The 288,358-nt window shown below is 41.9% G+C and overlaps 2 protein-coding genes across 3 annotated transcripts; one reads left to right on the forward strand and one right to left on the reverse strand.

The window, feature by feature from the left end:
* Window positions 1–438: 438 nt before the first annotated feature.
* Window positions 439–29,528, forward strand: Lypd1 (LY6/PLAUR domain containing 1). Of its 2 annotated transcripts, XM_026409431.2 has the most exons (4): window positions 439–499; window positions 629–667; window positions 2,019–2,156; window positions 29,157–29,528. In XM_026409431.2, exons 1-4 carry the CDS (start codon window positions 439–441, stop codon window positions 29,390–29,392), a joined length of 474 nt encoding a protein of 157 aa, XP_026265216.1. In that variant the 3' UTR covers window positions 29,393–29,528. The 2 variants fall into 2 exon arrangements, with proteins under 2 accessions (XP_026265216.1, XP_026265217.1); XM_026409432.2 differs by lacking the exon at window positions 439–499 and having other exon boundaries at window positions 616–667.
* Window positions 29,529–29,816: 288 nt separating this feature from the next.
* Window positions 29,817–224,964, reverse strand: Gpr39 (G protein-coupled receptor 39). Its single transcript, XM_077798163.1, has 2 exons — window positions 224,109–224,964; window positions 29,817–30,331 (listed from the first exon to the last, which is right to left on the reverse strand). Exons 1-2 carry the CDS (start codon window positions 224,962–224,964, stop codon window positions 29,817–29,819), a joined length of 1,371 nt encoding a protein of 456 aa, XP_077654289.1.
* Window positions 224,965–288,358: the final 63,394 nt, after the last annotated feature.

A 288,358-nucleotide genomic window follows, 5' to 3' on the forward strand; every position in this document is an offset into this window, starting at 1 on the left:
GTCCAGCCCAGGACACTGTCTTCTAACCCTCACCACCTAGGTCCCACAGTCTGCGGTGCGCAGGTCCCCGCGGCACCTGCTGCTCCCTCCTCACGGGTCCCCCTCCTCCGGTCTCCCAGCCTCTGAAAACTAGGGTCCTTCTCAAATCCTAGGCTACCCTTTCCCAGGAACGCGCGGAGGCGGGAGAAAAGGACGGCAGGAAGGAGGTGGGGACACAGACGGTCCCAGCCTTCCCCTCCCGCCACCCCCACCCCAACTAGGCAGCCGTCACGTGGTGCCTGGAGTGGGTGGAGGGGAGAAAAGGCGAGACTTTTTTGGGTGCTCTGGATCGCCAGTAGTTCTTCAGCTTGAGCCGCCAACTCCACAGGCGCCGCTCTCGGCTCGGGAGCGCTAGCAAGAGGAGTCCGGGACCCGCAGCTAGGAGCCCCTGCGCGGGCGATGCGGGGGCCGCGGGCGACACCTGCGGCTCCTCTCGGCGGCAGCAGTCGCCAAGGAGGCAGCAGCAAGGGCCCCAGAAGCTTCAACAGCCACAGCCACTGCGGCCCGGGCAGCCTCCGCTGCGGTCGCCGCCTCTGATGTGCGCCTGCCCGCTTCCGGCCCCGCGTCTCCGGGAGGATGTGGGTCCTCGGCATCGCGACAACTTTTTGCGGATTGTTCTTGCTTCCAGGTAAGAGGATGAAGAGGAAAGCAGCCCGGTTAGTCGCGGATACCTCATCGATCCTCTGGTCTCTTCGTCCCCCGTGTGCCCAGCTACGGGCCAGCGTTGCTCTGGGGATGCCCAGCGGGAGTTTAGCGGTGGCGACTAGTGCCTAGAGGCGCTAGACTGGGAAAGTCGCCAAGTCCCGCGCCTGGGGAGGAGAGCCCGGGAGCCCCGGATTTGCGCGAATCCCAGCTGCAGCTGCTCGGGCAGCTCTGTGGGGAGAAGCTGGGCTGGGAAAGACGGAGGGTCAGAACAGTGCTGGGGGCCTATAGGAAGGAGAGGGGACTGCATCCCCCCAAACCCCACCAAGTTGCCTAGCGTTTCTGGCAACCCGTGGGAGTGGCGCCGCCGACAGGTGAGCAGCGCCCCGCAGCAGCCTGCTACCCGGCGGCGCCTGGGCTGGATTGTTACATTCCGAGCCATATCAATGTGGGGCTAGAAGGCAGCACACAGGGGCAGAGGAAGCGCTGGCAATTAGGTTTAGACCGAAGGTCCCAGAGCCAAAGAGAGCAACCAGCTGAAGCAATGATAGATGCAGATGTCTGGCTTCCTCTTCGCTTACCAGCTCCCGACTGAGCTCTTCAGAGCTGGTACCCCAACTGCAGACTCTAAGCCAATGCTTACCCAGAAAATCCGCGTCCGGAAAGAGCTGCGGGGTCGTGGTCCTGGAAGCGCGCTCAAACGCACAACACAGGTTGCCTTCTACCAGCTGCAGCCGCCTCCGCCGCGGAGAGAACAGTCCCGGAGAAGGGACCCAGGACTTAGGGCGCTGTGACACTTGGCGTCCAGCGACTCCTCCCGGGTTCCGGGGTTGGAGCGCAGGAAGCCTTGGAGCCACAGCATAGGAACGCTGACTTCAAAATAAATAAATAAATAAATATAACTGAAAAGGCGTCTGCGAATGCAATCATGAATGGTGCCAAAATAGTAATTAAGTAATTTGTAACCAATTAGCAATTAGGCAAATCCTCTGGCATAGACTGGAGCTGAAGCTCCTCTCTAGAACTACCTCACAGTCTGGTTTGTACCCCACCCTCCTCCTTTCAACTTCTTGGGCAAAGGACTCAAGTAGTGTTGGATGCACTCTTTGTGTCTAGAGCAGGCATCTAAGGGTCGCAGGTAGCGTTACACTTTATCCTGGGAGACCCTGGGTACCCGAGCCGCCCACTGCCGACTTCAGCTACATCTGTGAAGACACCAGATCCGCAAGCATCTTAAAGCCTGGAACTGACAGCTCTGTGGGGCAGGAGGGGGGTCGTGGGGTCTGGGGTGGACCCAGTGTGGGTCTGTTGTGAATCCCTTTGCATCTGTTCTGCAGGCTTTGCGCTACAAATCCAGTGCTACCAGTGCGAAGAATTCCAGCTGAACAACGACTGCTCCTCCCCTGAGTTCATCGTGAATTGCACGGTGAATGTTCAAGACATGTGTCAAAAAGAAGTGATGGAGCAAAGTGCTGGTAAGAGCCCGGGTGAGACGCTCCCTCCGCCCTTCAGCCTGTTGTGGGAGGTGGGAGGGGGCATTAAATTACAGGGAAAAAAAGGACTGACTTTGATTTAATGCATAAGCACACACACTGGTTATCACAGATTTACTTTTACAATGCTGGGAAAATGAAGAGTTCCAAGTTACTTTAATCTCATTAGAGTTAATTACCAGGGCTTCTCCCCAAGGGACTTGGGAGGAGAAGTGCATTTAAATCAGTGGCTCTCCTCTTTTTATTTACTCCCCTCACCTCCTCATGCTAAAAGCAGATCAGAGGGTGGAAAATATATGAATAACCAGCCTCTGCTTGGGAAACTAGACAGTAGTCTGTGAGCGATGTCAGCCTGAAATATGGAGCTAGTTGAGGTTCCCAGAGGTCAGTGCTTGAAAAATGTGTTTTGTCAGAGAACCACACCATATTTCTTTGAAGAACACTATAGGATCTTTATTTAATTTTAGAAGTAATGCATCAAATTCCAGGCACAAATTGCTAAGATCTTTCAAAGGAATGTTCCCAGCCCCACTGGTGCAACTGCTAGTTGGCTGAGTAAGGGGCCTGGGCATTATGGAAGGGAAGAAGTGGGTAGGACTCTTGAGCATGCCCCCTAATCGTCTTTTCTAAACCCAAGTCCCCCAAAATGTAACTGAAATTTTAAGAAAATGTTTGGAATTCTTGCTTCACTTCCAAGGTCAAACCCATAAGAGAGACATTGCCAATTAAAAGCTATTGAAAAAAATGAGAAATACCATCATGTGATTAATGATATAGAATAAAAAGGAGCTCTGCCCCTGTTTTGTTCAGCAAACTGCCCACAGAGCCCCACAAAGTGATTCCCTTAACCCACTGGCAAATCATTACAAGAATGGTAGTTTTAAAACCAGCACTTTGGAAAAGTTTCCTCTCAATAAGGGCCTGAAAATGTCTTGTTGCCATTGTTATTTGGGTAGTATGCCTGCTAGCTCTCCACAGCTCAGCTCATCACTGTTCTGTGACATGGTGTGTGTGTGTGTGTGTGTGTGTGTGTGTGTGTGTGTGTGTGTGTGTGTGTGTGGTATTACATGCTGTTCCTTTTAGGTCTTTACTGGACAGGGTATGGATTCTTTCTACCAAAATCACTTTTCTGGGAAGGCTGAGACTTAACTGCTCTCAAGAATAACTTGTCCCAAGAAAAGCAGCAAGCATTATTTTCACATAGGATTGGGGGGCTATTAAAAAGGCAGAACAAAACAAAACTTAGTGGTGATTCTCTAGCTAAGACTGTGGATAATTTTTACTAATGACTTCTTTGGTACTTGTGTTTCATTCCTACATTTTACCTGAGCCCCAAATATCTTGTCCTTCTACCAGAAGAATTGTTGTGATTTTAATTTAATCACTGAAAACACTTTATCATTACTTCCAAATTATTACTTCTAAGTATTTTCAGCTTTCTACCTTAGAGTAGATAGAGCCAGACAAAATGGGGAGGTACTATGGACACATGAAGAACTTTTCAGCATCCATGAGGCCTCTGTTTACCTAAGCATTGTGTTTTATAACCTGGATATAGTTGAGAAAATGATATGAACTGAATTCAAGGTAACTTTTTTTTTTCCTGAGAAACACTTCTTCCCTCTGTGTTTCTAAGATGAACACCACACATTCCATTTTCAAAGTGCTGTTTTTTTTTTTTGTTTGTTTGTTTGTTTCTACCTTGCTTCATTCTCTTTCTAAACCATACTATGAAAAGGCAGAGTGGGCATTGTAAACTCCCATTGTATCCAAAGAAAACTTCAGCACAGAGTCACCAAGTGCCTGACCTGAGGTTGCTTGCTTTTAATAACCCAAGATGGGTGTCTTATCTACAAACCAGGTTTCTCTAGCCACAGGTTATGGGCCAATAGAATTAGTCCATCTCAGTTGTGAAGTTTGGAAAACAGGAACAGTTAATGAACACAAAGAAAAAAACCAGCTATGAGGGAAAAGTACTTGGTCCAGGTATGCAGAAGGAATTGTGAGCCTAAATTAGTAAAAGTTAGCCAAATCCACTTGTTTCTGCATCAGAGAGCATTGCGTGGGGGCTCATACTCCCAAGGCACTTTCATGTTTATTGCCAAATGATTATTAGAGACCTGTTAAATTTTTTTGTCAAGGAGGATGAAAAACAAACCTAAAACCTCCATTGTTAAATGACAACAATGTAGCATAAGCATCACTGTAACAAGACCTAACTTTTGTTGTACCCTATGTATTTGGCTCTTTCCCTACCACTTTACATATCATAGTTCATGAAATCTGGTAGTCCTCTTTTGAGAACTGTTTCCCCATATTACAGTCAGCCAGCATTTGATTCTATTGTGTGGTCAACTTCTCCACTCAGAGAAAGAAAATAATGCCTATTAAATGATACCATTAGGAATAAAAATCAGAATTAAGGTCCTGAGGTTCTTGCCTTAGAGTTGAAAGGACCCGTTGATTCCTAGTTAAGGGTGCAATATTGACATCTTCCTGGAGTTTTATTCAACTCCACATGGATACCCCCTCCCTTCACAACCTAAAGCTCATTTCATAATCCATGATATCTGGCCATTGATCTTTTATAAGCTCCCCAAGTGATCCTGGAGTAGTCTAACTAAGAATTGCTCACATTTTTTGTTGTAGAGGAAGAGAAAACTCCACAAAAGTTAGATGTCTGATCCAAGCCCACCACTCTTACCTGTTAGTAAAGGTACTTGAAACCTGTTTCTCAAGATAAAACCTTTGCTATAATACCTCCTACCAGCCTCTTATATAGTAAAATGAACTGTGTGTTTCCCTGAAAAGATAACAGGTCAAGTTCTAAGGACTTAGGCAATTATTATCAAGTTGACCTGCCGGGCTGGGTAGACAGGCCACAAAGGGGATGTGGAAAGAACATGAAAACCAACCTGTAGGACTGTTAAAATTTGAGTGCTGTGTGGCCTCACATTTTTCATAGACATAGAAAATCTAAGACTTTAAATGGACCAAGAAATTTTAATGAACTAAACCCGTCTGACATTAAGGAGTAATGAAAGGCATGCTCTCTCCAAAAACTACCAACAGTGCAATATGCCCAGGCCTTCAGTTAGTCCTTTCTGGATTAAGTCTGCAAACTCAGCTCTTATGAACTTTAAGTCGGGTACATTTAATTTTCAATTGGGAAATACAGTTAAAATTAACCTTTACCTATCCCCCAGAGTGGCATTCCTATTAGGTGCTGAGATTATTTGCCATTGCTCTCTTTCTCCTTGGTCATTTGCAGAATAATAAGGCTTAGGCTATGGGGAAGAGAAGGTTTGCTTCAGCTTCTTTCATTGTTCTTACAAATTGATATTTAAATGTTTGCATAACTAATGACATGTGCTGTCACCAGCTCTGCAGTTAATGGGTTAGTGTCTATATACCAGCACCCTTGATAAGGACACTTCTTTTGCTCTTGTTTATCATTGCATTCCATAAAATATTTCAAATATTGATTTTCATTTCAGAATAGAAGCCTCCCCCACCTTCCAGCATGAATTTTTAAACCAGGGTATAAAGAATGTGAATTTGCATTTGTTTGACAGTGCAATCTTGTAATTAGAGTTTTTCCTCTTGACTAGATACAGTGAAAGGGGCATAATTTAATTTTTATAGACTAGCCAATTTCTGCCCTTAGTAAAATATAGCTCTGTCAGTGAGCAAAATGTTACAGGTTCTCCCAAACCTTATTTAAAAGTTAAATGCAGTATATTCAGAGAAAGTTCATGGTCTGAATCAGTAACCTAATCGATCTCTTCACCCATCCTTTGCAACAAGCATTAATCTATTTGTCTGTTTTGCAATACAAGAGTTACTGATTTACATGCCATGTTGCATCTACATTATAGCTGTATAAGTAAAGGCTATTTTCCTTTGGATTAGTCTGTTGCTCATTAAGTTGGGCAAGGATGGCTCTAGGTTTTGAGTAGTTTAATTTCATGATCTAAAGGGATAGCAAGAGGACTAGATGTTCATAGAACAATCAGCACCCACTCTTAGAAGACAAAAATGAAAAGGTAATCACAGCCAATGTTTTGTCAAGTGTAGCTCTGCTTAATCTTACCAAGATTTAAACTCATAGGCTCTAGTTTGTCTTTGGCGTTGGCTTGGCAGGAAGGACACCCAGTTCTGCTCATCAATCTCATACCACTGTCCCTTTATCCTGGATTCTTTTATTTAAGATTGCACATGCATTTGAGCGCACGCGCGCACGCACACACACAACAGTACGGGTCTGTGTGAGTTTGTTTTTAAATATTTTTGCCTATGTATATTTGTATATGCCCAAATACACACACACACATGTAATCCTTGTAAGAAAAATATGGTCTTTCTTTGTAAATGTTCAGATTACAAATTATTTAACCCATGCTGTGTTGTAGGCACAAAAGACATTGTCTAACATTTTTTTTTTCCTGAAGCATTTTTTTTTTTTTTTAGGTATACCAGTGATATCAGCTAATCTGGTATCTTTCACCTGCCCCATATCTTCCTTCCTCCTGCCAGGTCTCTCTGTTATCTCCCTTTTAGATATCCCACCTATAGTCCTTAACTTTTTCACCTTCAAACCCATTTTTAATTGATCAGATGGATTATGGTATATGTTCTACAAATAAAGTAAAAAACAGATATGTAAAACTAACCATCATTTAACTTTGGAAAAGGAAACTTCAACAGGTTAGAAAAAAAAACTTGAAAATAAAAGGAATTCCAATGTCAAGAAAGATATCCACGTATATTAACAGCATCCTTGCTGTTCAATGTCCACTTCAATAAAGTTATGAATTACACAGGAAGAAATTCTGTGCCATGAATGTCGATATCACTCCTCCTTGCCTTTCTAGACACTAAAAGAACACCCTTCTCTTCAGGGCAAGACATTTTGCCAATCAGCTTGCTCACTTAGTTCTCCAGGTGCATCCATCTCTTTAATGTGGCAGGCAGAGCTGGCTTGGGAGGAAGTGTTTGGAGGGGTAATATCACATGCCTTTAGTCCCTGGACTCACAGTAAGTGAAGCATTTGTTTATGTTAACTTTCCAGCTGAACAAGCAGCCATGCTGACCTCCCATCTCCACAGATGAAACGTTTTAAGATTGATCCGACTCTCCCATAACGCTAATTCCTCCTGCTACGATTTCATGAAAGCTTCCGTCATTGATGGTTTTCCTAATGAGTTTAAACAGAGAGGCTTCAAAGCTGCTTTTTTTTTCCCCCAAGTGGAAATGAGACGAAGTATGAAAACAAAACACACCATTTCCTTTGAACTTTGAAAAGGAAATCGGCTTGCTTTATATACTCCTAAAACCAAAAAAAAAATCTACTTGCTCTCTTTCTCTTCCATCCTTCTCCTTCCCTTCCTTCCTCCCTCTCTCTGCCTCTCCTCCTCTTTTTTTTTTTTTTTTCCCCTTCTGGTAGAATGACTGAGTTAGTTCTAATTCCCAAACCAGACAAATGTTTCTTAGCACACTGTGTAGAAGGGCTCAGCACCTCAACTTTTGTTTTTCACCCATCAATTAGAAAGGGCATTTAGCTCCACAAGAGGAGAAAGCACCTATGTTCCATCTTTCCATACTCGGAGAACTTTGAGGTACTTATGTCTAGGAGCTTATCTTCTTCTCCTGGAAAATGTAGAAACAGCCTTCCTATTTTCTTATGAGATACAGCAGGATAATGAAAAATTCAGTCAGTTTAACCAACTTAAATAAATTGGTCGTCCAAATGGAAACATGCCTGGATGCTGAGGGAAGTTGCCTCATCCACTCTCCATATCTACCTTGGCTGGATGGTCCAGATATCCCAGCATTAGCTACATTGCATACTGTTTCCTCATTTCTCAGATTGAGGGAGGACTCAAATTTAGCCTTTCATTCCTTACAAGGGCGACCTCATCATTAGTCTGAAAAACTCCCAGTGTGATCATATCTCCACTGGATAGACATACACATGTCCCTCAATTTGCTCAAGATCACACTGCTAATAGGACTGAAATTCTAGTGACTTTCTGTCCTCCAAGGTGTCTCCAATCACTGTGGTACCATTCTCCAATTTTTTTTCTTTGACTTTTTAAGAACAATTTTTGTTGAGATATATTTTACCTACTATAAAACTCACCCTTAAAAAGTGTACAGTTCTGTGGGTTTTAGTACATTCAGAATTGCTTAACTTGAGCCACTATCTAATTCCAAGACATTTGATTGACCTAAAAAAAAAAAAAAAAAAAAAAAAACCTTATAGCCATTACCAATTGCTCCTATTTTCCCCTCCTCCCAGCCCCTGGAAACCATGAATCTAATTTCTCTTGAAATGGATTTCCCTATTCTGGACATTTCATAGATATGAAGTCATGCTATATGTGGCTTTTGTGACTGGCTTTTTTTGCTTTGGATAATATTTTCATGGCTCATTCATGCCATTTCTGATTATGAAATAATATCTCCTCCTACCAGTGCAGGTGTCTGAAGAGGTATCACTAGTCTGGCAGATCTTTAAATGAGCTGGGTGGGATGAGGTGGGATGGGACATGGTGGCGATCACTAGAACTCCATTAGCTAACATTGGCCAATTTGCTGCATTGAAATAAAAACCTGTGCCAAGAGCAAGTCATTCCAGTGAGCTGTGGGGGCAAAGGAATTCATGTTCGTCCAACAACTGGTTTGTGCTGAGCATTGGAAGGTCCATTCATTGAATAGTCAATCTATTTTCCCTTTAGGAGATCTTGATTTGGCTTAGATTAACCACAAGAATTATTAGACACATGGATGTGTAGTCCTGATGATGCCTGATGCTCTTGTCAGCAGTTCCACCTGCCTGTCCCCACACCTGGCCCCACCCACAGGTCACAGCCCTGAAGCACCGTGCCAGTCAGAGCCTAGAAGGACCTTAACCTCTCTTGTCTACCACTTTCATTCCATAGATGACTTCACTATGGTGCGGTTTTCTTTCCTGAAGGTGTGATCATCTTGATCCTTTCTAGCCCCAGCCTACCTGCATTTAATTATCTCTCAGTTAATCCCTACCAGGGGATTAATTCACTAACTGGGTTAAGACTCTCAACCCAGTCATTTCTCCTCTGAACCTTCTTGCATTGTCTTACATGTGAGCTTTTGGGGGACACCTCACATTTAAACCATAAATACTTATTTCCTCTTGAAGACTAAGCTGGTTTCTCCCTTGTTGTTTTCACTGTATATTTGGGCGTAGGTGTATAATTGCCAATGGGAGATGATGCATTTTCTCCCTTGGGCACTCTGCAAGAGGCCATATCTGTAACTTAGAAGCTGCTATCAAATCTGGGATGAATGAACCTATGAGTAAAACAAAAATTGTGATCGATGCCATTAATTCTTTCTGGATGAGGTAAACTTTGGACCATGGCTACATTGTGATTCAGAAACTGTTTTCATAGACCAGAGCTGTAGGGCATGTTCTCTTATTAATAAATTGCTTCCAAATTTCTGATGGCCTCCAACACTACAAAGCAAAGCAGGAGATGGACTGAATTAAGTGTTTTAGTTAAGGTGCAACCTTTGAGAGTTTGTAATAAATTGCTTTTTTTTAAAAGGATGCGTTAAAATAGAATAGAGCAGCGATGGTTCAAGACGTTGATTTCAAGGGTTTTATGACTTTGCAAACCATGAGCAGGACTCACATGCGAAAGTGATAAAGTGTTGTATTATTTTAAGGAAGTTGTGATACTTGGTCCAGCGCATTTCATTTCTCACTGGACATGGACAATAGCTTTTTATGTTTTTCTATTTCTTGGACTTGTTCATAAGCGTGGTGGAATGACTAGAGACAGTGCCAGAGGCGGGTGGTGCCAGGCGTGCGGCTCTGAGCCTGCCGTAGTCGAGTGCGCTGCACACGGGATGAATACGAATGTGCCCAGCAGTTGACAATGCTCTCCACCGAGACTTCTTCAAAGAGCCATCAGTGAAGCAGTTGTATTAAGTGATACCAAGCACTAGGTTTTATGCATGCTTTCACTGCTTATGCAAAAATCTAGCAAACCACTTGGGTCTCTGGTAACTTAAGAAAACCTGTTCCAAATCACAAGAAACTAGGCAGGGTGATGAGTTTTCCTCCAGTTAAGACATCCAAACTGGGAGTGTGGAGAGGCTCAGCTACACAAGGAGATTCTGTGGAGAGTTTCAGTGTCTTCAGAGGGAAAAGCAATGGGTGGGAGCTGCACCTGGAGACAGATGAGTTAGCTAACTTCCTCTGAAAGGCTGGACAACTTCCTATTCAGCCTGTCACTGGCTGGTGGAAGGGAAAGAAATACAGAGCAAATCAGAAGCAGCTGTTTGGCATAAGAGTAGGTTAAGATGGGGAGAGCAAACCAACCCCTGCGGAACCTGAGTCCATATGAAAAAAAAAAAAAAAACCAGCTAGGGGTCCTGCTCACCTGCACCCTGTTGGGAAGCATCTCTAACAGTTCCTAGAGTGGTGACAGGGAACCTAATAGAAGGATGTGCCAAGAAGTGCACCTTGGCTCAGTGTTCTCCAGCCAGCAATTTGCCTAGTGTCAAATCCTTTTTGCATTTTAGGGTATATTTTTATAACCAAATTGAAGTATGTCTCCGTTCACTAGGACCTGTTGATGGTCTTCATTTCTGTACATGGGCTCCTGAAAGGATGCTTGCTGTCCAAGCATTTTTAAATATTCTACCAGAAACAAAGGCATTCAAATCTTTAACATAAGAAAAAAATAGAGATAAGTGGAATCCATCTTTGCTTTTTTAGTTAAGATGGAAATAACTGACAAATGCCTCTGTCCTTTAAGAAATCTGAAATATAATCCACACCCAGGATTTTCAAATTTGTCAGATTGCTTTGAAGGATGACCTGGCTTCACTTTGAGTACGAACATTTTCAGGAAATGAAGACGTGTGTGGGTACACATACTCTACAGCCAAGTTAACTTGCAGGTCAAGGCAGTTGACCAGATAGACACCAGCCAATCTTATCACCGGGAACTCTTACACCAATGTCAGCCCTGATCATGAACTCCATTGGGAAGAAACAACCCCTACCCTCATATAATATATTCTTCATTCCAAACCTGTGCCTCCTAGTCCTCTGCCATACGGGAGATGCACACTGAAAATACCTCCACAAGACTCATGCAATTCAGACTTTCAACTTGGGGACATACTACTTTCTAAACCATTTGGTTAAAGCAAATTAGACCACAAAGAAAAGGTAAAACAATTCTCTTTTTTTTTTTTTATTCTCCTGCTGTTTTACCCTTATACTATTTCACCAGGCTCCAAGAATCCAACTAATTGCTTGTATTCTTTCTTCCTTTATTTTGTGTGCAGTACCAGGGGGTGCTTAACCACTGAACCACATCCTCAGCCCTTTTTTGAGACAGGGTCTTGCTAAGTTGCTTAGGGCCTCACTAAATTGCTGAGGTTGGCTTTGAACCTACAATCCTCCTGCCTCAGCCTCCCAGAGGCCCTGAGATAGGTGTGTACCACTGTGCCTAGCTAATTATTTTTAGTCCTGCCCTTTTTATAGAATATTATTAGTTATAATTGTCATGATACTGACAAAGCCTGAGTGCTATCTATTCTAAGGGCTACAATAGCCCCTACATATCCAGAAACACTTCAGTCTATATCTTCCGTTATAGAAGAATCAACCAGCTCTTGCTATTACCAAGTCCACTTCCTTTTTTATTTTTTTCATTTGAAAGGACTTTTTTTGGGGAGGGGGTGTATCAGGAATTGAACTCAGGGGCACTCAACCACTGAGCCACATCCCCAGCCCTATTTTGTATTTTTTTATTTAGAGACAGGGCATCACCAAGTTGCTTAGCACCTTGCCATTGCTGAGGCTGGCTTTGAACTCACAATATTCCTGTCTCAGCCTCCCAAGCTGCTGAGATTACAGGCATGCACCACCATACCCAGCTTTCACTTCTACTTTTGCCTATACCCTGGATCTTGCTTCCTCTGTAATTGAAGAATGCTTTTGACTGTAACAGGGGCTTAAACCATGAAGACATTTATTAGTTAGCTAAGGGGATAGTCTACAAGGAGTGGGCATTAGGATCACTTCCATAGCACAGTGATGCCATCAAGACCCAGAATTTCTCCATTTTCCTGCTCACTTTTACAAGCATGGTGTGCTTTGTACTGAAGCTGAAGGGCACAAAGCTGACTACTCTGTTCCATCTGAAGAGATGGCACTAGGGAACCTTTGTCTTCACCTTTGCTTTTTAATGAGAAAACGGGAGCTTTCCCAAAGTCCTCCAAAAGAATTTTGCTTATTTCTTCTCAGATCATTATCTCAAGGCTACTAGAAGCTTTAAGACTGGGGATTGGAGGGTTAACTGTCAGTGCCTGCCAAATCACCTTTTAAGACATTCATGCACAGTTGAAAAAAAATTGGGTCACAGTGCCTCCAGGGTCCCCAGGAGACAGGACGTGGATAATTTCCTCTCCCAAATTTATTTGCTGTTTTGCCTAAATTGAACACTGAAATGCATAGTCAAAGGACCTTAATTCTGATCATGGCCGCATTTTATAAAGGAAGAAAACATGTATATATACACATAATGTCCTGAAATTTAGCACAAAATATGCATGACATTCCAGAAATCTCACTCCCTAAGTGTTGTGATATAAACTTATAACTAAATTTTAGTTTGACACTATTTCCTGAAGAGGAAATGTTCATGGTGACAAATGTAGGGTTGTTTTGGGTTCAATGTTTAGTTGTTCTTGGTTCATTCCATCTGAAACCCTCATGCCACCAAGGACTCTATTTTTCCTTTGGGTAAATCTGTATGCAAGATATTGATTAGGAATCTTTGGACTTCACTCTGTTAATCTTATTATTTGAGAAAAATAATCAGAAGAACATCAAGGTCAAAAATGCAAGCTCATGTCAGGCATGGTGCACACACCTGTAATCCCAGTGGCTGGGGAAGGAGGAGCACAAGTTCAAGACCAGTCTTAGCATCTTAGCAAGACCCTGTTTCAAAAAAGGGGGGGTGGGGCTGGGGATGTGGCTCAGTGGTTAAGTGCCACTGGATTCAATCCTAATACCAAAAGAAAATATTTTTAAAAGGTGGGGGGGAAGCCTAGTTTTATATAGTTTTTTAAAGGGCACTGTAATACTGAGATAATAAGTCATAAATGTCTGTTTCCTCAATCCCCCATGACAAACTGGAGAACAAAGATACCAGCCAAGGAAAAAAATAGGTGACGGCACAGAAACCTTCCTGGCTCAGAGAGTTATAAACAAGCAGAGAAATCCAGATTAAATGCAAGACTAAAGTAAAACTAACAATTGGCATCATACATTATGGGTTGGTTGTTTGCTTCCTATAATTAAGTTGGCATCAGTGGTTAACAGCCTTGAAAATTAAACTCAAAAACAATAACAACAACAACAAAAAAACTTCTGAAAATGATAATCAGAGTCTTCTGCATAATGAACTTAGCACACCCAGTTACAAGGAAAAAGAATGCATTCTTGGGGTAGCTTGTTTCCCGTCTATTTGGTTGTTAGGACTATTTTAATATATGTGTTTATTTTTATTCTTAGGGGGTCATTGCAACCCCAGGGTGCTAGTCTCAATTTCCAGGTCCACCTGCTAGGCAAAGAGGGGGCAATGGGCCAGCATCAGTATGGATGTGCAGTGCAAAGCTTGGCAATATTTTTTTTTTGGCCTTTCTAAAATGGATTGTTAGCATTCTTGTTTGGTTCCTGTGGCCATCTGCAGCTCAAATGGAGGGGGACTTCTTTGGCCTTTCAATTTTTTTACATCCATGGCAAAGGAAAAGCACTTAAGAGCCAGCCCACAAAATTGTCCAGAAAAGAACTACCTTCCAGGTCTCCTCTCTTTATGCCTGTTAACCAGTGCCCATCATGGCAATAACAAGGCACAAATAGAGATAAGCCTCTTCTTCCTGAGTTTTTGTCATTAGAATGCAAAGAATGTCAAATTTTCTTACATGGTATTCTCTAAAGGGGGAAAAAAATACTTGGGAAAAGAGCGAAGATCTTTTTCCTTGCCATTTCTTTCAATGCTCAGTTGAAACGCATATAGTTCATTCCAATTACCCTTTCCCAAGCATATGTCTTTGAGGAGCTGTTCCTAGTCCTGCATAGAATATTTATTGGGATGTGATCATAACAATGGTACAGTAAGTGTTGGGTATTTTTCAAGTAAAGACAGATTAATCTCACTCCCAGACAGGCATTCATACAAGTAGCAGTTTACCATAGGAGTTGGACTTAAGCTGTATTGCATATGGAGTAAAAAGTAATGGAACTTTTAAAGGCTCTGTTTAGAAATTCCCATCTTTGTACCAGCAAAGAGAGCAGAAGCAAAGTAACCTACTAGAAAATTTAAATGCATGATGGTCCATAAAGAGAGAAAATGAGGCTTTTATGCCTCTATTTTAATTGACCATTGGGACAGAGGTTAAAATGAGAAAACTAGAAAAATAACTTTCAAAGGCTCACAGGTTGTTATAGAATTGTCATCCCAAACTCTTTGGATGGTCCAAAGTCACACTGAGATCCTCTCAGTCCCAATACAGGTAAGGGATGCTCAATACCCCTAGCAAAAATAGTGTTAAATGGCCATTGTTTGATTCTCAAATTCCAGGGGCTATATGGAGTAGATTAATTTAGATGATGCTTCCTAATCCCCCAGAGAATATTAATTTCTAAAACACTATGCAAACTGGGACATATGTAACTTATTGGGGTCTAATGATAATTCAAAAATTGTCAGACTTCTTTTTCATTCAGGCTTTGATGAAATTGAGAAATAAACCAAGGAACAATGCAAATGCAGCCAAAAATATCACTGTTATAACCAAGGAAGACTAAGATGGAGGGAATAGCTTTGGAGTGAGAGATTGGTTTTTGAATTAGCATCTCCAAATTAGCTGGTCTACCCAGTCACAGATAAGGCTGGATAGGGGAAACATCTTGCCCTGAGGAGCAGAGCAGAATATCTCTTGAATATGAATCAGTAATTCTAAAGAAGGGAAAAGTATGGGAGGAACAACATGTTCAGTAAAGTCTACCCAAAAGTAGCAAAGAGATATGTTACTCCACCTACATTGGGAAAGAGAAAATAAAGATGGAGGGAGGTCAGGAGTTACACTAATTTAGTTCAATTCACATGGAAGGAAACATCAATACCAAGGGAGAAACATTCCCCAAGTAATCTTCCCTAAAACCCAACATGCTGAACCCAACATGCATTTTGACAAGGATGTTCAGAAGTGATATGCCCTTCTCATGCCATCTTATCACCCAAGCCCTTTGAGGCAAGAATAAAATAGTTAAATTACATGTTTTTTAACTACACATGGACATATACACTCCACTGGTCATCAACATGGGCAGTAATGAACCATTCTTTGTGACAGCATTTGTTGGGATATGTGTAACACAGAGCATATAAACTTGTCCCTCACCTGCACCAATGACTTTCAAAAACAGTCCTTTTTATTTTGAAATGATTTGAAACTTACAGAAAAGTTGCAGAAATGGTGCGGTTTCTGCATACCCTTCATCAAGCTTCCACTAATGTGTATATCAGTATTTCAAAAATCAAAACTAAGAAAACAGCACTGGCATATTACTATTAAGGAAACCATGCTTCCTACTAGGATTTCCCCAGTTTTTCCTTTACTAGTCCAGGGTCCCACATTTGCATTTCATTGTCATGTCTCCTCCTTCTCCTCTAATCTGGAACATTTCTTCATTCTTTCCTTGGCTTTCATGATCTTGACATTTTTTAAAGAGAACTAATCAGGGTTTTTTGTTTTTTTTGTGTGTGTTTGTGTACTAACAAACCCTCAATTTAGGTTTTTCAGATGCTTTACCCTGGTCAGTCTATTAGTCAGGGTTCTCTAGAGGAACAGAATCAACAGGAAGTATAACTATATAAAGGTGATTTACTAGGTTGGCTTACAAACCACAATGGTCCACAATGGCCATCTGCAGTCTGGAGAGCTGGAAGTACCAGTAACTATGGAGTCTAAGGGGCTGAAGCCTCAGAACCAAGAGGGATCAATGGTTCTACTCTTGTCTGAGAAAGAAGGCTTCTGGAAATTCCCTGGAGAATCACTGGCAGGGCCCACTTTGGAAGAGTGAAGGAACGAGAGTCTGATACCCTCAGATGATCGAAGCAGCCATCAAGAACCCCTTCATGAAGAATCAAGCTTGCATCTGCTGCTGCTTCCTTGTTCCCAACTTTTATTCCATCCAAGCCATTATCCTATTGAATGGTGCTGCCCACACTTAGGGAGAGTCTTCATTTCAGTTGTCTATTTCACATGTCAATCATTCCTAGACACACCTTCATGGACACACCCAGAAGCCCCTTAATCATCAGCATCTCTTAATCCAATCAAGTTGATAACTCAAATTAGCCCTTACAGTCAGACTGAGGCTTTTGCATTTTTGACAAGGATACTCAGAAGTGATGTGCCCTTCTCATGCCATCTTATCAAAGGGTACTTGCTATTAGTATACTTATTACTGGTGATATTAACTTGATCATTTAATTCAGATGATGTCTGCTGGGTTTCTCCATTGTACAACTAATAAATAACTTGAGGTTTTCCCTTTACAATTAATAAATAACTTGTGGGAGAAAATTTGAAACTATAAAAATATCCTGTTTCTCCTCAAACTATGCCCAATAATTTCAGTATTGATTATGCCTGTAGTGTTCTAATCTTGATTTCTATTTACCTCATTTCTTTTATATTTATTCATTGGAATTCTTCTGTCAAGAAGAGATGTCCCCTGCTTTCCATTTATTTATTCAACCATTTATATTGGTATGAACTTATGGACATTCACTTCATTCAATGGCTTATAATACAATATTATGATTATTTATTTTATTGCTCAAATTGCTCCAGCTCTGTCCACAGGGTGGTTGACCCCATGACCATTCAACATGCCCTTTAATTTTTTGAACATGTCTTTTTTTTGGCACAAGATATTACAGGCTCATCTCAGATTTTCCCTCCCCAACTTTGCCTATTATTTTTCCCCAGTAGCTGTTTCTTTTTAATTAAAAACAAATGAACAAACCTCAACCAAGGAAGCTGATCTTTCTTAGTCACAGGCTATTGGCTGGCACAATCAAAGGTGCTCTCTAAACACTGTCTTCTTATTTCTCACCATTTTACTCTGTTAGGTAGTTTCCTTGCTCTTTTAAAAGGGTAAACTAAAGCTCATAGAAGTCAAATGCATTACTCAGAAAAGTAGCCCATGGAGAATTCGAGCCCAGGTTTGTTGAATTCCAATAGAGTTCATATTCTTTCCACTGGGTAAGGAATTATTTCAGAAGTAAAATGAAATAGGAACATGATGTGGTTCAGTTTCCTCAACTCCCTCTTATAGATGAAGAAACTGAGGCCAATACAGGAGAAGATCAAGACTTCTGGAAGTCCAAGAATTTGATGAGAGAAGTTAATGGAAGACTTTGCTCTTCAGGGAACTAGCTCAGAATTTCTTTACATTCCAACACTGTCAGTAATCCTTCCCATTTTGTTTTCACTGATAAAGCTATTGACAGCTTCAGTTAATTATTGAAACATCCAGTGCTTACTTTATAACCAAATATCATTGCCTGGTGGGTTGCCAGCCACCATAGCTGGGATTTTTGAGGCAGAATAGTTATTTTGACAAGTCAAGAAATAATGCATCAAAGAATGCACTGAACAATAGTCCCCTTTACAACCAAATACCTTTTTAGTAAGTAACATGGCCATTTCAGCTCCAGATTATCTCTTCCACAATATAAATTCACCTGAAAATAGTTTTTTCTAAAAGAAACAAACTTATTAATTATTATTATTTTTTTACTTCTCATTGTCAAGTGTGATGTTTTTAAGGAGACTTAGAAAGCCATAAAATTCCTTAAAGTGCATAAAAAAAAAATTCCAGCTAAGCCCAGTGGGGGAGAAAGTTACCACACCTACTATATATGGCACATTAAAAAATTCTTCTATTCTGAAAAGTAGAAGGGAGAACAATGGAGCCCAACCCTCTTGAACCAGCAGGGTTACAATGAGGACATTACAGAAAACAAGGCATGCTGGAACTTTTGTGTTAGACCTCCTTAACTGACGCAGCTTCTGAATCATACTAGAAAGGACTAGACAGGAAGTCAAAAAGAGAAAGACAGGTGCACTGATCAGAACCTCAGGGGAGGCTCTGCACAGGTTTTCCTGCAGGGTTTTGGTTTAAAATAGAATAGCACCACAAGACATTTAAATGCTAGTTTTACTCAACAGGCCTGCATCCGGGCCATGCTGGGAACAGCCTTCAGGTCGTGACTCCAACTTTGCCTTTCTTTTTCCTTCTCCCCTTGTAGCCACTGCTATGCATTCCTGTGGATTCTGAACCAACTGCAGGGTTTGGACCTGCTCTGAAGAGCAGGCTGCTGCAGAGACAGTTCAATGAAAATACATTTTAAAATAAGAGAAGGTTCTATAAACACTGTAAAACTTGCAAAGGCCTTTGATAGAGGAGCCTTTGAGTAGACACACATGGAACTCAGAGAGACCTTTTTTGAGTTTGTCCCAAAGCAAATGTTCCAAACTGTTGGTGGCTCCCCTCATATAACTGCAGAAGAAAGACTGAGTGGAAGGGGCAGTTTTTATAATGTAACAGTGATAGGATTTTGATAGAATAGAACGAAGGTCAGCAAACTATGGCAAATCCAGCGCATTACCTATGTTATGAACTGAATCACGTCCTCCCCCAAATTCATATGTTGCAGCCCTGGTCCCCAGTGTAATGCTATTTGGAGAACGAGCCTTTGAGAGACAATCATGAGGTCATGAGGGTAGGGCCCTGGTCTGATGGGATTATTGTCCTTATAAGACAGACAAAAAGGTGCCTTAGCTCGATCTCTTTTGGCACGAATGCGCACACCAAATCACGTGAAAACACAGAGAGAAGGCAGCTAGTTATCAACCAGGAGGAAAGCGTTCACCAGAACTGAATTTCTCTGCACCTTGATCTTGAACTTCTAGTCTCCAGAACTGGGAAAGCATAAATTTCTTTTAAGCCACACAAACTGAGATATTTTGTTCTGGCAGCCCTAACAGAAAACTATAGCCTGTTTCGGTAAGTAGTTTTATTGCAGCCCACCAAGTCTACTTGCTCCCACCAGAATATGGGAATACAGTAGCCTTGACAGAATATCCTTTGACCTGCAGAGGTCAAAAATTTTATTATCTAGCCCTTCACAGAAAAGCATGTCATTCCCTAGAATTGAAACTGTATGCAGTGTGAATTTTAATATCCCGGGAGGATATCACAGGGAGGATATCACAGGGCTAAAGGGAAGAAACCACCTTAGTGAGCAGTTGCCAAATTAGCACTGGCCTGATCCTCACCTGGGCTGCAGGAGTGGCCCAGATTCCTCACCTGGCTGCTTATTGATATATAGTGAGGTGCATACCCTCAACAGTTGAAGTCTTTGAAAGGCAGGTGCCTGGGGCCGGGGGAGCCTATCCTCCAGTGAGCTGATAAGGCAGGTCAGCCATAACAATGGGGTAGAAAGGAAATGACTGACAAGTGCCAGCCAGGACAAAGATGAAGAAGAAACATCCTCACCTCTTTCTCCATGTCTGCAGCTCCTTGGGGTGTTGGAGGCTTCCTGTTGTTCTTCCCTGCAACAGAGGGGAAGCCAGGTCCAAATGCAGAATGCAATCTTTGCTCTGAGTGAGAAGACTTCTTGGAAAAATTAAAATGTGCTTTTACAGTCTATGAACTTTTGGTATCTCAAAGAATTAATTTGGAAAGTTAGTTCAACTGTGTCAGAATTACCTGTGGGTTCTGGGGATCTGCATATTTGAGGAATGCCCAGGTAATTCTACATGTGAATGTCTGAGAGGCAGCACCATTTGAACCCCTCTAGCGTGGTGGAGTTCTAGCACTGCTCTTATCAGGAACTGGGAGCACCTTCTGGTCAGCCCCCTGGTGAAGTACTAAATAATTGGCAAAGTTCCAAAGGTTTGGGCCAACACCATGTCAGTGTTCAGTTCATTAAAGAAACATATAACCGTCTGCTGCCAGTCAGTCAACCTTCAGGCTTCTGGATCAGACTGCCAGCCTAAGAAAGATATTCCAATTCTCATGAATGTGAAATTCCAAAGCTGAGACTCCTCTTGAGCTCAACTGGCTCTCAGAAGGGTGTTACAGTTGCTTTTTATTCTGCCTACTCCAGTTGTGGCGACCCAGCTGTATTAGGAGCAAGCAAAAAGAACTAGACTCAAACAAAGAGAAAACACCATCTTTCTTCTTCCCCCTTTGTAATCAATAATTCAACCATGTAAAGCAAGCCTGATGCCTGACAGAGTGCTCACTGCAAAGGAGACAGGGGCCATCCAGCATCCACATCAACTTCTAAACCCTCTAGCTTGCTCTCTTGCTCCTTCTGCACATCTCCTGGTTTGCCTTTGGTCATCCTCCCTCTCAAAGCAAAACCAACGTGTCTGCTGAGATGTGGCCCAAATAGGATCCAGGAAGAGCTAGAGTGTGTAAGGCTGGGGTGGGGGGAATAGAAGGCAATAATTTTAAATGTTAAGTAAATCAATCAGTGATTGTTGAAATCACTGTCCCCTCTGGGCTAAGCACCCTGGGGAGTGTAAATGCCAGAGCTAGCCACTTGAAAGAATTAAAGGCATAAGTCAGAAAATGTCTCCTGGGCAGAGATGATGATAGTAACAACTACAGCAGCAAACACCTACTTTGTGTCCAGCACTTTTCTAAAAGCCTTACACATAATAGATAGTTCATTTAACTTGGAGGGATCATTTCTGATGTTTGTAAAACAGGAGAGACATACCATGGTGGAAAAATGTATTTGAGCATCTACGTGGTTGCATTTCAGTTTAAATATATACATTAAATTCCAGAGGATCCAGTCCCTATTTCCTTAGTTCCATATTCTACCTTTTCAGCAGAAATTCCTCCATAGTCCAATTTCATAGGTCCCGTGGAACCGGTACAATTGCTACAATAGAATGAACTCCCCTGGAACTAACCACAGTATTTCATTTACCCTTTCCTTCATTCCTTGGCATGCCCCCTCATTCACAGCCTAAATAAGGCAGATTAATAGAAATGAGTTCCTTGGGGAGAACCATGTGTGGTAATTTTGAAGCAAGCATGCATAGCCACCCATCTAAATCCAAGAGCCCCCAGGAGGCCATCACCTCTCTAAAGACTTAAAGAGGATTAAAGTTTTAAATGCTGGGTGTCTTGATTAATTTGGTGATAGCGGGTGGTGTGTTGCATGAACAAACATCTGGTCTACAGATTAAACCTGTGAGAAATGACTTGGCATTGATGGGATACATCTCTGTACCCCTACGGGGCAGAGCAACAGGAGCAAGTCCAAGCTGGGATTAGCCCAGCCAAATTTGATAGACAGCCCTTCATCAACCAGCCGAGCCTGCTGGCCGTGGGTCTGAATCTCCTTTACCAAGATCAGAGCCTCTCACAGCTCTGCTTGTGTCAACCTACCCCTGGAGACTTGTTTTACTTCGTGTAACCTTGCTACTCAGTCCCCACCAACCGAGGAATAAAAACTCTGGCCACAGTTTGTCAGAAACACACACACACTGTCATGGGAACACCAGACCCTCTTTAGATTATCCTCCTCCTCCCTTTCATTCACTCATTTATTCTTTGGATAAATACCATTGAGTCATTATGTGCCAGGTACCATTCTAATTGCTAGGGCTTACATTCCACTAATAAAAATATTCCAATAAAGTGTCTTAAAATATTAGAAGTGATTAAGAGAAAAATCAAATGGGAGTTGGGGTTATAGGAAGCATCCCTCAGCTCTTTGGGGAAATCTCCAGGCATCTTGCTCCTGCTCTTGGTCATTACCTTCTCCTGCCCTAACCCAGCAGTGGTGTAGGTGACAGGTTAGTCGTAAATGTTCCGAGGAATCCACCTGTGGCCAGCTGCAGCCACAGTGCTACTGAATTCATGCTGAGCCATGGTGCCCTTCACCAAACCCATCTAATGTTGTAGGGAAGCCTCATTTGAGAGGCTGGGATGCATTCTGGCCACCCACCGTGATATGGACCCATCGGTCACCCCAGTTGCCACATGCCACTGCTGGGTTCACTAAGTCTTAGAGATTGCGGTAAGGAAATTCACTGGGTTTATAGTCATCAATTCTATTAATTTGTAATTTACAGATGCAATCCATCTATGAATATATTTTTACTGTAAATCATTCAGGTTATCAAAAATGGTTCTTGACTGTTACCCATCCCTAAAAGGACTATGCTGTTTAATACATAATTTTCTGGACCTCTTGCTCTGATTTTACTTAGAAATTTAAGCTCACACACTCAGATATATACACACATCCCCCTACCCAAATCACCAGAAAGGGTATGATGTTGCTTTGTGTTTTGTTTTGTTTTGTTACATAAATGGTATATTTGAATGTCATTTAGAACTTCATTTTTCTATTCAGTGAGAACTTTCCAGATCAGTATAGAACGCTGCAATTTCCTTTTCACTGTTGTTTAACATTTCATGGTATAAATGTACCTTTTTCCTGTTAAGTATGTGAGAGTGTGTTTTGTCTTGAAGAGTAAATGCCGAGGATTGGAACTGTTGGATGTATTTTAAATTATTATTGGGCTGGAGGTTTAGCTCAGTGCAGAGTTCATGCTTAGCATGAGCAAAGCGCTGAGTTCAATCCCCAGCACCACATAAAAAATGTATGTGTATATTATACATTGTTTCAATATGCTGATATATACTCCCATCACCAGTCCTTGAGAAGGCCGGTGGGGCTTTCACTCACAAAACTTCCTCCCTCAGGCCCAGGTTGTGGCTCAGTGGTAGAGCACCTGCCTGGCATGTGCGAGGCACTGGGTTCGATTCCCAGCATCACATATAAATAAATCAATAAAATAAAGGTCCATTGACATCTTTTAAAAAAAGTATTTTTTTAAAAAAAGAAAAAACAAAAAGACATACACAAGTCACCTTGCTCTGTGACCCCAAGACTCGGGCTTTAGGGCACTCTTTCTGAGAGTGTGTTCTTTCCCAGGAGCCTCTGGTGCACACAGCTAGAAGACCCTGTGCCACACTGGGAAAGAGAATCCATATGATTAAATTGCTTACAGGTTGTTGTTTATTTTAAAAGGTCATTTTTTAAAAAGGTACTTTATCTCTAAGGTCCTGATTTTAAGTAGTAATTAAAGTTAACAGGTGTGTGTGTGTGTGTGTGTGTTTACCCCTACTCTATAGTCACCCAGTACTACTCCTCAGAAACAGCCATTATTATCTTTATTGTGTATTCCTTCAGAAATATGTATATGTAATTAAAATATGCATGTATGTGTATAACTTTCACCATTTTCCCCCAAATGGATACATATTTTTGCATAGCAATGTAATAGAAGGCTTAAGAGTGTAGATTCTAAAGCCTGCTTCCTGTGTTCAAATCCCAGCTCTACCGCATATTACCTTTATGGCCCCTAAGCAATTAAATGCTGCCTGCCTCAGTTTCTCCATTTGCAAAGTGAGGATTATTGCTAGAGTTATAAAAAGAATAAGTGGGTTAATATTAAGACTGTATCTAGAACACAGTAAGAAGCATAAATTTATTTGTTAGATAGTTTTAAAAAAGGAACAAAATAAGGAAGGTAGCAAGGAACTGTCCAGTTGCACTTTGCTTTTAACAAAATATCTGAGTTTATTCCTCCTTCATTTACAGCTGGGTGAAATCCTTTGTGTGAATAAGACACTGGATGTTTTCCAGCCTCCCTGGTAAAGGGTAGAGTGATCATCCATTCTTTTTCTTCTCAAAACCACTCTGATGAATAACCTGGTTTATGCACATGTGTGAATGTCTGCTGAATAAATTCATCAAAGTAGCATTGCTGGGTCAAAGAGTATGTGCATCTCATAATGTTGATAGCTGTCGCCTCTTCACCTTTGCGGCATTTACAGCTGTTTACCCTTGTGAACAACAGTGTGGGAAAGGGCCTGTTTCCCAGACCCCTGAAAACAGTGCTAACGAGCTTTTTGATCTTTACCCAAGTGATAAATAAGAATTGTATCTCCATGTGTTGTAATTTGCATGTCTCTTTATGATGAATGAGAGCATGTATCTTTTCCTGTGTTCCAAAGCTCTGTGTCCTTGCCTGCAAACTGTCCCTTTGCTTCCTCCATCTTATAAATGTGTTATTATTTATTTATTCCTCACTGACTTATTACTTCTTATTCATTCCTTACAGATTTCTAGGACCTTTTACATATTAAGGAAGTTTGCTCTTCGTGATTTGAATTACAGTTACTCTCCCTGTCTTTTCACTTTTGTTTAGGGAATTTACCAGACAGATATATTAAAAATTGTTTTTCTCGTCTAATTTATCAATCCTTTCTGTAATGGTTTTTTGGGGGTTGTATCATAAAATAGCCTATATACTACTCTTCCATGATAAAAGAATTACATACAATTCCAAAGGATCTTTTAGTACTTTTATGGTCTTATTTTTTTTCCCAACATTTAAATCTGAGATCCACTTGGCCTTTGTCATGATAAACAAATGAGTGGTAGAACTTGTCATTGTTCTGTACTCCCACCTGCCCTTCCACTTAGTGACATATTCCCTTTCAGCTGGACTTATCAGACACATCTCCACCCTTTTTGCTTTAGATTCCCTCCAGTGGCTTTTTACGCACACCCCACCATCCCTGGCTTCCATATGCCAAAGCCTAATGGCATTTTCTTTAAGCTCCCAGGCAGCTGTGTGATATCTAGTCACCTACTTCTTCTAGGACAATCCTTAATATTCCCCAGACCACTCCGGTTTGTCCTAGGACTTCCTCTTCATTTACAGGTGCTTGCTGAAGATAGAGTTCACCCTGAATGCTCACCTTTCTTTATGTGAGGCCCTGGGAGAGGTCGCTTTGCAGATTCCAAATGATCAACCTCTCTGCCCCAGTCTCCCTACACAGCCGAATCCTACTTCTCAAAGGCACCCTGTCATCTCCAGTAAGCTCATTTCAATCAAGAACGTGAGCAGAACACATTTCTGTTTTCTCAAAGTCCATTTTAATCTGAAATTCCCCATTCCTCCTGCTACAATATTTCCTACCTCTTTCTTCTACCACTGCCACAGTTTATTTTTAGGGTACTTTTTCATTGTTGTTTATGAATATCTCCATCGCCAGCATCTACATACCTGTGCACTGGCCTTTTGTGAAGTTAGAGACCTCTTTTTCTTTACCCATGATAAAGGTTTATATGAAGAACAATATGTAACTGCTCCACATACGCCAACTCCACTCCTGACCCTCCCTATACACCTTCCTCCCCAATTTCTTTTCTTTTTTTTTTACATTTTTTTGTTTCTATTTGGTTATATATAACATTAGGATTCATTCTGACATAATTTTAAAAGCATGGAATATAATCTACTCAAATTCAATTCCCAGTATTTCCCCCTTTCTCTTTTCTCCTCCCTCTCTTTGTTCCCTTCCTTTTACTCTACTGATCTTTCTGCTTTTTGCTTTTGGAATTTTTTTTCTATTTTTGGTCAGTGTCTTTTGGTTATACATAATGTGAGATTCACTGTGGTATATTTATGTACGTACATAGGAAAGTTAAGTTAGATTCATTCCTCTTCTTCCCTTCTCTCTTCTCCCCCAACCCCGCCAGTTCCCTTCATCTAGCCAACAGATCTTCCTTCTTTTTTTGATTGAATCCCTCCCTCTTTTCCCTTTTTTTCTCCCCCTTATTTCCTTACTTTAGATGAGTTTCCACATATCAGAGAAAACATTTGACCTTTGGCTTTGTGAGGCTGGCTTATTTCCCTTAGCATGATAGTCTCCAGTTCCATCCATTTACCAGCAAATGCCATAATTAGAAACCTCTTTAGCCACATCCAGTCTCACCCAGAGCATCTCTAGCTATAGTCTCCAGACTAGGACTTCCACTTTGCTTTCAGACTCATGGCCCTGGCTCACAGACAATACACTGTCTGCCAGCAGACCCCTTTCTCTCTCTTTCTTCATCTTAGAACCCAGGAAATGCCTCTCTTTTCATGGAGTGCTCACCCTCCTCCTTCAGAAAGCCTTTTTGTGGTATTAGCATCAGTTCATGAGTCACCAACTTAAGAGCTTGCTTCTGGCCACAGATCTACCCTCCTCGTAACATCTCTTGTGAAGATAAATTGTTTCTGGTTAAAGACATGAGGGTCTCATCGGATGTACAGATTTTGGCTTTGCGGGTTCTTCTCTTCATAACCTCATGTTCTCTTTAACCTATTCTTTTTTTTTTTTTTTTTTTTTATTGTTGGTCGTTCGAAACATTACATAGTTCCTCATACATCATATTTCACAGTTTGATTCAAATGAGTTATGAACTCCCAATTTTATCCCGTATACAGATTGCTGCATCACATCAGTTACCCTTCCATTGATTGACATATTGCCCCATAACCCTACAAAGTTCTGCTCAAAAATAAACCTCCAGCAATGTCACTAAGTAAAAATGCAAATTGAAGAATGGCACACTGGGTGTGACACCATGGACACATGTGCACAAGCAGACTCTGTTTCTCCATAGATACCGTATGTAAATATGCAGAAGTAGGCATTAAAAAGTGGGACACCAAACACAATGTCAGTATGCCTCAAAGGTGACTGTGGAGGCCCTAGGTTCGGCAGTGGTGGTCAGGAGCCACTTTAAAAAAAAAAAAAAAAAAAAAAACCTTAGCCTATTTGAACTTTGCTACAGTGAAAAACATATTCAGTCAAAAATATATTTTAAATTCTTTAAAATTCACTTCAATGGTAGAAGTTCACTGTAGCTGAACTGGCAAATGGCAGTGCTTTTAGAATTTTAGAATAAAAAGACAGTAAGTAAAACTTAAATTTCCTAAAAAAGGGGGGGACATGAATAGAAAATGTAGAGAATACCTGAAGCATATTCCTTAGAAATCAAACAATGCCTCCCACACGTACACATACACACATCCTCTGTACATGGGCTTCATAGTGCTAGAGCAGTTACCTTCCAGGATTTTCTAAAAGTGTTAGAAAATCAGTCCTTACAAACATGTAGTTAGAGAAAAAAAAATGACATAAAATTGCATGTTTTTAAGGCAATTCTAAAGCGTTTCTTTACCTCCCACTTTTAAGTTTTAGGCAGTTTGATTCTTTACTATTTCTACACTCCCAAAGTGGCAATTCTCATGGAGGAGGGAGCCCATGCCCAAAATATACCTGCGGGGAGTTAGTAGGAAAAGAGACCCTGCTACTGGTGGGATGTGCCGAGCGGCCAACAGGCTGAGACCATTCACTTCCAAGTCCAGCATCAGAATTAAACATTATCTATCCAAAAAGGTAATTCATATAAGATAACCACACATACCCCAAACTGTCTTCCTAATAAAGTCATGCCTCGCCCCCGCCACCCCCACCCCCCGCAAACTCCACCATTTTCATGGCTATTTGGCTGTCTACTGTGCTGGCAACAGAGAGCCAGAATTCCAGGTTTAAGTCCCACCTGTTCCACTTTCTACTTGTGTGACCTCAGGCAAGTTGCTATACCCTTGGCTACTGGCCCTCAGGCCCCTGATCTGTACAGTGAGGTGGATCATGGGAACCTCCATTGGAGGGCTGCTCTTGGTATATGTTAGTCAGCTTTCCGTTAGGTAGCAACAAAGATGATGAACTGAGATCATCAGCTTAGGCAAAGGAAAGGTTTATTTGGGATAACAGTTGTGGAGGTTGCAGACAAGAGTTATGGGCCGATGGATGACAAAGCCACAAATCATGGTAGGGGGGCATGTGTAGGAGCTCCATCTCATAGCCAGGAAGGAAAGAAGAGGGAGGAACAGGCTGAAGTTCACAATCCCCCTTGAGGGCATGCCCTGGGTGACCCAAGACCTCTTTCTTACAAGGCCCGGTTTCTTAAAAATTTCCACTACTTCCTTGTAGTGCCTTGTTAGGAAGCAAGTCTTTACCAGGAGGGCCTCTGACTGATGCTCCAGATTCAAACTATAGCACGGTAGTGAATGAACTAGGATATTGAAACCCTCCGAATAGTGTCTGGAATCCAGGAAAGCCCTTAGATAAACTTATTATTTAATATGAGTGGACTTTTGGCTTTCAGAAGTCAAATGATTATCTAGGACACCCTAATTTGATGACTGCAGTGCAACTGGACAGAGCACATATGTTCCTCCAGTCAAGCCCTCCCGTCTTCTCAGGAAGCTCTTTTTTTTTTTAATGCCCGGATGGCATGCATTATTGAATGCCAGCTTTTTGATGCCAACTTGGCAAATGACCATTTATCCTAAGGGCAGAGCTTCTTCCTCCCTGAGGATGAAGTTGTCCTGGGCACACTGTCAGCCAGGCCACCTCTCCATCAAATCCCATGGACCATCACCTCTGGGAAAAATCAGGCCTGTGCAGTAGGGACTGGATTTATATTCCTTTTTGGGGATTTGGGTTTTAGACAAAGAATTCTAGGATATAAGAAACACACAGTTGAGAGCCATCTCTCTTTGGTCACCGATAAAGTAGTAACAGCTGTGTGTGGTCCTCCTGGCATGAGATATTTTGAACCAAAAAAGTAAATAAAAATCTTTGTGTTGAGTACAAAGTATGAACACTAGCTTTAAAAAAAAGGCTTTGATTTTTAACAGCTCTTTATTCACTGGTGTTGGCATCTAAAATACCTTTTGGAACAATTTTGTCAAAAGTAGTGAAATAATGATTGCCTCTTTTACCATAGGTCTTGTGTATTTGGGGAGTTCAGTGAAATAACCCTTGGCCCCACCAAGACTCTGGGCTGTGGGAGGAGTAAGGAGGAGCCTCCATTTGAATTTAAGCTCAAAGGGATAACTGTCCTTTGGCCAACACCTTAACCCAGCTCCTTTGGGTCTGTGTTGCAGGGATCATGTACCGCAAGTCATGTGCATCGTCAGCGGCCTGTCTCATTGCCTCGGCCGGGTACCAGTCCTTCTGCTCCCCGGGGAAGCTGAACTCAGTGTGCATCAGCTGCTGCAACACCCCTCTTTGCAACGGGCCAAGGCCCAAGAAAAGAGGCAGTTCTGCTTCAGCCCTCAGGCCAGGGCTCCCCACCACCATCCTGCTCCTCAAATTAGCCCTCTTCTTGGCACACTGCTGAAGCTGACAGAGATGCCATCGCTACCTGCATTGTTCTCCTGGCCCTCGTTCTTCCACCTCCCCCACCTCTTCTGAGTTGTCCTTTTATTCTGGGTAGAGAGGGGTGTCTGTTCTCTTTTCGTTCATTTGCAAATAATGAAAGAGCTCCCTGTAAAACACTTTTGTAAGCTCTGAATAAATTCAGTCGGACTGAATTTTCAATGTGTACTCAAGGGAGGGAGAGGTGCAGAAGTGCAGCACCCGGGTTCATGTTAACCAGCCAGGCAAGGCTGGCAGAATCAGCCTTTAGAAGCCGCTAAGGTGGGGCATCTGCCTTCCCAGGGCCGCTAGCTTCCATTCTGTCCCGGATGGGGCACTGTTTATTTTGTGACTTGCTTTCGTGGGGGAAGGGCCAGTTCCCACTCAAGGTTTCCTTGTTTGACATTTCACACTTCATGCTCCTGAAAACCATTCTCGACAGCAGAATTGGCTGGTTTCGTCTCTGGGTTGGGCTGTGGTGACTCCTGACTCAGTTGCTGGGGATCAGACTCAGACTCGGGCTTGGCCTCACTTTGAAAAGTGCTTAAGAAAACCTTGTTAGTTCGCCTTGCAGAAGAACCGCGCTGGGAAGCCAAGAAGATGAGCGGGCTGCGGGCGGAGCGGGCGCTGTCGGTGGTGGAGCGTCCGTGGGCGCGCAGGCGCTTCTCCTGGTTGGCATGCTCGAGGGTCAGGTGGCAGCGCAGCACCTGCCCAAACACCCTGCGGAACTGTTGCGAGGACACGTTGTACAGGAGCGGGTTGACCACCGAACTGAGGTAGAAGAAGGTGTCGGAGAAGGGTAGGAGGATCATGTATGCCTGGAAGTAGGACCTGGTCCAGTTATCCTTGGGCTTGGCTGCAGCCATGATCCTTCGAATCTGGTTTGGCATCCAGCATACTGCTAATGTCACAACGATCAGTCCTGAGGAGGAGAGGGAGAAAGAGAGAGGAAGAGGGGGGAAAAAACAGCATGAGAACAAAAATAAATAAATATAAATAAATAAATAAATAAAAACATAAAATATTTAGCCCCTTGGTTCTGTGCTTACTGGCCAGGAAATGGTACCAATTTTTCAATGTTGTGCTTGACAGCTTCTTTTGCCACTAGCAAGAGAGAATTTAACGCTGTTTCAAGCTCGGGGGAGTTGGCTGTGTTAAAGACCATTAAATGCTTTAGACAGTGTATTTATACCTGTTGATGCCTGTTAATTTTAAGAATGTTTTCATTGTTGCTTGTGTATCCAGGAAACATTTCATGTTGTCCATAAATCTGATTTTGTCTTTTTGTTTTAAAGCAACAGATGTCTGCATATTGTATAGTCATCTTAGATGAAATGATATTTGTATTTTAAAGAAGGTCTGCACAAAGAAGACCCAGTGATGTTTTTAAGTCAAGTGGAAGGAATTTTTTCTCTAATGAAGAAGCATATTTAGCAACACCGATTTTGCATTCAATTCCCAAGGAAGCAAAATCGGGGATAGTCAGTCACTGAGAATGTTTTTTTGGACAAATATGTGCTAGCCATACACACCTATAATTATGATGCTCACATCTGCAACAGCACCTCTGCTTCTTTTCAAACACTTTTAGATAAATCACCTCTTCCACCTTCATGTGGGAAACATTCTCCAAAAACAAAACAAAAAATAAATATATATTCAACTTTTTTTAAGTTCAACCAGGAACGTGCTCACTGACTTTGTAGCTCAGTGTCAGCAGCCCAGAATTCATGGGGCCCTAGCAAAGGGACACCATTCAGTGGCCCCTGCGTGGATCAAATGTTGGCTGCATGAACACCTATTTGCATGTCCACATGCCTGCATAAGATTTATATAATCATTGCTATCTATGATTCTGACAGATACAGAGATGCTATATAGAACACAAATAACTAAAATTGCCGTTATCATGAGAGTTGATCTACAGTGACAAAACAAAACAAAAGGAAGATCAGGGAGTCCGCAGGGCATTTGCTCTCTTTTCTAGAGAAAGTAAGAGCACAGAACATAAGTTCCCATGTAGAGAGCTGATATCTTAAAGTAGTATTTACATTTTCAGGAATGCTTCCTCCCTCTTCTAAATTGGAGTCATAATCATAAGAAAAATCCATTCACATTTTCAAACCTTCTGATTTTTCTAGGGGAGTGATGGTCAGCAGTGATTACTTCTTGCCTATGATTGATGGCAAATATTATTAATAAATGTTCCAGGAAAATAGCCATGTGCCCATGCCCTGCCTGACCATACTGCACACACTTGCCTGACCATCCCTTGCACGGAAATATCTACCCTAAGGACAAGTCCTCCACAAAGCCTGTCTATCAGCAACAAGGGCCTAGAAAACTCAGCTCTCTTGTTAATTTCCAAGTGTTCTTCCTGTTAGACCTCAGCCTAGCTTTGAAATATAAACCAATTTGCTTATTTCTTCTCTTTGAATTTGCTACCCTGAGAACAGTCAGTAAATCTAAAAATAAAAATAGGCAAAGAAACATATTGATCAGATGAAAAGGCAAAAAAAAAAAAGTACCATCTTAAGTCAAGAGTATATTCTGAATCACCTAGTTACAGCTGCTAGGTGAGAACAAAAAAGTCAACATTTTTCTGATTTAAAAAAAAAAAAAACACTTGCATAAGAAACAGGGAGCTTTTTTCATGACCTTGAGGAGCATGGATGCTTCTAGCCACCTGTGCTATCACACATTAGTTCTTGAGTTTCTGCTCCTTGTGTTCATCCCATGCAGTTCTGAGTGAGTAGTTCCTCCCATCTCATTGTGAGGGAGCTAGGAAGCTTCCCGTACCCGGGGAAGCTATGTATCTTCACAAAGTTTTACAGTTTTTTTCTCTTCCCTGTCACTGTATTTCACAAAACAACTACATGTTATTTCTGAGAATATGGAAATTGAATGCATGGTTTTAGATAGGTTAGGTTGTTCTTCTGGTGGCAGAATCTAGGAAGGAGATGAGAAGCACCTTGTCCTTACCAGAGACTGAACATTGCACAGCTTTTAAAATCAACAGGCAAGAACCAGGAGAAAGAAGGCAGGGAGTGGGGAGTTGGGCAAGGGGTAAGAAGTTAAAAAAATGCTTCTCTTCTTCCCTGTTTGTTTCTCCTTTTCTTGATCTTTTGCTCACACAACCCTTATTCTGTTAGTTTCCCATATGCACTTGTCTGGTCTCAACTGTCCTTGACAAATCACCCCATCAAAAGAAGCAGAGTTGAGTAAAAGGCAAGACCTAGCATCCAGGCAGAAGAAAAGGAACAGGGGCAGACCAAGTACTGTATCTTGCTTTGCAGTTTTAGCTGGGATAAAATTCTTTCCCTGAAATTGAAATGAGTTAGTAAGTGGGGAAAGAGCTCAGTCTGAATAAGTAGCAGAAAATAGGGAACCAGATCAGAGATTCTCAATGATAAGAAAAAGAAAGGAGAATTCATCTTTCTGGGGATAGAAATAGGTAGACGTGACAGCAAGTACAAACCTGAAGATCAAGCCACACAAGGATCTGAATTAGAAATGAACCAGAATTTTAAAATTATGCATCTGACAGGTCTTGAGATGCAACCAGGAATAATGCTGAATAGTTACTGAGTTTTCTCCATGCCAGTTTCTGTACTGAACACTCTACTTATTTGTTATGTGTTTCTCCTGACATCAACCTGGTGAATTCTGACCAGGGAGGTCAAAACAGCAATTCATTTAACAAATGAGAAAGTTTATGCTCAGAGGAGGTCAGCTGCCCAAATGTTACAGCCAGGACATGGGCTTGCCAGGTTCCAAAATCCACAATATCTATTTTTCTCTCAAAACACAATGTTGTCAGCTTGAAAACTACAGAAGTAAAGCCAAAAAGTAAACCTTAACTAGATTCTAGCATGTAAAATGAACATGGAGCTGCTCTGCCCACTGAAAATATATAATGTAAGCCATATATTTGATTTAAAAATTTCAAGTAGTCACATTCAAAAAGTAGAGGTAGCTGAAATCAATTTTAATAATGTCCCCTAATTAAATGCACACTTAATTGAATTTTACATGTAATTTCAACATGTAATCAATATAAAAATTATTGATGAGGTGTTTTTACATTCATTTTTCATACTATGCCTACAAAACTCAGTGTGACTTTTATTTTCATCATACATCTTAATGGGGTCCAGACGCATATGGCTAGTGACTCCTGTATGGACAGTAAAAATGAAAATAATTCTTCCTAGACTCTCCCCAAGGTGTCAAGCCTCCCTATTTCGTCTTTTTCCCATTCCCCTAGATGCAGTTTTCCTGGCTATATATATATATATTTTTGTCTAACCACAGAAGCTCCAAGGAATCTCCTATGTAGCCTTTATTTGCAATAATGTATATATTTTTGGTTTATCAAGTCTTCTCATATAAAGCTGTCCACAGAAGAGAGCTCCAAATTATTTAAAGTCTAATTCTGAAAATACAAAGATGTAATTTTCATTTCTCACGCTAAACTTTGTCTAACCATTCTGAAATTGTGCCAGCTACCTGGCAGAACTGTTAGAATATTCTTTCCCCACCTCAACTGGAGGTGGGAAAAAATGACTGGTACCTTTCTTTCTGTGTTTTGAAATATAATTTTGTTCTAGAGAAAATGGAGCATTGGGCACTCAGGTACAGTCAATGACAAATGTGAGACATGTACCCAAGGATGATGTAATAGAGGTTAGCCTCTCCAGAAAAGGAAGCCAAACTAGTCCCCTTGTAAAATTTGTCATTTTAATAATGACAGGTAATTGCTCACTTTTGCATCTGAAGAAAAAAAATGTTCATTATTTGAGATGAAACACTGTTGAGAATAAATACCATGCCCAAAGGTAACTTTCTATTCTGGCTATTTGCAATTGATTCAACTCTAGTCCCAGTTACTCTGTAGCTAAGACAAAGCTTTAAAGTCTTATTCATGCCTTAATAGAGAGTATTAAAGATTTGACTAAATTTATGTTTGATTGCAATCATTTGGATATGTATATTACACTTGGAAAAAATCTATAATGCTTTGGTCTGTGTAGTGTAATATGCAACCCACTGTTAAATAACATGAGTGTGAATTTGAATGAAGATCTGTGATCTGAACTCACTCATGTACAGCAGGTAAACTGTTTTAACTAAATTATTGATAGATCTGCATTACTGTTCCAGACAACCTTGCATACTGAGTTATGAAATACCTTCATATTTTATCTGTTTTCTTCCGCAAACAGTACTTCCATTTTTCCTCTTTGATCACTACACTGAAATGACAAGAGCCATTTGATGATGACACAGATTCATCCTCAGCAGAGTGATGTTGTTTAAAAAACAGAGGGAAGCAGACATCCAACAACATTCTGCACAGTAGCCTGACATTTCAACAGCATTTGAGTCAGCCTGCTTGGTTTAATTTTCAGAAGTGCCGGAGGTTCTGCAGCCTGGGATATAGCATCCCTGATATATCTGACGCCGTGCTTTGTTTTCTCCCCTCTAAACATTAAAGAGAAGGTAACTATTTATGTGTTCCCCAGATTTTTTTTCTTAAAGACTCAGAGAATGGAAGAGTAGGAAGAGAACTTACAGAGAAGGAAATCTGAGGCCAAGGAATTTACCCAAGACCTCCATGGGTCAGGGAAGCAGAATTCCTTTACCCTGCAGTGCTGATCCCAACTGGACGCTAGCCCAGGTTGCCAAGTGAGGCTATTATTTTTTTACTATAGTTCCCTCCATTCCTTATTTTCGGCTCAAGTGCTGACCATTCACAGCATGGGATGCAGAGAGGCAGGTCTATGCCACATCTCCTCTCAATATCTTAATTCAGCTTTAGAACTAGGTCCTCACAAAATAGGCATTTGGAAAAATTCTCAAGTACACGAGCCCCTCTCAAAGGATGAAGCCCCAGTCCGAGGTAGTTGGAGAGTGTTTAAAAAGCAAAAAGTGACTTTAGGTCATGACCTGGTACCCTGACTACAAGGATTCCACCTATCTATCCATCCATCCATTCATATCCATTAATTGACCTATCATTCATCCACTCATGAGTCCATTTTTACCTATCATCTATCTTCTACCTATCCTCTCATCCATGCATTTATTTTACAGAAGTATCTACTAAAAATAGGTTATTTAGCTAGTTCTAAGCAGAAAAGATCTGAAAACTTGATCTCTCCTTCAATAAAGGTAGCTTATATGATTTAAATAAATCCCAACGATTTGCTCTTCTACCTGGTATTGGAGTCACAGTTCACTAAAATATAAGAGCTTTGAGGGGACAATTGGGACAAAGTGGATGATTTGAGATTTCGGTGATGATTACGGCTGCTCTTTCCTTTTCCTGCCTATTTCTACCCATATGTTCCAGTTCTCTCTAACTCTGGTTATAATTAGTAGGAATTAAACCCTCCCTTTGGACTTTATTGATTCAGAAAATATCTTTTAATTGGCTGTGGTCTATTACAGACCTTGTCCTAGGTAAAGATGGTATGAAGCTGAGGAGAGCAGGGCAGCTGCAGCAGGTTTGCTAAGGACCATGAGAACAGTCTTAGCCAAGCAATTTGCTGACCTTCCCCCAGAAGGAGAGTAAGATCTGGAAAGGGCAAAGACACAGCATAGCATGGGACAGAAGGAAGTGATGGCACCCTACCTCTTGAGAGCTGCCCTGCTCAAGGTGGCTGCGGCAAAATCCTGGGGGGAGACGATGGGAAACTAGCATGGTTAGAGAACACTCCATCAGGGTTTGTGGACAATAAATTAACTGGCATATAGTAGGGTGAGGAACATCTGCTGTCAACTGACATTTAAATAGCAATTGCCAGTGGAAAGTAAGCATATGGTTAGTTGAATGAAGAGCCAGGAAAAGAGAAATACATTCAATAAAAGGTTTTAATGCTTTCTCAATTTATACATTAGTGTTTGCCAATCTGCTTCTGCAAACCAGTTGAGACCTTGCTCTCACTCACTGACCTTGTCTGACCCAAGAAACCCAAATAGAGCACCAACCTAGACTTAGATTCTAATCTCAAAGACCGTGGTTCTTTTTCAAAGAGCAACAGCAGTATCAGCACCACTTGGGAACATAACTAGAAATGCAGATTTTCAGGCCCCAACCCAGAGGTACACAATTAGGGACTTTGGGAGTGGAGTTCTGTGATCAGGAGTGAACAAGTTCTCCAGACGATAATGGTGCTTGCTCCAGCTGGAGAAAACAGTCTGAGAGAAGCATAAATTGAGGTGAAGCCCGTGTCAGTGAGCATGGGCCCAATCACTGTCTCCTGTTTGCCTTTGGGGAATCATATTTTAATAAGTATCTGTGGTCTGAACTGACAATAATTAAGAATTGCCTCCCTCTGGTTCCTCTTCCTTATGACCACCCTGCTAGGTCCCCTCCTTTCTGAAAAGCCAGCTCTCCTTTTTGGTCCTGTTTCATATCTTCTTTCTCCCTCTGTATCCCTTTCCTCCTATCTTCTCATTTCCCCCCATTCCTTTCCTCTTTCACTTCCATGGGTCTCTCTTTTTACATGTTTCTCCAGTATGTTAAGCAATGGCACCTCCCTTTCTCTCTGGTCTGCTTTTCCTCCCTTTCCACTCCTCCATGTTTTCCAAGAACCACAAAGCAAGCCACATGCAACCTTGTCAGCTCATACCTCTCCTTTTCCATTATTTTTCTCAGATGGGCTTGAGAAGATGACTGAATCAGCTGCAGAATAGCCAGCAGCTGGATGCCAGGGAGTGCTTCACACTCATTGCTAATTTTGCCAAAGTAAAGTAGAGAGGCTATAGATTCAGCTCAAATGGGATGTAGCTAGACATGAACTGAGGTGCACTCACCACTGAGAGCCCCCTCTAGACCCCATGTCTTCTGACTCTGCTAAGATTTTCTTGGACAACTTGCAGTGACTTCTAAGCTTAGTGACCCTTGTCTCAACAAATCTGCCTCCTTGTCCCCTTTCTTATTGAGAAATTTTCTTTAGAAGATAGAAGAGCTGTTGGGGTTTGGTTTCCAAAGAAGGGCACAGGCCACAGCTTTAAAATGATGTAAATGCCACAGATGGCTGCTTCTGTCTACAAAGACAGATGGTTTGATGTCCCATCCTTGCCCCAGCAATTTGATGGAGCCCAGGAACAAATTCTCTCCTCAGTGTGACTCCATCCACCATGCGGAGGCCAGAGACCTCTGAAATGTGGCACAGAAGCAGATTCCAAATGGCCCACAATTTGATAACCATTACATCCTCATTATGCTCTACAAGCTTCAGTACAAGAAGAAAACTATAAATCGCTACAGTAACAAATATATATTTCTAAAATAAGCCCTCCTGTCTAGGAGCTGTATGACAGCCACTTGCACTCAAAGTAAATAGCATTTAGGGTCGTCATTGTGGTTTAGTGCCTATGTTCCTTTATGATGCATGGAAAATGAACAACTGGAATCCATTAAATAAATATTTTTCTATGTGGATCTCAACTGTCTGTGGCTGGTGTGACTTTCTATGCAAACACCCTGCTCTAAATGCTCTGATAGTAAAACCCTCAAGTGTGGTATAGCTACATAGGCCCATAGCTATTTCTCAGCATGGCAGGTGAAGCCACAGGCTTTTTACCTGTGGCACACAGTATGGCAGTGGGTGGTGGTAACGGGGACATGATGCACCCCATATCTTCCAGGGAGCTGTGGACCATGCAATAGGGAAAGTCCCAGCTGGGGCCTCTCCCACCACCCAGCACTAGGCATACCAGGTTAACACTGATTAACAGCTGAAAGTCTGCACTTTCTAATAGAATTGAATTCCTTGTATTAGAGAATATTAGAGAATTAAAATCATAGAAACATGGTAGTGAAAAGACCTGAGATTAGTGTATACTGGTGAGCCAGCAAAATTCCCAGAGATATGTGATAAGGTGACCAAATTCACACAGCCTGGGAGTCCAAACATAGAGTCTCTCAGTCTAGTGATATTTGCCCTCTGCATGCTCCCAGAGCAAGCCATATTGCAGAAGTAGCCTCTGCATTTCAAGAGTGTCAAGATAAGTTTGTTCCTGCAGATCCTACTCCCTCCTCATCTTTTTTTCCTGAGGTTCTCATTGGGCCTAAGAGAATCAGTGATAAATGTCTATGACTGAGGCAGAGGAACCCTTCCTTTCTACATGGGTGAGGTCCCCTGCAAGACCAGGCAAGAGCACAGAGTCAGAGCTTCCTTCCTGGAGGCCTCTTCTGCAGCCCAGGAGAGGGAACCAGTCTCTTAAAGGTGGGGTATAGGAGGTATTGTTGACTTATATGATCCAAAAGATAAAGCAAGATAGCAGCTACCACTTCATGCTACTGCTATGGAATTAGCAATAAGAATTAAAGGTGGCTTCTTCCTTCCCTTTTCTAAATATGGGTGCATTAAACAGCCAGTTTGTGACATTTATTTCTCACAGTCTGCATGCTGAATGTCCAAGATCAAGGTACTAGAAGATTCAATGCCTGGTGCAGGATCTCTGAGAGACACAGGAGAGATGGAAAGAGAGAGAAAGAGATCTTATAAGGCCACCAATGCTATTGGATTAGATTTCCACCCTTATGATCTCATCTAACCTTAATTATCCACATCCAAATATGGTTATATTTTGTGTTAAGGTTTCAACCTACAAATTTGGAGGAAACATAATTCAGAGTATGGGGTTTCACACCCCTAGGATTTCTATATACCAGTCTCCATAACTTTATACCATCCAGTCTCTCTGGTCTCAGGCCTCTGCACATGCTGATTCTCTACCTGGACCACACCCTCCTCATCTGTTCTTCCTCATTCTCTTTTTCTTTCTCCCTCCTGTCAGCCCCAGCTGCCCATTCTTTATCCAGCTCTTAGTCTGGAAGTTTCTGTTTATTATTGCCTCTGGGAATCCTTCCTTGTCTACACAAATCTACGGCAAGTTCTCTACCATGAGTTCAATAAGACCTCTCTCCCGACTCATCCTCATAGCACTACAGTTTAAACTAGACCATACACTCCATGAGGGCAGAACTCTGTCTTCACTGTTGTAGTCTCAGCACATTGCACTATAGCTGAGAAATAATAAGCTTCATTCAAGCAAGATCAGAACCCCTACGCAAAGAAAGAGGACTGGAGGGGTATTAGAGAGTCTTGGATTGTGACAACTGCTTTCAGGGACTAGCAGTTTTAGACTTAAACCCCCTCTGGACTGACACTGACTTCTTTCCTTGATGCTCTCCACGAGGGCTCTATGAGATAGAATACAAATTAAGGTCACTGAGTGAAAAAGAATGTAGAAAACCACATTTACCAAAGAGACGTGTTGGAAGACATCCATCTGTCCCAAATACTTTATCTTGAGTGCCCTATAAATCACAGTCTCCCATGAAGATACTCCAGGTCTTTGTCAGAGAAGTTGCAGGCAAAGACCAATAGAGAGAGTTGAGCTGTTCTCCAAAGAGAGATGAAGAGGAAATACCCAGAAGAGCACCCAATGAAGGCACTGTGTCTATATTCTATACTGTGTGACCTCACGAGAATTAAATCTGACAACTATAGTTCCCCAATTTCCCTACTGGCAAAATTAGATTATTGTAGAAGAGGATTTGGAACTTGAAGATAGACAGACTGATTCCTCTTCTGCCCCATGAGTGTCACAATATCTGGAGAAAGTATTCCCTGCTCACCTTGGGCTTTGCCTCCACATGATCTGGGCACCTTTACCAGCAAAGGCATGCTCAGTTTCACTCTGCAAAGCTCTGGGTTCTCATCTGCAAGATGGAGATAACACCAGTGCTGGGAGGGTTGAACGTCAGATGAAGGCACAGTGCTAAGTAAAGTGCTGGCTGCCAGATAAGAGCCTTTGATGGTTAAGACTACTTCTCCTCCATGATCATTTCCATCTCTCAAACAACCAAGGCCACTAGAACCAGCACCTCCATCATCATCTTTATCTCCACCTTGGTTTCTACAACAATCACCATGACATCCCCATCCCATCATCATTATCACCTCCACTACTGCCACATCATCATCGCCCATCCATCACCTCATCCATTATCATCACCACAATCACTACCTCACCACCAACATGCCCAGAGGTCAGAGATTCAGGGAAAGGCTGACCAACACCAGAAGATGTCAGATTTCAACCAATCCCAACCTCACAGATAAAAACCAGAAAAACGAGGTCCCTTTCCCAGGTTTATCTTACTAATCAACAGCAGAGAGAGGACCAGGATTAATAACCCCAGTTCTTTCCACTACCTGGAAATGGAACTCTCACCATTCTGCCCTAAGACTTTTGAGTTGGCTATCCATCCACAATACACACATATATATAGGTATTCTGAGTTTAAAGAATGAGAAGTGTAGGATGTAAAAAGGATGAAATTAACAGAAGGTAAAACTGCAAGAAGAGGGAAAAAATTCAAATCCCAGGAAGCCCTGAGCCCTTCTGAACCCTCCATCCTCACTCAGCTCCTCCCCAGAAGGGATATGGCAAGGGACAGGAATACACCAAAACTGTCTGGTCACCTGGTTAATTGTGCAAGAAAACATCTACTCCAGGGACCTCATTTCTTGCTTCTTTCCTTCATCCTTCACTCCCACTGTACAATGAAGGGGGCAAGTGTGGGATTTGGAGTCAACATGGGTTTGGATCTCAGCCCCTTGACTTTTATTAGTTGTGTGACTATGGGCTCATATCTCTGTGGAATGGATAAAATTATAGTATCCTTTTCATTCCTGCAAGAAAAGCTAAAGGAGATGAACACATGTCAAGCACTGAGCTTAATAGCCATTGATGAATGGAAGCTTGTGCCACTTATTATACAGTCTAACCACCTGCCCCAGGATAGAGATAACTAACACACAGCTAAAATTAACATAGTGCATCTGTACCACAGACACTCTTCTAAGTGCTTAACTTATACTTGCTTAAGCTCTACAAGATGTCCTCTACTTAATTCCATTGCTATTAAACAATTAAGAAAGCTGAGATATGGGTCAGTTAAATGACCTGTAAAACTCACACAGCTGGCAAATAGCAGTGCCTGAAGTTTGACCCAGGGCACCTGGTTCAGAATCCACGGACTCAAATGCACCGCCCCAGCCGACCCTCATCTGCTGAGAAGCACCTCAGGAGATCAAAGATCAAATGCTTGCTGAGTCTCCAATGTAAACTAAAATAATTCAATTCAAATGGCCACAAGTTCAGAAATGAATTTCTTTATGGTGAAGAACAGAATCTCAGCTGTCAAGAAATAAAGATCTCCTCTAATGCATCTCAATGACCAAGAAAGGTATTGTCAAGAAAGTGCCCTTTTACATTTAATGTGAATGCAGTAAACTTTTCTATTACTAAGAGAGATGCTTGATGGAATCAAAAGAAGCAAACTAACTTTGAATAAGAATCTAGCAGGCTAGACCATTGCAGATTGTCTGCTTTTGATTAGGTTTCTTTTATGGCAGGCAAGAACACCCATCCCACCCCTCCTCCCGTGCTCAGGAGAACTTCCTAGGAAGACAATTTTCCTGTGAAAATGTATTTAAATTCTGAATTGAAGACTGTTTTCACCCTTCCCAGGCTGACTCAGCCCCTCCCCCCTAAATGCAATCTGGAAATCACTTTTCAGAGTAAATTAGAAAATGAGTCCAGTTCTCTATTATCTGTTCATCTCATGTAAGTTAGCAATGCAATTCTTGGAAGAATCTACAGCTGAATGCCAGGACCAGAAGCAAAAAAAAAAAAAAAAATGAAATCAGCTGATCTGAGAGATACCAAAAGAGCAGCACCGGGAGCTGGGCTCATCCTGTGTTTGATTTAGCAGTGTTCAGGGTCCCAGCTGAAATCAGTACAGCTCCGAGGAAGTTTGAGGAGATGGTATCAGGCTTCTGAGAGAGTGTTCTGCAGGAGAACGATTAGATGAGGATGCCTTCCTATTAATGATTTGATAATGAAATGACTGTTGCATGACATGATAAGAATAAATCTCTCCTGGTGGGTTTTTCTTTTGATGGGGTAACAAACTTTGAAGAAATAGTCTCACAGGTTTGGGAACATTAAGTATAATTTCTCTCATCCAAAGGCAGCAATAAGTGTCAGAGAGTAGCATTATTATTCATAATGAGTACAGTACAGTGCAACAGAAAAAAAAATCCTGCATCTATTTTTAAAGCTCGTTCACATCTATTTCCTTATTTGCTGTCTCTTCACCTGATCGCCAAGTGGCAAGCACCTCAGGTACTGTCCTCAGCTCTCTACTTCTCACTCCCTCTTGATAGGCACCTCTGGTTTGAAATACTATCTCTAGGGTTAGAAAATCCTCAAATCAATGTCCCTAGCCTCTGTAGACGTCTATAGCCAGGATATCACAGCCAACTCTCTACCCAGTGTCATGGCTTGGATAGGTTGGATGGTCCATAATGAGACAATACATACGGAATTAATGACCAGCCCCCCACTCAAAGCTGTTTCTCCATCCACTAATGACAATCAGAATATCCTCTTCCACCACACATTGAGTTTCCCCTCGCTGGAAGCCTGAAAATCCCTCCTGTTCTACTTCCTCCTCCCTCACTCTCACACCCACTCAATCCCTAAACCTGTCACTATACATCCAACATCTATTCTTCTCACTGTCCCCACTACCACCACTCTTACAGAGGCAAGGTTAGTTCCTATCTGGACCTGAGAGCCTCCCCCACCACTCAATCCTGATAGTCACTCATGATCAAGCAATTCTCTGCATAAGCTGAGATCATGGTAAGTCACAAAACAGTTCATGTCCCCTGCCTTTGCTAAAAACACTCCAAAGACTTATTGTTAGCTTCAGCATAAGGCCCCCAAACCCTAACAAGTCCTATGACATCTGACCCAGTTCATATCTCATGTGTCCATGCACCACCCTCCTATTTAGTGACTCTGCATCAGACTCCAAACCTTTCTTTGTTTTCTGGAGCCACAACTCCCTCCAGCCCCAGGACTCTTCCCCAGCCAGTCTCTTTCCTCACTTATATCCTTACACATTTTTCAATGTAATTGAAAAGCTGCCTGAGACCTCCTGGTTGGGTCTTCCTGTTACAAACTCCTGTACTTCTTGCCCATGCTGTGTGCATTTGAACATAATTTAGTTGAAGCTTTTGTTGTTTATGTCCATCTTTCTGTCATGTGAGCTCCATGTGGGTTAGGAGGTGGACCTGTCCTGTTGTGTGCCTGCATTGCCTGTCACAGCATTGGACACATGGTGGGGACACAATACATTCCAAAACTTCATTCTCCCAACTGAGCAGAGAAGTAGAAGCAGTAGAAACTCTTATCCTTATGTTGCTAATGGAAGGAGTGAGATGCACTACATGAGCCAATCTGGTTCAGGATACAAAAAAAATAAGTGGAAGAAAGCATAAAATTTAAACCTTCTAATTAAAGGTGTTCTCCAAGTTTGTCACCCCCAGCATTGTGTCTCCTTGTAAGTAAGAAATCCTCTTCCAGAAATCCAATCCCTCAGGTGCTGAACCTATGTTTGGGGCCAGGCTATGTGGACAATGACCAAACAGACTGCATTTACCCTGAGACTCCATGTCATGGAAGAAAAATTCTTCTCCCGTGAGTAAACTCAGCCTCTGCCATTCCGATCCTGCTTAGCACACCCTGCTTAGAAACACATCTGTTTTTCTTATACAATGTAAAATAGTTCTCTTTTTGGTTCACATTTTTCTTGGGCGATGTAACCTGTCAGAAAAGGATTGTCTAGATGTTAGTAACCATTCTTTAACTTGTACTCAACTAGGATCATTTTGACCCACTTCCCCTTCTGCTTATGATTTTAGATCTCATGATGCTTGTTTATGGTTTTAAATCATAGCAACAGCCACTTGTCAATAATGTGCTTTTGAACTATAAAGGTTCTGCTCTAACCCTTGGAGGGGATCAAAGGGTGTAGACTTGCAGCCTGCCCCTTGGCCTGCCAGCTGGTGAATAAAGATGGTTCTGTCCCTTGCTTTAAGATTGACTCCGTGACTTATTGCCATCTCACCATAACACCTAGAAGTTGGCTCACAGAGTGAGGCAAGCTTGGAAATTTTTCCAGCCTTTGTCCTTAAAGACCTAAGTGACTATGGAACAGCACATTCAAGTCACTGAAACTTGGGGTTTGGGACCTGGAATGATCTCAAAGATAACAGATGAGTTTCCTCACCTGTATAATAAGGGATAATCTTAGATATCTGAGGCCTTTTATAGCTATAAAATTCTGGTTGTTTAACTGGTACTACAGGATCCTCATCTAAAAATTATGGGTTGGCCAGGACAGTGGTGAATGTCTGTAATTCCAGCAACTCTGAAGGCTGAGGTGGGAGGAATTCAAGTTGTAGGTCAGCCTCAGCAACTTAGAGGGACCCGATCTCAAAATTTAAAATAATAATAATAAAAGGACTGGAGATATAGTTCAGTGGTAAAGCACCCCTGAGCTCATTCTCCATTATCAAAAAAGTAAAATTAAATTAAAAAGTAAAATAAAAATTATGGGCTGTATGAATCACATTTTACAGGGGGCATTACACAAACAAAATTAGACAGTACATTTATGAATTTTAGAATTTCCAGTCACTCAGACTCAAGGGATTATAATAATTCATTTATGTAAGTTCTCAGTGATTGAATTGTCTTGTCTTTCTACACAGTGTGGTCCATGGAATCTCCTGAGAACTTGTTAGATTTGCCTAATCTCAGACCTCTCCCTAGACCTGGTGATCGTAATCTGCATTTTAACAAGATACCAGTAGACACGGTGCCTACACTAGAGCCCAAGTGTTTTAGCATCACTTCCAGGCCCTTCATGAGCTACCTGTTGTCTGTATTCCAAATCTTCCTACCAATCCTCTTGTGATCCCAGTGCTCACTCTAACTTTTCAGAAAGGCTCACAATTCTGGGATGCTCTATATCTCTACCTAAGGTAGATGATAGAAAACTCCAACCAGCTCCAGTATCCTCTCCTCTGGGAAGAGCTCCCTGACTTTTAAATGTAAAAGGACCTTCCCAGACCTCCTCTTTTCTTCCATATCAGTGTCCCTGCCTGGCTCACTGTGAGCACCTGGAGAGCAAGACTCATGTCCCAACCACCAACTCATGACTGGTATAGCCCAGTAGGGCTTTCAATATGTGCTTATTAAAAGTATGAAAGAATATTGAATCTCTTTGAAATATGTGCCACTGTCCCATCCTCCTGGATTTCAGATTAAACTAGAATCTACTGTATTCATACATGCATGTTCACACACACACACACACACACACACACACACACAAACACATACACCATGGTACTTTAAAAAATGATTTGAGACTTACAGGAGAAAAACCAGATACATCTTTCCCACCTCCACCCCAGAAAGATATGCATAGAAAACAGTGGCTTCAGATTATTCTAGAACCTGGACAGAGATGGGACAGGAGGGCAAAGGGGTAGCTCAGTGATTCCTCTGGGAGGCTACCTCCTGGCCATCAATGGTAGGAAGCAGGACTCCTGCTAACTCCTGCCAAGGCTTTGCTTGACATCACACTAGAATCTGAAGGGCTATAGAACAACAAGCCTGTGGCATTCTGAACCAAGTCTGAGACACACTGGGAAAAGATGCAGGAGTCTAAACAGTTCCTGTAGGTAAAGGAGTACAACCAGAAAAGTCAAACTGGGAGGCAGATGGTGGTAATAGCCTCTGGGCATCAGGAAAGTTTCAGAAACCTTGACACTCCACTGGGAATAAGTGCTTGCATAACAAGGTAATTAGGGGGTGGTGGCCATCAGCAGGAGCAAGATCAAGATGTTTTTTTTTTTTTTTGTGTGTGTGTGTGTGTGTAGTGGACACACACACTCTGAGTTGCATTTGAGGTAGGAAATGAAGGCAACATTCAAGGCACTAAAAAAGAATGAGGGGCATGGGGGACCAGGTTGGCCTGGTGCATGTTGGAAATAAGCATGATCAGAAGCCTGGGTGTACACTCCAGTTAGAATAGCAGTGATCAATAGCACAAACAATAATCAATCCTAGCAAGGATGCAGGGGAATGGAATTCTTATACACTGTTTGTGGGAATGTAAATTGGTACAGACACTATGGAAATCAGTTTGGAGGTTCCTCAAAAAGCTAAAAATAGAACTACCATATGATCCAGCTATATTATTCCTGAGTATCTGTCCAAAAGAATTAAAGGCAGCAGACTTTAGAGACACATGTACACCCATGTTTTCACAGCATAATTCACAATAGGCAAGTTATGGAATCTACCGAGATATCCATCAACAGATGAATGGATAAAGAAAATATGGTGTATATACACAATAAAGTTTTATTCAACCATAAGGATGAAGGAAATTATGTCATTTGTAGGAAAATGGATGGAACTGGAGACCATAATTTTGAGAGAAAAAAGTCAAACTCAGAGAGAAACATATTATATGTTTTCTCTCATATGTGCAACCTGGAGGGATAAAAAGGGATGCCTTTGCCATGAGAGTAGAGGGAGAACATTAGGGTAGAAGGAGGGGATCAGGAAGAGAGGGCATTCTGGGGAGTAAAAATAACCAAATTAATTTCATGTATATGTAAATATGCAACAATGAAACCCACCATCTATATCATTGATATGCACCAATAATTGGAGAAAAAGAGGAAGCAGCAGCAGCCCAGTGTGTAACTCCAGAGCCACCCTAGGAAGCAATCTTGCTGTCTGTATGAACACAGGCACAACCAGGCTCCCTCCCTCACCTGATCACAGATGGGCCACCACTGGCCTTGGAGAAGTCCAGAAATACCCACCCCTGGCCATGCCATCACTGAGGAAAGGGAGGCCCAGAATAGGTGAGAGAATCATCCAAAGTTGTTCAGAAGGGCAGCTGCAAGGAAAGGAGCAGGATCCAGGTCAGACCTTTTCCCTTCCCCTTGGCCAGGGCTCTCTTTCAACTCGGATGTCTATGATTCATGCTACTCTGGACACTGATGCTCCAGTTTTGAAGGTAACACTAGCAGTGAGTGGAGATTTAAAGTCATGACCCCAACTGAACCCCCACACTGACTAGCACTTGACCCTGAGGAGCGAGTTACCAACCTCTTTTCTCAATTTCATTGACTGTGAAATGGGGAAATTAATATCTTCCCTGCAGGATGAATGGAATACAAAGTGAGATTTATGTCAATACTTGGTATATTAGTACTCACTACATGTTATTTCCTTTCTGCTTTCTGGAATCCTGAGTATGAGGGAAAGACAAAGAAGTATCTTTGCTACCATCCCACCTCAAGCATGCTTTTAAGATCCCTGTGGTACTCAGGTGGTAAGGTGGACATCAGTTTTTGCACCTGCCTTGAATGAATCCTCCCTTCCTCTGCTAAGACCATCCTGATAATCCTCTACTATCGCTGACTCACTGGGGATTGGCCCCACACTCTACCCCCAAAAGTGCTGCTATGGTGAAGCAGTGGACAAGCAGAACCACAGTGGTCAGTTCCATCCATGATAAACATGGGACTCAAATCAGGCCACCCAGGGCCAGCCCTCAGACATGGTTGCAAATCCCGGGAAGAAATCATCCATTGGAATCGCTAAACAGGGTAAATGCAAGCCTATAAACACTTGACTATGACTTCCCAGCATGGCAGAGCATTCCCTGAAGGCTCTCCTTTATCAATACAAAGAGAGAGGGAGAGAAGAGAAAGCAAGAAAGAGATTATGATTTCAAATATTATTTGAGCCTGGATCCTTCCAATCCTAAAATAAGTTCTACCTGTACACTTTTCAAGTACATGAGCTAATACATTTTGCCATTTCTTTTCCTTCCCCCACCCCAACTTGAATACCATTTTTTTTAACTTCCAACCACCAGTATCCTAATTACAGAGATGACTTATTCAGTGATGGGCAAATTCGATTCTTCTGCCCCCTAAGGTGACATCACTCAGTCTCTCCAGCATAACATGAACCCTTCCACCTGCCAATAAACATTTGCTTTTGCCCATCTGAAGTAAGAGGAAGATAGAAGGATAGCTGTTCTCTCTTACTCATACCACTGGGACTTTTTATTTGAAGCCCAATTTCTCCCCTTCCTCTTTATTGACAACAGAAATCCAATCCTTTCCTTTCACAGGAAATCTATGCTTATTTACTGTTTCCTGTTACAAAACAACAGCTATCTTCTTTTTTTCTTCTTCTTCCCTCTTGCAAGATATTGTTGAATTTAGAACTTAGAGTTGGCAGGGATGTCAGGGGACACACTTGTGGGACCTTATTATTTGACCAGTGAGAAAGCAGACAGTTAGCAGGGAGCCAGCACCATTAGTATCTGAGTCTTCTGACTTCCAGGCCAGGGCCTTCCCTCCACCCCTAATGCTTAAACAGATATCAGGGCATATCAATGAATTTGCACATTGTCAAAGTTTTTGTGCACTAATTTAAATATTGAATACTTATCAAAATTCCTTTGGAGAGAGCATGGTAGCCTTGTATTCCAGTCCCAGCTCTGTACCAACCAGCTGTGTGACCTTTGGGATGCCATTTAACCATTCCAGGCTTGTTTTTTAATTAATAAAATTAGGTGGCTGGACTTAAAGGATCATAAAATGTCAGAAGTAAAATGAACCTAATGCAAACTGTGGACAGGGAGAAAGCTGAGTGCTCAATCAGTGTCACAGGGGAATAAAAATTCATCCCAGTCCTGCACTCTGAAGGCGAACACCTTCAAAAGATGCAGGAATGGAAGCCATTGAGAGCCCTGTAAAACTGTGCTCTGAAAACACGATTCTTCTTTCATTCTTACTCCTATTATTTCCCCTCTTTTATTTTCAAAATTGTCCAGCATCAACAGAAGACTCATGGAATATGGTAAGCATTCCCACATAACACCAAGAAAAAGGCAGACAGTCCAGGGAGAGAAAAATGGACAAAAGACTTGAAAGGGCACTTCGCAAAAGAGAGTGTCCAAATGACCAATACCCAAATGCAAAGATGACTCTGACGATAAGTTATCAGAGAAATGCACATAGTGAGATACTGAATGCTTAAAATAAAAAGGGGAAATATAAGAATATCAAACAACGGGAATTCCCCTACACTGCTAGTGGGAGTGCGTAATTTGGCCCAACTCCATTGAAAAAACTACTCTGAAGTGTTTGCTAAAGCTACACATGTGCACAGTGACTCCATTTCTAGGTAGACAACAACAAAAATTCATAAAATCTGTGAACTAAAGACACATACAAGAACATCCACAGCAAACTACTTCAATAATACCAAATGGAAACTGTACAAAAGTTCCTCAGTGGCTGTGGAATAGTCACACAATGGAACATTATATACTGTATATAGCAGGGAGAGGGGCAGGCTACAATTGTACCCTATAGCAGGGTGAATCTTGCAGTGTTGAGTGAAGAAGGCAGACTCACAAGACTACATAGTATATGGTTTTTCATATACAAAATGAAACAGGATAAGCTAATGCATAGTGTTAAGACTTAGTATAATGATCACTCTTGGGGGGATCAGGACAAAGACACTTAGGAGATTTCTGGGGTAATAGAAATACTCTGCTTATCAATTTGGTTATGTGAGAGTGTTCAAACTATAAACATGTAGTTGTTCACTTTTTGATGCACGCTGTATAATTAAAGCATTCAAGAAAAAGTTCAAATGTGTTTTTAAGAAGTTTTCTAGTGTAGACAACAGATGCTACTATCACTATCATAGGCTGAATTGTTTTCACCACCACCTTCAATTTGTCTGTTGAAGCTCTAACCCCCAGTACCTCAGAACTTGACTATTTGGAGGGAGGTTCTTTTTTAAACATTTATTTAGTTGTACATGAACACACATTATCTTTATTTATTTTTATATGGTGCTGAGGATTGAACCCAGTACCTCACACATGTGAGGGAAGCACTTTACCACTGAGCTACAGCCTCAGCTCCTGGAGGGAGGTTCTTTAAATAAAAAGAGGTAATTTAGGTAAAAGGAGATGATTTAGGGTGGGCTCTAATCCCCTATGACTGGTGTCCTTGTAAGAAGAGGAGATTAAGACCCAGAGACACTCAGAAGGAAGATATGAAGACAAAGAAAGAAGAAGGTCATCTATACGCCAAGGACAGCTGCCTCAGAGGAACCCAAACCTGCAACACCTTGATCTTGAATTTCCAGCTTCCCAATTGTGACAAATTGAATTTCTGTTGTTTAAAACACTCAGTCAATCACAGCAAATTGTATAATCACCCTTCTTCTTATACAGGCCATTGAGACATCAACTAAGCTGTTCCCTGGGAGGCAAGAGAGTCTTGGGCTGCCATGGTGGAGGGGAAGGGAATGGTAAGGCGTGTGGGGCTTGCTCCTCTATCTGAGCATCAGCAGCTAGGTTGCTTCTGGCTTCTCTGTCATTCCAGAACTTTCCCTGACTGTAAAGCCAAGAAGTAAGTGCCGATCCCAAGGCAATTTTTGCTGGCTTTTCCATCTCAAAGGAATTGCGACATACAGGACCTCGGGATTTTTGCTTAAACAAACTGAAATTTTTTAGTGTTAGACAAGATCACTTCCATCCAGCTTTTCTACTTTGCAAAGAGGAAGAAAGAAATGCCCATATAAGTTAGAAAACTTAGCCAAAGTCACACAGCTAGTTAGTGGCAGAGCTGGAACTAAATCAGAACCTTTATGCTCCAATTTCCAGACCAAGGCTCTGTGTTCTGAGCTAATTTGCCTTCTGCTTTTGGGAGGGCCATAGGGAGAAGGTGTGGAGAGAATAGCTTAGTTTTATATACTTTAACTTTGTCCCTGACTTTGTGGTGGCACCTACACAACTTTCCTGTCCACCCCACCCTTACCCTCTTCCTCCTCCTACCCTCCTCTCCTTATTTTACTTCCATGGTCACCTCCAGCCTTCAGATTTTCCTTTAAGGTATCTGGAGCCTGGAGTCCAAGGCACTAGATTCGTCCACCTGTATGGCTTTTAAAAAGTTTCTGAAAAACTCTGCACTGGGGTTTCTTCTGTCCAACAGATAATACCTGTTGCATCTCTGGATGATTGAGAAGCCTCTTAAGAATCTCTCCCCAGCCCAAGAATCCTCCCCTTTCCTTTCAGCAGGGAAATGAGGTGAGGTCAAGAGAGCATGAGCAGAGTCAGGTAGAGGAGTGGCCTCTCCATGCGTATCCATTCCATCGTTAGCCTGAGTCTGTGATGGGACCTATGTAACAACACCTGGCACCCCAGCACCCCATGGACCACAGCTGGAAACAGACAAAATGCCTTCTTACTAAGAATGAGGAAAGGTCCCCCTTAGGGCTTTACAATTTTAATCCTCACAATAACTTTGGAAGGTGGACATCATTCAATGTACTTAATAGATGAAAATTAGAGGCCACCAAAGATACCAGCTACCAGGCTGGAGCTAGGGTTTGATCTGGGGGGTCTTTCTGCCTCTGCCATACTACCCCTTCTGCAGCACTCACACTGTTCCTACTTAGACCTCAAAATGGCAACTTGGCAAATATTAGAGTAGGTGGGCGTTCTAGCATGTGCTCAAGGTTGAAGGTGATAGAGACACCTCTAACTCTGTAAGGCACTGGCTATCCTACAAAGAGCCGGCATTGCAGATGGCAGGAAATGCTTCCCCCTAATGACTCAACTGGAAAACAAAGTGAAGCAGTGCTTAGTCTAAGTTGAATTGTGCTGCTAACGCTCTCCACATGGTCTGCTCAGACCACAGGCATGGCAGCCCTGGACACCAGGTACAGCGAGCTGTAAGCTTTAAGTCACGGTCATCTGCAGCATTGCTGGAGATGCTTTTTTCCCCCCTGTAACCTGTCCTTTGGGAGACGCTTCAGTAATGAGTTAAGGGAATTCACCTGAGTACAGCCAGCTCTGGACAGGAGGCAGGAACTAGGAAACTTTCCATTGCAGCTGGGAAAGGGCCTTGGGGGCTGGAGCCAAAGCCAGACAAACAGCTGCAGCCAAAGAAAAACCATCCGAGTGGAAGAGACACAGAGTAGACCTTTCCAGATTCCTCTGGAGAGAAGACACATCAAATACGGGAAGGTCACTGGTTGATGAGTTAAATGGGCCCCACTGGATGAAGGAGAGAGAAAAGAAAAAAGAGGTAGAGGAAACTATTTGGGCAACCTTGGGGCAAGAGATACTGGAGGGCATGCAGGGAAGGTACCCTGCAGAAGCAAGAACCCTCATTCCATGGTTTTCCTGTCTATGCAGAACACCTGATCTGTTTGTTCATGGTGGAAGGAGATTCTGAGCCAAGATGTGAGTCATGGGCACTGCAGGGCAGTGTTTGCAGTGAGCCTGGGAACGGTGTGGTCTCTGAGCTTCTAGGACCAACTCAGTAAGGAACCATTTGGTATTTAATTATCTTTTATGCAAATAAAAATATCTTAGGGAGTTGGTGACAAACACAGATTTCCAGACCTCATTCCTCAGGAATCTGCATTCCGCATGGGTGTATCTCAGCTGACTGACACAAGTGGACAGACCGCACACATGAAGCCCCAGAGGCCTAACCAAGGAGTTGAGCATGTGGACACCAATGGATTTATTAGATTACCATCAGGAAGGGCAAAGCTGCACAAGGTGGAGGTGGGGGCCTGAAGGCAAGCTTCATTCGGAGAGTTTGGGCAGGGCTGAGGCAGTGCTGAAGCCTGGCTCTGTGTGTAGGTACTGAGGGTAAAGCAGGGGAGATACCTTTAACAAAGGTCACTAAGGACTGATGAGCACATAGGGAGGCTCTGAGACCAAATCTCCTAACTTGCAGGCAAGTGCAGAAAAGGCAGGTCTAACATGCACCAATCATATGGTGACCTTCCCTTCCTAGTTTCACTCCACCAGGCATGACACAGAACACAGACATCCTACATAGCAACCTCCCACGTACCTCCCACTCTGGGAGAAGTCTGCTGCCCTGCTGCCCGCAGAAATGGAGCACAACTTGACAGAACAGGGTTGGAATCTGAGCTCCCTCTGATTTCTTAGCATCTCTGTGCTTGTCTGTATATAAACAAGGTCTGATGTTGCCTGAAACAAGGGTTATGCCCTTGAAGGATGGAGGAGAGGAATATAGTTCTCCTTTCCTCCTGGGACTGCACAGTGGTGCCATAGCCAGTGAGTGGCACAGGTGGGTGGACACGCCAGCCAGGGACATATGAAGCCAGCAGTAGGGCCATTAACTGCACCTGCTTAATCTTGCACTGAATTTCTCAGCCATCTCCTTCCTACCCCTGTATCCCCACCCACAGTCCTGAAGTGGCTGCTACCTTCAGTGGCTGCCAAGAACTCAAAACAAATTTAGCTCTGGACCCAGCAAACGAGAGGATGAGTGTGTGCCTGGTAGTGACCTTGTGTAGAGCAGGGTTGACCTCAGAAGGAGAAGGAAACCTATTGGAATGAAGAACCCACTTCAGGAACCCCGCCTACTGGAAAATGCCTGGGCTGGGTATAGCTGCCAGGGCCTCTAAACAGAGGTTAACTACACTCAGGCTGCCAGGCTGCCAGTGGCCTAAACCCCAAACAAAGCACCTGCAGACTCTGGGAGCAGGCTGGCAATCTTCAGCAGGTTTCTTTCCCAAACCAAAGAGACAAGCAAGAATTGTGCCCCTTTGACTCCCACATTATTCTCCTAGGGCTGTCCTTGCCCCTAGCTTTGCTACCACCTTCAAAACGCCAGAGGTTCCCTTGAGACCTCCCCAAGCCCAGGGTCAGTATTATAGCATTAAGTGAAGCTGGTGAGGTGTTGCAGGGGGATGCTAAAGACAACAGGATGGTGGCAGGATGGGAGACGGGGCAGGATGGGAGACGACAAGAAAACCCAGGTGTCTGCTCACATAGGAAGTGGGCTCCGTGTGCCCCTGACACATGGATGTGACCCCTACCCAGCCCCACCTCCCATTCTCCAGTGGCAGCTTTGATTCCCCAAAGGTTCCTTGGCAACTACACAAGAAAAGGCTGTGTACGTAACACTTCTTTACTCTTTGTCCCCATTTAGTCATAATAGAAGCCGTGTTCTCAATCTATTGTCACATTTATGATCGAGAAAGCCCTAATTCCCTGCAATAATCTTAAGTGACAATTCAAGGCTAAATGTACTTTAATGTTTTTGTAATGCTTCTGAAGCAACATCTCGGAATTATAATATAGCCCCGGAAATTACTAGTCAAAGTGAAAGAGGGAATGAGCAACTTGAAAAAACGAAATGAAAATCTAGCAAATTGATACAAGGCTGAAATGATGAGGTTCAGTAAGTTTCAGCCATGCCAAGTGGGAGAATGCTGGGGTGACCCCTGTCAAGTGGCCAGATGGCCTGGTCAGTGAAACAGACATTTAATTCATGAAATGTCTTCTTTTCCAACCTTCCCTGTTAATCAGCCAAAATCTTCTCATCTGGAGCCCGAAAAAATGTAGTCAGCTTTCTATGGCCGGAGACCACTGAAACTATGAGTCCTCCAAATAAACTGTTCCTCCTCTACAATTGTTCTGGTCGGGTCTTTTAGTCACAAGAGAAAAAAAAATTGATAAAACAATCCTCCAGACCATGAAGAGTTTTAGAGAAGGACTAAAGCAAGAAGAGTAGAGGGAGGTCAAGGTAAATTGGTCCAAAGAGTGCCTGCTTTCTGCTCCCAGGGGTGATTCTCTTAATTCCATCTATTTTGGTCAATGCTCTCTCTGGACCATTGTCTCCTTTATTCCCAGCATTACTCATGAGTATCAGATAAGGACAGGCTTAAAGTGGTTAAGGATTTATGTAAACTGTGTGGCTTGTGTTTGAAGTCAAGTCTAAGTTCAAAGCTTATGATCTTAATCTGAATTTTTTAAAAGTACTTGAGTATAAAAAGGCTTTGGAAAAATAAAAATAACCAGAGAACAAATGAAAAGATATGCTAGGAAAAACATTTTCTCCACGTATGACAAATACCTAATTTACCCAATTGAAAAGTTCTTATAAATCAAAGAACTTCATCACTTTTTTTCCTCCATCACCTCTCTACCTGAATCTCATTAATATTTCATAGGAAAGAATGAAAGCAATGCCCACTCCAATTCACAAAAGTCATGAACAGACAATATTAATGACAATAAACATGTAAAAAATTAACTTTACTAATACACAGAAGAAATATATATCAAGATAACAATTAAATCTCACTTTTTACCTCTCACAATGGCAAAAGCTTTTTAAAGATTGGTAATATACAATATTAATGAGGTTCAGGTATAGAAGTGATGGAGAAACAATCCCACTCAGCATTTAAAGAGAAAACCTGTTCATCCTCCTTGAAGGTAACTTTGTAATGGCCTCAAACCCACAGGTGCATACCATTAGCACCAGGAACTCTATCCCTAAGTCTCTAAGTCATAAAAACCTATTCAAATATGCAAGAATTTCAGTATAAGGAAGTTCACTGCCAGGAAATATTAATACAACTCAAATACCCATCAGCAGAGGATACTTAATAATTATAGTACATCCCCATATAGCTGTTAAAACAAATGAGTGAGCTCAGTGTTCACAAAAACAGACCCAAGACTACATTACACATTAAGTAGAAAAAAGGAATCCACAAAACATATGTATCATTTGTACCATTGGAAAAACCAATGTGTCTACAGATGGATGTGTGCCTGTGTATTTGTAATTGTATACAAAACTCTGGAAGAAAGGTCATCACACCCAAGAGCAGATACCTCTGAGAGAAGTGGGAGAAGGAAAGGGAGTTTAAATTTCTACTTTATATACTTCTATTTGCTTTGATTTTTCCAACATAGTTTATTGAAAAAGGAGCTCTCTCTCTGGGAGAGTGATGAGAGAAAAACTAGATTTACACCATAGTGCCATTGTAACTCTGCAGAGAACCACTGGAGCAAGCCCAGTCTTTGCCCTTCAGGAGCTGAAACGGGACCTCATATAGAGAAGAACATCCTATTTGAATAGGTTTTTATGACTTAGAGACTTAGGGATAGAGTAGCAGAAGATCCTATAAAACCAGATGGAGGAAGACCCATGGCAGAACAAGAGAGAACCATTATCACTTTACAGGGGATAAAGGAGGACAGTCATTGGCTAAAGAAAGGTTCTTAATGAGGTCATGGGCCTTGAGGAGGAAGTGGGATTTTTCTGATGGGAATGGCACAAAAGTGTACCTCGGAGAAGGAAAGATGAGCAGGGTAATGAGAGAATACAGAACAGCACTGGTCTAGGTGCACTGGAAGAGTGAGCCCATACAAAGCTAGCCAGAGCTAACAATGCCAGTGCAGAAGGAGGCAGCTCAGAGCAGAGAGGAGATGCAGACAGATGCAGAGAGAAGACTACTGGCTCCCAAAGGAATCCAAAGAGACTCACTCAGCCCAGAACCATCTTCTTCAACCCACATTTACAGCCAGGATCAGTCTGTGAGCAAGTTCAATTGGAGAGTGAAGCTTCTCCAATTTTCTCTTCACATTATCTCAAGAATCTCCTCTGTTGTTCCATTCCTCAGTGCCTGGGTGTTCGGTCACTCTCACCCCTTGTATTCCCTCACACTCAATACTGTCATGGAAAAAGTCAAGGACTTTACCCTGCTTGGTGGCAGATGTCCTACGGGCAGCTCAATGCTGGGAAGTCAGACAAACCTGTGCCAAATCCTGGGTTCTGTCTCTTCCTGGCTGGACAGAGGACAACCTCTCCTAGCCCCAGTTTTCTCATCTGCAAAACTGAGATAAACAGGAAGCTCACAGGCTTGTTGGGAGGACAGTAAATAATAATTGAGAATGGTCCTGGCTCAGAATCCTGAATGTATCAAACTCTGAATACACAGTAGCTCTTCTACAGGGGAGGGGGTGTTAGAGGGGTGTCAGTAGAAAGACAATAGGAATAGGAAGGTTTGCAAGAGGAAGAGGAACTTTCTACATTCCTGTGAATCCACCATGATTATTTAATCATCTGTCTACCACATTTGTGTCAAAATCAGGGGTTGTGGGTAGCAGGTGGGTAGTGTGATAAGCTAGGTGCCTAGTGCACAAAATTTAAAAAGACACTTCATTCCCAGGGTCACGCAAGTGCCAGGTCTATGAGCGCTCTCTAAATTTCATATCCAGAGTGCCTGACTTGCTTTACCTGAGTCTTGGCCCGGATGGAAACAGTGGCTTAGAAGTGAAACTCTATGAAGCAGAATTTCAATGAAATAGAGAGACTGATATAGGGAGAAACAAGAAAACTATCCCAGTGCCTGGAAAGACGTATGTGTTTAAGGGTGGGAGGAGAAGGGACCTGAGTGCAACTACAATTAATGACTTACTCTCCCTGGGATAAGAACTTTTATTTAAAAGGCCCAGATCTCACCTGTTAATTGGCCTGACCCCTTTCCCTGCTGATTTTCAAGTTGGCTAGCATTAACGCACCCCAGGCCCCTCTCCAATAAAGCACAATTCTGTTGGGAGCTGCCCTACTGCCTGGCCCATCTCGGCAGGATGGAACTGAGTTTTTAGTTAGGAAGGCAACGTGCAGTGGTGCCTTCCAGAAAGGCATGCAAGTTGAACATAACACCAAAGCAGGGGCAGCCCTCCAGGTGAGGCTGAGGAAGGCAGGGGTCACCTTTCTGTTGCACATGCAGGATTCTAGAGAAGCACCCCGCAGAGCACCCTTCTGTTTTCAAATATGCAATATTTGCAGAACGGTGGGTTATGAGCTCATGGCTGTTATCACAATTCCTGATGACAGATCATGGAAAATAGGTCTTTCCCAAATCTTATCAGGTCTTTGCAGATAAGGTTCGATTGGTAGGGTCTGAAAAATTAAAAATGCTCCTCTTCACTTTTGAAACAGCAATATATAAGGGGAACAGGGTAGAATGGATGGCAAATGAACAGAATCAGGAAGGGATGAGATGCATGGGTCCAGGGAGGAGTCTCAGATAGAATGCAAACTTTAATTCTGAGAAAAAAAAATGTTAAAATTTAAAAATATATATAATAATGTGGTCTTGATTCTTGGGGGAAAAAAAGAATATGAGTTTTATTGGAGCTCCTGGAGCATAAGATGACTCTTTAAGAAAACCACCTAGGATCTTGTAATTCAGCATGAATAGAGAGAGAGGCTAGGAAAAGTGACAATAGAAGCTTCTGGACAAAGAAAAATTCAAAACAAACCAAGGCATTAATCTTCACTTTAGGCTTATAATTCTGCAATATGTGTCTGCTTATATTACTACTCAATTCATTCTGGATGAACCTGAGATTTTATAGCAAGGATCCCTCATCCTTCACTTATTCATTCATACATTCACTCTCATGCCTTTGCTAACTCTCTGTAGATATGTGTTCCAACCTCAATGCATGTTGAACACTGGTATACAACCATGAAGGAGAAGATGTTTGCCCTTAAGAGTATCATAGTCCAGTAGAAAAGAAAAATAGCTAGACAACTTCAGTAGAACCTGACAGTGATGAGGACTATGCCTCAACATCTAGATGAGGAGGTCAAGGATGAAGACAATAAGCTAGCATGTATTAAGTACTTGTGGCACATTCTTCACTGCATTAAGTGATGTGCATATAGCAATGATCACTGAAGAGTATCTGCTCCTGAAGGGCTTACAGTTTAGCATGGGAGATAAATGTATAACAAGCAATTTTGTCTTAATGCTGTGTTGTTTCAGCTTAATGTTGTGTTAATCACTTCAGGTGAGGGATAGTTTTTTTGTAACACTGAGTCTCAGAGGAGTGAAGGAAATCTTCCTGAAGAAGGAGAAGTTTAAACTGAGAGTTGAAGGATGAGTGCATTTTGCCTAAACAAGATGAAGGCACGAGAAGGTTTTTGGGAAGATATAGCAGCACATAAAAAAAAAGAGAGAATATATTTTTCAAAACAAAATAAAATACAAACATGTTTATTATCCTTGCAAAGTGCATATCTGGAGGATGTGAGATTAGCACAAGAGTAGACAAACTAACAAAAGCTGGAGAGTACAGCCAATGCAACAAGACAAGAAAAAGGAGCAAAATTTTCAATGAAGAAGAAAGATAAACTCTCATTTTTCACATGATTTTATAGAAGAAAACCAAAAAGCATCTATGGAGACACTGTTAAAATTAATAATTACATTTATAAAATCTTTGGATACAAAGTCAATTTTAGAATGCCAAAATTCAGAATGGCATTTAAAAATATCAAATATTTAGCAACATATAAAAATGGTGAGCTAGACATTAACACTGAAAACTATAGAAAACTAATAAGATAAAAAAATTAGAAACCTAAATAAAAAGGGATATGCCATATCCATAAGAAACTCAATGGAAAAATTTAAACTCTCTCCACATTAAATCGATGAAAATTCCAACAGTTATTTTATAGACATCTCCAAGCTGATTCTAAATTTTACACAAATGTAAATAACTAAGAATTATAAAAGTAATCTTGAAGATGAGAAAAAAATAGGACTTCTGCTACATATTATGATCTATTCTAGAGGTATAATAATTAGCATTATGGGGCTGGGGATGTGGCTCAAGCCATAGCGTGCTCACCTGGCATTCGAGGGTCACTGGGTTCGATCCCCAACACCACATAAAAATAAAAAATAAAGATATTGTGTCCACCTAAAACTAAAAAATAAATATTTAAAAAAATGATTAGCAGGATGTGAGATTAGCACAAGAGTAGACAAAACTAACCAATGAGCCAGGAGATCCAGAAATATTCCTACACAGGATACCTGATTTATGACAAAGTAGCACTTCAGAGCAGAAGGTAGAGAGTAAACTTTTCAATATAAGGTGCTTGACCAATTGTATCTTCAATTAGCAGAAATAAATGTGTGCCTAAGCCTGAAAACATGCAAAAACCAGTTCTAGAAGGAATGCAGATTTAAGTGTGAAAGATAGCTTTTAGAAGGAAGCTTAGAAGAGAACCTTACTGCCTTGGAGTAAGCAGTGATTTCTTTGCAGGAACTGATTAAAACAGGCCCTGATTAAAACCACAGGGTCATAAAATTAAAATGCATCTCTCAGGTCATCAACAAACAAATCAATCAAGGCTGGGGAGGGGTGTGTGAGAGCAGGTCAAAGGAGCAGAAAACATGCAGGGAAGAGATATAAGGGTCCCCCCTCAGAGGAGAGATGTGTGGGTCCTGGGGGAGTTCTGAGGTGGAGAGCAAACTTTAATTGGATTCTAGCAAGGAAGGAAAGCCATGGAAGGTGAAAAGGACAAAGATGTTTGGGCCTTGCTTCTTGGAGCAAAGAATTATCTGACTTGAACTCCTAGAGCCTAACATGGTGATTTAGGCAAGTCAGTTCACAGCACTGCAATGTAGGATGGATGGAGAGTGACACGAGAAGCACTATGAGCAGGAAGGGCTTCTGGGCAAAGAGAAATGCACACTGAACTCTCACACTTGCTTGCCTTTAGGCTTAAAATTCTGCAATATAAGTATGCATATAGATGAGAAGCTCAGTTTTGGTCATGGGGGCATCCAATTGATTTTTCATAATAAAGTCTAATGCCTCAAATTAAACACTTTACTAATTGCCCTTGAGTAAGGGAAATATGTTTACTACTTGTAGATGCCCACAGAAGGAAATCACGTTACAAAAAAATGCAAGTAAATTTCAATACTTTACACTATATAATTTGGGTTCCAGAGGCTGAGGAGACAGAGATATGGGCATTCCAAGGGTGCAGTAGCATTTTCAGATAAAGTTTCTGGGGGGAGAGATGCCTTGGGTGAGCCATGTCTTAGAGGAAGCTCCTGTTTTGTAAGTAGTATGCTATTGACAAAGCCACCTTCAGAACCCTTTCCTAGGTCATAGCAACTTCAAGAGATGGATGGAGCTGCTTAATTGAATTAAGCTGGGGGTATGCAAATTGCTTAGATTGTCTCCATTGTTCTGGGGTCTACTGATTTCTCACCTAAACTTGCACTTGGTCTGTCACTTGAAAATAAAAACTGAATCAAGCGATAGATGCTTCTTGAGGACAGTAATGGGAAAGTGTGTATAACTTGAGTTACCTTCAACATGTCAACCAGGTGATTAATCTTCACCACCTGGCATGGTGAGGTATCTTTGGCAGCCAAGTAAGAGGCCTAATAATTCTAGAAGCCAGTTTTTCTGTAGCCCTTGTGGTTGCAAGGAAAGAAAAATTGTGTCATGCAGCAGCGGCTGGTGGGCAAGCTGGAAGTGACAGGTTTCCCTGTATCCTGTTTTCCCATAGGGAATTAGAAGGGGTACTTAGCCTTGATCCAGAACACTAAGAAGTTGGGTGTTTCAAAATCCTACAGACCATGCTGTGATGTGACACAGATAGCTAACTCTCCCACAGGGAGACTATTTCTCGCCTCCCTGGAAAGCAGATGAGGTTATGTGATCCAGTCAATAAAATGAAGGCAGAAATGACTGTATCCCCTTTAATCCTAGCCCTGAAAATATCCCATACTTTTAAGTCCATACCCTTTCCTCTTCCACTGTCCTGATTCAGACAGCTTGGTGATTTGGAAGCCATGTATTGACTGTGGCAGACCCCTGGTGTGAAATGAGTCTTAGATCTCTGAGTCATTATTTGGGAAGTAACTCCCACGTTGGATTTTACAGGAGTAAGAAAGAATCTTCTACCAAGTCACAACGTGTGATACATTCTGGAGTTGTTAAGCAGTCAGTGTTATCTTAAGTGATACAGACTGTTCCTGTGTGATGACTATGCCTGGGAATCTTGGTGATTTGACAGTGGTAGTAATGGAGCCTGGGTCATTCTGAACCAATTAGCACAAAACCAAAATGTAATAATATTAATCATAAACTTTAGGTAGCATATAAATATGCATAGTGGGTTGTTAACCAAAAGGGTGTTTAAACTGAGTCTCAGTACCAGGAAGAACTGGGGATGTGGGGAGCCTTGCAAAACAAGGACACAGGGTTTGAACTAGATTACAAAGCTAGAAGATCAGTTGGCTGGAGTATAGTGTATAGCCAGGGGTGATGCTGCATAGGTACCCCAGAACAAGGACACCAGGAAAGTGCCTCCAAGACTAGGCTGGCAGGTACAACCTTCCCTCCTGTTGGGATGGTAGGCAGGGAGGACTGGGACCTGTCAGACTTGCTTTGAGTGTGTCAGTGGCAGAGCAGATAGATGGTATACAGGTGGCAGAGTAGTGATAGAGCCCCCAGATAGGAGGGGCTACAGTGAATCTGACCAGGGATGAGAAGGGGCAGTTAAACTCATCCTGAGAAGCCCAGAGCCTGCTAGCCTTCCATGCATCAGAAGCTCCTCCTGCTGATGGGAGACTGTCGGGAGGGGAGGGGAGAAGCTGCATCCTTGCCTGAAAAGCCATCTAGGATAGTGACTAGGAACATTGATTTGGTGTTCTCTAGTTCCACCCACCTACCAGCAAATGCTATGATTTCTTTGTGGTTGAGTAAAACTCCTTGCGTATCTACACCACATTTTTCTTTATTCATTCATCTGTTGACAGGCACCGGACTGGTTCCATAACTTGGCTATTGTTAATTGTGCTGCTATAAACTTTGATGTGCCTGTATCACTACAGTATGCTGATTTTAGTTCTTTCGGATAAAATCATTCTAAGTGACATTAGCCAGATTCAGAAAGTCAAGAATTGAATGTTTTATTTGTGGAAGCTAGACCAAAATAAGGAGGAGAAAAGTGGGGGATGGGAGGTCCCATGAAAATAGAAGGGAGATCAATGGAGTAGAGGAAGGGGATTGAGGAAAAGGGAGGAGGGATGGGAAAAGGGAGGAACAGTGGAATAAATTGACTAAATTATGCTATGTATATAAATGCATCTACCACAGTGAATTTCACATATATATACAAATATATATATATATATATATATATATATATATATATATATATATATATATACGTTACATATACATGTATATATAACTAATTTTTTAAGACTATAATATAAATAAATATAAGGGAGACCAGTGGAGTAGTGAAAGGGGAAACAGATGGAGAGAGCAGGGGAGGGAAAGAAGTAGTACTGTGGACTGAAGTAGAGCAAATTATATTTATATATGTATGATTATTTCAACATGAACCCCAATATTATGTATATATAATGCACTAATAAAAACAAAAGAGATATCCCTGTTAAGGTGAAGGGTAACTTGTTGTACCTGGTCCCTACCCCCAAAAAAAGAACACTGATTTGGGAATTAAAGTAGACTCAGATTCCAAACCCAGTTGTGCCCTGTTGTTCTTAGCTGTGAGATATTGTACAAGAGACTTTACATCTCTGAGCTTCAGCTTTCTCCACCCATGACAATTGGATTAATACCATCCTTCTCAAATACTGCATGAGTTAATATATGTGAAGCACATAGTGCAATGTCTGGCACAGAGTGAGTGCTCAGTAAATAGCTGCTCTTAGTATTCTGACCAATATTAAGGGAGAGCAGCTGGCTTGACAAGGGTAGAAGGAGACACAACTGACAATAGAGAAAAATGAACCTACTTTCCCCCTTGCAACCCCACTCCTACCACCCAGCAGGATATGGTACATCCATTCTCTCTCTCTGAGCTTCGGCAGGCTGCTTACCTCAAGTCCATTATCTGCTGTCACATGCCCTCCCACCTCTGAGCTTCAAATAAAGCACCGCAGGCACTTTTGTTTCATGTCACACACTGGAAAACGTCCTCCCTCACCAATCTTAAACGTCACTCTTTACCCCTATATATTTATTTGTTTATCCGTCTATTTATTTATTTCTTTTGCGGGTCCATTTGGTCCTGTGATGCTGCTGGGTCTTCTGGAATACTGCTGAGAGATCAATCATGAAATCCCAGCTCTGCACTGAGCCCTCGGTAATGAGCTACTTCATGCCAGGAAAATGCCATCTCAAGTGCTCATCGATTCCGCCTGCCCTGCTCCTGTACCCACCCCAGCTTCGCAGCGGAGGAGCTAATGGCTACTTAAAGGTGAGCTGACCCCAGATGCTCTCAGAGCACCAGAAGGGCCCCCCCCTGGGCAGCAGAAAGGCCTGAGAAATGAATACATGCAGTGTCTGTGGCCACTCTGGCAGCATCCCGGGTGCAGCGGCTGTGTTTCAGTTCTGTGGGGTTCCAAGGAGCGGGGGCATCTGTACCTGCTTAGCAGTGGCCAGCTTGCCAGCCTGCGACAGACCACTCAGCAGGCCAGCATTTGAACTATAAACAGTCATTTGACAGATGACAGGATTTTCTAGAGCTGAGTCAGAAAGAAAACAGTGGGACTGAGACCTACAGAGGAGAAATCCTCACAGCGAGAAGCTGACAAAATTGGGCCTGGAAATGACAGGAAGCCAGGGGAATGTGTGTTCAGAAGTCATGTGTAGGGGGCTCTCTTTATGACACCCGGGAATTGTGCGTGGACTGAATCTGTTCAACAATTTAATCATCCTATCTGGTGCCTCCAACATGCTGGATTCTGCTGCCCACTCCCTTAGAAATTGATTCCAAGGAGCAGCTGTTTTATTATGTTTGTTGTTGTTGTTGTTGTTTTACTTTCAGTGTAATTACAACAAATGCTGAAAATCAAACTGAACAAATGCGTCATTGTCAGCTATGTTTTTTTCTTTTTTCTTTATAGATGATGGGCATTTTCTTTTTTTTTAATTTTTAAAAATTTGTCACTTAAATTGCTGATGTTTCAGTGGGGGGGAGAAAGAATATTTAATTGCATGGTACTGTATATCATATTTCCTCTCTCCAGAGGTTTCATTATAGGCCTGAAACCAGAGAATTACTCTGCCACCTCTTGCCTTCTCTTCCAGCTATTTCTGGGTTTTAATAATTATTCATTAATTGCACACTATGATAAGATCCTCACTGTTTTGAAACATTCTCCCTCTGGCCTCCATACTATTAAAGACCCTGATTGCCTGCCAAGAGCGTAAAATTAAAAATCAAAGCACTACCTCTGAAAGGTTTAATACGTGCCATATTGAAAGAGTTTTTGCAGCTTACAGCCATTTTATTGCATCAGCAGCTCAAGGGAAAGTGCAGCTCTATGTTGAAATTGTTCTCCTTTGAAGCATAAGTCAACAGGACCGGCATTGGGGGAATTTTTCTCACAGCTGTTACCTCCTTTGGATGAGTTCTTGTTCCCCTAGATAAAATTTGCCTCTTGCTGATGTCAGACCTCCAGGATAACTTTAGACTGCAGGAGAGAATCTCCCTCAAGGTTCTCTAAATTATAGACAAGCATTAGTTTAAAAGGGCGAATCCCACTCAGACTGGCCCCTGAGGCCATTAGAAGTGGAATCCCAGACATTTTTCTGCAAAGCCTAGAGCTACCCCATCTATTCTCCCCTTTAACTCTGGACTTCATACCCCTTCAGGGAAGAGCAAGAGACTGATGCTCTGATCAACCCAGTGAACTTTATATGGTATAGGACAAAGGAATGAACAGAGAAGCTTAGCCAAGGACAGGAAAAGGACAAGCCAGAATTTCTTTAAAACAAAACAAAACATCTTGCAAATTTTGCAATTACTGTCACCCACTGAAATATACAGCCCAGAGCAAACTAATACTTGAGATACAAAATGATACCCAAATTATCTTTTCATATGGTTGCTCACTGCTTCTTTTTTCACCATGGAAATGCTCTAATTCACATCACCCCCAGCCTTTCAAAAAGTTTCCTAGACTAGAGAGTTAGTGGGAAAAATACACACTGAGAACAGAGCTAAGACGGTTCCCAGTTTGACTGCCTGGGAAAGGAAGGCAGTGGCAGGTTCCTTGGTACCTGGAATCCTCCAGTGCATTCCCTTCCACCCCTTGCTCATAAGCAGACTCAAGAAAGAAAGCTGAGGCTCTCAGAATAACTTGGTGGTTGGTGAAACATCATCATTTTGGATAGCCAGAGGGGAGAGGAGGATAGAATAATCTGGATTATAAGAATGGAGAGGGAGAACAGGAAATGGGGCACCTGCTGAACATTTTTTTATTAAATCTGAACTATTCAAAGCTTCCATTGCTCCCTCAACCAATAAAACCCCACAAACTGGCTCCTCACAAACTCTCCCCTGGCCCACATGAATCTCACTGGGCTCAAAGAGGATCTGCGGACGAACAGTACACCATGTCTGCATTTGGGAAGTCCTGAGTGGTAAGCATACACTTGCTGGCACCTGAAGGCTGTCAAAACCTGTAGAAATGCTCTATTTCACTAGTCTATTGCTTCCTAACAAACCATTCCAAAACTCAGCTGCTTAAAGCCAAAACCATGTTAATATGTCCTGTGGTGAGCCGTTTCTGTGAACTGTGGCCGCCATTACAAGATGGCGCTGGTTTCCCCTGTAGTCTGTGACAAACAACTCCTTATCAGAATGAGTTGGCACGCTGTGACTTGGCACCCTATGAGAAAAGTCCACGTGGCAGTTGTGCATTGGGGCTTTATCTGCTTTATTAAGGCTGGGGCACACGGCAGTAGTAGTAGTGGCAGTAGTAGTAGCAGTAGTAGTAGTGGCAGTAGGAGTAGCAGTAGAAGTAGTAGTAGGAGTAGCAGTAGAAGCTAAAAGACATGTCAATACAAAGGCCTGAATAAACAGCTGAAAGAAGAAAAAGTATCAAGGACCTGAATAAACTGCTGAAAGAAGATTCCTGAGTTGCGTCTTCCTTGCGGGCAAGGGGTCGCGACAAGGTCCCATGATTCCGTGGATGGACTGGGCTTGCCTGCATGGTTCTTATTCATATGATGGCAGCTGAGGCTGCTCCTCTCACAGATGGGATAGTCTGAAATGTTCCAGATGTCTCCCTTTTTGTGTCTTGTACCTTGGTGGGGATGGTTCAAAGTCTGATCTCAGCTGGGGTGCTGGGATGGTGGGACATTGTCTCTTCATCTCCATGGAGTCCAAAGACTGTTCCTCTCCACAGAACCACATGGTCTGTCTGGGAGTGTGTCCAGATGTCCAGATGTTGTCTATGGTTTCTTAAGACTCCCCAAAACCACAAAAGTGTAAATAAACTGCCAGGACTTTTTAAGGCTTAAGTTCAAGACTAACAAGATGTCATTTCTGCTTCATTCTATTGGGTAAAGAGTGTCAACAGCCCGATGCAGATTTGTAAGGAAGTAACCAACTATGTAGCACCATTAAAACTCTGAGCCATCAATGTAATGTGAAAATATCTCATATGAATATATAACAATGAATCCCACTATCATGTGACATTATAATGTACCAATAAAAAAGTTTGAAAAAAAAAGACTATCTTTGGTTTTATTACCTAGGATCATAAGGAGAGAAAACACTAAATTTCAGTTAAAAGTTAATGAAAAAATAGTTTTAAAGTTTCATCCAAGTTTTTGACTCCCCTGAATTCAACCCTATGAGCTACTGTGGTTCAGAGGACCCCAGATTGAGGACCCTTGAGTTGAGAGCTGAAGGCACTCCTAATAGAATATTGGCACAGCTGACCACAGACTGAGAATGTGCATCATCCATGCAGTCTAGTCCAGGGTTACAAACTCAAGTGCATTTATAGGTCAGGTGCCTGGGGGGAGGTATTGGCATTTCTTCCCAAGGAGTAAGACAACAGGGAGCTTCAGCTTGAGGTTGAGTGAGACAGACAGTGCCTGCTCCATCTACAGTACATGGCTTCCCTCTGTTGTCCCTCATCACCAGAGGGAGGCTCCTGGTTGTCATTTGGTCAGTGCATTAAGGAAAGGCCACAGAAGTGAGCAAAAGGCAGGCATCCAAGGCCACAAAGACAGGCTCTAGAGAACCCAGGTTTCTGGGCTGTGACTGGAAGTGAGTTCCAGGATCACAACCCTACTAGCTCCCATTTCTAATGACTTTGACATTGCCAAAGTCACTCCTTGTATACTGTCTCCATTAACAGGCACCTTGCAAGAGAAAGAGGCACTCATCCCTGACAAGGACAGATAGAAAGCACTCCTTATTGCTTCCCCTGTATCCGCTGCCCAGACCATCCATAAAGCAAATAACTCATTACTTGACTTTTTCTCCTGAATATCCTTTTTCAAGGCCTAAGATTATGGCTCAGTTCAACAAACATGCACTGCCATCTACTCCAGAAGAACTTACCGCCTTTGTTCCCACCCCTCCTAACCTGGCAACCCCCATGTTTGGATTCTACCTGCTGGGGCTTTGTCTCTGTAGAATTATAATATTATAAAATTCATAATTCCACTGTTCTGATTGCCACCTTCTTCTAAGCTCTGTACCTTACAGCACTAACCTCATGCTCCCTTACCATCTTCTCACTGTTAAGTGGCTTTCATCTCCTTCTCAAATATACAAGGCTTTAAAAAGAATACCTGGTGCCTAAGGATGAGCTGTGCAATCCAAAGTTAGGACTTCAGAAATGGTGGCACGTGGGTATCATGTAACACAAGTGCCTTCCTGGTTGTCAGAACTTGTTACCATAGACAGTGTTTTAAATCTGACTTTGATCAAGGACTTGGGAATGGCTGGACATTGAGTTAAGCACTGGGTATATTAAATTTCAGTTCACCCTCACCACAGTATAAAGATAAGTAATATTTAAAAGTTCATCTTACAAGTGAAGAAACGGAGGCACAGAGAGGTTCCATAACTCACCTATGTTCACAGAGCTATTGATTGCACCCAACCAGGCATTCATCCTTCATTTGTAGGACTAGAACATTTCTCACTCTGTGTCATACTATGATCTTTATTTTGCAGTACCTTGGCCAGGTTGGGAGCAGAAACTCATAGAGGAAATAGCAGGTTACAACCAAGACCCTCCTTCGGAATGGTTCTTCCTTAACCCCTCCAACCTAGGCCCCTCCCTGTTTGGGGGTGAGACTTTGTATTCCCAGGCAGGGGAGGCCACAGCTGGGCCAACCTTCCCTGGCTTCAGGTGGCAAGCCTGCTAAATAAAAGTGACAGCCAAGCCCATGAATATGTTTGTAAGAAGACAACTCAGCATCTCAATTTAACTCGAACAAAATTCAATTTCTCTTGGAGAACAATCTCCCTTTGGCCTCTGCTGCCCTGCCCTGATGTCTCTGTTATTTAAATGTGTGCAGATGGAAGTGTTCACTGCTCAGTTGGCCGAATGCCCTGCATGGATTCCTAATGTAGAGCAAGGTACCGCTGGATTCATTAATTCCCATGGCTGAATACCATCCATCCTCACCATAAGCACTTGATGGAAGATAGATTTTAAAATCCACCCAGAACATATGAGAAGATCAGCCTATCGATTTCCTATGGGCATCTACCTTCTTTTGCTATCTGCCCCATGACATTTCCCTGGGTGAGTGAGAAGAAGAAAAGACCTGGAGTCAGGGACACCCTTCAGTTCCCTGCATCTTTCTAGATAGCAGAGATGCCTTTGGAACTTCTGATGAGATGATGATCGTCTCAACTATGCCAAGAAGAATTGGGCCTCTGGCCAGACCACTGGGCCAGGCTCATGTCCCTGGAGCATAGTCATTCCCTCATCTGTGGCTTTGCTCATGGCCTTCTTCCTTGTCTGGGATGTCCTCTCACCTCCTCCTACTCCACCCAACCCAACTCCTCTTCATTTGCCTCTTTCTGATGCCACTGTCTTCCTAAATCCATGTCACAAGACCCTGATCATCACAAACAGACAGTCTAGTGGTGAAGAGCACAGGCCTGGCATCAGGCTACCTGGGATCCCAGCTCTGCCATTTACAGTTGTGTGACCTTGGGAGTGCCTGTTTCCTAAGTACTTACTGTACCTCAATTTTCCCAAGAGTAAAATGAGGCAAATAGTACCCACATTCTGTACGCTATAAAGATTAAAGAGAAAACACTGTGAAGTGTTCAGTATGGCAGCTGACACCTGGTATGCACTCATTATTAATTATTATTTTTATATAGATTCATTTCTTGCTCTCCATACTCTATCCCTCTACATCTCTTCAGCTTCAGCCACATTAAGCTGTTCCCCATTTTTTCCAAGCACCGTGCATGTTTATGTGTCTTTTCTCCTTTTGGTTTCCTTTGCCTAAAATCCTCTACCAAGCAAACTCCTACTCATCTGCAAGGTCCAATTCAAATGTCATTTCCTCTAGGAGGTCTTCCTTAAGCATCCCGGAGAGAATGACTTGGCCCCTTCTCTATGCCTTCATAGAAACTTTATATACGTCCTTGTACATAAAAGGCACTTACCTCTCTGCTTTATGGTTAGTTGTTTAAACGTATATCTCTGCCCTCAGACTACAGACCTCTCAAGAGACAAGTCGTATTCATCTTTATGTCTACGGCACCAAACTCGGAGCTAGACGCTGGGTTTAATTGGATCCTTCTGTGTAGGGGTTGTATTCTCTCCCCAGGACTGTTGGCTCAGCTTCTTGTGATTCAAGGCCACTGTCTTTTATGTCTTCATAGCTCAGAACTCAAAGGCTTTTTTTTTTTTTTTGAAGGGGGTGATAATGAATGCCCTCAACAACCATCGTTTCTGAATGCAGTTCTTAGAGTTACAGTGGTTCAAATGAAGAAATCGCCTTTCTTTCTTTCCTTTTTTTAAATCAGTCTAGCGAGGCCGATGGAACATCTATCATGTGTCTGGATATGGACTGCCTGCTGTGGAAAGAGAAGGAGCGAGTGTGACAAATGGTGACACCGGCGCCCTCGTCAAGTGGCGAGAGCCAGAGGACGGTGTCTCCACCTGACTGTCTCACATGGGTTGTTATTGCACACAGACACAAAACAGCCTGAGTAAAAAGTAGAGTTCCACATGCTACAAAGTTAATGTGTTGGAGAGAGAATGGATGCAAATGCAGAGCATGGCTTGTTTACAAAAAAGTTCCAGAAGTTGGCCAGTCCCAGGCGAGATTGTGAAGTACACAAACCTACATCGTCAGCACACACACACACACACACATGTCCACATGCACACACACACACACACACATTCGTGGTAAAAATCATAAGTACCATATTTTAAGCTGCAAAGAAAATGTCACACATTTCAAGAACATATTTCAAACACACATGCCTGGGCTGGCTAGAGTTCTTGCTTCCCCTTATGTGAGGCACTGGGTTCAATCCTCAGCACCACATATAAATAAATAAATAAATTACATAAAGGTCCATTGACAACTAAAAAAGTATTTTTAAAAAACGAGAGAAAAAAATCCACCTATGACCACAAATGAGCACCTTTTGATAGGACTTGTGCTGAGCCAAAACAACAGGAGACTCCAAGGTGTAGATAACTGTGGATGGCCCCTGCCTGGGGAGAATTCGGCTGTGAAGCAGACTGCCCAAGTGGATGGACAGCATCATTGGATAGACACACTCAGTGCCTAAGAGGAAACTTTTCCCCATACCTCAACCATGGGCAGGCATGTGGTATATTAAGAGTAACTTCAAATGCCCCCTCTTTGAGGAGGTCACCTCTAGGACATGCCTCCCTTGGCAAGGAGAATTGCAGCTGCATTCCAACCTCAATGCATCCTCTTGACTAGATCCACTGGCAGGGCCCAAGTTACACAAGCACATATGATGGTCTTGCAGCCCCCAACACACTGGAGACCTTCACAACCCACCCATTGCTCCTAGGTTTGAACACTGGAAGACACAGCCCCTGATTCTTCCCCCTATGAATAATAAGCTCACTTGCATATCTCAGTGACAAAATAGCAAAGCAATAAGGGACCTTGGAAACCATCTAAAACAGCTTCCTTATTGTTCCGCCCTTCAGTTATGGACACTAAGCTCCCCAAAGAGTTCAGCCATTTGCTCCCAGTTTACTTTGTGGCTCTGGGACTGGAATCCAAGCAGTCCAAAAAAGCAGCATTGACCCCATACAGAGAAAATGCCTCCCCACACTGTAGGCATCCCTTCTAGTCATTGCCTAAGGCCTCAAAGCTGTTGCATAACGATACGCTGCAGCCCTCCACATCCCGAAAAACATTAAAACAAACATTCCACCGTTTTCTTATAGTGGCAGTAGAAGTGTCACAGCATATCAAAGGAAAACAGAACTTTTTCAAAAGCTTTATTTCTATAAGTCCAATGGGGAGTAAAATCTGTACCCTCCCTTGGAAGCCTGTTAAAAATTCAGTCCTCTCAAGTCTGGTATCCCCACACCAACAGGAATCTCTTCCAAACCCGATGGAATTTAGGCCTTAAGAACTGGATGCATGGAGAGCTCACCTTCCTTCACACAAGCCATCTTACACAGCCCTGGTGATGGCTTGGGGATCACCCCTCAGCCTTCCTGCTGCCTCATCTCCTGACCTTAATGTTTGCATGTCTCCCACCATAACCTCTTCCAACTGCTAGTCCTTCTACCTCATATCCAGACACTATTCAAGAGCCCAACACCAGCCAGCTGTGTTCTCAGTGCTTTGAGGACTGGTTTTTGTTAGATGTCCCTGGATCCCTGCATAAGTACGATGCTGCTTATAAACTCACAAGGCCCTGGACTATGGAGCTCTGAAGGGAATGCTCTGGTTTGAATAACCCTGCCCAACTCATGATGAAATGTAAACCCCACTGTGAGGTATCAAGAGGGTGGAAACTTCATCTGATTATGGTATTGGGAGGTGGGACATTTGAGAACTGGGGTTAAATGAGGCCATGAGAGTGGGGCTTTGATCCAATAGGACTGATTTTTAGGAGCAAATGTCTCTTGGGCTTTCTGAACTGGAAAGAAGGCCTTCACCAGATGGGGTCTGATCTTTGCTTCTCCAGGCTTCAGAATGATGAGTTGAAGATTTTTATTCTTTATAGATTACTCAGTCGGTGGCATTCAGGTATGACAACAGAAGGTTGACAGGGATTTCCAGAGGCTAGCAGGGATCCACATTCCCCTACAGAGCCTGTCTGGCCTTCCCACCTGTGTGAGAGGTCATTTTTGTCTGCATTGTGCAAAATTTTGTGCTTCTGCATAACTTCCAAGCGCCCTGTTAGCTCTGGATGCCTGTGAATCTTTCTAGCCAGCTTCTCACCTTACAGTGAGGCAGTCTGGTCTTTCCCCGTTCCACCCATTGAGGGGCAGTAAAGCTGAATCCTTTGCAGCGCTAGGACTCAGTTGTCCTGGTCTCTTTGTGTGTTTTCCACCATATCTGTGCCCTTTTCCTAATTCACGTTAGAATTAGGAATCTTTTTAAAAGTAGAAAAAAACCCATAAAAATTAAAAAGATTAAAAACAAAACATCAAAAAGGAATTGTTTAAAAAACAAAAACAAATCCATCCCAGATCAACTATATCAGAAACTTTGGGGGTGGGGCAGGGTCATCATTATGTATTTTTTTTTAAATCCCCTTAATGATTCCAAAGTTTAGCCAGAATTTAGAGCCAATAGGCTTCTCCAAGCCAACCTCAGACAAAACTAATTGAATGAATACCTACAAATGTCTTAAAACTAAGACATCAAACCAATTTGAATGCATCAGCCAAAGACTAGATATTAAATAGAGATAAGGTTAAAATTCTGCAAGGATAGTGAATTCCCAGAAGCTGCCACCATCTCACCCTCCTACCTTTGAATTGGAGACTGAGGTGATACTAAAGGTTGCTATCAGATCAGTGAATTCTGCTTGACTGTGCGGGTTTAGTACCCTAAGTACAGAACGACAAAGTCAAAGACACCAAGGTTGGTCCCTGTGCACAGGTACTGGTCTTTGGGTATGGGGTTGGGAGCCCCTATGAGACTGTCATGGAGCAGAGAGATTCCTCTATCTAGACTCTCACTTTAAGGACATTTTCACTAGTGGGTCAATAGTCATTCAAGGTACCCATCCATGTAACCTAGTAGAGAATTTTCCATGATTTTTATATTACTTTTTGGGCTTGGGTTTCCCTAGAAGATACTCTTCAGGGATCTATAATGGTTCATGAACATACATCTCATTGGGAAACCACACATCAAATTTCTATCCCTGTATAGTGCCTAGCAAGGTCCATACACTCAGAATAGTATTAGTTCATCAGCCAGGATTTGCAAGAATGATTCTCGCTCCACTGCTTCATTCTCTACCTGACAAGTGCTAATGATTTCAGAGTCTGCTGAGCAAAAGCTTAATTTCCTTTTGGAGAGTCCTCAAAGTGAAGCAAAAACCTTTACTTTCTGCCCTTTGAGAAGACAGTTGAGTAAGGGCCTCCTCTGAGCACCAGCTGCCCAGTGCACCTTCCCAACATTCCCAACACAGGGAATGAGCCTGTGAAATTCAGAGCCAGGGAGAAGCTCAGAAGAAAGGGTCCATGAGAGTGCAGGTGTAAAAGCCAAAGCTGTTCTGACTGCCCAAGGATGAGCAGCTGATATTCTGGAAGGGTAATGAAAGTAGAGCTGCCTACATCTAGGTGAAGTTACACCCTTCCTGTATCCTGATCTCAACCCAAGTCAGCTTTCCATTCAGGTGTCCAGAAACCAGACTGGAATCCCTGGCTGTCCTCCTGTTGTCTGGGCATTTAGGTCTAGAATTAAGTAAGGCCAAGAGTTACAGAGTCTTTCGAGCCCTATCTCTACTCTTGTTCTGACTAAAGCCTGGTCCCATCTCTCCTTCATTTATGACTTGAGTGCTGAATGACCTTGAAAGAAGGGCATTGACCACGGGACCAAGAATGGGAACTGGCACCAGGGGAAATTCTTTCCACCAAAAGCAAGATTGAAGCATGGCATTCAAACTACCTAGAGATAACCATTGTAAGCCATAGCGATATAACACTAGCTTTGCACAATAGACTTTTCTAATAAGAAGGCAAGACAATGGTCCTCCAGCTCTGGGTTGTGCCTGGGAGTCCCTTGGGAACTTTTTAAATATACATACACTGAGTTCCATTCCCAAAGACCCAGATTTCATCAAGCTAGGGTTCATTTTGGTCTTTAGAATGTTTTCAAAGCTTCTTGGGTGATATAACATTCCTAGACAAAGCTGAGAAGAAGCACTGAAGCAAAGGGACACTGGAAAAGCAGAGGTAGAGACCACAAGAGAGGTGAAGAGAATGAAAATGCAGCCTGAAGAGAGAAGCGGGAGGAGAGATTTAGACTGGGATTAAAGTGAAAGAGGGGGGAATAAAGAAAGAAGCAGAAAGAGACCACCGAGCAAGAAGGAGAGCAGCAGGGAAAAGGGACCAGCCTGATGGAGATCACACAGATGGCTGGGGGACAGGGGAGGGCCATGGCGATGAAAACAACAAGAGAGCAAACAATTCAGAATAGATCCAGACGGCAGAGAAAGAGACATGAATGGTGTTTACCGAGAGCTTACTATCTGCCAGACCTGCTGCACTGGGGGCTTCTTAAAACAGAAAAGAGGAGGCAAAGACAAGAGGAGGACCCCAAAGGCTCATGTGTTAAAGGGTTAGTGCCCAGCCTGGGATGCTCTTAGGAAGCCTTGGAGTGTTGAGGAGGTGAGGTCTGGGGGCAGGGGGCTGAGTAGGTCATTGGGGGTGCCCTCAAAGGGGATTGTGGGACCCTGGTCTCTTCCTCTTTCTCTCTTGTACCTGGTCACGAGGTGAACAGGTTTCCTCACCCCCCACAAACTCCTGTCGTGATATGTCACCACAGACCCCCAAGCAATTGAACCAATCTGTCATGAACTGAAAGGTCCAAAACTGTGAGCCCAAAATAAATCTTTCCTCTTTGTAAGTTGACTCTCTCAGGTATAATTGGTTACAGAAATGGAAAAGATAACTAACACAAAGAGTAAGCAAGCCCTTACACACAGGCAGCAGAGAGAAAAGGAAGGGAATTTTCTTGTAAAAGCCAAGACACTTGAGCAAACACAGGCAACCTGTTCCGGAGAGCCCAGTCAACAGCACTTTGCAACCAATTTAAATAAAATTTCCATGAGGGCGATAAAACCCAGGTTTCTCATTAAGCTCAAGTTGGTCTTTTTCCTTCCGCATGCAATTAGTTCCTAGCATCATCCTAAAGATGTTCTTCCTTGTGCTGTGCTTGCTGGGGAAAAGACCAGCTTGGAGAGCGAGCAGGGCTCCCATGACCTAAGAGGAATTGCTTCTTCATGGGGTGGCGGGAAGATCTGGCTGTTTCAGAAAGCTCTGAGTTTGCTGAGGCTCCCTAAAATGAGCTCTTCTTAGCTCTGGAAACAAAGAAGAAGGGACTGCCCAGGGAGCCCAAGAGCACAGTTATAATTAAAGTTTCTTTAGCATTTTCATTTGAAACCTGTTTTAGCAGTTTAGACCTCAGCAGTAAAACTAGAGCTGTGGCACTGGTTCTCATGGTCCAGGGGCTCCATAGGAGAGAAGCCCAAGAAAGTGGATTTGGCCACAGCAGAACATTTCAAGTTGTGACCGCTGGGCCATGAGGAGGGGTACATGCTTCTGGATACCAAACTGGCTCCACGATCTCCCTTCACACAAAGAACTATTTTACAAAAGTGGAATGAGTCATCCTTGTTACCTGAAGGAAAGGATTTGATTCCACGATGAGCAGGAGATACACTTTGAGTCATTTCAGTGGGCGGGTGAGCTTCTCCACCTTCCTCCATGTACGGAGGAAGTGATCCAGGACAGCCACCTGCAACTTCAAAGACAAAGGGAACTCCTCTGCCCTCTGGAAAGAACCAAAGATAGAACTTTGGGAACTTTAGCTTCAGTGGGCTGTGAATTAACTGCACAGATCTATGCTATCGGTATTACCACCCACTGGCCGGTCCTGATGCCATTGAGATAAAAAAGAAAAAGTCAGTGCACCTCTGAATACCCAAGACCACCACTCTTTATATAGCCTTCACTATGGCCATGCAATAGGCCAAATATTCCAAGTGATTTACAAATATTAAATTTTTTAATCCTCAAATCAACCCTATGGAGGTTAGGTACTATAAAATTTGTTTTATAGATGAGCACACCAAAGCAAAGGGTGGTGGTAAAGTAGGTCTCCCAAGAGAGAAAGTGGCAGATTTGGAATAAAACCTATCCTGACACTCTGACCCCAGGGTCAACCTTTCTATTCTACCTTTAAAACCTCAGTCCTCTTGGCCTATTTATTTATTTATTTATTTATTTATTTTGCTGTCCTCTCCTGTACCCTCTCTCACTCCCTTCCTGCAGAATAAAGTTGAAGACTCAAGTTAGTTTAGGTTATTTAGGACCCGAAATACTCTGAACCCAGAGCAAAGTGTTTGGTTAGGTTTGGATAGGAGGCAGGCAAGGGATTTAAATTATCCGAATAACTGTTTAAATTCACTACTATTAAATATTTAGTGAACATTTACTATATGCCAATTTCTATGCCCAGAGGGAAAGAAAAGATATACTCAATGGAACCAAGGGAAATCAGTTCTACACTGCTCTAAGATCCCTGGACATCCCTATCATAAAAATTTTACTATCTAATAGGAGGCAAGACACATACAACCAGGGACAGTTACACACACACACACACACACACACACACACACACACACACAAAACCAAGAGCAATACAAGACTCTTTTCAGACTTAGATATCACTTCAGCCAAAAAGGACCTGAGAGATCATTAAATTCAATATTTCCACAGGCCATTTGAAGGCAGCATAGGTGAGTGTGAAGTGTTCCTATAATGCAGTAAATGGCAAGTCATCTTCTGATTGCCGGGATGGAAAGAGTCACCCATGCTGGCTGTCATGAGTCGTTCCTGTTGGAGTCGACCCAGATTACCTTACAGATGTGACTGAGTAGTTTGTCACCACTCAGACTTTCAATCAAGGGGAACTGGATCATATCATGGAGGCTTGGTGGGAGGCCTCACTTTCAAGGTGATGCTGGGGTGACTAGGAAGGGAATGGTTGGATGCAAAGACAGAGCTCCCCCCAAAGCCAGACAGACAGCATGCTCATCCTCCAGAGTCACAAGATCCTGGGACTTGAACCCCCCCCCCAAAAAAAAATGTCCCATCTGTTTCCCATGATATTTTTACTATTTATTTTTTAGGTGTAGATGGACACAACACAATGCCTTTATTTTTAGGTGGTGCTGAGGATCAAACCCAGGTCCTGCCCATGGTAGGCAAGCGCTCCACCTCTGAGCCACAATCCTAGCCCCTGTTTCCTGTGATTTTAATTCTCTAACCAAGACCTGGCCCTGAACACCAGATGTATGATTCGTTGGTCTACTTGCATCTCTACTTAGATCACTAAAAATCAAACAGCACATTCCAAAACACTTCCTGGTATCCCACCCCTAAGCCTGCTTTTCCTTTCCCCATCACAGTTAACCCTGCCCTTCCCTGTTCAACTCAAAACTTGGGCATTCTCCCGTGTGTAATAGAGAATGTCTAGCCTTTGTCCCCAGCTCCTGCGGGTTAGCCTATAAAGCCTTGGAATCTGGGAAGTGAAAGGTATATCTTGATTTTCACATTGGGTCTCTCCAACCATGCTCGATGATTTGTGCTAATGAGGTGATTTTTGATGGGTCCCTAGAAAATTTTGCTAATATGATAACTTGGAATGGGTCTGGTCATACCAGAAAAAACAGCCATGTGATTAGAGGATTAGGGGTTTTGTGCCAGCCTGTACTCCATGGGGGAGACTGAGTCACATGGGAAAGGAGCCAATACATCATGTCTATGTAATGAAACCCCACTAAGCACTCTGGATGCTAAAGCTCGGGTGAGCTTCCCTGGTTGGCAATACACTGAGTAGTATCATACACTGGGGTCAGGAGGGCAAGGTACCCCTGAGGATGAAAGCTTTTCCTTTGAAACCCTCAGTCTCCACCCTACACACTTCCTCTAATTTATATCCTTTTGCTACTATAGAAATATAATCATCAGTAAGTTCCATGAATCTTTCTAGCAAACTATCACACCCAAGAATGGCCATGGAAAATACCACAAATTTGTACCAGAAGTTAAAGTGGTCCTGAAGACCCTTGAATTTGTAGCTGTCACTTGATATGGCCACGGACTTGTGGAGGACCACACCCTTAATCTATAAAAGTTCAACTGCACTCCAGATGCCTGGATATCTCTATTTCTCTTGCATTCCACATCTGATCTTCCAGGAAATTCTGGTGGTTTCAATTTTACCATGTCTCCAGAATCTGATCACTTCCTGCCATCTCCATTTCTTCTACCTTAGCCCAGACTACAAACCTCTCACCCTGGATTACTGCACTAGATTTCTAACCACCCTCCTTGCTTCCACTCTGGCCCCGTTATCTCCACTCGTCTGAGCACAGTGTCCAGAGTGATCTTTGTAAAGCCTCAGTCACTCAGTGACTCCTCAGCTCAAATCAGTGGCTCCCATCCAACTCCAAGAAACATACCACATCTTTACACTGGCTCCCCAAGATCTAGTTCTCCCATAACCACCAGTACCATTTTCTCTAACATCCTTTCCCACGACCTCTTCCTCCATGGCCCTACCCAGTCACACTGACCTCACCTAGCATACCAGGTGAGTCCCCATCCTCGGGCCTTCACACTGCCCAGGCCTTTACCTAGAATGCTCTTCTACTAGATATCTTCATGGCCCATGACTAACGTAAGTCTTTGTTCAAATGTCACTGCCTCAGTGAACCCTAGCTGACCACCTTCTTTAAAATTTCACTCCCAGGCTTTATTTTTCTCTTTAGTACCAACTGTCATTTAGCATGCTCTATGTGTAGTATTTGTTTATTTTCTCATCACCCCCACCAACTAGGCAATAATCTCCATGATAACAAAGATTTTTGTTTATTTTGCTCTCAATGTGCAGAATACCATTTGGCCTATAATGGACCCCTAACAAACATTTATTACACAAATGAATGAGTTCCTGTTGACCAAGTAAACTTATGAATATGATTTAAGCTTTCCTTCATTGCTGTAAGAATGTGAAATGGCACAGGCACTCCAAAAGGCAGTCGGATTATAAAATAAGAACGATTGGAGAAATATGTAGATATCATGTGACCCAGAAATCCCGCTCCTTAGCTGTTTGCTCACATGAAGTGAAAGCTATATCCACTTAAATGCTTATCAATGATTGTTACTAGCAGTCTTATTCACAATTCTCCCAAACTAGAAGCAATCAAGATGGCCCCTCCTGCACCATGCTTATCCATTGTGAGGGTGTTGAGGTGTGGATACATAAACTAGAATCTATGTAAGGTGTGTTCCTCATTCTACAGTATCATAAATTATTGACTTAGCAATTGAGTCTTTATACATTTCGCTCTAGGTGGTTGGTGTGAGTCTATCCCTGAAGGACAGACCCATTCTCACTGTGCTGGCGATAAAGACAAGGGCAGTACTTGGACTTAGATGTCATCGTCATGACAAGTTTGACTTTCTGCAGTCTCTCGGCCTTCTTTGGCAGTTCCTTAACACACAGCACATGGCCCTGCCGTCCCAATGCAACACATTTACATGGCTTCAATAAATGATTAGTAGGCCACAAAGGGTCATTAGTCCTGCCTGATCCACTTTTCATTTTACCCATGTGTAACAGGGACTGAGCGCTTGTCCTCAGTCACTTGGCCAATCAGGGGCACTCTTCCAAGGGCCTTGCCATTGCGTGTGCGTGTTCACATTTTTGCACACATGGACCTTCAACCTTATGTATTCTGTTTTCTCCTTCTGTCTAAACCTCGAGCTCTCATTCTTAGTCCTCAGATTTTTCGTCTTAATGAGAAATAAACCTACTAGCTAGAAAATGCTAGCAAGAAAACCCAAAGATTGGCCAGTCTATGGTTTGTTTAAACTCTGTTTTGGACTTTCTGTTCCTCCATAGCGTCATATTTTTGCTTGTTTTTGACTAAACTTCCTCCCATGTCAAATGATAAATGGTAAAGTCAGTTTGTCGTTTTGTTCTACTATTTAAACAAAAGGAATTAGAGAAACTTGATTTCTACAAAAGCATTTTTTGTTGTTTGAATTAATTTTAAACAGAGGTAGCACACCCACAGGGGTTTCTGAGAAATAAAATTAAGGTACATCTGTCCCTTTCTCCTACATATTAAATTACAATGCCTTCCCTACCTTCTTACTTCCTTTAATAAAACTCATCACTGAGACAGAGCTGCCCCATGTCCTGGAGCAGTAGGGAGTAAAGGAAGACATTCCTTCAAGTTAAGTGTAATTTTAATCTTTATGTGTGTCACACTTAGAGCAATGGGACACCTTTTATTTGGAAAATACTGACAGCTTGAGCTGAAATTTTTAAAAACCAAACAGGAATTGGGTAATGCTCTTCAAGTGAGAAAAGCAAAGGGGAAGGCCCCACCAACTCACTTGGTCTAGGAATAGAGGCCATTCATTGCTCATGGGCACTTTTGCACACACAGCCCTGACTTTCTTTGATGTGCCTGGTACACCGGCGATCTCAGCTTGGGATAAGATATCCAAGCTGGAACTCAAAGACGAGCATGGTGCCTATTAGTTCAAATGAAATTAGCTTAGAGGATATGAAAATTTTATCAGATGCGCAAAATTAATTGAAATTACATCTCTGCCTAGAAGATAATGCACATGGAATAAAAGATCCGCTGCAATGTGACAATTAAATTCTCATTATGTATCCAGTCCCCAGTGATCCATGGGAGACTTGGGTGGGGGTGGGAGGGGAGGCCAGAACCTCTTGGCTCAGCAGCAGATGTGAAGGAAACATGGTTGCCAGGTAACCACTCAGTAACCAAGGAGGCAGAGGGACACTCAGGGGACACTTGCCACAAAGGCCACCTCCAGGTTTTTGTTGAAGACATGGTTTTCATGATGCCTTACCTGGACCTACTAACAATAATCTCTGGAAAAGTTGGGAAGGCAAAAAACTCTTGGTCAGTCAATTTGTTTATGCTTATACAATCCAAGTAACTAATCTTATGAGTTTTAGAGAAATAAATCAAATTTATCAGTCAGGTGCTTAGGCAATATACAGGGTCTAAGTGACAGCTATTCTTATAGCTGGAGAACGAATAGGCAGTTTTTGCCCTTGGGTCCTTCCTGGTTGATTCTACTTTCCCACTTAAGACTAAGAGTAATAATACATCTTCCATTCCACATACTCTTCTACAATGTAACTTTGTCACACCTACATCTAAAGTCCAATCCTCCTCTTCTTAGTGTGAGTGGGCTTGGGATTGCTGCTACCAATGGCATATGGCATTAGGGACACTGTGTGATCTCTAGGGTCAGATCATAAGAGACTATGAATTTCTGATCTTGTTCACTGAAACATTCAAATGTAGATTCCTGGATACCAATCAATGTTGGAGGCTCTTAAGCTAACTTCCCTGAGGCCAACATCCTATGAGAAAGCCAAGTGAAAAACAGTCTCACTTCTTCTCTTTCAGGCATCCCAGCAGTCAAAGCCTCTGACATGTGAGTAAAGGAGCCCCCAAATAATTGTAGCCATCAAGTCACCCTGCAGCCTCCATATTTTCTAAGCTAAGGTCCCAAACATCAAGGAACTGAAGTAAGAAATTCTCATCAAGTCCTGTCCTGACCCACAGAAACCATGAGCATAATAACTTGGTTGGTGGTTTAAACCAGTAAGAGTTGGGGTAGATTGTCTTATAGCCAAAGGATGTAGATGAGGCTGCACCAGTTTCCAAAGTCCTTTAATCCATAAATTGCTAGACACTGCCTACTTTGTTGAACACTGCCATCTTCTCCCGACACAATTGTCCTCACCTCTTCCCCTCTTCTCCATCTCTCCTACCTTCAAGTTACTTCCATAGACTAAGCCTTCAATAGGATGCCAGGATCCCATACTTCATGAGCTACACTCAAAGCCCTAAGTAAGAACCCCAGCACCATTAGTGTGAAACTCATACACCTTAAGAAAACTGGCTTTCATTCATTCCTCTTGACATGCATAATAATCTGCTTTCCATTTTCCATCACCAGGAAGCACATAACATGGCCAGGAAAAGATAATTTATTTTAACATTTGATAAGCCTAAATAGAAAAGCAAATAATTTAATTTTTCAAGTACTTTACTATAATTCAAAGCCAAATGATACAAAATTTTATACTTTTATAAAGGACCTTAACCCTAATACTTATCCCACTCCAAGAGGCAGCTGTTTTGTAACAATGTCCTATTTATTTACCTATTATGTGATTAGCTAAAAATAAATAAATAAATGACCAAAGAGCCACAGGTTTCTGTGTGTCAGGATAGGCCTCAAGGTTCTAGAACCTTGCTTTCTATTCTTTGTTTGGAGCCATTTAAATTTTTTAAATAAAAATATTTTTAAATAAATATTTATTTATTTAGTCCACTGTCCGCTGGTATAGAGCTGATGAAGAACCACAATGATAGCCACGGATTAGAATTTCATGGGTCCATCCTAGCCTGTCCTGAACGGATCTTATAACCACAGTCCCCATGGAGGACTTTAAAGTGTTTTAAACAGGGAAAGAGGGTACATATCTCCCGTCTTTTAATGGTGCCAACCAGAAACCAGATTCAATGTTCAAATTCTTAACAATTTAAAATCCCAAATTTTAAAATCCCACTTTCCATTGCAAACAGTTTATGATGTCCATTCCTGACAAGCATTAGCTAGAAAGAATAAAACAAACCACTCATCCTTAAAAAGCTGGGAATATTGCTGAGAGTCATTTGAAGCCAGGTAGAAGGAGAAAGAAAACAAAAGTCACATACAAGTGACACAAATCTCCGATTTCAGCCGTTACCATATTTATTTGAAAACCCAGCATTCTGTGCAACATGCAATAAATGTTTGAATAAATCCCTCCAGACCATCTCCAATTGTAAGCTTGAAGGCTATTGCCTTCTGGTTTAAATATGGTGATGTTTGCAGGTTTGCTATGGAAACAATCTGACTGATCTCTATCCAGGAAGGCAGGGGATGAGCCCTCTAAATTGTTTAATTCCACATAGGATTTCCAGGAAGTTTCCTAAGGTTGCTTCTGAGAGTGAATCCTCAGGGGGGCCACATAAAACAACAGACCTTGTAGGTGGTATGACAAGTTTCTCCTGAAGAAGGATGTTAGGACTAGGACCGAAGGAGCCTTCAGTTAGCCAGCAAGCCTTTCCAAATTCAGAGGCTGAGTGCTCCTGTCACAGGAAGGTTTTGCAAAGAGCTCCCTGAATAACGCCAGAAGCAGGGTCTGCGAGCTGTGGTGGCGCCTTGGGGATCACGAACATACTGCTCTCCTCTATAAATACTGTCTATAAATGTGGCAAGTGGATGGCTTTATATTTTTTGTTTCTTCCTACCCCCCCCCACTTTTTTTTTTTTTTTAATGTTGGAGGAGACACCACAGGTATTTTACTGTCTTGAGGAACACCAAATGTTCCAACATTAGTGTTATTAACATGTATTAGCTCCAGGGCTGAGTTTTTCTCAGCGGCTACTCCTGCATTCCCGCCAGCCCCAGCAGCCCTGAAACAGACAACCCCAATGGGCATGTTAATGAACTTTCTTCAGCGGAATTGGTCACTCCAAGAGAGGCATTATAAAAACCCACGGAGAAGCCTGATTGCTGGCTGTGGTTTTTCCCTTCTTTGTCCAGCCCTTGCCCAACTAAAACACTTCAGGCAATCCGAGAGCTCCCGCCCACTGATCCTAAGAATGCAGACACAACCACGTCCTGAAAAGAGTTTCCCAGTCTGATTCAGCTGGTTGGAGGCAGTCAATTAGAAAACACCCGGGTCTCAGCTGACCTGCACAGCGCAGCCTTCACCCCACGCCGCGCGCGCGGTTAATCCAGCTCCACCAAGAAGCACGCGGGGCTGACAACAACCGCTGCGTGCAGAGGGTCCCCACCCAGTGTCACTTGGATCCTGGGGGAGGAGGGGAAGGAAAAAGATAGTGGTCGCCAGAGCCTGTGGAGCAGGCGAGGTGAGGCGTTTGGGTTCTCTGAATGCAACCTCGCGGCCCACCCCCGGGAGAAAGCAGATTTTCCGCGAATGCGGAGAAGGAACGCGCCAGTGCCTGAAGAGTCCGCAGGGAAATAAATCCTTGTGTTCTGATGAACGTAGGTGGAGAAGAAGATCGAGGGACCCTTGGGTGCAGGAGGTGATTCCTTTCCAAGGGCCCCGGAGGAGCCTCCAAAAATTCCTAGAGGGGAATAGCTGAAATGGGTGGTTGGGGCACCTGGCTGGTGGTCAGGGATCCCCCAGAGCTTAGTTAATTGTGTTTCAAGAGAGCCCCAAAGTTTCCGGGAAGTAGTCCAGGTAGGGCTTGTTATCTTACATCAGATCAGTGGCATCCCTCTTGAAAGTGTTATTTATTAATTCATTTACACAAGAGCTCCTGATATGTTGAATGCTGAAATACCAAACCAGTACCACGATATTGTCTATTTTTGTGTTGTGTCCTCTGCCTTCTTTGCTCACCCGCTGGGCCCTGACGGTGAGGGACAGGTCTTCTTGGACCTAACCAATAGCCCTTCCCTGCCCCGAAATAGGTTGATGAAGAGGTTTTGAGATCATAGAAATCAGTCTCCATATATTCTCTCTCCCACTGTTAAAAGTCCCTAAACATGAATTTGCAGATTATCAAAATGAATGCAGTCAGATTAAGAGGATTATTCCTCTATGGGGGGAGCCAATCAATGCTGGTAATCATGTTATAGGCATCCCGTTCTCTACCAAATTGCTTCTAAAAGCCTCATTTGCATTGGAGCAGTATGCTTTTCACAACAGGGTGTTTTTACTTAGAAGCTTCTAGAAGTAGCTGAGTCCCTCCCACACTCTTTTACTTTTCTTTGTGAAATGTAACCTTGTTTTCTTGAGAAAGAACTAGAGACTTATCCAGCCCTTCCCTCTAGAGGCAACCCTGCTTGCCAGTGCTGGGCACAGAATCTTTCCTTTCCCTCACTCCCCTCTGGGTAACTCCCAGGCTTCTTCCTAGGGAAAAAACCCTGGGGAGTGTCTGTGCCTTCTCTTCCTTCATTCACAAACTTCCTCTTGCTACACAACATTCCGTGGCTCCCACTTGGAGGAAATTGCTTCAGCAGTATTTCTCATATTTATCTAATAATTGGCCAACTGCTTTCTGATGTCTGTTTGCCTTAGAGAGAACTGCTCGGAACCCCGAGAGCGTGGCTACCCTCCAGCACTGCACACATAAGACTATTCTCGGATTGTCCGAAGCTTTTTTGCCCTGGGACCTCAATCAAGGCCACTCTTTCTCTTTTGCCCCGGATTCCCTCTCTCTACAGCTGTGTCCCACCATATTAAAGTGCAGCCCTTCCTTCAGAAGGCACTAAAATTCATCTCCCCTGCTGAAGTTTGGATTTGAAAGGATCCACAAGGGCCCATGGGTTGAAGGTCTGGTTGCTAGCCTCTGGCATTACTGAGAGGTGGTGGAATTTCTAAGAGGTGGGATCCTGTGGAAGGACTGGGGAGGCATACTGTTGAGACAGATATTGGGATCCAGACCCCTTCACCTTTTTTCACTTCTTACACTCACTTCTTACTTCTCACTCCTCTGCCACGCACTCCCACCATGATGTACTGTATGTCCCAGGCCCAGAGCCAAAAAAAAAAAAAAAAAAACCAAGTCACCATGGACTGACACCTCTAAAACACTGAGCTGGAATTAACCTTTTCCTTCAGGAGGTTGATTGTTTTGTTATTTTGTTGCAGTGTCAGAAAGCTGACTAACATAGGACCCCTGGAGGTGTTTGACCTCAGTTGGCAGATTAGTAAGTGTTCTTGTAACAGTGTTTTTTACTAGATTAACCATGCTCAATTTGGGGGTGTTGGCAATACTTCTTTTTGAGGAGTGTATGTATATGTTGGGAGGATCTCATGTAGGAAGAAGTGTTTGCTAACAGAAAAATCTAGAAGCTTTAATTAAAACATTGTGACCAACAAGTAAATATATTTCAAGTTATTACTCAGTAAACAAACATGTGGCATATCTGAACTACAGCTCATGAAACACTATGTACTGTTTGTGAAGAATGCTTATTCTCGGGGGCTGGGGTTGTGGCTCAGTGGTAGAGTGCTTGCCTAGCCCGTGTGAGTCCCTGGGTTCAATCCTCAGCACCATATAAAAATAAAATAAAGATATTGTGTCCAACTACAACTAATATATATATATATATATATATATATATATATATATATATATATATATAAAGAATGTTTATTCTCTATTCAATTTGTTTGTTTCAGTTCTTATTGTGAATCACTCAATCTATTTTTGCAATTCACCAATGGGCTGCAGCCTACAGTTTGAAAACTAAAAGAGTTTTTAGTGAGGTAATGAGAGAGGTGTGGGAAGGAATAAGACTGGTCAAGGGACCTAGTGTAGCTAGGAAGAGCAGAGTAGCCCTCTCTTCATATGTCCTGTGGGGAAATCCCAGCCAAATGGGAGCCCTACCCCTCAGAGATGTTCCCTCAACTTGACCTTCACCACTGCTGGTAGTCCCCTTGACTACAGAAGGCTCCAACAGTAGGGAGAGTAGCCAATTCCTGCCACTTGCTCTACATTGTTCATCTCCAGCTCTAACCTAACCAGGAGAAAGGAGCCAGTAAATGCTCATCTGGTCTCCTCCAAATGGTTTAGAGAGGCATCACATAGATTGGAAATAAAACCTGCCTGAAAGGCTAGCTGCAAATCATTTATAAGAATTACTTTATCCAAGTTCTTCTCTCATGTAATCATAAACAGAAACGGCAGCTCACCAGGATCTTCAACATCACAGTCTCTGTTTCTCCGGAAAATTATTGATTATCTATTGCACAGTCTGTTACCTGCAAGTGTCCCACCCCCAAAGCAGTACCTGGCAATCTGGAGTGGTTGTATAGAGTCAAATCAGGCTTCTTCTCCCCACCCAGCACCTGTAGCTTTGACTCACAACCAGACATGGCCACCTGCAGATGATATGTAGGAGGCCCTGAGGACAGAAGCCTGGCCACATCCCCAGCACACCTGTCACTTAATCACCCTGCTCAGATGCCTGCCAGGTGACTCCAGCAGCAGCAGGGGAAGCCAATCAGCAGTGTGTCTTTCAACCACAGAGCCATCTGCCTTAACTAGTTTGAATTCTTTTGTTTTGTTTTTAACAGCTGCAGCAAACAACACCATAGTCATATAAAAACTCAGTAAAGTGGAGTTCTTGCCACACACATTCTTGTTTTAGATAACTAGTCACAAAATGAATCACTTCCACTGAAAGATGGGCCCTGAGAGCACCTTACTTCATTAGCCACTTAATAAAGGATTCTCAATGGGAATAATTCCTTCCCTAAAGAGGGCAGCAGTGAAAGTCAGTTTGGTTTCTTTAAATATCCCCCTCCCCTTCCAATTTGTCTGAGAGTCAATTTGTCTTGCCTGGGGACCTAAGGCCCTCACTCCTATTGACTCAAATTGCATTTCTCCAGAAACTCCAGTGCTTGGGCTAAGTCAGTGTCCACCTGACACTTGAGTCTAGATTCTTGGTATTTGATATGGAGAACAATAGAAAGAAGCAGGGAAATGTGCATGATAAAAGATAATAGGGTCACCAGCCAGAGGGAATGGATTTTGTTCCCAGAAAATTTTTAAAAGCATCTATAAGAACTTGCAGGGCTATCAGATATATTCTGGGATTCCTGGACCTATTAGGTGAATGCCAAATTTTACCAAGATCATTCTCCCTGCCAGCCCCCCCCCCCCAGCAAATCACTACCTCTTCCTCAACAATCCAATGAAGACTCCCAGCTGAGTATTACACAAAAGGAAACAAATGCCTAATAGAGGACTGGCCTTTCTTGCTCTGGCTTCCTGTCCTTAATCAAAATGATTTAACAAAATAAACCCCACAGAGACAGTCACTGCAAAACTAAGATATTCCATGAGTTTTCATAAAACTTGCTCTGCTCAGAGCTCTTCCCCAACATTTCCAGCCATTTGGCCCCTTCGTTACCAATGACACAGTAATGCTATTGGGTTATTTCTTCCTTAATCTTCCTACTATTTTAAAGGAGAAGTAAGTTTTGCTGTGAATTTTCAATGAATTTAAGCAAAAGGAATAATTACAAAGCTGGATTTGAATACTACTCAGTGCATTTGCTTCTGTTTAATACCTGGTTTGGGATATGGTTGGAGCTCTCTATGACTTAAAAGCACACTTATTGCACCATAGCTAGTAAATATGATGAAGTATGTAAATAACAGTGTGTAAGTAAGCATACTTTCACTTTCTAAAGACAGCAATTCTCATGCATGATCAGAAACGTGATTTGATAAAGTCAATTGGCTACTCCCTGCCACCTGCACTTTCTAAATGTCCTTATGACTGACAGAGGACATTTGAGTCAACTGGAAAAAAAAAGGGGGGGGTTTCCTTCATGATAAAAACCTCAAGTCTGGAAGTAAAGCCAATCTCTTGCTCATTAATGCAGTCCTTTTCTCCAACAGACAATAACAACAAACATTTAGTGACTTACTTCATTCTTCAAACAATCCTGGGCGGTTTCATTCCCATTTGATAGGCGAAAAAACTACTCATACTTTACAAAATTGTCCTGGAGCCATATAAGTAATAAGTGTAACCAGGATTCTAAGTCCTAAATTTGCCTTTACAGTCCATATACATAGTCTTTTTGCTAACACCTCTCTTGTAGAAGTCACAATATCCAGAAATTCCAGGTTTCAACAAAAGTCTTTTTTTTTTAAAACCTAAAATGAATAAAGTTAATGTTTCAGTAAAAGGCTGAAATTGCTGGCAATTCGCAGCCAGTTATTCCAATATCACAATCTTTTTGAGGCTTCACAGAGAATTCATTACTTCATTCCCATAATGGAACTTTGAATGTAAACATTTAAGAACAATCAAGAAAGAAAATGTGTGTGCTTCATGCTGATGATTTCTTTATTTAAGGATAAATCAGAGGAGGAAATTATATAATTTTTCAACAGATTCCAAAAATGTTTGCTCAGAAATACAATAGAAACTCAATTTTCAGTCAACTAAATCTGTCAGGCCTCTCCTAATATGGTTAAAATGTCAGCCCAACATAGCTACTAATAGCAAAATATGTGAAGCAAAAACTTGGTAGAACTGAGAGAAGAAATAGATAAACCCACATATAGTTAGGACTTTAAAACCCCTCTCTAAACAATTAATAGAACAACTAGACAGAAAATCAGTAAAGATATAAAAGAACTTAACAACACCATTAGCCAACAGGATCTAATCAAGATTTATAAAACAGTCCACCCAATAGCAAAAAAAAAAAAAGAAAAAAGAAAAAAAAATCTTATCAAACTTTAACAAATTGCAAGTATATAGAATGTTTCTCTGATGACCATGAAATCACACTAGGAATCAGTAATAGAAAGACAACGGAAAACATTCAAAATACTTGAAATGAAACTGCACACTTCTAAATGATCTATGAATTAGAGAGGATAATGCAAGAGGAATTTAAAAACATAATGACTGATCTCAAGGAGAATGGAGATATCAAAGTTTGTGGAACAGTTGAAGAGTGCTGAAAGGAAAGATTTGTAGCATTCAAAGCATACATTTAGAAAAGAAGAAAAGCTAAAATCAGTAGTCTAAGTTTTCATGTCAAGATCTTTAAAGAAATAAAAATTTAAAATAAACCCAACAAAAACAAGAGAAAGAAAATAATACAGGACAGAGAGAAAATGAATTAAAAACAGAATACAAAAGAAAAAAAAGAAACAGAGCTATTTATGTCAAAGGATCAGTGAGCTTGAAGAATTTCTATTAAGACTAACAAAGGAAAAAAAATAAAGAGAAGACACAAATTACCAATATCAGCAATGAAATAGGTAATGTTGCTACAGACCTCATAGACATCAAAAGAATGCAAAGATCAAAATGCGAACGACCCTACACAACACATTTAACAGCTTGGGTGAAATAATCCTATTTCTCAAGAAACACAAAGAACCACCACTTGCGCAGGAGGAAATAGATGATTTAAATAGCCTTGTAACTATTAAGTAAACATTTAATTTAAAAAACTTGCCAAAAATCAATAAATTAATTTAAGCTCAGAGCATTTCAAAAAGTCTACACAATATTTAATTTAAAAAAATTAATAGCAATTTTAAAAGAAAAAAAAAGGAACATTTACCCATTAATTTTTTGTTGCTGGTGTGTGTTATTCTAATACCACCATGTTAAGAAAAAGGGAAGAAGAAAACTAAAAATAATATTGGCCATGGTTATAGATATAAAAATCCCTAAAAGAATATTAGCAAATTCAGCAATATATTAAAATAATTATACACCATGGTGAGTTGTAAGTAAAAGTTTATTTCAAGAATGCAAAGCTGATTCAGTATGTGAACAGCAGCCAATATGGTCCATCATATCAACAAGCTAAAGAAGAAAAACCACATGATCTTGTCAACTGATGTAGAAAAATGTATATGAAAAAATTCCATACCCATCCATGATTAAAAAAAAAACTCTTAGAAAAATAGATATATAAAAAAATTTCCTTAACTTCTTTAAGGGAATCTAAAGTTAACATTACACTAAATGAAAAAAGATTTAATGCTTTCCCTTTAAAGTTGAGAACCCAGGAAAGAAAGGTTTCTTACACAACATAGTGCTGGAAGTTCTAGTCAGAGCAGTAATCAAGGAATAGAAATTTTAAAAAAAAGATTGGAAATTAAGAAGTACATTTGCCTCTATTTGAAAATGGCATGATTATGTATATAGAAAATTCCAAGGTATCTACAAAGAAAGAAATACAGAATTAATGAGTTTAGAAAGTTCACAAAATAAAAAGGTCAATACATAAAAATTTATTATATTTCTACATACTAATAATGAGAATGTGAAAATCAAAATTCAAAAGACAATCCCACTTAGAATCACTTAAAGAAACTAAATATTGGAATATAGATCTAACAAAATGTATATAAGCCTTATATGTTAAAAATTACAAAATGCTCTCTAATAAAAATAAACAAATAAATCTTATAGCTACTAAAAACACTACACAATGCTGATGAGAAAAATCAAAGGTTTAAATAAATGGAGAGACATACCATATTTATGAATATAAAGACTGAACACAATATAGATGCCAATTTTCCTTGAATTGTTATACATACTTAAGGCAACTCTTCTCAAAATTCCTGTAAGAGTTTTTGTTTATGGAGACAAAGTTATTCTAATATTTCTATGGAATATCAGAGGAACTAGAATATTTAAAGCACTCTTGAAAAATAAGAATAATGTGGGAGGAATTAATCTACTTTATTTTGAGATTCTGTAGCTACATAATCAAGAATGTGGTATTCTCAGAGGTATAGTTCACACAGATGAATAGAATGGAATGGAGAAAACAGAAATACACTGACACATATGTACAGAACTGATTTTTGACAAAGGTGCAAAAACAATTCAATGGAGAAAAAAATAACCTTTCAGCAAATGATACTGGAGCAATTGGATATTATAAAGCCAAACGACAACTGATAAAATAAAAAATAAAAAGCCTTGGCCTAAGTCTCACACCATATAAAAATTAACTAAAAATGGATGAAAGACTTAAATATAAAATGTAAAACTACAAAATGTTAGGGGAAAAATGGCATAATATTTTGGGGACAGAGAACTAAGCTTGGCCTTGTCACCAAAGGCAGAATCTGTAATAAAAAAATTGATAATTTGCATGTCATTAAAACTTTGGCTCTATGAGTATCCCTGTTGAAAGGATGAAAAAAAAAAGCAAGAAGTTTGGAGAAAATGTTTTCAAACCATATATCCAATAAAGGACTAACACCTGGAATATATAAATAACTAAAAACTCAACAGTAAATAACCAAAAAATTCATTTTAGAAAATGGGCAAAACATTGCATAGTCTGTTATTTAAAACCATTGCATGGGCTGTTATTTGAAAATGTTACAGGCTGGGTGACTTACAAACGATAGAAGTATACTTCTCATAGTTCTAGAAGCTGGGAAGAATGAGATCAGGGTGCTGGTGAGGGACTGATTCCTAGTTCATAGAATGCTGTTTTTCACTGTGTCCTCAACATGGCAGAGGGAGCTCTGTTGTGTCTCTTTTATAAGGCCGCTAATCCTGTTCATGAAGACTCTATGTCCTAAAATTCCCACTTCCTAATACATTATCTTGGAGGTTAAGATTTCCACATATGGACATTGAAAGAATACAAACATTTGGACCATAACAGGCTGGAAAATACATTTCACTGAAGATATGTGGAAAACAAATGCAAAAGGTTCAATGTCATTAGCCCTAGGGAAATGCAAATAAAACCACAATGAGATGTCAAAAAATGCCTGTCAGAATATTTAAAATAAAAATGTGACAGCCATCAAATCCTGATGAGGATGCAGGAAACTGAATCACTCATACATTGCTAATGTGACTGTCAAATGGCGTGACCACTCTGGAAAACAGTTGGACACTTTCTTTAAAAATTAAACATGCCACTACATCTGACCCAAGGAATGCACCTTTGAGTATTTATCCCAGAGAAAGGAAAACCCACATTGACACGAACACTTGTATGTAAGTTTATAGCAGCTTTATTCATAATAGCCCCAAACCAGAAACAACCCAGATGTCCTTCAGTGGGTGCATGGTTAAATAAACTATGGAGTATCACATAATAGAATATTATTCAGCAATAGAAAGGGACATACTCTTGATAAACATAGTGGCCTGAATAAAGAGCCAGAGAGTTGTGTTGAGTGTGTGTGTTGGGGGGTGGATTTCAAAAGGTCATATACTGTATGATTCTATCACATGACACTCTTGAAATAACAACACTACACAAATAAAGAATAGTTTGTGGTCTCCAGAAGTTAAGGAAGGGGAGATTGGGGTGGGATGCTAGTGGAATCCTCATGGTAATAAAAATGCTCTTTGTTTTAACTATATCAGTGTCAATATTCTAGTTGTGATATTTTATTATAATTTTGAAAGATATTGTAATTGAGAGGAACTAAGTAAATGGTGTAAGGGATCTCTGTTATTTCTTACAATTGCACACAAATTTATGTTTATCTTAAAATGCTTAATTAAAAAGCACAAAGGAAGAAAACATGTGTTTAAGTGATTGCAAGGTAGAGGAGAAATTTTAAGCATAAAATCAATGGACAAAATTATTAAATGAAAAACCTGATGGATCTCCTTGTAAAGCACTTAATACTTTTTCATATGTGAAAATGAACTATCACAAATTATTTAATGGGATACTATATTGCCATACAAAGAATAAGGAAGCACTTTTATGTATGGATATGAAATTGAACTTCAAAATATAAGATAAAATTGCATAGAGGAGTATAAATATAACTTTATCATGTGTGTAAAAAGGAAAATGAAGGATATAGAAACTAATTTATAAATATGTAATATATAGAAGGAAGTCTACATATGCACGCAAGAAATTGGTAACTACAGATTCTTTCAGCAGGATAATTCAGTAACAGGAAAGAAAGATAGGAGAGAAGACAATAATTTATTCTTTTAGTACTTGTCAAAAATTTGAACAGTGTGAATGTAATACCCCATTCAAATGATAAATTATTATTTATCAGATAACACTAGAAAAACAGTTATATTTTTGGAAAAAAAGTTTTAAGTACAAAGAACAAAAAAGTTAGTAATAAATCTAATAGATATTGTATTATCCTTAATATATAAAGATTTCCTGTTAATCATTTGGTGATATACAAAGAGTTCCTGATGATTATTAAGAAAAGTGTGCAAAGAACATAGACAATTTTTGAAAACTACCATACAAATGACTAATAAACATGCAAAATGATATTTATTCTTATTAGTAATCAAAGATGTGAATTAAAGAGAGGTAATTTCACCTATAAAATTGGCAACAGAATTTAAAATGAATGCTGCTAATAATGAATAAACAAAACTCTACCTTACCTCAAGAATGTAAGCTGGAATATCTTAAAATGACAAGACATTGGAAACAATCAAAATGAGCAAGAAGAGAGAAGTGTTTAAATATAGTATGGTAGATCCTTGCCTTGGAATATTACATAGACAGTCATAATGATTTTGGAATGCATTGGTTTACAATGTTCATCATGTAATAAATAGCAACATATAAAACTGAATATATAAAAATACAGCAATTAAAGTTATAGTTTTCTAGCTTTGACTTTCTTGATTGTAGAAAATGAATACATATTTTGAAAAATAATTAAAATTTGGTGTTTAATTATTTAATTAATTATTTGCTGGGGCTCCAAAGTTATCAGATGGAAGTTCAAGAGGTTTTCTTACTCTATTTGGTTTTTCTCTCAGCCAGTAGACTTTTTCTTTTCTTTTCTTTGCATTACCTCCTTCAGTGGCAGCTAAGACTCGAATTCAATTAGTTTTAGAACATCCTCTTAACCCAGCTCAGATTCTTGGATATGGAATCTTTTCCTTGCCTATTGAGCTTGTCAATCAATCCATCAAATGGGAGGGACCCAGGAGGCTAGATCTCAAAGTTAAAGGAAGAGCAAAAAACAATTTACCACCCAGGAATTGCTTCCACTTTGGCTCTCACGTCTGCCTCAATGGAAAGTGGCAAGTGATTCTGATTACCTTCTTGTCACTTTGACTGCCAGGGGCACTGTCTGCCAGCTTTGCTGTGAGCTTGGCACTCTGTCCTTGTGCAAGCGTACCATTTGAAAATGCCTGGCCCTCCCTCCGGTCCCCCTCTCTCCACATCACTCTGAAACCTTCCTGATTGCTTTTCTTATTTGGGAATCCAAAGTGTCGCTCAACAAAAGGAGAAATAAGCAATGAATTGGGGGATTGCCAAAACCTCCCTGGTCAGCTACAGCAACAGAAGGAGGGAAAAATGGAGGCTTTTGAAGGTCTTCCAGAATCTTTGAAAATAATCATATTTTCCAAGTTTCCCAACATAACTTGTCTCTGAGCCTTGACTTCCTACTTGGAAATCTCAGGTCTATGTCTGCCCATTCCTAAAGGTGAGAGGGATAAGAGCTGGAGCAGTAACCTGACAAGTTGGATGGTAGGGGAGTGAGGACTGGACATTCAGCTAGTGGCCATTGGGAAAGGGAGCCACTGTTTCTTTTCTATATTGGACACTAATTTGGGCTTGATCAGCATTATTTCTTCTTGCAACAGAACCTTCATCTTCCATTGGCAGAACTCACTTTTTCTGACACCACCTCTACAGATGGGCATGTGACACACTCCTGGTTAATGACCGCATCCCATCTCCTTGGCCAACATAAATTCAGGGTTGGGTAGATAACCCAAGGAAGACAAATCACAATCAATTCAAATGGTTTATTCCCTAGGACCAGGGGGAAGAAGTTCTGTTTACTTGGGATGGATACCTGGCAGAGTGGAAGCCCATGGACACCACTTAGGGAAGGACTTGAGAGTGACCCTCCTGTCGACATCTGGGATCATCTGGACTCAGCCAGACCTGAACTCCTACAACTTTCGTTTTCATAATTCAGTGAGTACCTCCTTCCTTTTAAAATATAATCCAGAATGAGTTTCCTATCTCTTCCAACCCAAAGAGATCTGATTAATAGAAACACACAGGTAAAACAACCAACCTATGAGGAGAGCCTGGTGCTCAACCTTATCTGACAGGCCGGCCCTGGGGAGTAGGAAGAAAAGAAGACTAAATCCAGTGCTGGGAATGTACTCCTCATCTGCAAATCCCTCAACAACTTTTCCCAAATTGCTCTAGAGAAGGGACTTAAAATTAATAGGAGGGTGAAAACCAGGTGCTGGAATAGGTAGCCAGCAGGGCTTTGGGGTCTGATTACTGATCAGAGAACACCAGCCAAGAAGAAACAAAGTGCGCCTAATTTGGAAGAGCCAAGGTCACCTGCTGCCCTGTAAGGCAGATGGGTAGAGGGAGGTGTCCCCAGGTAGCCAGGAAGGCTCTAGGTAAGTCATGCAGGAGAGGCACCCCACGGGGGCCTGAGGGAGGAGATGCTATATAACAGAACACTTAAAGAAAGGGCCCCAAACCACAGACTTGCTCCACAGTGCCCGTCTACCACACCTAAGAGTTCATGGTGCTTTTTTTGGTTTGGCCAGCTTAGCCTCATCCTCAAGGCACAGCTGGAATTCTCTCCACCCTCCCTATGAGTTTGCTGGCTATTCCAGGACTCATAGATCTTCTCATCTGGGCTCCACTAGCATTTAGCATCTGTGCCACCATTTAGCATTTAATTATACAGACTTGCACTGAATGTTTGCTTTTTATGGGGTTAGTTTAATATCCTCCAAGAGAATGGAAGTTGATGACAACCAGGCCTGCTCCCGTGGCTTTGGAGCTGTCCACACTCCTGACTGACACCCCCACAGTACCCTACGTAGGCCTCCAGCAACACCCTCCGCCCACTCCATAAGATCCCACTTCTGCTTCCCAGCCGAGTTTACAGTCACTTCCAAGGACAAGGGTAATGAAACTTCAATTAAGACGCCCAACTGTTTGATTTTAATTGCCCATTCCGTCTATCTGCATATTTTTACAGAGTAGTTTTCTTTTCAAGGAAAGATCTTCATTCTAGGACCTTGCGATGGATTTTTTTTAACCCCTGATTTTCTAGTCTTAGATATTGCAGAAGAGGGCTAGGTTTGCAGAATGTTTAAAAGTCATTTTTTAAGCCTGATTACAACCAGAATTATCAAGCTTTCACTGCAGAGTGATTTTAATTTACTATCCTGGGTTTGGATGCCATGTCAAAATATGACCCTTTTATGAAAAGACAATATAAAGAAATCTCTCCTCCTCAGCCATAGATTAAGACCAAATTGTCCTAGGAGAATCAGAAAATAGCTCAAATTTTGAGTCCAGGAAGACAAGCTTTGTTTAACCATTTCTTTTTTCCTTTTTTTTTAAGAGAGAGTGAGAGAGAGGGAGAGAGAGAGATAGAATTTTTTTTTATTATTGTTTAGTTTTCGGCGGACACAACATCTTTATTTGAATGTGGTGCTGAGGATTGAACCCTAGCCGCAAGCATGCCCAGCGAGCACGCTACCGCTTGAGCCACATCCCCAGCCCAGTTTAACCATTTCTTAATAAGAAAATAAACCAGAGACCTGGGGAATAGAATAGATGTCAATGTGGAAAAGGAAGTTTAAAGTACCAAATTAATACTATTTGGGCAAAATATATTCATTCATCAACAAATGTGTGTATGTGTTATTTTATTTTTATATTTTAAATGTTGTTAATTTTAATTTTGACTATAATTATTAACTTATGTCAATTGTACCTATTAATGGATTTTCCCCAGGAGATTTCCATACATGCATATATTGTGCTTTGTACTATTCTGCCCTTCCCCCCCAAAATCCTTTCCCTTTCCCATTATCTATTAGTCACTCTCCTACTCTCAGATCCTCATTTTTTTAAGCAAATATTTTTGAATTTCCATTCAAGAAGCTCACAGTAATCCATGAAGCACTAAGCAGAAGCCCTGTCCATGCTGCTTGCTATAAATGCTCCCTATGATTATTACTAGGCTCTGGGGAAAAAAAATAGCTCCTGCCCCCAAGAAAGCTACAGGAAGTGTTAAGGAACTTAGCCAAGATGAAAGCTTTTCCAAAAGTGGCCCAGGATTCTACCTAAGGCTGGTATTCCAGAGCCATACCTGCCACTAGGCCATCTACTTAAGGAAGATCCGGGGTTTGGTCACAAGGTGATCACTGTGCCCTTGAGAAAGTGAGTTTCAGGGATGGAATGAGAGAAAAAAGTCCACTGTCATGGGCTGGGAAGGGATGGTGGTGTGGGAGGGAGTGGGGAGTCTGGATGACTTAGGGAGGAAAGTGGAGGTGAGGACATGATTAGTGGAGGGGTTCCATCTTTTCTCTTAAGATAGGATAAACCTGAATATATTTTTAAACATGGGTAAAGAAGAGTCATCTATGAGAAAGCAACTGAAGGTCTGGGGGAGAAAAGATGGTCCACAGGTAATACAGCAAGACTCCCAGACAGGTGGGAGGGGAAATATTGGGTCTAACTGTGAAATAGATATAGAGATCTTAGAGGATGGAAGAATAAAACAAGAATGACAGAAACAAGCAAGGCAGTCTCCTGGGAGGGGTGGGTGTGAATGTGGAGCAGAGATCCAACCCAATGGAGAGGATGGGGTCTGAGCCATGGTGGTAGCAGTGAGAGGTGAGAGGACATTTCCCAATGGGGACAGACGTGATGGAAGGGGCAAAGACCAGGACAACTGGAGCCTAGATGAAGGTGGAGGTACAAAAGGAGGAAGACACAAGGACCACAGACATGGAGGAAGAAGGAAAAGGCTGCAGGCAGTCATCATGAGGGTAGCCCAAGTGAGGCTCCTAGAGCCAAATGGAGACTTTGGCTGATGTTCACCCCAAGACCTGCAGTAAGGGAAGGTGGCATCCTAGAGTGTGCAGAACTCTGAATCTAAGGGACACCAGACTCCAGGATCATCCTCAAAGCTTGGGGACCCTATGCCTGATAGGCTACCCAGCCCTCTCCTCATCACAGCTCCTGTTGCATGTGGGAGCCAGCCCCAGGGAATGTGTGAGCCCACATCTCAGACACAGCCTTTGCACAACCAGCCCCAGGCAGCTGCGGACTCCATGCATCTATCAATTCAACAGCTAGATGAGCTGGAAATGGAACTCAGTCAGTTTCACTGGGCCCAGTCTTAGTGTAGACTAACCATGCTGAAATTATTTGAATAAATTCCCAGCAGAGAAACCACGGAAAAACGTGTTCAGGTTTTCTAAACTATTAGAGTACTAGTCATTCCTACAAGAACCCACCATCTCTCTTCTCATTCTTTCCAATTATTTTACCTCTTGTTCATTGCAGCATAAGGAAAGTAGACAAATCAAAAAGATTACAGTATGCCAGATACCACAAAATCCATTAAATGGCACTACAGGAAAAAAAAAAAAAAAACATGGAGGTAGATGCCAGTCCCATTGTATGGATGATAAAACCAAGGCACACAGAGTTTAATTGACTCAATTCACACAGCAATTAGAATTCAAGTCTGAATCTGACTCCTCCAAGATTTGCACTGTCTTCCTTCACTGCAAAAAAGAATCAGTAGCAGACAAACCCTGACCAACAAGGTCACTGACTCATTTGTGGTGGGTAGATGGCTTCACTAGAAATTGCAGACCTTTACATCTAGTAGGAGATGCTGTACAATGGCTGCTTGCAGGACATGTTCTAGAAGGCCTCTTTGAAAACCTCCAACCTGGGACCCTGTTATGCTACTGGCCCACCCTTGTTGTAAGGCTGGATAGAATAGGCAGCCCTTCAAGGAAAGAAGTCCTAAGCATTGGATCTTCCCATTTTAACTGACTCAGCATCTTAATGTTAGGAACCTGCTTTCTTTTTGCATTCTTCAGTCCACATCAGAGAAATCTGTCCTCTAGTGTATCCACTTAGAGTCAAAAGACAGCTGCAGTGGCTGCAAGTATCACATCTTCACCCAACAACTTCAAAGACCATGAATGGGAAAAAAAATTCCTTCCTAAAGAGAGAAACTATTCCTGAATCTTCTTTCTCCCTCCTCCCTACATCCTCACCTCTCATTGGTCAAAATGGCATCACTTGCCCAATCCTTTAGCAAAGGGAATTGAAATGTCATCATTTTCCTAGACCAATGATCCTGGTTACACATTACAGTCACCTTGGAGCTTTTAATACCTATTTCAGATCAGTGAAATCAGAATTTCTAAGGGTGAATCCCAAGGATCAATAATTTAAAAAGAATTTCTCAGGTATTTCTCATGGGAAGCCAGAGTGGAAAACCACTGTTGGACTAATCAAGTTTCACCACCTGATGCTGGGCCAGATGCCTGAAGAAATGCCAGGTTCTGCCAACAAAGAAGGCCAGCAAAGAAAGGTACTAGTAGGTCAGCTATTGTGGTTGTCATGGCTGGTCCCATTAGCAGGACTCTGAAGGAACGTAAGATAGGAAAGTGTTCAGGGACAGTGAAGGGCATTGGAGGGAAAACCCATTATAGTGTGACCAGAGAATATATATCTGGGAGGATACCACAGGGTGCAGAGCCCAAGCCTTTATCCCAAGCCTTCAGTAACTCTCATATCACAATTCATCCTGTATCCCATCCACTCACCCAGGCCCATCCACACCATAGGAAAGAGTTTGATACCCCAACGACATTACAGAAAGATTGGCCAGGCCATGAAGGAGAGAATGGTGGGGTGGGCAATGAAAGAGCAGCTCTGGAAAGATACTTATGGACAGGTGAAAAAAAAACAAAAAACACCGAAAACAAATACTATCAGCTTTGAGATTTTTCTGTGGCCTAAATCTGTTCTGGTGTTCTAGGAAATTTACCCAAACATGTGTGCTCATAAAGAATCAAAATGGGACCAATACCTCTGCAGACTTACAAAGGAGAATCCACAGAAAGGCTGCAGCATAAGAGATGTTTCTCTATGGGAGTTTTTCCACCTCTCTTCTCAATATTTCTCATTAACAAATGTCAGTGGTTCTCAACCTCAGCTGAATACTGGAATCAACAGGGGAGCTTCTAAAACACTCCTGATACCCTGGCTGGCTCCATACCACTAAATCAGAATCTCTGGGGCTAATCATAGGCATCAATATTTTTATATTAATATACTTTTTAATTGACACATAGTAAGTGCACATATTTATGGGATATAGAGTGTGGCATTTCAATATATGTAAACAATAAGTAGTGATTGGATAATGGTAAGTGGCACATCTACTATCCAAAACATATAACTTCTTGTTGTATTGGGACATTCAAATTCTTCTCTATTAGCTACTGTGAAACACTCAATTAATTGTTGTCAACCATAGTTATCCTACTGTACTGTAGGCCATTAGAAGTTATTCCTCCTATCCAACTATTCTTTTTAAGTATCTGCTTTCCATCTCTCCTTTTGCACCCCTCCCTGGCTCCAATAACCACTATTCTGTTCTCTACTTCTTTGAGATTAACTTTAGCTTCCACATGTGAGATCATGCAGTACGTCTTTCTGTAAGCATCGAAAGTTTTTAAAGCTTCCTAGGTATAGCCAAAACTAAGAACCACTGTCTCATGTTCAAGATCATACTAGACCCATGAGTACTCTCATATAAAAAAGAAATCATGTAATGAGAATCCTTGTCTTTAAATCATAGTTTTGGGAGAGTATACCCCTTATGTGTTAGGTTTGTATACCAGGTGGGGAGGGGTGCCACCTGAATCTTCCAGACAACACAGATGACCTTTTTCAAGATGGTACTGCTATCTCCCAACCTCACAGAAGCCACAGGGAGAAGAGAAGGGCAGAAGGGTGAGGGAGTTGGCAGAGGGAGGGTTACAGAAAAGAGTATTATCTCCTCACTGCCTACCAAGGGCAGAGAATGGATTCAGTTTGGATATCGGATAACAGGGAAATACAAAGAGAAAATTAGCATCCTGAACACAGGATGAAAGGAGAAGGGAGGGAAATCCATTAGCAATGACCCAGAAACTTACAATAATTGTATTCATTAGCCATATCCGATTATTGTTTTCAATGTCACTCTGCATGTTTCCAGGGATGGATGGCCACCCATAGAGTCAACTGGTGTCACACAGGCGTCCAGAGACTTGGGTGCATTTACAATTGCTTAGTTGTTGGCACATGCAGCAGCACCCTCAGTGCCAAAGGGCTTCAGCGGCAAACTAGTGCTACCACTTTCCCTCCAGCAGCCCTTCAGAGGAGACTCCCACCTCAGCTATGTTAGTGCAGCCAACAGGACAAATATGTTCCTGACAGTTGGGTTTCTCATTCACTCATGACAATGGACAGCTGTGGAAGTGTTCCAACACTTCACTGTGCATTACAGTCACCAGGGAGCTTTCACAAATCCTGATGTGGAGACCAGGCTACTTCCGACCCAATTACAAGAGTATCCTAGGTTGGGACCCAGGCACCCATTACTTCCTGAAGTTCCCCTGGTGATTTCAATGTGCAGCCAAATTTGAGAACCAATAAGCTAGAGGAGCCATTCTCAACCCAAGCTACCCATTAGAACAATCGGGGTCTTTTTAAAAACACAAATGCCAGGACCCCACTCCCAGACATTCTTATCTAATTGGTCTGTTTGCCCAAGCAGGCCTGGGCATTGGGATTTTTAAAGTCCCCTGGTGGTATTCTAAAATGCATCCAGTGTCAAGAAAGACCAAGCTGGAGGGCAGCAACTGATCACAACCAGGCAGTGGTCACCTTTATCTTAACCCGGTGGTTCTTGGACATTAGTGGAGCTCATAGTTTCAGAGGACTTAAGAAGAATAGGAAGGTCCAGATATGTCCTACCTTGATGAGCTGGGGGTCCTCACTGCTTTACTAGCTCCCCAGGTGAGTCTCCTACTCACCCATCCTCATTAGGCGGAGGGAGGCATGGGCTGATTTTATACCTGAGCAGTTTCTCATGCCCTGAACTTTCATAAACTGGATGCTTATTGGAAATACTCAAGGGAAACATATATTTGAAAGAATACTATGGCAGATAGGTTTTTAGTGAATTCATTTGTAAATATAATCACCACCTTTCAACTTGGGTTCTGAAATAGTAAAACTTTGTAGAGTTTGTGTTTTACCTTCCTATAGTCTGAAGTTGTTTTGTTCTGCTTTGTTTTTGGTACCAGAGATTGGACTCAGGGGCTATTAACCACTGAGCCACAACCCCAGCCCTTTTTATTTTTTATTTTGAGGCAGTTCTCACTAAGCTGGTTAGAGCCTTACTAAATTGTTGAGGCTGGCTTTGAATTTGTGATACGCCTACTTCAGTCTCCAGGGGCACTGGGATTGAATTATTGTTTTTTTAGATTAGTTCAGTCTTAACCTCATCTCTGGAATAAGAGTGAACACTGACACTTAGCAGAGTAGGATCTATTTTATAGCCCTGGGGGCAGAGAATAGGACCCTATTCTGTGTGGCAGAAAACACGGCTTTACCAGTCTTTCATGGAATAGATAACTGCTTCTTTCTAGGGAAATATTTTCATTTGTGTTATGTTTGGAGTTGTATAAAGCTTAGAAAGTCCTTGCAACATTTACTTTGGATTTAAATCTTTTCCCCTAACAATTCAATGATCTTTTAACTCTCCTTTTGTTTTGCTGCACAAACTGGTTATGATATTACAGATTTTGAAGGAGATGGGTTATTCATTTATTCATTCTACATATTTTAAGTGCTTACGGTGTGCTTGATTTTTGGTGCTATGTTAAAATAGTAGATGGTTCCTGCCATTGATTGGCTCATTCTGAGGTTGGAAGTAGCACTATATGCTGGGAGGTTCACAGAAAGAATATTTAACCTCTTCAAGGTGGCCCTGAAGGCTTTCTGTAAGTAATAGTACCTAAATAGGATCTGAAGGAATAGGGAAGAAGACTTGGCTAGGCATACAGTAGGGCATAACTTGCATTCTGGTGGAGGAATGAGTCTCTGCAAATGTAAAAAGCATGGAGGAAGCCTGAAAGGCAGCTCAGAAATGCCAGAGTACACTGCCCTTGATGGTCCCACAAAACCCAAGCCTGGAGAATTAGGGTTAATCATAAAATGTCTCATATAATACGCCAAAAGGCTTGTGTAATTCACCAAATAATTTTTTTCCAAAAGAAATAAGAGTGATTGAAGGATTCTTGAGCAGGGGATCAAACATAATCCAATTAGAGTTTTAAGAAAACCACTTTAGTGGCAGCATGGAGGATGGATTTGAGGAAGAGAAGATTAAAGCAGTGGCTCTTAACTTTCGTTGCATGTGGGAGTCATCTGAGCTTTGAAAAAAACACACAAGCACTGGGTCCCGCCTTCCGAAATTCTAATACAGTTGCTTTGGGGCTTGTCCTGGGCAGTGGGACAAGACATCCTTCATGGTTAATATGTTAATCTGAATGGGACAGGAGTGCTAGTATTCTGAGTCTGTGAGAGTGTTCCTGAATTTGGATTCCTAGACTGAGCAAAGCAGATGGCCCTCTTCAATGTGGAAGGTCCTCACCCAGGCCATGGAAAATCTCATCAGAACAAAAAAGGCTAAGTGGGGACTCCTCCTGCCTGACTAACTGAGGTAGGACATTGGTCTTTTTTGGTCTTGAGAGCAGGACTGAGACATCAATGCTTAATGAGTGTCAGGCCTGGTGGCTTTCAGATTGAAACCTACACCATCAGCCCTCCTGATCCGCACAGGTCTTGGACTTGGGCTGGAACAACCATCAACTCTCCTGGGTCCTCATCCTGCCAGTTTCAGAATGGGGGGCTTAGTCTGCACAACCACATGAACCATTTCCTTATACTAAGTCACATACACACACACACACACACACACACACACACACACACACACAAACACACCCTGTTGATGTTGTTCTCTGGGAATTCCTGACTAATCCATCCTCCAGGCAACTCTCCTGTATGGCCAGGGTTGAAAGTCGCAGACATTTGCAGAGTGCTCAGGTGGAGGTAAAGGCAGCACAGCCCACCTTCTAGATCTGCATCTAAGGACTCAACTATCAGAGAATTTTAAATACTTGGGGGAAAAAAATTGCATGTGTACTGAACATGCACAGACCTTTCTGTCATTATTCCCTAAGTAATATAGTATAATAACTATTTATACAGAATTTTCATTGTGACAGTCTTCTAGAGATGATTTAAATAAAGCATATGGGAGAATGTGTGTAGGTTATATGCAAATGCCAATCCATCTTATATAAGGAACTGGAGTGTCTGCAGATATTGCTATCTGCACAGGGGTCCTGAAATTTACCCCCACCCATGGATATACAGAGACAACTGTAATCTAGGTAACTAAATGAAGGTGTCCAATGCAGTAAGCAGCTATAGGGGGCAGAGCACAGGCCCATTGTTGATGGCCAGTAAGGCAAGGAAAAGAGTCAAAAACCAAAAAAACCTCCCTAGTTTGAAGTTTGTGAGAAGGGAAGGTGTGAATAAAATTCACCTAGAATGGGATCAGAAGAAAAAGTAGGTTTGGAAGAGGCAAAATCTGTTTTAAGAATGTGAGGCACCAGCATAGATATGGCCAATAAGGAGATGAGCAGAAGATGATTGGACCATATAGAAAGATGGTCCACATCCCAGATATGGGTGATATGCCTAAGGGAAAATGTTTAGGGTTAGAAGAGGATTATAGAGTTGAGACCAGAACTCTGGGAAATGTTAGCTGTAAAGATTAGACCAAGGAAGAGGAATCAGGAAGAGTCTAAGATAGAGGGGCCAAAGAGAATCTGGAGAGCCATGGGGAGGTGGAATTTTGCAGCACTGGCAATTAGCACTGTACAGTGCTATAAAGGACAAATTAGACCAGGACTGAAATCCTGCACTGGCCACCAGGTAGCCACAGCTAACTTCAGATGAACTCTTTCAGAAACGTGGGAAGACAGAAGTCTGATGGTGTTAGGTTACTAGAAGAGAGGAGAAGAGGTAAAGAAACTGCAAATGTCGGTTTGCTCTTTGAAATAAACAGGCTGTACCAGGAGGATGAAAGGCCAGGGAGTAGCTAGGAGGGGATCCAGGATCAAGGTCAGTTTCTCAGTAGGGTGGCTATAAGATACTGGGGCACTGAGCAGGTTTCTGGAGGAAAAGAGCTAGGGAAGGGAAGAGCCCCAAGCTATATGGAAGAGGAGAGTGATGGGTGCACTGAGAGCCTGCAGGAGGCTAGAGGGAAGAGGAGATACCTTCCAGAGCAGGGCAGAAGGTTCTGATAGGTGTCGGGAAGAACATCATCGTGGTGGGCTGTGGGAAGGAGATTTGAGGCAAGTAGTAAAAACGTAATATCACTGCTACTGGGATGTTGAGAAGGAGCTAGCTTGCTAATGACCACAGGCATTTCTGAGAGCCCAACAGAGACCGAAAGCAACTCAGATGTTATTGCCAAGTGAGGACAGCTAAAATCTATCGGAGCACAATAATCAGGTGACAAGCCCTCACCTTCCTCCATTCACACAATTTTTACTCCTACATGCCCTGATTCAAAGACTCTGAAGACAATGGCAGGGTAAAGGCAGCAGTATAGGCATCACCCTGGAACTAATCAGAAATGAATGTATTATTCCAGATCTCATTCTACATGAATGTAGACTCTGAATGAGATTTCATGTATCCAAGTCCCCAGGCAATGGGAATACATGTTATCACTGGAGAATAAATTCTTTGGCCTTTTCCAACTTCTTGTTGCCTTCTGAGTATGCCATGGGACGTGTGTGTTGCCCACTCTCTGGAACCCTAGTCTCTCTTTTCTAGCCAATTCTACTCCTTCAAGACTCTGTGTCAGGGTTACCTCTTCTCCTACTCCCACAGTCCTACTGAGAAGAACCATTTGCGCCCCAAATGTGTTTCCATAGACTTCATCTGGGCACTGTGGTGAGCTCTTGTGTTCATTCAGGAGGTGAAATGATTAGATTAAGAGAACCATAACCTAATTCATGGATTAACTCATTTGATGGATTAAATAGTTGAAAGGACTATTGTACAGGATGATAACTACAGGCAGATAGGGTATAGTTGGAGGTCACTGGATTTTGTATTTGATTCCTAGAGACTGGCTTTCTCTGCTTCCCAGCAGGTATGATCTGAGCAGCTTTCCTCCCCATGCCCTTCCAACATGATGTTCTTCCTGACTTGGACCCAGAACAATGGAGTTGGCCAACCATGAGCACATAATAAACTTTTCCTACTTTAAGCTGTTCTTGCCAGGTATTTTGGTTGCAGTGATGAAAAGCCAACTAACACAGGCACCACCATGTTGCTTTCATTTATCCTCAGCACCCAACACAGCCCAGGTGAAGTTACAGTTCTGGAAGTTGTACACATAGTCAGTGAATGAAACCCAGGATCCCCATTCTCAGCCCAGTGCCCTAACCAGAGTGCTAAGACCATCTTCTACACAGGGAAAATCATGCCAGTTTTAAAAACATAAGTGCCACAATTTAAGGCCAAGCCCCTCACCTTACAGTTGACTGATATTACCCCATAATTTTGGAAAACACTATATGTGTTCATCAAAAATATGCTTTCTAAAAATAAAAAAAATATATGTATTCTGAAAATTCAAAAAGCTGTAGTTTATTGAAATCACTTTATGTTCTACATAAAGTTCATATCTCAGTTCTGACCTTGGACAGCTCTTTTCCCAAATGGCTATAAAGAAATGCCACATCAGAACTTCATTAATTGTGTAACTTTCCAAGTGTGGAAACTCTCTTTTTCTTTTCTTTTCTTCTTCTTTTTTTTTTTTTTTTGTACCAGAGATTGAACTCAGGGGCATTCAACCACTGAACCACATCCCCAGCCCTATTTTGTATTTTATTTAGAGACAGAGTCTCACTGAGTTGCTTAGTAACTCGCTTTTTGCTGGGGCTGGCTTTGAACTTGTGATCCTCCTGCCTCTGCCCCCTGAGCCTCTAGGATTACAGGCATGCATCACTACATCCAGCTGGAACTCTCTATTCTGAATATGAAACAGGTTTTCTAATAGAGCAAGGAGGATTACAACCATCTTTTTCTTAATCTGTAAACTTCTGGGTATGAAAACCCAGTTCTTTGCCTTTTTTCTATCTTTTGGGGGACTTGGCATAGAGCTTGTGCTTAATAAATCTGTTTTTGACTGAATGAAAAGGAGTTATTCTCCCTCCTCTACCTATCAAAGTGACTGAGCCAAGAAGGCTGTGTTAACTGGGCATCTGTTGAGTACCTGGTACATGTTTATGTCCTCCTTCCAGATCTGCCCCTATCATTTGGAATTGTCCCCTGCCAACATGGCTGATCACTAATGCTTAAGATCTGTTGTATTATTAAATAAGTCAGGAACTTGGGAGCCTCAGGGAGCAAGGAAAGAGCCGATAAATCTATCCCATTGAATCTCAAACCCATCATTTTGTTCATCAGGTTAAGCCTGGAAGAAATAGCTTTTTTTCAATATTTCCAGAAATTCTGATATTGAAAATTCTTTCCCCTCTGCCTCAGTTCATTAAGGCCTGTCTTCCAGTTGCATTTTTGTGGGAAATGATCTATCTCTACATCACTAACGTTGCCTTGAAAATGGCAAAAATTTCGAAATTAATAGAAAAACAAACCAAACATGCATTTTCATAAAAAAAGAAGAATTTGTGAAGAGACTCAGAGTCATGGGGCTTTTATGCATCTGGACCCCTTCAACCAAATAAGAGTCTGAGGGGCAGGGGAGCAGCACGTGTCCTCTCCCCACAAGGCCCTAACCAGAACTTTCCACAGATTATGTCACTGAATCTTCACAAGAGACCCTCAGAAAAGGTATAGGTCGTCTCATTTTACAGACCAGGTAACTGAGGATTGGAGAGACCAAGAAAACTACCTAGAATGTTAGAAATAGTTAGGCTGTTAAGAATTAAGTGATGGAAAGCCATAGGTCACATTCTGTCTACCTTAATAGCTACGCTTTCAAGACAACGAAACCTACACTAGATTGGAATGGTTACTGTTTTTCTAAGAACATATCTGTGTTAATCAGTTTTTCATTGCTATGACCAAAATATCGACATAAACAACTTAGAGGAGAAAAATATTGTTTTGGCTGACGGTTTCAGAGATCTCCATCCATGGTCAGCTGGCTCTATTACTGTGGGTCTGAAGTAAGTCAGAACATCATGGTGGAAAGGACTGGTAGAGGAAAGATGCTCAGCTCATGGAAACTACAAAGAAGAGATGGGGATAGGGCAGGCCAGGGACAAGAAATACCCACCTAATTCTTCCATTTCTGACCCACTGCCTAGAGTTCCTACCACCTCCCAATAGTCAATTCAGTTATCAATGGATTAATCCACTGATGAGGTCAGAACCCTCATGATCATTGGACCACTTCCCCAAACCTTCACCTCTGAACATCACTGCGTTGGGGTCAACCCTTCAGCACATGACCCTTTGAGGAACATTTCAGATCCTAACCACAATATCGTCCTTTGGAACTTGGCACATAGTTGGTTCTTAATAAATGCATTTATATAATACAAAAGAAGCATCATGAGCTATCCTGAAAGGCTTTACTAGCAGAAGTCTTATTTCCCTGGTCTCTCATGGTCATTGAAATTCTCAAGTTACCCAGGCTATGGAATTAAGCCAACTAAAGCACTTCATTAGAATGCCTATGTTCCCTGTCAGGTAGGGAATTCCAAATGAGAACCCATTAAATGTTTATTAACTGTTTATTTTACCCAAGGCTCTATGGTAGACGCTGTGGAAAACATACCCCCAAAAAATGTGCCCTCAAGAAACTTACAAGTTAAACAGTAATTCAGGATTTAAACAATAGTTCAAGGTGGCAAATAGAAGGGTTGTCACCAGTCCTCTATAATTCACCTCTACAAACTGAGTTGCCGAATGAATTTTCTACCCAGTTCTATAGGTACTAAGACATGATACCCTTACTGAATACCTTAGTAGCTTCAAATATGAATTTCAGTAAAGTATTTCCTGTCATCTGGGGAAAGAAGCCTTGGTGTTTTTAAAGAGAGATGTCTCTCTGAGATTGCACTCATTAGAATGGAAGACTGGAGATGTTATCAAAATTGGCTGTATGAGGTGGGGGTGGCTTAAGGAGTATGTATGGAGGAGGAAGCTTTAGAAAGAAAAGTCTTAGTTTGGATTCACATATGCCATGTAGACTTGTCTGAGTAATCACATCCGATTACTTTAGCTGCCTTAGAAAGTCTCAAACACTCTAGACAGGAAGAAAATCAAGCCTGTCCTTTGACAGACTTTGTTTCATGTACAGAGAACTGGCAATTGGAATCATCCAGACACCCTCCTGGTCACAGTTTTCTCAGAATCACACATGACAAGTTAAAAATTTGCTTAGAACCAGGGGTGTGCTACATGGGGGCTGGTGTGTACGAGCCACAGAGAGACAACTGTGAAATAGAATTTTTGCAAGATAGTTGTTAAACTGTTGGTAACTAGCCATGGTGAAAGCATGTACACTGTGGAAATTGGCAAAAATTACAAATCAAAGCTTTTTACAGACAATCCCCAATTTATGACAGTTTGACTTGAGGATTTTTTAATCTTATGATGGTGTGAAAGCAATACAAATTCTGTACAGACTGTACTTCAAATTTTGAATTCAAATCTTTTCCTGGGCTAGTGGTATACTGTAGGACACTATTTCATGATACTGGGTAGTGACAGAAAGCCATGGTTCTCAATCAGCCACACAATCAGGAGGGGAAACCACTGATACTCTGCAGTGTGCTGAGTTGCTAAACTACGATGTTCAGTAGGCTAGGTGTAGTCCATGCATTTTTGACTCACAATATTTTCAACTTATAAAAAGTTTATTAGTGGGCTGGGGAGATAGCTCAGTTGGTAGAGTGCTTGCCTTGCATGCACAAGGGCCTGGGTTCAATGCCCAGCATCACACGCACAAAAAAAAGTTTATTACTGAAAACTCTACCATAAGTTGAAGGGCACATATATTTTTTGGAGAGTCAGTTGGCCAGCCCACCACTACCAAGAGCTGAATATATCCTGTCTTCTCTCTGATGTATATACTTACAAAAACTCTTTCATTTGGTGAGTCTCACGTTTAAAATGATATGGTTAATGAATTTTTTAATTTGGGTATTCATCTCTAAGAAGTCCAGGATGTTTTTTTTTTTTCAAAGAGCTACAAAGCTCTCTATATAAATTAGAGTAAGTGTTCCCAGAGTATAACCCTGGATCATATCCTTCCTCCTCCCCCCCCCACACCATCCTCTCCCCATCTCTTCTTCCTCTTCCTCCTCTTTCTTCTTCCTTCCTCATCATCAACAACATCATATGGGAACTTGTTAGGAATGCAAATTCTCCCACTCCACCCGAGATCTATGGAACCAGCAATGCTAGGGAGGGGGCTCTAGCAATTTATGGTTTAGGAAGCTTTCCAGGTGAGACATTGACTTATAAAACTTCATTCCAAATTCGAAAGTAATAAAACTTTTGCTCTCTACCATTGATATGTTGTGTGCACATCTCACATATTTCTATGATAAAGCATTGGGTACCTTATAGTGCCATTGTGTCTAACTAAGTTCCATGTAATAGCCTTAAAAATGGCCTCTGGGAGTAGACCCTGACATTCATCCCTTTATTTAGTCTCCTCCCACATTGAATCATGGGTAATCCTTGTGACCAACAGAGTACTCAGAAATGTTAATCAGTGACTTCTGAAGTTAAGTCATAAAAGGCATCACAGCTTCCGCTGTTCTCTTAGGACAATTGCTTTGGGGGACACAGTCAACATGATATGAGAACAGTTAAGCAGGCCTACAGAAATGTCCATGTGACTAGGACAGACATACCAATAGCCAGCCCCAACTTACCAGCCATGCAAGTGCACCATCTTGGAAATGGGTCCTCTAGCCCCACTTGAGCTTCCAAATGACTACCGTCCTGCAAAACTTACTTTCTCCTTCCTTCCTTCCTTCCTTCCTTCCTTCCTTCCTTCCTTCCTTCCTTCCCCCCCATCCCTCTCTCTCCTTCCTGGGTATTGAACCCAGAAGTACTATGTCACTGAGCTGTATCCCCAGCCCTTTCACTTTTTACTTGGAGAGAGGGTTTTACTAAGTTGCCAAACCTGGCCTTGAACTTGGGATTCTCCTGCCTCAACCTTTCATGTTGCTGGGATTACAGTTGTACGTGAGAGGTCCAGAACTTCTTGCTTTCCTGATCCCCAGAAACTCTGAGAATTGAGACACTAAGTTTTTGGTAATTTGTTTCACATCAATAAATAACAAATCCACTCTACCAAAAGTGGATGAAGATAAATGTGGCAGCCATGCCTGGGAGTTTGAATGACACATAGATATTTGAAACATATTTTTTACAACAAAAGGTTGTTGCTTATGTGGAAGATACATATGCACTAAAAGTAAAAATTTTTGATAGGATTGAATCCTGGGTTATTTTACCATTAAGCCATATTCCCAGTCCATTATTATTATTATTATTATTATTATTATTATTATTATTTATTTTGAGATATGTCATTTCAAAGTGCTGAGAGTCCCGCTAAGTTGCTGAGCTGGCTTCTAATTTGTAGTTCCCCTGCCTCAGCCTCCTAAGTCACTGGGATTACAGGCATTCACCACAAACTAAAAGTTAAAAAAAAATTTAAAGCATTACTTATTGTTGACTAAGAAATAATGCAAGTCTAGAAAAAAAATGCTCATGCAGAATATTTGAGAAATGAACTGTGCTGCAAAGTCAAGTTTTCCTTTCCCCTTTAAACCTGAACAAGCTTTTAATCCGTTCCCTTTCTAAATGTTCTACTATATACTTAGATTTATCAGCACAGCAAATAGGAAATGCTCATTGTTGATGAGACAGGGCTGCTGTGGTGAAACCTAGTCTATATTGGGCACTCAGGATGTCATTGTAGCTGTCATTTGGGGTCCAGGGCTGCACGTTAGTGATGGCCCTCAGCATGCCTGGGCAGCTTAAATGACAAGACCAACCCTTGGCTTCAGGAGTCTACATACACCTCTTCATTTATTCCTTACAAACTCATGTTCATGCCTTTTTCCTGGTGTGAAAACTACAACTTGGCGCAGATGAGTGAGGTTACCCAGGTGACATAGGTTGGACTACAACTGATTCCAAGCCATGCTTTACAGAATCTAGCACGTGGCCTTCAAGGATTTTTTCCTTTCCTCAGAAAGCCCTTTGCCTTGCATATCATAAACAAAATCACTGAACAAAATCCAAAAGGTGCCCAAGGCATACTTCCCAGTCAGCCACCAATAGCTTTCTTCTCTGGAGGTCACTATGTTACTATGGCTTCCAGGTTTCTCTCTCTCTCTCTCTCTCTCTCTCTCTCTCTCTCTCTCCCCACATGCATGTGTGCACACACACACACACACACACACACACACACACACACACCATATACATAACCATATACATATATCCATAGATACACATACCCCCCATTGGTTCATAGACAAGCTTTCATATTATGAGACTGAAAGATCTGTCAATATTTACTTTTAGAAAACTTATAAAATTTCTCCTTTTGACCTAAGTTCAGAAGTTGAGCTACAGTGTAGGGTAAAATGTGTCCCAGGCATTTATTGTTTCCACAGGTTGCACCCTATAATGTCTGCCAATTAAAATGTGTGTGTGTTTTTTTTTTTTAGCTTCAGATAAGCCTTTGATTCTGAAATAATCTTCCACTAAAGACATAAAAAGATTATAAATCAGACACTAAAAAAAGAAGAAAGAAATATTCCACTGCCCATCTTTGCATTGAGCTTGTGCTCTAAATGTAACACATATAAGTGAGGGATACTGACCGTTTGTGGGTAACAGGGAGCACTGAGAGCTACTTTTAGAGCTGCCCACTTTTCCTTTAATGTTAGAAATCTCTGATTATGAGCCTGGCCCTGTGAAAGGGATGATATTTGGTGTAAGCCAATTAAGGCCATCTTTTCCCCTATTTTTCCAACTTCTATATATCATGGTTTAACTCTGGTAAATAAGATCTAAACGGAAGATTCCCTGGGCATTTCTGGGAAAGCATTTTTTTTCTCCTTATAACAAGAAAGATACAGCTGGCTCCTCCCCTTCTTCTTCTTCATGCATCAAATGCAGACATGATGTCTGAAACTGTAGCACTCATCTATGACCATGAGATGGTAGTCAAGAGAATCACACATCAAAGTTGACATGGAGCTGCTGAAATAAAAACAATAAAGCTTCTTGTTGCTAAAACCATCCCTAAATAATACTAATGGTGATGCATTGCAACCACAAAGCTTAGAGCAACAGAACATATAAGTTTTGCTCTTCCTCCACTTAAACCAAAGGAAACATCTACAGCAGACCTTTTGATCTACCTTTTCAAAATCACATCTTTCCCAAATCACACATGGTAAATCTAGGGTAAAGTTTGCCCAGATTCACCAAAGTGCTGTAGTTTAATTGGCACTATAACAAATTTTACAGTTAGAAATGCATTTTGGTATAATGGAACAATTATATATCCTTTGGTCAACATACCTGATAAGAATAAATTAGAAGAGGAAAAACTTATTTTGGGTTTCAGAAGTCTCAGTCTATGGTTGGACAACTTCATTGCTCCAGGCTTGAGGTGAGGCAGTACATTATGGTTGAAGGGCATGGAAGAGGCTCATGACAGCCAGGACTCAGTAAGAACAAGGGAGGAGCCAGGAACAAAATATAATTCCCAATGACACATCCCCAGTGACCTAATTCTACAGCCACACCCCACCTGCCTCCAGTTACTACTTAGTAGTCTTTTCAACTTATTAATCCATCAAATGGATTAATCCACTGATTGGGTTACAGTTCTCATAACTTAAACACTTCACCTCCTGCATTAACATAGGAGCTTTTGAGCAACATTTCACATTCAAATGATAAGAGTGCCCAGATGAAGTCTATGGAAACACATTCAAGGAAGCAAATGCCTCATTTCACCTCTAAACATTCCTGTGTTGTCTATCATGTGAGCTTATGGGGGACATCTCACATTCAAACTATAATGCTGCATTGAGCACTGACATTACCACTATTCTTCTATGGGTCTCATTTTCTTATCTATAAAATGAAGAAATCATGTGGCATAACTCCTGTGGTCCCTTCAGATCTGATATTTTATGTACACTGTGAACCGAAATAAACTATTTTTAAAACTATCGAAATTTCTGCTTCCTCCTAATTTGCTGGCTACTTTCCAACCACTGTAGTTGACATTCTAATTCTTTGGGTAAGTTTGAAAGGACAAATCCACGAGAATCTGCTCATAAAATAGATCTCATCTTTTCAAAGTACATTGGAACAAATGCAGTGGCGGCCTCATACTGTGGAAATGACAGCTGCAACACAGGATCCAAGTGTGTTTCCCAGGAGTGAGTTTCTTCCATCACACAGAGCTGTTTCCCAGCCCAAAGACTCAGGCCTGCCATCTTCCAGAATCGCTGAACCATGATGGACCCATTCAACTTCTCCCTGTACTCATTCTTTCCATGTTCGCTAGCTATCTATTTTCTCCTTTTAAAATTAGCATGATTTTTTTTGTGTGTGCTTCTGTCCTTGATCTTTCACTTAAGGGAAATTAAACTATCTACAATAGATGGCTCTCTCAGTACTTAACTTTATTATGCTGCTTGCATATTCATTATTGTCTGGGCTTCCATTTAGCTTAGCTTGTTTTGTGCTGTGTGGTGAATCCTGAGCTAGACAACTCAGCTGGATAATTTGATAGGCTTTCAGGAGAAAACCCTAATATCTCCCCTTTTATCTTTTCCCCAACACACACAGAACCATACACATTCACAAAGTCAGTCAAAGGCACTGCACTGAGATGCTGGCATTGTGCCAGGCGTAGCTTGAGTTCTGGGTAGTTAGAAATAAAAGGGGTCCTTCTTGACCTTGGAATCCTATGATAAAGTAAAGAACATAGATAAGTGGATTAATATTGTACTATGGGGTTATAAGTATAGCCATATATATATATATATATATATATATATATATATATATATATATCACTATAAGTCCAGCCTGACCCCACACCTGGAGGGCTGCCTTGGTCCTTCTTCCAGGTATTCCAGGTAGCCATAGAAGGGGCCTAGAAATCAGGTGCATAAGTAAAGTCTTAGTCTTTAGGATGACAGTTTTGGGAAATGCTACAGAGCTTTAAGAGATGGACGTCTAGTGGAAGGTCCTTAGGTTGTTGGGAATACTCCTCCTGATCTCTTTATAGTCTCTCTGCTTAATTTTGAGATGTTCCATTTGCTCCTACAGATATGTGGACATTTACTGCCCTCACCAGAGGCCAACTAAATGGAGGTGTCTAATCTTGGATTTTGAACCTCCAAAACTAAATTAAACAACCTTTTCTTAGGTATTTTATTATAGTGACACAAAACAGCTTAACATGCAGCCCAAAGGGCATGTTTATAAATATCTATGCTTTTTTAGATTCACAACACCATGGATTCTGGAAATATGGAATCCAGATCATGAAGGCCTGGCCATGCTTTAGAAGTTTCTAAAAACTGTGTAGAGGATGAATTTTCTCAGACTTCTGGGGATAGGGCTAGGGCTATAAAAAGCCTTGTGGTCAGAAAAGAGCAAGTCCAAATACAGTGGACAGTATAGGTATGGGGTGGGGGCTGGGTATCCATAAGGAACCAGCACCTTGTTCTCAAAGCTGCCTGTTCCCTCTAGGACAGTGGGTCCCTCCTACAGCTCTGATGGACAAATGAAACAATGGGACCACCGAGAAATAAAACTCTCAAATGATGAAAGAATTAGAAATAAGCCCCTGGCAGAAGAAAGAAAAGGGAAAGGAGAAGAAGAGAAAATGAGGGGCGAAGTTCATTCTTTCTGAGATATGAAGAGCTGTCAGAAAAAGAGATGTCCTCTTCCTCGTTGTTGAAAAAACAAAAATGATTTCTGAGGCCACCTAGTATCCCAGGAAAACCACCCCAACAATGATACTTCCTGGGGAGACACTGAATCCCTCTTTCTGGAGGACATTCAAAGAAAGATGGATTCTCAGCATCACTGAATGGTTTACTGTGCTCCAGCTCAGAGGAAAGTGCAGATTAATAGACTCCCAGGTCCCTTTAAGTCCACATATCTTCTATTTCTGCCAAATAAAGTCTGAAAGAAGTTGTGTGTTCTGCAAATTCCATCATAAAATCAAGGGCATGTTAAATGAACACGTTTATAGCACTCCAACCACTCCAATACTGATAATTCCTTCTCCTCCTCCTTTTTAAATTTAAAAATCAGACTTTCAATTTGGTTAAAAAAAACAACACACACACACAAAGGGCAATAAATCAAGCAGAATAACTCATTTGGGCCATTTTACAATAGATACTCCCTCTTACCAAACAAATTTGACAAGCTTGATCCATTTTCTAGTTCATAAAAAGTATTTTTTATTCTGGACATTTTGAAGAATACAAAAAGTAGATAGAATAGTACAGTAAAGCCCATATTCTCATTGTCCTGATTCAACAACAGAGCTAACAAAATTAGTGTTATTCTGTGGGATTAAATATCCTCAACTGTCTAGATCACAGTTGGTTTGCTCAAATCAGTATCCAAACACAGATCCTGCATTGTATCTGTGTGCTGTGCCTGAATTTCTGAATTCTTATGCCTTTGACTGTTGCAGTAACCTACATAGAACAGTCATATTCTAGATTTACCTCTTTGTGGTGTCATTTCCCTTGTTCTTCTGTTCCCTCTATTTCTAGAAAATGGAACTTAGCTCTTCAATTTGACTAATTTCAGTTTGACAAGAACTCTTCTGAGGTGATACTGAATGGTTCATATTTCAGGAGGACCACAGAACTGTTTCACTCCTAGTGATGCTATCATTAATCAGTGGGTTCAGGAGATGACAGCTTGATCCCTTGCTATGACAAAGTTCCCATCAACTATTAGTTTCATCCATGGATAATCATTGCCTATCAAAAATTTCACCGAGGTTTGCAAACTTGTGATTTTTCTAATTCTACTGTCCTTCCACGTTAATTTAGACATCCCCTCTTTCTTCATATATTTTGGCTTTCAATGAGGAAAAATCGTGCCCAAATATATATTAATGGAAGTAGTTAATGATACTGCAGGAATTAAGGAGCATTTCTCAGCTAAAACTAGAGATCTTGGTTTAGGGGACAATGTTGGTATGAAGATGGAAACAAAACAAAACAAAACAAAAAATGTCTGAGATCAAAATATAAGAGAAGCATCTTTAGAATGGGGGCCATAGGCCTGGGGGCCCAGCAGGTTTGAACATTGTTCTGTATGGTCTTGGGCTGTAAGTCCTGACAAGCATGTGGCTTCATAGAAGAAAAAAAATGTATGAAAGCAAGACTGGGAATAAAGAGGGAGGAAGAAGAAATATCAAGCATGTGAGGAAAGTATCTAAGTGAAATTTGGAGACATTAGGGCATCTGCTGTCAAGGTGGATGGGAGAATTCAAATCTACACCCTTCTAGAAGGCCTGAAAGCTGAGAGTCTGTTAAGTGGGAGATCCAAAGGCATCCTGACTTGACTTACTGGGCCTAGAAAGGAAAACCAGTACAAGCCCCACCTACCACCTTTGTCCATGGAGAAGTCCAGGCCCACTAATGCTGGACAGCAAGTCTGCAAGGTGCCTGATGTAGCTATCCCTCCTGTGCCAGACTGCTCCTGACCCAGACCTTCTTTATTTCTCCTTCAGAGAAAACACACCCATTTGTTCTCCATTCCCTACACAAACCTACCTGGAGAGAAAATGGATACCATGTTTGCTTACACTCTTGTCACCTAATTAATTACCTGCTTTTGGAGGACTAGGAAGTCTGTATAGATAAGTTGCACCAGCTAACACTGTGCAGTAATTAGGATTTCCTGCTATAAAATGAATTTCTGATCACACTGCCACTCTTGAGCCAGGCAGTGTATAAAGGCAGGAAAGGGGCAACTTCTAAAAGAAGTTACAAAACCATGCTGGGAGCTGCCTGTTCGGCTCAGATATTTAAATGACAGGGGAAAAGGATGAAAAGAGATACATGCAAGTTAGGATAACTTTTTAAAATAGGTCTAAGGCCTGTAAGAATTGACTCCAGATAAAAGCCCCCAAATCATTAAGTCTTATGAAAAATAAAGCCAACAAAAGAAGGTCTATAAGTGATATTTGCAGGAATAGAATAAAAGGACTGACACACTGTAGAGAGCATGCAACTTGGCAGATAGCATAAAATAAATTTTGAAGTCACAATGGGGCTTTTATTTCCTCTACAAAAAGGAGAGTCTTTCTCAAAAAAAAATACATAATTAGCCAACAAACTTATGAAAAAAAATGTTCAACATTCCTAGCAATCTGGAAAATGCAAATCAAAACTGCACTAAGATTTTATCTCACTCCAGTCAGAATGGCAATGATCAAGAATATGAACAACAATAAATGCTGGTGAGGTTGTGGGGGAAAGTGTATACTTGTGCATTGTTGGTGGAACTGTAGACGAGTACAACAACTCTGGAAAGCAGTATGGAGATGCCTCAAAGAACAAGGAATGGAATCACCATATGACCCAGCTGTCTGTCCACTACCTGGTATTTTCCCCAAAGATCTAAAATTGGCATACTATAGCAACACAGCTATAACCATGTTTATAGCAGCACAATTCACAATAGCTAAATCATGGAATCAACCCAGGTGCCTGTCAACAGATGAATGGATTAAGAAACTGTGAAATATATATTATGAAATAAATGGAGTTCTATTCAGCCATAAAAAAAGAGAAATTATGGCATTTTCCAGTAAATAGATGGAAATGGAGAATATCATGCTAAATGAAATAGGCTAAACTCAGAAATTCAAAGGTTGAGTGTTTTCTCTCATAGCAGAAGTTAGAGTTAAGTAAAGAAAGGGAGAGGGAAGGATAGGATAACATAAAGAACCAATCAAATGCAAATTGTAGACGAGCAAAAGGAAGTCAAGTAGAGTAGAGGAAGGAGAATGGGAGAGGAGGGGAGGATGGGAGGGAACAGGGGGAGGAAGAAGGGAGATCATGAACCGAATTCAATTTGCATGCATGTAGGAGTTTGTGGGGATGAACTCAACTATAATGTATAACTATAAAGTTCTAATAAAAGAGATAGAGACAGAGAGAGAGAGAGAGAGAGAGAGAGAGAGAGAGAGAGAGAGAGAGAGTCTTCAAATTGGGCAATGTGCAGCCAGTATCCTAGAAAGCCACTAAAGACCACACCAACTCAGGAGATGTAATAAACAAACAAGCTACCTCAAGACACTTACTTTTAGGTGGGGGAGGAATGCTCAGGAAAACTTGAGAGAGCCTGGTAGTAATGCCCATGGGTCCCTGAAGAAGCCAGGAGACCACAGTGGAGCAAATCCTGCTTTCTATTAAGAGGAAAAGGCTGATTTCAGAGTGTGTAGGCAGTTCATTCTGACTTAAAAACCTCATTATAAATGTAAATGCATTATGCAACAGGTTGTTTGTGAGCATCACAAAAAGACACACTGATGGCTTCTGTCAAAATAGATTAACAATAAAGAAGTCATGTTCTGGTGTGTAATGCATGAGATTCTTAGGGCGATTGTCTTAGAATTTCTTAATTAAGAAAATTAACCCTGGTCAAAGTAAGATGATGCAGTAACCAGGTAAGGATTCAATCTTGTTGCCTTTCATAGTGTGAGATAGTAAAATGGGCCACTGAGACTCATAAGGAAAGATCCTCTTATATTTGGAGGGATGGAGTTTGGGGAGCAAATGCACAGCCTTAACCAAAGGAGCAAACTCGGCTCAACACCCATCATGTGACATACTCCACGCACCAAAGATGAAGTAGACTTTGCCCTGGATCTAAAGATACCACAGGATGAGATCTCACCAGTAGACATCATGGAACCCTGTGTGTTCACGTCTGTGTGACAGCATGAGTTACTCCAAAAGGGGAGGCTCCAGCCCCTGCCCAGAAGAAGCTTCTGGCTGAGCTGGAGATGACAAGGTATATTTGACATAAAGAGGACTTTATCTGCTCTGAATCTAGGGGGTGGGGGAAGAGCATTTGATTTGAAGATAATAATACAGGAAAAAGTCTGAACACAACATGTTCATGGGAGAATGTAAAGAACAGTTCTCCAGAATGAAGGATTGAGGCTCACCCCTTCATTTGTTCGTTCATTCAGTCACTTATTAACATGCTCTTCCACACTCTGGCATAGTAAGAGGTTGAGAGAGTCTCAGCCTCTGGCCTCATTGAGTTCACACTGTAACTGAGGACATGGAGAAAACAAATACAGAACCCATGCTGTTGTTTTCTATATTATTTTTTGAATACAAAATATTCGATATGTACACAGACAAGTATTTCCTAAATAAACATATGAGGCATTCATTGAAAGCCAGAGAACTCACTAGTTAACCTAAGACTACATTTACATCCACTTATGTGATGAAGGTTCATTATAATTAGGATGAGTGCATGCATGCAGGAGAGAGAGAGAGAGAAAGAGAGAGAGAAAAAAAATACAACAGTGAATCAGTGAATCTCCATTCTGGGAGAGGGGAATTAGAGGAAGGTTTTCCAAGTAAGTTTGTTAAGAAATGAGAATGTATAGTCAGGCAGGAACTTTGAATGACAGTTAGGCATAGGATTTAGATTGCACAATGCTAGGATTAGTAGCAACAATAACAATAATAATGGCAAACAGTTACATGTTCTGGGGACTTACTGTGTATCCTGTTAAACACTGTGCATGTCTATTTGAACTTTGCAACCTCCTATAAAGCAGATCTTGCTTGCCTTATTTTGCAACTGGGGAAACTAAGATTCAGCAAGGTTGAGTGATATATGCAAGGTCACAGAGCTGGTAAATTGAGAGCTGACATGTGGCAAGATGGGGCAAGAAATGAGAAAAATTATATTTGCTGGCTTAGCAGAGTTATATTCCTTTCACTTGACTATTTTCTAAATGATGTACTTCCAAATACATATTTATTCACTAAGTCTATCCATTAAGCATCTAATATGGGGCACTACTATGAGCTCAGAGAAGATGGTCTAACTCCCCAGGCAGATAGGCCTTTAGCTAAATTTATAGCCAATTAGTGTTGGGAACCAATAGCATTTCCTCCTATGGAAAGTTGAGTTAGTTTTTCATCAAAATATTATTTAATGGCAAGACCCCAAGTGGAATGTTCCAGAAGACCTTTAGCAATTGTGCACTGCCTGTTATTTAAACTAAAAACAATGCGGTGAAAAATTGCACTCCAGTACGAGCTGCACCAAACGGAATTGGCCGGCTGAAAAGGAGACATGATGATTGAAATATTTTCCAGACTATTACATCCTTGAAGGGTTTAAACAGTGAGGAGAAAGACAGGGAAGGGGAGGAGGATGATTTAGGGTGGTTCATTTAAGAACAACAGGATTAAATTAACCTTGAGGGAGGGGTAAGGGGGGGAGGGTGGCTGGGAGAAACATTATGCAAGATGCAAGAAGCTTCCCGAAGGAGAAGTGATCTGGGCTGCGAAATTTTCCAGCCCAGCAAAGCAGGCAAAGCCATCTATCATTAAAGTCATTTACAAGCAAACTTGACAAATTGCTGAGAAAATATACGATGGGCCACATTCCTACACAGTGTTAGCAATGGACAAACTTAAGAGATCTTTTCTGCCTCTAATTTGGGAAAAGCTGACAATTTTTGGACATTGGTTTTCTTGCGTTTTTGGAGCCTCCTTTCCTCCACTTTAAAATGGATATTAAGAAATAAGTTCCCCACTGTGATTTGCAGGTGTCATATCAATTATAGCTGTAATATAATTTTAATCCAGGGAAAGAGATGGATTGCATTACAATTTTTAAGTCTACTAACTGAACTATCATATTAATATGGTTGACTTCTTAATCCTAGTTTACTTATAATTTTCAATCAGGCTGCAGAAATTCTAAATTGCACAAGGCAGCTGAAAGATTAAAAAAAAAAAATTCCAGAATTAAAACCCAGCAGACCTAAACATTTATTGACTTCTCAGCATATTGAGAAAAATCAAAAAGTGTGCCTGTGGGGGAAAGGGTGGGTTTGACAGTTCCAGCTTTGTCAGGCCTGAAAATCTTCTATAAATCTCCTCAGCTATCTTCAGTACTTTGCTATTTCAGAGACATCTCCAAGCTCCAGATCCACATGACCAGAATTAATGTCTGTGCATTGCTGCCCCCTGCTGGATGCTCAGAACCCATTTTGTCTGGGGTCCAAGGAAATTCCATTTGCAAATTTCAATTACTTTTCAATTCCCTTTCCTTCCATCTCTCCATTCCCTGACAGCTCTCCCTTCACCCAAAGAACTCTGGTAGGAGACAGTTCCATCTGAGCTAATGGGAAAACATTCCTTACAATACAATGAGTGGACTTCCTCACACAGTAACCCCAGTGAACCTCCTATCAGCATGGCTGGCCAGAGGTGGTGGAAAATATGAAACACGTCATTTTGCTGTTCCATGTAACACTTTATGAAAACACTCGGTTGAATTAATACTAATTCAGGCACCAGTGGTTTCAGGGGTAGCCAAAATGTAGCCAGCCCTTTCTTTCCTCTCTCCCCTTCATTGATATTTGTATATGCCCCCTTCTTGCCCATAAGGCTGCTACATCCTGGAATCCCACCCACGTCAAATGCCATTAAAGATCAATGCTCTGCCCAAGTTCCAGAGCTTTTGAAATGACAACAGACCACGAAGGTGACAGAATTCACTGAGGCCTGGTGGGATTGTACTGGGTCTTTATTTTTATAGGTAGATGCCTGGAATATGACATGCTTCAGAAGGATTGGAGGAAAGGAAGAAAGTGATTTCAGTCAAGATGACCACATCTCCACTGTTCCAGGTAGTAGAAATCCAGGATAAACAAGCTCCAGGCCACCATCCTTAGCCAGCTTACAATTCAGTGGTCAGGTCATAGGATCTCATCCACAAGAGCTTTGGTCTCAAAGCTCTTCTTAACAAAATCCATCCAGGGATTTCACCTGTATATGTCTTGCTCAAAACTTCTTTGCCTGACCCCAGATCTGTCCAGTCTCTACCCTCACCACATTGAATCCTTACTTGATGGTGTGCCCTTGCAGGTTTCTTGCAGTAAACCAGTGATTCTCACAATTCAGTGGGGACCTTAGGCCCTAAGCCAGACCTGCTGGACTACAGACTATAAGGTGGAACCCAGCTACTTGTGTTTAATAAGCCCTTGGAGTTATTCTAAGGCGCACTCAAAAACTATTGCTATAAATTTCTTCCATTATTTCTCTACACACCCAACTGCCAACCAAAAATGTCTCTTTCCTAGGTTTCGTTAATGCTAATCGGGGGAAAAAATTATGAAGTCTGATAAACTCTTCTTCACACCAATTACTGATGCAGAAGGACTACTCATCCTTGGAGGCCTAGGTTGAATGTGAAAGTTCTTGGGAAATTGGCTCCTCATCTGCCAGGCTCTAGTCAGAAAAAAACTGTTATCACTCTCTCTGGTCAGAAGAACTCTATCACTCTCTGCCTCTGTGTGGTTCTCTACAGGTTACAACAGTCCTCACACAGCCTCATGACATCCCTTAGGAGCGTGTTAGCAATGCACAAACTCAGGCCCCACTCCAAACTGGTTGATCTGAATCTGCATTTAAGAAAGATGTTTAGTTGGCCCTAGGTGATTGAAGGTAGAGAAGAAGCATCAGAGTCAGATGCTTTCTGCTTGTTACGTGCATGTGCGTACACACACACACACATACACATACACACACACACACACACACACATACACACACAGGCACACCAGGGATTGTGAGATGGTTTTAGGACAGTCTGTCTTATTCAGTTCTGGGTCTTTGGGATCTGAAACAGAACCAGATATATTCAATTTCAGTATTAATAAGGGTTTGATGAGTCAATAATGAGAGAGAACAAAGGATTTTTTTTTAACTAGGGATGTTTGAAAATGAGAAGGACAAAATCCAGGAATAAAAGTCTAATAGTGTGTTTTCAAGCACCATGATACTCAATAGAACCTGCAAGTTTATGGATGGAGGCCCTTAAATCACATCACAGTCCCAATTATAAGCGACGTTTACTCAGCATTTGTAAAGCAGCTGCCGGCATCCACTGCCTGCCTGCTTTCTCACCCACACTGGAAAGGGAGTGAACAGCTGTCAGCTTAACAAGTGACTCTGGTGTGGAACCCAGAGAAGTCCAAAGAGAGGGAGTCAGGGAATGACAGTCTTGAAAAACAGGCAGTGCCATGTCACAGAGGAGGGGCAAACATGCAGAGAGGTGAAGTGACCACTGTCCCCCATCCAGTCTTGCTGGACTGGCAGATAAGGGACCAGAGCTAAAATTTTGGACTGGGCTGTTTTAAATGTCAGTATTGTACCAAGACTTACCACCGATTCCTCTTCCATATTTGCTGCCCCACCACCACCTCCATATTAATGATGATGTTCATGTGATGGCTAAGACCTAATCTATAATGAGGTAACAGGGACCTCAGCAAAATTGTTTCCTGTTTCTCTTGTAAAAGTCCTAGCAGACAGATGATACAGGGATTAAAGTGGCTCTGCTCCCTGTGGTCACCCGGCTTCACCATCCTCAGGATGTCATTTCACGCACACGGTGAACACTGGGCCTCCACCCCCAAGCTGGGGTTCCAGCCCTGAGAATGCATAATGAGGAGACAGGGAAGCATCAAACATGCTTTTAAGAGTGGGACTTGAACTGCTCACTCCCTTCTGCTCACGTCAGCATGGCTAGAACTCAGACACTTGCCTCATGGAGCTGCAAGGAAGGCTAGGTAGATTTGTGCCCACTTCAAACAAAGAGGATTCTTTCTTTTTTTATTGATTTTTTTTTAAAAAAATGACAGCAGAATGCATTAATAATTCTTTTTTTTAAAGAGAGAGTGGGAGAGAGAGGGAGAGAGAGAGTTTTTTAATATTTATTTTTTAGTTCTCGGCAGACACAACATCTTTGTTTGTATGTGGTGCTGAGGATCGAACCCGGGCTGCACGCATGCCAGGCAAGCGTGCTACCACTTGAGCCACATCCCCAGCCCGCATTAATAATTCTTATTACACGTATACAGCAAAAATTTTCATATCTCTGATTATATATAAAGTATGTTAACACCAATCCATGTCTTCATACATGTACTTTGGATAATGATGTCCATCACATTCCACCATCCTTGCTAATCCCCTGCCCCCTCTTTTCCCTCCCACCCCTCTTCCCTATCTAGAATTCATCTATTCCTCCCATGCTCTCCCTCCCTTCCCCGCTATAAGTCAGCCTCCTTATATCAGAGAAAACATTAGGCATTTGTTTTTTTTTTTTTTGGGGGGGGGTGGATTGGTTAACTTCACTTAACATTATCTTCCCCAGCGCCATTTACCTGCAAATGCCATGATTTTGTTCTCTTTTATTGGTGAGTAAAATTCCATTGTGTATATATGCCACATTTTAAAAATTCTTTCTTTATTAGAAAGAAGGAAGGGAGAATTGAGGTTGACGTTGACGGACCGTCCCTACTCAAGCTTGTGCATTAGGTGAAGTCACTGGGAGCTTGGTGGCTGGAGGAATTTGGTGTTATAATGGAGAACAAAGTCTCCACAGGAAAACGGGGCAAGTAGGAAAAGGATGAAGAGGGAGGACACCAGACCAGTACAACTCACTGGTCCTTGTATGAACAACTACTGTTGACCCTTCGTATCAGTGGGTTTCACATTTGTAAATTCAACCAATCACAGATTGAAATAATTAGGGGAGGGAAATGTATCTATATCGAACACTTCATTTTCCTTGTCATTATTCTGTATGCAAAGCATTATAAAACTATTTACATAATATTTACACTGTTAAGAATTTTAATTATAGAGATGATTCAAAGTATATGAGAAAATATGTGTAGGTTCTAGGCAAATACTGCACCATTTCAGGTGCAGAACTAGAGCTTCCTTAGAGTTTGGTATTTGTGAGGGGGGGTCTAGACCAATCCTTTGTGGCTACTGAGGGATTGTTTTCTGGGCTTTGCAGCCTCTGCAAACACAACCACACACACACACACACACACACACACACATCACACTCAGAACACAGATTTGCAGATCTTCTCTACACACGGGGCTGAGTCTTCCTTTGTGGTGACAAGATGACCTTGTTACTCAGTGTCTCCCTCATCAATTCTCTTCAGGCTAACCTGGGCCCTGATTTTCTCCCTCACTACAGAATTCCCATTCTAGCCTCCTCCTCTTAAAGACTACCAAGACCCAGTATTCCTATTATCTTTTTCCTAAGGAGCCATTCCACAGCCAAGGCTGAACCTCTCAGACCTCCAACTTGTGTGAGGAATAAGTGTTTAAGCTCATTCCCTGAAATGTCAGTGGAAGGACCAGGGCCCACAGAGGCAGCTGATGCCCATTGTCGGGGAGACAATATAAATCAAGGTAATTTCTGAAGCATCACAGAACAATTGCACCACGTCTGTAGTGATAGGTTTTACTTGAGGTTGCTTCCCAGGCAGCCATCCATTTGGCCCTCCCAACATGCACATGCCCTGCTGAAACCAAGTCTAGCACTGTCCACTCCCTCACTGGCTGGGCATCCCCTGCACAACCCTAGGGAAGACATGATGCTTCTGCAATCTCTAACCACTCCTGGTCTTCTCCTCACACATCCCTGTCCACGTTTCTTTCTTCGCCTCCCCAGGATTGATGAGAAGCTCTACTTGATCTTGATCTTGCATTTTCCATAGACGGTTAATAGAAGAAATGGAAATCAAGATTCAGAGAAGTGAAAGAATTTGCCCAACGTCTCACATGATAGTTACTGGTAGATTTGGGACGAGGAGCCAAGCTTGTTCATGTCCACCTATCATGGAAAACTTTCTGTCCTACTAAGGTGTTGGGAAGAGGGGTCTGTGAAAGGTGATTGGGTTTTAAGGGCAGGCTCCTCATTAGTGGGCTGAGTGCTCTTATAAAAGACTCTAAAGAACTGCCTTCAAATGCAGAGTTACTGAATCTGTGAATTTCATGGCAGACCTTGGACCATAAGTCAGCTTGTCAAGAGTTGGACAAGCCCTCAGAAATTTATGTCAGTCATTCACCAGTGACTCCTCATATGGATGATTTGCTGATGGGAACAGTCCATCCATTTGAACCAGACCAGCTTTGTCCTCAGCTTCTAAATAATATTAGGCGAATTGGCATCTTTGTTTGGAATAACAAATTCCAGTGTTTTTCCATTTCATCCATCATTTTTCTTTCCTTCTTGCTGTACATTTTTAACTGCATTAGGACAACAATTTGTACATGTTACATGATTTGCAGTTTGTCCTTCAGAAACACTTTGGTGTCAAATGATTCATCTCTTGCATAATTGCAGAATTCATCATTGTTTTGTCATCCTTTGATACCTTTATATTCTTAAAGACAATAAAAGTGGAGTAACTGAAAAAATAAAAATAAATAAATAAATAAATAAATAAAAATAAAGAACTGCCTTATCCCCTCTGCCATGTGACCATGAAACATGGCATGAACCAGAAGGTGGTCCCAATCAGAACTGACCTGCAAGTAGCTGAACCTCAAATGTCTAGCTGCAGGAACTGTGAGAAACAAGTTCCCGTGGCTTATACAAGCCCACCACTCTGTGGTATTCTGTTGTGGCAGCTGGAATAGACCGACACCTCCCGAGGAATGATATTACTATTCTCTCTATTTTGCTAATCAGGTGACAGAAGCCAGGATAGAAAAGGAAATTGTCCAACTGTTTCTGGGCATGTCAATCAATGAGATTAAAAAGTCCCAACCCCTAAGCCCACATCTCACCCCGAATCACCCTGCCCCCCTCTGCCTCTTTTCTTCAGGGATCACTCACACTCCTCAGTGCATATAACAGGCTGGCCTGCTTCATTTCCCTTCAGTTTCTAGTTGTCAATAAAAAAGAAGAGTTAGTAGATAATAGGAAACCATAGAATATCCAAAATGTGTTTCTTTTGCCCAGGGAATTCAGGATATGATTTTATTTTGGCCTGGATTTATTACAGGGAAAGGCCCTGTATCCTTACCTGACCCTGGTTCCCAGAGGGAAAGGAAGGATTAGAGACCAAGCAGTGGGGCAGAAGGATCAACCTAGTGAAGCCACCAAGCTGATAATCCACAGGGAAGCCTGGGTGTTGGCTGCCCAGTGTGGGAGTACTACCAGTCAGATTGATCCCGGGTTTTATAGAGACTCTTTTCCTTGGACAGCTCATCTGGAGGAAAGAATCTCACCCCAATCCAATTTCAATTTCACACGATACTCTGGAGCTAAAGGATGTGGGCGGATGCCCTGGTCGGTGGTCAGCCAGGATCCTGGCAGCTCTCAGGGGGCATTTCACAGTGATGGCGGCAAGATTGCCCGTAATAGCACACTTACAGCTGATAGGCAGCAGCTGAGATAAAATGACAAACCTGCAAGCCCAGCAGCCAGGCAATGGCTGTTTTAACACTCTGGAATAAAAATGATCCTTGGCAGGCTTGTCCCTCCCTTCCCTTCCCCTTGTGCTTTAGCCAAGTTTCTAAAAGCCTGTTCCAGTGTCCTTCTCACAAACACCACAGTCCCTGAGGTCCACCTGGCAGATGGGGCTCCAGCAGGAGTCAGGCAGTGATCATGTTCTAGGAAGCGGGGAAGTCGGGAGCTGACCAAGATGCTCAGGGCCAGAGGTGCCCCTTGGGACCCCTGGAAGATGGCAGCTCCAGAACTGTGAGGCTCATGCTGCTGTCCTGTCCCCACAGCTGGCTCTGCAGAGCCCCTGTCTCGGCTTCAGTGGGCCTTATCAGGTGGGAAAATTCTAAGCTTATATTTTGTAGTGGAAGGGAAGTTTTCTGCCATGTAGGAGGAGTTTTCAGACCTGTAGGTATATACAAGAAGTTTGGGGGCGGGGAGTACAAGCGGTTTAGGGGTTTCAGGTTGAAGAAGTAATATTTGGGTGAGGAAGGTCCAGGAAGACTGAGAGGGCACCTAACCAGTTTGGGAGATAAATAGACAGAGTAGGTTACGAGTGAGGGTATATACATGGATTATCTTGTTCCTCCTAACACTAACTCCCTACTTTCTCTGCTCATACATACATGGGGGAAAAAATCAAAAACAACAAATATATATTATAGATAGATAGATAGATAGAATATATATGTTTAATATATATTCATAATATATATACATATACAACAAAAAATATGTGTGTGTGTATATATATGTGTGTATCATTTATATGACTTGTTTGGAGCTCTGTAGTCCCTTAAGTTTCCTCCATCATAATTCTCTGGACTGGACTTAGAGAGTCCCCCACAGGGACTGCAGACTGCACTAGCCAAAGCAGCCCCAGCATCCCCCTTCCACACACTCCTGTGGTGCATTCTTGCTACACCCCCTTCATAAGGAGGGGCTCTATTCTCCACACCCCAGAATCTGGGAAGGCTCTATGACTGCTTTGATGAACAGAATGTGAGAAGCAGAAGCTCCAGCCATGCTAGCCATGGATCAAAGAGGAATCACCCAGCCAGGTGCTCCCCAAATTCCTGAGATCCCCAATTATGATCAAAACAAAATGGTTGCTGAAAGCAACTACTTGGGACTGAGCCTAGTCTGTTATTACTAAGTAATGAAAACAACTCTTCTCGTCCCAAATATTTTCCCTAAATCTAACACATTCGTTTGAAAACCCTCCATTAGTCAACCCCGTGGGTTGAAGCTCAAAACCTTGCTGAGTGCAAATAGCATCTAGAGATGGGAAGCCTAGAGCTGATCCACCCACTAGGATTGGAGCACCGTCATGCAGACCCTTGGGACCTAGCCATGCCCTGAGCCAAGGGGACATTTTCCCTCTACCATGATATGGGGAAATAGAAGAGAGAGTCCAGAACATGTGGGTGCTGAGCGGGGACAGCAACTTTGGATATTAATGCCTGGAGGGTGGTGGAACCATTCAGTAAGACCCAGAGGATGCCTGCAGGGTCTGAGCATCTGCCTTCCCTGGCTGAATTGTGTGTCTAAGCTGAAGAAAAACATTCTGGGTTGAATAAAGGATCCCTGTGGACTTCAGCTACACGAGGAGCTGAACTCTGCCTGCACTTCAAAGACCCCAGGGATGGCCTTCCCCTGGAGGAAGGAGACCATGGCTGGCAGCCTATAGGAATAAAACTTGCGAGGAGGTAGAATGGACAGGAGAGGGTCCCTCCCTGCTATGATCTCCGCAAGTCCTCAGTCCTCAGGGCTAAAATTCTTGTGGTCAATTGTTCTCAAGAATTCAGAATTCCCTGGATGTTAGAAAGGTCATATAGTGTATCTACTGTATGCAACAAAACATCTCCCACAAGGTCTGGGAAGAATCCTAGAACTCACACACACACACACACACACACACACTCATTTCTGCAGCAAAACAAATACCTTTTTACTCCAAAGGATAAATACCCTCACGTCCGGTTGGTCCAGATTTGGCTGATAAATATATTTTCCAGAACTTTTGGGGGGTCTTTGGACCTGTTTTGTTCATTGTCGGTCAGTTTTCCCAGGAAGGCCATTTGTCAAGGTGTAGTTGAAAAGGTTACTTCCAAGCCAGATGCGGGAATATGTTTGATGTCTACTTTCTTGGATCATTTATCTCTGAGGTTCCCAGAGAGTGAGCCTCCTCCCCCTGGGATGCCATCAGTTCTCCCCATCTGGCTGCAGTTCAGGTAATGAAGGATCAGTATGAGGGGACATATGTTTCTTGTCACACACATGCACTGTACCTCCCCAACTATCTTGAGGATCATGTCTGGGGCCTCTCTGTGCCTCCGTGAGCTGTTGAAACTGTTCTTGGCATATGCAACCCTCTGACCACTAAAGGGAGGATCCATTTCTCCATCTTGTAGTAAGATGGGACAGAAAAAAAAATCACAGTATTTGTAATTCCACTTGCTTCTCAAACTAGGACACGTGGTATACTTTAAAAGATGAATCTTTTAAAGAATGGGGATTCATCCTGTCCTTAGGCAGCTGGGATACGTGCATGCTTCACAGTGAACGATGAGGAAAACCAGGAAGCACTAGTGAGCATAAACAATCCCTAGCCTAAGCTTATATATAGTACCCTTTGCATCATGACCCCGTACCGCTGTCACACCACGAGCTCCCAACATCTCTAAGGAAGACATTATTACCTCCATTTTACAGAGGAGGACATTGAGTTTGTCAGGATCCCACACTCAGTCAGTAGCCAAGCTGAGACTCCAAACCATGCTCTGAATTAATCCTGTGCTCCAAATGCAGGAATTTAGAAGTTACCTCCAACTAGAGGTGGGAGTAGGGAGGACTGAAGGAGTTTGAGAAATGCAGGGAAAGAAAATCTAGGGAGCTGTATGGAAGTCAAGGCATTTGAGCCACTGCCTGAAAGCAAGGAGAGTTCAAGCAATGCTGAATGGACAGCTGATGGGTACAGGCCATTTGGGTCATGGCATCCGTCAAGGCAAATGTAGAAAGACAGGAGATCACCAGTTTCCATTGGGGATTCCCAGTGCTCCATCTGGGCTTTAGTGCAGCTTGTATGAAGTGATTTATAGAAGAAATTGCCCTAAGTGTGGATCGAAGGAAGAAAAGGAAAGGAGACTGTGATAGTGTCACTAAAAACAAATTAATGTGGCAATGATTTAACATGTGTCAATTCTGGGGCTGGGGTTGTGGCTCAGTGGTAGAGCCACAACTTGCCTAGCATGTGTGAGGCACTGGGTTTGATCCTAAGCACCACATAAAAATAAATAAATAAAATAAATGTCTATCAAAAACTAAAAAAGTTTTTTTTTTCAAAGTGTGCCAATTCTGAGTACATGTTATATGATTCTCTGTTCCTTCTATATCTTACTTTTTTTTTTTTTGTAATTCAACTGATGGGCACTACTAGATTTTAGAGGTTTTTTCCATTCCAGGTTATAGACAGTGGATTTATTCTGTGGGTGTCTTGGGAAGGGAACATTTTATTTGGGAGAGACCCAGCCACAGCTGTGCTTAGGAACAAAGATTCTGGCAAAGTAGAGCACAGACACTATACAGATGGGCAGCCAGCCACTGCCCCTGTGTACCAGCTTCAGCCAGCGATGATATGAGACCTAGTTACAGCTGATCAATAGCAGAGTGCAGGGTGTAGCTTGTCCCAACTCCTGGCAATTCAGATGTCAGAGACAGCTGGATGGGAGGATGGGATCTTGCCCCACTGCAGATCAATGTCACCATCACTGCTAGGTTGGAAGTTAAGCACAGGTGTCCCAAGCTTACCAGTAAGAAATCTCAACTGTGACAGGTGACCCGAGATTACCACGTTCAGGTAAAGCCTCTTTCCAGGACTGATGGATCCGTGAAGAAAGTATGGTGCTAGCTGGACACTAACCATGGAAACGGCATGGCCTACTCAGTTCCCCTCTTCTCAGGTGCTCTCAGATTGCTGTTGGATCCAAGTAACCACCACACCAGCTGCCACAGTTTCTAAGGTGACAGCTTTCTCTACCACGGTGGCTCTCAAACTTGAGCATGCATCAGAATCACTGAAAGGTGCTTAAAAATACAGATTTCTGAGCTCTGATCCTAGTTTCTGACTCAGCATGTCTCGGGCAGGATCTGATCATTTACATTTCTCAATAGTTCCCAGACGATGCCGTGCTGCCTAATCTGCCATCACTCTGAGAATTCTTGCGGATCATGATCCCAACTCCTCCCTCAGGTACCAGGCCCTCAGCATGCTCTACACTGAATCTCCACAATGCCCCTTCCTCGTAAGATCAAGGTGACAACTAAATTGCCCAAGGTCCCACAAGTATTGAGGAGCAGGGCTAGGACTGAGCTCTCTTCTTTTTCTGTACCACTTGTTCCCTAAGTCCACTATTGATGGCTGCTAGAATTTTCATGGGTCCAAGCTGACTGAATAATACCAGGATATTGTATTTCATAATGTTAGCTATCTGAACTCAATTTAATGGGTTGCTCTTTTTTTTCCCCTAAGATAGGCCACTTATATTTTAAGGAGTTAAAACATTTTTTATGAAATGGTGATGTCAAAAGATGAAAATTTTCTTCAACTTTTTTTTCTTTTTACAATCTTCATCATTGGCAAAATAAATAGGTGAAGACCTAAGTTCGGTCCCTTCTCTCTTTTTAAAATTTCTGGTCTGAAAAATTTTTCTGGTGACAATTACTGCCAAGTTGCCTCCAAAACCTACAGGCATCTGTATTCTACAGAGTAAGGAGAGCTCCGCGTGATTTGTCATTTGGACAGATGGCAGCAGAGAAGCAATGACAAGTTCTTTAGAGGGTATGGTCCTGGATGGTGTGGCTCCTTCCCCCAGGGCAGCTGGGAGCCACATGCCAAAGCCCAGGGAAGCATTTACTGTCATGGAAGCTACGATGCTGAGAATAAGAAAGGTGGTGAAGAAGGTCCACATCAAGGCAGCTTCCTGCTACTTGCATTCATTTCTATTCTCAGGCAGTCACTAGAGTCAAAGGGAGTGGGCTGGTGCCCCCGTGTGGAGGCCCCTGAATGAAATAGAGGGAGGCTCTGCTTCCTGGCCCAAATGTCACAGAAATAAATGGTGGCTTCCACTCATCTTAGAAGGCAGCATGTTCTGGGTCTAAATAGGTGGGCCCTGGCCACTCAATGCCCTGGGGCCAACTCTTGCACTCTTCCATATTGGTTGTGTAACATTAGGCCGGCTCAGCTACTGAGCATCTCTCTCTCTCTCTCTCTCTCTCTCTCTCTCTGGCTTAGTACCCTTCTCCATTAAATCAGAATTACAGTACCTGCTTCATAGGGTGGTTGTAAAGATTAAATGTGTCAATATATTTAAAGCAATGATTCTAATGATATAGTGTCTTGATTTGTTTGTGGTACTTTCTTCCCTTGTCTTTTCATGTTGTTCGTGTGTCTTCCTTTCCAGCTCTGTGGGTCTGGGGTGTTGCTGTTTTTACCCTATAGGTTTGTAGTGCTCTTGTAGGGTTCCAAGATCCCTCAACTCCTCTCATAGAGACTAAGTTTGGATCCTGGCTTCTGTTGTTACTTAGGACTCTACAACCACTCATTAAACAAACATTTCTTGATGTCCACCACCATCCAAAGGGGGCTCTATGGAGACAGAGATGGATAGGATGAAGTCTTGCCTCTATAGAACCTCTAGCCGACAAATCAAGGAGCAATTTCATTAGAGAGGAAGAAGTATGTTTGTAGAAGCACACAGGTTAACATGGGGCACAGGTAAGGATGGGTGTCTTGATCCTTTGGATCATAACACAAAGGGCCCAGGCTGACCTCCAGACAGACAGGGACTCTGAATCCCACGTGAACATGGTAAAGGATGAGAAAGCAGATTGCTATGCCACATTTGTGGTCACATTTACGCCACAATATTCACTTGTAACAAAGGGAAGGGGAGGGAAAGCTGTAACTATTCCCAGCTTGAATTATAAAATGAATGAATAATTTCAGTAGTTCTTCAATTATTTCAGAGGGAGGAGCGAGAACCCTTTAGAGACACACACACAGAATAGGAAACCCCATCCAATGAATGAAGACACAGTACATTAAAAATGGAAATTAAGATTTGAAGAGCAAAACAATTGAATTCACAAGTTTTTTTTATTACTATACAAATTGCTAATCAGTATCCAGTGTCATGTTAGCTAATTTGTTCAATAGGAGCAAAAGAAAGAAAGGAAAAATGAAAAAAGGATCCCAGAGACCGAGATGAGGCAAACAGCCTGGTGAAATCAATTGTGTCTGAAATGTTAGAATGTCCTGGGCACTGTCTTTAGGAGATGCAGGGAACTATGCTGAGGATTTTTATCTTGGATCTAGAGCCATGGAGCTGAGGAGAGACCACCTCTATGGTGTGAGTTAGAAGCAAATGAGCACACAAACCAAAGTGACAAGGCCCCTTTTCTTGTGGAGTGTGCATTCTACTAGCTGACACAGCCCACAAACAAATGAACAATAACCCAGAGAATTTCAGAGAGGAAAATAAAATGAAATTTACAGGAAGACTGAAAAGCAGTGTGAAGGCCATCTGCCCACCCAGTATCCATCTCTTTCCATCTTTCCTTACAGAACCTGGAGTTTGCTGGGGTAACATTTCCCAGACTCCTTACAGCTGGTGGTGTCCGAGCCACAGTACCCATGTGACTGAGGTGCAAGCAGTTTGCTAGGTGACCAACCAGGAAATAGTCTCAGTATGCTGTTCCTCTGCCCTTGGCCCTTTACTTTCCTCCCCCATTCCTGTTTAAAGGACAAAGTCATCTTGTGACCATGAAGATGAGATGCTAAAACAATAACAGTGAAGCAACAAAACAGACACTGATAAGATTGGGATTCACTGTACCATTGCCTGGCTTCTTGTTAGGTGGGAGAAAAAGAACCCCCAGTCTTGTTTAAGTCACTGTTCCTTGAATTTGCTTCTACTCATAATGTATTACAGTTCTTAGCTGAAAGAGGTCAGTGTCTCTGGCCCTTTCCTCTGTATTTCTTTCCCATTAGAGTCTGTAAGCAATCCAGAAACACTTGCAGAGAAGACACACTTATTCCAGGTGAATCTGATTCTCTCACTTGCTCCTAAAAACATTTCAATGTCTCCCAAAGCCATCAAAAGGGACATTACATTCTTGACCTCTTGGGCATTATGTCTCCAATCACCTCCTCCCTTTAACAAACACTACACGTCTTAAGGGGTCCAGAGACCTCATCAAACTGAACCAACCAATACAAATTCACAGTTATGCATGGTAGGTAGAGTAGGTAGTCTGGTCTCCATGTAAGAAAGGATCTTAAGGCAGATGCTGGGTGGATGAGTCAACCTCATCACCAGTTCTCTCGTGAGGGAGAAAGTGCCTGGGTTGATCCTCCCTGGGAGCTGAGAGGCTATGCTTCACATGCCAGTCAAAAGGAAAGACAGTTCCCTGACTCCCAAAAACCTCTGCCTTACTATCCCCATCCCTTAGCAGACATCCAAGGCAAACACTGAGCATTAGTCACTAACTTGGCATGGAGACTCAAAAATGCATGAGGCGAAGTCTCTCTTAACATGGCAAGTGGGTGCACAGGCAAGCATGATGACTGACACGTTTATATGCTGAAATGACAAGTTTATAATGCTGAAAGCATTATAGCACTGAAGAGCAAGTGTAGATAAAACTGTGTGGGATGGAGTGCATGAGACTTGGACATGGCTTCCTGGAGGAGGTGGAGCCCAAGCAGAGATTGATAAAGGAAGTGAACCAAAATTTGGTGAGGAAGAAACCAGAGGAGTGGGAAGGGAGAAATCATTTGTTAGAGGGATGTGGGGCTGCAGAGTTGAAGGAGCATAAATTATAAGTCAGGAGGGAGGATGAAGAGACAAAGGGGAGGGAAGGAATCAGCAGGGGCCAGATCATAGGACAGCTTCTATAACCCCTGTTATGAAAAATACAATCTCTGATCCAAGGGTAATGGGGAGCCATTGAAGTATACTTAGCCATGTGTGATGGGAAACCATTTGCATTTTAGACAGATCTCTCTGATGGCGGACAGCGCTGGAACTAAGAGACCAATCAAAAACCTGGTAGCTCTGAGAGGAAAGAAGACAGAAAGAGCAATGGTGAGATTGTGGCAGGCTGAAGACTCTTAGAGAGGCATCAGTGGGCCTCATGGTCTGGCCAGCAGCCTAAAATGTAGCTAGCTATAAACATCCCTAGGCAGGAACCTGAGTGGCTTTCCTCCCTCCTCCTCCTAGCATCCCATTTCATTAGTGTGTGAGGGTCTCCAAGTGATGAAAGCCCCCAAACTCCAGGCTCACATTACATGTCTCCTAGTTTGCAGTAATCAAGTTCAGTGACAAATGGAGTCCTGGTGTTATGCCTCAGAATTCCTATTAAACTTTTATAATATTAAACAATTAAAATATTCTCCTAGATTTAAGTCTGCACTTTCTTCAGGAACAGTGCCAGTGAGATAAAATACTCTGCAGCTTCTTATTCCCCAAACATATATTTGACAATATGCTTCGTGCTCTGTTTGATATCAAAGCAACAGCACTAGTTGGAAGTCAAGCTTCCAGAAACAAATTTTTAAGTGCACTTTTCACAGCAACAAATAATAGTAATAATAATAAAAAACAACCTTCCTTTTTATGAGGCCACAATTGGTGAAGCCAAGCTCTGATAATGAGGAAATGGGATATTTATGAGAATCTGTTCTACCTTTATTAGTGGGAAAGGCGGGGATGGTGACAAGAACTGGAGCCAATTCATAGAGACTGTAAATTTGCCAATGACTTGCAAGGCTTAACTATAAAATTTAAAATGTAGGTTTTGCATACTCTTTATGGCCATTGAGCACACAAAGCCGATGGTCACTGTTACAATTAAGATATAAGGTGTCCCTCAAAATCTCATGTGAGACAATGCAAGAATTTTCAGAGGTGAAATGATTAGATCTAATCAGTGGATTTATCCACTGATAGGGATTAACTGGGTGATTGGTGTCTATAAGCAGATAGGGTATAGCTGGAGGAAGTAGTTCATTAGGGGTATGCCTTTGGGGTTTATATTTTGTCCCTGGTGAACAGAGCTCTCTCTGCTTCCTGGTTACCATGTCCTGAGCTTCTGTCCTCTACCACACCTTTCTGCCATGGTGTCCTGCATGACCTGAGGCCCAGGGCTATGGAGTTGGTCATGTATAGACTGAGACCTCTGAAACAGTGAGTCAAGTAAACTTCCTCCTCTAATTGTTCTTGTCAGGTCTTTTGGTCACAGTGGACTAAAACAGTCATCTACCCCCAACCTACTCAAAGACAGAAGTAAAACTTTATTATAATTGAAGGAATTTAGTCTAGAGTTGACTTGTCCCACATGGTACCACCAGCCGTATGTGGCTATTATTCATTCGAAATGAGACTATGCTGAATTGAGATGTGTTATAAATGTAAGGTACATGTTAGATTTTGAAGACTTAGTACCAAAAAACCACATAAACTATTGTGTTGATATTTTCATATTGTTTAGACATGAGAAGACTGAGGCAGGAAGGATCAAAGGCCCAAGACCCAGTCTTTGCAACTTAGCAAGATCATGTTTCAAAATTAAAAATTCCGAAGGACTGGGGCGATATAGCTCGATGGCATAGCACCCCTGAGTACCATCCCCAGAACTGAAAAAAAAAAATGACTTTGGAATAATAATAGTTTGGATATATTGAGTTATATAAAACATATCAAAGTCAATGTCACCTATTTCTGTTTCATTTTTCAATGTGGCTACTAGAAGGTTTTAAATGACACATGTGGTTTGAATTATATTTGTACCAGTGATCTGGTCTGCAGAATTCATTCAAAAGGCAGTTGTCAGGGATCAGTTAGCAGAAGAAGACTGTCTCTGCAGACCTCTAACAATTCATTAGATGTTGGCCCACCAGAGGATGCAGCTGTCATGAAGCCGGAGAATAGGGCGGGTGAGACAACCCTCAAGGTCCCTCCTCACCAGGTCTCAACCACGCATTATCTGGCAGTGCATGGAGGTTCATCAAGTTGAAGGAAATAAAATTCAATAACAATTTTTATAGCGAGCTGATTTTGCTGTTGCTCATTAGTGGTTGTGAGCTAAATTAATTTGAGCTTGATTGTCCCCTAATTGGAGTGGGACATAAATCCAGCTGAATGTGCTATTACAAATGACACCTTGATCCTGCACAATCTCACACATCTGCATTTACAACATTCTGCATGAGAGGGGAAACCTTAGCTTTCAATAATTATCCTAAATGTAATGATTATTGACCAAGAACATTATAATAAATGGTTTAATGTGCTAGGTCATAATATATTTTCTCAGTAAAGACGTGGATCAAGTCTTCATTAAGATAATATGTTAAAGCCTGATTATTATGACTCAGGAAATTACTGATTATTATTAAAGTGAAGAATATGAGCCATTTATGCCACTATAATTACAGTGCAATGATAATTTACCGTTTCCCTCAGAAAGAAAAAAAAAAGCCCCCCATTGATAAGTCAATGATGTCAATGGTTTCCATAAACTCCCATGTTTCTGACTTTCTTCATCTAAAGTTTTACCCATAAGTGTTCAACAGATTCTTGTTCTAAGAAAAGAGAGAGACATAAGGAGTACAGGGCATTAAGACACATTCTTATTTCCGACTCGCCATCTGTGCACAGTGAGCAGGTCATCCCATGCCTGAATTTTACCAACTCTTTCAAGAGTTAAAAGCATTGGTTTGTAAAACTGAGTGTGTTTAAAGGTAGAAACTGCCTGCAAATTGGGAGACGAATAATACGATTTGCCTCAACCGAGAAGCAAAAGAATGTATTCGTGTTTAAGCATTTCCTTTGAGCTGAGCCATTTTCCCTCCCCTCTTCGAACAGGAGGGCAATGATTCAGATGAGATAGATTTGGCTGGAATGAGAAGGATCAAATTCTATTATGAAATCAATTTTGTCATGATGGAGGAGAACTCCAGTCACATGCTACGCTGGGCACTAGATAAAGGGAATTCAACCAAAATGCTCCCCTGAATTAAGGGACTTAGAGGACAACTTTGAGACATACATTCCCAGGCATGCAATTTTTAAAGACATAGCCAAGTTTCCCTCCCCTGACCCCTTCACTGTTCCTTCCCACCACCAGCCTCTCCACACCCCAAAAGGTAGTTATTTTATTAGGGTTCTGTTTTTTTCTTTTACAGTTTCTTCTTTCATGACCCATGGAAGTATATATTTTTATTTTTCCTCTCCTTTTTCCTTTCTTTCTTTTTTTCTTTGTCTTTTCTTTTTTGTTTGTTTGTTTTTGTTTTGTTTTCCACAAAAGTAGCCAGATCAGACACAATGGGGAGAGTGACTTTGATTTTTTTCATTTATATTTTGGAGATTTCTGCATTTCAAAGAATATGTGCATTTGTTATAAGCTGCTTCATTTCATCTCATGATACAATTATAATTAACCAGGTCCTACAGAGGGATACTGCATGATGTTTCATGTTTTGCTATTAATTTATAATAATAATATAGGGACTTTAAGCTAGTACTGGCATCGCCCATACAAAGTTATCTTCCTTCCTTCCTTTGGTCCATTCTGCCTTTCTTCCCACTTCCCCTTTTCCCTCTCATCCACCCCTTCTCTCTCCCTTCCCTTTCTTTCATTCCCACAAACATTCCCTGAGTGTCAGCCCCTCAATCCCAGGATATGCACATCTCAGTATCGAGATCTGTAGAAATGGTCGATGCTGCTGAGGATTTCAATCCCCTGAAAACCCACTGGGCAAGAGGTGACTATGGAAGTCAGCCTCCATGGGCTGACCTGGACCCAGGAGGTAGAAACAAAGTGAAGGGATGACAAATGAATAGGTTTTCCTTACTTATTGCAAGGGTTGTGTCTGAGATCCTGTATCCAAAGACAAATCACATACACATTTACTTAATGTGAGTTTTACATGCCATGGGAATGTTCAGAAATGAAGACCTAAATTCCCAGGAAAGCTAGGTGCTGTGGCACATACCTGTAATTTCACTGACTTGAGTGGCTAAAGTAGGAGGATTTCAAGTTCCAGGTCAGTATGAGTAAACTTAGTGAGATCCTCAGCAATTTAGCAAGACTCCAATGCTAAATAAATAAGTAAGTAAGTAAATAAATAAATAAATAAATAAATAAATAAATTTAAAGGACTGGGAATGTAGCTCAGTGGTAAAGTGCTCCTGGTCTCAATCCCCAGTACACACACACACACAAATCCTAGAGAAAACTATGAATTTTTATGAAAAATTGTGCAGAAATATGATTGTAAAACAAAAGAGTATAAATAAATGGTGATAAACCGGGGGAAGCTTAGCAAGACCTATTTATTCAGATCCTTCTTGTCCCTCTGTGTGACATTTCTTTTCTCCCTATAGGACAGGACACTTGTCACATGAGGGTCTCCAGGAGAGAAGAAAGTAAGAAGACCAAAGAGTGACCTTTGTAGGTTTAATGGTCTGCCTCAAGAAAGAAGGGGTGAGAAGAATTCTAGCTTCCATGGCCCATTTCAGGAGAGAGGGGGTAGCGGGGAAGAAACTGCTTCTGTGGTCTTCTCAATTTCCTTTGGCTTAAAATACTTAAAAATGTCAAGGGACCATATTTGGGGATATCATATACCAATCCCCAGCAAAAGTGACATGTGGAACAGGTGCCTGGGAAGAGCCAGTGGGAGGGAGTCAGTCCACTGTCAAATATTCAAAAAATACTTATTTATTAAGTGAATACAGTTTGCCAGGCATTGTTTCATCTGCTGGGGACACAGCAGTGAATAAGAAAGTCCCAGCCCTGGTAGCTTACATTCTAGTTGGAAAGGTGGTCGGTTAATAAATCCATAAGAGATTGGCGATGTGTTGGTAAGTCAGAAGCTCATACTTGCTCATATCTACAGCCCACAGGTAGTCACTGTGGCCAGGTGAGAGGCCAGAGGAGTAGAAGATAGAGACCATGCACCACTTCTCACCAGTGACTTGCCAGAGTCACATGGCAAGTACCACCAGATTCACCAGAACTGGTCCAAGAATTGAATGAACTTCACAGGGGTGAGAATCACCACCACTAGCTTCCAGTTAGGGAATGTAGGTTTTCTGGAAATATATTACTATGCTTCTCCCTTTGCATTTCCTCAAAGAAAATGTCTTCCCCACCCATCAGCGCCTAGAATGGTGACTGATGTGATAAATCTGGAGGATTAAGATTATTATAAAGAGAAAAAAAAAGGAGTTCTTTGGGTTTTTGTTACCAAAATGGCATAAAAAGACATTACTCTTGACTACCCAGACATTGTTAAGAAACAAAAGACTTAATTTTTTTTTCCCTCTGGCATTTATTTAATATGTCCAGAGATGCAATCACAGTGTCATCCACAGAGTAGTGGGTGCCCCTCCACCTGTGCTGGCTAGCCTCTGAGCAAAGTTGCTGTGGAACAAAAGAAGATGCTTCTGGGAGCCTACAAAGCCTAAATATTCGGGCAGGCGCCAAAGACCTGGGAGCTCTGCCTTAAGAAGAGGGAGGGTAGGAGACATGGAGACAAAGTCAGCTTGATGTGGATGAGCCGACAACCACCCAGAACATCCTCTGCTCCAGATGTACAGGAGGAGAACCTCAGCCAATGGGTCCAAGTTAGTCCATAAGCAAAGATGGGGTTTGGGCAGCGGGAGAGATAGCCAGGAACAGACTCTAGAATTCTGACATGCCACTATAAGGGAACATGGAGGAAGAGGACAAAGGAAAAAAAAAAAGACTTCAAGATCAGAAGTAATGGTCTGGGACAGAGATTCAGAAGCAGATCCCACTGTGAACAGGCTGACCTAGCACTGACTCTAGCCACTGGAAATGGAAGCTGCCTCCTGTGCCACAGGCCAATAAGGAATCCCCAGAGATATCTTGGGCAAAAAGGGAAGGTGGACCACATGTCACCCAAAGAAATCTCTTTAAATCAGTCGCAACAGAGAACTTCGATTTAATTGAATACTCGAATTGAGAGGAAACTCTCAACCCGGAGAAGACAAAGATGCTCATTGACAAAAATTTAGTTTCCCAATTATCCAGAAAAGAAAGAAAAAGTAGAAGAGAAATGAATACATTTTTTTTAACATACCTCCATGTAACGTATGTAGTCACCAGAATCCTTGGATGGCTTCCGTTGATCCCTTCCCTCCCTGTGTGCACAAGCTGTTCTTTATAGGGAGAGGCAGAACCTAGGGGCCCTCGACTCTGTACTAACTTACTTGACCAATGCAGCAGAAGCACTGGCATCTGACTTTCAATGCTCGGTCGTAAGAAGTTCCTCGACTTCTGTCTGGGGCTTGGGCTGCTCACTCCTGGATGCTTTCTTCATGGAGCCCAACTACATGCCCCATGGAAGTCACATCTAGGTGCAGCCAGTGTGATCCGGACATCTTGGACAGACTAGCCCACTGTACCCCCCGCTGAGCATAGCCCCAAATGATTCAGTGGAGCAGCACTTCCCTGAGAAGCCCAGCAAGTCACAAAATCATGACAGATAACAAAATGGAGTTGTCACTAAGTTTTGGGGGGTGCTTGTTAGGCATCAATAAAAAGTAAGAACATTAAATGACAAATACAAGTTTCCCAGACACCCACAAGGATAAAGAATAATAAGTACCTAGATAGATAGATGATAGATAGATATAGATAGATGCATACATGCATGATTGCATATCCATGTCTGTTAGCTTTCTGTCACTGTGACAAAGACCTGAGATAAATCCACTTATTAGGAGAAAAAAAAATTATTTGGCTCATGGTTTTATCATTCCGTGGTTACATGGCCCCTTTGTCTTTGGGCCTGTGGTGAGACAGTACCTCCTGACAGAAGTGTGAGTTGGAGGCTTCTGCACCTCACTGCAGCAGGGAACCAAAGAGAGAGATAAGGAAGAGGGTGGGGTCCCAATCTCTTCTTCAAGAGCATGCCCCTAATAGCCCAACTTCCTTCCACTAGATTTCACCCCCTAAAAATCCCACCACCTCCCAACAGCACCAGGCTGGCAAGCAAGCCTTCAGCATGAGAATTTGGGGGACAGTCAAGATCCAAAATGCAACAGTATGTGTGTGTATTAGAGAGTGGCAGAAGGCCAGCATCCAGGCGTAATAGAATTGGCAGGCATGGACGTATGAGTGTGCTCTGGGTAATTACAGTCATGCCCAGTAGGACCCCACATCCGGCAATAGTCCCTTAATAATGCTGCTGGAAGATTTGTATTTCCTAGTGACATCACAGCTGTAGTCGCAGGGTAGCATTACTCACCGTTTTGTGGAGGTGCTGCATAAACAGACCTCTTGCACTGTCAGCCGTATAAAGTGCAGTACCTGCAAATATGTACAGCACATAATACTGGAAAAATGATAAGAAGTGATTATGATACTGGCGATTGTATTTATGATGCTGTACTTTTTATCATCACTTTCAGGTATACTCCTATTTGTAAAAATGAAAGTTTACTGTAAAGTAGTATGCCCTGTTACTCTGAAGCAGCCCCATACAGCTTGTGTCCATCACATCTTGATTGCAACAACAGGCCACGTCCAGTGATTGACCTGTACTGCTTTGGTTTGTGTAAGTACACTCTATGATGTTCATACCATAATGAAATCATTTAATGACACATTTCTCAGAATATGTTTCCATTATTAAGCCATGTGTGACTGTATTCTAAGCCAGGCACTAGTATGTACTTTATCTTCATAACTTCAATCAATCTTCACAACAACTTTAATAGGTGAAAGCTATTGCTAACCCCTTAGTACAGATGAGGCCACAAAGACTCAGAGAGGTAGGTAACTTGCCCAAGGTTACACAGCTGCTAAAGGGCACAGAAGGGATTCCCTTGATTCCAAAGCTAAGGTCCCCATTCTCTTCCCTGCCTGAAGTAGTTCCACAAAGACAAATCATAATCACCAACCACAGCCAGACTATATCTCATGGACAGGATTAGGAGAGTTAAGAGGCCATTAGAGAGTGCCAGGGAACAAGAGGCTAGGCCCTACGACAGTGTTTGGGGGAACCCTTACCCCTCAATGAGTATCTCTTCTACAATTTTTTAAATCTTCCCTACTGCTGGCTTTGAATATTGTCCTGAACCAACCACAGTTAATCTGGCCTTGTTCTCCTCCCAGCAAATGGATCAGTACTTCCCTTAATGATCTGCATGCTTTAGATTGACTTACAGTTTAGCAGCTCTTGTGAAATTTACAGGTACAGAACCACACAGGCAAGAACGAAGAAATATATCATCACCCTGAGTCACATGCTTCATCCTAGGCAGACAGAGGACCAATTTATGGCTTGTCTCCCTGGAGAGAGGTAAAAGAGAGCCCTTGGGTGAATACAGGACCAGTTCCTTACATATGCAAGGACAAGTGCTTGATTGGGGACTCAAGATAAGGAAAAATAATGACACTACCTACCATGAGAAGTTCACCATGAATCCTGTGCTTTGTGATAAGCACATAGCAGATGGTTCAACATATGGAGTCTATAGGTAGACTATTGCCAGTAGTCTGCATTTTGAGTTATCTTTTAGTTTGGACTACAATAACCTCAGTTTCCTCATCTGTAAAATGGAGGTGACATTCATGATGATACTGCTCATGGAGTAGTCAGGAGGATAAATAGCTGATACTAAGAAATCCTTCATCAGTGATGCCTGGCACGTATTGAGCACTAAATAAGTATTTGCTGCTGTTTTCCAAGACAGCAGTTGGGCCCCTTTCTTAACATGCTACTTCAGGAAAAATTAATCGCCATTCTCTGATAGCCAATCCACAAGCTTGTCCGAGGATCCCAGAGCCCTCTCCCAGCTCTACATCTTTTGACCCATGCACCCTACTCAGAATAATAATCTTTCCAGTTGCTCTCAGAATTTTAAAAGGTTTTGTCATTTTCGTTTAGAATCTCCTACAGAACTCATTTTTAAGCTTAAGATTTTCATGCAGGCCAGAATAGTATTAAACAGCAAATTAGAAATTTATTTCTAATTGTAATTAGCAATATTCATGATATATAGTTAATTTTTTACTTATTTCCATTTAGTAAGTAATGCACACAGTCTAATTTCCTTGAGATTAATTGTAGGAGAAAAACACAATTTGATGACAATGAATTCCAACGTGTTATAACTTATCAGATGTTTACAGGAGTGAAAATATATTGAAATGCAGATTGAAGTTTATGTTTTGGTACATCAGAAACCAACCAACCCCAACCCGACTTTTTCCACATGATGCTAGGAGTTCTTTCAACACATACCTTAAAAGTAAACTCGATAATTTTTATAATTTCAGAGTTTTCCTATTAGATGATGAGATAAGAGGATTATGGTTTAGGCTCTACCACTCCCCCACCCCCACCAGCCTTTTTTAGCATTTCTCTGCAAATAACACATTTTGGATGAAGAAACCCATTACTCCAAATAAATGAAAAGACAAATTGGACAGAATCATCTATTTTCTCTTTTTGACATTGGCTTTTGGACTCTGGGAACTACCTTGATGAACTGTGTACCCAGGGCAAGAAAATGAATGGGGTGTGAATTGAGGTAAAGATCCCTTGGAGTCATGGTTGAAGAATTATGCTCCTTGTTCATTTCCTCCATTGCCACATCAGTGTTCCTTTACCCATTTCATCAGCTCTATTATGGTAATAAACAAAATAAAACCAAGAACACAAAGAACTAAACTCTACATGGCCTTTGAGACCGTAGGGCAGTCTCTGGGTGGTGGGCTGACCCAGTTCTCTCCCCTTTCTTGCTTACAGTTCTCGGGAATGACGATGATGTGCTGGGAAGGCAATGTTCTGAGATACCCAGGGACTGGCTGGAACAGCACCGCCTCTATTCCAGGCCCAGCCCACCCCCAGAAACAGGATGTTCCTCCACAGCTTAGCCCAGTGAGACTGCCAGTCTCCAGGGTATCAGGCGGAGACCTGGAGGTGAAAGAGGATACATCCTCCTATTGAATGAAATATGGTGTAATGGGGGTACCATCAGGAATCAGTTTCCTGCTCAGTAGTTTCTAGCTCCAGCCTCCTCCTTGAATTTCTGTGACGCCTGTCCCTCTGTGTCTGCCTCTCTTTCTCTCGGGAGATTAAGGAACCTGTGGGTTTAATGAGTAGTCCAAGCACCCAGAATTCTGCATCTTAAATGCCCTGGGCCTCCTGGTCTAAGCAAGAGACTTGGGGACAGTGGGAACATAAGGTTGTGGTAGGCTTCACTCTATGACCGGTCCTCCTTTGTCAGCATTTCCGTTGGTAAAATGGTCTTATGTTATCAATCTGAACCAGAAGCCTTCAGCTCAGCTTCCAGCCACTAATAGCAGATGACAGCCTGGATGTGCTCATCACCCTCTGTGGCAAGTGACTGCTAACTTCTCTAAACAGTAGCTGATGAGAGATATGATTTTTAGTGAACTTCACAAGAGGAAAAAAATCTCCTCTGGCTGGAGGGTCCCAATTAAATGCTTAGAAATATTTACTGTCCAAATGTGTGGCTTCCAGTCTTGGCAGAGGAAATCTGCATTCTCTAGTTAGGAAAATTGTTTGGACCCTGAACATTCAGTCTTCAATTCTCAGAAGGCTATGGGGGCTCAGACAAGAACTCAGAAGAATTCTGTTTGGCCAAAAAGCACACTGTACATGATTATTGCAGAGCACAGAGGAAATGCGCAGAGTGTCTTCCGTAGCCCAGTGATAAGCCTCTGGAGTGAGACTGTTTTGTGGCTGACCTTTGTCCCTGGCTCCTGGGAGGGAATCTCTATAGCCCTGGAATTCCCCCAAGTAACAGGAGAGTCTTTGTTCTTCAACATGGGCCCCTCAGACCCACCTTGCTAAGGAAGTGGCTCTTAATGGATCCCTATATGGTTTCAGAATTGGGGCTGGCCATGCCAGAAAGACCAACCCGGGTTAGAGAGTTGGGTCACAGAGTCTTCTGTTATCAATCTGAACCACCAACCTTGGGAAAGAAATTGGAAGTGAGAGATTGAATTGTATCAAGTGGCAGATGATTCAGATTGAGTTGTATCAAGTGGCAGATGATTCACTCAATCCTGCCTACCTAATGAAGCCCCAATAAAAATGTGGTATAACAAAGCTCACTTGGAGATCCCCGGTTTGTTGTGTGGGGAGGGTGACCCGATCTAAAGGCATGGAAGCTTTGTGATTGGGACAGTCTCAGATATCACCTGTGCTTCTCTTCTTTTGTCTAGTCCTGACTTATATCCTTTATAAGAAAGCTGGAATCATAAACAGTGCTTTCCTATGTTCTGTGGGCTGTTCTAGTATATTATCAAATCTGAAGAGGTCCCAGGAACACCTAAATTATATTGACAATTGTTCAGAGGTGCAGGCTGCCTGGGGCGCCCCTCCCTCCAACCTTGTGGCTGGATCGAGAGCAAGGTCAGCTCTGTGGGGGACTGGGCCTTTAACCTGTGAAATTTGACCTAATTCCAGGAAGCAAGAGAATCAATCACACATGAACTGCTGGAGTTCAAACCCTGACCCTGGGGCTGTGAGGTATTCCATCTACTGGGGCAAGTTCTTATCCTGTCCAATCCTTACTCAGTACCAACACCTAAATAAAGAAGAAAACATATATGACAAGCTCAGACCAGTACTGACAGCAGGAGTCCCTCATAAATGTCCCCATTACTACTGAGAACTATGCACTCCCAGCTCCCGCCCTTGTCCTTCTGAAGGCCTTTGCTCTCTTTTAAGGTCTTCTCCAACATGGAATTCTCTAGGCTGCCCTACATCTTTGCTCATTCACTGAGCACTGCCTAATATTACTCCTTGGTTATTTCTATGCAAAGAAGAGTATTTCCTATTTACATTCTTGTTTATTAGCATTTCACATGGAAACAGCTGGACAGGTCTTCACCAAGTATGAAGACATGTTGGAATGATCTGACTCCAATAGAAAAGGCAATGTACTCAAAATCTTCTTTGGGGTATCACCAGAACACCCCATTGCTTTTCTTTTGCATCAAGAAAACATTATCCTAAACACTCCAAAAAATGAACTCAGAATTTTTAGCTACATCAAAACTTTGTGGGTGTGACAGGGAGCACCAAATGTTCATTGATTCTTTTAAGTCATTAAAATATTCTTTTAATTCTGCTTTATGTGGAAACACAAAATATGTCACACAAAATGCTATTAGCAAGAGCCAAAATTGAGATGGGTGGGTGCTTTTTACATCAGTTTGAGAAGCATCTCTGTGTGGGAAAGACAGACTTCTCTGAGGTGAATAATGGGTGCTCCCACCAAGAGCGTTTCATAGCTAGCCAGGATAGATGTTCTCTCTTGACGGCTGTAAGCCCAAAGAACATTTGAACATCCCCAAAACAGACCATCAACATCCAGAACTTCTGGATCTTAGGCCCAAGAAGCTGAGTAACAAATGACTTTTTGAAACATCTTGCTGTCTTTCACAAGTAATGGAAACTAAATTTCCATAGGAGAATTTTGTTGCCAATCAGGAGATAATTAAATGCAAATTTAGATACCCAGGCAAGAGGAAACAAATGATGGCTTTAGACTCCCAGGTGCTAAAGAATCATATGTCAGTTTACTCTAAAAACCTGGACACAATCCTAGGCCCTGTACTGTTAGCATAGTGGAAGCATGAGCCCGGAGTGACACTGAGCCATGATGATGTTGGGTTAGACTCACTATTAGGACTGGAATCCAGGTGGTTCTCCACATACAGCTGTGAGCCTCAGCAGGGCATGGTTTGCAGGATTGAACATATTCACTGGATACTGTTGAGCCCTTCAAACCACTCTCTTCTCTTTTAGACATCCACATACAGGATCTGTTTCTCCATAACCATCAGGAAGTCATTAGGGGAGACTCTCCAAATACAGGGGATAGATGTGTTTGAGCTCCTTCTCCTTGGGCAGCTTCCAGGTGAGTTGGAGCAGGGATCTGTCCATGTGCTCTCCAGACTACGTGCTATAAGTAGGGTGTTAGGAAGAGCTTTGTTCCAAAGTGGGAGGTAATGATGACTCTTAAATTATTACGGCAATTATGTACAAGTCCTATTTGAGCCAACATCTGCCTTTTTATTGTTTTCATAATGAAACATGGACAAGAAAGGTGTTCTGATTTGGATCTGGAATGTTCCGGAAAAGCTCATGTGTTGGAAGCATGGTCCCCAGTACCGTAAGATTCAGAGGTGGATTAGTGGATTCATCCAATTTCTGTGTTAATCCACTGCTAACTGAATAAACGGACCACTGGGCAGTAACTGGAGGCAAGTGGGGCATGGCTGGAAGAGGGGGGCTTCTGGAGGTGTGGCCTTGAACTATCTCCGTCCCTAGCTCCTCACACTCTCTCTGCTTCCCAGCTATCACGAGCTGAGCATCTTTCTTCCGTCATGATGTTGTGTCTCACCTCAGGCCCAGAGCAAAGGAGTAGCCCAGCCATGGACTGAGACCTCTGAAACCATAAGCACAAAAGAAAAATTTCCTCCTTTAAGTTGTTTGTGTCAGGTGTTTCGGTCACAGTGACAAAAAGCTGACTAACACAAAAGATAAAAAAAAAAAATGGGAGTCCAGAAACAGATCCTCTGCTGTCCATTTGGGCTGGCTTAAGAGTTCTTCCTGAAGCTTCTGAAAGTCACAAGAGATCTTAACATTCTCTTCCAGGTGTCCACACCTTTATTCTGTTGGCCTCTCCCACCTAAGCAAAACCCACACTTCCTCTCACATTCAATCTTCACATGGGCCAATGAGGGTCAGTGAGGATGGGGAATGTCTTAGAGGGAGGGTGAGGAGGATGCATGATAACCTTGGGAAAATCAAGACAATTTTCCCCTTACTTGAGGGTGCCCATTTTAGTGGCCCCCTATAGGCTATTTGGGATCACATACAAATGACATGTAGATCACCTGGTTCAGCTGGCCACACCGACCTCAGGATGTGTTCCTCTGAAAAGTCCTGGGACCACTGGCTTAAAAGTCCAGCTTTGAAAGAGACACACAAATCAGGATGTCACCAGATAATTGTTCCTGTCAGGATGGCAAATTTTCACTGTGGCTGCATAAATATGGAAGAAAAATTTAGAAACCAAACAGATATTTTAAAAATCAGTGCAATCAGCTTCTTTCCCTTCTTGCCTTTGACATTGTCCTGGGCTGTTCCACACCCAAGGAACCTGCATATTACTCTGACACTGTGGAGCTGTCAGACCTCCCTAAATCAATTCATCAAGGCTGCTAATGGCTCCTGGCACCGGGTGTGCGGGCCATATTGCTGCGATTCAGGAGCCCGGCAGCCCAACGACACGGGACAAAGTGGAGCTGATGAGAACTCGCATCGAATTTGCATATATTTGCACAGCATGTCAGAAATACTTCTAATCTCAAACAGACCCTGAGCTGAGGTGAACTGGAGAGAAAGCAAAAAGGTTTGGTAGAGGAGATGATGGAGCTTGGCCAATACCTAAAATCTCTTCTCCAAATGAGATCTACACTTCCATTCTAATCACCTTGCTGGGCGATTACTAGTTTAAAAAAAAAAAAAAATATCACTGGGTTATTTTTTCAGGCTGCCACCTCATTTTAAGGTGACCGAATTTTTTTTTTTTCCACTGTGTGCTTCATTTAGCAGCAAAGGGAGTTCTGATGAACAGATTTTCCTGCTGGAGGCTAACGTGTCTTCACATGCCTGAGTAAATAACAAGTAATTATTGGTTCCATACAGGAAATTTACAATACTCTCCTCTGTTATTAACCTGTCGAGCTGGAATGATCAGCAAACCCGCTGAGCCAGACCTTCCCCTTGTTTTCTGAAACCAAGGGGGCATAAACCAAAATGTTTCGAGAGGGGAGAAAAGAAAGGCAAGCGAAACGGCGTCAGGACTCTGCACACCATCTGCACTTGCATAGATCACTAATGGGGAATAATTATATCGCTCCTGCAGCCCAATAGCTTCGAGTCTCTGGAAGCGAGGCTGGTTTCCCAGGCCTTCCCAGCGGCTGTTGTCTGGCAGGAGTGAAAATTGGAAGTCCGGAACCTCAATGGCTCATTAAAAGAACCTTGAAAAAGAGACTTGCTCTTTGAATCTTAAAGACAGTAATGGGTAACCCAGCAGGCTGAACAGAGAAAGCTTTTCCTTGTCCCTAAATTAATTTTCAGTGGCTAGAGACCCAAGGGGAGCAGAGCCTTTAAAGGTGAGACTCAAGTAGGCGAGGGAGGGGGAGGAGAGGAAGAAAATACATGCTCTAGCCAGATACTGATAAAACTTCTCCAAGTCTGCTCCTGGGGAGAAGTACTCACCAGCTGCTCCCTGGCAGGAAATTTAAAACTGTCAAGAAGTTCCATTTATTGCTGGCTGATGAGTCTGCAAGGAAGGGATGCTTCGTGTGCTTTAGAATTTCAATCCAGCCGTTCCTCTCTGCTGCCGAGGTCAGCCAAGAAGGCAGATCAAAATGGGCGGGAATGACCACACTTATCCAAAAGGTTTGGCCAGAAAAGGCAGGTGAAGCAAACGAGCAAGGTAGAACAGGCTTCATCATGCTCTGACCTCAGCAAAGATCCTCCTCCACCGGGGATATCCACACTGAGTTCCATAAACGGACAGCCAACAGCTAGCATCTCCTCTCTGGCAAAGGTTAACCCGGATGTCCAGCCACTCACCCCTTAAAACTACTGCCACTCTCAACTCTTTGACAAACATAATGGGCACTTGCTCTCCTAAGATCCTGAATCTTTTCCAAGATGGAATTCATCCCAAGTCCTCCTCCCTGAGGCCTTCTAGAACATGCCAATACATATGATGATCTCTCTTTTCTTGATACCCCGTACATCCCTACCAGAACCACCCTTGGTGACCCAAACTCCTGCATGGCCTTGTGAAAACATTCTCATCCGAGTGTCCAATTTGTCTCCAACAAGGCTGAAATCTCTGGAAACCTCCCAGGACTGTGGGTCACATACCATGTCTCCCATACTCTCGGGGTACCCCCTTTACCTACTTATACTTTCCTGAAGTCCCCAAAACCAATTCCATACAACATTTTTCCATTTACCATCCTATCTTTTCCATGATTAATGTAGAACTTCACTTGGTTCCAAAAACATCTGAAGAAACTTGGAAAACTAGGGATAAGAAAATATGAATGGAAGGAAATGAGGAAATCAGGTGAGGATAGAGAAGCTAAAACTAGGGAAATGTGGAATGAATTCACACAAAAAGATGTGCCTACATGTTTTATCACCTGCTACAAATGGAATGCCAACCTGGCTTAGTTTCTCATGACCAAAACCATAGAAAGAAACATAAAACGAGGCCCCTGTGATAGAAGCAATTCTACTGTTCAGGAAAGGCCCGGTCATGCCTGGGATGAAGCCTAACAAAAGTTTCTCCTCTGGATTCCAGACTGGGAGCCCTGGGTGTTAGACTGATACAGTGAGCAACAGAAATCAATGCCTACATAACAACAGGCATCTTTTCATAGTGAGAAAACAAGATAGAATAGAGGCCTGCCTTCATGGATCTTGGATTTTACTCAAGGAGAGATGGGCAAAAATATACTCATGTCACACGGGTTTCCTGGAGAGACTAGAGATGTAGCTGATATAGAGTATACAGAAGGAAGTGTCGCTCAGAGGGATGCATAAGTCAGGTAAAGACTTGGGTTATGGGGCTGGGGATGTGGCTCAAGCGGTAGCGCGCTCGCCTGGCATGCGTGCGGCCCGGGTTCGATCCTCAGCACCACATACCAACAAGGATGTTATGTCCACCGAGAACTAGAAAATAAATATTAAAAATTCTCTCTCTCTCTCTCTCTCTCTCTCTCTCTCTCTCTCTCTCTCTCTCTCCCTCCCTCCCTCCTCTCTCTTTAAAAAAAAAAAAAAAAAAGACTTGGGTTATTTTTGTAACATCCTCTGGTCTGGTCAGTGAATCTAAAAGCTACTTCAGGAAAGGCATGACCGAATCTCTTGAAAGAATTCCCTATATCCTCCACTGCTTCCAACTTGCCTCCTGCTCCTCTCCCTCCAGAGAAACCACATGAGCCATGGGACCATGGCCAGGCTGCCACTAGAAACGTTTCCGGTCCTTAATGGACTGGCATTGATGCATGTATTTCTATGGATCATTCCCTACCTGGAATTCCCTCCTTCTTTCATTTCATCAGCACCAACACCAACACCCCACACCATTTGTTCTTGGTTTTCCTCCTCCCTCTCCACTCCTTTCTCCATTAGTTCTATAGCCTGATCTTTAAATCGCTTCTTGAATGGCAACATTTTCTGGGATGCTGAGCCCTCTGCTCATCTCATTCAACAATCTCTTTTTGTGATTCAGCACACCTGAGATCTCTGCAAATGACTCCCATGTCCACTTAACTAAGCCTGTACCACTCTGCTCAAACGGAGGCCTGTAAAGCCCCCTGCCTTCTGGAGAACTCCACACGGCTATCTCCTAGGTAAATCCCACTCAATATATTCCAAATTTTTCCTTTCCAATTCACTCCTCTCCCACATTCCCTATGCTCCTGTGGCTACCACCTACCTGCCAAATCAAAAACTTGGGACTCATCCTCCACTCCTCTTTCTTCTCTCGTACCCAATCCTGTTCATTCCACCTTCTACATATACCTCTATTGACTACTTTTTCTCCATACCTACTGATAAAAGTTAGTAATCCATGTTCGTTGAGCACTTATGTGCCAGGCACTGTCGTAAGTGCTCTAGACTTTATACATAATGTGTCGCATAAACTTTTCAAGACTGGACAGAGTCAGTGTCATTAGTGTCTGCAAGCCACAGGAGAAGGAATGGAAGCACAGAGAAGTTGTGTGGCTAGCCTCAGGTATCACAGCAAGGAAATGTGAAAGGAGGATTCAAATCCAGGCAGTTTCTGACTTTGGAGTCCACACACCACTGAGGCCTTTGACTCCTTTTCACTCCAATTGCTACAAACGCTTCCTAATTAATCTTCTTGCCTTACAATCCTGCCCCTTCTTTCCATTGCTGCCCCTCAGTAGTTTCTATTGAAAAACTCAAATCTGATCTGAGCACCCTTTGCTTAAAACTCTTCCATGCTTTCCTCTATGCTGGCAGCATAAAATTCAAGCTCTTGGTCATTTCACACCACCAACCCAATCCTCCTCATCCACCTGCGCCTACCCCATGGGAAACTGTGCCAAGATTTCTGGGCAACACAAAATGTGGTTCCAGTCATTAAGAAGGTGTTGAAAAAAGTGAGCCAGTGAGATTTACAAATGAAGAGTTAAACTTAAGAATTTAGCCTGAGATTACAATTTAAAGAAAGAGGACACAGGCTGTATAACTTAATGGTGAAGAGAGCAGACTTTTAAGCCAGATTTTTAATATACGCAGACTTGTCTCTCCAACAAGAATTTTTTTTTCATCCCGAGCTAGGCGCTTCTGAATGATCAGTTCAATCCTGGTATAGTTTGAAAGATACTTTAATATTCCCATACTGTTCCAGTTCAATACTTTTAGAAAATGAATCGTCTTGGTTCTGGTTCAAACTGGCTTACTAGGTGTTGCTGTTTTGAAAAGTCCTTGCTTCGGTGCTCAGCTCAGTGGGGGAAAAAAAAAAAAGATTAATTTGGGGCTCAGCTTGGTTCAAGGTTCACAAGTTAGAGCAGTTCCTTCCATTTGTGGGTCACACTTGAGCTGATGCCCCAGCTATAAATTCAGCTCCAGTTGATGTGGTCTTTCCCTCCGTGGGGCCCACGCAGCTCCCTTGGCCCTCACACAGTTATCACGACCTCCTTCCAACGGCAGATATCTATACACAGCCGTGCCTTAGGGTAGCCTGAACTCGGGGTTCCTGAAGGGGTCTAAGGTTAGGGCAGTTGTTCCTTGGCTGAAGGGGGCTGTAGGAAGGAAACCCACCTCTTCCCTAGAAATGCTCACTCCTTCGCCTCATTCAGGCTATGCTCATCTCACCTGGGCTCCAAGGCCTCCCATGGTCATCCCTAAATTGGCCTCCATTCTGCTTCCCATATTCATATCCCCACCCCTTTCCCCTGCTTTGCTCTTCTTTTTGGCATTGATTAGCAAGTGGCATCCTTGCAATACTGATTTGTTATTTTCCCAACTAGACTGTCAGTGCTATAAGATCGGGGATTCTCATTCATCTTTTTCATTATTATATCCCACCCCTATTTACTGTCTAGAATATAGTGGAAGTTCATTCAATATATATTCAATATTGAATGAAACATCTGTTAGTTAGCTTTCTGTTGCTATGATAAAATCACTGAGACAAGCATCTTATAAGGAGGAAAGGTGTATTTCGGCACTATGGCTTCAGAGGTTTCTGGTCAGTCACTCGGCCTGGCTGCTTTGGGCTTGTGTTGGCATAATACCTCCTGATACCAGAAATGTGTGGTGGAGGAGACCAGTTCACCTCATGGCACCTGGAAAGCAAAGAGAGAGGGAAGAAGGGGCAAAGGTCCTAATATCCCTTCCAAGGACACACCCCCAGTGACCTAACTTCCTTCCACGAGGCCTCACCTCCACCACCTCCTAGTAGTGCCACAGGCTGGGGATCATGCCTTCAATACACGGGCCTCTGGGGAACATTAAGATCCAAACTATAGCACTCCCTTGGTGTACATACAGAGCAAATGGTTAAGGATATCTCAAGAAAAGCAGGATGTGGCCTAACACCTGTATTTCCTTACATTATCAAGGATCTCGCCTCCTTAGTGGGTTTTCTCCTTCTGCTATGTTCCTTCCTCCCCTTCCTTTCCATCTTATGCTGTCTTCAAACACTAGTACAAAGAAAACTAGATGTGCATTAATGCGCTGCCTCCTTCCCTTCCAAACTTCTTTTTTTTCCCCCTCTCTCTCATTAGAGATGAGTTTCTTTTGCTCTGTTAAGCAGAAAGGCCGCTGTGCTCCAAATGAGCTGGGCTCTTGGCAGAACAAGGTAGTCTTCTGCATACTTGCACTGAAGGCAGGGAGAACAGAGGCGAGCAGGGAGATAGAAGCAGGGTACCCAGAGGACCACAGGGGGAGGCACACAGCTCACCGAGATGCTCACAGGGGACTCAGCAGAGCTGACCCATTTCCTACCAGCTTCTGGGCCTGCGTCCCAAGCCACTGTGGGTTTGAGCCCATCCTCCTCTCTGAAGTAGCTTTTCAGTGACTAGTTAAGGATTACAATTTGCATTTACATCAAAAATAATAAAGTATGTACCCCTCCCAACATGGCAACTTTTTGGCACTGCAGTGCATCAATAAAAGAAAAAGGGAAGAATTAGAATAAAGATTTGGTCTACCTAATATCAATACTCTATATAATTGGTCCAAGAAATGTGTCCCTCCCCCTCCTTGTCCCCATCCCTAGTCACACATATCTTTTCTCCTTCCCAGGACATACAGCCACAATGATTATCCCAAGTCAAGTCCATGGGGCTGTCTAAGGGCTCATTGAAAAGTTCTCTGGGCAAAGAATAGAGTCCCATAATCAAGAAAGTCCAGGAGAAAGAAGTAATCAGATTTATGTGTCTACCATTGAGTTTCCCTGCTGGTTAATATGGAAAGCAATTAGGACCTTAAAATGGGATGATTTTTAGAAAGCTACACACAGTTTGTAATCCAAATACTTTTATTATTTTTGTCTTCAGGATTGTACTTTCTCTGAGATATGTCTAGGAATAGACTTTCAAATTTGGTCTTCTTGAGAACTAATGTACTTCCCAAACCTACTTATTAATCTCATTAGTTTGGGGAAGTTTCAATCACCATTTCTTTGAGCACTGTCTCTTTCCCAGTATTGTCTTTTGTCCCTATGAAATGATCACTAGATATCTGTAGACCTTCCCATTCTGTCTTCCTTGTAATTTCTCTCCCATGTTTTCATCTCTTTGCCTCTATGAACTGCTTTATGAATATTTTCCTTAGATTCATTCCAATTTACTAATTTATTTTCAATTTGTGTCTAACTAGTTGTTACATCTATTAAATTTTTACTTAAAACAGTTTGACTATTCTAATTTTCATTTCTAGAATTTTGCTATGACTTGGATCTGGGGTGTATCCTGAACACTCATGTGTTGAAAGTCTGGTTCCCCAATGCAGCAATGTCTAGAGGTACGGCTTTGGGGAAGTTAATTGAATCCTGAGGGCTTTGACCTCATCAGTGGATTAATAATGTGAGGGCATTATTGGGAACTGTAGGAAGTGGGATCTGGCTAAAGGAAGTAGGTCATCGGGGGCATGCATTTGGAGGCCCTGGTCCCTTCCTCCCTGAGCAGCTCTCCTCCATGAGGACCTTCCACCACAAGGTTCTTTCTGTCTCAATTCAGGCTGAAAGCAATGGAGCCAGATGAGCATCGACTGAAACTTCTAAAACTGGGAGCCAAAACAAATCTTTCCCCTTCTATGTTGTTCTTCTCATGTATTTGTTTCAGGGACAAAAAGCTTTGACACAAATTTTAATTTTGTTTTTTGTCAAATCATTCCGACCACTCAAAATATTATGCTCCTTTCTTATTTTCTAAGTTTCTTTATTTTAAAAAATATATTAAACCTAATTATAATCTGTGTTTTCTAATGCCAAATGTCTGTTGTTTTTCAGGCTCTCATTATTAGTGCTTTGTTTCCATGTGTGGTTTTATAAATATTCACCCAAAGTATAAACTCATTTTTCCCCCAAACATAATCAGTGCAAATTGCTTGATGCCTGAGTTACAGATGAGTTCCTCTGCAGAAGACATGTTTCCTTCTCCCTGGTGAATTAAGCACAACCAACCTGGACTTTACATTGAAACTGAACCTTGCAGGGGTTTCTTGGACCACCCATACAGTATGAATTTAAGCTGCAAAACTAGGTACAGGTGTATAGACTTTTATGGGAAAATCAATCTCTTCCATTTAGAACCAAGGTTTAGACAGGCAGTTTTGTCATTCCCTGAAGCTTATGACTTCTCAGCCTTACGCTGAGTAATTTGGGGTCCTAACCATGTGGTTTGAGATAGTGAAATCTCTAAATAGACTTCCCATTTTGGACAAACCAACTGGACTTCCTGTATGGAACTTCTTCATCTCTTTCCTATGACTGTACAAACCAATGGTCAAGTTCACCTAAACTGAGTTTCTTTACTTTTTTGCCAACTCCTTGTGCCTTTTTCAATGATATTAAGTAGCTAAGCCAACATTTTTCACTTCTTTTAAGCAGGAAAAATGTTATGAGAGTTTCTTATCTGCTAAACAACTAGATATAAAAGACTCAGAATTCCCTTTACCATGCAACCCCAGGTATATGTTAGCATCTTTCAATGGGCACAGGCATGTTCTTTGGGCACTGATCTTTAGTGTATATGTTAGCATCTTTCAATGGGCACAGGCATGTTCTTTGGGCACTGATCTTTAGTGTTAGCCATGTGTCTACATGTCTATATCTTTTTTTTTTTTTAAGAAAAAGGAAAAAGAAGTTTTATTGCTTTGCGAGCAAAGGAGAAACACCGGGGATTCTGCCCATCAACAGGAACAAGGGGCTTTAAAAGAGGTGACTCAAAGGCTATATTTCATGTGTTCTCTGTGGAATTGCAATTCACTTGTTAATTTGGGAGACAGTCATTTTTGAGATCTTCTGGCACTGTCCACAAAGTTCTCAAAGTAGGTACTCAGGGACAGATAAGTCTGTGTAGGATGGGGAAGAAAGGTAATTCTATTTCCCAGAGATTAGGGAGGTGAAGATTAGGGAGGAGCAGGGAGAGAGGAAGAGAAAGAAACATGTCCATATTAAAAATAAGTTGCAGTGGTAGAGCAGCAAGGGCTATATTCAAACCATAAAGTGAACCACTGTTATATTTCTCCACTGTCAATTTCTACATTTCATTTCTATAAAATGGGCGCCGACTGCTCTGATGTTGGACGCCCTTAACTGTCCACACACTAACTGATAAGGAACAAGGACTTTGGGTTACTTCCCCCAACTCTGTCCCCTTTCAGCAGAAAGCAGTTTGGAGATGTCATTGCCACATGTCCGTATCTAGCGCAACACATCAGTGACAATGTGAAGGTGAATTGCTCAAAAACATAAACTTTAAGCTTCAGAAACTTGCCTACAAGACTGAATTTGGAACATTTCAGACAGGATCCAGGGTCTGCATTATATCATATACTCAGTTCCCTGGGGTTAAGCATATGAGGTTGAGTGGAGACATCCCCATCCAGACCAGGGTAAACTCCTACACTATGATCCTTCAGCCAACAAGAGGGAAACTGGCATACTGTTTGAATTCCCAAGAGGGCATATTCCCATTTACCTCCAATCAGAGTATTTTACACAGAAAGGTCGATTTTTTACTAGGGCCTGCTCTCTGGATGTAGGCATTCCTAAGGCTGGTGCCCTGTGCTCTGGGACAGAATGCAATGCCAAAATACTCAGCATAAATCTGGATGCAGTTTAAAACATTTGATGATATCCAATGTGGGTACAGACTGAAGAGGAACTGCATACTGGAGTAGAATGATGCCCTCAATGGTTGAGGGTTAAACATCTTTGTAAGTAACAGGACTAGCCTATTATCAGGTTCTGGAATAACACTAAAAGACTGGCATTGACACTGTAATTAGGAGATCAGCATTGTCAATCACAAGAACGGGAGTTAGACTTCATTCAGGAAGTGAAAGGGTACTGCAGCACTCCATAATCCCATGGAAATGAAAGCAACCTACAGGGCTCCCCGCACTCCCCAACTTTGTGCCTCACACCAACCCGTCACTGATGAGACAAAATGAATATGATAAGATGTGGGCCAGAACCCGTGGTATGCATGGATGTGAGCTGACCTTGTTTTCAACTGCTCCAACTGTCCCACCACTAATTATCTTCCCTAAATATACATCACTGAACAACAACAAAAATACCAATAACAATAGTAATTGATATATCCTGCCTGCGACTTCTGTGTCCAGTACTTGGATATATCTAATCTTCATGACAATGCTTTGTGGTGATATTATTTCCTCCACTTTCTAGGGGAAAAAAAACAAAACTAAGTCACAAAGTGTTTAAGAAACACACTCAAGGTTATACAGCCAGTGCATGGCAGATATTTCAACATGGGTAATCAGGCTCTTGAATCTGTACATTCCGTTGCTTGGGTATATTGCTATGCACTGTGCAATATTATTGCAGTATTAATGTTGTAAGATTACCTTGTATGTTAGTTTAAATAGTCACTAAACACACTTTAAGTACTTCCTTTTATAGAAATTGGCATTGTTATAAACTATTTTGGCTCCATCTGATTTGTAAACTACTAGTAAAGAATTAAGGTTAATAAAATCAGGAGCCTTGAAAATGTAGCTTCATGGGTACCAAAAAAACCGTTAATAATCTGGTATCAAAATACCTCTTGTTTCCATTGTTTATGTAGGAATGTAAATCAATAGCTAGTGCAGTCTCCAAAGATGGCCGCCATAATTACCTCTTCTCAGGGCCTCTTCCAACCAGTCCTAGAGTTTATTTTCCCCTCCTTTGAATCTGGGCTGGCTTTGTACTTGCTTTGGTCCATATAATTTGGTAGAAGTGATGCTTTGCCAGTTCAAGTTCTATCAAACCCAAGAACTTTCACTTTTGTGCTCTTTGAAGCCAGCTACCTTCTAGGAAACCCAACCATGCTGACTCCACCATGCTGTGAGGGAGGCCAAGCTTGTCATGCGGAGAAGACTCAGGGAGGTGCTCTAGGGAACCCCCATCCTAGCCCTGCTGCTCCCTAACTTCAGCCCAGAGGCACCACAATGGGGCACAAAAAAACACCAAGTAAGCCCTGCCCAGACTATAAAATCAAGAGGAATAACAGATCATGGTTGTTTTAAGGCCCTAATTTTTAGAGTAGTCTGATACCCAGAAAAATGTCATTAAAATATGCAGGAAGCCATCCATGAGATACATGAAGACCTTCTCTCAGCACGGTAGCCAGGGAGAGATAGGCCTGGCATTGGGAACTGTCTGTGGCTCTCCCATGGATTGCCCAATGCATGTGACCTTTCCCTCCGCTCTGCCAGGAAGTCTCTTCATAGTAGCTCTGGAGATGTGCATAATCCGTTAGGAGCTGGACAGCCCACCTTGAACTTTTTTGGAGAAAAACATTCTATAGAATCTCTTTGATGTTTCTTGATATAAATATAAGCAGGCACGGACTCCACTTTGTCAAGGAGCTGGATCTGTCTGATCAGCTTGCTCGTCCTGCCCCTGCTTTTGAAACTACTTTCTGTGTTCTGTGGTTTCTCACCATCTTACTTCCCTTAGCTTTTATTTCTCAGCCAGCTGATTCCACCGAGGAGATTCCCCATTCCCACTGCCCGCACAAGGCATGGGCAGGAGAAATACATTGTTCAATGGGATAATCTCTAGCTCAGCTTGTCAAATCTGTTATAAGGTTGTTGGACATAAAGTTGATAGCTCAAATAAAGGAAGGAGAGTTAAAAATCAAGATGTTGTTCTTTGTTTAGATCCCACATAGATCACTTAATAAAATTATATTTAAATAAAAAAGTGTAGAAATAATTAATGCCATGCAAAAAAAGAGCCCACCCACTTCAGAACTAAGTCCTGTAGCCTCTAAAGCTACCTGCCTGCCCCCAACAACCACCATGTAGCACTGTGCAAGCCCAGGATGGAGCCCCAGGACTTTGGCTATCTTTCACTGGCGGGGGGGGGGGGGGAGGTGGTCTCACTGAATGACTGGCATTCTCCTTCCCTGTGATCTGTCAATCACGGGAAGGAGAATGCCAGTCATTCAGCGAGGACCCCCCCCCCCCACATTTCACCCCAAAAATCTTGGTGACTTTTATGAGAAAAGGTTCTGTAATCTAGATCTTGCCTAAGGAAAGGTAGGTCAGGGGACTCTTGTTAAAGGAGGCGTGCAGATACCACAACCAGAGACATGTCGAGTATAAAACCCTATAGACACCGAGATGAGAAGAGGGAAATAAAAATCCTTGAGTCCTTCAGGCTGAGAAAGGGGAAATCTCATAAAAGAGGAAGTGAACCAATATGCAGAGAAAGGGAAATAAGTCAAATACCAAGATCTAAATCGGGTAACTGCTTGGCCACAAAGACAGGCAAATGGGCAAGCAAAGGAGCTGAGCACTGAGCCCCACCTGGGAGGCTGACCCACTGTTTAGCAGACATCAACAACATGGAGAGCAGGGTCTGCATGTCATGGTTCGGTCCAGAGGGACATTCAGCTGTGTCCTTGCTGCTCTGTGTGTCCACACTGTGGGTTTCAATCAGGCAATCTCTCTTGGACTAGCAGTTTTAATTACAGCTTTAATCTGAAATTTAGTGCTTGCTGACAAGGTCAGGAGGAAGCCTAGCAGGGGGATCAGGAGCTGAGGCAGGATCTTTGATGTGAGTGTTGTGTTCTTATCCAAGGTTAAGGAAATGGGGTTGGAACTGCCTCCAAAGAGAACCTGGTTTGCATTTGACTACTTTCCTTAAACTTTGCTCCATTTCAGAGTCCCATTTCAACCACTTTGTGCACATCATAATTCAGTGGTTCATTTTTTTTTAAGAGAGAGAGAGAGAAAAAGAGAAAGAGAGAGAATTTTAATATTTATTATTTAGTTTTCGGCGGACACAACACCTCTGTCTGTATGTGGTGCTGAGGATCGAACCCGGGACGCACGTATGCCAGGCGAGCGTGACACCACTTGAGCCACATCCCCAGCCCTCAGTGGTTCATTTTTAACAAAATATTTGATTTGATAATGACTGTCAGTAAGGGAAAATTTTCTATGAGAGATATTCCATTAAGATTCAGTAAGACAGACAAAGTTATATTACTCCTCACACAAATCTATTTCTACTACCACCAAATATTTTAATTGATGCTCTGCTTCAACATTTTCAACCTGTTGCTAAGTGTGTGTCTAAAAAATGCTGACTTGTGATTGTCAAGGGCATGTCTAGATGATTTTCATTTTTGTTGACATCTGTTCTGTCTGCTCACCATTATTTTCTAATATTCTGATCTCAAAGGAGCAGGGAATTTCAATTTGTCCTTTAACAGGTGAAAAACTCAACTCTTCAGGGAAGGGAGCCAAACCATGAGCCCAGCACTTTCTTTTCCCAGTTTCTTTGCCTCTTTGTTAGACGACTAAAGAAGCCACAAGAAAGTTGTTGTATGCTAAGCAAACTGTAAGGAAATTCAGGTGGACTCTAAAGTTGCATGAGCTTCCCAAGTTTATGAAGAAAGAACTACGGTCAACTGCCACAGTCTGGCTGGGCACAATTCAGAAGCCACTTGTCAAAGGAAACGAACTTTATTTTTAGAACACACACACAGCACCACACAGCTCTTCAGGAAAACCCTCAGAGCCCAACTGCCACCACCAGCTTCCCACAAGCCTCTCAACTTCCCCCACCCTTCCTGCTCTTCAGGCCGACTGGCTGGGTCACGTGGGCAGAGCCAAAAAAAGTCCCCCAATGAGCAGCTCCATGGTCTGAAAGGGCGGGGAAACACCCCAATGAGCATTACCGAAAAGGAGCCAATCAGTTGGCAGCTAGAAGTTTGCTGGGGCCACTGTGAGCCAATCATCAGCTGGTAGCTGGAAGTTTGCTGGGGCCCCTTCCGCTATGGCTCTCAACAGTCAACAATTCTCCAGCATACAGAGGTCAGGATCATGGGCTCCCTTGTGTCAATCTCTCTTCTTCTTCATCTTCAATGATTGCATAAAATGAGGGAATCCAGAACACAGGGGTGATTACAGAAAAAGATAGGAAATAGGGCCAAAGGGAAAGAAATTGGAAGTTGAAGATGCACTCCCCTGGGTGTGAATTCCAGTTCGGCTCCTTACTGGCTGTATGTACTTACTCAACATCCCTGAACCTCCATTCTGTCTTCAGTTAAATAATTTTCATTTGTAGAGTTGGTTTAAGAAGTAAATACTTTGTTGAAAATGTTCAACACTCAGTAGATAGAACTATCCCTATTATGATATTCATGACTAACATCAAGATTATGATGGTTTACAATCAAATATCTGTAACATTGTTACCTCTTTATTCTCAGATGCCGCCAATGTTCTCTACAATTTCTTCCTTCTTTCCTCCCTCCCTCCACTCCTGAATACTCATATCCTACAATATATAGGTGTATTTTTCTACTTGGTAAAGATCACAATGACTTTGAACAAAGTCAACAGGAAGCACATATTTAGAAACATACAATTATATTTAGTGGACTGATTAGCACTGACTAAAGTTAAAGTCTCCTTATTACATTTCTGAAGGGCAATTTAGTGATGTGCATCAAAAGTCTTTAAACACATACAGTAGTCCCTCTCCCTATCTACAATTTGACTTTCCACAGTTTCAGATATTCATAGTCAAACAGTCTAAAACTATTAAATGGAAAGTTACAGAAATAAATAATCCATAAGTTTTAAATTACTCAGCACTCTGAGTAACATGATAAAATCTTGCACCATCCCACTCTGTCCAACCTGAATCGTCCAGGGCATCCATGCTACCTACCCACTGTGCTACCTGCCCATTAGCATTTAGTAGCCATCTTGGTTATTAGATCTATCATCACAATATCACAGTGCTTGTATTCAAGCAACCCTTCTTTTACTTAATAATGGCCCCAAGGCACAAGAGTAATGATGTTAGTAATTTGGATATGCCAAAGGAAGCAAGCTATTAAGCACTGTATATGTTTAGGGTTCAGATATCCACAGGCTGTCTTGGAACATATCCCCTGTGAATAAGGGGGATAGATGTGTGCCATTTAAAAATAAATATTCTATTTTTAAGGGATTTGTATTAAGGAAATAATAGTAGATATGCCCCAAAATTAAGTTATAAGACTGTTTTCACAGTTTTTCCTAATGACTATGATAACCATATTCTTTATTGTTCAAACTGGGATACCTTTAAGAATAAAAGCAATGCTACTGTTAATCATTAAACAAGGGTATAACAAGTATAAACCAAGAGTACAAAATAGAAACAATTTAGTCATACTCCCATGTACACCTGAAAAAATTCAGATTGCAAACTAATATACATAGTGCAAGCCTTGAAAAACATACACACACACACACACACACACACACACTCACCTGCATATACAAGCCTCCACCCCCACAATATTGAAGGACAGATGACAAAGTTAATAGTGGTGTATTCCTGTGCGGTAAGAATATGGGCCATTTTTATTCATCTGTATTTTATAAAATTTCTATAATGAATATGTATTGCATTTACAATTTCAAAAACTGTTATTTACAATTTTTTACAGAGAGTCAAGTATTATTTTAGGAAACTCGTTTCGGAATGTAATCTGTTCTCCAAAGCCTAAGGTGAATTTCCTAAGTACTTGAGCCTTTCAGGGCTGAAATATTTATGCAATGTGTTAAACAAAGCTCAACCTCACTTTCGCAACCGTATGCCTACAAATATCAGTGATACAAATTCTTTCTGACATAGGTGACACAATAAAGACCATAAAATTGCATCCTATTACAGTCCCAAATGCTGGCCTTTGAAAATGTCCCCAAGTGTTTCTTTCACCTCCTGGTACTGCAAATATTAAAAAGACACTTTGCAATACTCAAGTGGGTGATTGTTTGGTAGACCAATCCATGCCCAGCGAAAACCAGGCTACTTCATTGCTCTTCTTTCCCATCCTTGACCGAATTCTCTTGACTGTGTGAAAGCACAGATTTGAAATTACACAGCTACTCCTGCCAGCACTCTGGGAATCTTGAGGTGGTGACCTTATAAAGCACTGACATGAATACATTTGTAAATCTCTGGTCCCTGTGAAATGTCTAAATAAAAAAAAATAAGCTCATACCTCTGAAGCTGCTTCCAGCTCAAATGAATAAGTGCCATGTTCAAAAGAGCATGGTGTCCATTTGACCTTCTTGGAAATTAAGTTTCAAATGAAAAAAGATGGGAAATCTGTGTTTAAGGAGTAAGAAAGAGCATTTTTTCAGTCAAGGAAGCTTCACAACACCCTAAGTTTCACAGCTACTCCTGAAGAACATTTAACTCCAAATGGAAAGATGATGTGGAAGAATTCACATGAGATGTGTGTTCCCAAATGTACAGCCCACCTTCAATTTGAAAAGATAGGAGTGAACCATTGAGGGAGGCCAAAGAAGTAACTGAAGTTCATGTAAAGCCAACAAAGAAGAACTTCCGGAAGACCTTAACACACAGTACACCTTGACCAACTCCAGCACAACTAGCCATAGCTGCAGTCAGAAATAACCCAAAATTCAATTCCTTATCTCTTCACATAAGTCACTCATCCTGAGAGAGGCTCCATCATTTTTTCATTAGCACACATTAGAGACTTCCAGACTGTCTTTGACTCCTACTCTCCCTATCCAGTGTCCCGTGGAGGTCAAATCTTGCTAATTCTGCCTTGATGACTCTTATTTCTATTTTTTGTCCCTATCCTCGTTACCTCTCACCAGGCCTAAGCCAACAACCTCCGAACTGATTTCCCACTTCCTCTCTCTTCAATACCACTCACACCACACTGCAGCCTCTGTATTCATTGTGATTATTATGGTTATAGTAAAAAATAAATAAAATTTATTCAGCCATTTTTAAGTGTACAATTCAATAGTGTTAAGTATACCCACATCGTTATGAAATAGCTCTCTTGAAATTTTTCCATGTTGCAAATTTGAAAACTTCTATCCATTAAATAACAATTCCCCTTCCTCTCCTCCCCACCCAGTACCTGGAAAGTACCTTTCTATTTTCTGTTTCTATGAATTTGACTACTTTAGGAACCTTATATACGTGGAATCACTCAGTTTTTATCTTTTTTTAGTATTTACTTTTTAGTTTTAGGTGGACACAATATCTTTATTTTTTTTATGTGGTGCTAGGATAGAACCCGGTGCCTCATGCATGCTAGGCGAGCGCTCTACCACTGAGATGCATCCCGAGCCCTTCAGTTTTTACCTTTTTTGCAAATAGATTATTTTACTTAGCAGAATATCTTCAAGGTTCATTCATGTTGTAGCATAGGATGGGATTTCCTTTTGGAGGGGCTGGTACTCAATAATATTCCATTGTTTGCATGCATGCGTGTATGTGTGTGTATGTGTGTGTGTGTGTGTGTGTGTGTGTGTATACACACTGTATTTTGTTTATCCATCCATCTCTTGGCTCCTGACATAGCACTGCTATGAATATGGGTATACAAATATCTCTTTGAGTGCTTGTTTTCAATTCTTCTGGAACTACATCCCCTAAAGTGAGATTGCTAGATCCTATGGTAATTTTAAGCTTTTGAAGAGCCTCCTATCTATTTTCCATAGTGGTTTTTTTTTTTTTTTTGAAACCTCCTGTTTTCCATAGTGGCTAGACCATTTCATATTCCCACCACCAACAGTGTACCAGGATTACAATTGCTCCATGTCTTTGCTAATACTTGCTATTTTTCAGGTTTTTTGTTTGTTGTTATAGTAGCCACCTGAATGGGTATGAGGTGGCATATCATTGTGGTTTTGATTGGAGTTTTTCTGATGATTAGTAATGTCAAGCACTATATCTAGAGTCTTGTTCCCGCTGTCTAGTCAAGCCCCTTCCCCTGCTTAGGAGCTTACCTAAGAAATAAAGTCTAAACCCATTCACAACCTTCGGGCCATACAACATCCATTTGTTTCATACTATCTCATTTCACAAATCTTCCACACCAGTCCAATTAAGTGCTTCATCTTCCTTCAAACAAATCTGAAGCTTTCTTTTCTTCTTGCAAATATTTACAGTTCAAATCCATCTCCCTTAAGTGGAGTGCTTTGTTTTCACAGTTAGAAGTCTATATTCTCTCAACACTCACTGCTTGCTTTTATGGTATGTATCACATTTACCTTTTCTATACCAATTTATTCTCAGGTCTCATCTCACTATTGAACAAGAAGTTCCTTCAGGCCATAGAATCAGCTCTGTTCAATCATTTATCTCCCACAGTGCCTGGAACACTGTAAGCCTTTAATGCATAGTTATTGAATGAAGGACTCAAAAATTTAATGTGTAATCTGTTGGCTGAGACCATCAAAATGTCTACAATTTCAAATCAACAATACTATTCTCTGTTTTATGTATTGGGGAAGAGGGCAGAGTGGGGAAAGAAGTTTTTTGGTTTTTGTCTGATTTTTAGACATCCAGACTCCTCTGAATTCCCTTGAACACGTTATTTAACTTCTAACTTTAAAAAAATAAATTGAATGCCAAGTAGAGCCCACATCTAGTAAATGAATAGCCGGCTATTGTATTTACCCTCCTAGTGGCTACAAGCTGACATTTAAATACTCCTCTTCCCTTTCCAAATATTAACCACGTGCAGCTGGTCACTTGGGTTCTGAAACAACATTTGATGAAGCACATTTCAAATACGATTCTGGAAAAATATTCAATTACCTCATTTTCATTTTACTCAACTAAATGGTAGCTTCCCTCCCAAGTTCAATTAAACTCTCTTGAAATTAGAATTCACAAGAACGCATTTCATTTAGATTTACTGGAAGATGTCAGACACCAGTTAATTGGCCTTGAAGCTGCACAGCCATGAGGTCCCTTCTGACTGAGCTGTCCATCTTTGACATGTAGCTGTTCTTGTTAGATAGCATTGATTGGGCAGCTCCTCCAGTATTGGGGGCCAACCAATAGCTATACAACACACTGACAGATAAATTCGATGTAGATTTTAAATTACTTGTGGGCGCCCTTCAGAGAGCTTCAGCTTGGGTCTAGGATGGTCTGTGTTCTATGTTCTGAAACTTATAATTCACTTGAATAATTGGATATTTTTGCCAGATAATTCAACAAACATTTATCAAGAACCTACCCTGTGCCAGGCGCTATGTCAGACACTTCATTTATTCAGCAAGTTATTAATTCCTCCTGGGTGCCAGGCATTTGGCAGGGGATTGGGAGATATAACTCCTCCCCTCAAGGAATCCAGCAAATGTTTTAGGCTTGTGCCTGGCTGTCTGTGAAAACACAGCATTCAGTGGTTTGTGGGTTTTTTTTAAGAGTCACTGTAATGCTGAGTTCCAATTAATTCTGATTTTTTCCAGAACAGTCAAATTTCAAATAGTTGGTCATATAGCCAATTAGGTGTGAGACTGTCTCAATTATTAATATGGTAAGTGTAAAGGGGATGGAATAAACTGCTTCAAATTCTTTGAAAGTTATGGTCTTCAATTTCAAGTTTGTAGATTGCTGGGGTTAACTCTGCTTGCAAAATCATGATATCAAATGTCTTTCCAAAGAGTGAGACCACTGGTATTTACCAAGTAGCCATTATGTGATCAATTCTTTGTGAGACAAGAACGAACATGAAAGCAGAAAGGCTATTCATACTCATTAATGACCCACACTGTATGATACATGGTATTTTCTTTTAAATCAGGGATGTGCAAGGGCTAGATATTTTAGCTTTTACAGAGCTTTGTATATTGTCAGTTATGTAGTCTCTGTGGATGCTAAAGAAAAATAGTCAATTTTCAGTGAATGTCTATGACTATGCTCCAAAAACCTTTATTACCTAAAGGAGTAGAAGGCTGGATCTGGCCCTGTGACCACACTTGGCCACCTCATCTCCCCTCTGCTCCTCTAAATGCTCCACCTAAAAAGCCCTTCCCTCTGCCTGTCCATCAAAGTCCTGATCATGTACCTTCTCTTCCTCTTCTGATTCAAATTTGGAAGTGGTCTGAATAAATGACAACTAGCTTTTCTACAGCACTTGAAACTTTTCAAAACCCTTTCTCTCTGACAACAATCTTCTAACACAAGTAATGCAGGAATTATTATTGCTCCTGGGTTCATGAGAAACTGATATGATAACATCTTGAGAACTGGGGATGGTTAGTGTCAGAGGCAGAGGATCAGCAGGAACCCCAGAGGCTGAATTTCTTCCCACCCTGGCTGGAGGTAGATGCTATGGAGTTTTGAATCTCACTTCCCTAGAGGTGCCTGGTGAGGCTAGCAGCAATGCCTGGGGAGAGATGGACAGTGAATGCCTGTATGGAAAGGATTTAGCCATTCACCCTCTCTCTTCTTTCCCACAAGTGACTATTCAAAGGCATAACAGCCTGTCCTCTATGGCTGAGAGACAGGCTGCTTTATATTTGTGTGTGGTCACTTTCTATTGTGACCATCTCGACCAAGCATCATCTGCTTTCCCTCCATCACTATCTCACTTCTTCCCCCCTGCCCCACCCCATTCTCGGTGCCTGGGATTATAGCTCTCAATAAACATTAAGACATACACTTTGCCTTAGGCTTTGTTTTCTAAGGAGTTTGAAGTAGAAAGATTGGGACCAGGAGACCCTCAGCATAAGATTTTGGAGCTTTGGAAACTCTCAGTATAAAACTGTGAAAAAGGCCAGAAAGCAGTCCTTGATATCCAGGGGCAAGTTGGACATAATTACCATAATGTGCAGTGAGGCTGGAGTAGCATTTGGAATCCCTTAACCAACAGAAATCTATGGTGAAAGGTAATGAATCATGGTGCAAGATAGATCCACAGCTGACTAAAGTGTTGCTTGACTTGTATAATCAAAAATAAATACACACACACACACACACACACACACACACAAAAGATGGTGAACAGAAGATTGACACCAGTTGCCATAAAGGGAAGTCATAATCCCCTCATCCAGTTTCCAGATTGTCAGTTCACAGACTCAAAGCTCCATACTCAAAATATGGATTAGCAAAGCCCTACAATTCTCTTGATGTATAGACCATTACTTCCTATAATAGGATCTGCAAATCCCTGTTCAAATGGTGGTAAATTCTGGCACTGGTGATTGGTCTGGAGACCATAAGAGGTAGTGGAAGAAGGATTGAGGTAATGTCTAGGTCTCTTTGAGCAAGAATTCTACACCACCAATACTAGAAAACATACTTCTGATTCTTGCCCCAAAGAGACTAGAAAACATTTTCCATGGTAACTTAGATTTTGAGAAAGGAGGAAACCTAGACATTTTAAGAACTGTTGAGTAAAAGGCCTGAGCTAACCCTAACACCAAAAGCCCTGAAAATGTAACCATGCTTTTCCGGTTAGAGTGAAAACATGCTGAAGCACAGCTGTAGCCCAAGTCACAGGTGCCTACTGAGTCCACTGGGCCACACCATGGTTAGTTCCTCAGTGACTTGATGGGTAATTGGAATAGTTACACTTAGCAATGAGCAGAACCCTCATTTGTTCCCTGACTGTAGAAGAGGAATCATTATGGTAATAAGAGCCAGATAAAATTGCCCCCGTTTCTGCAAAGATGATAAATTATATGCAATACTGCATTCCTGAAGGAACTGAAAAGATTAGTGTCACAACCAGAAACCTGAAAGAGGCAGGGATAGTAGTCCACATCCCATTTCTTAATTCACTCGAGTGTCCTTTGCAGAAACCAGATGGATCCTAGGCTGCTGTGAATAGTCAAGTGGTAGTCGCAATGTCAACTGATAAATTAGACATAACAATATGTTTCCTGAAGCAGATCAACATGGACTCTGGCATTTAGCTACTAAGGTAAAAAATATGCTTTTTAAAAAATACCTATTATAGCAATGGGATAAAAATCAATTTTCCTTTCCATGGCAAAGACTACAATATACTCTCACTGCAATGTATCTGTGGCTACATTCACTCTCCTGTCATAATGTAGCCCTCAGGGAACTTGATTTTTTAACATTTTACAGAACATCATACTGTTCCATTACCTTGATGATATCATACTAATTGCACTGGGGAGTAGGAAGTAATTTAGATTCTTTATTTTAGAAAAGGAGACAAAATCCTTAAATACTTAGAACCTGACAAGTCTGTGACATTTTAGAGGTTCCAATGACTTGTGGAATGGTGGACACCCCTCTAAAGTAAAGACATTTTTGCATCTTGAACATTAACTACTACAAAGAAGATAGTACTTGTTGGAGCTCTTTGAATTTTAAAGCTATAATTAGCACACTATGAGAGACTCTCACAAATATATTTAACTGGTGGCTCAGGAGGCAGCCAGAGAAAGAGAGGAACCTACAGAAGGTTCAGATGGTGGTGAAATTGCCCTGCCACTTGATCTGTACATTACAGCAAATCCAAGGAGAAGGATGCCAGGCAAGCTACATAGGAGATTTGCAGTGCAGACCTAAAGAATCCTCTGCAGTAAAGAATGATTCTGTTTGAAAAATAGCTTCTTATATGTTATTGTGTTCTAGCTGAATGTAACATCTGACATTGAAATCCCTAATGACCATGTGACCTGAGCTGTCCATCATGAGCTAAGCTTTACAAAATCCATACAGTTATATGGCCAAATTGGTCTAGTAGCAATTCACTGCATGATTAAAGTACTACATCTGTACTAGACTCAAGCAGATGATCAAGAGCAAGTTTTTTAAAAAAAATCTACAGTTAGGTCATGTACTTCTGTGGTACCAAACCATTTTTTTTCCCCACAAACCTTATGCATGACCTCCCATTTCCTAAAATCACCTGATGGGGGAGGAATGGACTTAGGCCTAGTTCACAGGTGAGTCATAAGAAATGTTGGCACTGGAGATAGACTGCTGCTATATTACAGCCCCACTCAAGAATGCCCTCACAGGAAGCAAATGTGCAAGCAAACAGTCATACCTGTTGAACAGAGAGGAACATGGAGTGATAAATGGCTTGGCCGAGATCCTAAGCTGAGAGGGATAAAACTGAAGGTCAGTCACCAAGAACCTTGATAAACATATAATAGTGACCACAAAGCTGGAAAACTTTGCATCTCACCCTAGTGCCCACAAGAGAGAATCTGCTACAAATAAAGTTCTCAACAACCAAGTTAGACAAGATGATGGCTATTAGCAGGTTTCTCTCCTCAACCCTCTGGACTTGCCCAGGGATGGAAGCTATACACAGACCCCAAATTATGGGCCCCTTTTTGCTAAGGCATGTCAATCTATTTTCATGGTTGGAGGGCCAATTTTTCAGCAGCACACACTGATTCTTAGTCCTCTGTGTGGCATTCCTTATGAAGACCCACCTGATGGCCGGGTGGTTTCGCTGCGCCCCTTTCTCATTGAAAGGAACATCAGTTCATCCTCACTGACAGAAACATACTAGACTATGAGCTTGTCTGCCCTGCTTCTAATGCTTCTGTCAGAAATTTGGAGCAAAGGCTTATAAAATGCCTCCTCTATTGAGAGTCATCCAGATAACATTGTCTCCCATCAAGGGATTCATTTTACTGCAAAGGATGTACAGCAATGACCCGGGGCTAACTACTCTTTGCCATCCTCAGAGCCAGTCTGCCTGAAAGAATGGTACAGCAGCCTGCTGAAAGTTCAGTTTAGGGCTCAACTCGTGGCTGTGGGGGGGGGGGAGATGGGGGGAGGGGAATAACATTGACTGGGAGCTAATTTCAAGATGTGCTGCAGAGATTGCACTGATGGCTAATAGGTGACACAATGCTCCCAACTGCCAGGGTAAACTGACCCAGGAACCAAGTGGAGGAGGAAGGAGAGGCCCCACTCCCATGATCCACTTGTAGAATATGTGCTTTCTCTTTCCACAATGCTTGGGCTTGAGCATGTTCCAAGGGTGGGGGGCGGGGAGGGTCACAATCACCAGTGGATGCAGTAAAGCTTCTACAGAGCTTGAATCTACAACTACCACCTGATCATTTTAGGCCCTCGTGTTACTCGGTCCGTTAGCAAAGAAAGGACTTTGTGTGGGTCAGCTTTTCCCATGAATGCTAGGAGATGGGAAGTTGCCAACAAAGAAATGTTCTCCCTTTCCTCTTCTATACTGATGAACTATGGCAATCTCAAAGTGATTCACTAGGTTTTATCCAGAGACCCTTCATATCAACAGAAAACTGGGTCTATTTTTCTTGTGATGCTGTGGCAAACTTGAAACAGATGCCTTTGTTTCTACTTGACCTCCTTCTCAGCCTCACTTCTTTCCCCCACCCAATACTCTGCTTTGGGAATACAATGCTCAATAAAGCATCAGCAAGTAAGGGAGCCCAGCTAGGTGAGACATCTAAACGGTACTTTCTTGCCGAGAGGCAGTGGGAAGGAGCTGCATTTCAAGCCAAGCTGAATGCCCAAAGGATAAGCCGTGGATTGATTGAGCTTTATACAAAGAGCTTACACAGAGACCTCAGACAAATTACAGCCCTGCAGGCCCACACTAACAGCTCAGAAATCCAGAGGGGAGAAACTGTTCCCCTGTTACCTTGGTGACAGGTGCACTGAGTGCCAGGTGAGAGTTAGGAGGTCATGAGCTGGCTTATCATTTAAGATCCTGGCCAAATGCAGTTGGCAGCTCTTCTCAGAAGGTTTGCTTTGCCTCATCTGTCTGCCCTTCCTGAGTGGGGAGTAATATCCCTTCTCTTGGCTCTCACATATGCTTCCTTTATTCCTGGTTCATCCATTTGCTTCATAATTCTAGGTTTGTCTATTTGCACGGCTGTCTCATATCACTTCATTGCTTAGCCACTGCCATGTCTCCCATTTGACTTTAAAATAGAAGCCGGTGTCATAACAATGGCCAATAGGGCATTTATCACCCACCTCCAACCCCATCTCTCTGACCTCTCCTCCTTGCCTACTCTGTCCCCATCCTCTCATACTTTTTGGTTCTCTATCTCCTAGCTACTTTAGGAAGTGCCGGCCCCCAATGTGGTCCATCTGCCACGAATGACTTTCCACTGAATGTCTTCATTGCTAACTCTCTCACCTCCTCAAGACTTTGTTTTGATGTCACCTCACTGAGACCCAGCTTAACAAACTTCCCTCTTTAACCCATACACCGGTCTACCTTTGTCCCCACCCCCCACAGCACTCCCAGACTCACATGGATGACATCGTTCACCTCTGCTCTGCAGAAATGCTAGTGCCACCATTAACTAGGAAGATATTGTGAGGCACAAAGGCATTAACTCCCAGTCCCTCAAACTCTGGAACAAATGCATTGCAGACTGGAGGAGGCCATATCCACTCATTATTACAGCCCACGCCATAGGAAGGTCAGTCTGCTGACTGTGCTAAGAAGCTACACCCTCTCACGTAGCCACTGCTTGCCTTCACCCATACCCCTGTCCCATCTCATCACTTTCCAATATTTATGTGCACTCTGTCTGTGGCCAGCTTTGCCTCGGTAGTTCCCACGTGTTGATATTTTCTTATTCTCAGAACTTTGGGAGCCATAGCTACCGGTAGAGAGAGATTAAAGAGGGTCAGTTGAATCCGGCTGCCTCTCTTTCCATCCACATGTAAGCAGAGCTTTTCTCTAGTAAGAATCAGAGAAGTTTCCTTTAACAGTGACAGGCCCTGCAGATGTTTCAACAGCAGAACCAGCTACTGCATTCAGACTGTCCCAGTGAGAGCAAAGTCTGCTGAAGTTGCTTTCTGGGTGGTGAAACCACTCCCATTAGTTAATTGTCTCTGCCTCCTTCTCCTTGCCTGCATAACCTCATTTACCTGCACACACTCCCGGTCTCATTAAAGCCAAAGAAAGCATAGGCCTCAACCTCTTCGCCTGTTTCTAAAACGTGTTATTTGTGATTCAATTCCACATGGCCTGCAGAGGCAATAAAGGGCAAAGGGAATTACCCTATAATGTATTCCAAAAGTGCTCCCTGCACACCCACACTCCCGAGGATAACAATTTGCCAATATAACCTTTAATTAAATGAACAGAAATCATGCAGACCCCATGGTGTAGGAAGTCACTAAATAGAAGAAAATTATGTATGAGTTGCCCCCAGCTGCTCATTTCAGCTTGAATAGGTTCTGTCTGTAGGAATTTAAAGTTCTCTAAGCTAAATATGAGAGGCAGTTCTTCCCTCTATCAGCCCTGTGGATGGAGGGGTCTGTCCACACCCACTGGCATGAGATGAGATGCCACCTAGAGTCCATGCACAGGGAACAAAAAGAGCAGCTAGCAGAGAGCTGAGCCACCACCAGACCCAGGGATAGGCTCCAAGGCCTTTGCATCACCTGAACAACTTCCCAGCTAGGCAGACTCTGGTCCTCAATTCAGAATCGCTGCCGAGGCAGCAAAGGTCATCGTCAAATCTCAAGGGCAGCATTCCCTGGTTGGAAGCCAGCAACATTGTAGGCAAAAGTCAACCGTCTCCTGCAATCCTGAAATGACCACCTGTGTGACAGACTATCTCACCTCAGGTGGAGGAAAGCCAAGGACAGTCCTTTCTCTCACCCATCTCCTCCTTTCTGTTGACACTGCCCTACTCTCTGCCTTCATTAAGACCCGTATGACTACTGCCAGACAGAGCCCTAACCTGTCCCACCCTCAACTTACAACCTTCCCCCTCCTGCTTCACATACAGGCTATGGCCACAACACCAGTCTCAATTCTAAGTCCTTTTTCTGCTCAAAATCTACTTGGATCCACCCAAAGGATAGGACCCAACCTCTGGGCTTCATGTTCCAGACGTCACTATCATGACACTCATTCACACACCTAGCCTCAACCACGACTGAACTATTCCTGAACCTGTCACCTCTGTGTCTTTCTTTGTTCACAAAGTGCCCTCTGAATACAATGTCCCCACCCGCATCATTTTCATATTTGTAAATTTCAGATGCAGCTTGTGGACCAGACCTAGTTCCATCCCTGCCCTGCCGTGAAGTCTTCCCTGGCTGGGTTACTCAGATCTTTCCTTCTCACAGCTTCTCTCACATTGTACAGGCACTTTTCCTCCTGGTCTAGAAGGCAAAAGTTTTGAGGTCAGGAACCTATTCACTGTTGCATTTGGGTCTTATTTATATACATCCAGCATAGGTACTTGATAAAGACTGATTAATTTTTGGAGATGGTTTATTTTTATGGGACTTGCCAAGGGATCAGCTTTATATAGCAGAGAAAGAATCTCCAATCCTTCCACACATCAGAAAATGGTAGGGGACAGGGCTTTTAAGGAGACTTTCCAATAGCTCAGGCTTCAAGAAATTAGAGTTAAACCACAAAGCTCTAGAGGGAGGGTGAGAAAGGAGTGGAATTTAACAGTTGAATTTTATTAACTCAGGGCTACTGGATACATAATCTAATTTCTCCTGGGAAATTCTCGGTGGCTTAAGAGAAAAATGGAAGCAGATTCACTCTAAAAGTATATGAAGAGTTAATCAATGTAGATACAGCCTGACCCTTGGGTCCTAGTTTCATTCCGGTTTCCTCCAAGAAAACTTCCTAACTGTTCTGGGCCACTGTATTCCCTGCTTCTGGCTGACTTTACTATCATACAGCTCAATGCTAAATTATACATCACCTTTATTATCCATTAGAGTTTCATGGGCAGTAACTGTAGCTGACCAACTTGACTATGGAGAGATTACATCTGGAGCTTCTGCATGTCCCACAGGGGCCCGTGTCCTGCTGAGTATATGGCTGTGCTCAATATGTACCTGTAGAATGATGGACTCCTTTTAAGCTTCTCATAAAGACTGAGACACTGTAATGACTCCACTTGGCTCCAAAAGGGGTTGGAGAAAATTTCTTGTGATATTTGTTATTGTTCCATATTTCTTCTAAGCCTACAACTGAGAGTATCGCTGTCAATTAGTAAACATGTACAAGCACCATTTTTGGCAGATACTTTTCAAAGTGTTAAAAGATATAAGACATAAGGTGATTGGGTGACTTCATCATACAGGAGGAATTCATTCCCGATGCCCATGTGATAAAGAACTTCTACATCCTGAGCTATATAAAAGTCAGGATGAGCAGCTCAAGGAAGCTATTGAAACGTCAGGTGCTATCTGAGTACAAATGTCACTCTGTGCTCTGGATATTTTCATTGAAAAAGAAAAAAACAACCCAGAAATCTTCTACCAACCCTCCATCTAAAATTATACAGTCTTGAAGAGAATACCAGCGGGCACCCAGCAACTAATTTGCACACAGTAGGAGTTCTTGCTTGGCTCACTCTGTGTGTTGAGTTCTTGAAAAGGGCTCAGGCTGTCAGCCTGGGGGTTATGCTGCCCTCTTCATACTTTACCCTGCAGGAGAGGAGCAGCCAGAAGCCTCACACTCCAGGGATTTTCTAGTAGACACCACAGAACTCAGTTGACCCTGACTCCATAAAGGGCCCCAGAGCTACCAAGCATGCTGAAGCCCTTCCTGACCTTTCCAACAAAGTACATTTCATTATTAGCTGGAAGGGAAACAAAAACCAAATTGCAAGGAAAATAAAGTTGGAAAAAAGGACAATCCTGTGGAAAGAATGTTTTTTTTCCCTTCTTCCTCTTTTTCTTTTTCTTTTTTTTTCCAATATTTTTGGTAGTGACCCTGCTATGACAAAATAATTCTGATAAAAAATCAATTCAAATTATAATTGCTGAAAAATTGAGAAACTATTTGAGGTGCATTACCTATGTCTGTGACAAATAGTTTTTTAGTCACTCAGCTAAGAAATGGACCCTTCCAAGTCCCCGTTGATGTTAACGTACAATGACCTCTCAGAGAAACCCAAGGTCAGGGGTATGTTAAGCACAGGCCACCCAGGAAGGCTCAGATCAAGAGACAGACTATAAGCAGGATGATAAAATAGGCTTTAAGACTTAAGCTTTTTTCTTTTAAGACTCTTTTTTTCTCATTATAAAATAATACTTGTTCATCACAGAAACAACAAAGTACATATAAACAAAAATAAAAACATACCATGTAGCATTCCACCACCTGAAACAGACCCAAGTTTAAGAATCCCTGACTTTATGCCAATGATAGGTTAGATGCATTACATATACTGCCTAGCAGTACTTTCACAATGGCTCTGAGTTTATGGACATTAAGAAAAATCATGGGAGTTAATTAATCTTCCTGAGGTCACATAGTGGAAAGCAAGAAAAGGAATCTATCTTTGTTAAACTCTAAATCCTATTCTCTTCATTTTATACGACTCTCTCCCTCTTCTGAAGCAGGAAGTAGGTCTCCTTCAAGAGCTATGACTACCCTACAATGTTGGACAGATTCCACCTTAAACATGACAAGGGAGATTCTTAGGCTTCTACCTTGCCATCCAGGGACTCCCCAGGGAAGAGTGATGATTGTAACAAAGAACTGTGTGGTAGCTGACAATGAAGACGTACACACAGCTACATCTTTACAAGTTAGCGCAACAGGTTAGAGAAGGGCTCGGACAGTCATGGAGAAGTTACACTCCTTCGCTGACTTGACCTTCATCTTAGTTACATATTCCAGGAAACTCAGCGGCTCCCAAGGACTGGGTGATGGATGTCACCTGATTTAGGAGCAGAGAACAAGACAACTCTTCAAATACAGTTCCAGTAACATATCCTACAGATTTGTTCCAGGTGACTGCCCACATCTGGTCAGAACATCAACGCTTCCTTCATGGATTGTTTTTTGCTTTGTTTCTGTCTTAATTGATGCCTTCTCACTGAGTGAAAGATGCTGTTTCTAAAGGTTACAGAAGGAACCAATCATTTTTACATATTCCAAATCACCACCTACTTACACTACCAATTAAATGAATTGCATTCACAAATCCTGCTAATAAGCAAGTCAAATTCTGCTAATAAGCAGCAAGCTAAATCATCTTTTGGAAACACTGGTTTATAGTCACCAAGTCTGTTAGAACCTCCTGGCTTCAGGGAGGTAAGACATCATTTCTGGTAACTTTCTGGTCCTGCCCCATGTCACCTGAGAAGTGGCCCCCATCTTCTTAGAAAAACAAAAGTGTAAGAGAATAAGACTAATAATGCCAAGATCCTCAAGATCACTTCTCCATTTGGATATTGCTGGAAGAATTTGGATATTGCTGGACTAACTGCAATTTTACTCTGGGCAACAACTTATTACATCACTGTCTGGGGAAATCCAAGCACAGGCTTCCTTCTGCCCTCTCCTTCCATGAGAGACCACATATAGCCCTTCTTTCCTGAGCAATAATATGCAGCAATATGCACGAGATGGTTTTGCCCAGAAAAGCTAATTAGAGACTTCCTACCAGAGATTTTTATTGGGAGCTAATCACATGAACACCCTTTAAAAATTCCAGATGCCCTGAAGGAAAGCAAGGGTTCAGCATAAACACATGGTTATGCACAAACAGTCCAGTCACATTGAACCATTCTCATCATTTAGGGAACAGCGGAACCCTCCTGAGATCAAGTTCTAAGTGCCAGCCAAGGACCAACCCTGAAAGCAAGCCTTTCTAAGGGTAATACCCTCAAGCCTGCAATACCTAACTTGCAACACACAATTAACACTGAGAGCCTTGTCTGTAAGTAGGTGATCTCAACAGAGAGGAAGAAAATAATCCAGTGGGTGGCATGGCCCTGGGCATGCCATTCCTCATGATATACTCATAGAGAATTTCTTCAGCTTTCTTACCACAATTTCAATAACAAGAACTATGCGATTTTCAATTGAACATCTATCTTGTGGCTGGAATCCAGGTTGGCCTTGTGGCTTCCTTTGACTAATAGAATGTGGCACACATGACTCTGTGTGAGTTCCAGGACCCAGGACTGAAAAGGACTTGTACTGGCATCTGCTGAAACCACCACACAAGGAGCTGGAAGAAACCAGGGAATGGGAGTTTTCAACCCCACCAACTTCCAGATGCACAAGGGAGCCAATCAAGAAACATCCCACCCTGCCCATCTTGCTGTTTAGTGAGACCAACAGAGGAATTAATGGGCAACGCACAGGACCATGAGAAATATACCACTGTTTCAAGTTACTAAATTTGGGCTTGTTTTCCTTTCACCTCATTTCTTGGCACTGCTGCAAAGTTTATTTTTACAAATGAGTTTATTTATTCTACAAGTTTTATTTTAATTTCCTAAGGTACGTCTTTCTCGGCTTCTGTCTTTCTCTATCCATTTTCCTAACCCTAGACCAAAGTTGATGCACAAACTGGATTAATAATCAGGACCCTCCTTGGCTGTAGAGAAGAGAGAAAGTTTGGGAGGGGGGCAGTTCTCAGAGAAGACAAAAAAATTAGACTATATAGAAGACACTATTAATAAACCTTGTGCTTAACATCAAACAGAAAGAACACACAGAAACTCTGGCTCTCCAAGAACCTCAGACCATCCCATAATAAAACAGAACCCCATGCTGCCTCCTCCCCGTGTCTTGAATGGCCCCCTGGAGGGCCCCCTTTTCATTTCCTCTTATTCCTTCTGAGCACTCTGTGCCAGTTGTAAATGTCTTTCAGCTCATTTCTTGCCCATCTTCTGTCAGCCCATTTCCACACTCACTGCCTTAGCTTCTAAGTTGTTTGTTGGTCTCTGTTTTAGCCAGCTTTCACATTTCTGTGACCAAAATACCTGAAAAGAACAACTTAATTTGGGTTTCATAATTTCAAAAGTGCCAGTCCATGGATAGCCGACTACATCATTCTAGGCCAGGGTGAGATGCCTGTCATGGGGGAAGGGCCCAGCAGAGGAAAGATGCTCAGTTCATGGCAGAGAGAGAGAGGGAAGATGAATCCATCCACAGCAAGGCCCCATGATCCACCTCCTCCAGCCATGCCCCACCTGCCTATAGTCCATTGAAATGAGGATGGACTAATTAGGTTACAGCTCCTATAATCCAATCATTTTACCTCTGAATGTTACTGCATTAACACAGGAGATTGGGGGGGGGGGGGAATGCCTCATATCCAAATCATAACTGTCTCATTCTCTGATGGATTCTGTCACCTAGAACCAGGCTAGTTCAAGGCAGGGGTTCTTAAATAAGGTATTGATTAAATAGATGAACACATGAATGAATAGATGAATGAATGAATGGACAAAGCACTTTTTTTTTTGGTATGTTAGTCTGGTTATTCCAGCCTCGGAGGAGGAATAGGAAGAAAGATTGAAGAGAGCAGAATAACATTATTATAGACTCACAGGTTAAAAATAATAATAATGGTGTTTAACATGCATTAAATCTTTGCTCTACACAAAAACTCTAGAAGTATATTGCTTTATTTCTATCATCTCCATTTAACAAATGAGGAAAACAAGGCATAGCACAGGGGAGTGATTTGCTTCGTGTTCTCCAGGTAGTACCTGGCAAAGCCTGCCCCTGGACCCCGGCCTGCCAACTTATAGAGTCTATGCTATTAACGATCCCATGACACAGCCTCTCCAAGACAAGCCAGCAAAGACTGGGGCATTAAAAACCAAAGGTAAGAGGGAAGAGTTAGAGAAAATGCAGGGACAGGGAGGAAGAGGAAGCCATTTTTCTCACTACGGTAGAAAACCTAAAATCAACGCTCACCATCAGGAGCAGACTTGACATCTGGTGAAATCAGGAGGGCTTCAAAAGACTGGGCAATTAGTTATGCTCCCCAATCTGTTCCCACAGATAAAGCCCCAGTACAAACAACCCTCCTCATCAAAGGGACCAGGTGCATTCCTGCTCGTCCCTGAGTGGTGGATTTCAGTCCCATGCTAGCCTGCAAACTTACTCAAACAAGCCAGATCTATTCTCCTGCAAGAACCAAGCAAACCCACCCACCCTCTTGATCCTTCAAAGCCTGCCTTTAGCTGCTCCCACAGTTGTCTGCTCCACTCCTGAGTGCAGCCCCCACGTGGTCCTGCAGGCTGCCCAGTGTCCTCCTTATCCAGGATGTGAGTAGGTGATGAATAAATTACTGACAGTCTCATTTGTCTTGGTGTAGGGTACTGTGTGTTCAGCCATCCTATAACTCTAGGACAAGAATCCTTCCTTCGCCAACAGGAGGACTACAATGAGATGAATTAGAGAAGAAAACAGTAGCTGGAATTGTGATGTCTTATTTCCTTGTGTCTTGACCCCAGCCAGTCTGAAAGTGGCTTGTGCTATCAGGTGACATACTAATGTAGAAAGGGCCAGAAAAAAAAGTCTGAGGTCCCACTAACTTATATGGGGCTTCCACTAACATGGTTCCCAGTATCCCAAATCAAGCAGCTCAAGGTGACTGTCACTGGGACAAGGTCTACCAGGAAAGCTTGGGTGCATGGTGCTTACCAGACACCCCTACTGAATTAATACAATAAAATGAATACCATTTTAGTAAGTGCTTCATGATTAAGCTCTTTGCAAGTATCCCACTGCCACTAAAGTGGTTATGGGGGAAATTACTTATGACAAAAAGCTACATAAAAACAGCAAGCAAAGAAATTGTATGTACAATAAGGTTTTCACTTGATTTTTTAAAAAGCTAAATGTATGAGGAAAATTGCTAAGAAGCTACAGACTAAAATGATTATAGCAGTTGAGTTAGTCGGCTGAGATTATTTTAAATGTTTCTTGCTCTTCCTAGTTTCCAAATTTTCTGAACTGCGGTATGTTACTTTCAAACTTGAAAATATACTCGATAACATTTTTAAGTAAGCTCCTCTTGAGCAGGAATTAATATTGGAACAATTTCTTACATGCCATTGCCTCTAGCAGAATGCTAAGAGTCCAGGAAGCACTAGGAAACATCTACTGTTGGTGGCCGAGCAGGAGCCAATCCTGTGACACACTGGGAAGGGATGATGAGGTCGGAGCCAGAGATGGGTTTGCCAGCCTGTGCTGTCAGGAGCCACTTTGTAATTACAGGCGAGCCACTTCATTTATCAGCATCTCATTTTCCTCATCTGTAGAATGAGAATACTACCCATGAGGGTCCTACATTATTATTCTCAGGCAAGAGTCATCAAAGGAGCCAGATGGCTTTGGAATGTTCTTGGCAGGATCCACATTCACATCCTCTCTGCTCCTCATACATCCCAGCTCCCCCTACCAAAATGAGACACAGGCCAAGCCCCTCAAACGTTCCCTCCCTCTTTCCAGCCCACTCTTCTACCAGGGATGGAAAGTCCTGGACAGCTTATTCGGTGCCATGAATTCCAGGAAGTGCCTGGCAACCTGTTCTCAGCTTTGCTGATCCAAAAACACAGAGGCCCGACCCAGAATGATCCACTTCCTAGAGTTGGATGTGCTCTGTAGTCATCCCATATGGGGGTCACTGTATAGATGCCTTATCGATAATGAATGAAATTAAAAGACTAGCATTTCATCAACAGAAAATTTAAAGGTAAGGTGAAAAAAGAGAGAGAGAAAAATCATTGGCAGAGTTTTCAAATCCATTATGTTTTAAGTATGCCTTCCCAGAAACGGGAAATTAACCTTTCTCTCCTTTTTTGTTCTTTCATATTTAGAGAATCAATGGTTTGTTCCAACGAGTCTCCCACTGGCCGAGGTCAAAGGGACTGCTCTGGTTTGAATTACCATTTTAGCTTCTCCAGCCCTTTATCTTGTTGAAACATCTCAGCTTGAGCCCTGACTAGCTCATTGATTGGTTTCAAATGCACATTTCCATTCTACTCCAATGATTTCTTTTTCTCTAAAATAAAGTCTTCTCCCCGCACCCTGTCTAGCCCAGACCCAGAGCCCAACTCTAGCATAAACTGACCTTCAAATGAGCCAAATCCACCCATCATAGAAATTGCACCTCTGTGGTTTGTGGGTTATCATATAAAGGGCAAGATCAGACAGCAAGGTCAGGAGAAACACACAAGACGTGACCTTGAATGAGTCTGTGCCTGTTTCCCACAGCTACAGCACAGGCACTGGACTAAATCAGTGTTCTTTGGGAGTCTGGAAGTGAGGGTGAAGATGGAGAAATAGACTCCTAGGAGGTTATACTAGATTGCATGGTTTATTGTTATTATTATTATTTTATCAAACTATCAGTCTTAGTCTACTTTCTCTTTTTGTTAACAAAAAAATACCTGAGACAATCAACTTATAAAGAGAAAGGGTTTATTTTGGCTCACAGTTGTGGAGTCTGCAGCCCATGATTGCTTGGCTCATTGCTTTGGGCCTACGTCAAGGCAGCACATCCTAATGGGAGTGAATGGCCAACAAACCACTCACCTCGTGGCCAGGAAGCAGGAAGAGAAAGGAAAGGACTAGAGTCCCAGTATCCCTTTTGAAGGCACACCGCCAATGAACTAAGGATCTTCTACAAGTTCCACTTAAAGGTTCTGCCACTCTGGGACCAAGTCTTTAACACATGGGCCTTTGGTGCACATTTACCCTACAATCCTAGGTTTTGAAATTCTTCTATTTAAGGGAGTGTGTTGATGGGGGGGAAACTTATGGGAGTCACAGGCCTGGTAAGTCCTTCTTCCTTTTTCTGACACTCAAGAATGGTACTATAGGGTATGGGCTATGGGAATATGATCGTACAAATGATTCCATGGGGAGTACTGTTTTAGTAGAAGTTCTGATCTACATAATCCTAGAAACAACTAAAAGTTGAAGTCCTTTCTAATGACTTTGCCAATGTCATATATAAGGAAAGTACTTACCCACAGTTCTTTACTAGATATAGTATGTGTGTTACAACATCTTCACAATTGAGTATACTACATATATAATACATGACAAGTGCTCAGCTATCTAACTCAGTAAGCAGAATGTCCAGGAAGTGAGTACACAAACTCGGAAATGAAGAGGGGCAACTAAAATATTCCAAATATTATAGAAAATTCTAAGAATAAGGAAATAATCCACGAGCATGCATGTAGTTAGTGTCTACAAGGAAGAATAATTTGTGCTAGTATCAGAAGGGATGTAGAGTGCTCCTGTCCCAAATGCCCTTTGATTTAGTCAAGATGTTGCAATCAGGGCAGTGCATGCTCTGCCCAGTGTGGATGTGAGTACAGTGGAGATTCAGACGTTGATGGTCAGCATAAAGCCTTTGGGGAACAAGGAATCTGACCTCACCTGGAGATGATCAGATAGAGAAAAATCTGCCTCTTAGGGAACTGGAAGTATGGAGAACTAGGCTTTATGTTAATGAAGAAAAAGACTGTTCAGAATGGGCTGAGGTTTTCCTATTTGAATGTCATAACACACAATTGACTTCCATTCTTCCCTTTTTAGCAGTAACCCTGAAACAGGAGATACAAATACAAACTCTACCCGTGATGAACCCAGGAGACATAGAACTGTAGGCGAGGGCACCCAAAACAATGGAGCCCAGTGGGCTGTTGTCTTCAGTAGTGAGAAAGGTATACTCTAAGGTGAGGAGTTGACCCCAAGTTATAGAATCAAAATCCCCTGTCTGCAATTAGTAGCGACAGATTGAAAAATGCTGTCAGCAATCTCCCTATACCCAGCTTTGTTCTGTGAAGCAGAGATGGGTTGAATGAGGAGCAACACAGGGCATATGGACAAAAATCAGACTTTGCACATAATTGGGGAGGACAGACGTTTGACATTATGAATAGCTCTACAATTGCTTATTTCATTGGCTGGATAAAGGCAAAGTCTAAAGGGACTCACACAAAACACTGGAACAATGGTCTCTTCCCTAAACAAACTTCCACAAATCACTGGTCTGAGGGGGAAAGTTCAACTAATTCAAAACTAAGTCATACAAAAGGAATGAGTACAAGTTCCATTAAAAAATAATAATAAGGAAAAGAACGAAAAAAATTAACATCAAACAAAGAATGTTTATAAGAGAAATATTAGCTTGGAGCAGACCCACAAAAAAAAAAGTGACTAAATACTTTGCCTTGAATTTTTTAAAACTTAATGAAGCAATCACATACACACAGAAAGACCACACAGATTTATGAAAGCTCATGTGGTGAGACAGAAGAATTTGAAACATGAGCTACTGGAAATCTGGAAATAAATGAAATTTCTTAACATCATAGAGAAATAAAAATTTAAAATCATTATAAAGAAAACAAGACACTACTAAGAATGCAGGACACAACTGTCATAGGAAAAATGAAATGGAAATAAGTGAAGAACTTGATGGAGAGAAAATGACAGGTATGGAAGACGGGCACAAAGAATAAAATATTTAAATATATTATTCAATAACCATTCTCAGAAATAAAAGAAGTCATGAACACATTGAAGAAAAACTAACAAACATGGTTTGGTACATTTATGAGTCTTTGAAAATAACAAATGAATCTTTGGGCCCTTGCAATGGCATCCCTCACTCATGATGGGGAAGCAAAGAGTTGTCCTCAGACTGTACCATTATTTCATTTAGTATTAGAAAACTCTAGAGTAATACCTTTGCATCTAATCCTCAGGAAACAAAGCATGACTCAAGAATTTTATACCCAACGAAAATATTGATCTTTATAACAATAACAAACCAACATTTTTAAGCATAGGAGAACTTAAGGCATTTTTTTTCCATCTTAAAAAGCTATTAAAGGATATCTTCTAATCTACCGAAGACAAAAATGGAAAACACTAGCAAAGGCTTAGTGAGGAAGACTGAATCTGTTGAAATGTAGCACTGAGGCTAAAATAAGTTGGGGCTTATTATTAAAAATAGGCTGGCTGGGCACGGTGGCACACGCCTGTAATCCCAGTGGCTCGGGAGGCTGAGGAAGGAGGATTTCAAGCTCAAAGCCAGCCTCAGCAATTTAAGAAGGCCTATAAGAAACTTGGTGAGACTCTGTCTCAAAATGAAAAATGGAAAAAAGGCTGGGGAATGTGGCTCAGTGCTTAAGTTCCCCTGGGTTCAATTTCTGGTACCAAAAACAAAACAACAACAACAAAAATACCAGGTTGTGTTATAAATTCTGTCAGTCCACCTCTGCTATAACTGACAGTGAAAAGAGGGAGGAGTAAGAAGCTACTGTCTTCAGTCATCTTCCATAGCTCGGAGGTCAAAAGTATCATTAGAAGTTGATAATGCATTTACTTAATAGCACAAAAGTCAGTCTGAGGAAAAAATGGCATAACCAACTGAAATGATAGAAGATGAGAAGAAAAAAAAGGAGAAGAAGAAAAATACTAAGAAAAGGATTCATCTGCCACGTTTTTCCCCATTTAGCCTGCTGCCCGGCCTGTCTCATAGAATCACCCCTCACCAAGCTGCTAGGAGCCCAGACACTAATAACTTTTACCTACCCGTTCATTCATTCACTCAACAATATTTATTGAGCTTCTAAAGGGAGACAGGCATCTTCTCAAGGCACTGACAACGGAGCAGGGAGCAGAATGAGAAAGGTCCCTCTGCCCCACGAAGTTCACATTTAATGGGGGAGACACACAGGACTTGAAACTCATAACTAAAACATCAAGCCACGCAATGGTGAGTACGATGAAGAAAGCTAAAATTGAGCCGGGAGAGAGGGTCATGAACGGCTGGGAGTGAAAAGATATCAGAGGCCAGAACGAAAATAGAGACTTCTGAGTAGGAAAGGGCAAAAGCATTTCATACGGATGGAACATCAAGGGCAGACTCAGAGACAGGTAAGAAGCTGGCAGTTCTTCATGGTATTCAAGCCCAGGATGTAGGCATCCTGCTTCTCTCCCCACATATGGAGTACTCCACTCACCTCTGAACATTTGAACCCTCCTCCCCTCTCTCCCAACCCCACACCCACCCTTGCCCCAGTGCTGCCCACAGCACCACCCTGACAAACAGCACCGGGGTCCCCTTCACCTCTTTTCTCAGCTTCTCAGTTCAAGCCACCGGAGCAGGTCATGATCACACCAGCCCTTTTCCTTGAGCCCCTACCTGCAATCTGGACTGGAAATCAGAAACAATTAAGTATGTATGGCACATGATCAGGAAAGCTTAGGCGTTTTCACCAAAATGATTCCAGAGTCTTTTATAAGCAAAGAAGAAATGAAATCCAGCAGTCTGTGGGAGTTGTTTGAAACCTGGGAATTGTAGATACCAATTAAAAGGAAATGGTGTTATTAATATCATGTTAGCTCAGCAGCCTAACACTGGAAAGGAAGAAGTTCAGATGCCATATAGAAAGCCTTCTTGTCTCTTTTCCAGTGGTGCTCATTCAATGTCTATTCCCTGGGCACCTGCCACCAGTCAGCCACCTGGCTGGGGCCTCAGAGAGGGTAGACAAAGGGATCAGGGAAGGAAGAAGTAACACGTATGGGGAGGCTGCCGTGTGCCCAGCACTATGCCAGGTACTTAGGCTGTCCCGAGAAGCTTTCAAATCCCAGGCATAGATAATGACAGTAAAGCAGGTTTTTTTAAAAAGGGACAATCAAAAGAGTTAATGTTGTCAAAATTACAGGCGTCACTGTAAATTCCTATAATGAACCATCCATTGCCAAGTACGCACCAGCAAAAAAGACGGGAGTTTACCCTACTCACCTCTGATTCAATGAAGCACAAATATAAAAGGGCCCAGCAGAAGGCACAATGTGGGTGATCACCTGCTTTGCAACAAGTGTGTGCTGGTGGGCAGTAGAGGCCCCAGCCCACACAGCTACCACCAAGAGATGCAGGTTCTACATCCAGACATGCCAGAGAGTTTTGATCCCAGCACACTCATGCAAACCTCAGTTCCAGAGGGTGTTCATGGGGCCCTCCTTAACCATGCTGGGGCCTGGGCAGTGAGCAAAGGGGTGAGAGAAGCTCAACAGCTTCACACAACATGGCCACCTCTGTACTAAATTCTACTGTTCATCTCTCTGCCTCACCTTTTCTAGTTTTCAAGTTATCGGACTCAGCCCACCCACTCCTGCCCTAAAGGTTTTGAATGGCCTTTAAAAGATTATACCAGGGTATGTTACAAGATTTAGGGAAGAAAGAGAGGTAGAGGATATGGCAAAGTGGGGTGGGGGGTGGGTACAGGAGAAAAAAGAAGTGAGCACATTGGGCCTGCAGGAGATGAGAGAAAAGAATTCCTCCATGCCTTTATATTCCAGGTGGAAGACAGACAGGAAATGATAATAAATGCCAATCATCTAGGCCTGCTGAAAAACACTTTAAAAAATCAGTGCTTCATTAAAAACACACTTGCTCTCAGTTCAACTGAGGAACAAAGATGACGAGAATCGAAGTGGAAGTCTTTTGAAAAGTAAAAATAACAAAAAGGACTGATGAGCAGTCCTCCAACCTGATAACCAAATGAAAATTCAGCAGCTCCAGGAAGAGAATGAGCAGCAGAGCCAGAGATCTTGTTGGGTGGAAGGAGATTTGCAGAAACCTTGCTGAGTGTCAATAGCAGTTCCAGCTACATTTGAAGGCTCTGCTGCTATTACTCAAAGACTCCATCACTTATTTTGACTATTCTCCACTGCTCAACTCTGGCTACGAGTAGAGGATTTAATACCATCTGCAGTGGTATGTGTAAAGCTGCAGTTTGCAAACAGCCTGCAGGAGTTTGCAGAGAGCTAGCTGGGAAAGGCAAAATTATTTTTTTCTGAAATTTGCATTCCCCACATCTAAGAAGGCAGTGAGTGACCCTCCCCCTTTCACCCAGGAAGGTACTGAAAAGGTATTTGGCACTGCACTTTGTGGAAAGAGGGGGAGAAAATCAATTTCAGATGCTCTCAGTGAGATCTGGCCGCATGACTATAGAATGGAACAATTCTTGCGGTATACTTTTAGGTGAGTTAGTGGCAGTTGGCACGAAATGGGTGTGTTCCAGTTTTCTGACTCAATGAGATGTGAAACAAAGCATGCCGAAGTTATTAGACATTTTTATCTGGTGGGTCTCTGTATTAGTGAATATCACCTGAAGGATAAATGTCAAGAAAAAGATGGGACCCAGGAAAAGAGAAGAACTGTGTCACTGAATTGAGGCACTGTCTGGTATCATTTGTGAGTTACAACAGACAAAAAGGCCCTCAAGTGCATCTGGCAAACCCCAGGGGTCAGCACCCAGCAACCAGTCACCAAACCTTACCTCATCCACAAAACACATTTTTCACGGACAGAAGAAGGCTTCTTTACTTCTGCACATGCCTGAACAAGAATTAAGATTTCCAAACAAAATTTAAGAGAAATATATTCCTGATTTTTATCCGTTAGCCATAGATTACCTTCTGTTTGGCTATTAAGTGAGAATTCAAACTATCCACCCTAGAAGCAGCTTGCTGGCTACCTTCATGTGACTTTACCACTCCATTATCATCAGCAGCACAAGCTTGCTATTCCAGGACACACTTACCCAGGAAAATGACTTGATTATTCATTATAAGAACTTTGCACATATATGGTGCGTCATTACATCGTATATAACTAGAGAAATGAAAAGTTGTGCTGCAATTGTGTACAATGAGTCAAAATGCATTCTGCTGTCATATATACCTAATTAGAATTAATTAATTAATTAATTAATTAATTAATTTTTAAAAAATAAATTTAAAAGGAAAAAGAACTTCCTGAAGGACCCATCCACTCTGCCCCAGAAAGCACTGTTCAACAGACAACATTTGCCCTAAACTTTTTGGAATCCCTCACCTCAAAAATTCTTGCCTTGCTGTTCTGACAAATATTAAACTCATACATCCTCTACCCACCCTGATCAAGTCCCTCCCCTCCCCCAATAAAAGCTCTAGATCTGCCTTAAACCCAGCTCCCAATTCTTGACAAAATCCAACCATGCCTTCCCAGGCTCTAAGACAGCAAAATGGTATATCACCTTAGGGCAGCATTCCACAGGCTGTTTTGTTGATGATGTTTGGAAAGCAGGCATTGGACAAAAGGAAGCAAATGGTTAACAGCTGTCAAAATGTCAAACCCTACTCAGATAACCTCATTCTTTATTTATTTGTTAATTTTTAAATTTGGAGGGGGTGGTACTGGGACACCCAGGAGCACTCTACCAATGAACTACACCCCAGACCTTTTTCTAATTTTTAAAATTTTTTATTGGTGCTTGATAAGTATGTACAATATGAGATTCATTATGCGATATCCCTACATGCACATAACATAATTTGATCTATCTCATTTCCTTTTACTTCCCTTCTCCCTCTCCCTGATCGGCTTGCTCTCATTTCCCTTTTACAGTTATTATTTTAGTTAGTGCATGGTAATTATCTACATATAATTACATATGTGTCTGTGTATATATGCATATAAGTATGGTATATTCATTTGGACATGGCAAAATTTGATAGATTTCATTCCCAGTGTTTCCCCATGTTCTCCTCTCCTCTCTCCCTCTCAATCCCCCTTCCTCTACTCTACTGGTCTACCTTCTATTTTAATAACATTTCCCCTTTTTAAATTACTGTTCCCTCCCTCTCTAGCTTTCACGTGTGAGAGAAAACATTCAATTCTCCACTTTCTCAGTCTAGTTTATTTCACTTAGCTTAATGTTCTCCAGTTCCATCCATTTACCCACAAATGATATAATTTCATTCTTCTTTATGGCTGAGTAAAATTCCATTGTGTACATACACCACATTTTCTTTATCCATTCCTCTGTTGATGGGCATGTTGGCTGGTTCCATAACTTGACTATTGTGAATTGAGCTGCTATAAACATTGATATAAAGCCAAACATAAACTTTTTACTCTGACATTCTATCGATTTTTTTCATAAATTCTTCTCCATTGCTCCAATTCTGCAAAAATATTTGGGAACACCTGCAATGTGTTCAGTTAAGGCTCTAAAAGAAGTAAGCTGTCCTGGAACAGTTTGCACTCTGAGCAGGCATGTGAAACACGTTCATAATTATTCATGCACACATTCATAGTCATTCACATATTCATACTTATGATCATACCAATCTTTTGGGAAATTTATGAACCTGGACTATGGTCAGTCTAGCTGCTAAGGATCTCTATAAGCACAAGAGTGAGATACAGACTCTGGTAAAAATGCCAGTCAAGAATGGAGAAAAATCAAGTCCTGCTGCGAGTCAGCTGGGAGCTATCTGTTGATCAGTGCCCCAGCCACTGTGAGTCCTGCCTGCCTGGTTGTGTTACCTCTAGGCAGATATTGTGTCACCTCTAGTCCACACTACCAGTTCTGAGAGGGTGCCCAGAGGGAATTCTAAAACCTCAGGAAGCTGGCCCATTTATTTAAATGTGCATGGCCCTTGAGAAGGTGTCCTAGTCTGCTCTGTGTTGCTATAATAGAATATCTGATACTGGATAATATACTCAGAAAAGAGGTTCATTTGGCTCAGGATTCTGGTGGCCTCAAACAAGATGGCACTGGTGTCTAGCAAGGGTCACCTGCCTGTACCATAACATGGCAGTGACATCACATGCTGGGAGAGCATGAAAGAATGGCTTGCGTGGAAGAGGCTCAACCTGTAGGGTACTGTGCTTATAACACCTTACTCTCGGGAGCACTGATCTAGTCCCACAGAAGGAAGAACAAGGACCCTCTCCTGTGAGAAAAGCATTAATTCCTCTTAAACACCTTGTTATGGTTTAGGTTTAGACTATCCCCCCAAAACCTCAAGTGTTGAAAGCAGGGTTCCCAATGCAGTGAGATTCACAGGTGGAACTTTTAGGTAATGAATGGATAATGAGGACTCTGATCTCATCAGTGAATCAATCCATTTGATTAATTTCATCAAATGGGTTATTGCATTGATAGAAAAATAGATTATCAGCAGGTGCAACCAACCTGGAGGAAGTAGGTTACTGGGGCGTGCACTGGAAAAGTTTATCTTCAGAGTTTAAATCTCCGAAGACCAATACTCATACAAAGAAAGGATCCTGATAGAGGCACTGAGAGAAAAATGACAACAGAGATCAAGATCGACAACCAGAAGTTGCAGCTTTGAGCTGTAGAGATAGAAATTGCCCAGGTGCTGGGGAATTCAAGGATCCTCAAGTTTGGATACCAGTGTATGTAGCAAGGGCCACCAACAAGAGTGGCAGCTATCATCACAAAGAATAATGACCAATTTCATAAGAAGGGAGGTGAAGGGGACCAAAGGTAAATTTTCATAAGAAGAGATGAAGTTTCACCATGGCAATCATTTAAATACAAACCAACAAACCTTTTCTCCTTCCCCTCTGGTCCACTTTATCAATGGTTGTTCATTTCTGTTACTCACCCAGCTAATAATTTAATGGTTGTTCTTTTTTGACACTATTTATTTATCTTGGATTTTTATTTTTTTAATTGATTTTAAAAAATAAATGACAGCGGAATGCATTACAATTCTTATTACACATATACAGCACAATTTTTCACATCTCTGGTTGTACATAAAGTATGTTCACACCAATTTGTGTCTTCAGACATGTACTTTGGATAATGATGTCCATCACATTTCACCATCCTTGCAATTATTTTATGTGCTGGTGGGCACCTCTGGCAACTTTGCAAAAATAGTTGAATTCAGATCTTAAAGAGTGAAAATTGAAACTGATTCTCATGGTCCCCCCAAGCACACATGCATGTGCAATAATAAAGAAAATTTCTGAAGCATTAAGAAAAATTCAAACAAAATGTCAGTGAAGCTCTACTGAAAATGTTAACCCAGCTCCTCTATGTGCCATTCAGACTCGGTTTCTATTCCTAAAGATCTCTTAACTCCTTGTTATTGTATAATTTTACCTCTGTCTCCTAACAATCATAAAGGCCTAGAGAAAGACTCACTATTTAACAGATCTTTATCTTTGTATGGGCAGAGTCTGCTGTGCTCAAGGACTTGGGAGGTGATTGTAAATATTTAATGATGACCAGAGGGATAGGACAGTGGCGAAGGCTCAGGTACAGAGAGCAGTTGGGAGGTTACTGCAACAGGCCCACTACTTGGATTCTGCTCATGAATGATTTACCACCATAGCTGCAGAATTCAGCACCTCTCTCACGAGGCAGTACTTTATCTGTTTCATGCTTTCACCTTGTCTGCCCAACACCATCTTAAGTCCCTGGGAACCAGGTCTGGGTTATTTCTGTCCTTACATATGGAACATATGTTCAGGCCCTAATCATATTGCTTTGCCTCTCTATCTCTGCACCATGACACATGCTGTCTCTGAGTACCAAAAAAAGGTCTTCCCCCCTCCCATCTGTTCTACCCAACTCTACCTCCATCTCTGCCTCTACTCCACCTCCAACCTCCTATTCCACCTCCATCCTGCTCTCTCCTCCACTCCATTTCATCCCTCCCCTTTATTGCCCCTGATCCCACCTCTATTCACTCCTACATATACTCCATCCCTGCCTTCAGTCCACCTTTATTCCTCTCACCTTCCCCTCACTCCTTTCAAATTTAGCCTTGCCAGAATCTCCTCTGCGAAGCTTTCCAGGACCCAGGCCGAGGCAAAAGATCCTATTTCTGGGAAAATTCTAGAATCACTGGGCTGTAAGTTCCATGAGGCAGAGATTTTTTATCTGCTTTATTCTCTCCTGTATCCCAATAATGCCTAGCAGAATGCCTGGTACACAACAGAAACTCCATAAACCCTTGCTGAATGAGTGAACGCTTCTACCACACATTGCCTCAGCTCTATCTTAGCACTCTTGCTCTGAATTGTAACATCTGGTTCGTGTGTCTGCGTATTCTGTTGCATTAGAGAAAACAGAAGATGGAGACCATTTCGTAAAGAATTTGTGCCTCTAAGGCCCAACATGTGCCAGCCACATAGTAGATCCTCATCAGCTGGGTGAATGAAAAGGTGACTACTTGGGCTGGGGATGTGGCTCAAGCAGTAGCGCACTCGCCTGGCATGCATGCGGCCCGGGTTCGATCCTCAGCACCACATACCAACAAAGATGTGTCTGCCAAAAACTAAAAAATAAATATCAAATTCTCTCTCTCTCTCTCTCTCTTTAAAAAAAAAAAAAAGAAAGAAAAGGTGACTACAATGTGTTATCACTTTGCTGGGCATTTAGGAGAGGTTCCCAATAAAAATGGATGCACTGCTCCAGTCTAGAGAGCTCTATACCAATTAAGAGAAATTTTAAAACATGACTTGCAAATCTGCTTTAATCCACTAAATAACTGAGTAATAATCGTAAGCTTATTATTTGAAGAGTTACTCTTGTGTTCTCTGATGATTCATACCCCTACATGCCATCTCCTTAGTCAAAACAACTATCCTGCCTCCTGGCTTGCCAGCCCTCCTACGGGCTTTTCTGTGCTGATCCCTGTAACAGAATGAATGCCCACAGCAGTTGACTAGGCCAGACAAACCTGTTTCCTCCCAAAGTTTCCCCTTGACCAACGACCTTCACTTCTCATCAGTACAGGGCCTGTCCTTCATCAGCACCTGGTACAAATACCAGCAGTGTCTACCTTTTACCCAAATGCATTTCTAGAAGTCAGGTCATCATTTCCCCCATGGGAACAGGGTTGTATTGGAGAGTTATATTTCAAGGTTGTTCTCCAAGAACAAATTAGTGAAAAATAAATCACAAGTATGACCAGAAATTTGTCACAGAAGACACAACGATAAATCTCTGTATACAGTTTAAAGGCCTCGTAAAACAATGAAAGAAAAAGCATAGAAAGCAAGCATAAATGTACTACTATGTCAACTATAGAGGGGCTCCGTAGGCCACCGTTGAGTCTATTATGTCATAAAATTAGGCCTAAAATAAATATGATGACTCTAATATGTGTATTAGTCAGTTAAACTTTTCATTAACAAATCATGTTGTTTGCCTAGTAGGGATTTTAAGGAGTGATTTGGATGCCACAGCAATAATAAAAAACTCCATGCTGTCTAAGAGGCATAAAGCAGTCCCTTTGTTTTCAAATTTTCACAAAACAAAAAAGGCATTTAAAATTATCTCATTTCATCATTCAACTCTAAAAATGAAAATTATGGGCCCATGGAAAAAATAACATAAGATTTAAAACAAAAAAATCAGAATATATATATATATATATATATATATATATATATACATATATATATATATGAATATATATGTGTATATATATGTACATATGTAAAATATATGTGTATATATGAATATATGTATATATGCATATATATAAATGTTGACTAGAAATATGCAATTGCGTATGTATAAGTTAATATGTGTTAGGGTTTGAATATGGATCTTCTCCATCAAAATTCACTTTGGGGCTTTGTCCTAATATAATGGTGATGAGAAGTACTGAGTCCTTTATGAGGTGATTAGGTCTTTAAGAGGGATTCATGCTTTCTCATGGGAGTGAGTTCTTGATTTCTTGACACTAGATTGGTTAAAGAAAAAGTGTGTTGTTACAAAGTAACACTTGCCCTTGCACGAGCCCTTCCTTTTTTTTTTTTAGATTTTTTTATTTGTTCTAATTAGTTATACATGATGCTAGAATGCATTTTGATACTCATACATAAATGGAGTATAACTTCTCATTCTTCTGGCTGAACATGGTGTAGAATCACACCAGTCATGTAATCATATATGCACACAGAGTAATAATGTCTGATACATTCTACTATCCTTCCTACCTTTTTAATCCCTTCCCTCCCTTCACTCCCCTCTACCTAATCCAAAGTACCTCTAATTTTCCCTATCCCCCACCCCTTATTATGAATTAGGATCTGCATATCAGAGAAAACATTTAGCCTTTGGTTTGGGGGGATAGGCTTATTTCACTTAGCATAATATTCTCCAGCTCCATTTATTTACCAGCAAATGCCATAATTTTATTCTTCCTTAAGGTTGAGTGACATTCCATTGTGTATATTTTCCCTCCATAATAAGATACAGCATGAGGACTTCACCAGATGTAGTCACCTGATTTTGAACTTCCCTTTTTTAAAATAAATTACCCAGTCTCGTGTATCCTGTTACAGCAAGAGAAAATGAAGCATGACAATATGTAATAATAAAAATAACTGTAATAATGAATCATGAAAAATATTAAAGAACAGTTTTATAATTTTTAAAAACTGTAATATTGCTGTCTTGTTTTAAAAGGGGTATGGGAGAGATGGTGGGAGAGCAGGAGTCAGTGGATGGACCTAATTGGCTTTCAGTTAGGAGTGTTATGGGATATATCACCTACTCAAAGACTTCTTTAATGAGGACTGACACAGTATTTTCCACTGGATCCTCACCAGTGTTCTCGGGTTATTCTAACTTGGTAGAGCCACTGCTGCTATGAACACATCAAAACCGAAGGAACCAGGAGATACCATCCTTCATTGCACTTGTGGAAGACAGCTCTGGGCACTTACCAGAAGGTGACCTTAGAAATTACAAGGCTATTATCACCGAACTTTCAAAAGCAACTGAAACACACCCTTCCTCTAAATTCTGCAAGTATGTATCAAAACTCTAGCATATATGAAGTTAGAAGCCTATTTAGATCACAGTGGAATCTACTAATTCCATAGAATAATTTACAGAATTCAACCACTAGCTAATGAAATGAGAAAAGTTCAATGGACAATACTAACTTAGAATTATACAAAGATTAAGAATGAAAGCCCACATAAATATTTCAAAGTTACAAATCAACCTGATGAATTATTCGATAAAATGTGTTCTATCCGCTTTCTCTGAAATATACACTTTAATATTAACAAACTTTAAAAACATGGGTAGGGATGAATGTCTGGTCTAGTGGTAGAGTCTACATATGCCTAGCATGCATGAGGCACTGGGTTACATCCCCAGCACCACAAACATTAAATAAATAAATAAATAGTATGTATATGACTAAAAGTTGTAAAATACCAAAGATTAATGACTTTACCAATTATTGTATGTCTCTGGCTGTTCTGTGAATGCTCCAGAAATGTCTAATGAGTGATACGATAAAAATAGAAATAATTCTCAAGTTATTATATACATTTCATTACATCTATTTTCTTGCCTTCATTTTAGCAAAATTGCTATTAGTGTTATTAAAATCAAGAATTCTAATACTGTGTGTATTCTATTGATCATAGTGAAAACAGAATAAAATTTCTGCATAAAACTTGAACATATTTTATCAAAATTCAAATGGTAGTATAATTTAAATTATAAATTAAAGTAAAAACTTATAAACAGGTAATTTACTTGTAAATTTATGAAGTAAAATTTAAATTATAAGACTAAATACTAAAATTTTCTATGAAAATTAAAAGACAAATTACTAATATTTGCATATGAAAATTTAAATCAGGGTTATTTAAATACGGTTGATTTTCACTTGTAATTCAATCTAAATTAAATCTTAAATAGGTTTAAAATAAGGTTATCCTTCCAGAAGCAGTAGCACATGCCTGCAATCTTAGCAACTCAGGAGGCTGAGGCAGGAGGATCACAAGTTCAAAGCCAGCCTCAGCAACATAACAAGGCCCTAAGCAAGTTCCTGAGACCCTGCCTCAAAATTAAAGACAAAATTAACAGGACTGAGTGTGGTTCAGAGGTTAAGCAGTTAAGTGCTCCTGGGTTCAATCCCTGGTATCGAATATATATGTATACATATGTACACATACATTCATCTGTGTGTGTGTGTGTGTGTGTGTGTGTGTATTTCAAGGTTATCCTTAATTACAGTAATCAATGCCTAGTCTCGTCTAGTTGTTAATATAAATAATCAGTATTACCTAATATGACATTTTTAATATTGAAAAATACTCTTTAATTGTCATGTGCAACTGTTGGGGAACCAGGAGAACCTCTGAAACACAAATTGCATCAAAAAAAGAGAAGGAAGAACATGGCACTTAGCACTCTGGGGAAACCACACTTCACTACACAGGAATCTATTGCATCTGTGTGATGTGAGAGGAGGCATTTGATGAGTTAATGTTATTTTTCCTCTCACCTAAGCACTTCTGCCACCCAAATCTTCCCTGTTCTCCACAGCCATGTGTGACGGACGCTGCCATTTGCAGTGGCACAAACCAAAAGCCTTCATGGCACTCAGACTTTCTGTTTCATAGACAGACCAGAGATGTTGGGAAGTATTTCACTGGGGCCTCTCCTGTTGCTGACTGCAATCAGGAAAGTGGATGTTTAGAGTATGGGTCATGAACCTGTCTGAAAGGCAAAGCATCTGTGTCCTCTTACTGAACGTAGGGTGCAGGGTCCTCTAAAGCACAACTCAAAGGCTGGGGCCCTTATACCCAGACATAAGAATCCAACCGCAGGACCCTATGTCACCCGGGCAGGGAGTGAGTTTGTGATGGGATCTAGAATCTACAATTGTCTCCCTGGGTTCATTGGAATCACTATGTGCTTCTCTAAGAGGGTGATCGGTTACCACTCTGGATGCAATTTTAGTATCTCAAGATTCACAGATTCCTATTTCTTAGAGCCAACTGCTTCACCTGCTTTCCAACTGAACAATCACATCATTTGTTCCAACAGGGAAGGAAAAAGTGGCTGGGTGGGACTGACTGAGAAGGTAATTTGGTCTGTGGTATGAGATTTCTAAGGGATTTTCAAAGGCCATTGTGACTCAACAGGCTTTTTGTTTCTATGCCAACTTTAGAGACTGGTTTCTAAATAAGAGATGATTCCGCCATGAGCGAGTAGGAATAATGGGAATTGAAGCAAAATAGTCTCAAGCAGCAGGTAAATTCAAGGCCTGAGTCAGAGCACATGGTAAGATGTTCCTAAAGTCTCCTTCCAGAGCCAAGGCTTGGCAAGCCTGAATCTTCAATCTCAAGGGCACAGAAAATTTCTTTCCAGAGGGTAATTGATACCCTCCTATCAGTCCAAGTCACATGTAATCTTAAATTAGTTTAAACAATGTGCTTTCCTCCCAATGCCTAGCATACTAGCTGAATTGAAGAAATGGAGGCTTGGACTCAATGTCACTATTTCAGCACATTAGTTGCTCCATTCATTAGTGCCCTTCTAGAGCCACTCCAATGCACAATAACAGCCGATGTAAATTTCACTGCATTGCTTTGTCAAGGACAGCTGCCTCCCTGACTTGAAGGCCAGTCACTGTCTTAGTCTTCCAGGTATTCTCAGCTTCTTCCACGGTAGGTGTTCAGTACATATTTGTTATCTGAAAAAAAAAGGCATGCATGCATGGGAAGAATATCTGCTTTGGAAGATGAATCCAGTTTCGAAACCAAAAGTTTATAAACTCACATTTGAAATGCAACATCTTTGTAAACAGAGAACTATCTGTCCTGACCACAGTACCTCACAAGGCTTTGCCTCCTAGTGGCTGGGATACATTTCTCATTTCCTGTTCTGGAAGCTGAGATCTAACAGACACTCTAAGATTATTTGCAGAGAGAATGAAGAAATAAGGAATAGATAGAGTCATTTCAGCTCATATAGGCTTTATCTGGGGGCAGGGCTAGAGCAAAGAAGCCAAGAGCCACCAGCCCCTTCCACAGCCGTGGCACCATAAATTCTGAAGGAGCAATAGCCCAATAAAACAGGTGAAGTGCCACTGTGCTCTTCCTTCTTCCACCAGCGGATGTCTGTGCTAGACATAAGGATGACATCACCAAGCCCCAGGCTTTAAATAGTCATTTCTGTTGTTAGGCCCTTATCCACAAAGACAAACAGCAGAGAAGAATGTGTCCTTCAGGAGGACGGAAGGAGAACAGGCCAGAGGGAATGTCAGTCTGAAACACTTATTCCCCTGGTGCTTCTCAGAGACACAGGGCACATGTGTCTCTCATGTCCCCCCTGGTGCCAGATGCAGCTGAGCCACTTCAGCCTCTTTTGAGTTTCTTTTTAGTGATGGTGCTTCCGTTAATATCCAAACTCAGTGATTGAGAAAGTTTCAAACCAGCATACCCTCTAAAGGAGTGTGGCAGTCTCACCGTGAATGCCTTCCTTCGTCAATGACCCTGATGGCATTGGTGATTCTGTTGGGTTAACAAGTGGATCTCATTCCCATTTCCACCAGCCCATCAATCCAAGTTGGCATTTACTTTTCCGCTCCTGGAACTCAATTTCATGTCAAGGGTACTTCCAGTTGCTCTTCCCTTTTTTTTTTTTCTATCAACCATGTCAATTTCTAAGAAGCTATCCTTGTGGGTCACAGCCCTGGGAAGGGAGAAAGGGAGATTGGAAGCCAGCAATACAGCTCCAGAGCATGACTTCTCCATTCATCACCTTATTGCCCTACTCTGGTGGGAAATCACAGCTCAGACCACGGTGGGCCAAGTCAAAGGGGGGGTGTTCCTCAAAACTTTCTGCCACAACAAAGTTCACTGAAATGAACCACTGAAAGAAAACTGTCACTGGCCCTTAGTTTAACGTTTCTTCCAGCAAGAAAGGACACAATCCTATGGAGAAGACTGGGGTTTATGCCTGTGATAAGGACAGGGGGACTCTCAGATGTTTCTCCAGAAATCTGCCTGAGGGTCAGAGAGTTGCCTGCTATCCACAGACATTTGTGGCAGGTGTCCAGGAGTCACAAAATGACCGAGTAGGATGGGGATCGGTCAGTGCCATGTTTGGGTTGGCACCACAAACTGACCACGCATCTTCAGCTCAACTCCTTTGTAGGCCAATGTGTGGAGCAGTCTGGTGCAGCCCTGCAGGAAGGTGGGACCCTCACGGATTAACTGGAGACAGCAGGAGCTGCTGAGTGGCATTCAAATTCTTTACAAAATAAGCAAGGAGCACAGGGCCAAGAAAACAAAGCTTTTCATGGTCGCCACTCACTAGCCCCTAAGCCTCCATGTTGTGAAACCTGGTTGGTGACTCAAAAAAAAGGGGAGGGGCAGACACTCCGTTTTCCATCAGATTTTTTAAAAAATCACTTCTCTCTTCAGAGTCCTCTAAACCTGTATTGGAATGGAGCCTTTCAGGAATGAGCCCCTGAAGAATGATTTGAAGCAAATTCAAGTATTTCTCTCACAACTATTCTTGTCCTGGAAGGCATTCAGTTGTGATGTTCCTCAAACTTTCTGTTCTCCATGTGAGTGGTAGCTCTTTGCTATATGGAAAAAGATAAGAACAATCTCAACCCTATCCGAAGACACCTAATTTTCTTGTAACTAAAGTCCCACCATTGTCAAGAGGAGCCTTGTCTGAGCCACCTGCACAGGATGGCTCTATATTTTCAATAGAGCTGTTACAGTAATCTGTCTTTCACAACCACTTGCCCAGAGCCTCTTGGTATATGGCCTCAGTGATGTCTGAAAGGCTATTTCTACCCCACCCCCCACCCCCCAAAAAAACCCTTCATTTTGAACATCACATTAGCCTGTCATCAAGATACTGTTACTACAAAAAAATAAATAAATAAAAAGTAGCCAGTCACCTTTGTTTTTTCTTGATTTTTAAAATAACTGAGGGTCTTGGCTACATTGTGATTTTTCCAGGTTTATATGCTTATTTGGATCAAATTTCACATTGCATGTTTATTACAAATGGCCAGGTGGAGCATGATGAGAAATCATGTTTGCTATTTGGCCTCCTGAGTTATTTATTTTGGAGAAATGGAGAGCTGCACCATGAGGGGATAGTCTGATGAATGTTATTATAAATGGCATCAGGGCCACAGCCTAGCATTTTGGCATTTGGCACTAATCATCCATGTGACACATTTCAAAAGAATTAAACATATTCGTGCTCCGTGCTACATGTTAATGTGCTACCAGAGTCGAGGGGAGGATTCCTGACAGCCACATAGAGAGGGAAATAAACAGTCCTGTGCATCTTTCCTTCTCACCAGTGCGCAGGCTCTGTATGCCCCTAGGGTATGATAGAAGGCAGGGAGAATGACAGAAGGATGATCCAGAACTAAGCAAGGCTGTCCACCTGAAACAAGGGGGTGGGCTTTGGGACATACGGCTCTGGCACCTGGGCTTCACCTCTAAAATATTTTCGTTCAAGGGCCAGATAGAAAATACCTTAGACTTCCTGGGACCACATAGCCACAGTCTACAGATTCCTCTTTTTCTTTTCCCTACAACAGTTTAAGAATGTACAAACCGTTCTTCCAATACACTGCAGATATCGAGTATAGAAATAGGTCTTGCCCATGTGTACCTTGCTGCTCCTGACCTAGGGGCATTAGGTGGTAGTCTGCCATTGACCCCAGACCTCCTGAGCACGTAAAGCCCATGATTCAGCTCTGAATCCTCCTGTCTGAGTCAGAGCTGGGACCTGGTGACACAAGCATGGTTCATACGTGAGTGGCTGGACATTGCATATTGGTCTCCACCCCGGAGTGCAACCACAGTCCTTCTGGAAAGGAACTGGAAATGCCCTTCCAGATCAAGTTCAATCTTAATTCCTCCAGGAAGTCCTCTATGACTGCTGGATCACACCCAGCCCTTCCCAGAACGTCCACTCACTGCTGCTCACATTCCTGAGCATGCCAGACCTTGGGTACACGGTAATACTGTTATCGACAGCATGACCTCTAACTACTAACCTCCTCGTAACACTTTAAGGCTCACCCAACACTTCCTCCAGCATTGTCTCCACAGGCTCTAAGAGGTATTTATTAACCACCTTGTGAGAACTGCTTGAACTTTTATATTGCAACACAATATACACATGTACATGTGCAGCAAACACAGGTGTCAATATTCACCCATGGTAACAAATAGAAAACAAACAGGACTTGAACCGGGGCCATCTAGTTCCAAAATCAGTGCTCCTTATAACACTCTCCTACTCCCAGTTCTTTCACATGTCTGCCTGCCTTCCCTAGTGTTTGGCAATTTCCTTGCCATCAAAGGTTACACTTTGGGCTTCTCTATAGGCCTCCCTGACAGAGCTTAATAAATAGGGTCTTATTCACAGTGGCTGCTCACTAAATACCTGTGCTGACCTGAGGTGCAAGCCTAGGAATGTAGACTAATAGACCCTCAAATGCTACTCAGTGCAAAGCAGGAGAGAGGGGAGAGGCAGCTGCTGTCTCCTCACAACAGGGTTGCCCCAGAGGGTGGAACTTGCAAGCAGAACCCGCCCACACTTCTGGTCACCTCCCATACCTTCCCAGACCACACCTCCCTTTGTCTCTCTTCTCAAGTTTGTCCCAGGAACAGCCAAGGAAGAATACGTTAAAGTGCAAAATTTTTCAAACTCTGGGCCAAGACTGACATTTTTTTACTAATAAAATGAATAGGGCAGAAAATATCAGAATGCATTTCACATTCTAAGGTAAGCATGGGTGAATATTGTTCAATGACACCTGTGTTTGCTGCACATGTGTATGTGTATATTGTGTTGCAATATAAAAGTTCAAGCAGTTCTCACAAGGTGGTTAATAAATACCTCAAGCTCTGCAAACAGCCTGCCTGGGTTCAAATATACCTCTAATTCTTAGTTGCTGGGCAGATTTCTTAAACTCTCTGTGCTTCAATTTGTTTGTCTCTAAAATGCCATAAATAATGGCACTCAACACATAGGATTTTTGTGCATGTTCAATAAAGATTCTCATAACAAATACTAAAAATAAATGTTAGGTACCATAATTAATGCTCACATTCATCCACATAATACCACTGCAAGATGAGGAGATGCTTCTGTTATCCCTATTTGACTGATGGAAACCGAGGCACAACAGCCAAACCAGCATGAGAGTTTCCAGTCCCTTCTCTACCCACCAGACAGCAATGTCCCACATCTCTGAATTTTCTTTCAGCCCAAGAGCTCTTTACTAAGCTGAACATAATTACAAATATTACCTGCTACCCACATTCCACAGCTATGTGATAAGGATTGATGGGATACTGTCTGCAAAGTGCTCAGAGCACCTCACAGACAAGTGCAATATAAATCCAGAATGTCATTTTAACATTCTCATTATTATCATTAAAATTGGAAAAATGAGAACATGATTTCAGCGCCTCAAGTTTTAATGGGCATCAGGAATGTGGGTTCTGGGAACAATTGGTTACCGCAACGCCTACATCTCAGATGAACTTGTGTGACGTAAGTAATGTCTAAGCCATCGACTGTTTATTTCATGATGAAAGTCATCTTTCCCTCCCGGGGGCAGAGTTGTTCTTTTTTTTTTTTTTTTTTTTTGTATTTTGGGAAATAAAGCTTGGCTTGATGACAGTCTTCCAAAAATTTATTTTGATTTATCGATTGCCATGGCCAATAATGCCTTGGCCTTACAGGTATGTGCAGAAAACATCAACACGATCATTTATCAAAAGCTCCCGCCCAGAAGGGCTGCCAGGGCCTGGAGCTGCTCTTGCTCTTCCAGGAACTTCTCACAGGATAAAGGTCAGGGGCAAACAATCCAGAGGCACAAGGATCCTCTAGGCCTACACTTTTCCATCAGAGATGAGCACATGGCTAGGGCCATCTGAATGTGGTCCAGAGGCTCCTCAAAGCCATCACGAATCACCTTTCCTGGGCTGTCACTTGTACTTTCCAAAAAGAAACGTCAAACTTTTTTACATTGCATCAGGGAATCACATCATAGAATTCAATGCAAATACCCATGCGTCTTTACAGCTCAGCAGAGATTTCACAGACTTTCTTCTCTAGGCCATGCTTAGGGCTAGAACCCTAAGCCCTTAGGGTGTTATTTGTAAGAGGACTTCTAAGGCAAACCTTTCAGGCTCATCTCCTCCGTGCTTCAAGAAGGAAACAGGCTCTGATGTGCTCAAAGGTGGTAAAGTCAGTGGCCCAGCAAAGACTAGAACCAAGTTTTCATGAGCCCTCAACCAGAATTCTTTCTCTAATAACAAGGTCAAACCAACCTTTGCTGTATCTAACAGAAGATCTGAACTGAAAAAGAATCTTTAGAAAATTGGTAGAAAGGGGATTGGAACACATGTTCCTTTTGTACTTTTCCACCCTTTCTCTGTGTAGGTCAGGAGACTGTGCTCATGTATCACATTAAGTTTATACTTTCTGGTATTCCTTTGACACCTGTAGCAGTCTGAAAAAATATTCCTTCAGCATATCAGGCCCTAAAACCTAAACTGTAAATGTTACCTTATGAGGAGGAAAGTTATATTTTTTGCAGAACTGATTAAGATAAAGATCTTAAGGTAAAGAGATGATCTTAGATTATCAGAGTGGGCCCTAAATTGCATCAGATGCACTCATAGAAGAGGAAAACGGAGGGAAATTTTACACACACAAACACAGGATGTTATGGTATGAATGGTTGTGTCTCTCCCCCACCCCCAAATTCATATGCTGGAAACCTAGTACATAATGTGAAGGTACTTGATGTGGCCCTTGAAGGTAAATATTCCATGAAGCTGGAGCCCTTACATGCATCCATTTTTCTGCTGCTATAACAAAATACCTGAAGTTGGACAATTACAAAGAAAAGAGGTTTACTTAACTCACAGTTTTGGAGGCTTAAAGTCCAAGGTTGGGTAGTCCCATCTGTTTGGCTACTGGTGAGCACCCACTTGACTACATCACAGGATGGAAGATGGCATTAAGGTGGAAGAATATGCTAGAGGGAGAGATCCCATGGGCAAGACAGAAGCCAGAATGCCAGAAGAGGTCAGTCTTGCTCTTTTTATAACAGCCCACTCTATAGAAAGTAACTTACTCTAAGAAACCAGCAATAATCCCTTTAGAGGGCAATTCTCCAAATACCTTATTTTCTCCCCCATGCCCCTCCTTTTAAGGGGTCCACCACCTCTCATGTCACCACACTGGGGACCAAGCTTCTGGTACATGAATCTTTGGGGAACATACTCAAACCATATCCAAGCCCTCAAGAATGGGATTAATACTTTTATAAAAGAGGCCTCCTAGAACTGTCTATCTCTTCTACCACGAAGGAACACAGCAAGAAGTCAGCAGTCAGCAACATGGAAGCATGCCCTCGCCAAACACCAAACCTACCAGCACCTTGATCTTAGATGTCCCAGCCACCAGAATTGTGAGAGATAAATTCTTGTTGTTTACAAGCAGCCTCTTATAAAGGTAGGTGCAAAAACTTTTCACTGGGACAGAGGAGATGACATGAGTAGAGCAAGGAAAGATTCAAAGATGTGTAGAGTGGTACAACCACAAGCCAAGGAATGACAGCTGCCACTGGAAATTGGAAATGTCAAAGAATGGATTCTTTCCTAGAGCTGCCAGAGGTTTTTAGACCCGCTATTCTCTTCATTTGGGCCCACATAACTGATTTCTGACTTCTGATTTCCAGAACTGTGAGAGAATAAATTTCTGTTTTAAATCATCAAGTGTGGGATGATTTGTTATAGCAGCCACAAGAAACCAATACCCCACCCTGCCATCACTCACACCACTTAAGATGCAGCACTTACATACTGAGGCCCTGTCCACTGAATATGAAACCCACACATGTGGTACTCTCTCTGATATCTGCAGGCATGTAGCTCACACCAGGTGAGGCTTTCCTGGAGAATGGCGACTCCCATTTAGGAAACTCCACCAAAGGAAGTGACCATCATGAGGTGAGCAGCTTGCTCACCTCTGGACTTGCAAGGAGAGAAAATAGTTACTACCACAGTGGTTGAATCGAGTTGATATAGAAAGCAAAGATCAGCACCCCAATGTGAAACTAAAACATTTTCCAAAGGAAACTTTTCACAAATTACTAGTTTTTCTTTCTTGAATAACTTTTTGTACATCTAGAAGGCAATCAATGCATCTCATGTTTCCTATTTTCTATGGTTCATATCCTTGATATTAAAGGTGGGATTTTATACCTGAACAAGGAATCTCGGCTTAAGGCCAATGCCTCATGGAGACAGAATTGGAAAATCCCCAAGAGAAAAAGCTGCTATCTAAAAGCAGAGGGAACATCTGACCCTGAGGCATAGCTAGAGAGCTTTGTTTTCCAGGTCAAGGTTCAAAGTCAGTCTGATTTTGTGTTGATGAAAAAATACAATCTGATACCCAATCGGTGACCTAACAGAATGACTCAGGGTCCCAGGCAGGAGACACACCCAGTGGATTTAACATTAACCAGCTCCTGGCGGCAGCATTTTGGAGGCAGGAGGCCCTGGGGCTGGTCCCTCTCTGTCCCCTTGCTCACACACTGAGATGATCTGACTCCTGGGAAATGTCACTCAGGATTCAGCAAGGATGAAGGAAAAGGACAGAGAAATAACCACTGTTAAATTGAATCAAGTTTGACCTAAAGCTGCCTCCATACATCTTTTAATATTTGCCTAAAGTTGCTTCATACACAATGAACTGTAACCTAACAATGTGTAAACAGACTGTCACTGACCCTAGTACCAAGAAGCTAAGTCTCAGCCAATCACAGCAGCCACAGGCAGTCAACCAATCAAGCTAGCTCTGTGCCTTCATTTCCGCTTTCTGCCCATAACTATTTCCAGATCGTATTGCAAAAAGTACATTCTGAACCATTTTTGGTCCATCTCACTGCCCGATTCTAGAATTACAAATGAAGCCAATTTAAAATCTTCACAAGATTTGTTGTAAATTTTCTCTTTTAACACTACACAGAGAAGAGAGTCTGGAAAAGTCTGCAGAGAGCAAAGAAGAGACTCAAGGATGATGAGACTCCTCATCACAGACCAAGTGGGACAAGGCTCCTGCAGGGGTGTCTGTTATTTGTGACTCTTGGCTCTGTAACTGGCTCTTCTAGGTATAGCCTCGTTCTCCTTCGGGACCACGCCTCTCAGAGCATGCAGTATTGAGGGCATGTCCACTACCTGCCCTAATCTCAGCATCCCTGGGATGGATGAACAACCCCAGCCAGTCCAAGAAGTGCTCATCCATGGCAATTTGAACCTAAGTGGAGTGACCTCAAAGATGGAAAAATGCAAGAAGATGATACCTCCTTGATGGTGCAGCCCAAGCCAGCTGTCTACAAATGCCTGCTGCCTAGATCCTTGAACAATCTGGTTCTTTAGATTTTTCCTTGAACTATTCCTTATACTTCCAAGAAATTTCTATTTTATTTATCCAATTCAGGATTGGGTTTGGTGGTATGTAGTTTAAAAATCCTAATACAGCCACCAACTTCAAGGTCTCCACAGCCAGGCTCAGCTTCCTGTCTCATCCTCACTCTCTGCCACACATTATAATCCCCTGCAAGCTTGAATAGTACCAATGCCCAGGGCCCTATGGCCCAAGGATTTGATGTAAATGGGATGGAGGGAGGCACTGTTCAACACTCCCCAGCAACTGGACTATGTAGCAAGTCTACCACCTTTCATGATCCTTCACAGTCATGCCTGCCCACTTCCGGTCACCACAACCCAAGGCCATTCCACACGAAACCCCTCACATTGCCTCTGCCTTCCTGCAACACACACCATGGTTGCATCAGTCTGTTTGCACTGCATTCAGGAGTGCCACTGCTCTTCTTGAAAGCCTTATGTGGGTCCCGATTGCCTCCAACAGGTAGTCGCTTCTTTAGCCTAGCTGTCGACTTCCTGTATATTTGACCCAATAGACTTTCCAAACTAAATCCACCACTCACTACTCCCTTCCAGGTCCCTGCCAAGGATCTACTGCCTGTTTTCTGGACATACAGAGTTCTTAATGCAAACAACAAAGCCCATTCCAGTTTCTACTAGAAATGAAGCCATTATTTATTTTATATAATCCCTAGGAGAGCCAGAGAATCTGATATACAGCCAGGGATCATATCAGTTTATCCCACCAAAATATACCAGTGCAATGTTACTGCCAACATCTGGCCTACGTTGCCACCCTTAGTTCTCCTCTGTTTGCTCTCTGTCAGTGCTGTTTGTCACACATTGGTCCTATCCCCAAGGAGACTCCATGAAGCTCCTTCTCATCATTCTCTTCCAAATGACTCTCTCATGTTGCAAAGGTGACTGGCCCAGCCAAGGTCACACACTGTCTGCAAGGAAGGCTGGGAGAGCAAGTTTCTGACCATCATCTTGGGGAAGCAGAACTCAAAAAGAGGGAATTCTCCAAACCTAGGAAGTACAAAATAGGTGATAGGTAGCTGAAAAGCCAGACAAATGTCCACCAGACTTGGCATCATGCTTTCTTCTCTTCCACCCTGACTGTGTATAACAAGTACCACCTGGCACATGACCTCCTTTAAGGGGCCATCTTTCTGCTCAGGGAAAGAACATGGACCTTGGAACATGTCAGATCCCAATTCAAATCCCCATGGTGGATGACTTTAGGCAACTCCACAAAGTGAGGATAATGACACCCTCAGGAGAGTGATGTTAGGAAGAATGGACGTGAAACACAGAGGCTGACCCTTCGACTGGCCCCCATGCTCTGGCTTACTGTGGCCCAGCATCAGATAGCAAGAGGAAAAACAAGAAGCACTTCAAATGAAGGGCTAAATGCCTCATTTCCTGGGCACCTCATACCTTGCAAATTTTGATAAAACACAAGGAAGAGGAAATCCCCACCCTCACCGAAACGTTACTGAGATGAATATTCTCACCACCTTGCAAATGGGGCCTTGGAGCGGGATTTAAATCTCTATTTAAAAATAAAGCAATGGAAAGTTTCTTGTACCTAACGGCATGGTAGGGCAAATTCCCACCTGTTGCAACTCCACAGAAAACACTTATCAGCTCAAGTGAGTTTGGTCCTTCCCACTTCATCCTCTTCTAGTCTTTTTCAGGTGAAAAATCCCCTCCAAGTATTGCAGAGCAGGGCTTCTCCCCCTTCAACACTATGGCCCAGAGTTCCCAGGAATCTGCTTAGAATGCAGATTCTGATTCAAATTTATAAGTTCCCAGGTGATGCTGCCAGTCCATGGGCTGCATTGTGAATAGATCAAGCTGTAGGCAACACCTCTAGAGTGAAGTCTAATTTCTAATTAACCACTCTATTAAAAATCTGGAGCCAAGAACTAGCTTGCTTCACAGTCACCATCCTCTACTCTTCCTTCAGTGAAAATGTTAAGCTTCTAGTAGGCTCCACCTCAATACTTTTATGCCCCAGTGGAGAAATATTAAAACTCCTTGAAAGGGGAAAATAGCTTCTTGATCTCTTCAGTCCAAAGGGTATTATGCACATGCTAAGTTTTATAAACATTTGGTAAATGAGCCTTCAGATGCAATATAAAGATCTGCTTAAGTGATTAGAATATGGTAAAGTCAATCTAGGCAGGATTCCTGGAAGAAGTGGGCTTGCAAGAAATTCAACAAAGCTCAAGAAAGAGAGGAGCTGGCTTCTGCACAGATTTCCTTCATTCTCTGGACAGTAATGTTCAATCACCAAGGTGACCCATTCACCACCTCGGTCAAGACAAACTAGAACTTGAAAAGCAATAACACATCAGCCTTCTTTTAAATATAGAAAATATGCAGCTGTCATTTCAACATGATATTTAATTTTTCAGAATGGCAGCACACACAAAGCAGACCCACAAATCTCCCCGAAAACAGTGTTTCTGCTGAATACATCATGTCTTCCAAAGAATTATAATAGATAAGGCCAAATGTGATATATAAAGCCAAACGACTTCTGTTCAAACACCATGTGTGGAGAGTCTTATTTCTAAGGTACAGTGGATGTTTTTTTCCCCACTTCATTAGAGAAAGGAGATGGCTTATCTCTCCAAGTGCAATGAGCCTCATCATTCCCTACTGGGCCTGACTCCCATTTCTGCATGTCTTTGGTTTCGTAGCCAGTTAGACATTTAACAAGTACAATAACAACTGAATGCTTCCGTCTTTCCTCTTGATCTCTGTCTGTCAGATCCAAGTAACACCACCCTCTCCGACAATATAGCCACCCTTGAGATGTGTAAAACAGTGGGATGAAGATGTCTCAACAGCCCTCTGCCTGCCAGAGTGTATCCTACACCCAGTTATTGCAAACAGGGAATTTTGTCAAGTTTTTAAGTTGGCAGGAGCCTTAAAGTTAGAAAATGGTAAAGTTTGTTAGTCCAAGACATCGCTCTTATTCCAACCAGCTTTCAGCTCTGGGGTTGGCTTTCTCTCCTCACTGCTTTTTCCGTTGGAAGCGAAAGGAAGAAAGATATAGTCTTGTGATGAGGGAGAACTTCTGGAAGCAGCAAAGCTATCCACACAATAATGCACTTACAGAGCATTTATTCAGCACCTACTAAGTGCCAGACTATGAAGAGGAAGAACAGCCAAAGCAGTGATAATTATGAGAACATTCCAATATCATTTTTTTTTTAGTTTGATGAATAACATACCCAGGAATCCAAAAAATGTAGCTGGTGGGACTCATATCTGCAAATATGGAATTCATGAAAGATGAGTTTAAAAGTCCTGTGAGTGGTTCGTGGTGTCCTGGACTGTGGTAAACTTCTAGATCACCAAGTACTGAGCAGGTGATCTGTAGATGGTTGGTGAACTTGAATCTGGCCCAAACGGACAGTTCTTAGGTGGTAAGACTCTTTAAAGAGAAGCTTCTAGAGATTGGATCTGTCTTAAAAGACCTAAGTAAGGCAAGACATGTGTTTACTTGGAAGCCCACAAACAGGGTTCAGTGAATTTTTGTTTTCCACTGCTACATAGCATATCATCATGAACTTAGCAGCTTAAAACTTATTAATTAGGGCACAGCATGGCTGGGATCCCTGCTCAAGGTCTCAAGGCGCAGGCCTGACTGAGTTATTTTCCATGAGGCCCCAAGGGAAAAAACCCACCTTTGAGTTCACCCCGGTTCTTAGTCTCTTGCAGATTCTCGCCTCCTAAAGGTTATCTGCACCCACTGCCATGTGGTTCTTTCTAGCTTCAGAGCTAGAGCAATAAGAAATTTCTTCCTTATGAAATGCCTCTCAAGCTTTGACCCTCTGAGGATCAGGTGACCTGGTTAAACCCACACAGGAAATCTCCCTATTTTAAGGTCAACGGATTCAGGACTCCAATTACTTCTGCAAAATCCATTCACTGTGACACCCAGATTAGGGTTTGATTAAATAACTGGGAGAAGGCATGTGTATCCAGGGTCAGGAATCTTGGGAGCCATCTCAGAATTCTACCTATTGCAGGGAAATAGAGGAGAGGTAAGGAGAGCTGACATCACCTCCTGAGCACCATTGTTGAGGGGGTCTCCTTCCCTTCCAGGTGCAGTACCCACTGTCATGGAATGTCAAGCAACCTATGAAGAAGCATAATGAGTATCCAAGGTCTCTGATCTCAGGCGGATCCAGGTATAGTCAGGGGATACAAGTGCCCCCATCTAAGGTATATCTCAGATGGCTCATCATGTGCAGGAAGATCATTATAGGCTGAAGTTGTTCCAGAAGCAACAAGGAAGAAGTAGGGGTTTGACACTGTCATTGAAGAATGGATAGTCCATTGCACAACAGAGAATCACTTAGTCCTACTGTATCCTACTTGTGCTCCTTGGAGATACCTGCTAACCAGAGCCCAAGCTATGCTGGGGCAGTATGAGCTTGTGTGCTGGGAAACACAGTCACTAGCCACGGAGGGCTGTGGCAGCAGCAAGACTTGGGAAAACTAAAAGCCAGCAAACTGGACTAATGGCAAGAAGGACTCACTGACACCAGCTGCTTTACCAAGACTGTGTCCCAATGAAAGGTTGTCACCCTTTTTATTCCAGGGATACTCTCAGCCCTATATTTTTTCCCAAGTTGCAATAAACAAATACCATCACCCAGGGAAAGAACTATAGTATAGGTTCAGTGGTGCTTTCTTTACTGTTTAAAAACCTTCCACAGCTTCCAAGGCTAAATTTCAAACTCCTTAGCTATGGTCTCCTAGCTGACTGAGACTGAACTGACTGATCTAGCCAACCATGCTGGGCTCCCGGCACATTAAAGGGAGACCTATGGAGTTTACAATCCCTTTTCACCCTTCACAAAATCTGGCTTTTAAGATAATTGCCCAGGTAAAGAGGTCAAGAAACCCACACTCTGTTCAAAAAACTGGATCCAGGATACCTCTATAGCAGGCAGTACCTGGGTTTTCCTCCTGAGCAGTAAGCCTCGGGGCTCAGCCTGAAGAGAGATGGCTACAAGCACATTTGCACTTTCAAGGAGAAATAAAAACACACAGGTCTAAAATTTTCAAAATGCTATACCCCGACTACATCCTCTCTCCATTATCCTGAGGAGTACTACTCACCCCCTCGTTAGCAAATGGTAAAATGCCTGTTAAAGTATAATGTCTAGACTTGTATTATTGCACGAGCATCTTTTAAAACAGAATTTAACAAGGACTATTAAACACCACCCTCACCTTCATTTCATGGCTACTCCTGTCAGATACACACTATGAAAGCTTACATTAAGGAGTCGATCAGCACAGACAGTTCATTTACTCAGGGGAGAGAAAATCTTAAGTGTTGTGCATGGTGGCCTGACTTTTTGAGGCCTCATAGGAATCAGATCCCTTTCAAAGAGAGCTTCTTCGGGCTGAGACTAACCAGAACATTTTTTAAGGAATGATACACTTCCATAGGAATGCATGTCCAAGGGAAAACAGAACTTTGCTTTCCAAATCCAAGTGAGACTTGCTCACTTATTTATTCAATCGACAAACATTTATTAGTCATCTGCTATGTGCCAGGCGCTAGGCCAGGAAGGAGGCACAGTGTTGAGCAAAATTAGAGATAATTCCTGCCCTCAAGGAAGGAGAAGGAAAACAGATGTCAGTCAAATTATTACACAACTAGATGTAAAATTACAACGGTTCCAAGGGAGTTGTAATGAAATCAAAGAATGAACCAAATTTCCCAGAGGAGATCTTGGAGGATGAGAAAGAGATTAAACCTGGTAAAGTAGGTGGAGTTGGGGACAGGAAGAGAGCATGGAGTGTGACAGAAAAACATTTCAGGCAGAGAAAAAGAACAGGTACCGTTTTTCAAAGAAAATGATGAGGACCAATGGGGTCAGAGCAATTTAGGGGTATTGTAGGCTCAAAGTCCAGGGAACAGGTCATAGTGTCCAGATGAACAGGCATGCTAATGAGTGGGGTCTGAGGTTCCAATATTCTCTTCCTCAGAAACTGCATCTCTCCAACAGAGAACTGAAATCTTTGAGACAGCCTAATTATACAAATAAAGCCCCATTAATAAATTCATATGTCAAAGCCTTAAAAGCCCTTGTGACTATAATTGGAGATGGGGTCTGTAGGAGGTAATTAGGGTTAAATGAGGTCCTAACCTGACAGATTGGTGTACCTCTAAGGAAAGGGAGAGACACCCTGAGTGTGCATGCACAGAGGGAAAATCATGTGAGTAACAGGGCCACAGGCAAACCCGAGAGAGAGGCTCAGGAGAACCAACCTCGCCCAGCTCCTTGATCCCAGATTTCCAGCCTCCAGAACTGTGAGGAAATAAATGCCTGATGCTTAGGCTCCCCAGTTTGTGGTCTGTTGTTACAGCAACCAGAGAGAACTGATACAAGGGGGAGACAGGCAGCCAGCAAGGAGAGGCTTTCGTTGAGCGTTTTCTGGTCTGTGTTTGACCTGAGAGCCACTGATTGGCTTTAACTTGTTGGGGTGACAGATTGGTCACCAATGAGGTCCAGTGACTGGGGTGTGAAGAACAGCCCTGACAAGGGCAAGTAGTAGATGCAGGTTCTTCCAGGGATGGCAGACCAAGTCAAGAACCCTCCCTGGACATGGGGCTATCCAGAAACAAAATGGAAAGGATGCAAGCTCTTTGAAAGTGCCTGTCAAGAAAAGTGCCCACCACCAAAGGTGGCTCAGGGAGGCTTGTCAATAGGCTCCACTGACAGCAGTGATGATGGCCAGTCTGCTCTCCAGTGCTCAGTGAGCATCCGAGGAACAGAGGGGAAAGTCCGTTGGTCAGGGAGGTGAGAGAAGGAAAAGGAAATGAAAGTTAATAGGGTCATTCAAGTGGCAAATCAGGGCACCTTATTCAGCAGCTCAGGACAAAGCTTCTGGACTCCCTTCAATACTCTGCCCATGTGATGTCTCAACTTACAAATCGTTTTTATTTCAAGCAGTTTTTAGCATTTATCAGCTGAATGTTTTCTCAGCTAAGGCCTCAGCTGCCTGGATGTACTTTGGCAGCCCCCATGAGGCATCCAACTAGGACAGATGAACAGGCTTGCTATTGAATGGGTTCTGGGATTCCAATATTCCCTTCTTCTGGAACTATATGCATCTCTCCAACAGCGAAATGAAATCTTTGAGACAGCCTGATGATCCAAATAAGCAGCATTATTATATTTGTCTGCCAGGCTGATCACAGGACATTTGCAATTTATGACAGATATCCCAAATAGAAAAATAAACATGAAATATCATTACAGGCGCATCTAGATCAATAAGGGGAAAAAAGAATGCAGACAATAATATGAATATTTGAGGCAAAAATTTTTCCTGATATATTCAAACATTTGAATCAAACACTATCTTGCACTAAAAAGTTACTAATTTAATTCTTGCGATAGTTCCCTGAGAGATTAGGTTGATATATCTTTTTACACCACTGAAAAAGCCTTTGGGAGGAAAATTAGTGGTGAAAACAAGATTGTAAGACCACTATTTAAGCTAGTCAAGAAAACAACCATTAAAAAATTCTCATGGATTGCAGAATCACATCGGTTACACATCCACATTTTTACATAATGCCATATTAGTAACTGTTGTATTCTGCTACCTTTCCTATCCTCTACTATCCCCCCTCCCCTCCCCTTTGGGGTAAAAATGGGAGTTCATAACCCACTTGAATCTAATGTATGAAATATGATATGTCAAGAGCTTTGTAATGTTTTGAACAACCAATAAAAAAAGAAACTAAAAAATAAAAAAAATTAAAAAATAAAAATTCTCATGGCACTTTAGAAGCATTTGAAGGCAATGATTCTCATATAATCCTTGATATACACTGCATAGAACCCAGGGATTGATTCCTTAGCTAATTATATTTTTCGGTTAAGGCCTGCACATGGGTGCTGAATTTCATAAAGTCAATGAAGAGGGAGCTGAAAAGACACATGAATCAACTGCCAAGTCACTGACAAATGAGGGCCTATCTGAATCAGACCAGGTAATTTTGGAACAATAGAAAATTGACAAGGACGATCCCAGGACAGGCGCTTCAGTGAAGATGATTTAAATAGCAAAAATTAAGAGAAGCCCTGGGAGAAAGCATTCTTTATAATCTTTCTGAGAAAATCGAACACAAAGGCTATCATATAGTTGCATCAGAAAAAAATCACGCCCTTCAAAAAGCCACACTTGATTCGTTCTGAATAGTTATAAGAATTAACCTACACTTGTAATTATGACCTATATTTATAATATACAAGGTGAGTTTCTTCTCATAATTTTCACTTTCAAATCCCAATCAACTCTGTTTTCACATGAGGTTTTGAAGTCAATTTTAAGGGAACTAACTTTAAGGATTTTTTTCAGGCCCCCAGATGAAGAGGGTAACAGTCAGGGTTCTCTCTTCTATCTTCCCTCTTCTCTCTTTCTCTCTCTCTCATCCCTTTCTCATCCCCTCCTTTGGTTTTAAGAGGGTAACAGTCAGGGTTCTCTCTTCTATCTTCCCTCTTCTCTCTTTCTCTCTCTCTCATCCCTTTCTCATCCCCTCCTTTGGTTTTAAGAGGGTAACAGTCAGGGTTCTCTCTTCTATCTTCCCTCTTCTCTCTTTCTCTCTCTCTCATCCCTTTCTCATCCCCTCCTTTGGTTTGGCTTCTAAACTGGGGTCTGAAAACTCAGAGGTTGTGACTCTGATCTCCTCCTTCCTGTTTCCAGGAATATCTAAACATACGTCAATCTTATTTTTAGAGTAGTCCATGAAAGCAGCAACTCTCACCTTTTTTCCAGAGAAGCACATAAGACAACCATCTTTTAAGATATTCTCCCATGAGCAGCCCAAGTTGGCGTGCAATCTCGACCACTAGATGTAATTTCTTCCCTTTCCCTCTGACTCCAAAGACCAAAAAAGTGCAATTACTGTGGAGTCTTCAGTCTTCCAGAATGTTCCTTTAATTTTCTAACTTCATGATTATCTGTAAAAAATCTTTTCTTCATGACGTCTATTAAAAGCCAGTCACTGCCTTGTATGAGGTCACGTCATGCTCTTGAAGTTACAAATTAAAACTGTATCTTCAACCACTCTGTTGTTTGACTTTGAGTGGGTGACGTTTGACAGGAAACCATGTGTCCAAGGACCTGGGTGCCATATGTATTCGAGAATCATTCCAAGGGAAAGTTCAGAAGAATAAGAAGGGAAATTGTAGGAAAGCCTTCCTTGAAAGGAAACCTCATTTTGCACGTGCTCAACATCCAAGGGCAAAAGAGCCCTATGCACTGGTTCCTTTTCCTCAGAAGAGGCAGAAAGCCACACCAGCAACTTCTGTTCCGACGCTGGACAAGTATCACCATGGCCACATCAGCAGTGACCTTGTAAGGGGAGATAAGCCTGGTGCTGATTTCTCACTGAGCTAACAAGAGACAAGAAGAGAACTCACATTTCCAGGAATGTGCACTTTTGAATCATTATTTTTTCTTCTGCAAATTGCTTGAGACTTCACATGCATCCAAACACTTTTTCCCTCTCCCAGAGTTCACAATTTGTTTTCATTATTTATCAGTCCAGCATCTCAACTCAACGGAGGCACAATGGCAAAAGATGCAGAAAGGATAATTAATGTTTTCTACATGGACTTCCTCATCCTGGGTAGATTTATGAATTTCATTTCCATTATGCAGAAGTTAGGATTTTTTAACCAAGAGGGAGGAAGAAAACCCTTAATTGTTTTTTTATTGCCTCAAGAGCTCCAAAGACATCTTGTGCTATGTCGTCATTTACACTTCACACTAAATTCAAAATACTTTTGAAATGAGCAAATATTAATTTTGATTTGACCCATCTGTTAAATGAAATACTAAAAAAGACAGCTAAATCACTATATTAAACTCAGCGATTTGTAAACAATTTGTATGTTCATTTGTTCTGGGTTAAAAATGCCCCAAAGCACAAGTTTTATGAAACCCACAGAGTAAATTGCATTGTATTAATCTGATGGAAGCGGGCCATGATTTCTTCCTCTTCACTCCATTAATTTATTTCCTAACTTGAGTTAATTAGTGAGGGTCCCTATTTTTAAAAGCTCTTTGAAATTCATTGGGGGAAGGGGACATTTTCAAGAACTGCTTTGAAAACCTACTGCTGAGGAAATGGGCTAAATATAAAAGATAAAATTCCCCCAAGATATTATCACACGTGGAGCGCCTGACTGCCCTTCAACAATCTTGATGCTGGCCACACAGAGGGTGATTAATATACAGTTGTCGTGAGAGAGAGGGAAAGAGGTAGAAGTAAAGAAGGGCACCCTGAGATCAAACTCTTTCCTGGCCATTACTAACCGGAGGGGATGAGCCCCATGAACCTATCCATCTCCAAATGAAAGTCTGTGACATTCTGGTTTTATGCTAGCCAGTGGAGACTGACTTTAACTTGGAACACCCACTGAGGAAAGAACTCACTGACATCTATTCAAAGAAACAAAAAAATAAAGAAAGAAAGATTGGCCAAACAGAGAACAAAGGTAAATCAATTATTTTTGTTTCCCCCTTTGGTCAAAGTAGCCAGGATTCCTAAGTTAGACTGGGAGGGGGGGAAAAAAAGAAAATTCATTCACATTAATGTAGAAATTATAGCCAACATCTTAAGATATGCCTAAGAGGATATGGAGAAAGAGAGGATTGGCCTTTTAACAAACGTTCAAGTTTTAAGCAAGTGTGATGTCCATTCCTTCATGTTTTGGATAGCAGCCAGTGGGCAGCAAAGATGGAGCAGGGTCGAGTGTCCTTCCCATATCCTCACACGATCTTACCTGCCAGGACTCCCTACTCCAGCTTCTGGTGAGGCTGGCCAGAGGAAGAGCAACTCTACCATGCTACCTTAGGTAGCACCTTTGTTGTTGAAGCCTTAGTTCATTTTCCCTTTGCCAAGTGCCTGTGAAAGTCATGGCCAGACACTCATTTTCCTGCCCCAAGATGCATAGGGAGGAGAATTTTGGTGCTATACAAGAAGATTTTGATCTGTCTTCTGTAAGCCACAAATTCCTCCTCTATAAAATGGAAACATAAATCACCCAGCACAGCCCCTGAGGCAGAGTTGGCATCCAAAAATTGCAGGCCTTCACCCTCTCATTTTGCACACTTAGATTAAAATCAAATCAGCCTTTCACCAATACACCAGAAGCCAGAAGCTGGGCTGACACAAAACCTACCTGCCGTCCAATATTCTGCCCTGTCTAACCCCTGATCCTGGAACCAGTCACTCAAGTTTCCCACACCAAAACAAACAGCACCATGATTTATCCCCTCGCCCGCCACCACATTGCAAAGTGGAAGAAACATTTGCAGTATCAACTCCCTCTTGACTCACATACACCCAAAACTAGTTTTTCTTGTTTTTTCTTTAAAAAAAATTTTTTTAACCCTTTACTCGCACACTTCACATGTCCTGGGTTAAAAATCCAGTCTCCCAAGTTTAGCAATGAAGTTCCTTTTCTGAAGACTTTGGGGCCTCACAGACCACGGGTTCCTTTGAAATACCCCCATTAAACCCAGAAAAGCCCTCAGTATTTTAAATCCTGTATCACAACAAAGTTGGGAAAACAAGCTTTCTCTGCATGGGAATGGGTACTTTGGGAAATCAGTCAAGTCCCAGGAATCCGCAAAGCTGCAATGTCTAAATCAGACAAGAGGCCATGCAGTCTTGCTCTGTTTCTTGGCTCTGGTAAGAAACGATGCACTGCCTCAGAAACCCAGGGTCCTGGGCAGGGCATGTCTGAGAACTCCAGTTGTTTTTTGTTGTCATTGTTGTTGTTTGTTTTGGTAAAAAAAAAAAAAAAAAAGTAGAAGATCACTCCAGGGGGAATAAAATAGCAGCCTGGTTTCTCCAGAGGAGGAGAAGAGTGGGAACAAAATCTAATTGCCTAAGAAAGGCTCTTCAGGATAGAGACAGATAGATAAAGGGCTCCCTTGATCTCTGCAGAACTTGGCCTTTGCAAAGGATTTTCACCTCTGCGTTACCTAATTTATCCTTCTTATTTCCCAGTAGTTTTATGTCTATATTACCCAAGATATTCTGTGACTTGCTCAATGTCACAGAAATTGTGTCCCAGACCTTCTAACCCCAGTTTAGTGTTCTTTTCATCATAACCCACCACAAATTCCCCAAACATAGAGAAGAATCATCCAAAGACACAGATCAATATCAATGCCCTAATTCTGCTATGACTTCAGCCTCAATGAATTTAAATTTAGACTTTTAGGGCAAGACTTCTCAACAAGAGGACCATAGGAAATGGTTCAGGTGAAGGTGGGGTGCTGCTCCCAGATCGCCCTCCACAGTGACTCACTCAGGAAGATGATAGTCTGCCTCCTGGCAGTCCGACTCTCCTCACTCTCTGACTTTCTCATCTGCAGCTGTTGCCCGGTCCCAGCCAGCGTGCCCTGCTTGCTCCTCTGGAGCACCTGCATCATGTTCCAGCACATGAAGGCCACGGAGACCAGGACCAAGAGATAGACGATGAAGGCACCAAAGATGCTGGACTGGAACACAGTCCAGCGGCTGGAGAGGCTGGTACAGATGGACATGTTGGAGGACTCAGGGTGCTCGTGGTGGCGGGTTCGAGAACGGTTGCAACTGAGACCCCGGTGACTGGGCACATTCACCAGAGGGTACTCAACACCCATGGCAAAAAGCAAGGGCAATGCTACCAGGGCAGAGGTGACCCAGACAAAGGCAATCAGCAGTTTCACCTGGCAGGGCCCAGAAACAGCCTTATACCTGAAGGGATGACAGATGGCCACATAGCGCTCAAAGCTGAGCGTCAGCACATGTAGCAGCGTGGCATAGCTGCAAGTCTCAAAGAGGAAAGTGTGAAGCTTACAGGACAAGGAGTAGCTGGGTGTGGTCAGGGGGTTCCAGATGATGCTGTAAAACTCCATGGGCATGCCAATGAGGAAGACCAAGATGTCTGAGCAAGCCAAACTCACCATGTGATCTGTCACCTCCTTCTGCAAGTAGCCCTTCTTCTGCAGTACCTGGGTGACCCGAATGGTGACGCTATTCCCCAGGATTCCTACCACAAAGATGATCAGGTACACCAGGAAGAGGGTGATTTTGATCCAGGTGGCCACCTCAAAAGCTGGGACATGGCTGTGATCAATGACAGTGGAGCAGTCACTGCTGGAGCTCCTGGATGAAGCCATTAAGAAGAGAGTCACGCTGCCAGATTCAAAAACTTCTCCAACTTTCTTTTCTTCTCCCAGCAGAGCCCAGAGTTCTTTGGCGGCAACTCCCAAGTGGACGCAGGACTTTCTCTCTCTTGAGTTCACTTGACCAAAAACATAACTCGGTATTTCGGCGCTTTCATGAAAGCTTCCTGGAGCAGACCAACCTAGAAGAGGCTGGTGGAGCCTGGGGGTGGGGTTTTGAGATGAGTGTGCCTGAGTGAGGGGGAGGAGGAGGAGGAGGAGGAGGAAGGAGTTTCTACTCTCCCAGCCCTGCTGAGACCGACACCCGCAGCTCCTGGCGCTCCCGCCCTGCCCCTCTTTGCAGTGGGCACTCACTTTGCTGCTGCCCTCCTGTCCCCCTCCAGCTTCCTGGCATTCGTCCTGACCCGCCCTCCAAGAGCACCCTTTCTGGGGTTGCGGTAGGCAGGAGGCGGGGAAGTCAGTTTTTCAATCATTAACCACAGTCAATCGTGCTCAGCTGCCCTGCTGCAGATCTAGCCCAGCCACCGGGTTTGACTCAACACACAGGCATCGTCTCCGGAAGACGGTGGCCCACCCCCGCTGTCACCCACGCCACGCGGCCACTGCTTAACCAGCACTTGGGGTCTGCCCTGATGCAGCCCCAGGGAAGCTGGAGTGCGCTCACTGGGGACTTTGAGAAAGACAAACTTCCCCCTCGCCCGCCCCGCCCCCACTCCCACAGCAGTCGCGGTCCCTTCAAATGTTAGGTCTTGGCCGTGGCTTGCCCTGGACACCTGCTTTCGAGTCTGCTACCGGCCTGGGCCGCTCCGGAGGAGCCAGCGTGCGCTCGCTCCTTGGTGCCCTTGCCTTTGGGACACTCAGGGTGTTTGCAGTGAATGGCTGGAGTGTGACCTGCCTGGAGCAGAATTGGTCCTGCCGTCCCTTCCCGCTGAGGGATCCGAACCCCAAAAGGCGTGGGCGCCAGGTCCCTCCTTTGGGTTTCACTCCACCACACAGACTGCTGCAAATCTTTAATTGGGAACATGCATATGGATGAGGATGGCACAATCCACTGGGATTTTGAGTGGAGGGAGTTATGCCCAAAACATCAGGAACAGCAAGAGCAGGCTAATGTGGGAATGTCGGGACAGGGCCACTGCCATAGAAAAACTACTACATGACATTTTTCCTCTTTGGAGAAAGGAAAATCTCTAATGTTTTCATCTATTAATTCTAAAATCAGAGGATTGGGAGGTGGGGAAGAGGAGAGGGAGACAATCCTACGCATTGTAGGACAGACACTTAAATACTAGGGCCAAAACTTCTCCAGACTTTGCTGAAAGGGGGGGGTTGGGGGTGGGGGGGTGCTCTAAGTCATGAACCACCAGCTTGAATATAGTAAACTAATCCCCTTTCCAACACAGGCCCTGTGCTGAAAAATTCTTCTATTATCACAGTGGCTCCCCTGGTCCTATCATTTTAAAGAGAAGGGACCTGGGGTACCTAAAGGGTAGCTAGGTGCTTTCCCAAGATCATAAAAGAGGGTGTGAGAGCAAGATTTCACTTCTGTGCAGAATCTTGAAAGAAGGACAGAAGGGTTAGGGTTAGGGTTAGGGTTAGTCAAACACAGAGGAGCAAGGGGCAGAAGAGTGGTTACCAGAGGCAGGAAGGGGAAGAAAATAGGAACCCACAGGTCAAGAGTACAAAGTTACAAAGTAAAAGATGAATAAATCCAGCAATCTAATGTACAGCTGGAGGACCATAGTTAATAACATTGTAATGTACATTGAAATTTTGCTAAGAGAATAGATTTTAGCCCCCACACACATACCCTGTCACTCTGGAAGATGGCAGATTGAATTTGCTTGACTACAGTAATCATTTCACTGTGTGTGTGTGTGTGTGTGTGTGTGTGTGTAAAAGTCCTATGTAGCACATCTTAAAAATACTCAGTGTTTTAAAATGTGAGAGAAAGACTTGAAATTAACCTGGATCTGACCCTTGAACCCACTTCTTAACTCCTCACAGAAGGGAACCCTATAAGTATAGCAGGTGCTCGGGAAATGTGTCCTGAATGACACACACAGAAATAGGGAGTCTGTTTTCTGAACCTGGACCCACAGTTCATGACCTTGGGGATTACTTGTCCTAGGGAGGGAAGGCTATATGGCCACCAGATCTCTATAATTAGCTTCTTATGTGGCCACAGTGTTTTCTGTCTCTCTCTATATACTTGTTCTCTCTGTTGAATCACAAGCTCCAAAGCCAAGGAATGTATCTTCTTCCTCTCTCACAGCTCTCCGTAGCACCCTAAATAATAGGTTTTGCTAGAAGCCTCGCCATCCCCCATGTGTGCTATTCGACCTCCTTTCTAGCAAAGAAACTCCTAACTCATTTCCTTATTGGTACATGTTTTTAGCTAAAGGATCTCAATGACATTCTACCTGTCCTTAAAAACTCACAGGATAACATGATGGGGGTAGACAGGACCCTGGGGACTTTCCTAACTCCAGACTAGAATCCTGAGTGGGTTCCTCTGCAAAAGCCTCTGGTTGCTTGATGCTCCAGAGAAACTGAGAAGAAGGTGATCTAGGTCAGACCTACAAACTTCCCTACCCTCAACACACACACACACACACACACACACACACACACACTTGTGCGCACACATCCCACAAATCTGCTTCTAACCACCTCTTTCTTCTCAAAACTATAAACAAGTTAGGGCTCTTTCAAGTATTCCCCCCGCCCAGCCATAGATCTGTCCTTTCAAATTCTCCTTAGTTTTTTTCTGAGCCCCTATTATGCATCATGTACATTCATATAATTCATTTCTTTCCATCCTCACAAGGCTGCAAGGTGTATATTATTGCCCCCATTTTACAGATGAGGAAATTCAGAGGTGGGGGGTTAAATGACCTGCCAGAAAGGTGCAGAGGCAGGATTCAAACTCGTGCCTGTCTGGCACACCATGGTGCCATCTCTCTGTGCAAGACAAGACTGTGCCAGGTGGAAGAACATCATTTTGGGGAAAGACAGTGTTTTCTATCACCAGCTCTGATGCTGTTCGTTTCCCCAACTGCAGTAAGTCCATCATCCTGTAATATATTTGATAATCCCAATTTGTTCAGCTCAGACAAGATTCCCATTACTGTCCAATTCTTTTCATCAATTTTTTTTTCTCCTCCCAAGGTGTGAACACAGATTACAAATTCATGGCCAAACGGTGAGAATCAAGCCAATTAACATTCTTCCCTTATAACAGAGATGGAAAAACACATTTTGAACAAAGGCCCAGGAGAATTAAATTTTCATTTTACCTTTGCTTTTCCCAAGACCAATTAAAAACTGTTTAATGTGCTCTTATTGTTGATAAGACTGGCATGGCACCTGGCCTGGGTCTGTGTAATCTAGATTTTTTTTATTAGTTTATTGCATAGAGAGAAAAAGTAATCAAAATGAGAAGTAAGTATACTTTAGTTACCTTTTCATCTCAATTCAACTCAAGGTCACTCTACTCTGGGGCCTACACAAATCCATATTCATATTCTACACATTCTAAATGACCTTTGGGGTCACATAACCTAGTAACTTTCATGAGTTTTTTTAAAATACTGAATCTCATTTTTAAAATATAATCTTATATTGGTACCCAAAGAAAATACACACACACACACACACACACAGGCACACATATTTATATATAAATATATTGTTTTTTTAAAAATTTAAATGTATTTTGTATGCTCAAATTGATAACATTAACTCATCTGAAATTAACTAACAATTTATACTCTGATTAATACCTTTATTTACAAAGATTCGTGGTAAAAATCATAAGGACCATATGTTAAGCTGCAAAGAAAATGTCACACATGTTCAAAGATTATAAACAGTACAGATACCTTATTTATAATGCAATACGACTAAAAATTAACATCAAAACCATAAGGCTGAAACATAAAATTCTACCATGTCAAAAAAAAAAAAAGAATTTTAAATCTGTAGAACAATTCTCAGTCGAAGAGAAAAAACAAAATCAAAATTACAGACTATCTAGAGAAATAACACAAAAATCACACATATCCAAACCTATGGAAATAGCTACAGGAACCCCTGAGGGGAAGATTCACAGTCTTAAATATTTCTAATAGACAAGGAAGAATAAAAATAAATGAAGTCATAAAAGGATTAAAATTAAGGAAGACAATAAGAAGGGATCAACAAAGATGAAAGTAATTATGAAGAAATGAGAGAGTAGAACTAGTAAATAAACTCAAAAGTCCCACTTTCTTGTCTAGATTAGAACTCTTTAAGTCCTACGTTTTGAAAGTGGGACTTACCTTTTTCCTGAGGTGCCATCAAGATCCGTTCCAGGTGACCAGCCTGCACTCCACCCACCCTCATCAGAGGAGACAAGTGTTATGGTTCCTATCTTAAATGTTCCCCAAAGGCCTGTGTCTTCAATCTAGGTCCCCAGCCTGTGGTGCTATTTGGAGGTGGGGAGCCTTTAGGAGGTACCACCTCGTGAAAGAAAGCTAGGTCACTGGAGACATATACCCTTCAAGGGGATCCTGGGACCCGGGCCTTTCCTCTCTGTTTTCCTGGCCACTGTGAGGTGAGCAGTCTTCTCTGCCATGAGCTCCCTACTATGCTACTGAGGTAAGATGGAAAAGCAGAAAAGAGACAAAGGAATGAACAAGAAAGCTAATAACTTTTATGTGAAAGTCTTATGCCAATGTTCCTCATACCTTCCAGTCCCCAAGCCCGTTCTCTCTCCCAGACCTGTCACTCTCAAATTTCTGGAAAGTCTACACATCTTCATTTAAGGTTACTATAAATTCACCCACTTATGAAAATTGCCCTGTTCACTATGAATTAACCCACTAATAGATGTATTTTTAGGGTATATTGAGCAAAGGGAGATATGAAACCTGTAACCTAGGGTACTTTCCAATGTTATCTATTGATGAGATGACGGAGAAGACGTCATCCTAAGGATCCTGAGAACTGTGAGAACGACATAAGCCATCTTGTGATCATCAAACGGCTGTCATGCCCACCCACTTTCCCATGCATACCCCAAGTTTCCCTTGAATTACCCAAGACCCCAAAAGCATGTCTCACTCTCAAGACAGTCCACATTCTCCCTTGAATGTATACTCCTTGCTTTTCTCAATAAGCCTCTGTGGGTCAATATCTGATGCATGCTTAAATCCTTTTCTGGCACCTACACTAAGGATCCTGTCATAATGAGTTAAAGTCCTCTCTCTAGGACCTCCTCAGAATTTCTCCAGTGACACCACCACAAGCCCAAAGCAATAGGACCAAGTAACTAGGGATTGAAACTTCTGGAATTGTGAACCAAAATAAATTTTGTCTTCTTGTAAGTTGCTTTGTCTCAGGTATTTTGTCACAGTGACAAAAGCGATTAATAAACTAAATTTACAAAATAATGCGGTAAGCCGTAGGGTCACCTAGAGTTGCTGTCTGGAAGCACTTACCGACCATGCAGCAAGGAGAGGACTCCAAGTAGATCACAGTCACCTTGTTACATTGAGGGGACACAGACTGGCGTTGAGGAGGCTAAACTGTTAAACTTCTTAGCACAGAGTACTGGAAGGGAAGAAGATGCCCAGAAAAAGAGTGCCACATGTCTATGCAAAGGTCTCTTAAATCTTCGGTTGAATGCTAAGTGGACATTTAGAAGTTATGTTTCAAAACTAAGCGAAGCATAAACCAGGAAAAGATAATTAGTGAGAGGGCTGTGGGCCTAACAATTCCCCAAAGTCACAGAGAGCTGGGAGACACGGAAGTCTAAACCAACAAGAGTGAAGAGACTTCATTGAACCAACTCTGAAAGCGCCAGATCTTAATAGTAGGACTCAACTAACCATAGAGCAAAGGCTACGCTAGACCTGCCCTCACAAAGATATGGAGCTGAGCCACCTAATAGGGCACAAGTGGCTAGGAAATTCGTGAAATGTGAGCCGTCCAAACTGGGATGTGCAGTAAGAATACAATGAACACCAGATTCTGAAGAATTTATATGAAAAAGAAATTAAGTTAGCCACATAGTTTTTATATATTGATTTCATGTTAAATGACATGCTTGGCTAAAATGGACTAAATAACATGATGAAAAACAATTTCACCTTTTAAATGTGGTTCCTATAATATTTTAAATGAGATGTAGCTTGTTCTTGTGACATCTAAAAGCTAACTGAAAAGGTTGATAAACTTCATTTCATAAAAATAAAAAAGCTCTTCAAGGCAAGAAACAAATAAACAGACATAAATAATAGAATGAAAACTTACAGAAAATATATGTAGTTGATAATCACACCATGATGGGTAATATCCATAACAAACTCAAAGTGGATAAAAATATACATTTCTTGATAAAACTGATCAAACATCCATTTTTATAAAATTCATTAAGAAAAAAAGAAATAGGTCAAAGAGATAAATAGGCACTTCATAAGAAAGGAAATCCAGATGGATAATAACAATGAAAAGCTACCCAACCTCTTTAAGCAGTGAGGGAAACGCAAATTAAAACCACAATTAAATATAACCGCATTCCTGACAGATTGGTTAATGATTAAAGATGATCAATACCATTTGTCCATGACGCTGTGGTATTATGGTGACTCTCACACATTGTGGATGGAAACTAAGGGTGGCAGTGTGTTTGGTGAAGTTAGGTAGAAACGTATTCCACGGCCAGCGATTACTCTCCCAGTTATGGCTGTACAACTCCTGTCATCAGAATTCACATGAGAGAAAGTTTACAGCAACACTGTCAGTGATTATCACAATCTGAAAAACACCCAAAGTCCATCTACATGAAAGTAGGTTAATAAATGCAGCATATTCACATAAAGACCTTACATACCCTGTGAAAATGAATACACTTCTGCTACAAAGAATAATATGGTAAAACTTTAGAACTATAATGATTTGTGAAATAAGCAAGACACAAAAGTCCACTTACATAACATTTAAAAACAGACCAAACATAATATTGGCGTGTGAGTGTGTGTGTGTGTGTGTGTGTGTGTGTGTGTTTATTTATTTATTTATTTATATGCACATATAAATACACATATAGGTTTATACACACACACACATATACACAAATATGTATTCCAATATTATTGTTTGATCTATTTTTAAATGATATGTAAGGGGACTTTGTGTCTTTCTTCTTTTATGCATTATATATATTCTATATATTTTATTATATATAAAATATAAAATATATACATATATATAAATATACATATATATTTTATATATATATATATATATATATTTTTTTTTTATTGGTCGTTCATAACATTACATAGTTCTTAATACATCATATTACATGGTTTGATTCAAGTGGATTATGAACTCCCGCTTTTACCCCGTATACAAATTGCTGTATCACATCAGTTACCCTTCCATTGATTGACATATTGCCTTTCTAGTGTCTGATGTATTCTGCTGTCTGTCCTATTGTCTACTATCCCCCCTCCCCTCCCCTCCCCTCCCCTCCCCTTTTCTCTCTCTACCCCTTCTACTGTAAATCATGTCTTCCATTAGTATTCTCTTGACTTACCCCTCCTTACCTCTTATATGACATTTTGTATAACCCTGAGGATCGCCTTCCATTTCCATGCAATTTCCCTTCTCACTCCCTTTCCCTCCCACCTCTCATCCCTGTTTACTGTAAATATTCTTCTCAAGCTCTTCGTCCCTACCCTGTCCTTGTTTACACCCCTTATATCAAAGGAGTCATTTGGTATTTGTTTTTTAAAGATTGACTAGCTTCACTTAGCATAATCTGCTCTAATGCCATCCATTTCCCTCCAAATTCTATAATTTTGTCATTTTTTAATGCAGAGTAATACTCCATAGTGTATAAATGCCACATTTTTTTATCCATTCATCTATTGAAGGGCATCTAGGCTGGTTCCACAGTCTTGCTATCGTGAATTGAGCTGCTATGAACATGTAGCAGTGTTCATAGCAGCTCAATGTAGCAGTGTCCCTGTAGCATGCTCTTGTTAGGGCTTTAGGGAATAGACCGAGAAGGGGAATAGCTGGGTCAAATGGTGGTTCCATTCCCAGCTTTCCGAGAAATCTCCATACTGCTTTCCAAATTGGCTGCACCAATTTGCAGTCCCACCAGCAATGAACAAGAGTGCCCTTTTCCCCACATCCTCTCCAGCACTTATTGTTGTTTGACTTCCTAATGGCTGCCAGTCTTACTGGAGTGAGATGGTATCTTAGGGTAGTTTTGATTTGCATTTCTCTGACTGCTAGCGATGGTGAGCATTTTTTCATGTACTTGTTGATTGATTGTATATCCTCCTCTGAGAAGTGTCTGTTCAGGTCCTTGGCCCATTTATTGAGTGGGTTATTTGTTATCTTATTGTCTAATTTTTTGAGTTCTTTGTATATTCTGGTTATTAGGGCTCTATCTGAAGTGTGTGGAGTAAAGATTTGTTCCCAGGATGTAGGCTCCCTATTTATCTCTCTTATTGTTTCTTTTGCTGAGAAAAAACTTTTTAGTTTGAGTAAGTCCCATTTGTTGATTCTATTTGTTAACTCTAGCGCTATGGGTGTCCTATTGAGGAATTTGGAGCCCGATCCCACAGCGTGTAGATCATAACCAACTTTTTCTTCTATCAGATGCCGTGTCTCTGATTTAATATCAAGCTCCTTGATCCATTTTGAGTTAACTTTTGTGCACGGCGAGAGATAGGGATTCAGATTCATTTTGGTGCAAATGGATTTCCAGTTTTCCCAGCACCATTTGTTGAAGATGCTATCCTTCCTCCATTGCATGCTTTTAGCCCCTTTATCAAAAATAAGATAGTTGTAGTTTTGTGGATTGGTTACTGTGTCCTCTATTCTGTACCATTGGTCCACCCGCCTGTTTTGGTACCAGTACCATGCTGTTTTTGTTACTATTGCTCTGTAGTATAGTTTGAAGTCTGGTATCGCTATACCGCCTGATTCACACTTCCTGCTTAGTATTGTTTTTGCTATTCTGGGTCTTTTATTATTCCATATGAATTTCATGATTCTTTTATCTATTTCTACAAAATATGCTGTTGGGATTTTGATTGGCATTGCATTGAACTTATAGAGAACTTTTGGTAATATCGCCATTTTGATGATGTTAGTTCTGCCTATCCATGAGCAGGGTATGTTTTTCCATCTTCTAAGGTCTTCTTCTATGTCTTTCTTTAGGGTTCTGTAATTTTCATTGTATAAATCTTTCACCTCTTTTGTTAGGTTGATTCCCAAGTATTTTATTTTTTGGGGGGATATTGTGAATGGAGTAGTTGTCCTCATTTCCCTTTCAGAGGATTTGTCGCTGATATACAGGAATGCCTTTGATTTATGCGTGTTGATCTTATATCCTGCCACTTTGCTGAATTCATTTATTAGCTCTAATAGCTTCTTTGTAGACCCTTTTGGGTCTGCTAGGTATAGAATCATATCATCTGCAAATAGTGATAATTTAAGTTCTTCTTTTCCTATTTTTATGCCTTTAATTTCTTTTGACTGTCTAATTGCTCTGGCCAGTGTTTCGAGGACTATGTTGAACAGAAGTGGTGAGAGAGGGCATCCCTGTCTTGTACCAGATCTTAGAGGGAATGCCTTCAATTTTTCTCCATTCAGAATGATGCTGGCCTGTGGCTTATCATAGATTGCTTTTACAATGTTGAGGTATGATCCTGTTATCCCTAATTTTTCTAGCGTTTTGAACATAAAGGGATGCTGTACTTTGTCGAATGCTTTTTCTGCATCTATTGAGATGATCATATGGTTCTTATTTTTAAGTCTATTGATGTGGTGAATAACATTTATTGATTTCCGTATATTAAACCAGCCTTGCATCCCAGGGATGAATCCTACTTGATCATGATGTATAATTTTTTTGATATGTATTTGAATCCGATTCGCCAGAATTTTATTGAGGATTTTTGCGTCAAGGTTCATTAGAGATATTGGTCTGTAGTTTTCCTTCTTTGATGTGTCTTTGTCTGGTTTCGGAATCAGGGTGATGTTGGCCTCGTAGAATGAATTTGGAAGTTCTCCCTCTTTTTCTATTTCCTGAAATAGCTTGAAAAGTATTGGTGTTAGTTCCTCTTTAAAGGTTTTGTAAAACTCTGCTGTATACCCATCCGGTCCTGGGCTTTTCTTAGTTGGTAGTCTTTTGATGGTTTCTTCTATTTCCTCTATTGTTATTGGTCTGTTTAGGTTGTCTATATCCTCCTGGCTCAATCTGGGCAGATCATAGGACTCAAGGAATTTATCTATGCCTTCTCTATCTTCTATTTTATTGGAGTATAAGGATTCAAAGTAATTTCTGATTATCTTCTGTATTTCTGAAGTGTCTGTTGTGATATTGCCTTTTTCATCCCGTATGCTAGTAATTTGGGTTCTCTCTCTTCTTCTCTTCGTTAGCATGGCTAAGGGTCTGTCAATTTTATTTATTTTTTCAAAGAACCAGCTTTTAGTTTTGTCAATTTTTTCAATTGTTTCTTTTGTTTCAATTTCATTAATTTCAGCTCTGATTTTAATTATTTCTTGCCTTCTACTTCTTTTGCTGTTGTTTTGCTCTTCTTTTTCTAGGATTTTGAGATGAAGTATGAGATCATTTATTTGTTGGTTTTTTCTTTTTTTGAGGAATGAACTCCAAGCAATGAATTTTCCTCTTAGAACTGCTTTCAATGTGTCCCATAGATTCCGATATGTTGTGTCTGTGTTTTCATTTAACTCTAGGAATTTTTTAATTTCCTCCTTGATGTCTTCTAAAACCCATTGATCACTCAGCAACCTATTGTTCATTCTCCAGGTGATGCTTGCTTTTTCCTTTCTTCTTTTATCATTGATTTTCAGTTTCATTCCATTATGATCAGATAAGATGCATGGTATTATCTCTACCCCTTTGTATTGTCTAAGAGTTGCCCTGTGACATAGTATATGGTCTATTTTTGAGAAGGTTCCATGTGCTGCTGAGAAAAAAGTGTAGCTACTTGATGTTGGGTGGTATAGTCTATATATGTCAATTAAGTCTAGGTTGTTAATTGTGTTATTGAGTTCTATAGTTTCCTTATTTAACTTTTGTTTGGAAGATCTGTCCAGTGGTGAGAGAGGTGTGTTGAAGTCTCCCATGATTATTGTATGTTGGTCTATTAGACTCTTGAACTTGAGAAGAGTTTGCTTGATGAATACAGCTGCACCATTATTTGGGGCATATATATTTATGATTGTTATGTCTTGTTGGTGTATGGTTCCCTTGAGCAGTATGAAGTGTCCTTCTATATCCCTTTTGATTAGCTTTGGCTTGAAATCTATTTTATTAGATATGAGTATGGACACTCCTGCTTGTTTCCGCGGTCCATATGAGTGATATGATTTTTCCCAACCTTTCACCTTCAGTCTATGTATATCTTTTCCTATCAAATGCGTCTCCTGTAGACAGCATATTGTTGGGTCTTGTTTTTTGATCCATTCTACTAGCCTGTGTCTCTTAATTGGTGAGTTTAAGCCATTAACATTTAGGGTTATTATTGAGATATGGTTTGTTCTTCTATCCATATTTGTTTATTGATGTTACTAAACCTGATTTGTTATCCTCTTTGACTACTTTCCCCCCTTTACTGTCCTACCTCCCATTGTTGGTTTTCAATGTTGTTTTCCATTTCCTCTTCCTGTAATGTTTTGCCAAGGATTTTTTGAAGAGATGGTTTTCTAGCTGCGAATTCTTTTAACTTTTGTTTATTGTGGAAGGTTTTAATTTCATCTTCTAACCTGAAGCTTAATTTCGCCGGATACACGATTCTTGGTTGGAGCCCATTGTCTTTCAGTGTTTGAAATATGTTATTCCAGGATCTTCTAGCTTTCAGAGTCTGTGTTGAGAGATCAGCTGTTATCCTGATTGGTTTACCCCTAAATGTAATCTGCTTTCTTTCTCTTGCAGCTTTTAAAATTCTCTCCTTATTCTGTATGTTGGACATCTTCATTATAATGTGTCTAGGTGTGGATCTCTTATGATTTTGCACATTCGGCGTCCTGTAGGCTTCTAGGATTTGGGATTCTGTCTCAATATTCAATTCTGGGAAGTTTTCTCGTATTATTTCACTGAATAGACTGTTTATTCCTTTGGAATGGAGCTCTGTGCCTTCCTGTATCCCAATGACTCTTAAATTTGGTCTTTTGATATTGTCCCATAATTCTTGGATGTTCTGCTCATGGTTTCTTAGCAGACTTGCTGAGCTGTCTATGTTCTTTTCCAGTTGAAATACTTTGTCTTCATTGTCTGATGTTCTCTCTTCTAAGTGATCTACTCTGCTGGTAGTATTCTCAATTGAGTTTTTAAGTTGGTTTATTGTTTCCTGCATTTCTAGAATTTCAATTTGTTTGTTTTTTATTACCTCTATCTCCCTGTGAAATTGATCTTTTACTTCCTGGATTTGTTTGTCAATGTGATCTTTCATTGTCTGATTTTGCTGTCTCATGTCTTCCTTGAGACTCCAGATCATCTGAAGCATATATATCCCGAACTCTTTATCTGATATTCCATCTGTTGCAGCTATTACGTCTTCTAAAGTTGAGTTGACCTGCATTGCTTGTGGTCCTTTCTTTCCTTGTCTTTTCATACTGCTCGCGTTTCTTTCTGCTTGGTGCAACTGTTGTGTTTTGAAATTTACCCCCTATTTATTTATGTTGCTCTTGTATACTTGAAAAGTCTCCCTTGCAGGTGCGGGCGGCGGCTGTGCCCCTACTCCAATTGGGGTGACGTGTCTACCACGCTGGCGGCTCTCTGGGCCTGTTCCGGGAGTGGAAGGCGGCTCTGCTCTGTCCCTATTCCAATTGGGGTGTCGTGACTACAATGCTGGCAGGTCGCTGGGCCTGTTCCGGGCGTGGGCGGTGGGCTTGGCTGGCGGGATTCCACCTAATGGCAGTCCCTAACCTCCCTGCTTGCTAATTAATGGCTTCTCTGAGGCGCCACGCCTTCTGTAGCTGCGGGGCAGGCCGCGCGAATCAGTTGGCCTGGATCTCCGGGGTCCTGCTGCTGGCTGTTTTGATGTTGCAAGCTGTTGGAGAGTGGTGGTGTATTCTTCAGCTTTCCCGGATGGTGGCCGCTGACTGCCTCGGCGGAGTGTCCGCTGTGGGGGATGGGACTGTACCGCTTCCTTCCCCTTCTGAGATCCCGTGCTCGGCCCAAGGGTCCGTGTGGGCTTGGCTGGTGGGATTCCACCTAATGGCCTTCCCTAACCTCCCTGCTTGCCAATTAATGGCTTCACTGAGGCGCCACGCCTTCTGTAGCCGCAGGGCAGACCACGCGAATCAGTTGGCCTGGATCTCCGGGGCCCTGCTGCAGGCTGCTGGGATCCCTGGCACTCTATCACTTTGATTTTTTCTGCTTGCCCCTCCCCCAGCGCTGGCTAGCCAGGTTTCCTTTTGGCTGCTACTGGGAGGAGGGGTTGGAGGTCAGGTGTCTCTGGTTTCCCCCTAGTCTGTATGGAGGCTCAGCTTGATACTCCCTCTCCCGGCAAGCCTAGGAGAGATTTTATGCGAATTCCCGCTGTCTGGGGGGTGAGCTGAATGACACCGACCTGTTTTGATGTCGCACTCTGAAGGAGAGTGGCGGTGTATCCTTCAGCTTTCCCGGATGGTGGCCGCTGACTGCCTCGGCGGAGTGTCCGCTGTGGGGGATGGGACTGTACCGCTTCCTTCCCCTTCTGAGAACCCGTGCTCGGCCCAAGGGTCCGTGTGGGCTTGGCTGGTGGGATTCCACCTAATGGCCTTCCCTAACCTCCCTGCTTGCCAATTAATGGCTTCACTGAGGCGCCACGCCTTCTGTAGCCGCAGGGCAGGCCACGCGAATCAGTTGGCCTGGATCTCCGGGGCCCTGCTGCAGGCTGCTGGGATCCCTGGCACTCTATATATATATTTGTATATATGAATCCTTGAGGATAACACTCAAACCAGATCCAAACACATGAACCTTGAGAGTATGGAGTGTGACCCTCAAGGGTTCATGTGTTGAGAGCTTGGTTCTGAGTGTGGTGATGCTAGTGGGACCCTTAAGAGGTGGGACCTAGTAAAATGTCCTTAGGTCTTTGGAGGAGCTGCTCTCAGAGATTAAGGCAGCTCTCATAAACTCCTGAGGTGTCAAGAAGGTGTAGAGTGAACCTCACTCCTAAATCACTCTCTGGCTTGCAATCTTGCCATGTGATCTCTCGCTCCTGTACCTGCTCCCACCTTGATAGCATCCACTCTTAGGCCTTCACCAGAGGCTGAATTAATGGGAATGCCCAATCTTTCAGCCTCCAAAACTGTAAGGTCTTTTCTTTATAAAGTTATCTTGCCTCAGGTATTTCATCATAGTAATAAAAATAAACTAACGAATGGATAAGGGAGAGAAAGGAGGGATGGTAATAAGGTTCTAGGGAATCAGATTGATCAAATTATGTGCATGTATAAATATGGCATAATGAATTCCACTATTGTACATGATTATAATGCAGCAATAAAAAATTAAACTAAGACACATTAGGTTATATGAGAATATATATCATAATATAACATAAATGTATAAATTTTATATATAATACATAATGCATATAATATATATGTGATATTTATATTATATTTATATGTATATATATTTTTGAAATTTTATTTACTTATTTAAAAGCAAACATATAATTTCCATGAAAGGAAAGTGGTCACCTCTATGAGTCAGGAAGGTGTGTGACCTGTAAATTGCCCAGTGGGTCAGGATTGGGGACTTCTAAGTGCTAACAATATTCTATTTTAACACCTGGGTAGTAGTTATATGGTAGCAATTATATGATGCTTTGCTTCATGATTCCTTATTATGTAGTTATTTTATCTTATGAACTTTGCATGTGCTATATTTCATATTACTGTAAAACAAAAATATTTAAAAACAAAGAATATCTATGTAGATTGTTGAATCCGCTGAATCAAACTTGCTTTTCACTTAGTGGGATGACAGGACTGTAGCCAGGCACTATTTCAGGGACAGTAGAAGTACCACATCCCACCCTAACCCTAACCTACTACGTTACAGACCCTAGGCTCCTTCTACCCTCACACTAGCCCTTCCAGATGAGTGGACCTTGGCCAGGAGCTGGTCTGGCCCTTCCCACATTCCATTCAGTGCTCCCTGGCAACACGAGGGTAGGAGCAATGACAAGTTGGACCCCAAAAGCCACTACAGTGTAACCTGAAGACTTTGTCCTTCCTTCTTTCACCCCTGGAATGTCACCTTGGCAGGCAGCCTGAGGATACAGCTTCCTGAGCAACAAGAACAAGGCCAAGGAGCATCCTGTGGAAAATGGCACACCTTCATGGAAGCTTCCAGCTTCAGGGAATCATGTTCTCCTTCAAATCAAAATTTTACATAGTAGTTTCCCTTTTTTCCTCCATCTAAAAATGGGACTTAAAACAAAAAAAGGAAAATTATCCTACCAGTTCGGGTAAGGCACAGTTGACAAGTTATGGTTTCTGATCAACATGTATCTTTTTTCTGCCTTTGACCTGGCTATATTGAGCTCATTGAAAAGCAAGAAGCCACTTTGTTCCCTATTAGATGCTCCATCTCACCCTGAGAGCAGAATGGCCATTAAACCCAGGGACAGCCAGGGGGAGACAAGCACCTGTGTGTGTATTCCTTTCTGCTGCTTCCTGTTCTGTATATTTGCAAAACTGCCACAGGTCAGCACCACCAGGAACCACCTCCTACCTGGACGGCCTCCAGTTACGTGCCCTGCACACTGCATATGGCACGCTCAGAGTGTATGGAAATAGTAGTGCCTACTGGTCCGCTCTTCAGCTTCCCCATCCTAACCCTCATAAAGAAAAAAAAGCCCTAGGTCTTTTTTTCCTTCATCTCCAAATACTTCAATCAACTATCTTTTCTCACCTAGCACTATTTTCCCAACCCATTTGGGAAGAAACCACATATATCCAACAATCCAAATCTTAGCCTTAATGAAAATTGCAGCCATATCTTCTAGTAGTACATGGTCCACCACATCTTGCTATGTGAACCTACACAAATCAGTTCAGGAATAATCTATCCACTGGCTGACTTTGCTGAGCACACAGAAGCAGGAGGATTAAGAGGACACACTGGGAAGCCAGATCTCCTGGTTTGAATCTGGGCTCTGCCGCTCACTTAGCTTCTTTGCACTTTAGTGTTTCGTCTATAAACTGCAGATAACAATAGGACTCATCTTCTGCTCTTATTTTGAGGATTAAACAATTTTGCATAAAAAGTGCCTAGAATACAGTATATGTGTATATCTATGTTAGGTCTTTTCACAGGGGCAATATAGCTCAGTAGGTAAAAGCATGTTCTCTGGATCCAAACTGCCTGGATCTGAGTCTGCTTATCCCAGTTATGGAACCATAGGTAGGTTTCTTAAGCTCTCAGTGCCTCACATCCTCATCTGCAAATTTGAGGATTAACAACAGTCCCCAACTCAGAGAGTAGTTTTCAGGACCAAATGGCATAACAGACAAGGCACCCAGGACAGTGCCAGGCATACAGAAAGTGCTAGGCAAGAGATGATTGTCACTGATGTCATGTCCACTGTCACCTCATCCTAGTTAGGTCATTGTGGATGGCTAGTATCAAAAAGATAAGAGAAGCTGAGCTTGATGCAACATACCTAGAATTCCAGCGAAGACCAAGACAGGTGAGTCACAAGTTCAGGGCCATCCTGGGCAGTTTAGCAAAACCCTGTCTCAAAATATAATTTAAAAAATACAGATTGCAGAATCACATGGGTTACACATCCACATTTTTACATAATGCCATACTAGTAACTGTTGTATTCTGCTACCTTTCCTATCCTCTACTATCCCCCCTCCCCTCCCCTCCCATCTTCTCTCTCTACCCCATCTACTGTAATTCATTTCTCTCCTTGTTTTTTTTTCCATTCCCCTCACAACCTCTTATATGTAATTTTGTATAACAATGAGGGTCTCCTTCCATTTCCATGCAATTTCCCTTTTCTTTCTGTATTTGGGGTAAAAATGGGAGTTCATGACCCACTTGAATCTAATGTATGAAATATGATATGTCAAGAGCTTTGTAATGTTTTGAACAACCAATAAAAAATTAAAAAATAAATAAAAGATGAGACACTAAAAAAATAAATAAATAAAGGGGGATGGGGATGTAACTCAGTACAATGCCCTGGGTTCAATCCCCAGTCCTGGGCGGGGGGGGGGGGGGGGGGCGGGAGATTACAAATGTTGCTAAGGGTATGGAGGGAAGGCAACACTCTCACACTGTTTGTCAAAATGTAAATTAGTACAGCCATTATGGAAAACAGTATGGAGGTTTCTCAAACAAGTGAAAATAGAGCTACCATATGACATCACAGTCCTTCTGCTGGATACATATACAAAGGAAAGGCAATCAGCACATTGTAGAAATACCCATGCCTTCATGTTCACTGTAGCATGATTCACAACAGCAAAAATATGAAAAGAGCCTGTGTCCATTGACAGATGAGTAGAAAAAGAAATTGTGGTACACAAGGCATTATTATTTTGCATTAAAAAAGAAGACACTGCCATCGGCAACGATATGGGTGAACCTAAGGATGTTGTGCTAAGTGAAATAATCCAGACACAGAAAGAAAAATACTGCAGGGTTTCACTTACATGTGGGATCTTTAAAAAGTTGAAAACAGAAAGTAGAAGGATGTTCCCAGGAGGGAGATAACATAGGAGAAATAGGTCAGAGAACATAAAGTTGTAGTTAAGTAGGACAAATAGACCTATGGATCTAATGTACATCAGGAGGACTAGAGTTCAGAGCTAAGAGTGTTACAGAGAATTTTAAAAGTAGATTTCACATGCTGTCACCATATACACCAAAATAGGTGACTATGGAGCATGGTAGAAACGCTGATTTGCTTGACTGTAGTTGTCATTTCATTAGGTAGATGCTTACCAAAGCATTATTACATACCTTAAATATATACAATTTTAAAAGAAAAATTTTAAAAAATGACAAATTAATGTCTCTTCGCCTGTTAGCTGCAGCAACTGCTACAGACACTTACAAAAAAAGAGACAAAATTCTAGTCTCTGAAAATTGGGGATGCGTGTATGACACGTAGGCAATCTTTATAATAACCAGATATTTCATCCAGAACTCCCTGTTTTCAAACTGCACAACGCAGAATTTACTGAACAACAGGGACTCTACAGTTTCCAACTTTATCTTCAGTAAAAATGAGCTTTGAGTTGTTTGCAGAGTTGTGGCAATGAAGTGGCAACAAGCCAGGTTAAATACATGGCTTATGGCCTTATAATACTTTTTTATAAGTGCCAAATGAAAAGGCTACTCTAAGAGGGATTGCAAGTGTGACCTTAGTTGCATTAGCATCTGTGTGGGCTGGTGGAGTTAATCAGCCTGTTTGACAGGCTTCAGAACAAGCAACAGCACCCCTACCCCACAGACTCCCCATCTCAGTGCAAGCTTCATTGCGAAAATCCTTTGGTGGATTGAAAAAAAAAAAAAAAACAGCCAAACAAGCAAACATAAAACACACCAACTTTAGAACTGAAGTCAGCTACTCAAAGCCATTTCTTTATTTTCTTTTAAGTTCAGGCAGACCCTATCCTACGAACATATACTTAATACTGGCCACACCAATTATTATAGCTGTCAGGTCTTTGTTGTCTTTGCCACTAGGAAGATTTGCCACTAGGAAACTACTAGTTGGGTTCAAAAGTACAGAAACAAACAACAGCAAAAAGCTTAGATAGTTGTCTCAAGCTGATGTCTACCTTCCTCCCTTAGCTTACATAACAGATGAAATGGGGATTTGTGGGTCCAGCCAGGCACAGCATGTGTTATGAGTTCCAGACCTTTGAACACAGACCACTTCAGGCTGGGAACCAAAGGAGGGATTTTGTATTATTTATAATAATATCTTTCCCTGCTCTTAAAACCATCTTGTCCCCTTTGGGAGGATGTTGATGTTTACAGTTTGACAAATATGAGAAAGAGCAAACTCTCGCATGATTCCTTCCAGTGACTGCTTTGTGGCCATAAACAAAGTCCGCACTGTGGCGAACAGAGAAGTCAACAAAGAATGGGGGACAAATACTCGTCCAAAACTCAGTAGCAGCTCATCTCTACCTTTGTCTTGGAAAAATAATCAAAGCTAATTATGTCCTAATCTCTAATGTTTAACTGTTTAACAAGCTGGAAGGAGACCTTGCAGAAAAAAAAAAAAAGAAAAAAAAAGAACAAAGCTTTGAATGGAAGCAACTAGTGGCTTGGAGTCCTCGACTATGAAAACGGTGTTCAGTCTGGGTCCAGGATTCCTTGACAGATGGAATCGGCACTAAGTGTCACATATTCTGCAAGAATCAACATTGTAGATTTGGCCTCTTCTTTGAGCTGTTGGGCAATAAGCCCAGAGTCAGTCCAGATGAGCTCTTGACAACTTTGATACTCGATATTGTTACTAGTATATCCCACGATGGGCCACCTTGTTATCACCTGCTCAGGTGTGCTAGAACATGTGGTTTGTGCCAGCTGAGAAACAAGCAAGAAGCTTGTCTGATCTGGTCTGATTTGTCATCACTATTGGATTGGAAAGGCAGACACTTAGATTTCATGTGCTGAGGACATAAAAGCAAAGCCCCAGCAATTTAGGATGATTGATAATAAAAAGGAGAGGGAGAGAGAAAGAGATCCCTATGACATGATTGTTGCTGCTATTAGTCTCACAGCCTTACTGGAGATAATGAACCCACACATGGAAAACTCTGAGGGATAATCAGCAACTAGTACAGTAATTGCTCTGGGTGATGGGAAAACAAACTCTTTAGTACAACATTCAATATCCCTTCAGACCTGACTTCACCCAAGTTTCCAATATTCCCAACCTTACATCTACCATGTATAGTGGACTATATTTTCATAGCTTAGTGAGAGATGGAAATTGCCAAACTCATATAGTCCTGCAGTGATGGAGATGGCATCAAATTATACCCACCCTTCAAACCCATTATACTTCCTCTAGAACATTTTACTTTCACATCCCAAACCACACTCATTTATCCCAATAATGAGATATTTAGCAATGTCCTGAAGTCGCCCCATACCAAGAGAGCTTGTTGTGCACATGTCTTCCCAACTCTGAATTCAGCGACTTTATGTTAGTTGCTTGAAATTGATGACACAGTATTTACACCAGAGAAATTGGCAAAGGCTACACTGGGGCTCCCCCAAGTCCTTTCTTCTTGAAGATCTGGTTTTTAAACATTGAGCATCACTCTCTGGAAATATCTCTCACCCAGTATCCATCAGGGGTTAATTTCTGAAGTGGATGATAGGATGTCAAAAAAAATGGATCTTGTATGTATTAGAATAGATAAAAGGGAGGACTTTAAATGTCCTCACTACACAGAAATGATAAATATTTGAAGTGATGGATATGCTAATTAGCTTCATTTGATCATTCCAGAATGTATATATGTATTAAAACATCATGTTGTACCCTATAAATACATGCAATTATTATTTGTCAAGAAGAAAATGAAACTTTAAAAAATGGATCTTCTGGGAATAAAGTGCTAAGAAAATAATTGGATGCATTGGAGAAAGGATGATAAGGACTTCCTAAACCACACAGAGCATTGCTGGCTGTGAGTCACTTGGCTCAGCTATGGACAACTTGCTGGTTGCTGAATTCTCTTCTTCTTTACTTTTAATTTTTTTTTAATTTTATGAAGAATGTTGCAAAACTTTTACAAGCCTGCCAAGGTGGTTAGCGGATAAGCTTAAGCAACCCCAGGGGCTTCTGTAGTCAGAGACTGGGGAGGTAGCTATTTGCTGCCTCCTGGTCTTTGGCCACCAGAGCCAGAGATGAGGGAATAAACCCACATCCCTGCTCAGTTCTCACTCGCCACTGAGAAAGAGCTGCTTCACTCTTATACCTACAACACAGATATGAAGTTTCACCTTGAAGAAGTGGCCTATTATAGAAAATGATCACATTTTCTGGCCACGATGGGTTAAATTGTGCCCCCCCCCATATGTTGAAACACACTTCAATTGGAAATGGGATCTTTGCAGATAATAATCAAGTTAAGATCAGATCTTTAGGGTGGAACTTGATTCTAGGTGAATATTCAATAAGAATAAGAGAAGATAGCCGGGCTTGGTGGTGCATGCCTGTAATCCCAGCGGCTTGGAAAACTGAAGCAGGAGAATTGAAGAATTTGAGGTCAGTCTCGGCAATTTAGTGAGGCCCTCAGCAACTTATCAAGACCTTGTCTCAAAATTTTAAAAAGTGGTGGTGGGGTGTCTGGGGATGTGGTTCAGTTCTTAAGCACCTCTGGGTTTAAATCTATGAGAGAGAGAGAGAGAGAGAGAGAGAGAGAGAGAGAGAGAGAGAGAGAGAGAGAGCGCCCCAGTGACAATCATGATCAGAAAGACTATAAAGACTATGTGAAGACAGATACATTGAGAAAACACCAAATAAACCTCATTTATGAAGACAGGCAATGGGGAAAACAACAGACAACAAAGCTAAACAAAAACCCAGGCAGTAGGTTGCATCTCTTGGTATCTCTTGCACTCTCCTGACCAAGATTCTGCCCCCTAGAGATGCCAGCTCATTTTCTCAGTACCTCGTCATAGGTGGGCTGTGACTGCCAGTTCTCAGCTGAGCCCCTCTCCAGCTCAGTTGAAGAGAGCTGCTTCACCCAAAGTCAAACCTGATCTTGAGGGCAACTCATATTGGATGACTGGCAGAGCCTTGATTAGGGACAGTCTAAAGAGCTCTCCCCACTCCCATTGAGATCATCTGAGTGCTTTGTTGTGATCACATCACAGTTCAGCTTCTCCCTCTGCCAGTTCTGTCTTCTTCATTGCCCACCAGGTGCCGGCCCAAGGATACGCCCCATAAACTCATGCCTGGAATCCAGGGCCTCCATGAGGACACTCAAAAGGAGAAGGAAAGTAGAAGATGGAAAATAAGTGACGGAATAATTAATAAGAACATCTCAGAACAAGAAGAGGTCAAATAAATACTAGAAGAGATAATGAAGAAAACACCTCTGCTCTGACACTGATGGGGTGTCCGACACTTCAATTCTGGCACTAAATACCTGGAATTAAAGGCCCCTCGAGTAAAGACTACCCCATTTCAGATGCATGCAACAAGTTCCAGGGGTCCCTAGGTCACCCACGCTTTTGACACGGTGGCTACAAATTTCAGAGTCCTACAGCATCCTCAGGTTCAATCCTTTGCTAACATGATTCACAGACTGAGGAAGGCATTTATGTTACTCAGCTCTCCCTTGTTGTGACAAAACACCTGAAATGATCAATTTAAAAGAAGGAAAGGTTTATTTTTATTTTGGCTAGTGGGTTTTGGAGGTTTCAGTCCATGGTCACTTGGCTCTGTCGTTTCTGATCCTGTGGCAAGGCACAATGTCATGTCAGCCAGCGCCTGGTGGAGCAAAGCTGCTCACCTCGGGGCAGCAGGGAAGCAGGAAAGCGCACTTGTTGTAACAAAGTCCCTCTCCCCAAACCCATTAAGCCATGTAACCATAACAGGATTAATCCATCTATGAGGTCAGGACCCTCATGATCCAACTTCCTCCCAAGCTGCCCACCTCTGAACACTGCTGCTTTGGGGACCACATCCTCAAAACATAATTTTGGGGGGACATTTAAGATCCAAACAGTGTTATACTTATGATAGGAATTTTATTATAAAAAATACAGATCATCAATGAAAAGATGCATCAGATGAGGTCTGACAGGGCCCCAAACCAACTTTCGATGGCCTCTGCTCACAGAATCAGAGCCTGTCAGCTTTCAGCTTATTAACATGCTCACCAACCAGGAAGCCCCCCTGAGCTTGGCACCTGGGTTTCTATTAGGTTTCATTACCTAAGCATGATTGATGAAATCACGGATTGAATTCAATCTCCCGCCATCTCTTCTCTTCCTGGAGGTCAAGCTGACTCAAAATCCCAACCCTCCAATGACATGCTTGGTCTTTCTGGTGGACAGCTTCTCTCTTGAAAATACTATGGATGCACTAGGAGTTACAGAAATACCACGATTTTTGGAAGTTCCATGCAGTAACCCAAATGTTTATTATTCAGCAGTCACCTAGACCTATTAGAGAGAAATTTAAATGGAAAAGAGAATGCTACCTGCAAAGAGTACCTTGAACCATAGTTCCTATCAACATCACTGGAGGAAAAGACTTTTTAAGTAATATTTTTTTAAATGTGCAAAGAAAATAATTCACACCTTAGAATTTTCTATATTTACATGAATAAGCGTTCAAATAAAAATTTGAAAAAAAATAGCTCTATACCACATTATCACATATGTTGATTTTTAGAATACCATTGCTATCAAAATACAGGGGTTGTGGGTACAACTCTATGGTAGAATGCATGCATAGCATGCAATACAGGGTAATGAGTTCAATCCCAAGAATAAAAACAAGGAAAAAGATGCAGAACTATTGCAACACCACAAACTTCTCCCTCATGCTCTCCCTTATAGTTACACCTGCTCTTCTCTGACTCACAATTCCTAATCCCTTGCAATGATCAATATGTTCTCTCTCTCTCTCGATTTTGTCTCGTTGAGAATGTTATATATGGAATTACACATATGTGACCTTTTAAGTTGTTTTTTTAAAACTCAGCACAATTGCTTTGACATTCATTCAAATTTTTGTGCATATCAATAGTTATTCCTTTTCACTTCTGAGTAGTATTCCACAGTATGGATGCACCACAGTTAGTTTGCTCATTTACCTATTAAAATAAATTTTGGTCACTCCCAGTTTGGGGCCACCACAAATAAAACTGCTCTGAATACTTTTGTATAGGTTTTTATGTGGACACATATTTTCATTTACTTGAGGAGTACAATTAGAGTACTTGAGGAATATAATTATATAAATGTGTGTTTAGTTTTAGAAGAAACTACTGAACTATATTCCAGAGTGACTCTGCCATTTTACTTGCTCACCTGCCAACATGAAAGATCCAATATTTCCATACATATCTTTGCTAAAATTTGGTATTGTCACTATTTTTTATTTTGGCTACCCTCTTAGTAGTATAGTTGTAACTCATCGTGGTCCTAATTTGCATTTCCTAGTGGTCGTGACATTGGACATCTTTCTATGTGCTTATTTGTCATTCGTATACCCACTTTGGTATACTGTCTTCTTCTGTCTTTTGCTTGTTTTCTAATTGCATTTAAAATTTTTTATCTAGTTAAAACTCCATTTATGTTGAGACCCCAGTGAAAATAGTCTCAGACATCCTAGGCCTGAATAGACTTATCATTTAAAACTCCCTTTATAAAGACTCTTGGAAGAAGGTGTTTCAACAAGAAGAAAAAGTAAATTCAAAAACATGCTACAAGGTACATGGCAATGGAGGAAGAATGTAACTTAACTAGGTTTATCACTAAGTAAAACTGCAAAAAGCAAAAGAATTAATGTATCCTTCGCATTGTGGAACTTCAATTCTAGAGGCGAAGTAGGCTGGAGTTGAGGAAGATGCAGGGGAAGGATTGTAGACTTGGATGTGGAACTCCCAGGAACTAGGTTTAGATCCCACATGCTCTTGTTTACCAGCTGGGCCATGCAAGGGCCTAGTGCAGTGCCTGGAGCACAGAGTCCACTAAAACACAGATAATATTCTCAACGTTGTGGATATCCGAGTAAATGGAGTTTCAATGTTGCTGTCATTTGAATGCGTCTCCCAAAGCACCTGTGTTGGAACCTTAATTCCCGATACAGCAGTGTTTAGATCACAAGCTCTTCACCCTCACGAATGGATTAAGGCAATCTCTGGGATCTAGGTTGGTTCTCACAGGAGTGGCTTTGTTATAAAAGTGAGCCTTTGACACAGGCTCTCGTCCTCTTGGCATGTGATACCCTTGGCCATATTACGACACAAAGACCCTCACCTGAGGCTCCACTGAGCCCTTGGACTTCCCAGCCTCCAGAACCATAAGTTCAATGACTTCTTTATAAAGTCCCAGTATGGTATCTTGTCCTAGAGCAAGACCACTGTGACCTATCAACAGAAAACAGAGTGAGACACACATGTACAGGAGGGTAACAGGTTTGCCTTTCGTTTTAATCCACTGGCCCAACCCATCCTTTCCATCCTTCCACCCCATTTAGTTACCCCAGTAACAAAGAGATCTGCCCACGCTGCAGAGAATCGTAAAACATGGAGAAGGGGGTGAGAATCATCTGTTTCCAGTTGCTTAATCAAGGAGACTTCCTGCAGCCACTAAAAGCTGATTGGTATTAAAGACTGGAGGAGAAGAATCTGGAAAAGAATGCTCACTGCAGATGATGCTAGGTGTTAACACACATTCTCATTTTCCTTCCCTACAATCTTCTCGGTTCTATGCTTATCCTCTCTGCAGGGCATATGGGTGAAAGAAGAAGAGCTAGATAGTAATTAATTGAAATTTTCTGATAGGCCCAGTTTCCCTGCCCGTGAGCAAGCACTTACAACAAAGGACCTACCTTTAAAAAGACTGAAGTTCTACCTTTAAAAAGACTTAAGTTCTGCTACCTTTCCTATCCCCTACCATCCCCCCTCCCCTCCCCTCCCATCTTCTCTCTCTACCCCATCTACTGTAATTCATTTCTCTCCTTGTTTATTTTCCCATTCCCCTCACAACCTCTTATATACAACAATTACTAATAGGGCATTATGTAAAATTGTGGATGTGTAACCGAGGTGATTCTGCAATCTGCATTTGGGGTAAAATTGGGAGTTCATAACCCACTTCAATCTAATGTATGAAATATGATATGTCAAGAGCTTTGTAATGTTGTGAACAACCAATAAAAAAAAGACTTAGGTTTTATTTTACCAGCTGCTAGGAAAAAATTTTTTGAAAGATTCTGATAGATATAATTGTCTGTGAAATGGTTTTGGACAAATAAGGACAAGAATTCCTGGGGAGTACCCCCTTGGGCTGTGTAAAGTTAGCCTATCTTCATTACTAAGGAGTGACACCCCAATGCTTGATGAGGAGGCTATTTCCTGGCCATCTGAAGGGTCAGCTGTTGAAGGAGACCGTTTTCTACAGCAGCCTCAGCTCAACACACAAACACCTCTATCTTTAGGCCTTATCTCCCCACTTATTTTACCTTTCTCTTGAATTGTTCCCAGTTAGTGAAGTCCCCTCATTGGATGTTCTCTTCAAAAGGCCATTGGTCTCTGAAGTGGGAACATCTTCGGATTGTCATGAGTATGTCACAACATAGCTGGGAGCCTGGAAAAGTGCACAGTTCTGGAGCAAGACCACTCTGGATTTGAAACCTGGCTCACAACCTCTGTGCTCCTCAGTTTTCTCATACATGAAATAGTAATAGCTACCTCAGCGAGAGAATGGGAGAATTCAATGAGATAAAGTATAGGATGCACAATAGTGGGCACAAAAATATAATGCTTATTAAATAATGGCTCTCTTATTTCCTGCAAAATGACAATGACTCCTGAGGACAAGGAGGAGATTTGAGTCATACTTAGAAGACCCCTGAAACAGACAGATCAGACATGGTGCCTGTCACAGCTGACATTTAAACATAATTGAGGTCTTCAGTGATACAGCTGAGTGATTCTATATGCATGGGTGAGTAGCCATTGAATAGACTGGGTGGACAGCACTCACTTCTTAGCCTGGCCATAGACCGGTCAGACTCACTTCCCAGTGCAGGAACAATCACAAGCCAAGTCATGAGATTAGCTTCTTAGAATCTGAACCATGTTTCTAGAGTAGGAAATGAGCCCAGGGAGAAGAGATTAGGGATGCCAAGTAACAGAGACCTAGTGAGCCACCAAAGAAATGCCAAATCCACCCTGAAGGACAGATGCCATTGCTGGAGCCACTCTGTTTCTTGACTGGTTTCCCAGGTCCAGTAGCAGCCCAAGGTTTTGGAGCAATAGGCCCTTTTCTCTAAGTTGGTTTGAATCAGTCTGTTCCAAAGAAAACTTGCAAATATTCTGTAACATACCTCAATGAAAGAGAATATACATTTTGCCCTCCTCTTTGAGTGAAATGAGTGTGTGTTTAGTGAACAGTCACTATCTGCAGAGGCACGTGAGTAGAATGACCAAGGAATGTGTAGGACATCCATAGGAGACATACATCAGTGCAATAATAACACGATTCACTTATATAAATGTGTAGTGAGTATTTGTCAGGCTGTGTTCTGACCCAGTACACATATCTCCTTTCTAGTTCTTGGACTTCCTTTTGGTGAGTCTTGCTTATGGACAAGGCATAACCAGTCAAAACTGAGAGATCAACTCTCTTCCTACCTCTCGCACATGACCTTAGCTCAGCCAATACAGAACCCCAAAAGGATTCTGAATCTCTAAAACTGACATTAAAAGATACCATTGCATTCGCTTGGCAGTGTTAGCCCTAGATAGCTGTGGCAATGGCATTAAGTGCCATGGGAAGGTTACCTAGGGGAGTGGGAGGCCAAGAGCAGTGGGGTGTCCAGTGGGTGTGCTCAGGAGCAACAGGGTGTACATCAGAATTGTTTCTGCTACCCATCTTCCCTTGGTCTTTCTCTTGGCACTCTGTTGATTCTATGACTTCCAACCATTCTTAACCCACAAATTCCATTTATACCTAACCCATTCAAAGTTGATTTTTGATGCTTACAACCAAGATCTTTGGTTGATAGTTGTTGCAAGAAAAACATGCCATCTATTTGGATAGAAGGTTCTGGAACAAGTGAGATTTTAACTGGTTTTCGTGGGCCTAAATTTTGACCCATAAATCAAAACCATAGACTGACTGGTTAATGAGACGTAGCCTGAGATGCTGAGGGTTCTAACCAGAGATGCTCTGAAGTCTCCCCAAATCCCACTGTAGTAGACGCTGTGCTTTGCCACCAGTTCCCTTTTAGAACCAGGCACCCACTTCCCAGTTACCAGGAGTGTTGGCTGCTGGTGGATCATCACAACTCTCTCAGCAAAGGAGTTTCTACACCCATGGCTATGTCCCCTCCAAAGGGATGATTTGCAGCCGATATTTAGTCATTGCCTCTCTTGGAGTCAACAATAAAACACTGTCCCACCCTCAGAGTTGTGCAGAATCAGCTGAGTCCTTGGATGTCACAGCACCATACTTCAGCTTCTCTCCCTCCCTAATTCTCCCTCCTTTCTCCCTGTTTCATTCTCCCAATGGCTTTTGTTCCTCATACACATCTCCATCATATCGCATTTTCCAGAAAATCCAACGTGGAACACTTGACTAGTGTTATGCTTGGGATCTTAAATGTCCCACAAGGCGTGTGTCAAAGTGTTAGTCCCCAGACTGTGGCACTGTTGGGAGGTGGTAGAACCTTTAGAAGTGGGACCTAATGGAAGGAGTTAGGTCACTGGGGCTGTGCCCTTGGAGGGGATATAGGGATCCAGAGACCTTGATGTTTCTCTTTCTTTGTGTCTCCTGGCTGCTACTTAGTGGACAGCTTTGCTTCACTATCTGCTCCCCACCATGATTTCCTGCCTCACATTAGGCCCAAAGGAATGGGAACAGGTGACCATGGACTGAAACTCTTAAACCATGAGCCAAAATAAAACTTTCATCCTTTTAAGTTATTTATCTTGCGAATTTCATCACAGTGATAGAAAGCTGACTAACACACCCACCCACCCCATCCCAGAAACCCACTCCCCTCTCCTTAAACAAGCAGAGTGTGACTCTCGTCCACTGCTCTGACACAGTGTGGCTAGTGACCCAGCTGCCCTTTCAAGCAGTTGCTCTGGACAGCTTACTGACCATACCCTGGACCTAAAGCTGGCACCACAGCTCCTCACAGTTGGAAGTAGACTGTTCTAAATAACAAAGACTGAGACTAATTCTGTTCCAAACCTTTGGAATGAAGTTCTAACACCTATCACTCACGTACTCCTGCTGCTAAATCAAGTTCTTATGTGTTATAACATTTTCTTGTTGAGATAATTGTTCTTCTTGGGGTAATTATTCTATTCACACACATAGTAAAAACAGACACTATATGTAATAATATCTGTAGCTATCATATTAATGGATGCTTTAGAGACATTGTCTCTAAACATTTAATGATTCTGTATTTTTTTGTTTTGTTTCTCTGAAATATTTTTTAATTGATTTTATTATTTTTTATAAATACACGACAACAGTGGAATGTATTACAATCCTTATTACACACATATAGCACAATTTTTCATATCTCTGTATATAAGGTATGTTCAGATCAATTTATGCCATTATACATGTATTTTTTTGCATTAAAATTCTTTTTTTATTAGTTGCTCATGACAATACAATGATCTTGACATATCATACACTGGGTATGATTCTGTATTATTTTATTTTTATTTTATTTTTTCTAGTGGTGGGCTGGCAAACAGAGTCAAAAAAAAAAAAAAGAAAGCCCTTATGTATAACGTTTGCCAATGTTTGTGGCATAAAGAAGACTCACAACATGACTAATTTCAACCCATCTATGTGACTTCATTGAAACCACCAATGTGATGTCACCAAAAGTGGATCTGGAAGAGTCTAACCATCAGCTGATGTAAGCCAGCTCCAACACCCCGCTATTTATTTCCCTATGGCTGATGGTGTATCAAAGGCTCAAAAGTCACATTGAGATGGTTTCATTGGAAGAATGTGAAACCATAACTATCTTACCTTTAAAAATAGGGAAAATTAACATCTGACATAAAAAGAGGTCTGGAGACATGGCACTTCCAAGAGTGGCTAATGTCACTTTTCACATTCATCTTTGAAACAAAGATTCTTCCCATCCTTCTATGCTGCATCTCAGAGCCAGCTGAGCTCCCCTAATGGCCACCCATGACTGTCTCAGTTCCCAGCATGGATGACAACGTCCAATAGACAGAAATAGTTTTATCTTTTTTATCAAGAAGAAAATCAATACAGATTTTTATGTAAGCTCACAGGACTCCAGGAACACACATACTGCTCTCAGGTACAGATGGAATTTTCACTCTTTGCACAGAAAGAAAAATTCTCTTTTTTTGTATAGTGTCTTCACCCATGTTCCCTGACCTTGCAGCAGTATCCTAAATATCCCTGGATCTGAGGCACATAGGTATGCAGGGATAAGGAGACCTCACAATTGTTTTTGTCACGGACCTGCCACACGACTTAGATTAGATTAGATCAGTTAAATTATTTATGACTTTTTGTTTTTATGTTTAAACCCGTCCTAGAATCTTAAAAAGTTATCTCCAGATAATGGAAAATAAAATAATGTGTGCAACATTCATAGCCCAGCTTCAAAAATGTACCAAATTTTACCTTCCTTTCTCTCCCTACACATTGGTAATCCTCTCCTGGATCTGTGAAATTTCTATTAAAAACAAAAGCATATAAATACTGCATCAAAACATGAGAAAGAGACTGGGGATATAGCTCAGTTGGTAGAGTGCTAGGCTAGCATACATAAGGCCCTGGTTCAATCCCCAGCACCATCAAAAATCAAATGAACACACACACACACACACACACACACACACACACACACACACACACACACACACGGACTTTCCCGAAAGCATATGTAACCTGTTACTAAGGGAAAACTGCTTTTGAAAGGAGTGGGCAAGCTGCAGAGTAACCCTCTAGGTTGCCACTGACACTATTCGCTCCCCTGACTTTGTTTATCTGCTGGTCATCATTGTTAAGCGAGTCCCAGGGCATTCAGTTGCTTACTTTGCTCCTAAAGATAGGAATAAAGGCTCTGATTTGATGTGGCAGGATTGCATTGTGCCATCGGGCAAGTTTGCCATTCTTGGCCCTTCCCGATTCCCACAAAGCTTTGTGGCCATTTGTCTCATCAGCAAATTCCACCCCGTCCTGTTTTTCACAGTGGACTGTCTACTCATCTGTCCCCAGTTCCTTGGCAGGCCTTATTCCTGGCAGTTCCAAGGGAGACAACACTTGACAACTCAATGCAAAAAGTCACTTTTATAGCCAAGGGCTCTGGGATTGAGGCGCTGGAGACAGTGTGGAGATAAACAGGTCTCTGACAGCCAACAGGCATTGCCAAGCACCCACTATAAATTATATTTAAGATTTTCAATCACCATAGCAAGAAATGTTATGCCCATAACATAAGAATAGAAGCTCAAGGATCTTCCATGTTTGCTCAAGTTCAGCTTGCTAACTCAGGATTGGATTCAGGGATGCCCCATGGTGGAAATTTCTGCTGCTTTCTAAATTTAACCCTAGGACAGGACCTTGAAAGAAAAGATGAGGCTAGAGAGACTTGGGTGTCAGGAGCCAAGAGAAAATTGGTAAACCCTAGAACACACGAGCTTTCTTAGGGTGGTCCAGGGAGAAAAGCAAGAGTCCAAAGGCTAAAGGTTAGAATTGATCTGTTAAGGGAAGAAGGATGTGTAGAACACAGAGATTAGAGAACCAGGAGAGAAGAGTTAGGTTCCCTCTTTTCAGTTTTTCAATGGGGTAGAACGACTTGTCCACTATCCACCAAACAGCTTCAACTCAGTGCTTGTCTCATGGGCTTACAAAGGCCCAGGCAGGTGAGCAAAACCAAATGGTGTGGCTCATAAGAGGCAAGAGGTAAAAGTGGGGAAAGTGGAAAACTCAGGTCTGTCAACAAGGGCAGCTCTCAGGTCCCGCTGACTCCAGCCACATCTTACAGTTTGTTTTAGAAGGACGTGAAATTTTCAGTTTCATGTTTTTCTCAATAAAACATAAACAGCCTGGAAGCAGCCTGCAGGTCATCAGTTTTCCTCTTCTACCCCAAAAGGCCAGAGTATTCCTACCACAAAAAAAATATTAACACCAGTCCCAAAGTTGCCCAGCTTCTGGGGTGTCCCAGAGCCCGAAGCTAGGTATTTATTTTTCATGTGTACTTTTTAAGTTAGGGTTAAAAATCATCTATTATTTCTCATATAATCTGATTTGGCAGAGCAGAATTCGTAGTGAAAGTGATTAGTATTAAATCTCACCGATGAGGAGGGGAAAGTCAAAGGTAACCTCTGGTTGTAAGTTGAAGCCAAAGACTGGAAACAAGGTGTTTTGAATGACTTTGCAGACAAGGAGCTTGACAGGAAGACTCAAACATGGGTAGCAGTCGGTACCACGAACAAGGCAGGCAGTAAGGGGAGTTTGAGTTTTCCTCCCCACTTTCTCCCTTAATAGATACATGTTGGGCCGAATAACCACTAACTGCTCTCTGAACTATTCAGAGTGCTTAGTGTCAAAAACACTAAAACAAAACAAAATAAACAAAAACCAAACAAAATAAACAAACCCTCTTCTAATGACAGTCACCACTTAATCAACTGTGGGAGAACTGGCTGTCTTGAGGTTACCTGAGGGAGCTTTCCACTGGTATCCATATGTTTATGGGCTACCATTGTCCTCTATCAGCCAAGAAGTACAAGAAAAACCAATTTAAGGCTAATCTGCTGAACCTTCCTGCCCGTGTGCCTGTGCTCCTGCACATTTCTCCAGGTCATGCTTACAGTGTGTTTTAGAGGGGAAGGTAGGTCTGCACTCCCTGTATTCCAATGGATCACCTGCACGAGGTTCTTCCTGCCTACCTACCTCCACAACTAGCATGCTGTGGCCATTTGAGTCCCATCTGTAGCCTCAGTCTTCTAATTTCCATATTCTAGGATTTGACATCATGTCACCCCTGCGGCCGGTCTGACCCTCAACCTTTGTTTTGCCTTGGTTCTCAAACCTTGTGACATTTAAAGTCTGCCTGGACTTTGAGAGCTGCCTCCATTGGCACTCTGGAGCCATCTTCCACCCACGCATGCTGCAATGCCTGGGTGCCTTTGGAACATCTTCTCTTCAGCTCCTCTCTCATAACATGATGTGCACCAATCACTGCCTGTTCCCCATTGGCTTGGCTTGACCTTGGAGCACTCTCACATCCCATTTTGAAAAACAGGATGTCAGAACATAAGAATATAGAGAGATCGTGCCAGCCCCAGAAGCACTCAGAAGAGGAAGCCCAAGAAAGGACTAATATTATCAGAAAGGGAGAATCATTCAGCCTGAAGATAGAGAGTGGGAAAAAGAGACAGGTAGGCAACCATAATTTCTCTTATCTAAAACATTCATTCCTGTTTGACCTTTGGAACCAAAAGTCAGGCTTCCTCCGGCAGAGGTTTGTGAAGTGCCAACTGGGTACAAGGTAAGGTGATTGGAGCCAAGAACAGAGACAACCAAGACACAGCACAGCCCCTGCCTACAGAGAACTCCAAGGAACAGGGAAGACAAAGACAACACCAAGTATGATTACCATGTTAGGAGAGGCCCTGCTGCCTGCAACTGCTGTGGATGAGAGATGAGGGAGGAGCCTGGAATTTGGAAGCCAGGGGCCAGCATTAATGATGTGAACGAGGCACATCCAATGCAGCCAATGTGTACAAATTATCAAGCACGTGTGGGAAAGAACCTGGACTCAGATTCATAGGGGTTAGGCTTGACGTTCAGCCCTGCCCTTTGTTTTCCACACCAACCTTTAGCAAATATCTTATCCAGCTCACTTCCTGGTCTATGAACAAGGGTTTTAAAAAGTCTGCCGTAGCCACTTCTTCACAAGGTGGTAATAAGCACCAAATGACATTCCAAATGAGAAAGCAATGTTAAATGTGGAGTTGCCTACCTTTATTGTCATTTCTGAGCTAGGATTCCACATCCAACACACACCAAGGTGGCCAAGTCAGCTTTGCCCAGGACTTTCCTGGCTGCAGCAGTGACAGTCCCAGATCCCAAGAACCTCTTCAGACTCAGACAAATCAGGACGGTTGGCTAGTCTGGCACGTATTCCGACCACAGGAGCTGTGAAGTCCCTGCTGACCATAAAATTGTTTTTAAATTTCCTAAGGTGTATAATTCAGTGTTTCTTTTTTTCAGTATATTCACAAAATTGTGCATCCTTCACAACTACCTAATTCCAGAATATTCTCACCACCCCTAAACCAACTCATTTTCAGCTCACAATTTCAACTCATTTTCAACTCACAATTCTCCCGTACACCCATTCTATCGCTATGGAAATATGTATGTTGGATATATGTGAAACCAAACAATATGTGGCCTTTTTGTCTACTTCTTTCACTTAACATAACGTTTACAATGCTCATTCATATCATAACATACATCATCGGTACTTCCATTCATTTTTTTAAAATTTTGTATCCTAATTCATTATATATGACAGCAGAATGCATTACAATTCATATTACACATATAGAGCACAATTTTTCATACCTCTGGTTGTATACAAAGTATATTCACACCGTTCATGTCTTCATTCATGTACTTAGGGTAATTATGTCCATCTCATTCCACCATCTCTCTTATCCCCCTGCCCCGTCCCTTCTCCTCCCTCCCCTTTGCTCTATCTAGAGTTTGTCTACTCTTCCCATGCTTCCCCCTCCCAACCCCACTATGAATCAGCCACCTTATATCAGAGAAAACATTCAGAATTTGGTTTGGGGGGATTGGCTAACTTCACTTAGCATTATATTCTCCAACTCCATCCATTTACCTGCAAATGCCATAATTTTATTCTCTTTTATTGCTGAGTAGTATTCCATTGTGTGTATGTTTGTATGTGTGTGTGTGTGTGTATCACATTTTCTTTTTTTTTTAAGAGAGAGAGAGATAGAGAGAGAGAATTTTTTTAATATTTATTTTTTAGTTTTCGGCCGACACAACATCTTTGTTTTTGTATGTGGTGCTGAGGAACGAACCCGGGCTGCACACATGCCAGGCGAGCGCGCTACCGCTTGAGCCACATCCCAGCCCCTATCACATTTTCTTTATCCATTTATCCATGAAGGGCATCTAGGTTGGTTCCACAGTTTGGCTATTGTGAATTGTGCTGCAATAAACATTGATGTGGCTGTGTCCCCATAGTATGCTGTTTTTAAGTTCTTTGGGTATAGACTGAGGAGTGCGCCATTCAATTTTCAGTGAATAATACTCTATTTTATGGATGTATTTCATTTTATTTATACATTTATCAGTTAAGAACATCTAAATTTTTACCACTTTTTGTAATTGCAAACAGTGCTACTTTGAACATTTGTGTACAAGTATTGGTGTGAACATATGCTTTCATTTCTCTTAGGCAGCTCACTGGGAGTGGAGTTGCTAAGTCATATGGTTATGCTACATGGTTAATTTTTGGAAAAAACACCAAATAGCTGCAACAAGTTGCATCCCACCAGCAATGTGTGAGGGTTCCGTTTCTCCACAGTCTCTCCAATATTTGTTATCATCTTTCTCCTTGATTATAGTCATTCTGGTGTGTGGGAAGTGGTACCTCATTTGTGGTTTCAATATGAATTTCCCTGATAGCAAATGATGTGGAACAATTTTCATGTCCTTATTTGATCACGACATTGTAATTCCAAAAGAAATGGTACCTCATTGTCCCAAGTCTCCTTAGTATGGACATAGTTCTGTCAAGTTTTCTACTTCTGGACAGAGAAAGAGAAGAGTCACAGTCCAGGTCTTGCCATCACTACAGGAAAGTTCAAATTCTTTTTTTAAAATATTTTTAAATTGTAGTTAGATACAATACTTTATTTTATTTATTTATTCTTATGTGGTGCTGAGGATCCAACCCAGGGCCTTGCACGTACTAGGCCTTGCACTCTACCGCTGAGCCACAACCCCAGCTCCCAAAGTCCAAATTCTTTTGTGGCATCCTTCACTATTACTCTGTGATTTGCTTTTACATTCTCAATTCTTTTTATCCCTACATGAACTCTCCACTCCAACTGAGATGATCTATTTTTTGTCCCCTGAAATACATCGTTCATAATTCCCTTCGGATCAGTAGCTGAAGGAGATCTCAGTTCATAAACTTGAAAGTGTTAGAAATGTCACATCTTCCCATTCTCTATTAATCAGCAAATTCTACTTGATGACTTTCGTGAGAGGCTGGTGAGAAATCCTGCCTCAGTCACTCTGAGGGCTCTGCCCCATCCTGGAATGATGTCAGAGTTCCGGGGTCTTACACATTATAGAAACATAGTAGCAAGGTTTGGAGGGTGGGTATGATTTAGATTAGCCCTAAGAGTGCTTCTGTTCTGACATTTATGGCCCCTTTAATTCTGGTAGCTCTTCCAAGAATGCCAGACGCACTTCAGTCTTCCTGAGCCTTGAAGTTGCTGAAGCAGACCAGGTATCCCCACCAAAGAGACCCCCTACTGTCCAGAGCAGCAAGTGAATCATTGCTTTGAAGTCTAAAGCCTGGAACAGTGAGACTGCTGCTTCTGGGAATCTTTTCTGAAGGACACGCCCATTTGCAGGTGACCTGGCTACCCACAGTTTGCAGAAATTGTGGGGTGTGATTTTCTATTTTCTTCCATTCGACTTTTTTCCCCCCAAGGATTCAGCAGAATATGAGAGAGAAGTCAAAAAGCAATCTAAGATATCTGTACCATGCTAACTCAAAATTCTTCCTTCTAGCCAGGCTCAGTGGCTCACACCTGTATGCAATCCCAGAGGCTCAGGAGGCAAAGGCAGGAGGATCTCAAATTCAAAGCCAGCCCAAGCAAATTGGTGAGGTCCTAAACAACTTAGCATGACCCTGTCACAAAAACAAAAACTAGAATAATGGGCCAGGAATGTGGCTCAGTGGTTAAGTGCCCCTGGGTTCAATCCCTGGTATATAAAAAAAAAAAATCTTCCTTCCAGTTACCGTATGATCCAATAATTCCATTCCTTAATACATAGTAAGAGAAATAAAAACATGTCCACACAAAAACTTGTACTAAATGTCCATAGCATCTTATTGACCTTATTGATAACAGCCCCAAAAGTCTAGAACTCAAATTGATGATCCAATTAACTAACAATTGGTAGCATATTTATAATACTAGAATATTATAATTACATGTAGAACATACCTCAGCCATGAAAAGAATGAAGTACTGCTATAACATGAGTGAGCCTTGAAATTTTATGATAAATGAAAGATGCCAGACAAAAAAATGTCAAGTTGTCCAATTCCACTCATGTGAGATGTCCAGAATATGCAAATCCTCAAAGACAAAAAGTAGATTAGTGTTTCTTTAGGGCTAAAGAATTAGGGAGATTGGAAGGTGATGGATAAAGGATACTATTGTATCTTTTGGGGGTTGATGGGAATTTTTCCAAATTTCATTGTGGTGATGATTACACATTCTGTGTAAATACTAAAATATTACTGGGTTTGTACACTGTACATAGGCAAATTGTTTAGTGTGTGTATTGTACATTAATAAGCTATTATCTGCTTGCCCCCATGGTCATTAGACACAGTTAGATTGCTTATTGGCTTCCTTAGGATGAGTGCCTTCACATAAATTTCCCCAATCTTTTGGCAAATGGAACAAATGGACTTTCCAAGTTTATATACCCTGGTATTTATGAATTTTCAACAGGAATACACTTAGGTTGCACTCAAGGATCTATGCTACAAGTGCTTGTTGATAAGGGTCCTATGAAGCAACATTAGTTTGAAAAGAAATTAGTATCTAGCAGTCTTAAATTTTGCTTCTTCTTTAGCTCTGAGGATACTGATAAGCGAGGATATTTTCCAAGGATGCCTATCACCAGCCTCAATCCATTTCTTCACCTGTATCTCATTCAGGACTGAGAATGACACAGATGTGCCAAATAGACTTCTTTCCCTGCATCCTTATGTGTAGAATTCATGAGCTGGTTCTACACTGTAACCCTCTAGGTCTAATTAATTTTTTGTGATACTTCATTCCTTTGTGTTACATTTACAACAATGGGCATGAATCAAGTGTTAATAGGGAAAGTTTAATATTATTATCATTACCACTACTGGCCATATTTCCAGTAGGAAATCTATTTTCCAATCAAGATGGAGAAATGTAAAGGTGAAGGAAGGTTGTAAGAGATGCCCCTTTGATCACCACCAGAAATAATACTGATCTTACAAAAGAAGCAGAAGAATGGGATCTCTGAAGCCAAACCCTGGGGCAAGAGTGGCTCTGTGTCAGAGGCCAATTGTATAACTGACTAAAGCATTCAGCCAGCATTCTTAAAAGGAAACTAAAAGGAAGTGAAATGGAGTAAACCAATTTTGTGGAATCCATTGCTACAGATCTGGTAGTACAGTCTGCACTGTGAGCAAATGATCAGACCAGAACTAAACAACAAGGCTGTCTCTCCTCCAACACAATCAACCCACCCCTCCCTGGAGCCAAGGATATAAAGTGGCATCAAGTCAAGATTTCAGCCAAGAGAGGAAGCTAACTAGGCTACAGCTGGTCACCAAGTTGGAATGGAGTAGTTCTCACATTTTCTTTGAGCAAGAGCTATCTTGCATGTGATGAAAGCAGAGTTTATCTGTACCAGGAGAAACCCAAGCCAGAGCTTTAGAGAGCTCCAAATAATATCAGAGATGCAGGACAGGCACAGGGGAAAGTGAGGAGAAAAAGGAGAGTGATCAACAGAAACCAGGAACTTCAATCACTGGTATAGTCAGGAGTATGTCTTCTAGAAGGTCCATGCCAGCCCAACAGTCAAAATCAAAGAAGGCCAGCTAAAGGTGGGGCATCTGGAAGAAAAGAAGTTGGGCTGTGAGGCATTTCTCCACAGCTCTGCATCCAGGGGTGGATGCAGGGAGCCCAGAACTGCCTTGGAACTGCTAGGGCTCTGAATTTCCCACCACAGCTGTGGGAGGCAGTAGGTATGGCTGCAAGAAGCAAATCAGGTTGGCTTTCAATGTGGGTGCTTAGTCTGATCCTTAATGTATTAATAACAGTTTGCAACAGCCTCACATGATGGCAGAGTTACCAACCTCGTGGCTCTCAGTCCCAGGTTCTGAGAACCATTTGAAGACGTGACATTCATGTGGCTTCCTCTTGACTTTAGGTGGCCTCTCTGTGATTCTCTCCAAGCCAGAATTTAATTTCAGCATGGAAACTCACCCTTTAGAACCCTTATTGATAAGGAAATGGAACACACAGGACACAAGATCATTTATGTCATTTTTCCCCCCTGAAAACAAACACACATTGTATTTTAAGAGTTTACGGGCTTCAGGCTCATGCTCACAAAATGTATTGGCAGTCCAATAGTGGACTGTAAAAGCAATAGTGGACTGTCCAGTAAAAGCAAACTGGACAGACTAGATCCAGGAAGAATGGGACCCATTCACCCAGGTAGTTGAGTGAATGTCAGAGATACAGGATGTAGGCAATTTGCAGAAACTAAAGGGAGAGGACAAGGCCAGCCAAGCAGGAACACTGCTATGAAAAGCTAGTGTTCAGGGAACCTGTGTCAGGACTGGTCTTGCCCTGGGAATTTATGTGCCTCCCGCTGGGGGGCCAAGAGCAGCTCACTCTTGGTGAGCAAAGTAACAGCTTCTGGCAGACAACCAACAACAACCTCCCCTAGAGCTCCAGCTCCAGACCCTTGGAGGTGAGGAAATCACAGACATCTTTGGCCATGGCCTTACAACCCATGCTGTGACCCAATTCAATTTGTGTGCCTCTTGTTGAGTGCAAAGCTAATAAGTACAGCCAGGAGTTTAAGTTTTGGAGAACAGGCTTATTTCGTACAGCAAGTGAGGAAAGTACTGGAGTCAATTTGCTAAGCAGTGTTCTCCAGAACAAAGCAAACAGGGGCCTTTATTGAGGAGGCTTAGACATATTCATACAGTGCCTATTCCTCATCAGATGGAGAGGTGGGCACATTCCTGAGCACAGAATTTAGTCCTCGTGAATCTCTCCAAAGAACCTGAGCCAAAACAAAAAGTAAAACAACTCTGAAGAGACATTAACACTTTCAAAGGGTCAGCAGCTCACCCACAGCCCCTCTACCTCTAGGAGAACCTACCTTTAAAGGGGCCAGCACGTGGGCTAAGGCAGATGTGACTTAACCCAGATGGAGGACTCTGGATTTGAAGGGCTCCTCAGGAGATGAGGCTTCTGTGGTCTTCACTACTCTCATTCCCAATACCTAATGGGCAATCCTCCAGTTTCCTTACAAGGTCACCTTGAATTATTCTGTCCTAAAATAGCTGAAGATTAGTGACAAAAACCCTCTCCTTGACCAAATTTTAATTAGGCTCCTAAACTTTCTTAACTTGTTCTCCACCTCAACTTTCTGTTGTCTGTCCTTTGTAAGGCCCCAGGTTACCAGGAATCCTGCTCGGTCCTTCCCCACTCTTGAGACCTGATCAAATTCCTTATCCTCTATCCTGAGTGTCTAAGTTCTCCACCTACCTTCAGCAAGAATCCTCCTACTTCTGATGTCTCCTCTTGGTAACTGTCCATCCACTGACCCCTTTATTCTGCTCCCTGGCTATCACCTCCAGCTCTTAGCTGTATTTGGAATTGAGTTCAACATATCTCTCTCTCTCTCTCTCTCTCTCTCTCTCTCTCTCTCTCTCTCTCTCTCTTGCAATAGTTGACTGACATTATAAGAATCTCAAATAAATTCTTCCTTACTGTTTCACCCAGTGTCCAGTGAATATTTTTTCTTCTTCAGCAACTCCCATTATATTCTTTTTTAAAAGTGCTCCTTCTTGATGTGAGGGAAGGGGAGGGGGGGATAGTAGGAGATAGGAAAGGTAGCAGAATACAACAATTACTAATTGGGCATTATGTAAAATTGTGGATGTGTAACCGACATGATTCTGCAATCTGCATTTGGGGTAAAAATTGGGAGTTCATAACCCACTTCAATCTAATGTATGAAATATGATATGTCAAGAGCTTTGTAATGTTGTGAACAACCAATAAAAAAAATAAAAAATAAAAATAAAAAAAATAAAAGTGCTCCTTCTTAAAGACAGATAGTGGCCCCATACCTGCTTTGTCTTCCATTTACATCATCTAATGACCACCACACTTCACACAGACCTCCTTACCCAAAATTTTCATTCAGTCTCCTTTGTATGAAAATTTGATGGTTTTGCTGATTAATGCAAATGGCACAAAGTAGCCTGAGAATTTCATTTGGAAGTTAAGTGGAAAAGGCAATTGTGCATTATGTATTTGAAATTACTTTCATTGGAATGCCTTGGAATGGAATTATCAAGCCTTTCTTTAATTAATTTGGTACAGAAGTTTATTGTGAGGCACTTCTGGGTTAATGCCCAGGCTCTGATAAGAGAGGTGAAGGCTGCAGGCTGCCGTTCGAGTGCCTGGAAGTCTAGGCTTTTACAGTCTGGAGAAGTCTCCCACCCTGTGCCTGTTCCCTGGCAACTCACACATGGGCTCAATTGCAGGTGGACTTAAAAAGGAAGGCCCAGGGATGGCTTTCTCCTTCTGTGCTCATCATTTATAAATGAGACTATTATGCAGGTAAGTTGAATATGAATGGCATTGGGCTTTGTTAACCTGCTAAAGGAGTGGGAAATTTCAGAAAAGTAACTGAATAAATAAAATGAAATAGACTCAATAATGTGAAAATTTCACTCTTGAGGGGGGAGGGGGAACATACTTGGGTTTGGAAAAAAAAACCATTTTCTTTTTCAAAAGCAAAAATGTTCACCTCCTAGCGGAGAGGACATTAATCACTCTGACAACCCTAATTCCACTGCCCTGAACTTCCCAGACTTTCCCAGAGCACAACACAGATGCAGAACCCAGCCACGGTGGGGCAGGGCTTGAGCAGTGCCACCCACACCGTAGCACAGGTCCTCCTTCCTTTAAATACACTCCAAAATTTTCCAGGTTTACCTCAAAATATGCTTTCTATTGTGGAGAATTTCTCACAATACTTCCAAAAAAAAAGGATATTTTAGCATATCCTTTGCTTTAAAAAAGGTTTCCCCCTATCTTTATAGTTAATACTTATTTTTATTTTGCATATCACTTCCAAGTTTTTGTTTAAATCAAAATACTAAAAAAAATCTTCAAATGAACTTTGACTCTAACTCTCTGATCTGAATTTGGTGGAAATGGAGTACTTTGGGATGCTGAGCCTGTGAGGCAGTTCAGAGGACACCTAGTCACAGGTTTTCCAAGGTGTTAGCTGGGATTGCTGTCTTCTCATCAAGGCTGATGTGGACATAACAAAAAAAAAAAATCCCTCTGGGCAAATCTGGAGAGGAGACCCCAGAGCTAGGACCCTGCCCTTTATGTCCTTAGTCTCTACTGAGATAGGCAGCTCAAGAGAGAGGCTATGTGGAAGATCAAAATACACTACCTCGATATGATGGCAGGAGACCAGAATATGCCATCCTCTAATATGCCTCTCTCACACAGAGATCATTCTGAGCTGATTAGTTTGAGACACTGTAGACACAGGAGTAGTTCTGAAAATAAATTAAAGGTTACTTTCTCGTAAGATACATTTTTATCTATAAAGGAAATCTCCATGAGTCAGAGTGTCTCCCCTCTGAACCATGAAGAAGGCTGACTCCAAATCACTGGAGATGCCCATCAATGGAGAAGGCACTGAGGAACCCGCAGAACAAATCTCATCCTTGCTCACTGTGCTGTTCTGAGATACCTCCCAGAACTCTCATTCCCCACACCCTTCTTTTTTGTTTGTTTTTGTTTCAGGAGACAACAGTAGTGAAGCCTGAACTCAAAGTCATGTCTTTGAGGCTCAGTGGTAGAGTGCTTGCCTTCCTGGTAAAACATGAGAGTGTGAGGCCCTAGCTTTGTTTCCCAAACAGGGGGAAAAAAAAGTATCTCTGAGATATGCAGTCATCCCTCAGTATCTCTCAGGATCCACAGGGTCCAGGATATAGGACACAAAAATCTGTGGATGTTCAAGTCCATTACATAAAATGGCATAGCATCATCAACATACTATAGTGATGTGACCATATCAATGTTATTAATGTTTATAGCAGCTTAATTCACAATAGCTAAGCTATGGAACCAACCTAGGGGCCCTCCAACAGATGAATTAAAAAAGAAAATGTGATATATATATATGATAAATGTGATATATATATATATATATATATATATATATATATAGAGAGAGAGAGAGAGAGAGAGAGAGAGAGAGAGAGAGAGAATTACTCAGCCATAAAGAAGAATGAAATTATGGCATTTGCCGGTAATTAGATGGAACTAGAGACTATCATACTAAGTGAAAAAAAGTAGATCCCAGAAAACCAAAGGCTGAATGTTCTCTCTGATACACAGATGCTAACACACAATAAGGAGGGGTGGGTAGAAGTTCAATGGATTAAACAAAGGGTATGAAGGGAAGGGAGGGGAATGGGAATAGAAAAGACAGTAGAATGAATCAGATATAATTTTCCTATGTTCATATATGAGTACACAACCAGTGTAACTCCCCATCATGTACAACCACAAGAATGGGAAGTTGTACTCCATGTATGTGTAATATGCCAAAATACACTCTACTGTCATGTATATCTAAAAAGAACAAATAAATTTTTTAAATGGCATAGCATTTCCATAGAACCTATTCACACCTTCTATAATTCTCCTATATACTTTTAATCATCTCTAGTTTACTTATAATACTGAATATAATGAAATTGCTATGCAAATAATGGTTATACTGTATTGTTTAGGGAATCATAAGAAGAAAAAAAGAATCTGGGTTCCAGAGGTGGATGGGGGTGGTGGTCATACACAGCATGAATACGCTTAAACCAGTGAATTCTATGTTGGAACTTGGTTAAGATGTTAAATTTTATGTCAGATATATTTTACAACTTGAAAACGAAAATGTTTTAAATGTTCAGAATAGACATGGTATTTTTTCAAATATTTTCTATATGAGGTCGGTTGAATTCACAGATGAGGAACCCACAGATATGAGGAGTGACCATGCATTTTCCCCTGTACATTGTATACATATTAATAAACATCTGGGTTTTTTCTCCTGTTAATCGGTTTGTTTTGTTTTGTCACAGAAATATGTCATAAGAGCTCAGGTAGAAGAAAAATTAATTCCTCTGGAGTTTCAAACCATTGATTCAGCCCAGGAATTTGTAAGTTTTTCTGTAATGGGCAGATGGAAAATAGTTTAGAATTTGCAGGCCAAGAGGCAAAATTGAGGCTACTATGTAGGTACTGATTAAGACATTTAAAATGCAGCCCTTCACAAATGTAAAAATCTTTCTTAATTGATGGATCATATAAAAAGAAATGGAACAAAAAGATAAATTCTGATTCCCCTTATGAGGTACCTACGCAGGTTAAAATCGTAGAGAAAGTAGAATAATGGTTGCCAGGAGCTGAGAAGAGTGGAAAGCAAATAGCTGTTTGTTGTTCGATGTACAGAGTTTTAGTTTTGGAAGATGAAAAGGGTTCCAGAGGTAGATGGTGGTGGTGGCCATACACAACATGAATGTGCTTAAACCAGTGAATTTGATGCTGGAACTTGGTTAAAATGTGAAACTTTATGTCACGTGTATTTTACAACCTAAAAACAAAAATGTTTTTAAAAATGTTTTTTATATTTAAAATACGCAGGTGGAGGGCCACATTTGCAGTTGTCTGTAGCTTGTCAACTCCTAATCGAGTCCCACTAGGCTTATTGAGACCCACATCTGTTTCCTAAAATGATGAAGGAACTAAACATTCAGATTGAGATGAAGCCTTCATGATAGGGAATAAAATAATCATTCTCAGGCTGGGGTTGCGGCTCAGCGGTAGAGCGCTCGCCTAGCATGTGCGAGGCCCTGGGTTTGATCCTTAGCACCACATAAAAATAAACAAATAAAATAAAGATATTGTGTCCAATTACGACTAAAAAATATTTTTAAATTAAAAAAAAATCATTCTTACCTATTCACAAAACATTCATTCACAAAACATTCAAACAGCTGTGATTGTGTAGACAGAGGGTCACTCTTAGGTTACAAAATAAAGTTGAAGCAAAGCCTTCCTGCGCTATACGCTAGATCCCACTTTCCTCCGCCTTGTCTCTTCTTCCTTTCTTCCTCTGAGTAGTTCCACATTCCTTCACTTTCCTCCTGCTTGGCCCTGCCGATTGTTTGGGCTGTGGTTCTCTGCAGGGGAGGTGACCACCCAGGCCAAAGATGCTGCTTGCCTTTGGCTTGGATCAGATGTCCATCTTGGAAATCATTTAGGGCTCTATACATCCAGTCCTCTCCTCTGTCAGTATTTCAGTGTGGCACCATGATACAAATAAAGAAAAGCAAAATAAAAAGTGACCCTTTGTTGAAAGCTTTTGGGCAGGGTCCCATTGCAGGCACTTTAAATATATTGTTTCTAATTCTTCCAACACTTTTTTTTTTTTACAAGACCCTGGAGTGAGCTTGGGTTATTTAATCCTCATGGATTTGGATCCCAATATCAGCTGCATTCAATCTTTCCTATGGGAAATTGGTTATGACTTAGCTTCACTGAGACTTAGTTCCCACATAAAATATAGAGATAATATTAACTAATCCACAAGGATTAAAATAATAAATATGAATCAAATGCTTAACATGGTGCCTACCATTGCACAAGCAGTGGGTGCTGAGGAAATATAAATTTCCCCCTTTCTAAAATAGAAGGAGAACATGAGCGATGTCAATCATGGTGTGTAGGGAACAGACTGGGCATGATCAGTCAGGAAGCAGATCAGAGTTGTGTGGGTGGGACATGGTGAATGATGAAGTGGTATGAAAGGTGGAATAGAGAAGTTCACGTTCCCTCTGAATGTTTGATAAATTTAGTCTCTGAAACAAACTGACAGTAGACAGATTAACAGAAGAAAAAAAAAACCGAGCAAAATCCATTATATGACCAGCACGGGAACCACACACAGCATGAATTTCAGAGAAAGAACCAACCAGATGGTGGATGTTAAATAGCATTTGGAGCTACAGAAAGAATAGGTGCTTGAGGCTTGAGTACTAAGGGAAGGTGATGACAGGTTATGGGAAGGTGAGGGGAATAAAATGTACTGAGACTCTTATTGTCTCATGCAATAAGACAGACAATCATGCAGGTAGTCTCCTGGTGGTATGGTTTGGGTAATATCCCTCGAAGGCTCATGTGTGGGAGGTTTAATCCTTAAAACAGCAATGCTCAGAGGTGGAACTCTTTGGAATAATTGAGTCACAAGAGCTCTGACCTCATCAATGTGTCAATCCATTGATGAGCCCATAACTGATTGGGAGGTGGTAGATGTTTTAAGAGGTGAGACCTAGCTGAAGGGGGTGGGTCCTTAGCAGCAAGCACTTGGGAGACTATATCTTGTCCTGACCCCCTTTCTCCGCCTGCACCCTGACCTCCCTCTCTCTCTCTCTCTCTCTCTCCACTTCTCCCTCTCCGCTCCTCTCCTCTCCTCTCCAGCCTTCATGAGATGAGCAGCTTTGCTTCACCAAGCTCTTTCACCATGAAGTACTGCTTTATCACAGGCCCAGAATCACTGAAACCAGCCCACAGTGGACTGAATACTCTGAAACCATGAGCCAAAGTAAATCTTTTCTCTCCCTTAAGATTAATCTCTTAGCTATTTTGTCACAGCAATGAAAAGCTGACTGACATACCCAGGTAACCGTCAACCGAAGATCACCTGTGGTCATCTCCTCCTGGGCCAGGTGTCAGATTCCTCATCTCTTCTCCCTGTGAAAAGATTCTTGCTAGGTAGAAAAGGGAAGCTCAAGAAGAACACTTCTTCCCATAGCCACTGTTTACTTGACTAATGTGGACTGATGTGAATTTCTTTTTACAAAAGGACAGCTTTTCAGAGCCATTCTGTGTCTGTAGAGGTCTGTAGTTTTTCTGAATCACCAATTTGGAATATGTCAATGAAGCCTATTTGGGGATGGGATGTTTTCTCTTCCACAGTGGGGACAACTCTCTTTTCTGGTTATTTTCTCAATTCAAGATCTTAGCTGAGGTCTTGAAGTCTCCTCTCACTAGATTCTGGAGGTGGGGGAGGCACAATACCTTGAATCTGGCAGTATGTGTCAGCAAGCATAAAACAGGAGTTTAGCAACTATCGACGGCTCTGGTGATGTCCTTAAGGCAAGAAGAGTTGTTTTGAAGAATTTCAGGGTCCTTAAGCATCTACCTCCTTTGGCAATGAAGACAAGAGAGGAACCCCTTGGAGATAAAAGCTGTTTCCCCCACATTCTGTCGGAAGCCCATCTGCACTTTTAAAATCCAGGATAACAGTGGGTGTTTCCTGCTTTAGCTCAGGTTGGAAACACTTCTGCTGTTCAAGCTTCTGAGAGATCAGGGAGTCCCTCTAATCCAGGTACAGAGACCAGCACATCTGGACTCTCCCAGGGTCCTTACTTAAATTATCAGTCCCCACAGGTAAAACTAACACATCCTGGGTGGAGGTTTCCAGGAAAGGGATGTGTCTTAGACTAACTGAACAAGAGGATATTCTTTTAAGAGTTGTCTGAGAATATTCTAAGTCAAGAAGCCAGAATTTCCACAGAATCAAACATCAATCTGAAAGTTGATAGGTGGGAAACCTTCTGGTTGTAAGGAAGGAGAAACCACTTGAACCAGCTAAAATTGAAATCATCTGTTTCATTTTTATTTTAAATTAAGATTTGTTGCATGTCATAGAACCCAGAGGTAGAATGTCCAGCTGGATCTCAAAGCAATAAACAAAATTACAAGCTAGAAAATCCCAATAACTTAGCATTAGTCATTGCTACAACATGATGCATGACACAGCAACAGCAACAAAACCTTGCGGGCATAGAGCAAAAAGCCTTCTCTTCTCACACCTCTGCAGGTTGTCTGGGGCAGCTGTGATCTTGGGCAGCTGTCTCCTGGCTGCCTGGAGGTCAGCTGTTATGGGATTATGATGGTTGAATCAGCTCTGCTGCAGACCATGAGTCTGCAGTCTGATTCATGTCTCTTATTCTTGGAGAAGCTGATAAGCAGACCACGGTCTTCTCATGGTGCAAGACAATAAATGGAAACACGAGGCCTCTCCACGTCTGGGATTACCCCACCATCACAGGCAGGCACATTCCATCAGTTCAGACCAAAGTCAGGGGGTGAGCAAATATGCTCCACCTTTGGTGATTAAGAACAAGCTTACATGGTGTAGCAGATGCCAGATACTCTATCTGGATGCCCTTCAGTCCCCCTCACCACCAGTTCTATGCACCCATCGCTTAGCTTTCCTATGTTTTGCTTCTTATGGCCAGCACACTACCTTCTCCAGTGACTATCCTTGAACTACTAAGAAATGTTCTAGTGTGAAACTCCAGCTTCTTTTCCCTGAGGCAAGATAAAGTGTGGGAGAAACTTACACTTCAGATCTCCCCACAGAATCAGAATGAGGCCGGGACCTCATTTGAAATGACATCCCTGTTGGCTTCCTCCCCTTCTCCAATGCCTCCCGAGAATGCTTCATAAACAACTTACATGAGAATCCCTATCTCAGGGTTTGCTTTTGGTGAATCTGGCACAAGACCAGAGAGTGTGGATAAGGAGGAAGTAAAGGACCAGGCTGCTATCCAATCCACAGTTGGGATTTAGTTCTGTCTCTAGGGCAGTTCTTCTCTTCCCTTTTCTCTGTAAATAGACATTCTCTGAAACATTCTGTCTTTTGTTGTCCACTAATTTTAACCTGCCTCTGGCTCTGCCTTGCCATGTGTAAACCTAGGAAGAGTCCAATTTTCTGAACAGCTGACCTTGAAACTCCAACCCACTTTGTAATAGCAAATCAGTCCTAAGTGCCTATTCTTGCTTCCCCTAATAAGCTTCAGTGCTATCTGGTTAGATGTAAAAATTCTTTGTTAAAAATCCATTATGAAGTCTTGCTTCCCTCACAGGGTCAGTGCAGGACCTCCTAACTGTGTACTTCACAGTTGACAACAGCGGAGTCCTCCAGCCACTGCCCTTAAGTGTGTGAACGTCACCTGTTGAGAGCCACAGCGAAGGGGCCCCAGCAAACTTCCAGCTGCCAGCTGATGATTGGCTCACAGCGGCCCCAGCAAACTTCTACCTGCCAACTGATTGGCTCCTCTGCAGTGATGCTCATTGGATTGTTTCCCTGGCCTTTCAGACCACGGAGCTGCTCATTGGGGGACTTTTTTTGGCTCTGCCCACGGGACCCAGCCAATGGGCCTCAAGAGCAGAGGAGTGGGGGAGGTTGTGAGGCTTGTGGAAAGCTGGTGGTGGCAGTTGGGCTCTGAGGGTTTTCCTGAGGAGCTGTGTGGTGCGGGGTTGTGTTCTAAAAATAAAGTTCGTTTCTTTCCACAAGTGGCTCCTGAATTGTGCCCAGCCAGACTGCGGCAGTCACCCACTGGGTTCTGAGGACCCTTTTCTCCTTGCTGAGCTATGACACTAAGAAGCTCAGCTCCTCAAGGCTCCTCTGGGACCCTGGAGGGGTGGCAACAGATTTGCCCTATTTTGATCTGACTCCAGTATTACTGAGTGTCTGTCTTTGGAGTTGATGAGGACAAATTTAAGGAAAATTTAAGTTTTAGGCAAGAATGCCTCTCTATCAAGCCCCGAATCATTGATTCTCTCCCTGACACTGACGTTGGCAACAGAATTCCTTACAGCAACTGAATTCTTAGTGCTCTAAACCCCCGGTCCTAGGGAGGAGCTCTGATTCACCCCACTTGACCAAGATATCAGCCTTCGTCTAATCATGGCAAGTGGAAATGGGGCTGAGTCACATGTGACTGCCTTGGTCCTTGCCGGGGCTCAAGCTGAAGCTGATTCTTTCAGGAGGGTTGTGGGTGGGGAGAAATGATTAGTGTTTCCCCAACAACCAATACCAACTGCCAAGAAGGAAGCAGTGACTGCGCTGCAATAGGCACTCCTCTCACCCCACCCACCTCCATCCCATGCTCATGCCATTGCTTCAATACTCCGCACTGCTCCTTCCTGCCTATATCCTTAGTTCACCTAACAAATTGGGTATCAGGGCTTTTTTCCTGACAACAGACTCATGAAAATACCTGCCTCCAAGGCTACTTTTAAGCCCAGTGCCTGACACATGGTAACACTGGTTGCAGTTGAAGGTGTGGCTAGGGGACAGTTCCAAGGTAAATTCACTGTCCAAACATGTCATTAAGGACACAGATTGTCTTCTTCATCTTCTACTCAGGAGCTTATTATTTTGTGATAGCAAAATGACTGTCATAGGCCCAGGTACCATGACCTCAAACAAACTCATCCAAGAGAGAAAGGAAGGGTGGTTAAAATGAGCTTTCCTCGTTTGTTTCTCTTCTGTAATTAGAAGAATTTTTTCCCAGAGCACTGTAGGACACAGGACTTCAATGCTTAATCCAAGGCAAACCTGGGTTGGTCACCTACTTAATGTCAGAATTGGGTCACATGGATACTCCTATAAAAAGGAGGCCAGGATACAGAATATGGGATACTGCCTCTTGTGGGTGGCAGAGTCTTTCAGCAGGAAAAAGGGGGACAGGAATAGTTGCTGGACAAGAGGACAGCAGCCTGCCATACAGGTATGTCTCCTTTCTTCTTCTTTATAAGAAAAATCCCAATTTTTGTCAAGAACCCACACTTGACTACATGACTAAGCCAATCATAGCAGTCTTATTTCTGCTTCCTTTACCTGCGACTAAAAATGGCCAGGTGATATAATCTGGACAAAGACGCATGAGGCTTCCTTTCAAGTCAGGGCATGGTTTCTTGAAAATTCTTACAGAAATGTATTTTCAGTCTTAAAACAGACTCAAGAAAAAAATATATCATATGGCTCAGAAACCGCACTTGTGGATATATATCCCAAAGAATTGAAAGCAGGGTCTCCAAGATACTTACACACTAATGTCCTAGTGGCATTATTCCCAACACCCAGAGTGGAAGCGACATAAGCTTCCATTGATGGAGGAAGGGATAAACAAAATGTGATATATACATATAATAGAATATTATTCAGCCTTTAAAAGGGAGGGAATTCTTTTTTAATTATTGTTTTTTTTTTTAGTTAGACAGTAGAAACTATTTTGATATATTTATACAAGCATTGAATGTATCTTATTTTAATTACAATCCCATTCTTGTGGTTATACATGATGTGGAGTTACACTGGTCGTGTATTCATGTATGAACATAGGAAAGTGATGTCTGATTCATTCTACTGTCTTTCCTACCCTCCTCCCTCCTCCCTTCCTTTAATTCTTCTTTGTCTAATACAATGAACTTCTATTCTTTCCCTGTTCCACCTTATTATGGTTTAGTGTCCGCACATCAGAGAAAGCATTCAACCTTTGGTTGTTTGGGGATTGGTTTATTTCACTTAGCAAGATAGTCTCCAGATCCATCCATTTACCAGAGAATTCATTCTTCTTTATGGCTGAATACTGTTCCACTGTGAATGTATGCCACATTTTCTTTATCTATTCATCTGTTGATGACCATCTAGCTTGGTTCCACAGCTTAGCTATTGTGAACTGTGCTGCTATAAACATTGATGTGTCTGTGTCACTGTAGTATGCTGATTTTAACTCCTTTGGATGTGTACTTAGGAGTGGAATAACAGAGTCAAATGGTGGTTCCACTGAAAGGGAGGAAACTCTGACTCATGCTACCCCGTGGATGAACCTTGGGGACATTATGCTACATAAAATAAGCCAGAAAACAGAAAGACAAATAATGGATGATTCCACTTAGATGAGGTACTTAATGTAATCAAATTCATAGAGACAAAAAGACGCTATGAATGGTGGTTGCCAGGGGCTGGGGAGCAAGTGGGTGATAGGAAGTATTATGGTTTGAATATTTGTGTCCCTCTGAAATTCATGTTGAAACTTAATCTCCAATGCAATATTATTAAGTGCCAGGGCCTTCGGGAGGTAATTAGGTCATGAAGCCTCTGCACTCATGAATGGGATTAACACCCATATAGAAGGGCTTGAGGGAACAAGTTTATCCATTAATCCCTTTTCCCTCCCACCATGTGAGGATACAGCATTTGACCTCTCCAGAGGGTACAGCGAGAAGGCGCCATTTTAAAAGCAGAGAGTGAGCTTTTACCAGACACTGCATCTTGAATTTTCCAGCATCCAGAAAGATGGGAGATAAATTTCCATTATTTATAAGTTATCTAATCGAACTTATTTCGTTATAGCATGGAATGTAATAAGATGGGGACTCATTGTCTGATGGGTACAGAGTTTCTGTTTTACCAGATGAAGAGTTCTGGAGATGGGTAGTGATGGTGTTTGTCCCTGAACTGTACTCTTAAAAGTAGTTAAGATGGTGGATTTTGTGTCATGTGTCTTATACCACAACTAGAAAATGCTGGGGGATGGAGGAATTGCTCAAGGAAGACAAGAACCTGGATTTCATTACATGAGGTGGTGGCACTTTGACTCCATAGCCATTATGAGATGGTGAGGGAGTCTCACTTGGAGCCAAGACAAGGGCTAAGATGATAAGGTGAGAATGCATAGAGACCCTGGTCCTTAAAGACGTCACTGAGCTGCTGAGTTTTGCAGGCTGTAGCCCCCCTACCCTCACCCCTTTTATTGTTTAACTGTTTATTTGTAGGGGAAGCAGCCTGGCTGACACATCATTCACGTGTGGTTGCTACGATTACTTCGATCTTCTGTATGAGCTATTCTACCTGTCTCCGTGTGTCTTCTTATTCCACGCTGTTACCTGAACTTTGGACACCTGCTTTCCCTGGCGTAATCTATGACCTCATCTGAAGACCCGGCCTTTGACCTGCTGCCTGCCATTGTGCACAGGAAAGTCATAGCTACTGTCCCTACTTCTCCTTCTGGAACATTAGTTCTGCTTCCTTGCTACAAAAACCCTTCCATGGGTCCTTTGACAATATTTGTGGGCAATATGTCAAGCCTAACCCAATCAATGCCCTTTCTAGGGCCTGGACTGAAACTGTCAGAGAAGAGAGTCTCACTTCCTGGGGTTTCCAGGAGTGTGCATCATGTAAGCCAGGAACTGCTAGAGACTATTGGCACACCCTGGCCTATCAGCCCCAACTGCCACATATTGGATCCTGTCAGCTTCTGTCACCCCAGTCCAAATAATGGTGTCCCCTGATGATGGCATCTGTATAATTTACCCTTCCCAAAACCTGACCCAATAAGAACCATGCTAGAAGCCACTAGAAAGCAGAAGCAGGAAATACTACTTGCATTAGTCAGTTTTCCACTCCTATGACAAAATACCTGGGATAATCAACTTAAAAGAAAATAAAACATTGACTTTGGCTGACAGTTTCAGAGATTTTGGTCTAGGTTGTTTAGCACTATTGTTTGGGGGCTTGTGAAGACTGACAGAAGTGCATGTCAGGAAGCAGAGAGAAAGGAGGGGCCCAGGTCCCAATATCACCTTTCAGGGTACAGCCCCAGTGATCTAACTTCCTTCCATTAGGTCCCACCTCCTAAGAGTTCCACCACATCCCAATAATTCCAGCATTTGGGAACCAACCCTGCAATGTTTGAGCCTTTGAGGGACATTAGGATCCAAACCATAGCACTCTGCATTTATGTAAATATGCCAGGGGCAGTTGGGGTGGGGGGTGCCGAGCATCAACCTCTGTCATCTTTTAGAGATGGAGTTTCTATTGGTCCTTTTTTTTTTTTTTTGGTACCAAGGATTGAACTCAGGTGCACTCAACCCTTTTGAGCCACATTCCCAGCCCTTTTTTTGTATTTTATTTAGAGACAGGGTCTCACTGAGTTGCTTAGTGCCTCCTTGTTTTTGAGGCTGGCTTTGAACTCATCCTCCTCCTGCCTCAGCCTCCCAAGCCACTGGGATTACAAGCGGGCATCACCATGACTGGCCCTGTGTGTCTTCTTTGGAGATGGAAGGCCAGCACTAGACCTCAGACACTTTGCAGGGAGGTTCAAGGCTTTTATCTGGTTCCTGTGCATCATTCTTTCCCAGAGTAATAACTTAACCTCTGGTATTCATTCTCAAATAGATTCTACAGAATCACCTAGAAGACAGACAAAAGCTGCTGACATTCCACACTGCCCCAGTCATCCTATTCTTCGCCTCTTAGTCACCAGTCCAGACTAGAGTCAGCCTTGAAACTGACAAACCCAACCCAGCTTCCAGGCCTCCCAGTGAGGTCCCTCCCAAATGCCTCAGGGATATTGCAGCTGTGCACCCTTTAGTGCAAACAATGAAAGGAGGATTAATTTTTACTTGAAGCTTTGCACTTGCCATAAAAGTTCCCTAAAGAATTACTCGTCTCATGTTGAGAATACCTGTGAGCTCAGGAAGAGATTTCACACTTGGCTGAGATTCATTTATCAGTTCCATTAAAATCAGCAGAGCCATTTTCTAACCCTGTTGATTCCATCTTCTGAGAAACGAGAGGATTAAAAAAAAATGAAAAAAAAAAACACCCCAAACTGGAGATAAAGTAAGACATACCTACTTTTCATAAAGTCTCCTCCCTAGTGTCCCTTGTGCCAATTCAAGTCCTGCAAGAGATTTCGTTGGAGGAAATGCCCTTGAGGAGGGAGCAGGTGTAGCTGGGGGACGACTTCAGCCCACCATCAGGGGTGAGGGCTATGAATGGACAGAGGGGCTAGTGCTGAAGGAGCTAATTGAGAGGGAAGGGGGGCTAGTGCTGAAGGAGCCTCAGCCAGGCTGAGCAGACAAGTGCCCTGCAATGGGAAGAATGGCTGGAATCTCACTCCAGCCGTGCTCAGTATTTACTGGGAGCAGCCGAGGAAAGCATGGCCTCTGTGGTGGATCCGGGGGTGCATCACCTCTTCTCCTGGCAGTAGCTTCTCTTGCAGGGAGGTGGCAGTAGCACAACCCTTGGCCTCCTCAGCACCCTCCATACCCTCCTCTGCCTCCCAAATCCCACTTCATCTGCTGCTCTGGCCCTCATCTTAATAACCATTTCAATAAATGCTACTTAGGCAAGGGAATACAGAAGAACCACTATGATTCATTTATTCATCCTTAATCAAGCACCCATCTACCATGTGGAGACACAAGGACAATTTAGATTTATCGTGCAAGAAACTCAAAGCCAAGGCCAGGGGTTCCCAATATTGGCTGCACATGGAAACCAGCTGGGAGTGTTAAAACTGGGGTCAGAAGGCTGCACCCTGCAGAGTCCCCAGTTTTTGTGTGACCCACCAATGGATTATAGGCTTTTAAAAGGTTGGAAAACTAAAAAGAAGAACATTTCATAACTTGAAAATTATATGGAATTTCAATTTCAGCATCATACATGAAGTTCTGTGGGAACATGGCCATGCTCAGTCCATTATCTATCACTTGCTTTGTTTGATTTGAGTCAAATGGAGAAGAATCTGTTCTCAAGAAAATAGCTGTGAATGAAGCTCTGTGGTAGAGTGCTTGCCTACCTAGCATGTGCAAGGCCTTGGGTTCAATCCACAGCACTGAAAAGAAAAGAAGAAGAAGAAGAAAGAAGAAAGAAGGAAGGAAGGAAGGAAGGAAGGAAGGAAGGAAGGAAGGACCATATGAAAATCCAATATCACACAAAGTCAGAGTAAATGGTAAGTGGTGCTGGTGGGAGGCGTGGTCAATGAAAGCCCTTTACTTTCTTCTAAGTTCCAAAAACATTTTCTGGCTGAGTCCACTTTGAACCCTTTAACTTTCCCTTCCTCCCATAATTGCCTCGTGCTCCTCTAGGTCCCTCAGCAAATTCTTTCTTTATTCTCCATTGCAGTGAGCGTTTGCTTGGTGACAGTGTGTGGAGAACCCTCTCCACAGAAAACTAGTCTCTGTTTTTACTTCAGGGATAATCCTATGCTGTTCCCTTTACTAGTTCCAGTAATGAAACTTCACAATAATAACAAGAACCAGCAAGTGAGAGATTTCCAGAGTCTGATGTGACTTTTTAAAGATAGTGTTGAGGTATAATATAAAAATCCATGTTTGACATAGGGATATGGGAAATTGGACACATTTAAAGAATCTGCCAGCACCAAGAAAGCTGGAGGGGTTGGTCTTCTCGAGGACTTCAGTATCTTATTGTAGGCCACATTAAATAAAATATTAAAAGTCTTAGGATGTCTCCTTTTTTAAAACTCTGTCTTAGGGATTGGGAAGGGAACAGGGAGAGGGTCAAAGAAAGGTGGATGAATATAATCAGCACATTTCTATACTGACAGTTTGGGGGTTTTTTCCCAAGAATTCCAGGAGGTGAATGTATTACTTTCATTTTATGAGAAAACAAGGAGCAGAGAGGTGAAGTAACTTGTTCACAGATAGATGGGATGAGTGGCCAAGAGCAGAGACACTTTACTGTTAAAACTACACCATCTCCCTCAAGCCATCTGTCACTAGCATTCAGAGAAAGGGATGGCACTCTGGGACATCAGGGAAGGTTTCATAAGTTGTGAATGAAGAAATACTTGTTTGCAGGCTTTGGATGGTCATGAATTAGGGGGGAATAGCATTTATGATAAAAGGAAAAGCATTAAAACGATCTTTCTTGTTTCTTTTGGGCCTTTGCTTTTGTTGTTTGTATTGTTTTGTTTGAAGGTGGAATCCCTCTTTCTAGTGCCCATAACAATGCTTTGCTCATAGTAGGCACTTTTTATTCTGTTTAGGTGACAAACCAGGCATGATTGGTAGCCTGAGCTGCTTGGGAAGCTAAGGCCAGAGAATCACTTGATCCCAGGAGTTCAAGACCAGCCTGGAAAATATAGTGAAGCTACATCTCTAAATAAATAAATGAATTTAATTTTTGATAGATGGTAGTGCCAGCATGGACAGAAGTACACTGAAGAGGTATACAGGTTCACTTGGTAACAGCTTGAGAACTGTATCCTTCTAAGCCTAAAGCCAGCTATTCCTCTGGCCTTTCCAGTTACCTGACCCAGTGCATTTCTTCTTTCTAGTTAAGATAGATTGAGCTTAGTATTTTGTCACTTGCCACTAAAAGAACACAGCCTGAAAGCAACTAGTTATGAATGGGGATATCTCACCCCAGAGACTTTGGCAGCAACCAAAAATCCTCTTTCCTTCCTGCTGGCCCCACCTTCCCTGGAATTGGTTCCAGACCCCCCCCCCAAAAAAAATTGCTTTAAGCATGGCAAAAAGAAAACATCAGGAATTCCTAGGACATCCTAGCTAGAAGACAGCCCTATGGCCCCTCCCAACCTTAGGTTTGTCTGAGGGGGTCTTCTTGGCAGCCATGTCTCCAAACCAAGCAGGCCCAGCAGCCACATCCTGGGGAGCAGCTGCAAAGTTGTTCGTGCAAATGCCTAATTTGGAATCTAGATTATTTCTTACATAAATGAAAGGAAAAGATATGTCCTCTGGGATTATTTCCAGATGCACTCAAGAGAAAAAACATTTGATGGATTATGTTGAAAAAAGTAATTGGCATGGAGAACCCATAACCTTATTAATGCTTTGGTCTCAAAAGTGTTTTCCCAGATTGTAGCATCAACAAAACCTAGAAACTTGCTAGAAATGCAAATTTTTGACCCTAGCAATCTCTGTCTTAACAAACCCTCTGGGTGATTTGAAGTCCATTTTAATGAGTTTGAGAGCTATATCAAAAGAGGATTGTGGTTTTCTTCATTCCATCTGTAAAAGCGCCTTTGGTCCATGATGTTCTGTGATTTAAAGTGATCTAATTCTGCATCAAAAAAATCCAGGGCTGGGGTTGTGGCTCAGAGGTAGAGCACTCACCTAGCATGCATGAAGCACTCACTGGGTTCCATCCTCAGAACCACATAAAAATAAAATAAAGGTATTGTGTCCACCTATAAATAAATTATATATATATTTAAATTCCAAAACAAAAATGTTATTATATTCCAAAGAAGTAAGTGATAAGGAGTATGGTACATGCCCCCCTTTGCAACTCTCAATTAATTCCAATATTGTTGAACGTTAACAGGAGCAGCTCTGGAAATGGGATGGGAGGTAAATTTCTGAACATGTCTTTCTATTTGAGGCTTCTGAAGCAGGACTATCAACCATTCATATTGTAGGCTAATGAGAGACCCCTCCCGCTGATGAAAGGATCATTCAGAAACCCAAGAATACCTGGGCAAGAGAAAGAATATTCTTCTTCCAGTAGGCCCTAGAAGAGATGAGATTTGTATAGAAAAGGAGATGAAAGGATGTGAGACTGGGTAGGGGTTTTTCAAGTTTAAAGTTGAGGAAATTTGCATTTTTAATTCCTATCTTTTCCTTTCAGCATTAGCCCTCAGGCCCTCAGTGGAAGCGCCTATGGAAGGGAAATGTAAACCAGGATAGCACAGAGATTGCTAAACTAAACGCAATGATGGAGTCCGATTCAAGGTCTCTGTGACCTTAAGGGAAGGAAATGCCAGGATTCCCCAGAACAAGCTACACTGGCTTTCCAGGTTCACTGCCACCTCCCACTAAAACTTCTGGCCTTGCTGTGATTTTTTTCCTTACTGATCTTTCTGAATGGAACAAAAAGTGACCCTCCCATTCTCATTCTGCTCTCTGACTTTCTAGGAATGTGCCAAGGTTTGCTATGGGGACCACAAAAAATAAATTCGTTCTTTTTTCCTCTAAGCAGTGGAAGGAAAAGGCAAAAGTAGATTGTTAACTGTGTGGGCACCTTATGACTGTGTGACTTCGCACACACACACACAAAAAAAATGAGTGGAAATCCAACAGGAAAAAGGAAAATAATATGTGCTTGAAATGCCTTTCTGAAAAATAAACTAAGCTTTAGGGTAAAAGGGGACGTGTTTTATTGAGCCCCACATTCCAATCAGTTTTCCTCATTCCAAACCCACCTAAATACCCCTGGGTTATCTGTTAACAAAGCTTGTTGATCAATGATACATATGGATCACCTCAGCTGCGCTGGCTGGACCTGGCTTCAGATGGAAATAAAGTTGATGTGGGCAAGCCCGTTACTTCCAGAAGGTGCAGCCCACAGGCTCCTCAGGGGCATCAAGGGAAGGGAACACTGCGGTCCCCTCTTAATCAGAGATGGACGGCACCCTCACTCACAGACCCATTCCTCATCACAGTCAAGTTCTTCACCTCCCCTAAATTCTCTTAGTCCTCTCTCTGCATCTACAGGGGACTTGTTCCAGGAACCCGAAGGATATGAAAAACCTGCAGGTGCTCAAGTCCCTTCGATAAAGTGGTGTAAAATTTGTATGTCCTCCTATATACATGGTTTGTTTTGATAGTACTAGGAATCATATCCAGGGCCTGGTGCCTTCTAGGCAAGCTCTCTACCACTGAGCCACATCCCCAAGTCTTTTTAAATTTTATTTAATTTAACTTTGAGACAAGGTCTTGCTCAGTTGCCCAAGCTGACCTTGAACTTGCAGTTCTCCTGCCTCAGCCTCCTGGGCAGCTGGCATTACAGGAGGGCACCACAAACCCCAGACTATAGGCTTTAAGTCATCTCTAGATGACTTACAATACTGAATACCATGCAAACAGTTGTTATGTGTTATTGTTAAGGAATCAGGACAAGAAAGGAAAACTGTTCATGTTAAGTACAAATGCAATTTGTTCAACATTTTCCATCCATTGTGGTTGAATCCACAGATGCAGAATCCACAGATTCAGACGACTGACTGTACTGTGCACATATAGAAAGATATTGCCAATTGCCACCTCATAATCCTTGAAGCTCAGCTAGCTACCTTCCAAATATGCACTGCCATGGACATTATCTGCACCACCACACTCATTTTTTCCTCTGCTTCCTGTTCAAATGGCTCACTCTCCCACCTGGGAAGAGGCAGATCTCCCTACAGTATTCCCAGGTCTTTCTGCTAAAAGTGCAACTCCAAACAGTGCAAGATCAGCCTTGGATGTTGACTTCATAGAAAGGCTGGGCTGGAGCTAGGTTCACTGCCCAGGCACATTCTGCCAAAGTGCAAGTGTCCTTGGAGCGGGGCGCTAGCCATCTATCCCCAAGCACCTCATTGCCTGGTGGTGGGGCTACTGGATCCTTTGGCTCCTCCCAGCTTCCATCACATCTTAGGGCTTCTAGAACAGACTCCAGAGATACTCTTTTCACCAGACTCCAGAGATACTCTTTTCAAGAATTCAAAACACTCAGACTCCAGAGTTGAACTTAATTAAAGAAAAAAAAAAGAGGAAGAGACAAACAAACATAGATGAATAAGGAAGGAAAGATTTCAGCTTTTTCTACCACTGACTTACATACAAATAAAGATGACCTGATTTCCAGACCTTGTGGATTATAGTCACAATTTACCTTCTGCCCAGATTCTCTGCCTCAAGAGTGGTACAAAAAGAAGTGGGAGAGAGAATGTCACCAAACACCCTTCCTGTTCCCTCTGCCAGCGTGCCTGGAGGAAGGGGCTGGGTCCAGATGGCTATGGCAGGCAGCAGAGCTGGCAGGTATTGGAAGGCATTGCCGAGAGGCCATTCAATTGCCCCAAGCAGATCCTCGCCTGAGCTGGCAACTGCAGCCACTCAGTTCCCTATCACACTGTCATCAATCATGAACTTGGAAAAACTTTCAGAGCTAGAGTTTATTATCAGCTCCTAATGAAAATACATGAGTTTCACCGAACAGTCTGAAAAGTACAGAGGGTCTGAATGCAAAATGGCAAAACTGTTGGATTAGGTGCAAGGGCCAAAGTGATCACCTGATTATAGCTGGGAGCAGAGGGGGGAGAAAAGCTACCTGTCACAATTGCCACACAGGGGATGCTGGCTCCTCTGCAGCTCTAGCAGCGGATGGGATTAGCCTATTCTGGAAAGTATTCAGAGGCTTTTCTCAAATAAAAGTAATAAAATTCAGTAAGCTTCTGTATTGAACGCTTAGCAGACTGGGGGGAGGGCGTGCTCTGCAAATCCAACTTTATTCACTCCTCACATCAATCCCATTTTACGACTGAGGAAACTACAACTCAGAGAAATTAGTGACTTAGTTGGGATTCATTAGAATTCAAACCCAGGTCTGTTTGGTCTAAAGTCTAAGCTCTTAAGTAGGGATTAGCAAACTTATTTTGTAAAGGGTCAGATAGTAAATATTTTAAGCTTCATGGACATATATGGCCTGTACCTTTATTTCTTTTGTCTTGCTTTTTTGTTTTTGCAATTATTTAAAAATATAAAAACCTCAGGGCATAGCAGCACACACCTATAATGCCAGCTACTTGGGAGGCTGAGGCAGGAGGATCACAAGTGTAAGGCCAGCCTGGGCAAATTAGTAAGAACCTGTCTTAAAATTTATAAAGGCTGGAAATGTGGTTCAGTGGTAGAACATTTGCTTGGTCCTTGGTTTCCACCCCCAGCACTACATACATGCATACACACACACACACACACACATGCTGAGGGCCATTGCCCAGTAGGAATGACACATCGAAATTTCCTTGCCAGCGTACCCCATGTTAAATGGACTTGCCTTGGAAATCCGCTGTGACCTTGCATGTGTGTTTGAGAAAGGTGATCCTGCTCAAGGACGAGGGTGGATCCAGGTTTAAGGTGTATCCTGCAGGTTTGAGGAAGTATCCCGCTCCTTGGGTTTAGGGCGTTCCCGGTTTAAGACAAGTTTAAGGCGTTCCCGGTTTAAGACAATCTGGTTTTAGGGAAGTTCCAGGTTTAAGGTTATTGCTGCTGGGAATAGGGCGTTCTGCTGCCTGAGTTCCCGTTGAGTTCTGGTGGAATTGAGAAAGTATTTGGGACGTGAATTGTGCTGCAGAATGAGGATTTCCCCAGAACGTGTGTAGAGGCCGGTGTGAGTTCAGGAATAAATAATTGCTGTTTGAATCTACAAGGTGTGTGGTGGCTCGTGATTCTGTGCCCAGCCAAGACTGCGGCATACACACACACAGTAAAAAGTAAAAATCATTCTTAGTTTTCTGAAAGAACAGAAACTGACCACCAGATAGATGTGGCCCATAGACTATAGCTTGCTTACCCCTGTTCTTAATTGTCAGACCACATGTGGCACCTAAATTATGATACTGGACAGTTCTCTCTCTGCCACAGGTGAGTCCTTGAAATGGTTTACAAAATAAGCACAAAATGCAAAATTGGAAAATGGAAGGAAATTGTTAATTTCCCAGCACTCTGAAAATTTTATGTAACTCAAACAAACATTACAATGGAATTACATTCGGGGGATGGAAGAATGGGTAGGGAGAAGGTGGAGTGATAGGAACCAGGAAGAAGAATGACCATGAGCTAAGTCTTTGCCTTCCCTAACAGGAAGTCAATAGATAATAGCTCAGACTGAAAAAATATCAAGAAATTGCAAAAGAGGCATGTTGTGTAGAGGTACAGTTGTAGCTACCAGAAGAATCAACTAAAATAGTTGAAATGGTTGCCTTAGAGCGGGAAATGGTAGAGGAAACACCAAGGATGCCATTGTTTATGATAAATCTTGTGGAACTATTAGACTATGATTACATGTACTTAAATAAAATAAAACCCAATTTTAAAAATTAACTGGAAGAGAGATGATAGATGATTCAATAAGTAAGTGTTGTAGCAATAGAAGAGATGTTTTAATTATCTACAGTCTTCTCTTTCAACATCATATAAATTAGCTCAGAGGCTTATTGGTAAATAGCCAATGTAATGTGGAAATGATGGTCATATTCATTGTTTCCCAGCAAGTTAGTTTTGCAATCAAGTAATAAGAGCATCTGACCACAATGTACACAATCTGCAAAGGAATATAACTCTGTTTGTACTGCCACATTTTTCTTTTGGCTGAGTCTGGTAACATGCTCATGGTGAAACTTCTCCAACCTCGGCACATGTTCATTATTGCTCTACTTCACAGCCTCTGCCTTTTCTTACTCCCCCAACCAACGTGCTGTGCTCAATTTTATTTCACTGTTAGGTAGAGGCCTATATTTGTTGTAATATATCATTATTTATTAGGCATTTAAACTGTCTTTTAAAAGTGCTAGTAGCTTTATTAGGACTCTTACCATCTTTTAGTGCTTTGGTTACAAAGTAGCTTAGGTTTCGAGTGGTCTTCCCTTAACTTTAATGGGTGTTACTTTGCAGAATATAAGGGTTCTCAGGAAAATTTTACCACATTATAATAGAAAGTCTTACACCAACTTAATATTGTATACAATTCATTTAAATTCTAAACATTCTATGAAAAGCTGAATTTTTTTTAAAGCAGTGCTTTCTTAAGATATTGTGGTAGCAGAATTCTACCAGAATGACTCCCACTTGGGGTTTACAAGTCATGTATAATCTCCCCTTGAGCATGGGCAAGACCTGCCAATGTGATGAATATCACTGCTATGATGATATGTTAGATGGAAAAGGCAAGAAGGCTTTTCAGATGTAATGAAGGTTGCCAAATAGGAACTTTGAGTTAATCAAAAGGGAAATTACCCTGGGTGGGCCTGACCTAATCATATGAGCCCTTAGAAGAGGACCTAGAAGTCAAAGATACTCCTGCTGGCATGATAAAGCAAGC

The sequence above is a fragment of the Urocitellus parryii genome, chromosome 1 (genome assembly GCF_045843805.1).
Source record: "Urocitellus parryii isolate mUroPar1 chromosome 1, mUroPar1.hap1, whole genome shotgun sequence".
Lineage (NCBI taxonomy): Eukaryota > Metazoa > Chordata > Mammalia > Rodentia > Sciuridae > Urocitellus > Urocitellus parryii.

Excerpts from the sequence above, each read along its gene's own strand:
- Gpr39 (XM_077798163.1), bottom strand. The coding sequence starts at position 224,964 with ATGGCTTCATCCAGGAGCTCCAGCAGTGACTGCTCCACTGTCATTGAT. Across the intron at positions 30,332-224,108 it reads GCAGACTATCATCTTCCTGA|GACTGATCGTTGTGACATTA; the intron begins GTGAGTCACTGT and ends TCTCCTCCTCAG.
- Lypd1 (XM_026409431.2), top strand. The coding sequence starts at position 439 with ATGCGGGGGCCGCGGGCGACACCTGCGGCTCCTCTCGGCGGCAGCAGT. Across the intron at positions 500-628 it reads CAGCAGTCGCCAAGGAGGCA|GCATCGCGACAACTTTTTGC; the intron begins GCAGCAAGGGCC and ends TGTGGGTCCTCG. Across the intron at positions 2,157-29,156 it reads AGTGATGGAGCAAAGTGCTG|GGATCATGTACCGCAAGTCA; the intron begins GTAAGAGCCCGG and ends TCTGTGTTGCAG.